This window comes from Pristis pectinata, chromosome 22 (assembly GCF_009764475.1).
Source record: "Pristis pectinata isolate sPriPec2 chromosome 22, sPriPec2.1.pri, whole genome shotgun sequence".
Taxonomy (NCBI): domain Eukaryota; kingdom Metazoa; phylum Chordata; class Chondrichthyes; order Rhinopristiformes; family Pristidae; genus Pristis; species Pristis pectinata.
This window is the reverse complement of record NC_067426.1, coordinates 7,145,695-7,434,052: the sequence shown is the minus strand read 5'-3', so window position 1 is coordinate 7,434,052 and position 288,358 is coordinate 7,145,695. Positions and strand designations below refer to the sequence as shown.

At 42.7% G+C, this 288,358-nt stretch overlaps 5 protein-coding genes, 1 long non-coding RNA gene and 3 other non-coding genes across 20 annotated transcripts; 3 read left to right on the top strand and 6 right to left on the bottom strand.

The window, feature by feature from the left end:
• Nucleotides 1-56,311: 56,311 nt before the first annotated feature.
• Nucleotides 56,312-62,963, bottom strand: LOC127581645 (uncharacterized). Its single transcript, XR_007957978.1, has 5 exons — nt 62,814-62,963; nt 62,590-62,680; nt 60,300-60,371; nt 58,529-58,593; nt 56,312-56,760 (listed from the first exon to the last, which is right to left on the bottom strand). It is a non-coding gene; the product is annotated as an uncharacterized LOC127581645 (long non-coding RNA).
• Nucleotides 62,964-71,166: 8,203 nt separating this feature from the next.
• On the bottom strand, nt 71,167-85,663 carry LOC127581644 (heterogeneous nuclear ribonucleoprotein R). Its single transcript, XM_052036204.1, has 11 exons — nt 85,525-85,663; nt 81,202-81,373; nt 79,601-79,719; nt 79,168-79,275; nt 78,252-78,365; nt 77,606-77,782; nt 77,263-77,398; nt 74,794-74,999; nt 73,776-73,925; nt 72,584-72,705; nt 71,167-72,495 (listed from the first exon to the last, which is right to left on the bottom strand). The coding sequence occupies exons 2-11, from the start codon at nt 81,359-81,361 to the stop codon at nt 71,883-71,885; spliced, it is 1,905 nt and encodes a 634-aa protein (XP_051892164.1). The 5' UTR covers nt 81,362-81,373; nt 85,525-85,663; the 3' UTR covers nt 71,167-71,882.
• Nucleotides 85,664-102,772: 17,109 nt separating this feature from the next.
• rpl13a (ribosomal protein L13a) lies at nt 102,773-108,317 on the bottom strand. The gene is made up of 8 exons (XM_052036367.1): nt 108,224-108,317; nt 107,382-107,454; nt 107,134-107,199; nt 106,655-106,756; nt 105,053-105,138; nt 104,805-104,864; nt 103,242-103,364; nt 102,773-102,906 (listed from the first exon to the last, which is right to left on the bottom strand). Exons 1-8 carry the CDS (start codon nt 108,242-108,244, stop codon nt 102,820-102,822), a joined length of 618 nt encoding a protein of 205 aa, XP_051892327.1. The 5' UTR covers nt 108,245-108,317; the 3' UTR covers nt 102,773-102,819.
• On the bottom strand, nt 104,939-105,011 carry LOC127581909 (small nucleolar RNA SNORD34). Its single transcript, XR_007958034.1, has one exon. It is a non-coding gene; the product is annotated as a small nucleolar RNA SNORD34 (small nucleolar RNA).
• On the bottom strand, nt 106,957-107,030 carry LOC127581908 (small nucleolar RNA Z195/SNORD33/SNORD32 family). The gene has a single exon (XR_007958033.1). It is a non-coding gene; the product is annotated as a small nucleolar RNA Z195/SNORD33/SNORD32 family (small nucleolar RNA).
• A 193-nt stretch (nt 108,318-108,510) lies between the features above and the next one.
• On the top strand, nt 108,511-108,582 carry trnaw-cca (transfer RNA tryptophan (anticodon CCA)). The gene has a single exon. It is a non-coding gene; the product is annotated as a tRNA-Trp (tRNA).
• A 5,727-nt stretch (nt 108,583-114,309) lies between these two features.
• On the bottom strand, nt 114,310-117,672 carry atp5if1b (ATP synthase inhibitory factor subunit 1b). The gene is made up of 3 exons (XM_052036469.1): nt 117,521-117,672; nt 116,899-117,011; nt 114,310-114,578 (listed from the first exon to the last, which is right to left on the bottom strand). Exons 1-3 carry the CDS (start codon nt 117,590-117,592, stop codon nt 114,425-114,427), a joined length of 339 nt encoding a protein of 112 aa, XP_051892429.1. The 5' UTR covers nt 117,593-117,672; the 3' UTR covers nt 114,310-114,424.
• Nucleotides 117,673-125,780: 8,108 nt separating this feature from the next.
• dnajc8 (DnaJ (Hsp40) homolog, subfamily C, member 8) lies at nt 125,781-158,971 on the top strand. The gene is made up of 9 exons (XM_052036672.1): nt 125,781-125,918; nt 130,744-130,845; nt 134,912-134,968; nt 138,313-138,379; nt 139,156-139,250; nt 144,483-144,554; nt 149,101-149,192; nt 150,160-150,235; nt 158,283-158,971. The coding sequence occupies exons 1-9, from the start codon at nt 125,829-125,831 to the stop codon at nt 158,400-158,402; spliced, it is 771 nt and encodes a 256-aa protein (XP_051892632.1). The 5' UTR covers nt 125,781-125,828; the 3' UTR covers nt 158,403-158,971.
• A 14,407-nt stretch (nt 158,972-173,378) lies between these two features.
• Nucleotides 173,379-259,775, top strand: ptafr (platelet-activating factor receptor). 12 transcript variants are annotated; one of them, XM_052036306.1, is made up of 4 exons: nt 173,395-173,475; nt 182,417-182,506; nt 182,790-182,841; nt 224,005-227,428. In XM_052036306.1, the coding sequence occupies exon 4, from the start codon at nt 224,070-224,072 to the stop codon at nt 225,117-225,119; it is 1,050 nt and encodes a 349-aa protein (XP_051892266.1). In that variant the 5' UTR covers nt 173,395-173,475; nt 182,417-182,506; nt 182,790-182,841; nt 224,005-224,069; the 3' UTR covers nt 225,120-227,428. The 12 variants fall into 12 exon arrangements, 10 of the variants coding, with proteins under 10 accessions (XP_051892267.1, XP_051892266.1, XP_051892265.1 ...); XM_052036308.1 differs by lacking the exon at nt 173,395-173,475 and adding an exon at nt 173,888-173,940; XM_052036309.1 differs by lacking the exon at nt 173,395-173,475 and adding an exon at nt 173,909-173,958.
• The last annotated feature ends 28,583 nt before the right edge of the window (nt 259,776-288,358 follow it).

The window sequence follows — 288,358 nt, the reverse complement described above, 5'->3', positions numbered from 1 at the left end:
TTTAGTAAACTAATAGCTGGAGTGGGCAGGTTCTGTTTTGAGGGAAGATCAGACAGGCTGAGCTTATATCCACTGGAGTTTAGAAGAGTAATATGGGAATTTATTGAAACATACAAGATCCTGAGAGACCCTAACAGGATGGTGTGGAGACAATGTTTTCTCTATTGAGAGAATCTAGAACTTGGGTCACTGCTTAAAATATGGAGTCATCCACTTAAGGCGAGATGAAGCAGAATATTTTCTCTCAGAGAGTTGTGTCAGAGACAGTCAGGTTATTTTTAAAGCAAATGTGGATAGATTCTTGAAAGGTTACTGCAGAAGGTCAGAAAATGCAATGATCGTACCACTGGGTTGTAGACTACCCGTCAGGAATACGAGGTGTTGTTCCTCTAGTTTGCGTTGGGCCTGGCAGTGGAGAGGTCAGTGTGAGAATGGGAAGGGAAGTTGAACTGGCAGGCAGCTGGGAGCTTGGGACCGCCACTGCAGACAGAGCAGAGGTGTTCTGCAAAACGGTTGCTTAGTCTGAGCTTGGGTTCACTGATGTAGAGGCCACATCGGCAGCACCGAATGCAGTCGACCTAACACTAGAGGAACTACACCTCATATTCCACCAAGATAGTCTACAACCCAATGGTAGGAGCACTGAATTTTCCGATTTCAGGTAACCCTTATCTCCTGTGTTCCCCTCCAATCCACCTCCGGTTCTCCCATTTTTATTCCCTTTCCTATATACCCCCTCCAGCTCCCCATCACCCATTTCATCCCCATCCCGCTCCCTCCCCTTACTACCCACGCAGCTCACCCACTGGATCCCCTCCCCCGTCTGGTTCTATCTGCCATTCTACCTCACCCCTAATGGTTCCCATTATCATGTTATTTACATATCAGATTCCAGCACTGGTAGCCTTTGTCATGGAGTCACAGAGTTGTACAGCAGGGAAAAAGGCCTTCAGCCCATACATGTCCATGCCGACCAGGATGTATATTCAAGTTAATCCCCCTTCCCAGCACTTGGCCCGTCTCACTCTAAACTCCTCACATCCATATACCTGCCCACATACTTCTTAAATGTATCTAATGTACCTGCTTCACCCACTTCCTCTGGCAGCAGGTTCCATATATCTACCACCCACTGTATAAAAAGGTTGCCCCTCAGGTTATTATTAAACCTCGTACCTTAAAACTATGTCCTCTGGTTTTCAATTCCCCAACCCTGGGAAAAAGACCACACACGCTATCTATGCCCCTCATGATTTTATACACCTCTGTGAGATCACCCCTCAGTCCCTGATGCTCCAAGGAGTAAAGGCCCAGGTTGTCTAACCTCCCCCTATAACTCAGTCCCTCAAGTCCTGGCAACATCCTTGTAAATCTCATTTGCACTCTTTCCAGTTTAATAGGGTGACCAAAACTGAACACAACACTCCAAATGTGGACTCACCAATGGCTTGTACAATCACCACATAACCTCCCAACTTCTATATTCAGTGCCCTGACTGATGAAGGCCAGTGAGCCAAAAGCCTTCTTCACTGCCCGGTCTACCTGTGACCCCACTTTAAGGGAACTATGCACCTGTACTCCAAGGTCCCTCTGTTCTACAACAGTACCCAGGGCCCTTCCATTCAACGTAAAAGTCCTACCTCGATTTGTCCTTCCAAAATGTAACAATTTATACTTATGTGAATTAAATTCCATTTGCCATTTGAGATTCCCAATGCTTGACACTCCTCTTCACTAACTATGACAGCACCTATTTTCGTGTCGTCTGTAAACTTACCACATATTCCTCATATATTCTCATCCAGATCATTAATATAGATGGCAAAATAACAATGGGTCCAGCACCGACTCCTGGGGCACACCATTACTCACACTTACCCTCTGCTTCCTACCATCCAGCCAATTCTGTATCCAGTTTGCCAGCTCTCCTTGGATGCCATGCGATCTAACCTACCAGAGCAGCCTACCATGTAGAACCTTATCAAAAGCCTTACTGAAATCCATATATACTATATCTACCACCCTCTCCTCATCAACCTTCCTGGTCAAAAAACTCAATCAAATTCGTAGGCCAAGATCTCCCACGCACAAAGCTATGCTGACTACCCCAATCAACCCCTGCCTTTTCAAATGTAAGTAGACCTTATCCCTCAGAATGGGTTCCAGCAACTTACCTACCACGGATGTTAGGCTAACGGGTCTATAATTACCAGGTCTAACCTTACTACCTTTCTTAGATAAGGGCACAACATTTTGCCATCCTCCAGTCTTCGGGCACCTCGCTAGAGGACAGCGATGTTACAAATATCTTTGTGTTCCCTCTTATCACCCTCCAGCAGCGATCTCCACCTCCACTCACCCACCCCTCCACCCCTCCCCCTCCATCGGCCCGCCATCCTTCACCTCAGCCCAACTAGCACCTCCCAGGTGATACAGAAATCCCGACAGGAACCATTCCCAGAAGGAGACGTTGCACCCATTTGCAGGAATTGTTTCCAGACTGCGCCATTTATTACCAGGAATCTCGATGGATTGCATTCCCCGTGGAAGTCAGGATTAATTCTACCTGCTTGTAGTGAGAAATTGAATATTGTTAACTTTCTCCCTTCATCAGCTCCAGAAATAATAAACAGCTGTTCGATCACTGATCGATGCTGTACTGATGAACTATCTGCGTGGTGATGCTGATAAACTGTCGTTGATGTCAGCGGGATCATTCACTGCGTCCTCAGAGCTCAGCCCGTTGTCTCCACGTCCCGGGCTCCCACCGGACCACCCCTATTATCACCGGCACTCACCGATTCCAAACCACAGGGACGTGTCGGTTCTCAGCACACAGAGGTTGTCAGTGAATCATTTTAACGTCAATGCTCTCACCGTGCACGGCGGCAGCACCACATACATCAACCCAAATTATCTCGGCTGCCTAGCAACACGTCTTTGTATAAAACCGAGCAAAATGACGAGAACCACTCACGGCTGATTCACTGGCAGCCTGTGTTTTACCTCCTCTTGTGAAATGCTGGCGAGATTGAGGCAGAGAAAAGGTTGAGATTCACAATGCGACAGAGAGGCTGCTGTTTTGACAGCTTGTCACATTGTGAAGAGTAAATTGAAACCTTGGAGCGGGGCGCTGATTGCTTTGAATTGGATTTCACAGCGTGGCGTTGGCCGCTGCAAACTGTGCACATTCATTTTCTGTGAAAAGCAGTCAGTACCACGTGTCAGTACTGAAATGTAACCTGCAGATATGGAAAGGTGGATAAAAGCTGCGGGAGAAGGGAACAGCGGGACAGGATAATGGACTAAAATGAATTAAAATACAGGGAACCTGCCATCCGCGATATTCCAGCTCCCCCAAGTGGATCACATCAGTATAAAGACCACACTGAACGCACCACTTGCGATGTTCGAGCCCCCCACTTGGATGCTCCGGGTAAAGCACAAGATGGGTTGTTTTTATGGTTCCAGAACTGAATGCTGGGTCGGGAGTCACCCTGCATTCACCGAGCCCAGCTTCAGACAGACTGGGGATTTCCTGAAAGGAATGTGAAAGGTGCTTCAGAAAAATGCACTGAAATCCGGACAGACCAGGGGACAGACATTCCCAAAGGAATTCATCCCATTTTACTGAAGAATCTAGTTTCAAAATAATTTACATTCGATTCCCCCTTAACATGGCCGCTTTCCAGATTGTGATTAATGCTGAAATAGAAATGAAATTAGACTAAAAATAATAAAATGAGTGAATGATTATCTTGTGGCTACAATGGGTAAACCCAGGCAGCGTTTAACATCGGTATAAAGACCACACACCAGACGCCACTGAACATACCGTCCGCTGCATCCGAGCTCCACCATGTGGAGCAATCGGGTAGTGCAGAAGAAGGGGGAAGGGAGACGAGGCTGCAGTTGGCGAATCTGGAGCGCAAACAACCTGCTGCAGGAACTCAGCCCGTCGTGCTGAGTCTGTGGGGGGAAAGGGACTGTCGTCGCTTTGGGTCGACACCCCGCATCAGGATGGGTTGGAAGAGCTTTGTTGATGTCCTGCGCTGGCCAGTTTCCAGGGCAGTAAAGGCACAAGGGTTGGCTTTCGAAGCATAAATCTGGGCCGAGGATAAGACTCATGAAAATTATCCACCAGCTCCTGCTCCGGCAGAGAAAGACGTGCATTTCTCTAGCACCTGTTCTGTTCAATTCACTTCCATGTGTGAGAATAACGTCGGCAAAATTAAAATTCTGATTAGTTCTGATTCGTCTTGGTATTGACTGTGCCGAGGTACAGTGAAAAACTTGTCGTGCATACCGATCGTACAAGTCAATTCATTACACAGTGCATTGAGGTAGTACAGGGTAAAAACAATATCACAGAGTAAAGTGTCACAGCTACAGGGAAGTGCATTGCAGGTAGACAATAAGGTGAAAGGTCAAACAAGGTAGATTGTGAGGTCAAGAGTCCATCTCATCATGTAAGAGAACTGTTCAATAGTCTTATCACCTTGAGAAAGAAGCTGTCCTTGAGCCTGGTGGTACGTGCCCTCAGGCTCCTGTACCTTCTGCCTGATGGGAGAGGAGAGAAGAGAGAATGACCCAGATGGGTGGGGTCTTTGATTATGCTGCCTGCAAGAGGAAAAGACAGAGTCCATGGAGGGGAGGCTGGTTTCTGTGATGTGCTGAGCTGTGTCCACAACTCTCTGCAGTTTCTTGTGGTCCTGAGCAGAGCAGTTGCCATACCAAGCCGTGATGCATCCAGATAGGATGCTTTCTATGGTGCATCGATAAAAATTGGTGAGTGTCAAAGGGGACATGCCAAATTTCTTTAGCCTCCTGAGGAAGTAGAGGTGCTGGTGAGCTTCCTTGGCCGTGGCATCTACGTGGTTGGACCACGAACTTGAAGCTCTGAACCCTCTCGACCTCAGCACCATTAATGAAGACAGGTGCATGTACACCACCCCCTTTCCTGAAGTCAATGACCAGCTCTTTTATTTTGCTGACATTGAGGGAAAGGTTGTTGTCATGACACCATGTCACTAAGCTCTCTATCTCCTTCCTGTGCTCCGAATCATCGCTGTTTGAGATAGGGCCAACAACGGTGGTATCATCTGTAGATGGAGTTAGAGCAGAATCTGGCCACGCAGTCCTGAGTATATAGGGAGTAGAGTAGAGGGCTGAGGACGCAGCCTTGTGGGGCACCAGATTGTGGATTGACAGAATAACACATTCAGTGCAAGTTGTCAGTGTAAGACCAGATGGCAGTGACACACAGGCTTGTCAATCTTAAAGGCATGACTCAGTTTGAAGGCGATCTCAAGAATGACTTGTTTTTAATCATCCACTTACAGGATCCTTTTATTCCCGGATTTCCCGGCGCAACGCGAGGAATTTTGGAATCATTTCCACTTATTTTAGTTCGTTGTTACTTAATTATTGCATTAAATTAATGGCAAACGCGAGTAACCCCTCACCAATCTATTGAGGTTGTTAAATTGCATTAGTCCCAGTTGGTGGTTTTTCAGACATCCAACGCTGAAAATAAGAGTCTTCAAGGCCCAGATCACGCGCTCCCTCTAAGTGAGTAAGTTTGACGTCAATCCTCTCACCGTGCACGGCGGCGACACCAAATACAGCAGCCCCAATTATCGGGGCTGACTAGCAACACTTCTTTACATATAAAAAAAATGAGCAAAATGACGAGAAGCTCAAAGAGCCACACACTGCTGATCTACTGGCAGGAATTGTTTTACCTCCTCTGGCGAAACGCTGGTGAGATTGAGTCAGTGAAAGGGCTGAGATTTACAATGCGACAAGCTGCTGTTTTGACTGCTTGTCACTGTGAAGAGTGCGAGTACGGTGGATCCTGCAGGAAGGTGGTGATCCCCCCTCTCTCTCCCTCTAGTTCCCCTCACTCCCTCCCCACCTCTCCCTCCACCTCTTTCTCCTACCCTGCTCTCTCCGCCTCTCTTGCCCTCCATCCCACTCTCCCCCTCCCTCTCTCTCTCCATCACTCTCTCAGCCTATCCAATCTCTCCTGATAACTGAGTAAATTGAAACCTTGGAGCGGGGCGCTGATTGCTTTGAATTGGACTTCACAGTGTGGCCTTGGCGGCTGCAAACTGTGCACATTCATTTTCTGTGGAGAGTAGTCAGGTGTCAATCCTAAAATGTAACCTGCAGTTATATAAAGGTGGAGAGCAGGATAATGGGCTGAAATGAAGTAAAAGGCAGAGAACCTGCCATCCGCTGCATTCGAGCTCCCCCAAGTGGATCCGCCGGGTACAACACAAGTTGGGATGATTTTATGGTTCACGACGCGTTCCAGGACTGAATGCTGGGTCGGGAGTCAGTCTTTATTCACCGAGTCCTGCTTCAGCCAGGCTTATGAAAAGCTCTTGGGGATTTCCTGAAAGGAATGTGACAGGCTCTTCAGAAATGGACTGAAATCCAGACGGACTACGGGACAAGTATTCCCGAAGGAATTCATCACATTTTACTGAAGAGTCTCGTTTCAAAATCATTTCTCTCCCAGGGATATGATTTATATTGAGACATCACCTGAATCCAATTTCCCCCTAAACATGGGCCGCTTTTCATAATGAAAGTAAACTTAAAGTGGGAAAAATGAATGAATCGTTATTTTGTGACTGTTTGGCACTTGGAGCAGTGTGTAGAGTTCTGGTCACCACAACATAGGAGAGTGGATGAAGGATTCACACGGATATTACCTGGGCTTGAGTTATCAGGAGAGATTGAATAGGCTGAGAGAGAGATGGGGAGAGAGGGAGGGGGAGAGAGGAAGGGGGAGAGTGGGATGGAGGGCAAGAGAGGCGGAGAGAGCGGGGTAGGGGAAAGAGGTGGGGGGAGAGGTGGGGACGGAGTGAGGGGAACTAGAGGGAGAGAGAGGGGTGGAATCACCACCTTCCTGCAGGATCCACCGTAATCGCAGGACTCAATCTTGCCCAGCGTGGCGGCGGAGAAGTGGAGCTTCGGCCGGGTGTCGGTGACTAGCCCGTGGGGGTGCGGGTGTCCGGACCGGTGGTGACGAGGCCGCGGGAGCCGCTGTACACCGACGTCGTGATGCTCCTTGTAACTTGTCCAAACCATCAGACTCAAGCACTCGTCCAGAGTTTCCAAACTCCGGGAATTCATTAGCAGGAATGTTCAGGTCCTCCCCCGGTTTACGACAGGGTTCCGTTCCCATAAACTGTGCGTAACTCGGATAGTTCTCATGTCCAAAATGCGCCGGTAAACGAACTCCCATCCGGCAGAAGATCCCTGCAGCCCCGCAGCAGCCGGGAAATCCATCCCGCCGCGCTCAGTGATGCTCGTTCGGACCTACGGGCTGTACAGGAGTCGGGCGTTCGTAACCCGAAGAGGACCTGGAGACGGATTGCGTTCCCCGCCCGGCTCTTGAAAAATTCCATCAGCTTAATGTTAATAAATTGTCGTTGATGTCAGCGGGATCACTCACTGCATCCTCAGAGTTCAGCCCGTTGTCTCCACGTCCCGGGCTCCCACCAGACCAGCCCTATTATCACCGGCACTCACCGATTCCAAACCACAGGAACATGTCGGTTCTCAGCACACCGAGGTTGTCAGTGAATCATTTTGACATCATTGCTCTCACCGTGCACGGCGGCAGCACCAGATACATCAACCCAAATTATCGGGGCTGCCGAGCAACTCATCTTCATGTAAAATAATAAACAAATTGACGACAAGCTCCAAGACTCACTCGGGCCGGGGTAAAATTCACAGAACATTCAGCGCAAAGAGGGAGCTTTAAGTTCACAGCTGATTTACTGCCAGGCAGTGTTTGACTGAAGCGAATTGCTGGTGAGAATGAGTCAATGAAAGGGCTGAGATTTTCAATGGGACAAATTGCTGTTTTCACTGCTTGTCACATTGTGAAGGGTAAATTGAAACCTTGGAGCGGGGAGCTGATTGCTTTGAATTGGACTTCACAATGTGGTCTTGGCCGCTGCAAACTGCACATTCATTTTCTGTGGAGACCAGTCAGTACCACGTGTCAATACTGAAATGTAACCTGCAGTTATAGAAAGGTGGATAAAAGCTGCGGGAGAAAGAAACAGCGGGACAGGATAATGGGCTGAAATGAAGTAAAATACAGGGAACCTGTCATCAGCTGCATTCGAGCTCCCCCAAGTGGATTCGCCGGGTACAGCACAAGATGGGTTGATTTTATGGTTCACGACGCAGTGCAAGACTGAATGCTGGGGTCGGGAGTCAGTCTTTATTCACCGAGTCCAGCTTCAGACGGACTTATGCAAAGCACCTGGGGATTTCCTAAAAGGAATGTGACAGGGGATTCAGAAATGGACTGAAATCCAGACGGACTATGGGAGAAAGATTCCCGAAGGAATTCATCACATTTTACTGAAGAGGATAATGGACTGAATTGCAGTAAAATCCGGGGAAGCTGCCGTCCGCTGTATCCCACTGGACCTGCCTGTGACGGAGGTGCACTACACGCGGACCTGTGTTACAGGGAGATGCACTGGGCTCCAGTGGGCTGCAGTCTGGCATCAGACGGGGAGCCCGGACGCCAGGCCCGTACTTCTGAAATGCCCCAGGGGACACAGATGAGAACTGTATCTGGGATGTTTTCACGCCGGGGCTGTGTAGATGCACGGCTGCAGGAACACTTGCACCAAGTCCACCATCTGCAGAATTGTTTGTTAAGCAGAAGCAGCGACCTACATCAATGCACTCTGTACTAACTCAATGTAACTGCACTGTGCAATGAATTGACCTGTGCGATCGGTATGCAGGACAAGATTTTCACTGTACCTCGGTACAAGTGACAATAATAAACCAATACCAATACTCGCACCCTCCGTCATGGGTAACGGTATCTCAAGGGCATAAAGAATGTAGTCGTGGGCTCAAAGTGAGACGGAGCAACCTTCCAGCAATTGTCGCTGCATATAAACACTGCAACATAGCATTAGGACGTTAGTTTGTTTTGAAATGTTTGTTGTGCTAAATCAATTCACATAAAGCTTGGCACAAAAAAAAGAACAGAATTTCAGTGACAAATGTGTGAGAATAAGACCTGCTAAATTAAAATTCTAATGAGATTTTACTGAATGGATTGACAGTGCAAGTTGTCAGTGTTCCAGACCAGATGGCAGTGAAACACCGGCTTGTCAATTTTAAAGGCATGACTCAGTATTGAGGTCACCAGTCAGTTGAGGGACATCTCAGTTCTGATTGGCGGTCTCGGCTGTGACAGAAACTAGAATTAGCCCCGGTGTTCCGAGCAAAGGAAGAATTCCCGTTTCTGATCATTATACAAGGAACGCTGCTGGTTGAGGCAGTTGTGAATGTTCAGCGAGATCCCTGCGGTGCAAACGGCGTTCATCGTCTCAGCTCACAGACGAAGAGTGACGTATTAATGAGTTAGTAAGTTTACAGGATTCCGGAGATACGTTCTCTGACAGATTTAACACATTCAGGAACGGAGATCACGTGAAAACTCCAGCAGTGACAGCAGTAATGCTTACTGCAATTCTGTAATTGCTCTTTTTCGAACCACGTAACATAAATCTCCCAATTGTTAAACTGTGTCAACCGCAGTGGCATTTAATGTGATTTGATTCAATGGGAGTGCTGCAAATACGGCCCCAACATCCAAAAACAACACGAAGCAGCCCCGGGACATTCTGAGTTATCGGTGGACAGGCAATGCATGTGACGGGGGGGAGCAGGATTTGCTTTCAAGCTCTCGGTGATTTCCCGGAACACGGTGAAGACCTGTAGAATCATTTCCACTTATTTTATTTCACAGTTACTTAATTGTACAATTAATGGAAAACTCGGAGTAATCCCTCACCGATCTATTCAGCTTGTTCAATTTGCAATAGTCCCATTTGGTGATTGTTCAGACACCCAACGCTGAAAATAAAAGTCTTCAACCTCCGGGTCCCGCGCTCCCTCTAAGTGAATCATTTTCTCGTCAATGCTCTCACCGTGCACGGCGGCGACAGCATGCACCAGCCCAAATTATCGGGGCTGCCGAGAAACACTTCTTTAAATATAAAAATTGAGCAAAATGACGAGAAGCTCACAGAATCACTCACAGATGATTTACTACCAGGCAGTGTTTGACTGAAGCGAACTGCTGGTGAGAATGAGTCAGTGAAAGGGCTGAGGTTCACAATGTGACAAATTGCTGTTTTGACTGCTTGTCACATTGTGAAGAGTAAATTGAAACCTTGGAGCGGGGCGCTGATTGCTTGAATTGGTCTTCAAAGTGTGGCCTTTGCCGCTGCAAACTGTGCACATTCATTTTCTGTGAAGAGCAGTCAGTACCACGTGTCAATACAGAAATGTAACCTGCAGTTATAGAAAAGTGGATAAAAGCTGCGGGAGAAAGAAACAGCGGGACAGGATAATGGGCTGAAATGAAGTAAATTGCAGGGAACCTGCCGTCGGCTGCATTGGAGCTCCCCCAAGTGGATCCGCCCGGTAAAGCTCAAGGTGGGTTGATCTTATGGTTCACGACGCAGTCCAGGACTGAATGATGGATCGGGAGGCAACCTCATTTTAACACATGAATATTTAGCTACATCTATTCACATGAAGCTTAACACTCATGATAAACACAACCCTGAAAATATTTGCAGTGAAAATATGTAAGAATAACACCTGTTAAATTAAACGTGTAATTGACAGAAAAACTGATTGACACAAAAACACATTCAGTGCAAGTTGTCAGTGTTCCAGACCAGATGGCAGTGAAACACAGGCTTGTCAATTTTAAGGCAAGAGCCAGTATTGACATCACGGTAGTGCGGCGGTTAGTGTAACGATATTACACCGCCAGCGACCCGGGTTCAATTCTGGCCACTGTAAGGAGTTTGTACGTCCTCCCCGTGTCCGCGTGGGTTTCCTCCGGGTGCTCCGGTTTCCTCCAAAGACGTACGGGTTAGGAAGTTGTGGGCGTGCTATGTTGGCGCCGGAAGCGTGGCGACACTTGTGGGCTGCCACCAGAACACTCTGCGCAAAAGATGCATTTCACTGTGTGTTTCGATGTACATGGGACTAATAAGGAAATCTTGTCCAAGAAATGCTGCTGACTGGGGCAGTTGTGAACGTTCTGCAAGATCCCTGCGGCGTAAACGGCGTTCAACGTCTCAGCTCACAGACGAAGATTGACTTGTTAATGAGTTAGTGATCTTCCGGGGGTCCGGGGAAATGTTCCTTGGCAGATTCCACATTTTCAATAATGAAACAGATCACATTAAATCTATACTAATGACAGAAGTAACATTTATTATAATATTGTAATGGCTCTTTTTCAAACCATCTATTATAAGCCTCCCAGTTGTTCAACTGTGTTAGCCCCAGGGACATTCAATGCAATTTACTTCATGGGGAATGCTGCAAATAGGGCCCCAACATACAAAAAACAGCACAGAGCAGCGCCGGTGATTTCTAATTTGTCAGTGCACGGGCAATCCGTCTGATTGGAGCTGAAGGATTTTTTTTAAACATTCACTCATTCCATCTCTTTATTCCGAACCGTTCAGTGATTTCCCGGACCACGGTGAGGAAGTTTAAAATTATCTCCATTTATTTCATTTCACTGTTACTTAATTATTACATTAGGTTAATGGCAAATTCAGAATAATCCCTCACCAATCCACTGTTAAATTGCATTAGTCCTTGGTGAATTTTCAGGTATCCAACGCTGAAAATAAGAGTCTTCAAACTCCGGTCCCGCGCTCCCTCTAAGTGAATAAGTTTGACGTCAATGCTCTCACCGTGCACGGCGGCGACACCAAATACACCAGCCCAAATTATTGGGGCTGACCAGCGACGTTTTTTTAATATAAAAATATGCGCAAAATGACGAGAGGCTCGCAAAATCACTCACACCTGATTTTCTGCCAATGTTTTGCTAAAGCGAAATGCTGGTGAGAATGAGTCAGTGAAAGGGCTGAGATTCACAATGCGACAAATTGCTGTTTTGACACATTGTCACGTTGTGAAGAGTAAATTGAAACCTTGGAGCGGGGCGCTGATTGCTTTGAATTGGATTTCACAGCGTGGCGTTGGCCGCTGCAAACTGTGCACATTCATTTTCTGTGGAGAGCTGTCAGTACCATGTGTCAATACAGAAATGTAACCTGCAGTTATCGAAAGGGGGATAAAAGCTGAGGGAGAAAGAAACAGCGGGACAGGATAATGGGCTGAAATGAAGTAAAATGCAGGGAACCTGCCGTCCGCTGCATTCAAGCTCCCCCAAGTGGACCCACCGGGTACAGCACAAGATCGGTTGATTTTATGGTTCAGGATGTAGTCCAGGATGAATGGTGTTGGGGGGGGGGGGGTGGAAATCACCCTGTTTTTAGCACATGAATGTTTTGCTGAATCAATTCACATAAAGCTTAGCACTCAAGATAAACACAACCGTGAACACATTTGCAATGGAAATATGTGAGAATAACACCTTCTCAATGAAAATTCTAATCAGCTTTTAATGAATGGATTGACATTCAGTGCAAGTTGTCAGTACCAGACCAGATGGCAGTGAAACACAGGATTTTAAAGGCGTGACTCGGAGTCGATGTCACTAATTAGTTGAGGGAGATCTCAGTTCTGATTGGCGGTCTCGGGGTGACAGAAACTAGAATTAGCCCCGGTGTTCCGAGCAAAGGAAGAATTCCCGTTTCTGATCATTATCCAAGGAACGCTGCTGACTGGGGCAGTTGTGAATGTTCAGCGAGATCCCTGCGGTGTAAACGGTCTGCATCGTCTCAGCGCACAGACGAAGAGTGATTTGTTAATGAGTTAGTGATTTTGCGGGGTCCGGGGAAATATTCCCTGACAGATTCAACACGTTCAACAATGATTAAGATCACATGGAAATTACAGCAATGACAGTAGAAATGCTTTTAAGAAGTCTAAAATTATTCTGTTTCAAACAATATAACCTTATCCTCCCAATTATTAAACTGTGTTAGCCCCAGGGACATTAAATGTAATTTACTTCATGGGGAATGTTGCAAATACGGCCCCAACATATAGTAACAGCACAGAGCAGCGCCGAGAATTTCCAATTTGTCAGTGCACGGGCAATGCGTTTGACGGGAGCTGAAGGATTTGTTCTTAAAGATTCACTCATTCCATCTCTTTATTCCGAAGCACTCAGTGATTTCCTGGACCACGTTGAGAAAGTTTAAAATCATTTCCACCTGTTTTATTTCAATTTTACTAAATTATTACATTATGTTAACGGCACATTCAGAAGAATCCCTCACCAATCTATTGTTAAATTGCATTAGTGAATTTTCAGACATCCAACGCTGAAAATAAGAGTCTTCAACCTCCGGGTCCCGCACTCCCTCTAAGTGAATAAGTTAGACGGCGACACCAAATACACCAGCCCAAATTATCGGGGCTGCCCAGCGACGTTTTTTAATGTTAAAATATACGCAAAATGACGAGAGCTCACAGAATCACTCACAGCTGATTTACCGCCGGGCAGTGTTTGACTAGAGCGAAATGCTGTTGAGCTTGAGTCAGCGAAAGGGCTGACATTTACAATGCGAGAAGCTGCTGTTTTCACTGCTTGTCACATTGTGAAGAGTAAATTGAAACCTTGGAGCGGGGCGCTGATTGCTTTGAATTGGACTTCACAATGTGGCCTTGGCCGCTGCAAACTGTGCACATTCATTTTGTGTGAAGAGCAATCAGTACCACGTGTCAATACAGAAATGTAACCTGCAGTTATAGAAAGGTGGATAAAAGCTGCGGGAGAAAGGAACAGCGGGACAGGATAATGGGCTGAAATGAAGTAAAATGCAGGGAACCTGTCATCAGCTGCATTCGAGCTCCCCCAAGTGGATTCGCCGGGTACAGCACAAGATGGGTTGATTTTATGGTTCACGACGCAGTCCAGGACTGAATCCAGATGGGTCGGGAGACAATCTTTATTCACCGAGACCAGCTTCACACAGACTTATGCAAAGCACCTGGGGACTTCCTGAAACGAATGTGACAGACGCTTCAGAAATCCAGACGGACCAGTGGACCGATATTCCCAAATGAATTCATCCCGTTTTACTGAAGCGTCTAGTTTCTATTTAATTTCCCTCCCACAGATATAATTTACATTCTGGTCACCATGTGAATCTTAACTCCCCGGTAACATGGGACGCTTTCTATATTGTGATTTTTGTTGAAAATGAAATTAAAGTAGATGAAGTGAGAAAATGAATGCATAGTTTTCTGTGATTACTTCGCACTTCGTGTATGGTGTGCAGTTCTGGTCACCGCGCTGTAGGAAAGGGCGTGACTGAGCTGAAGAGAGTGCAGGAAAGATTCACGCGGATGTTACCTGGGCTCAAGTTAACAGGGTGATTGGATTGGCTGAGAGAGTGATGGGGAGAGAGGGAGGGAGGGCAAGAGGGGGAGAGGGAGAGGAAGGTGAGAGAGCGGGCGTGGAGAGATAGGGGAGGGAAGTGGAGGGCGGATAGAGGGAAAGACGAAGTGATGAAGAGAGGGCGACGGAGAAAGAGGAGTGGGTTCAGAGGGAGGGAGAGAGGCGGAGGGTGAGGGGAGAGGGAGCAGGACAGAGAGAGAGAGAGAAAGAGGGATGGGGAGTGGGGGGAGAGAGGAGGGGTAGAAGGAGGGGAGAGGGGGAGAGAGAGATTGAGGGAGAGAAGAGGGGAGAGAGAAGCGCGAGGAATCACCGACAAGCGACGAGCGTGGCGGCGGAGAAGTGGAGCTTCGGCCGGGTGTCGGTGACCAGCCCGTGGGGGTGCGGGTGTCCGGACCGGTGGTGACGAGGACGCGGGAGCCGCTGTACACCGACCTCGTGATAATGGGATACAGCTCCTCCTAACTCGTCCGAACCATCAGGAATATATCAGCAGGAACGTTCAAGTCCGCCCCCGGGTTACGGCAAGGATCCGTTCCCGTGAACTGTGCGTAACCCGGACAGTTCGGATCGGAAATGTGCCGGCGAATGGAGTCCCATCCGGCAGAAGATCCCTGCAGCCCCGCAGCAGCCGGGAAATCCATCCCGCCGCGCTCACGGATGCTCGTTCGGACCTACGGGCTGTACAGGAGTCGGGCGTTCGTAACCCGAAGAGGACCTGGAGACGGATTGCGTTCCCCGCCGCGCGCTTGAAAAAAGTTCCAGCAGTTTAATGCTACAAATTATCGTTAATGTTAGCGGTATCACTCACTGCGTCCTCAGAGTTCAGCCCGTCGTCTCCACGTTCCGGGCTCCCACCAGACCACCCCTGTTATCACCGGCACTCACCGATTCCAAACAACAAGAACGTGTCGGTTCTCAGCACACAGAGGTTGTCGGTGAATCATTTTAACGCCAATGCTCTCACCGTGCACGGCGGCGACACCAAATACACCAGATCAAATTATCGAGGCTGCCGAGCAACACTTCTTTGTATAAAAAATGAGCAAAATGACGAGAAGCTCACGGATTCCTTTTGGCTGACATAATATTTAGAGAATTGCCACTACAAAGAGAAAGCTTCAATATCACAGCTGGTTTACTGCCAGGCAGTGTTTTGCTAAAGCGAAATGCTGGTGAGAATGAGTCAGTGAAAGGGCTGAGATTTACAAAGCGACAAATTGCTGTTTTCACTGCTTGTCACGTTGTGAAGAGTAAATTGAAACCTTGCAGCGGGGAGCTGATTGCTTTAAATTGGTCTTCACAGTGTGGCGTTTGCCGCTGCAAACTGTGCACGTTCATTTTCTGTGAATAGCAGTCAGTACCACGTGTCAATACTGAAATGTAACCTGCAGTTATAGAAAGGTGGATAAAAGCTGCGGGAGAAAGGAACAGCGGGACAGGATAATGGGCTGAAATGAAGTAAAATACAGGGAACCTGCCGTCCGCTACATTCAAGCTCCCCCAAGTGGATCCGCCGGGTAAAGCTCAAGGTGCGTTGATTTTATGGTTCACGGCGCGTTCCAGGTCTGAATGCTTTTCGGGAGTTAGCCTTGTATTTGCACATGCAAGTTTGTTTTACTAAATTAATTCAAAAAATGCTTAAGCATATCTAAAAATTTATAAAGCACAATTCACATCAACCTCGTGACTGTTTCTATTTTGGATGTCCCAAAACGTTTTAACAGATTGTGAAATACCTTTATAATGTGGGGAATGTGGCAGCTAATATGTGCACAGAAAGATCCCACAGTCAGTCATACAAAGGTAGAAACAATGCAATAAACTATTACATTCATAGTCCTGTCAACAGAAAGCTTCAATATCACAGCTGATTTATTGCCAGGCAGCGTTTGACTGAAGCGAAATGCTGGTGTGAATGAGTCAATGAAAGGGCTGAGATTTACAATGGGACAAATTGCTGTTTTGACTGCTTGTCACATTGTGAAGGGTAAATTGAAACCTTGGAGCGGGGAGCTGATTGCTTTGAATTGGACTTCACAGTATAGCCTTGGCCGCTGCAAACTGTGCACATTCATTTTCTGTGAATAGCAGTCAGTACCACGTGTCAATACTGAAATGTAACCTGCAGTTATAGAAAGGTGGATAAAAGCTGAGGGAGAAAGGAACAGCGGGACAGGATAATGGGCTGAAATGAGGTAAAATACAGGGAACCTGCCGTCGTCTGCATTCAAGCTCCCCCAAGTGGATCCGCTGGGTACTGCACAAGATGGGCTGATGTTATGGTTCACGATGCAGTTCAGGACTGAATGCTGGGTCCGGCGTCAGTCTTTATTCACCGAGTCCAGCTTTAGACAGGCTCATGCAAAGCACTTGGGGATTTCCTGAAAGGAATGTGACAGGCGCTGCAGAAATGGACTGAAATCCAGACGGACTGTGGGACAAATATTCCGGAAGAAATTCATTACATTTTACTGAAGAGTCTCGTTTCAAAATCATTTCTCTCTCAGGGATATAATTTATATTCCGACACCACCTGAATCTCAGCCTAAACACGGGCCGCTTTTCATATTGTGATTTCTGAATGTAGACTTAAAGTGAGAAAATGAATGAATAGTTATATTGTGACTACTGCGCACTTTGGAGCAGTGTGTGCATTTCTGGTCACCACACTACTGGAAGGCCGTGATTGAGCGAGGGAGGCTGCAGGAAGGATTCACAAGGATATTTCCTGGGTTTGAGTTATGACGAGACATTTGATAGACTGAGAGAGTGAGGGGGAGAGAGAGGGAGAGTGAAAGAGGGATGGGAAGGGAGGGGAGTGAAGGGAGAGAGGGGAGAGGAGGGACGAGAAAGGGGTGGAGGGGACGAAGGTGAAGGGGAGTGGGAAAGAGGGATGGGGAGGATCGCGACTCGGGCGAGTGGGGGAGGGAGAAGGAGGGGAAGGGCGAGTAACGGAGAGAGAGAGGTGGAGAGGGGTGAGAGAGAGAGAAATGGGGAAAAGGAGGGTTGGAGAGCGGTTTGAGTGTGTTCTCAGCACACAGAGGTTGTCAGTGAATCATCTTAACGTCAATGCTCTCACCGTGCACGGCGGCAGCACCAAATACATCAGCCCAAATTATGGGGGCTGCCGAGCAACACTTCTTTATATATAAAAACTGAGCAAAATGACGAGAGCTCAGGGAATCACTCACAGCTGATTTACTGCCAGGCAGTGTTTTGCTAAAGCGAAATGCTGGTGAGAATGAGTCAGTGAAAGGGATGAGATTTACAATGCGAGAAGCTGCTGTTTTGACAGCTTGTCACATTGTGAAGAGTAAATTGAAACCTTGGAGCGGGGCGCTGATTGCTTTGAATTGTACTTCACAGTGTGGCCTTTGCCGCTGCAAACTGTGCACATTTATTTTCTGTGAATAGCAGTCAGTACCACGTGTCAATACTGAAATGTAACCTGCAGTTATAGAAAAGTGGATAAAAGCTGCGGGAGAAAGGAACAGCGGGACAGGATAATGGGCTGAAATGAAGTAAATTACTTGGAGCTGCCGTCCGCTACATTCAAGCTCCCTCAAGTGGATCCGCCGGGTAAAGCACAAGGTGGGTTGATTTACAGGTTCACGATCCAGTTCAGGACCGAATGGTGGGTCGGGAGGCAACCTATGTTAGGAAAGATGAATATTTTTCTAAATCTATTCACATGAAGCTTAGCACTCATGCTAAACAAAACCCTGAACACATTTGCAGTGAAAATATGTGAGAATAACACCTGTAAAGTAAACTTATAATTGACACAAAAACTAATTGACACAAAAACACATTCAGTGCAAGTTGTCAGTGTTCCAGACCAGATGGCAGTGAAACACAGGCTTGTCAATTTCAAAGGGATGACTCAGTATTGAGGTCACGGTAGTGCAGCTGTTAGCGTAACGCAATTACACCGCCAGCGACCGGCGTGTCATTCCGGCCACTGTAAGGAGTTTGTACGTTCTCCCCGTGTGTCTGCGTGGGTTTCCTCCGGGTGCTCCGGTTTCCTCCCACGTTCCAAAGACGTACGGGTTAGGAAGTTGTGGGCATGCTATGCTGGCGCCGGAAGCGTGGCGACACTTGCGGGCTGCCCCCAGAACAGTCTAAGCAAAAAGATGAATTTCACTGTGTGTTTCGATGTACATGTGCCTAATAAAGATATCTTATCCGTGAAACGCTGCTGGCTGGGGCAGTTGTGAATGTTCTGCAAAATCCCTGCGGTGTAAACGGCGTTCAACGTCTCAACTCCCAGACGAAGAATGACTTGTTAATGAGGAAGATAGTTTGCAGGGATCCGGGGAAATGGTCCATGACAGATTCAATATTTTCAAGAATGAAAAGATCAAATTAAAACTATACCAATGACAGTAGTCACACTTATTATAATATTTTAATGGCTCTTTTCCAAACCATCTGTTATAAGTCTCCCAGTTGTTAAACTGTGTCAGCCACAGGGACATTCAATGCAATTTACTTCATGGGGACCACTGCAAATACGCCCCCACCATAAGAAAACAGCACAGAGCAGCGCCGGTGCTTTCTAATTTGTCAGTGCACGGGCATCACGTTTGACGGAAGCGGAAGGATTTGTTTTTAAACATTCGTTTATTCCCTCTCTTTCTTCCGAAGCATACGGTGATTTCCAAGATCACGGTGAGAAAGTCTAAAATCATTTCCATTTATTTTATTTCTCTGTTACTTAATTAATACATTAAATTAACGACAAATTCAGAATAATACCTCACCAATCTATTGTTAAATCGCATTAGTCCTTAGTTGGTGAATTTTCAGGTATCCAACGCTGAAAATAAGAGTCTTCAAACTCCGGTCCCGCGCTCCCTCTAAGTGAATAAGTTTGACATCAATACTCTCACCGTGCTGGGAGGCGACACCAAATCCAACAGCCCAAATTATCGGGGCTGACCAGCGACGTTTTTTAATGTAAAAATATACGCAAAATGACGAGAGCTCACGGAATCACTCACAGCTGATTTACTGCCAGGCAGTGTTTTGCTAAAGAGAAATGCTGGTGAGAATGAGTCAATGAAAGGGCTGAGATCTTCAATGCGACAAATTGCTGTTTTGACTGCTTGTCACATTGCGAAGAATAAATTGAAACCTTGGAGCCGGGCGCTGATTGCTTTGAATTTGTCTTCACAGTGTGGCCTTGGCCGCTGCAAACTGTGCACATTCATTTTCTGTGAATAGCAGTCAGTACCACGTGTCAATACTGAAATGTAACCTGCAGTTATAGAAAGGTGGATAAAAGCTGCGGGAGAAAGGAACAGCGGGACAGGATAATGGGCTGAAATGAAATAAAATACAGGGAACCTGCCGTTGGCTGCATTCGAGCTCCCCCAAGTGGAACCGCCGGGTAACGCAGAAGGTGGGTTGATTTAATGGTTCACGACGCAATTCAGGACTGAATGGTGGCTGGGGAATCGACCTGTTTTTAGCACATGAATGTTTTGCTGAATCAATTCACATAAAGCTTAGCAATCAGATAAACACAACCGTGAACACATTTTCAATGGAAATAGTTGAGAATAACACCTGCTAAGTTAAAATTCTAATCATCTTTTAATGAATGGATTGACGTTCAGTGCAAGTTGTCAGTACCAGACCAGATGGCAGTGAACTTGTCAATTTTAAAGGAGTGACTCAGAGTTGATGTCAGTAATTAGTTGAGGGAGGTCTCAGCTCTGACTGGCGGTCTCGGCTCTGACAGAAACTAGAATTAGCCCCGGTGTTCCGAGCAAAGGAAGAATTCCCGTTTCTGATCATTATCCAAGAAACGCTGCTGACTGAGGCAGTTGTGAAGTTCAGCGAGATCCCTGCGGTGTAAACGGCATTCATCGTCTCAGCTCACAGACGAAGATTGACTTGTTAATGAGGTAGTGATCTTACAGGGGTCCGAGGAAATGTTCTCTGTCAGATTCAATATTTTCAAGAATGAAACAGATCACATTAAAGCTATATCAATGACAGTAGTCACACTTACTATAATATTATAATGGCTCTTTTTCAAACCGTCTGTTATAAGCCTCCCAATTGTTGAACTGTTTTAGCCTCAGAGACATTCAATGTAATTTACTTCAACGGGAGTGCTGCAAATACGCCCCCACCATACGAAAACAGCACAGAGCAGCGCTGGTGCTTTCTAATGTATCAGTGCACGGGAAACGCGTTTGACGGGAGCTGAAGGATTTGTTTTTAAACATTCGCTTATTCTATCTCTTTATTCCGAAGCGCTTTGTGATTTCCCGGACCACGGTGAGAATATTTAAAATCATTTCCATTTATTTTATTTCTCTGTTACTTAATTAATACATTAAATTAACAGCAAATTCAGAGTAATCCCTCACCAATCTATTCGTAAATTGCATTAGTCCCAGTTGATGAATTTTCAGGCATCCAACGCTGAAAATAAGAGTCTTCAACTTCCGTGTCCCGCGCTCCCTCTAAGTGAATAAGTTTGACGTCAATACTCTCACCGTGCTGGGAGGCGACACCAAATCCAACAGCCCAAATTATCGGGGCTGACCAGCGACGTTTTTTAATGTAAAAATATACGCAAAATGACGAGAGCTCACGGAATCACTCACAGCTGATTTACTGCCAGGCAGTGTTTTGCTAAAGCGAAATGCTGTTGAGAATGAGTCAGTGAAAGGGCTGCGATTTTCAATGCGACAAATTGCTGTTTTGACTGCTTGTCACATTGTGAAGAGTAAATTGAAACCTTGGAGCCGGGCGCTGATTGCTTTGAATTGTACTTCACAGTGTGGCATTAGCCGCTGCAAACTGTGCACACTCATTTTCTGTGAATAGCAGTCAGTACCACGTGTCAATACTGAAATGTAACCTGCAGTTATCGAAAGGTGGATAAAAGCTGCGGGAGAAAGGAACAGCGGGACAGGATAATGGGCTGAAATGAAGTAAATTACAGGGAACCTGTCCAGCTGCATTCAAGCGCCCCCAAGTGGATCCGCCGGATACTGAACAAGATGGATTGATTTTATGGTTCACGACTCAGTCCAGGACGGAATGGTTGGTGGGGAATCGACCTATATTTAGCACATGAATGTTTTGCTAAATCAATTCACATAAAGCTTAGCAATCAGGATAAACACAACCGTGAAAACATTTGCAATGGAAATAGTTGAGAATAACATCTGCTAAGTTAAAATTCTAATCAGCTTTTAATGAATGGATTGACGTTCAGTGCAAGTTGTCAGTAGCAGACCAGATGGCAGTGAATTTGTCAATTTTAAAGGCGTGACTCAGAGTTGATGTCACTAATTAGTTGAGGGAGATCTCAGCTCTGACTGGCGGTCTCGGCTCTGACAGGAACTAGATTTAGCCCTAGTGTTCTGAGCAAAGGAAGAAATCCAGTTTCGGATCATTATCCAAGAAACGCTGCTGACTGAGGCAGTTGTAAATGTTCAGCGAGATCCCTGCGGTGTAAACGGCGTTCATCGTCTCAGCTCACAGACGAAGATTGACTTGTTAATGAGGTAGTGATCTTACAGGGGTCCGAGGAAATGTTCTCTGTCAGATTCAATATGTTCAAGAATGAAACAGATCACATTAAAGCTATATCAATGACAGTATTCACACTTATTATAATATTGTAATATCTTTTTTCAAACCATCTGTTATAAGCCACTCAGTTGTTAAACTGCGTTAGCCCCAGGGACATTCAATGTAATTTACTTCATGGGGACTGCTGCAAATACGGCCCCAACATATAATAACAGCACAGAGCAGCGCCGAGGAATTCCAATTTGTCAGTGCACAGGGAACCCGTTTGACGGGAGCTGAAGGATTTGTTCTTAAAGATTCACTCATTCCATCTCTTTATTCCGAAGCACTCAGTGATTTCCTGGACCACGTTGAGAAAGTTTAAAATCATTTCCACTTGTTTTATTTCACTGTTACTTAATTATTACATTAGGTTAACGGCAAATTCCGAATAATCCCTCACCAATCCATTGTTAAATTGCATTAATGCCGGTTGGTGAATTTTCAGACATCAAACGCTGAAAATAAGAGTCTTCAACCTCCGGGTCCCGCGCTCCCTCTAGTGAATAAGTTTGACGTCAATCCTCTCACCGTGCATGGCGGCGACATCATATGCACCAGCCCAAATTATCGGGGCTGACCAGCGACGTTTTTTAATGTTAACATATACGCAAAATGACGAGAGCTCACGGAATCACTCACAGATGATTTACTGCCAGGCAGTGTTTTGCTAAAGCGAGATGCTGTTGAGAATGAGTCAATGAAAGGGCTGAGATTTACAATGCGAGAAGCTGCTGTTTTGACTGCTTGTCACATTGTGAAGAGTAAATTGAAACCTTGGAGCGAGGCGCTGATTGCTTTGAATTGGTCTTCACAGTGTGGCGTTGGCCGCTGTAAACTGTGCACATTCATTTTCTGTGAATAGCAGTCAGTACCACGTGTCAATACTGAAATGTAACCTGCAGTTATAGAAATGTGGATAAAAGCTGCGGGAGAAAGGAACAGCGGGACAGGATAATGGGCTGAAATGAAGTAAAATACAGGGAACCTGCCGTCCGCTACATTCAAGCTCCCCCAAATGGATCCACCAGGTACAGCAGAAGGTGGGTTGATTTTATGGATCACGACGCGTTCCAGGACTGAATGCTTGTTCGGAGACACCCTGATATTTTCACATAAATGTATGTTTTGTAAATCAATTCACATTATGCTTCAACATATATTGAAATGTATGAAGCTCAATTCACATCAACTTCTTGACTGTTTATATTTTTGATCACCCAAAACGTTTTTACAAATGGTGAAATACCTTTATAATGTGGGAAATTTGGCATCTCACATGTGCAGTGAAAGATCCCACAGTCAGTCACGTGTTAAAGACCAAATTAATCCATTTGATCAAGGGCTAAGCATTAGCCAGGACGTGAGCCATATCGAAGTAGCACCAGGGCATCTGCGACACATTAGGGGGCAAGAAGGTCTTCTGTGAGATGGAATAACTGGCTGTGCAGAAAACCCTCACGACTGCACTGGGCGGTCCACATACAGAATTAGGGATCCAACATTCAATACAGGAATGAGAAAAAAGGTAGACATAAAATAAGAAAATTAATGAAACATTTGGTGACGACAATGCGTTAAACCGAGCACGTTTAACATCAGTATAATGACCACACTTTAAATTGCACTGGGCCAGTCGTCCTCTGTATTCGAGCTCCCTCATCTGGATCGGCCGGGTGAAGCCCAAGATGTGTTGACTTTATGGTTCACGACGCACTCCAGGACTGAACGGTACGTCGGGAGTCAGCCTTTTTACCCAGCCCAGCTTCAGACAGACTCATGAATCGCACTTGGGTATTTCATGAAAGCAATGTAACATGCGCTTCAGAAGTGGCTACAAATCCGACCAGGAACCATTCTCGGACGGAGAAATGACCTTCATTTGCAGGAAGTGTTTCCAGACTGCGCCATTTATTAGCAGGAATCTCTATGGATTGCGTTCTCCGTGGAGGTCTTCAAAAATTCTACCTGCGTGTAGTGAGAAATTGAATATTGTTAACTTTCTCCCTGCATTAGCTCCAGAAATAATAAACAGCTGTTCGATTACTGATCGATGCTGTACTGATGAACTATCTGCGCGGTGATGCTGATAAATTATCGTTGTCAGCGGGATCACTCACTGCGTCCTCAGAGTTCAGCCCGTTGTCTCCACGTTCCGGGCTCCCACCAGACCACCCCTATTATCACCGGCACTCACCGATTCCAAACGACAGGAACATGTCGGTTCTCAGCACACAGAGGTTGTCAGTGAATCATTTTGACATCATTGCTCTCACCGTGCACGGCGGCAGCACCAAATACATCAGCCCAAATTATTCGGGCTGCCGAGCAACACTTCTTCATATTTAAAAATTGAACAAAATGACGAGAGCTGGTTTACTGCCAGGCAGTGTTTTGCTAAAGAGAAATGCTGGTGAGAATGAGTCAGTGAAAGGGCTGAGATTTTCAACGCGACAAATTGCTGTTTTGACTGCTTGTCACATTGTGAAGAGTAAATTGAAACCTTGGAGCGGGGCGCTGATTGCTTTGAATTGGTCTTCACAGTGTGGCCTTTGCCGCTGCAAACTGTGCACATTCATTTTCTGTGAATAGCAGTCAGTACCACGTGTCAGTACTGAAATATAACCTGCAGTTATATAAAGGTGGATAAAAGCTGAGGGAGAAAGGAACAGAGGGACAGGATAATGGGCTGAAATGAAGTAAATTACAGGGAACTTGTCATCAGCTGCATTCAAGCTCCACCAAGTGGATCCGCCGGGTAAAAGGTGGGTTGATTTTATGGTTCACGACGCAGTGCAGGACTGAATGCTTGTTCGGGAGTCAAACGCGTTTTTGAACATGAAAATTTGTTACTCTGAATCAATTCACGTTCTGCCTATAGCGATATATATGAAGCTCAATTCACTTCAACTCCGTGACTGTTTGTATTTTGGATGTCCCAATACGTTTTTAGAGATGGTGAAATACCGTTATAATGTGGGTAATATGGCAGCTAATGTGTGCACAGAAAGATGCCACAGTCTGTCATGTGATAAAGACCACATTAACCCATTTGATCAAGGGCTAAGCATTAGCCAGGACGCGAGTAATATCCAAGTAGCACCAGGGCATCTGTGTCCACATGAGGGGGCAAGAGGTGCTTCTGTGAGATGGAATATCTGGCTGTGCAGAAAGCCCTCAGTACTGCACAAGACGGTCCACACACAGAATTAGGGATCCAACATTCAATACAGGGATGAGAAAATAGGTAGACATAAAATAATAAAATTAATGAAATATTTCTTGATGACAATCCGATAAAACGCGCACGTTTAACATTAAAAAAAGGACCTCACATTAAATGGCACTGGACCAATCGTCCTCTGTATTCGAGCTCCCTCATATGGATCGGCCGGGTAAAGCACAAGATGCGTTGATTTTATAGTTCACGAAACTCTCCAGCACTGAACGCGACGTCGGGAATCAGCAGGTATTACCCAGCCCAGCTTCCGACAGACTCCTGAATCGCACTTAGGGATTTCAAAAACGGAATGTGACAGGCGCTTCAGAAATGGCCAGAAATCCGACCAGTATTCATTCTGGGAGGGAGAAGTTGCCTTCATTTGCAGGAAGTGTTTCCAGATTGCGCCATTTATTCGCAGGAATCTCGATGGATTGCATTCCCCGTGGAAGTCTTGATTAACTCTACCCGCTTGCAGTGAAAAAATTGAATATTGTTAACTTTCTTCCTGCATCAGCTCCAGAAATAATAAACAGCTGTTGGATTACTGATCGATGCTGTACTGATGAACTATCTGCGTGGTGTTGCTGATAAATTTTCTTTAGTATCAGCGGGATCACTCACTGCGTCCTCAGAGTTCAACCCGTTGTCTCCATGTTCCGGGCTCCCACCGGACCACCCCTATTATCACCGGCACTCACCGATTCCAAACGACAGAAACGTGTCGGTTCTCAGCACACAGAGGATGTCAGTGAATCATTTTGACATGAATGCTCTCGCCGTGCACGGCGGCAGCACCAAATACATCAGCCCAAATTATCGGGGATGCCGAGCAACACTTCTTCAAATATAAAATATTGAGCAAATTGACGACAAGCTCAAAGACTCACTCTGGCTGTGGTAAAGCTCAGATTAATGTCAACACAAAGAGAGAGTTTCACTATCACAGCTGAATTACTGCCAGGCAGTGTTTGACTGAAGCGAAATGCTGTGAGAATGAGTCAGTGAAAGGGCTGAGAGTTACAATGGGACAAATTGCTGTTTTGACTGCTTGTCACATTGTGAAGAGTAAATTGAAACCTTGGAGCGGGGCTCTGATTGCTTTCAATTGGACTTCACAGTGTGGCCTTGGTCGCTGCAAACTGTGCACATTCATTTTCTGTGAATAGAAGTCAGTGCCACGTGTCAATACTGAAATGTAACCTGCAGTTATAGAAAGGTGGATAAAAGCTGCGGGAGAAAGGAACAGCGGGACAGGATAATGGGCTGAAATGAAGTAAAATACAGGGAACCTGTCATCAGCTGCATTCAAGCGCCCCCAAGTGGATCCGCCGGATACAGCATAAGATGGGTTGATTTTATGGTTCACAACTCAGTGCAGGACTGACTGGTGTGACGGGAGTCAACTTTTTTTTAAGCAAATGAATGTTTTGCTGAATCAATTCACATAAAGTTTAGCGCTCAGGATAATCACAATCCTGCAAACAATTACAGTGACAATATCTGAGAATAACACCTGCTAAATTAAGATTCAAATCAGCTTTCATTGAATCCAGTGACAGACTAACACATTCAGTGCAAGTTGTCAGTGTACCAGACCAGATGGCAGTTAAACACAGGCTATTCAATTTTAAAGACATGACTCAGTATTGAGGTCACCAGTCAGTTGAGGGAGATTGCAGTTCTGATGGCGGTCTCGGCTGTGACAGAAACTAGAATTAGCTCCGGTGTTCCGAGCAAAGGAAGAATTCCCGTTTCTGATCATTATCCAAGGAACGCTGCTGGCTGGGGCAGTTGTGAATGTTCAGCGAGATCCCTGCGGTGTAAACGGCCTGCATCGTCTCAGCGCACAGACGAAGAGTGATTTGTTAATGAGTTAGTGATCTTGCAGGGGTTCGGGGAAATATTCCCTGACAGATTCAACACGTTCAACAATGAATAAGATCACATGGAAATTACAGCAAAGACAGTAGTAATGCTTATAAGAATTCTAAAATTGTTCTGTTTCAAACCATTTAACAATCCTCCCAATTATAAAACTGTGTTAGTCTCGATGCCATTCAACGTGATTTGCTTCAACCGGAGTGCAGCAAATACGGACCCAACATCCAAAAACGGCACGGAACAGCCCCGGGGCTTTCTAATTAGTCAGTGGACGGGGAATGCAGTTGACGGGGGGTGGAGAGGATTTGTTTTTAAGCATAAATTTATTTGATCTTTTTACTCCAAAGAGCTCGGGTATTTCCGGGAACGCAGTGAGAAATTTAAAATCATTTCCACGTATTTTGTTTCACTGTTAATGAATGATTAGATTAAGCTAACGGCAAAACTCAGAATAATCCTCTCAACAATCTAATATTAAATTGCATTAGTCCCAGTTGGTGATTTTTTCAGATATCCAACGCTGAAAGTAAGAGTCTTCAAACGCCGGTTCCCGCGCTCCCTCTGTGAATAATTTTGACGTCAATGTTTTCACGGTTCACGGCGGAGACACCAAAAGCATCAGCAGAAATTATCCGGGATGCCTAACATCACTTCTTTACAAAACACCTGAGCAAAATAATGAGAAGTTCAATGAATCACTCGGGTAAAAGTAAAATTCAGCGAATTGTTTTTGTTTCTAAAATAGTCTTTACTCATAATAAAAAAATATACGAAGATAGAAACAATGCAAGAAAACTGTTATATTCACGGTCCTGTCAACACAAAGAGGGAGCTTCAATATCACAGCTGGTTTACTGCCAGGCAGTGTTTGACTGAAGCGAAATGCTGGTGAGAATGAGTCAGTGAAAAGGCTGAGATTTACAATGCGCAAATTGCGGTTTTCACTGCTTGTCACATTGTGAAGAGTAAATTGAAACCTTGGAGCGAGGCGCTGATTGCTTTGAATTGTACTTCACAGTGTGGCCTTGGCCGCTGCAAACTGTGCACATTCATTTTCTGTGAATAGCAGTCAGTACCACGTGTCAATACTGAAATGTAACCTGCAGTTATAGAAAGGTGGATAAAAGCTGAGGGAGAATGGAACAGCGGGACAGGATAATGGGCTGAAATGAAGTAAAAGACATTGAACCTGCCGTCCGCTACATTCAAGCTCCCCCAAGTGGATCCGCCGAGTAAATCAAGATGGATTGATTTTATGGTTCACGACGCAGTGCAGGACTCAATGTTGGGACGGGAGTCAACTTGTTTTAGCACATGAATGTTTCGCTAAATCAATTCACATAAAGTTTAGCACCCAAGATCATCACAATCCTTAAAAGAATTACAGTGACAATATCTGAGAATAACACCTGCTAAATTAAACTTCTAATCAGTTTTCATTGAATCCATTGACAAACTAACACATTCAGTGCAAATTTAATTTTAAAGACATGAATCAGTACTGAGGACACCAGTCAGTTGATGGAGATCTCAGTTCTGATTAGCGGTCTCGGCTCTGATAGAAACTAGAATACAAGGTAGACATAAAATAAGAAAATTAATGAAATATTTGGTGACGACAATGCGTTAAACCGAGCACGTTTAACATCAGTATAAGGACCGCACATTAAATTGCACTGGACCTATCGTCCTCTGTATTCGAGCTCCCTCTTCTGGATCCGCCGGGTAAAGCACAAGATGCGTTGATTTTATGGTTTACGACGCACCCCAGGACTGAACGCTTCGTAGGGAGTCAGCCTGTATAACCCAGCCCAACTTCAGAGAGGCTCAGGAAACGCACTTGGGTACTTCATGAAAGAAATATGACAGGCGTTTAAAAAATAGCCGGAAATCCAACCATGAACCATTCTCTGAGAAGATGTGACACGTATTTGTAGGAACTGCTTACAGACTGAGCCATTGATTAGCAGGAGTCTCGATGAATTGCGTTACCCGTGGAAGTCTTGAAAAAATTCCACCTGCTTGCTTTGAGAAATTGAATATTGATAACTTTCTCCCTTCATCAGCTCCAGAAATAATAAACAGCTGTTCGATTACTGATCGATGCTGTACTGATGAACTATCTGCGTGGTGATGCTGATAAAATGTCACCGGGATCACTCACTGCGTCCTCAGAGTTCAGCCCGTCGTCTCCACGTTCCGGGCTCCCACCAGACCACCCCTATTATCACCGGCACTCACCGATTCCAAACGACAGGAACATGTCGGTTCAGAGCACACAGAGGTTGTCAGTAAATCATTTTGACGTCATTGCTCTCACCGTGCACGGCGGCAGCACCAGATATATCAGCCCAAATAATCAGGGCTGCCGAGCAACTTAGCTTTATGTATAAAAATTGAGCAAAATGACGAGAGCTCACGGAATCACTCACAGCTGATTTACTGCCAGTGTTTGACTAAAGCGAAATGCTGATGAGAATGAGTCAATGAAAGGACTGAGAGTTACAATGTGACAAATTGCTGTTTTCACTGCTTGTCACATTGCGAAGAGTAAATTGAAACCTTGGAGCGGGGCGCTGATTGCTTTGAATTGTTCTTCACAGTGTGGCCTTGGCTGCTGCGAGCTGTGCACATTCATTTTCTGTGAATAGCAGTCAGTACCACGTGTCAGTACTGAAATGTAACCTGTAGTTATATAAAGGTGGATAAAAGCTGAGGGAGAAAGAAACAGCGGGACAGGATAATGGGCTGAAATGAAGTAAATTACAGGGAACCTGCCGTCCGCTACATTCAAGCTCCAACAAGTGGATCCGCCGGGTAAAGCACCAGGTGGATTGATTTTATGGTTCACGACGCACTCCAGGACTGAACGGTACATCGGGAGTCAGCCGCAAATACCCAACCCATCTTCAGACAGACTCACGAATCGCACTTGGGGATTTCATAAACGGAATGTAACAGGTGCTTCAGAAATACCCTAAAATCCGACCAGCAACCATTCTCGGACGGAGTAATTGCCTTCAGTTGCAGGAAGTGTTTCCAGACTGCGCCATTTATTACCAGGAATCTCGATGGATTGCGTTCCCCGCGGAGGTCTTGAATAATTCTATTTGCTTGTAGTGAGAAATTGAATATTGTTAACTTTCTCCCTGCATCAGCTCCAGAAATAATAAACAGCTCTTCGATTACTGATCGATGCTGTACTGATGAACTATCCCTGTGGTGTTGCTGATAAATTGTCGTCAATGTCAGCGGGATCACGCACTGCGGCCTCAGAGTTCAGCCCGTTGCCTCCACGTTCCGGGCTCCCACCAGACCACCCCTATTATCACCGGCACTCACCGATTCCAAGCGACAGCAACATGTCGGTTCTCAGTGAATCATTTTGAAGTCATTGCTCTCTCTGTTCACGGCGGCAGCACCAAATACATCAGCCCAAATTATCGGGGCTGCCGAACAACACTTTTTTATATATAAAAATTGAGCGAAATGACGAGAGCTGATTTACTGCCAGGCATGGTTTGCTAAAGCGAAATGCTGGTGAGAATGAGTCAGTGAAAGGGCTGCGATTTTCAATGCGACAAATTGCTGTTTTGACTGCTTGTCACATTGTGAAGGGTAAATTGAAACCTTGGAGCGGGGCGCTGATTGCTTTGAATTGGACTTCACAGTGTGGCCTTTGCCGCTGCAAACTGTGCACATTCATTTTCTGTGAATTGCAGTCAGTACCACGTGTCAATACTGAAATGCAACCTGCAGTTATAAAAAGGTAGATAAAAGCTGAGGGAGAAAGGAACAGAGGGACAGGATAATGGGCTGAAATAAAATAAAATACAGGGAACCTGCCGTCCTCTGCATTCAAACTCCCCCAAGTGGACCCACCTGGTACAGCAGAAGGTGGGGTTGATTTTAATGGATCACGACGCGTTCCAGGACTGAATGCTTGTTAGGGAGTCAGACTGACTTCACATGAAAGCTTGTTTTGCTAAATCAATTCACATTATGCTTCAACATATATTGAAATATATGAAGCTCAATTCACATTAACGTCGTGACTGTTTTTTTTTATTTTGGATGACCCAAAACGTTTTTACAGATGGTGAAATACCTTTATAAATCTGGCAGCTAATAAACATTAGCCAGGACGTGAGTAACATCGAAGTACCCCCAGAGCATGTGTCGACATGAAGGGGCAAGAACGGCTTCTATGAGGTGTAATATCTGGCTGTGCAGAAAACCCTCGCGACTGCACTGGACGGTCCACACACAGAAATAGGGATCCAACATTCAATACAGGGATGAGAAAACAGGTAGACATAAAATCCGAAAGTATGTTTTTGTCCTGTCCTCTTTTGGAAAAATATTGGAAAGACATTTTTAACATTATCTCAACTGTATTGAATATTGATTTACAACCTCACCCTATATCACTGTAATCTTTGGATTACCAAGGATAGAGTCTGGCCATTTATCTACCTCCGCTAACCGTATGATGGCCTTTGTCACATTAATGGCCAAACGGTCCATTTTGCTTAAATGGAAGGATCCAATACCCCCTACTACTTTTCAATGGTTCTCTCAAACTATATCATGTTTAAACTTGGAAAAAATTAGGAGTGGTACTGTTGATCCTTCGCTTAAATTTGAAGATATTTGGAGTTCGCTTATTCAATATTTTCACATGATGTAGATCCCCTTTCAATAACTTTCCAATTTAGAGGAACGGAGTTGACGACGTAATATTGCTCTGTTTCTACTGAGAAATTTCAGTCCAGTCTTTTCTTTGTTCCTTTTGTTTTTGAAATTTTTCTGTTTAGTTTGGTTTGATATATTGTTTATAATTTCTCTTATTGATTTGGGGATTTTTTTCTTTTCTTTAATATATATAATAAATCTTTTTCTTTCCTTTCTTTTATATTATATTCATTTACTAAGAGATCGTGGGATCTACAGTTTTTTTAAAATTTTATTGTTCTTTATGATTATCTATGCCATGATTGTTCTCCTGATCTCTTTATATCTGTATTAATATTAATCTGTATCAATTTGAAAACTAATAAAAAGATTGAAAAAGAAAGAGAGTCAGTATTACCCAGCCCAACTTCAGACTTGGGAATTTCATGAATGAATGCGATAGACGCTTCAAAAGTGGCTAGAAATCCGACCAGGAACCATTCTCGGACGGAGAAATTACCCTCATTTGCAGGAACTGTTTCAGACTGCGCCATTATTTGGATTGCGTTCCCCGCAGATATCTAAAAAAAATTCTACCTGCTTGTGGTGAGAAATTGAATATTGTTAACTTTCTCCCTACATCAGCTCCAGAAATAATAAACAGCTGTTCGATTACTGATCGATGCTGTACTGATGAACTATCTGCGCAGTGATGCTAAGAAAATATCATTAATGACAGCGGGATCACTCACTGCGCACTCAGAGTTCAGCCCGTTATCTTCACGTTCCGGGCTCCCACCAGACCACCCCTATTATCACCGGCACTCACCGATTCCAAACGACAGGAACGTGTCGGTTCTCGGCGCACAGAGGATATCAGTGAATCATTTTGACTTCAATGCTCTCACCGTGCACGTCGGCAGCACGAAATACATCAGCCCAAATTATCGGGGCTGCCGAGCAACACTCTTTTGTATATAAAAATTGAGCAAAATGACAACAGCTGATTTACTGCCAGGCAGTGTTTTGCTAAAGCGAAATGCTGGTGAGAATGAGTCAGTGAAAGGGCTGAGATTTTCAATGCGACAAATTGCTGTTTTGACTGCTTGTCACGTTGTGAAGAGTAAATTGAAACCTTGGAGCGGGGAGCTGATTGCTTTGAATTGGACTTCACAGTGTGGCGTTGCCCGCTGCAAACTGTGCACGTTCATTTTCTGTGAATAACAGTCAGTACCACGTGTCAATACTGAAATGCAACCTGCAGTTATAAACAGGTGGATAAAAGCTGCGGGAGAAAGGAACAGCGGGACAGGATAATGGGCTGAAATGAAGTAAAATACAGAAAACCGGCCGGCTGCTACATTCAAGCTCCCCCAAGTGGATCTGCCGGGTAAAAACAAGGTGGATTGATGTTATGGTTCACGGCGGAGTGCGGGACTGAATGGTGGAACGGGAGTCAAACTGTGTTTAATACATGAATGTTTTGCTGAATCAATTCACATAAAGCTTAGCACTCAAAATAATCACAATCCTGCGTAGAATTACAGTGACAATCTGTGAGACAATAACACCTGCTAAATTAAACTTCTAATGAGCTTTCATTGCATCCTATGACAGAGTAACACCTTCAATGCAACTTGACAGTGTACCAGACCAGATGGCAGTGAAAAACAGGTTTCTCAATTTTAAAGACATGACTCAAAAGTGAGGTCACCAGTCAGTTGAGCGAGATCTCAGTTCTGACTGGCGGTCTCGGCTCTGACAGAAACCAGAAAATAACGTAGACAAAAAATAAGAAAATTGGTGAAACATTTGGTGACAACAATACGTTAAACCGAGCACGTTTAACATCAGTATAAGGACCACACATTATTTTGCACTGGACCTATCGTCCTCTGTATTCGAGCTCCCCCATCTGGATCCGCCGGGTAAAGCACAAGATGCGTTGATTTTACGGTTCACGACGCACTCCAGGACTGAAAGCTACGTCGGGAGTCCGCCGCAATTACCCAACCCAGCTTCAGACAGACTCACGAATCGCACTTGGGGATTTCATAAACGGAATGTAACAGGTGCTTCAGAAATACCCTAAAATCCGACCAGCAACCATTCTCGGACGGAGTAATTGCCTTCAGTTGCAGGAAGTGTTTCCAGACTGCGCCATTTATTAGCAGGAATCTCGATGGATTGCGTTCCCCGCGGAGGTCTTCAAAAATTCTACCTGCGTGTAGTGAGAAATTGAATATTGTTAACTTTCTCCCTTCTTCAGCTCCAGAAATAATAAACAGCTGTTCGATTTCTGATCGATGCTGTACTGATGAACTATCTGCGTGATGATGCTGATAAATTATCGTTAATGTCAGCGGGATCACTCACTGCGTCCTCAGAGTTCAGACCGTTGTCTCCACGATCCGGGCTCCCACCAGACCAGCCCTATTATCACCGGCACTCACCGATTCCAAACGACAGGAACATGTCGGTTCTCAGCACACAGAGGTTGTCAGTGAATCATTTTGATGTCAATACTCTCATCGTGCACGGCGGCAGCACCACATACATCAGCCCAAATTATCGGGGCTGCCGAGCAACTCATCTTTATGTATAAAAATTGAGCAAAATGACGAGAGCTCATAGATTCACACACGGCTGATTTACTACTAGTCAGTGTTTGACTAAAGCGAAATGCTGGTGAGAATGAGTCAGTGAAAGGGCTGAGATTTATAATGCGACAAATTGCTGTTTTGACTGCTTGTCACATTGTGAAGAGTAAATTGAAACCTTGGAGCGGGGCGCTGATTGCTTTCAATTGTACTTCACAGTGTGGCCTTGGCAGCTGCAAACTGTGCACATTCATTTTCTGTGAATAGCAGTCAGTACCACGTGTCAATACTGAAATGTAACCTGCAGTTATAGAAAGGTGGATAAAAGCTGAGGGAGAAAGGAACAGCGGGACAGGATAATGGGCTGAAATGAAGTAAAATACAGGGAACCTGCCGTCCGCTACATTCAAGCTCCCCCAGGTGGATCCGCCGGGTAAAGTCCTAGATGGGTTGATTTTATGGTTCAGGACGCAGTTGAGGACTGAATCGTAGATCGGGAAGTCTAAAATTTATCCGTTTCAAACCAAATAACCGAATCCTCCCAATTGTTAAACTGTGTTAGTCTCGATATTCATCAATGTTATTTGCTTCGATTAGAGTGCTTCAAATCCGGTCCCAACATCCAAAAACGGCATCGCGGCTCTCTAATTAGTCAGTGGACAGGCGATGCAGTTGACGGGGGGGGGGGGGGGGGGGGGGGGGAGGATTTGTTTTTAAGCGTGCACTTATTCGATCTCTTTACTCCAAAGCGGTCGGGGATTTTCAGGAACACGGTGAGGAATTTACAGTCATTTCCACTTATTTTATTTCGCTTTTAGTTTATTATTATATTAAACTAACAGCAAACTCAGAATTCAAACCCTACTGAGTTTGTTAAATTGCATTAGTCCCAGTTGGTGGATTTTCAGACATCCAATACGGAAAATAAGCATCTTCATTCCCCGGTTCCCGCGCTCCCACTCAGTGAAGAATATTGACGTCAATGTTTTCACTGTTCATGGCGGAGACACCAAATACATCAGCAGAAATTATCGGGGCTGCCTAGCAACACTTCTCTATATAAAACCTTAGCAAAATAATGAGAAGCTCAAGGAATCACTCGGGTTAAAGTAAAATTCAGCGAATTGTTTTTATTTCAAAAATAGTTTTTATTCATAATAAAAATATATACAAAGGTAGAAACAATGCAAAAAAACTATTACATTCATAGTCTTGTCAACACAGAGAGAAAGCTTCAATATCACAGCTGATTTACTGCCAGGCAGTGTTTTGCTAAAGTGAAATGCTGGTGAGAATGAGTCAGTGAAAGAGCTGAGATTTTCAATGCGATAAATTGCTGTTTTGACAGCTTGTCACATTGTGAAGAGTAAATTGAAACCTTGGAGCGGGGCGCTGATTGCTTTGAATTGTACTTCATAGTGTGGCGTTGGCAGCTGCAAACTGTGCACATTCATTTTCTGTGAAGAGCAATCAGTACCACGTGTCAATACTGAAATGCAACCTGCAGTTATAAAAAGATGGATAAAAGCTGAGGGAGAAAGGAACAGCGGGACAGGATAATGGGCTGAAATGAAGTAAAATGCAGGGAACCTGCTGTCCGCTACATTCAAGCTCCCCCAAGTGGATCCGCCGGGCACAGCAGAAGGCAGGTTGATTTTATGATTCAAGATGCATTCCAGGACTGAATGCTTGTTCGGGAGTCAGCCGCATTTTGAACATGAAAATTTGTTACTGTGAATCAATTCACATTCTGCTTAAACATGCATATAAATATATGAAGCTCAATTCACATCAACTTCGTGACTGTTTGTATTTTGGATGTCCGGAAACGTTTTTACAGATGGTAGAATACCTCTATAATGTGGGGAATGTGGCAGCTAATGGATGCACAGAAAGATCCCACAGTCTGTCATGTCATAAACACCAGATTAATCCATTTGATCAATGGCTAAGCATTATCCAGGACGTGAGTAATATCGAAGTAGCACCAGGGCATCTGCATGCACATTAGGGGACAAGAGAGGCTTCTTTGAGATGGAATATCTGGCTGTGCAGAAAACCCTCAGAACTGTACTGGGCGATCCACACACAGTATTAGGGATGGACCATTCAATACAGGGATGAGAAAAACTGTATACATAGAATAAGAAAATAATGAAATATTTGGTGACGACAATGCGTTAAACCGAGCACGTTTAACATCAGTATAAGGATCACACATTATTTTGCACTGGACCAATCGTCCTCTGTATTCGAGCTCCCCCATCTGGATCAGCCGGGTAAAGCACAAGATGCGTTGATGTTACGGTTCACGACGCACTTCAGGACCGAACGCTACGTCGGGAGTTAGCCTGTATTACCCAGCCCAGCGTCAGACAGACTCACGAATCGCACTTGGGGATTTCATAAACGGAATGTAACAGGCGCTTCAGAAAATTGAATACTGTTAACTTTCTCCCTTCTTCAGCTCCAGAAATAATAAACAGCTGTTTGATTACTGATCGTTGCTGTACTGATGAACTATCTGCGTGATGATGCTGATAAATTGCCTTTAGTATCAGCGGGATCACTCACTGCGTCCTCAGAGTTCAGCCCGTTGTCTCCACGTTCCGAGCTCCCACCAGACCACCCCTATTATCACCGGCACTCACCCATTCCAAAAGACAGGAACGGGTCGGTTCTCAGCACACAGAGGTTGTCAGTGAATCACTTTGACATCAATGCTCTCGCGGTGCACGGCGGCAGCATCAAATACATCAGCCTAAATTATCGGGGCTGCCGAGCAACGCTTCTTCAAATATAAAAATTGAGCAAATTGATGACAAGCTCAAAGACTCACTCTGGCTGCGGTAAAGCTCAGATAATTGTCAACACAAAGAGGGAGTTTCAATATCACAGCTGATTTACTGCCAGGCAGTGTTTGACTGAAGCGAAATGCTGGTGAGAATGAGTCAGTGAAAGGGCTCAGATTTACAATGGGACAAATTGCTGTTTTGACAGCTTGTCACATTGTGAAGAGTAAATTGAAACCTTGGAGCGGGGCTCTGATTGCCTTCAATTGTACTTCACAGTGTGGCCTTGGCCGCTGCAAACTGTGCACGTTCATTTTCTGTGAATAGCAGTCAGTACCACGTGTCAATACTGAAATGTAACCTGCAGTTATAGAAAGGTGGATAAAAGCTGAGGGAGAAAGGAACAGCGGGACAGGATAATGGGCTGAAATGAAGTAAAATACATTGAACCTTCCGTCCACTACATTCAAGCGCCCCCAAGTGGATCCGCCGGGTAAAAACAAGATGAATTGATTTTATGGTCCACGACGTAGTCCAGCACTGAATGGTTGGACGGGAGTCAACCAGTTTTAGCTCATGAATGTTTTGCTGAATCAATTCGCATAAAGCTTAGCACTCAAGATAATCACAATCCTGCAAAGAGTTACAGTGACAATACGTGAGAATAACACCTGCTAAATTAAACTTCTAATCAACCTTCAATGAATCCATTGACAGACTAACACATTCAGTGCAAGTTGTCAGTGTTCCAGACCAGATGGCAGTGAAACACAGGTTTCTCAATTTTAAAGACGTGACTCAATATTGAGTCACCAGTCAGTTGAGGGAGATCTCAGTTCTGATTGGTGATCTCGGCTCTGACAGAAACCAGAAAATAACGTAGACGGAAAATAGGAAAATTAATGAAACATTTGGTGACGACAATGCGTTAAACCGAGCACGTTTAACATCAGTATAAGGACCACACACTACATTGCACTGGACCTCTTGTCCTCTGTATTCGAGCTCCCCCATCTGGATCCGCCGGGTAAAGCACAAGATGCGTTGATTTTATGGTTCACGACGCATTCCAGGATTGAATGCGACGTCGGGAGTCAGATGTATTACCCAGCCCAGCTTCAGACGGGCTCAGGAAACGCACTTGGGGATTTCATGAAAGGAATGTGACAGGCGCTTCAGAAACAGCAAGAAATTCGACCAGGAACCATTCTCGGAGACGTGACACTCATTTGCAGGAAGTGTTTCAAGACTGCGCCATTCAATTTTTTAAAAATTTTATTTACAGCGTGGTAACGGGCCCTTCCGGCCCAACGAGTCCGCACCGCCCATTTTAAACCCATATTAACCTACCCGTACGTCTTTGGAATGTGGGAGGAAACCGGAGCACCCGGAGGAAACCCACGCAGACACGGGAGAACGTACAAACTCCTTACAGACAGCGATGGGAATCGAACCCCTATCGCTGGCGCTGTAATAGCGTCGCGCTAACCGCTCCGCTACCGTGCGGTTATTGAAGGAATTTCGATGGATTGCGTTCTTAGTGGAGGGCTTGAAAAAATTCCACCTGCTTGTTTTGAGAATTGAATATTGTTAATTTTCTCCATTCATCAGCTCCAGAAATAATAAACAGCTCTTCGATTACTGATCGATGCTGTACTGATGAACTATCTGCGTGATGATGCTGATAAATTATCGTTAATGACAGCGGGATCACTCACTGCGTCCTCAGAGCTCAGCCCGTTGTCTCCACATTCCGGGCTCCCACCGGACCACCCCTATTATCACCGGCACTCACCGATTCCAAACGACAGCAACGTGTCGGTTCTCAGCACACAGAGGTTGTGAGTGAATCATTTTAACGTCAATGCTCTCACGCTGCACGGCGGCAGCACCAAATACATCAGCCCAAATTATAGGGGCTGCCGAGCAACTCATCTTTATGTATAAAAATTGAGCAAAATGACAAGAGCTCACGGAATCACTCACAGCTGATTTACTGCCAGTCAGTGTTTGACTAAAGCGAAATGCTGGTGAGAATGAGTCAATGAAAGGGCTGAGATTTACAATGGGACAAATTGCTGTTTTGACTGCTTGTCACATTGTGAAGAGTAAATTGAAACCTTGGAGCGAGGCGCTGATTGCTTGAATTGGTCTTCACAGTGTGGCCTTTGCCGCCGCAAACTGTGCACATTCATTTTCTGTGAATAGCAGTCAGTACCACGTGTCAGTACTGAAATGTAACCTGCAGTTATAGAAAGGTGGATAAAAGCTGCGGGAGAAAGAAACAGCGGGACAGGATAATGGGCTGAAATGAGGTAAAATACAGGGAACCTGCCGTCCGCTACATTCAAGCTCCCCCAAGTGGATCGGCTGGGTACAACACAAGATGGGTTGATTGTATGGGTCACGTCACGGTTGAAGACTGAATGGATGGTCGGGAAGTCTAAATTTTGTCTGTTTCAAACCAAATAACATAATCCTCCCAATTGTTAAACTGTGTTAGTCTAGATATTCATCAATGTGATTTGCTTCAGGGAGAGTGCAGCAAATAAGGTCCCAACGTCCAAAAACGGCACGCAACAGCCCCGCGGCTCTCTAATTTGTCAGTGAACAGGCAATGCAGTTGACGGGAGGGGGAGGATTTGTTTTTAAGCATGCACTTATTCGATCTCTTTACTCCAAAGTTCTCGGGGATTTCCAGGAACACGGTGAGGAATTTACAGTCATTTCCACTTATTTATTTCACTATTACTTTATTATTATTTTAAACTAACGGCAAACTCAGAATAATCCCTCACCGACCTATTGAGCTAATTGAATTGCATTAGTTCCAGTTGGTGGTTATTCAGACATCCAACATTGCAAATAACCGTCTTCAATCCCCGGCTCCCGCGCTCCCACTAAGTGAATAATTTTGACGTCAATGTTTTCACGGTTCACGGCGGAAACACCAAATACACCAGCAGAAATTATCGGGGCTGCCTAACAACACTTCTTTATATAAAACCTGAGCAAAATAATGAGCAGTTCAAAGAATCACTCGGGTTAAATTAAAATTCAAAGAATTGTTTTTATTTCAAAAATAGTCTTTATTCATAATAAAAATATATACAAAGGTGGAAACAAAGCAATAAACTATTACATTCAGTGTCCTGTCAATACAGAGAGAAAGCTTCAATGTCACAGCTGGTTTACTGCCAGGCAGTGTTTTGCTGAGGCGAAATGCTGGTGAGAATGAGTCAGTGAAAGGGCTGAGATTTTCAATGCGATAAATTGCTGTTTTGACTGCTTGTCACACTGTGAAGAGTAAATTGAAACCTTGGAGTGAGGCGCTGATTGTTTTGAATTGTACTTCACAGTGTGGCCTTTGCCGCCGCAAACTATGCACATTCATTTTCTGTGAATAGCAGTCAATACAGAAATGTAACCTGCAGTTATAGAAAAGTGGATAAAAGCTGCGGGAGAAAGGAACAGCGGGACAGGATAATGGGCTGAAATGAAGTAAAATGCAGGGAACCTGCCGTCCGCTACATTCAAGCTCCCCCAAGTGGATCCGCCGGGTACAGCACAAGGTGGGTTGAATGTATGGTTCACGACGCAGTTGAGGACTGAATGGTTTGTCGGGAGTCAACCTGTTTTTAGCACGTCAATGTTTTGCTAAATCAATTCACAAAAAGCTTAGCACTTAAGATAAACATAACCATGAAAGATTTACAGTGACAATATGTGAGAATAACACCTGCTAACTTAACATTCTAATCAGCTTTTATTGAATCCATTGACAGAGTAACATATTCAGTGCAAGTTGTCAGTGTTCCAGACCAGATGGCAGTGAAACACAAGTTTGTCAATTTTAAAGGCGTGACTCAGTATTGAGGTCACCAGTCAGTTGAGGGAGATCGCAGTTCTGATGGCGGTCTCGGCTGTGACAGAAACTAGAAATAGCTCCGGTGTTCCGAGCAAAGGAAGAATTCCCGTTTCTGATCATTATCCAAGGAACGCTGCTGGCTGGGGCAGTTGTGAATGTTCAGCGAGATCCCTGCGGTGTAAACGGAGTTCATCGTCTCGGTTCACAGACGAACAGTGGCTTGTTAATGAGTTAATGAGTTTACAGGCGTCCGGGGAAATATTCCCTGACAGATTCAACAAGTTCAACAATGAATAAGATCACATGGAAATTACAGCAATTACAGTAGTAATGGTTATAAGAAGTCTAAAATTGTTCTGTTTCAAACCACATAACATAACCCTCCCAATTGTAAAACTGTGTTGGCCTCGATGTCATTCATCGTGATTTACTTCAACGGGAGTGCAGCAAATACAGTCCCAACGTCCAAAAACGGCACAGAACATCCCCGGGGCTTTCTAATTAGTCAGTGGACAGGGAATGCAGTTGACGGGAGGAGGAGGATTTGTTTTTAAGCATAAATTTATTTGATCTCTTTACTCCAAAGCGCTCGGGTATTTCCGGGAACAGAGTGAGGAATTTAGAATCATTTCCACTTATTTTATTTCACTATTAGTTTATTATTGTATTAAACTAACAGCAAACTCAGAACAATCCCTCACCGATCTATTGAGGTTGTTAAATTGCAGTCGTCCGGTTTGCTGATTTTTCAGATATCCAACGCTGAAAATAAGAGTCTTCAATCCCCGGTTCCCGCGCTCCCACTCAGTGAAGAATATTGACGTCAGTGATTTCACCGTTCCCGGCGGAGAAACCAAATACATCAGCAGAAATTATCGGTGTTGCCTCGCAACAATTCTTTTTATAAAACCTGAGCAAAATAATGAGAAGTTCAAGGAATCACTCGGGTAAAAGTAAAATTCAACGAATTGTTTTTGTTTCGAAAATAGTCTTTATTCATAATAAAAAATATACAAAGATAGAAACAATGCAAGAAAACTGTTATATTCACGGTCCTGTCAACACAAAGAGGGAGCTTCAATATCACAGCTGGTTTACTGCCAGGCAGTGTTTGACTGAAGCGAAATGCTGGTGAGAATGAGTCAGTGAAAAGGCTGAGATTTACAATGCGACAAATTGCTGTTTTGACTGCTTGTCACATTGTGAAGAGTAAATTGAAACCTTGGAGCGAGGCGCTGATTGCTTTGAATTGGACTTCACAGTGTGGCCTTGGCCGCTGCAAACTGTGCACGTTCATTTTCTGTGAATAGCAGTCAGTACCACGTGTCAATACTGAAATGTAACCTGCAGTTATAGAAAGGTGGATAAAAGCTGATGCAGAAAGGAACAGCGGGACAGGATAATGGGCTGAAATGAAGTAAAACACAGGGAACCTGTCATTGAACTTTCCATAGTCCAGCTCCCCCAAGTGGATCCGCCGGGTAAAGTTCAAGGTTCGTTGATTTAATGGTTCACGGCGCGTTCCAGGACTGAATGCTTGTTCGGGAGTTAGCCTTGTATTTGCACATGCAAGTTTGTTTTGCTAAATTAATTCAGAAAATGCTTAAACATGTATTAAAATGTATAAAGCACAATTCACATCAACCTCGTGATTGTTTCTATTTTGGATGTCCCAAAACGTTTTTACAGATTGTGAAATACCTTTATAATGTGGGGAATGTGGCAGCCAATGTGTGCACAGAAAGATCCCACAGTCAATCATGTGATAAAGACCAGATTAATCCATTTGATCAAGAGCTAAGCATTAGCCAGGACGTGAGTAATATCGAAGTCGCACCAGGGCATCTGCATGCACATTATGGGGCAAGAGGGGCTTCTGTGAGATGGAATATCTGGCTGTGCAGAAAACCCTCACAACTGCACTGGGCTGTCCACATACAGAATTAGGGATCGAACATTATATGAGAAAAAAGGCAGACGTAAAATAAGAAAATTAATGAAATACTTCGTGACGACAATGCGTTAAACCGAGCACTTTTAACATCAGTATAAGGACCACACATTAAATTGCACTGGACCTATCGTCCTCTGTATTCCAGCTCCCTCTTCTGGATCCACCGGGTAAAGCACAAGATGCGTTGACTTTATGGTTCACGACGCACTCCAGGACTGAACGCAACGTCGGGAGTCAGATGTATTACCCAGCCCAGCTTCCGACAGACTCATGAATTGTACTCGGGGAATTCATGAAAGGAATGAGACAGGCGCTTCAGAAATCCGACCAGGAACCGTTCTCGGACGGAGAAATGACCCTCATTTGCAGGAAGTGTTTCCAGACTGCGCCATTTATTAGCAGGAATCTCGATGGATTGCGTTCCCCACAGAGGTCCTCAAAAATTCTACCTGCGTGTAGTGAGAAATTGAATATTGTTAACTTTCTCCCTGCATTTGCTCCAGAAATAATAAACAGCTGTTCGATTACTGATCGATGCTGTACTGATGAACTATCTCTGTGGTGTTGCTGATAAATTGTCAATGACAGCGGGATCACAGCCTCAGAGTTCAGCCCGTTGTCTCCACGATCCGGGCTCCCACCGACCAGCCCTATTATCACCAGCACTCACCGATTCCAAACGACAGGAACATGTCGGTTCTCAGCACACAGAGGTTGTCGGTGAATCATTTTAACGTCAATGCTCTCACCGTGCACGGCGGCAGCACCAGATACATCAACCCAAATTATCTGCCCAACTTCTCAGCACACGTTAAGTTCAAGCTCCCCCAAGTGGATCCTCCGGGTACAGCACAAGATACGGCTTCACGGCGCAGTGCAGGACCGAATGCTGATTCGGGAGTCAACCTCTTTCTAGCACATGAATATTTTGCTAAATCTATTCACATAAAGCTTAGTACTGAAGATAAACACAACCCTGAATACATTTGCAGTGAAAATATGTGAGAATAACACCTGCTAAATTAAACTTCTAATCAGCTTTTATTGAATGGATTGACAGAGTAACACATTCAGTGCAAGTTGTCAGTGTACCAGACCAGATGGCAGTGAAACACCGGCTTGTCAATTTTAAAGGCATGACTCAGTTTTGAGGTCACCAGTTAGTTGAGGGAGATCTCAGTTCTGATTGGCGGTCTCGGCTGTGACAAAAGCTAGAATTATCCCTGGTGTCCCGAGCAAAGGAAGAATTCCCATTTCTGATCATCATCCAAGGAACGCTGCTGGCTGGGGCAGTTGTGAATTTCCAGCGAGATCCCTGCGGTGTAAACGGCGTTCATCGTCTCAGCTCACAGACGAAGATTGACTTGTTAATGAGTTAGTGATCTTACAGGCGTCCGGGGAAATGGTAGATTCAACATTTTCAACAATGAATACGATCACATGGAAATTACAGCAATTACAGTAGTAATGGTTATAAGAAGTCTAAAATTGTTCTGTTTCAAACCATTTAACATAATCCTCCCAATTGTAAAACTGTGTTGGCCCCGATGTCATTCATCGTGATTTGATTCAACGGGAGTGCAGCAAATACGGTCCCAACATCCAAAAACGGCACGGAGCAGCCCTGGGGCTTTCTAATTTCTCAGTGGACGGGGAATGCAGTTGACGGCAGGGGGAGGATTTTTTTTAAGTATACACTTTTTCGATCTCTTTACTCCCAAGCCCTCGGGGATTTCCGGGAACACGGTGAGGAATTTAGAGTCATTTCCACTTATTTTATTTCACTTCTAATTAATTATTACATTAAATTAACGGCAAACTCAGAACAATCACTCACCTATCTATTGTGCTTGTTAAATTGCATGAGTCCTAGTTGCTTTCGTCACCGAGCCTAGCTTCAGACGAACTCATGCAAAGCACTTGGAGGTTTCCTGAAAGGTGATTTCGACAGAAACCATTCCCAGACGGAGACGTGACTCTCATTTGCAGTGTTTCCAGACTGCGGGCGTCTATTAGCAGGAATGTCGATGGATTGCGTTCCCCTGCTCGTCGTGAGAAATTGAGTATTATTATTTTTCTCTCTTCACTAGCGCCAGAAAAGAAGCTGTTCGGTTAATAATCGACGCTGTCCTTAAGTAATATCAGCGTGGTGATGCTGATAAGCTGTCGTTAAAGTCAGCGGTATCACTCACTGGCGTCCTCAGAGTTCAGCCCACGTTCCGGGCTCCCACCAGACCACCCCTGTTATCACCGGCACTCACCGATTGCAAACGACAGGGACGTGTCGGTTCTCAGCACGCAGAGGTTGTCAGTGAATCATTTTGACGTCAATGCTCTCACCGTGCGCGGCGGCAGCACGCAATGAACCCTCAATGAATCATCGAGGCAGCCGAGTAACAATTCCGTCCTCTGTACTGAGCTCCCTCTTGTGGACCCACCGAGTCGTGCAGAAGATCTGTTGGGAGCCCTGTGCTGATGTCGTGTGTTGTCCAGTCTCTCGGGCAAGTAAAGCCTCAGTGGCTGGCTTTCGAAGCATAATTCTGGCTGAGGTTGTGCGTCCTAAAGAGCATCCACGACCTCCTGTTGAATGAATGGACCACCGCTGAGAAGGATTTGCATTTCTCCAGAACCCGTCCTGTTCCGTCCCTTCCAGCAGCCCGACTTGATGATTTACGTTGTGATGTCATGATTTTCTATGTATGTATTATCTGACCTTACTCCTTTTTTGAAATGATGCACCGCTGTTCAACAGTCATTGTGGTGAATTTGCCCTCTGCGTGTAGGTGAGGGGTAGAACGTGGAGGATGCTGATGGGAATGTGGGGAGAATAAAATGGGGTCGGTGTAAATGGGTGTATGATGGACTCGGTGGGTGGAAGAGCCTGGTTCTGTGCTGTGTGACCCGAGACCCACCCCCTCACCAGCCTTCTTATAACTGGGCAGAGAACAAATGACGGACGTGAGACAGAAGATGGTGCAGATGTGAAGGATGATGTACAGAGATCGTCAGCACTTAGCACACGTATGTTTTATAAGATATTTATTAATCACATGTCCATCGAAACACAGCGTTTTGCTAAATCAATTCACACAAACTAGCACTCAAAATAACCACAACGCTGAACACATTTACAGTGAAAATAGGTGATAACAACACATGCTAAATTAAAATTCTAATCAGCTTTTATTGAATGAATTGACTCGAAAACACATTCAATGCAAGTTGCCAGTGTCTCAGACCAGATGGCAGCGAAACACAGACGTGTCCATCTGAAAGGCGTGACTCACTATTGATGTCACCAATCAGTTGAGGGGGATATCAGTTCGGATTGGCGGTCTCGGCTGTGACAGAAGCTATAAGTCTAAAGACAAGTAGCTATAAGATAAGAAGCTATAGGATAAATCAATCGCCCCAAAGAATCGGGGCTGCTTTGCAACATTTTTTCCTATTAAAAATGACGCGAAGCTCAAAGAATCAGGAGATGGTGCAAATGTGAAGGATGGTGCACAGATATCGTCAGCACTTAGCACACGTATGTTTGCTTTGCTAAATCTATTCACATAAAGCTTTGTACTCAGAATAAGCACAACCCTGAACACATTTACAGTGAACATGTTCGAGAATAATACCTGCTAAATTAAAATTCTAGTTCGCTTTTATTGAATGGATTGACAGAGTAATAGATTCAGTGCAAGTTCCCAGTGTACCAGACGAGATGACTGTGAAAAATAATTATCATTTATAAGTGAAACGCTGAAATTAAATGTCGCAATTTAACCGCATTGTTGTGTTCCTGGTTTCAGATCATGTCAGTAGAACACAAAACCTGGCATAATAGATATAACAGCTCTTCCGACTACCCACCACAGTACATCATGGTGAGGATCTGAATTGTTCTTGGTTCTGAAGCAATTGTTCAAACTGGTACCAGACCAATAATAACCTGCTGGAGGATCTAAGCGGGTCGAGCATCATCTGTGGGAGGAAATGAATTGTCAACGCTTCAGTAATGAAGAAAATCACAAAAACTACAGCAATGACAGTAGTAACGCTTATAACAATTCTGTAATTGCTCCTTTTCAAACCATATGACATAAGGCTTCCAATTGTTAAATTCTGTCAGTCCCAGTGGCATTAAATGTGATTTGCTTCAATGGGAGTGCTGCAAATACGGCCCCAACATCCAAAAAACAGCACACAGCAGCTCCGGGGCTTTCTAATTTGTCAGTGTACAGGGAATGCAGTTGAAGGGAAGAGGAGGATTTTTTTTAAGCATCCACTTTATTCCAAAGTGCATGGGGATTCCCGGACCACGGTGAGGAAATCTGAAATCATTACCACTAATTTCACCATTACTTATTTATTCCATTAAATTAAATACGTCATTGTGAAGAAGACACACCAGTGTCTCTACTTGGTTAGGAGTTTGAGGAGATTTGGTACATCACCAAAGACTTAAAATTTTCTACAGATGTACAGTGGAGAGCATTCTGACTGGTTACATCACAGCCTGGTATGGAGGCTCCAATGCACAGGATTGCAAGAGGCTGCGGAGGGTTGTAGACTCAGCCAGCTCCATCATGGGCACAACCCTCCCCACTATTGAGGACATCTTCAAGAGGCGATGCCTCAACAAGGCAGCATCCATAACTAAGGACCCTCACCATCTGGGATATGCCCTCTTCTCATTGCCATCAGGGAGGAGGTACAGGAGCCTGAAGACCCACACTCAACGATTCAGAAACAGCTTCTTCCCCTCTGCCATCAGATTTCAGAACAGTCCATGAACACTACCTTGTTATTCCTTTTTTCCTGCATTTTTGTAATTTATAGTAGTTCTATGTCTTGCACTGTACTGCTACTGCAAAACAACACATTTCATGCTATATACGTTAGTGATAATAAATCTGATCCTGATTCTGGAATTAATGGCAAGCAGAAAACTCAGAGTAATCCCTTGCCAATCTATTGTGGTTGTTAAATTGCATTAGTCCCATTTGGTGATTTTTCAGATGTCAAATGCCGAAAATAGAGTCTTCAAGCTCCAGCTCCTGCGATTGCTCTAACGTGTTGGGGGTCCTCAGGTTGATTCATAAATGCTATGAGAACCTGGACCACTTGGTATATCTCGGCAGCCATCTCTCACCAACAGAAGAACTCGATTTGACATTCTCCACTACCTTTCGTTCACCAGTACAGTCCTTAGTCAATTGAAGAAAAGGGCATTTGAAGATCAAAATCTCAGACCCGGCATAAAACTCATGGTTCTCCCGGACAGTGGTGATCCCTGCTGCCCTATATGTTTCTGAGGCCTGGAGTACCTACAGTAGGCATCTCAAGGCCCTGGAAACATACCACCAACACTGTCTCTGCAAAATCTTCTAAATTAACTGGAAGGATGTGCAAACCAATGTCAGTGTCCTCTCTCAGGCCAACATCTCCAGTACTGAGGCTCGAGATAAACCCTAGGCTAAATCGGGGAGAGCACTTCATTCTCATGCCCAACACCAGATTCCCAAAACAGAAAACTCTGTCATGGAAAGATATTACCAAGTGGATACAGAAAGAGATTCAAGGGTGTGCTGAAAACCTCCTGAGCATCTCTGGCCCATGGCCACTCAAGCTGGAGGAGGAGGATTCAGGATGCATCAGGAGCATGCAGGGGCAGAGGGAGCTCACCACCTCACAAACTACCCACCCACTCATCCAGTCAGCTACCACCTGCCCCATCTGTGGAAGTGCCTACAGTCCCCACACTGGCTTCACCACCCATATCAAACCCACAAACCTGGAGTGAAAGGAAGTCATCCTGAGGGACCATCCAAGAAGGCGGCCACCAGAGGGATCAGACAGACACATCCAAGATGGAGAGTAGGTCACATTGTGTGAAACTACACCCAAGTACGCAGATGACCAAATACCACACTGCCTGTACATGTGTAAATGAGACCATTCCCACACCACAATAAAAAAACAGATTAAAAGATTAAGAGATGCAAAGTGATAGAACCACACAGTTAAAGTGCAAGATCATTGATCCGAAAGATTAACGTCATTTCTCTCTAGAGAAACAAAGGACTGCAGATGCTGGAATCTAGATGAAAAACCACTATGAGGCTGGAGGAACTCAGATGGCCAGGCAGCATCTGTGGAGAAAAGCAGGCAGTCAATGTTTCGGGTCAGGACCCTTCTTCAGGGGTGAAAATAGGAAAAGGGGAAGCTCAACATTAGTCTCTGATTATAAAAACAGCTATAATACCATTGCAATATAGAAGGGAAAAGCAGAGTGGTGATAGGTGGACATGGCAAGATCTCTAGAATCACAGAAAAGCTCAGAACCCACACATTCACACACACATAAATGAAAAATACGATGATGCTGGAGGAACTCAGCAGGCCAGGCAGCATCCGTGGAGAAAAGCAGGCGGTCAACGTTTTGGGTCAGGACCCTTCGTGAGTCCTGAAACATTTGTCACCTGCTTTTCTCCACAGATGCTGCCTGGCCTGCTGAGTTCATACAGCATCATTGTGTTTTTCATCGAGATTCTGGCATCTGCAGCCCTTTGTTTCTCACACACACATAAACGTACATATGCAAATACATACATATGTACACAAATACACACACACACATACCCAAACACACATACACCCAAATACACACACAGAGAAATGAAACCTAAAAGTAAAAAGCCAAGACGAACCATGTCCAACCTCCAAATAAAGACAAAGTTTTAGATTGCAGCACCTGTCCTGAAGACTAGTAGAGTCTTGCCACCTTCCTAGTGTCAGAATGTGTATGTTGATGTCCATCCTGTCCCATGAAACAAGCCTGCAGTCATAATACATCAGCCAGACCAACCCAGGCTGACAGGAGAATATCAGGTAAGAAAGCCAGCTGAGAGCAGCCTCTGCTGGTAAGTAAAGTCAACAGCACCTTTATTCCCAGACAGTTTCCTTACAAGCATGAAGCATGCCTGACAGTTAGCCTCCAAGATCAGTCGGTTGCACTATTTCATGTTTGCTGTTCACTGGGATGTCAAATATTCTTTCTGCTGTACAGCTTAGGCCTACTCCCCACCTTCTTTGCAACACAATGATTATATCTGACCCGCTCTTGCTTTTACCCCAAACTATAACATCTCAATTTTGCTTCCATTACCTTTCCTCCTCCTGCATACGATCCATCTGATGCTTTCCTTCCCTTCCTTGGCTGCTTCATTTTAGGAAGGGGCTATCAACTAATATCTGCTCTCAGGCAAAACCAATATACTATTCTTGCTGGAAATCAGAGACAGAAAATGCTGGAAATACTCAGCTGTCAGGCAGGATGAAAAATTAACTGTTTCTTTCTCCACAGGTGCTGCTTGACCTGCTGTGTTGCCACATAAGGCAAATAATATCCAAACTCCTTGACTGCGCATTTTCCCACCCAAGTTTCTGTCAGGATTATTCCAATCTTAGTTTCTCCAGGTCATCAGAGGTTGCCTCCATCTGTGCCAGAATTAATAGAGCATCCTTTTCCTCAACCAGTGTTGTCTGCACAAAATAAACAAGAGTAGGAGTTGTCTATTCAATCCTTCAAGCCTGCTCCAGAGTCCAATACAATAATGGCCGATTATCTACATAATACCATGTTTCCACTTTCTCCCCACACTCCTTGATGACTTTTGAATCTGAAAATCTATCTTCTTAAATATATACAGTGATTTAGCCTCCACAGTCCTCTGTGGTGTGAATTCCATAAGTTCACTACCATCTGAGTGAATACATTCCTCTATCTCAGACCCAACTGTCTCAGTCCATATCCTCAGCCTGTGAATCCTCTTTCTTTTCACAGAGGGAGACATCCTCCTTACAGCTTTGTCACAGTTCTGTAATTTTCAATTAGATCACGTTTCACTCTTCTAAATTCAAGTGAATGTCAACCCAACTTCTCTTAATACAGCTGTCCTGCTTTCCCAGCAGTCTGGTGAACCTTCATTGCACTCCTTGTACAAGTATATTCCACCATCCAAGAGGAGACCAAAACTCCATGTGATGTTCCAGGTGTGCTTTCACTGAGGCCAAGAATAATTGTAGTAATACATTCCTACTTTTGCACTTAAACTCTCTTGCAATGAACATTAATATATCACCTGCCTTTTTAACGGCTTGCTGCACAGGCATGTTTGTTTTCAGTGACTGGTGCACAAGAACACTCAAGTCACTTTGCACAATAGCTAAATGGGCCCTTGACGAGATCTATTCCCGATCCTGCCATCACCCCTTTCCCTCCTGGAATTACAACAGGGATTATCTTGTGCTTTTCTCCCTGTCCCACCAGCCTCCATCCTGCAGATCGTTCTCTGCCACCGCTGTCACTTCCAACCAACCCCTCTCCTCCTCTTTCAGCATTTTGAGGGGCCATTCGTCACCCAACATCCTGCTGCACTGTTCACTTCCAACATCCCCTTCCCACAGCACCATCTCCTACAACTGCAGAACATGCAACATCTGCCCTTATCTGCCATCTTGCACCTCCCACACTACCCTAATGAAGTTGAAACAGAAACTCATGTTTTCTTTCAACTGGTCAATTAAGCTCCTGTACTGACACCAGACTTCAAAATATTCAGATATAAACCAACAGCATTGTTCAGGCAGCAGTTACTGATGATCCTGCTATAGCCATTACATCCCCTGGACTCTCAACTTGTCCCATTCCAACCCTTTTCATTGTATTATCCCTCATTTAATTTTTCATGTCCAGCATGACAAGATCTTCTCAGTTGTTTTTCCTTCCCCAGCCTTTCTAATTGCTTACAACTAGTTATCATTTTCCATTTCTGAATAAATGTCACCTAGACTGCTGAGCACAATTTCATATTTCATCATCAGTAGGTGCAAGGGAGCAGTTTAACTTGGTTTATTTAAAAAGCCACAGCAGAGTCAGACCAATTATTTGTGTCCTAGAGTAGGATTTGAAATTAGAACCTTCTGTCTCAAAGGCAAGAGTTCTACTTATTGAGCCACAGGCTGTGTCAAATTAGGTGCTGAAAATTCTCTTTTTATCTAGAAACTCATGCAACTCACAAGTATCAACACATTGCGCACATCTCCAAAATTCATTCCATCTCCTCTGAATTTTATTCAAGACAGAGTCAAACAATGCAATACTATTTTGTGTTTAGTAATACAACCTGGGATGAATTTGCATTTGAGTTTAACATGTATTATGAACGATAAGGATGCAAATATATTGAGTTAGGAGCCAGAAATATCAGAAAGGAGAGAACTTTTGAAAATAGAAACATTGGATTCATACTAGAGGAATGTGCCGCAGAGTTGGGTAATAAATGCAACTGCACACAGAAGCCCTTCAGAAAAGCAGATGAAAAAAAGATAGAAACTGAAGCAGGGATAAGGGAAATGGGACATTGTGATCAAACCATCAATTAATCAAACCTCCATGAATGCCCACACGCACACTAACATCTGGTATTTCTTTTCACATAAGATATTGACTAGCAGCTCTCAAGCTTCAATCCAATCCAAACAAAAGACTTACTGTGTGTGAAAGGGGCTCCCAGACAGGTAGACAAGTCCACCTGCAACAATTTGGCTGGAATCTCTCACTCTTCAGGCTTGTACGTGCGAGCAACATGGTTGAATGCGGAAATCAGGATATCTCTCCTTCAATGGAGGGCTGCAGGATAACAATGAATTGCCAGCAGAATGAAATTGCATCCCATTGGCATGGGCACAACCCAACTGGGTGACAAAATCTGCAGGTGAAACAGCCAACATACCAGTGTCATTTCAAAATGGTCATTGAACATGTACATATAGTAAACTGGTCAAACTAAATATCTTGATGACCATTTTGAAATGCACTGGCAAACCAAAGGCACCCCATGGAAGAATCTAATGAGGGTTTTGTTGTATTACAACTGGCAGAGACCATTTCTGCAGTTTTTTTTCTACTTCCAAACCCTTCCCCTTTTCATTTGCAATACATTCATCTTTCCAAACATACTCTCCACCCACCCCACCACCAAGGTCCATTTCTCCTCCCACAATTACCCAGGCCGTCAACATCCTACATTTGTCAATGGGGCACAGTCCTAGTTCCAGTCTTTCAGGTGCCTAATGGTCTCTCTCAACCAAAGCTCTCTCTGCTCAGCAACAGCCTCTTTCCCATCCTGACTTCCATCCCTCTTCATCACCTTCTCACCTCACAACTAATTCCTGTCTCAGTTCCCACTGCCATCACTCTCCTACCCATACCATTCACTCTCATCAAGAAGATTGCCTTGGAATTCCGGGTGCAGTAGATTTTTCTATCATCTCTGAAGCTGGATCAAATGCCACTGAGTGAAGCTTCCATAGCACTGAGTGCCAAATACAATCTGAGACAAAGAACTGGATTGACTCCGGCTTTGACAATACAATTAGCTGGATTCTTGCAGCAGCATCTCTCAAGACCAATGGCAAATTACATACTAATAGAATAATTCCAACTTTTATAATTAAACTCTGCAGTTTCAAATTTTTCTCATTTTGCCAGCAGTACAACTACAATCTTTCACAAAACAAATTCTCATTCAGATGGGAAAACTGTATTCCACTACAATGAAAAAAAATTGTCTTTAGCTGGCAGCATCCATGAGACTTTTTTCTTAAATGGAGCAAAATTTGAAGCACAAGAGACAGGTTAAGTATTAACTCATCATTTCAGATGCTTGCAAAGCACTGCACACTAATAGTTTCCATCAAGTGTTCCTTGCATTGTCTGTGAGCAAGGAGATGGAAGATAAGCATCTCCTTGCTTTTTTACCTCACGAGCCCCATCGGATGGAGCCAACACATTTCCAAAAAGGATTTGCCAAAATGCACTCAGGACATCAAGAAAACATGAAAGGTTTTCCATGTATACAAATTAACATTTTTGTTCTCCACTTCCCAATTCTAATACCCTTGTGCAATGAGACAGGTAAAATTAACAATATTGTAGTTAGGGATCCTCTTGGAAAGAGTGATCATAGTATGATTGAATTTCTCATACAAATGGAGGGTGCAATGGTTCAATCTAAAACCGGTGTATTATGCCTAAACAAGGGAGACTACAGCAGGATGAGGGAGGAGTTGGCTAGCATAAAATGGAAATACAGGCTATATTGTGGCACAGTTGAGGAACAGTGGAAGACTTAGGTTTTTCATGGTGCTCAACAGTATATTCCAGTTAAAAACAAGGATAGTAAGGGTGGGGAGAGCCAGTCTTGGATAACTAAGGAAATAAAAGAAGGCATTAAGCTAAAAGCTCATGCATACAAAGTCACCAAGAGTATTGGGAAACTGGAAGATTGGGAAAACTTTAGAAAGCAACAAAGAACCACTAAGCAAGCAATAAGGATAGAGAAGATGGATTATGAAAGTAAACTAGCACAAAATATAAAAACAGGTAACAAAAGTTTTTATAATTATATAAAGTGGAAAAGGGTGCCTAAAGTGAATGTAGGTCCCTTGGAAGATGAGAAGGGGGAATATTGAGTAATGTGGAAATGGCCGAGGCCTTGAACAACTATTTTTGTATTAGTCTTCACGGTGGAGGACATGTCTAACATGCCAAAGAGAGATGTTTATGGATGCGATGGGAGGTGAGGACCTCAATACAATCACTGTCACTAAAGAGGTAGTGATGAGTAAACTAGTGGGCCTAAAATTAGACAAGTCCCCTGGTCCTGATGGGATGCAACCCAGGATACTGAAAAAAATGGCACGTTATAGTAGAGGCATTTGTGATAATTTACTAAAATTCTCTGGGCAGGTCCTGGTGGATTGGAAGACAGTGAATGTCACGCACTGTTTAAAAAGGACGTAGGCAAAAGGCAAGTAACTATAGGCCAATTAGCTTAATGTCTGCAGCTGGGAAAATGCTTAAAGCTATCATTAAGGAAGAAATAGTGAGGCATCTGGATAGAGTGTTTCCATCAGGCAGACACAGCATAGATCCAGGAAGGGCAGGTCCTGTTTGACAAACTTACTGGAGTTCTTTGAGGATATAATGAGCACAGTGGATAGAGGGGAAAGGTGGACATTGTATATTTGGATTTCCAGAAGGCATTCCATAAGGTGCCACATAAAAGACTCATCCATAAGGATGCATGTTGGGGGTAATGTATTAGCATGGATAGAGCATTGGTTAACCAATATTAGTCAGAGTTGGGATAAATGGGTATTTCTCTGGTTAGCAATCAGTGGAGAGTGGGGTGCCACAGGCCTGCAACTGTTCACAATATACACTAACAATTTGGAAGAGGGGGCTAAGTGTAGCCTATCTAAATTTGCTATGACACTAAATTGAGTGGAAAAGCAAATTGTGCAGAGGATTTGGAGTCTGCAGATATATATGTATAGATAGATAAAGTGAATGGGCAAGGGGTCTGGAAAATGGAGTACAATGTTGTTAAGTGCCAGGTCATCCACTTTGGAAGGAAAAATAAAAGATCAGATTATTATTTAAATGGTGAAAGATTGCAGCATGCTGTTGTGCAGAGGGATTTGGCAGTGCTTGCACATGAATCACAAAAAGTTGGTTTACAGGTGCAACAGGTTATCAAGAAGGCAAATACTCCAACTGTACAGGGTACTGGTGAGGCCGCACCTGGAGTACTGCGTGCAGTTCTAGTCTCCTTGAGAAAAGATATACTGGTTTTGGAGGTGGTGCAGAGGAGGTTCACCAAGTTGATTCTGGAGGGGTTAGCCTACGAGGAGAATCACCTGGGACTATACTTGCTAGAATTCAGAAGAATGAGGGGATCTGATATGAAAATTATGAAAGGGATAGATAAGATAGAGGCAGGAAGGTTGATTCTGGTAGGTAAGACTAGAACTAGGGGATATAGCCTCAAGATTTGGGGGAGTAGATTTAGGATGGAGATGAGGAGAAACTGCTTTTCCTAGAGAGTAGCAAACCTGTGGAATTCTCTGCCAGGGAAGCAGTAGAGGTGACCTCATTAAATATATTCAATAGATTTTTGCATAGTAGAGGAATTAAGGGATAAAGGCAGGTAAGTGGACTCCAGTCCACGGCCAGATCGGCCATGATCTTATTGAATGGTGCAGCAGGCTCAACAGGCTAGGTGGCCTACACCTGCTCCTATTTCTTTTGTTCTTATGTTGTGCTAATGCTCTGTATACCAACAGGACTGTAACAGCAACAGAACTCGAAACCAAATGCAATAGATAAGAGTACTCACCCTTACCATTACCCAATGTTACTGATCGCAATGTACAAAATGAAAAACATGACAGCACTGTGGCAGCATATTAATATTTTATTAAAGACATACAAAGAATAACAAGTGCTTGAACATACACTAAACAACTTTGGGCGATAACATACTGGAGCATATTCTTTACCACATGCTGTAAAATTTCCACTTAGATTTCTGTATCAAGCAAAGCAGATCTTTTGAACTCAAAAGTGATGGTACTTCTTTGCCACGCAACGACGGATTATCAGCTTAAAGGGAAACAGTGTAAACAACACAAAAACATGTATAAACATTTTTTGTTGGCAGATTGTATTCGCAGAGCTACCCACCAAGTTCTTGAAGTTTAAGATCCATTCACGCAAGCCCTAAAAGCATTTATAATAGTCCACTCTTTCTAAGATGACAGAACTGGGGAACGCAGACTGCCATCCTGTGGTGAAAATGGTTTACTTCTCGAGTCATGATTCCATTCAGCAAGTTGGGAGGAGTGCAGCAGAGCCTAGTTTAGATGCAACAGATCAAACATGAGAATAATGCTGAATAATGCTGTATACAACCTTTCAGTGCTGTACAAACAGCAAGATGAGGGTAGAGGAAGGAAGTGCACTGGAATTGGGTATACTTCATGTATCTGCAAAATTCAAATGTTCCCCCCCCCCAAGAGTTTGTGAAGCAGAAATCCAATTGTTAGTGATTAAAGGCAGCCAAGCTTCATTTCCCACTTAAGCTTTAGCCTTTGCCAACCATAGGAAACCCTACTTAGATCTTAATTTTCCCCTCAAAAGGCCATTGCACATCTAGCCTTGTGACACCAGCAATCCCTGGACGTACAAATAAGTAACACTAGAAAGTTTTCAAGAAAAAAAATGCCATGCATATTAGAAATAATTGCTTTGAATGTTGAGTTGCAGGAACATTAAAATTTTGGTTAAGTTATGCAAGCCACTCAAACCACAGGTGAAACTTCAAAATAAGTATCTTGACTGTGTCACAGTTTTGCCATATTTCATACCTTCTATACTTTGTTAGAAAATGCAGCTTGAGAATCAGAAAAAAGAGCAAGTTTGGATTATTCAGACGATCGAAACAACACAAGGATGTCAAATGAAGCTATAACCAGTCAATTACTTGTCAGGTCTTTTCAAAGCAGTGCAAGCCTTGGAGCAGGGGAATAAGGATACATATTTTTAGTGAATGATATATAGTGGAGGCAGATTTAATAGTAATCTTCCAGAGAACAGGATGAACACTTCAGATGAAAAATTTCAAAACCATGGGGAAGTGCATTAGGTTTGGGACTAATTGAAGGCTCATTTTAAAACTTGATGCAATGTGACGACTGCCCTCCATTTATGATGAAATATTCTATTAGTCAACAGGATGCAACAATACAGGCCAGAAAGGTCTCAAGTTTAATTCCCAGATTTTGTTGAGACAGTTAATTTTGGCTGAGAGGATCTAGGAGAACAAAATTGATCTCCTCATCCTTGGAGTTGGCTGTATGCCCTTTGTGTACTTGCATCAATTACATGTTACCTGCAGACCTGCCTTCTCTAGAGGTGCTAGTATGGTAAGAGTAATGGTTATATAATTGAATCAAAGACTCAAGTATTGGTACGTCATCATAGTTTGAGTGTTGAAGAAAAACTACATATTGACAGTAATAAAAATGAAAAGATCCTACTCAGTAAAAGTGACCATAAAAATGTCAGATTGTTAAACTAGCTGTTCAAACAGTATCTTTGAGGATGGGAAACTGCCATCTTTACTTGTGATGATGACAAACCAGCAAGTAAAAAGTTGATTCCTATAGAGGAGAGAAAGTAATGAAGAAAATTTGATGAACATTTAAAATCATGAATACTTTGCACAGGCTAAAGTATCAGATGTGTAAAAGGAACGATACTTTTGGCAAAAGCAACTATGTAATTTTTTTGTAATGTAACACGTAGATAGAATTTAGATAATGGTTATGAATGGTGAATAGAAAGTTAATTGTAGCTTTAAGGAATTGAATAAATTCTCAAAGAAGAGAAAAATTACAGAATATGGGGAAAGAACCAAGAATGGACCCCACTATACAGCTCTCTGAGTCTGTGCAGATGAAAGTTGGAATAATCATCCCTGTGCTGTACGATTACATCTTGCTCTTCAGACCTAATGAGTGCAAATCAAAGCTTTTTATATATCAATTCCAAACCTACACCTCAAAGTACTATGAAGGTGAATGAGAATTTGCAGCCAGGCAATAAGTACAATGTACTTACACATATCTACCGCAGTGGCAAACAATCCTCATGTATGTATCTAGTCACTTTCAATTAGTTTGGCACTGTGAAAGAGAAACGGTACATTTTTATCATTAAGCATTGAAGATCCTGTCTATGTGCAATGTAAAAAACAATTGCAAACTTTATTTCAATATTGATTATTCACAATATGTTGCATCTAGCTCCAGTAGGGATCATGACCTGCATGATCTCTGACATATGGATATTATAATGTTAACACATGTACTACTGAGAAAAGCAGAATTTCCAAATCTGAATTCCAATCTGTGCCGTATCTGCTAATGCCAGTCAGAGTCTGTGATGGCGCCCCACAATTACTAACATCCAAAAAAATACTGCAGATACTGGAAATTCAAAATAAAAACAGAAAATGCTGGGCAGCATCCGAAGACAGAGAAATAAAGTTAACATTTCACACTGGTGACATTTCATCTGATCAGAAGTTCTCATGAGAAGTCACTGATCTGTCCATTAACTGTATAGAGGTCAGCACAACTGGATAGCTGCTGTCTCACACCACCAGTGACCAAGGTTCAATCCTGCCCTCTCGTGCTGTCTGAGTAGCATGTGCACATTTTTCTTGTGACTGCGCAGGTTGCCGCCCAGTGTTTTCTCCCAGGATCCCAATGTTGTGCAGGTTGGGTGGTTAATTGGCCACTGTAACTTGGCCAATGGTAGAATCCGGCAGGGGGTGGGGAAGGGAGGGGAAGTTGATAGTACTGGGGGGGGGGGGGAGGGAGGGATGATGATAAAAGATTGAGATTAATGGAATGGATGCTTATTGGTTGGCATCGAGTAAATGGACAGAAGAGCCTGTTTCTGTACTATATTACACTGACTAACATTTTGCCACAGAGTAAGTCACCAGCTTCAACAAAGAGAAATGGATGGTTGAGGGTCATGAACTTTGCTTTTAGAGCTCAAATGCAAAATGCCCTTGAAACGGCTAGAATTTATTCAACCACTGGTGACTGATGCATTTAACCAGTAAACAGCAAGTATAGAGCTTACTCATTAAGCTCTTAAGAACTTTGTCCACTGTATGGCTACTGCAGGAAATGCAAAATCTGCTTAAACATGCCAGAAACCGATCATTTGATGCGGTATAAATGACAGAGCATGCACCAGTGCAAACCCACCTTCCATTCCCTGATCTACCCGTCACTCCACCCACCCCCTCACCTGGAACCAGCTATTGCTCTTGCTCGACCTCTTCCCTCCATCTTTTTACATTGGCTATCTTCCCTCTTATCTTTCAGTCCAAATGAAGGGTCCCAACCCTCAATGTCGACTGCCCAGTTCTCACCATAGATGCTGCCTGACCCGCTGAGTTCCTCCAGTATTTTGTGTGTTGCTGCTGAACGACAGAGCATGGTTTTACGAATTCATTGCAATGTTGGCTAAAATGTTTTGCTATTAAGTACATTCAAATTGGGTTGAATTTCTCACTTTTTAGCTAGTTCTGTGGACTTCTTGAATCTTGTCTGCACAACTTTTTAACTACAGCACAATAAACACAATGATCCCTCAGTTCTTCAGATTTTGCTTGAAACTTTAATGCATATTCACTAGGGGAAAAGTTAGAATTTCAAATTAAACTTTTGACATATTTTATTTTGAATTATGGATCTGTACCTAATCTCTACACTTTAAGTGTATCTAATGGGGATATTCTACAAGATGAAGTTGATTATCTGTTACAGTCTAAGCAAACACCTGCATGACAGAAGTCAAGCTCAAAGTGTACCTGGTGAATGACTGTTAATCCATTTCCATCGACTTTTGGCATATTGTTTGTTGAATGTCCTCTCACTAAAAGCTACAAAACAGTACAAAGTATATATTGACAACACAAAACAATTTGTGTTAATGCTTTTTTTGTTTCACATCAAAACATCCCCATAATCAAATTTTCTCTTCTTCATTTTAGGATACGATTCTGTATTGGAGAGAACCAAATCATTTATCAAATCTTGGCCATGCTGCCAAACACAACGACACCAACAACAGTGAGTGTCCAAAGTGTAGCCTGACCTTCATGGTAACATGCTGAAGCAAATATAAAACTTAATTCAGCATGCAGTTAATTCTCACTGTTTTTTGGCTATTAGGAACACCTTGAAGCACAAAACTTTTTATCAATGCACACATTTGCTGCATAAATAGCATCTCATGAGGTTACAGGATTTGAAAGCACATTTTATGGCAAAGTAAAAGAAATGGAATTTCCTTATTCCATGTCTTTACAGAAGGAATTTCAGAAAAAGAGACCAAAGCTGTATGTCATATGCATGGTCTGCTGCATGTGCATGGTCTGTTTGTAAAATACCAATGCCATAAATATAGGGCATTCGCTGCAGCTTGATTATAGCTTCAACATGCAGCTATTACATTACATGAAGAAGCCTCACCTGAGTGGCCCTCTATCTTCCACATTTATGCATGTCAAACAAACCAAAAATACCAGTTATAACTTACAATTAGGCTGTACCACCGCAAAACAATGCACCCACTATTCATTCAGTTAATTTGTCCAGCTTTGTTTTTAGCAAGCCAGAAGTTCAGAAAAATTTTCACCTCCTCAACTTTGCTGCCATGACAACATTTTGAATTATTGTTAATTTATTAGGCTGAATATAATCTAACAGTCAAAATATAGACAGGTCATTATATACTTTGCCTTCAGTTTAATACAAAGTTTGCAATTCCTACACTCATTTTCAATATGGAAAAACTAAAACTGTAAAACCTCAATGCGAAAGATAGGAAGTTCACTCTCATGATCACTTGCTTAGGATAGGATACATTTGTGCTAGTTTGTCTCCCATTTCAGGGAAGCAACTGGGAACAGACACTGCAACATAGCAATTTTATACCACACAAAAAATGTCTCATCAAATCATTATTATAAAATATGGTCCAGCACATTACATTAAACAATCTTAAAGTGCAAGATACAAAACATACTCCTTATTTTAACTGGGACAACTTCAAGTTCTCAAAAAAAGATTCACAGTGTACAAGATGAGTGGCATTTACCTATTAATGCAAGTTATTTTTTAAAGAATTTAATTCAAGCTAAAAGATTATGAAATATTCCAGTGTCTGGTAATATGACCTACTTTACAGAGGATTGCCACCAACACTGACAGATCAGTGTTTCAACATAGTCTCCCCATCCCCACAAGCAGATTAATATCATGTCTGTTTTACTTTATTTAGTCACGTTAACCAATAAAAGCCATTAAAACAAAAGTTCATCAACTATTAAATAGTAGAGATTGCCAAGTCTATGTATTTTGGGCAGGATAAGCAGAGAAAGAAGTTATTTTAAAATTCTGGAGGTAATCTGCAAAGACTGGTTAAAAACTGAACACAAAAACCTTTGATCAAAATATGCAATCCAGCACTTAAATTTCAGATTATTATCTGTGAACTTTAGGAATTGAACTAAAATCTTTGAATAATGTTATGGAATAAAATTAACCATCTGCAGCAGGTTTGTATTAAAACCATCACAACGTATCCTATAATATCAGTTTCCATAACTTATCATAAAGGATGCCCGGAATTTCAAGCCTCCCACCTAATGTCAGGATTCCAGATGGTTTTGTCAATTTTTACTGTTACTTAGATAGCCATCCCCCTGAAATTTACTTTAAATCACTTTGGTCATCTAGAATTATTTGTACATACTAGGTCTTTCGAATTAAGGAAGGACCAAATGCAAATCTTGCAGAACAAACACAACTCCATCATTTGTTAAAAGTATTTCACGCACAAAAGTAGAGACTAAATATAGAATTCTGATCTTTTTTTAGGAATACCATTCAAAAACATTCAACTCCAATTTCAATTATTTGGTTTATTTTGCATTATTTAATGAAGTAAACTTTAATTTAATGCTGTGCTAAAAAGAAAACAATGACCAACTTTTACAGTTGTAATGCTTAAGTGTTTACAACTGTCTATTTTTAGATGAAATGCCAAAATATACTACGTAGATTGTGAAAAACTTGGCACAGAAATTGTCTTACCACATAACTCCAACAGCAGCTTCCTGTACAGCCCCCACCTAGGATGTTGGTGTCATGACAACAGGTCAGGGCCAGCCTCAACCACGCTTCCCTGATAGTCAGGTGACAAAAGGATATTTGTTAAAACTTAAGAGACTAGAATGGAAATACAATTTGTGGCTATTTACCAGAGTAATTAGTAACAGCAATACAAAGAAATTTCTTATTGTCTACACCCTATTTACCTTGCAACCACAACGCTCCAACTTAAAATATTTTTCTGTATTTTTTTAAGCTAAAAGGAAAAATAAGTGGTTAGAGCTGATCCATAGCCAATGACAAAGTGCTAGCGTCACACTGGACGGATCACAGCACGACTGTTGCCTTTATCAATATCAGCTGAGGTAGATTGGCATTAGATCTTTTGGATAATTTTCAAGTATTTAAAAAAAAGTAAAGAAGAAAACTGCCAGTCATGCCATTTTGATCCAATCGATGAAATGTTGTACAGAAATTATACTGTAGTAGCCAACCTCGAAATAGGGATGTCACAAACATAACTACCATAGATTTGTTATTTATTGCACAATTTAACATAAAATGAATGGTATTAATTCTGCACACCAGGTTATACAATGAGGAATTGTTGTCAATAATCAGCATTCAGTGCTTACCCCAGATATGTAAATTTTAAATGAATGACAGTAAAATAACCAATCTATTGTTACCATCACAAATCACTTGTTTGTTCTACCATATCTGTTTGTGAATGCAACCTGGACCATTGTAGCATCATGTGCCTGGCAAAAGATTTTTTTTTATTTGAATTAGCCAGTTAAGAAAAAAGAATGCCATCCCTATTTGGCCATTTTAATATTGCCAGTATATTTTCAGTAGTACAGTGTTTGAGACTGGCAGATTCAGAAATGGCACTAACTCGATCAAAATGATCTCCAAGTTTATGCAGTTAAGATTTAAATTCTCTTTGCATGCTGTTATTCTCAAAAGTACATACTTCAGTTGATCAAAATCAAGTAGCATTTGATAAACTTAGCTCATGATGTACCAAATCTGAAAACAAAGTCAAGAGGATTGAAGGTATCGAATTTTAGTAGCCTTGACACATTTAATTTAACCAATATTGTTTTGTACCAAGCATTAACATGTCTAATGAAACCAATGGGAGGTTTCTTCCAATTGCATATATTCTTAAAAATTAGTTCAAGGATAGCCTTCATTCCCATTACCAACAAGCTAGATAAAAGATGCAAAACTGCTGCAAGTGAGTGATCAAAAAAGGTAACTATTTGTTCTAAATCTGCTGCTGTAGAAAGACACAGCAATAGTTCAAACATCATTCGGGTTACAGGAAATAAATGTCTTTTGATCATTTTCTTATACAGAGCAACATTTTGGGAATAACCAGTTTTTACTCTGAACTGAAAATAACTCCACTATGCAATAAATTTTGTTCATTTTTGTTGGAAGCCAACTAATTCCTCATACTGATAGCTCAAATAATATTCCATGGAGGGAGATCCACACCAGCCTTTTCAATGGAGCTGAACCAATAAAGGCTGGCAATAATGTGTAGATTGCAACATGCTTATTCAATTATTTAAACATTATGTAAGCTTCCTTGAATCACAGATTTATCTGCACAGATGCTCATACACACACTTAAATATGCAAGACAGGAAAGTAGGCCACTCGGCCCCTCAAACCTACTCTACTATTTAATGAGATAAATTTCATAATTTTCAGATTAGCCATTAAAACACTTGTGCAAAACTAGCCCTTCACATTTGACATGAGAAAACTGTCTACTACAACTTCCTGTTATTACTTCCAATTGGTGCAATACCACTGGCATCTTAACACAAAAGCAGACCCCCAATTTTCATTTGGCTTAACATGCTGAACACAACCAGTAAAGGGAAACATTTGCCACACTACTCAAAGACCAAGTCATCCCGAGCAGCAAGTAACAGCCAGAACCACCGAGACACTATAACGTCAGAGAAAAAAAGCTTGAATGAAATAAAAATAGTAATGGTAGACCTACAAACCACTAATGCGTGGAGCAGCCTACAAGGGGCTAGTGCACAGAAAACTCAGGAAAATACTCACATGTGCATTCTCAGACCAGTAGTGTATAAAGCTTTGCTATTCAAATAGATTCAAAATTCTTCTCTAAAATGTTTACTTGCATCATTTATATCTTCAATTGTTAGAATTCCCAAATTTGCTAAAAATATCTTACTTCGGATATTATTACAGTATTTTCTAAGAGATTAGTAATTTTAAAGCTTTTCACATTATCAGAGAGGAAAAGAAATTGTATTAAACTAAATATCACAGGTTCACAAATATAGGCCAGCCACACTTATTTCTGATGCCACAAACATTAGGAATAAATGTTTGACTGCAACTCCTGCCCATTCTGTGGTTTTGCATTCAATTCTATTCCATTCCATCCAGTCTAATTTCAATCTCCTCCCCCCCCCCGCCCATTTTATACTTAGTTTTGAAAAAACTTCTCCCCCACTTGCATTTGTCCTTTGACTGTTTAAGAATGTAGTAGCAAACTTTCAGACATGGGTTTCATTGAGAATTTTTTTTTAAGGACTTATTAATTCAAGCACATGTGTTTGAACAAACAGATGAATCAGAAACTGAGATAGGCCATTCAGCCCCTTGAACTTGCTCTGCTAGTTAATAACAGCTCATCTAATTGTAACCCCAACTCCACATTCCCATCACCTTTTGGTAACCTCTAAAGCTGCCTTAAAAACATTTAAAAACTTTGTTGTCACCATTCTGAGGAAGAGAGTTACAAAGACTCACAACCCTATGAGAAAAAAAAAATTCCAATACAGATCCTCTCCAGCTTATGAACATGCGACTTATGTATATCCTGTACATATGAATGAGCGTTTGAGAAACTGGTGGAATGGAGATGCTGGCTGCTGCAGGCATCTTCTGCCATAGGGGAATTCGTTTTGCAGCCACATTTCTGACATCCCAACTGTTCAGGTATTTAGGAGATACAGGAACTCACCAGGTTGTGGCAGGGTTCCGTTCCTGTATCTCCTAAATGACCCTCATTTTTAAACAGTGGCCCCTTGTTCTCAATTTTCCCACAAGAGGAAACATCCTCTCCACATCCAGCCTGTCAAGATCCCTCATGATCTTGTATTTTAATCAAATTCTCTCTCACTCTAAGCAAGTGCAGATAAAAGCCCAATTTGTCCAACCTTTTCTCACAAGACAATCTGCCCTTTCTGGGTATTAGCCTTGTAAACCTTCTCCACAATGATTCCAATACACTGGCATCCTTTCTCAAATAAGGATACTGCTGCTTCTGATACGGTCTCACCAATGTCCCACATAAAAGCATAATCCTCCCAGCTACAGCATTCAAATCCCTTCCCAATAAATAATATTGTTAATTTTTCTTAATTACTTGCTTAGTAGCCTTTTGAGAATCATGCAATAACACATCCATATCCCTGTGAATTTGAGTTCCACAATCTCTCATCATTTATATAAGCTTTGTCTGATTTGGCACAGAAATAATTTCATATTTCCATTTATTCCATTTGCCACATCTTTGCCCAGTCCACCTATGTCCCTTTTTAATGTCTTCTACATAGCTTACTTCCTTAGATACATTATGTGCAATTGCTTTGTAGATTTCATCCAGATGAGACACAATACATGCCAGTGGTTTGAGCAAAAATGAGAAGTTAACCTTTCACTATCCATCAACCGCTTACTGAAATCATGAAAGTTAAATTAACTTTTAACTAGCTACCAAAGATAAACGAGTTTTCAAAAACTATTGTTCAACATAATGCATTAGAATGAAATATCAGAAGCCAAACAGTCTTGCCATTATCTAAGGAATTAAGCAACAGCACAAATGCTTTGGTTTCTTCCCACAACCCAATGAGGGGTTGTAGGTTAATTGGCCACTATGTTCTCCCTAGTGCATAGGCAAGTGGTAAAATCTGGGGGGAGTTGATGAGAATGTGTGGAAATTAAAAAAAAATTGGACTAATGTAGAATCAGTGTAAATGAGTGGTGATGGTTCACGTGAACTCAGTGAGCCAAAGAGCATGTTTCCGTGCTGTATTTCAAATCAATACTAGTTCAAATACTTATAGCTGAATAATGAATGTCAATATGAAAGCCTTAAGATCTAAAGCTACAGTAAGACTCTTCCAGATGCTCTTGACCTCCATAGTATTTCACTTAATTGCCTTTGTTTTACACTAACCCCTCCCATCGGGCAGAATATACAAAAGCCTGAAAACACATACCACCAGGCTCAAGGACAGCTTCTATCCCACTGTTACAAGACTATTGAATGGTCCCCTAGTATGATAAGATGGACTCTTGATCTCACAATCTACCTCACTATGGCCTTACACCTTATTGTCTGCCTGCACTGCACTTTTTCTGTAACTATAACACTTTATTCTGCATTCTGTTGTTTTTCCTTGCACTACCTCAATGCACTGATGTGATAAAATGATCTGCACGGATGGCATGCAAAACAAAGTTTTTCACTGTACCTCAGTATATGCCACAATAAACCAAAATCAAGACTAGGGACTGAATGCAACAGATTATTAGGAAAGAACAAACCACGTTTCCCTTTTTTCCCCCAATAAACGAGCATTTCAGGAATTATAGGCTGGCAATTAGAAATGTGGCTAATAGCTCCCCAGTCCAACTCGTTGAGACTATTTTCAAATATAGATTACCTATAACCCTGAAAGTGATCAGTTAGTTTACCTGTTTAGCCAATCGCAAGTAACCAAAATTTTCAATTTTTGTCCTTTCCCCTGCCCTGCAAACTTCTACCTTTCGTTACTGAGATTAACCAACGCCCTCTGCAGAACTAACTCTGGAACCAGAAAATGGTCACAGTTCAGGACTAAGAGCACTTTGACTGTCCCTACCTCCTCAGCTATGCTTACAGATGGACAATCAAACAGAAAGTGATGGCAAAGAGTAAAGTTTTGTTTTTGGATGTCTTTGAGGGAGAAAACTGGTCCTTTCTTTTCAGAGCTGAGCAACAAGTAATATTTTTCACTATCTTTTTATTCCTCTTTGCTTAGAGGAAGGTAGAGCTCTCAGTTCTAAATGTTACATGCAAGACCATTAGGAAGTAGATTAAATTGCTACAATTATACAAATACTTCACAAACTCCTTAATAGTGTTGTCATCTGCCAAACTGTAATATACAACAACATCTAGGATTTTGCTTATTATTGCCTGAAGTTCATTTAATTTCATGTGGCAACCCTATTCATGTAAACAGATAGAGAATCCAGTCTGGAATTAGAAAACAAAAGTGATCTTCAGATCAAGTGTTATAATTCTGCACAGGAATTTTAAGTTTGTATGAGTCACTGTTCAATGCACTATGTACAAAACACCTGCAGATGTCACTGGGTCCAGGTCACACCAACAAATGACTTACTGCATTGACGGCACCATCTGTGAACTCATTTTGTACTGCATGAGAGCAAACAGGAGAACTGAACCATCTGTTCTCCAAATGGATGTGTAATGGTATTGTTTTTACTCAAATTTAAAGAACAAAATTATGCAACTGGCAAGGCGTATACTTACATCAAATTCCCAACATAAATCTGATTCACAGGCAGTGGAAAAACACAAAATAAATCAACGCTGCAGACAACTTTAGTAGTTTGCTTTCTCAGAGCAGCACTTGTTCTTCAATAATGTAAGTATTGAAAATAACTAAATTATTCCAGAAATGGAGCAAATGTCAATTTATTTTAAAGAAACTGCCCTGCTGTAAGTGCATCAAAAACAGGAGTTTCTTGAACTCCCAGCTCAGATATTACAAATATTTACTGAGCAGCTTTTTAGTGGTTTATTTTTCCAGCTTTAGTTAAACCACAATGAAACACTTAAGACCAATTTGTGAAAATTCTTAATATCAATAATCTTAAAAAAATACTATTGAGACAGTACAAGTTCCACCAAACTTCAGGACAAGTAGTTTGCTGTTGCTCTTAAAAATAGTCTTAGCAAATTCAACCTGATTCTTAAATTGAATCAACTTCAACTTTCCCTTACGTTACAGTACAATCTTACACACACATTCCCTGATACCTTACTTCAACTCAGGTTCCATCCAACTTTCCATTTTAATCTCTACTGCCATCTCCTGACATTGATATTCAAAAGTAAACAATTTAAGTTTTCATGCTTTAGTAGAGGCCTTAATTTTTGCATTTAATAATATTAGCTAACAAGTTGTATTTGTGTCTCTTGAGACTTACCCAACATCTTGGAACTCAACTGTAGAAGCAGAATATGATATTCAAATGGTCAACTATGCCTCCAATATTCTTGAAAATATGAAAGTGAGACTGTATAACTCTGGATTAACAGCTTAAAATGCACACACATAAAACTTCTGATTTGTACCTAAATTCAGTCTGAGATAACCATTTTTCAATTCAGGCACGGCAAAGCCATGAAACTCTCAGAAATATGTGGTCTACTTCTCCGAACCATAAAGAAATCGCAAGAGATCATTACAACAGGCTGTTAATGACCCCAAAAGCTATTTTAAAATATTCCAAATACCCAACTTCCAAGTTACAATCAAAATTATGAACCAAAAAATATCCAAGTCAGGCCAATAAAATCCAGATAAATTTGAAGCTGGTGTGAAATAAAGTAGAACTCCTACAGTAGCAAAGCTGGAAGGAGAACATGATCCAAGGCAATGGGAACATAATCATCTAAAATCATTCTTAATAAACCTCAATCTAATGCATTCTTCAGTTCACTTTTACTGAAAGCAGCCATAATTCTACTGATTCAATGTTATTGCAAGTATTTTAGTTTTTTTTGAATTAAAAGAATTGTGTTGAATGCTATCCCAAGGTCTCAATGAGTTTACCCATATGTGGCCACACTAGAAACTAGCACATTTCAGCTTGTTGGATAAGCTACATTAGGGAAGTACGCTGAACAGGCCCTTGGCCTCAATGCCACTTTCCTGTGTGATCCCCAATTTCCCTTGGCCTTCAATACGAGTAACAACTGTTCCAGGGGTAGAATTCCAGAGATTTACAAACCTGATTAAAATTATCCCTCTCCCCAGTCTTGAATACGCAACTCTACAAAAGACCATACTCTAGTTGTAAACTCACCACCATCATTCTCATGTTCTTTACCCACCAAGCCTCCTTTGAACAGTGTGCTTCAATGAGATCCCGTCATTCCTCTATACTCCAGAAAGTATATCTCCAGTATATTCAACCTTTCCTCTTTAGATAACCGCTTCATTCCATCAATCTTCTCTGCCCTGCATCCAAGCCTTCTTATTGAAACAATAACCGAACGTTATACTTCAGGCGTGATCTTGCCAAAGCCTTGTGAAGCCATGACAAGACTTTGATTTTTGACTGCATCTCAGCAATCCATTAGCCTTCCCAATTACCTGCTGCATTTATTTGCTAACTTTTTGTTCTTCAAATTGACATCCAAATGCACTTAACCTTTTCTCCAACATTTGGTGGCTAAGTTTTAAACCTGCCTATAGCAGCCTTGAATACCCAAATTACTCAAGAAATTCTAAAACGCATCTTTACACCCTCTCCATCATAAAATATTACACTTTCAAAGTAAAAGTCACTGAGACTCATTTTAAATACCTGGCACTAAATCAATGGCAAAGATCAATATTGCAAAGCTGCCAGTCACATAAACCCTTTTGACACCCTCTTTTCTCATTTGACCCAATACTTCCACGTTCTGATCCACATGCAGGATTCTATGGAATGAGCTACATTTGTTCATTAGCAGTGCATTTAAGGAAACTTTCTCTGCAGCTCTGGCAGGACAAATTTCCAGAAAACATTTTCATACATTAGCTTCAATTTGATAGTAGCATAACTACCAGAATATATCTTCCAAGAGTTTGATGGTACAATTCTAAATGTCTCACCCTTTGTATTCTCTCCAACATAAAATACTGCAGTTACCAAAACTTGTCCTAAAAAGCTGACACCCACTGGCAAAGGCAGCTTACTGGCACTGGGTATACAGATATAATACAAATTCTCTTTTGGCACAATAACTCCAAGAGGTACTTCCCACTGGTATCAGCTCTTAGAAGAAAAAATATGCATTTACTTTTTTGTAAAATGGTACCAGGATGGCAAGGCAACCATCATGAGACCACTAACATCTATCAAGTGTACATTTTAAATTCTGTAAATTGAAAAGAATAGAAAAAATGTCACTGCAATTAAACTAAGTATCCAAACTCTTAACAAAAGTAACACACATTAAAATAGTAAAGAAAACTATTAAACACACATTCAGAACTGCACAACTACTGAAAACTTCATCTTTTACAAAATCTATACTTTCAATCCTTTTTTCCATTGCGGAAAAACAAGGCCGTATAAAAAGGCAAACTATTAAATTTGATCACTCACATAAGCAGTTTTTTTTGGGGGGAAGCTGTTGGTTTGAAGGTAATCACATTTCTAATCAATCAAATTTTCAGGACACAATTGAATTTGAATCATGAATTTTTGGATAATATAGTTTTAAGTTTTATTGAAATTTGACATGAACAATAAATTGTAAATACAATCACATCAATGAACAAAACGCCACGGGTTGTACGATTAAGCCAAACCAAATTTTGTAGGGCAGATTCTTAAAGGTGTGAAGCTAACATTTTTTTTTAAAAAACACAATTTACCTACTCTACAAATGCAAAAACACAGTTAAATGTTACTTTCAGTACAAGAAAACTTAAAAATGGTTAAACTGCAAGCTCATCTTAAAACTACTAAGACAAAACACTAGCATTTACTGTATATACAGCATACTCCAATGGCAGTCTAATCCCAAAACTACAAACTAGTGAAACTGTCCAATATCAGTCAATTCTGCAAAACCATGATTGAAAATTGTGCCCAACATCTGAAAGCAAAGTCCAAAGGTTCCTTTCAAACCGCTAAAAAGTAGCTTAAAAACAAAATAAAAAGCATCTTTCCCCCAAAGAATTGGTAAGGGAGAATAAGCCAGAAATGTCCAAGTGCATTTATGGAAAAAAAAATCTGGTATATACAATAGTGATTCTTGATGTCAGCAAAATGCAAGTGGCAGCCAATCTGTACTGAAGGATGTAGAGTTAAGCCAATCTGTACTGAAGGATGTAGAGTTAAGCCAATCAGATTTGAAGGTTGCAGAGTTTAGCCAATCGGGTCTCAACAATTTCAATGAAACCCCCATTTGTTTACTTCCATTGCTGCCCATAAGTATCCTGATAAAACTCCTGGTTGTCATTATTGTAACCATAGTTACCAGAATAATCACCACCTTGCTGAAGAGGCTGCTGAGCGATGGGTTGGGAGCCCCAATTCTGTTGGTTGTTGGTCTGGCGTCGTTTGGAATCTGGCTGGTTGTACCCATCGGCTTTTCGCTTTCCTCCTACGTTACCACCACGGTTACCTCTGCCACCACGGGCACCACGTCCTCTTTGTGGTGGCTGTGGGCCCCCTCTGCCACTCCTAGCACCTCTTGGAGGTCCCATTGGTGCTCCACGTTGAGGATATCCTGCCCTTCCTCTGGGTGGGGGTACACCACGACCTCTGGGAGGGGGAATTGCACTTCTACCACCCCTTCCACCTCTTCCTCTCTGGACTGGGTATCCATCATCATAACCATAGTATGGATCTTCATATCCACCACGATAATCATGATAATCATAGCCATAGTAATCATCATAGTAATCTTCATAGCCATAATAATCTGGGGGATAGCCATAACTACCTCCTCTACTTCCACGGACTCTGCCCCTTATTGGAGGTGGCATACGGGGTGGGGGGTAGTAATAATAGTCTTCATACCTATAAAAGAAAGTTTTGTTAGACAGATAAAAAGAAAATACTACAACAACACATCAGTTGCACTTTTTCTCCACAAGTAACAACTTACACTTGAGTCCTTGTAGCCTGTCTTTGAGCCTGACGTTCCTTCTTTTTCTTGTCTGGTGGCTTTGCAAGAACTATTTCAATGTCTTCACCTTCAATTTCTCTTCCATTCATTTGATTCATTGCCTGTGAAAGAAAAAAATATTACAACTTACACAAGGAATCCATTCAGATCAATTCACGAGACCTCACAGGATTTTCCTTCCTGCATCAGCACATCCTTTGATTGGAAATGAATCTGAGGAATCAACTGAAAATAGTTGTATTTTGAATCCATTGAGGTTTGAACTACCCAAAAACAAATTCTGATAGAAAACTGTTGATGTAATAACTTTATATGTACTTTTTCTGACACAGACTTTACTGTTTCAGTTTTAAATTAACAGGCAAAGTTTCTGAGAATATGGATCGTGGGTTGAATATCAATTACTTCTTTCTTTAATTATTACTATAAATGCTTATGTCAAAAACAAAACAAAAACTAGCTAAGTGCAGCATGCAGGGGGAAAACTGGAAAAAAAATTATGCAAAGGGAGGAGGAAAAAAACCAAGTTAACTATATGAAGGAATTCAATTTTTTTGATACACATGAATAAAAGTGAGGCTGAAGAGGACAGAGCAGAAGCATCAGCTAGGATAAAAATAGAAAGGAAAAAGTGCTAATACGGTTAGCATCACTCGAAGTGTAGATAAGGTTGCTATGGAAAGATAAGATGGTTCTCACCATCATCAATTTTCCCTGTTTATGGGATGTTACAAGTGGGGGAACTGCAGATGTTACAGTCCTGGTCACAAAAGGAGCAAAACAAATCTCCTCTAAGGGACAACCAACATGATTTATTAAAGGAATATCGTCCCTGACTAATCCGATGAGTTCACTGAAGAAAGGGTTAATGAAGGTTGTGGGGAGTGAAATCAAATGAGAAACATTTTACCGTACAAAGTAACATTTGCAGAAATTATACACATACCAAAAGGCCAACATAAAAAAGGCCATGATCGATTTTGAATTATATATAGCATTAGATTCAATAAGATAAACCCCTGTAAATCATCAATACATTGATGCTTCAAAAACAAAATCAATGAACTTTATTAATACTGTAATTTCTACAAATCTGGTACTTCATGCCAATGGCAATCCACACAGTCCTTATATTAACTGAAATAGGTTATCCATTTCAATCTGTACAAACCTTTACTGCTGCATCACGGTCCTCAAAATGAACAAATGCATAGTCTTTCAATTTTTTCACACGTTCCAGTTTTCCAAATTGACTAAAAGTTTTTTCTAGGATTTCTTCTGTAACAGAGCTGGCCAGGTTTCTTACAAATAACACTTTGACCTGTACACAACAGCAAAAAGGGATAGAGATGAACAAAATCAGTTAATGGTAATATGCTTTCAAACCTCAATGGTAAAACATAATACTGTACAACAAAATGGCACACCTCTGGGTTTCAACAGATTACTGGTAAACATTCAAACAATTGTGACAATAATAAAACATATAGATTTAGGAGCAATGTGAAGTTAATAGAAGCAACAGAACTACAACATGGAACCAACATGGATTTAAGATTTTCATTGCTAAATTATGCACACAATTAGCTTTAAAATAGACATCAGAATAACCATTACAATGCTGAATAATGAGACTTCAAAACCTCATTTGACATCAGACTTTAAATAGCACAAGGGCCAAGATTAGTCATATAAAGCCAAGTTATTGCCATTACCATTTTACATTTCAAGTTAGCACATGATGCCTTAGCTCAAGATTTAGTTTACAATAAATCTAAATCTGAGTGAGATTGGCATCTTGTAATACAACTTTTCCTATTTATAAACAGGAAATGTTCTTGTTTATAAAATTCCTTTCATTCAATAGTGCTGCTGCCTTGCAGCTACAACCAGGTTCAATCTCGACTTCTGGTGCAATCTGTGCAGAATTTGCACATTCTCCCCTTGACCACATGGGTTCCTGCCACATCGCAAAGACATATTGCTCAGCAAGTTAATTAACAACTGTAAAATACCCTGGTGAAGCTGGGTAGTCGAAGATCTGTGATGAGTGGGTAGGTGGGGGCTTGATTAGTTTGTGCAAAAAAAAGGTTACAGGGAAACAAGTAGGGGAAATCGAACTGTTCTGTTGGGATCCAGTATAGAACAATGGACTGAACTGTCTCCTGCTGTGTCGTCTTAAGTATTACCTTTGCCATCACCTCCGGATCTGGTTCCTCTACTGGGTCTGCCCATTCAACAGTGACAACATTTCCCCAGACTTTGACTTTTCCACTCATTAATCTTCGCCTTGCCTGTGCAGCAGATTTGTGATCCTCAAATTCTAGAAAACAGAAGCCCCTGTTTTTCTTCTTATCATCAGGTTGATGATAGAGAATAACATCAGTGAGACCCTCTGCAGAAGAGAAGAAAAATTAATTGCACAGAAGTAATCTCTGTAAACCAACAAAGGGTCATTAGAATGGATTCTACCTTGTTTGAGATACAATTTATTAAGTTCAATTGGGCAACATACAAGACACCAGCAAAATTTATAAGGCAGTTAGCACCAATGTCATTGAAATTATATCAGATATAGGCCTTACAAGAATAGTACTGACTTGTTTAAAAGTTGATAGAATGCATAGGAGGGTCTATATCCTCAAGTGGGGGAATCCAGAACACAGCAAAAAAATTAAAATTAAAGCCAAGCATTCAGGAACCACCTTTGAACATAGCCAGTTGTGGAAACAAGAAACATTATTTCCCTAAAAAAGCTGCTGAAAAGGCAGAGGTGTTTCAATGGCAGCTTTCAAAACCGAGCTATGTTTTTATTGGGCATGGCTTTTGAGGAATTGGACAGGATGAAGGCAAGGGGAGGCTAGTATAATACACAAATACCAACAGAGACATACTAGGTTGAACAGATTGTACTGTATAAATAAACACAAAGATTAGATAATAAGCCTGACCCTTTCCTATTTGTTCCCAATATACACGCCTTCATATATTAGTTCCAATATCAAATAAGGCAGAAAAGACCAGTTACCTAATTTTGCATAATATTCAAGCTTTAAAGGCATTTATAATATTTACATCATTTCAATGCAGCTCCAAAATGTCCAATCATCTCCTGCACATGATATTGGAACTAACTAATACCATCTATCAAATTGATGAAATGAGATGGGATAGTCACAGAAATAAATGCAAGCAGAATGCATTGCATTCAAATGCAGGTCGAAAAACTTTGTTCTGCATCTTAAAACATTCTGGCCCCTACATTTCTGCACTGAAGATCTGCACAGAACAGCAGCACATTTACAAGCTGTTTCAGTTGGTACTAACCACTTACATCATTTCAGATTTTATTTTAATACCAGTTGTTCATTCTTCAACCAGTAAGGTTGAATTTAGGACTGCACAAAAGCTCAGCTGACAGTGATGTTTCAGCAGTATTTAAAACATAAAAAGGTGGAAATATTTTGATAGACCCAAAAAACGTGTGTACTAAACATGCATCCCTCCCTTTCATTCTCCCACAACATCAGAAGTAAAGCAGCATTTGGAGGTCTCAACACCATCACTTTGGCTAAGTTATTTATGAACTAGTCTAGTTGATGCTGAATAAAGAAACAATTCTGGCATAATTCTGGCAATTGAATCTCCATTCCTCCTAAGTTGCAACACCCAACAGTCTTCAAACTAATTGTGTGTGGGATGGGTATGCAGAGTAGAATTCTGGAATCCACATGTGACCAGTTTGATAAATTCACACAGAACTGAATGGAAAATCTGAAAACATTTTAGATGTTCAACCAAATATTACTGAAGACAGTTGGTTGGTTCAATTTTTGGAAGAGAAGCAAGGAATACACTCAACCACATTTGTCATACTTTGCATTATACCAGCTGTCCAAAATGCTCAATCCTTCTTTTCTAATCATGAATACCCTTGACTTGATGCAGAGGTAATAATTTAAAATTGTTACTTATTCTAATCAAACGGCCCAAAAATTTAGACCGTACATCCCACTTTTAAATCTTGATGAAAAAGAATATCTGCAATGGTGACTACACTTTTAAAGACAATTAAGAGACATAATGGTTAGCTATAAAGAACTGAAATTCGTGAAATATTTTTCCATGATCTCAAGATATCCTAAAGCACTTTACAGCCAATTAGCATGTTATACAGGGAAATGTGTCAGCAGACGTGCTCACGCAGGATCCCATAAAACAGCAAGATAATGATTGAATAATTGTTCTTCATAATGTTGGCTGAGAATAGAGTGACGCCTTGGGGATCAAAGGAGTTCCTACTGCTCTGAAATAATGCAATGATCCTTTCATGCCCACCTGAGGGCAGACAGGGTGTTGATTTCACTACTCATTAGAGAGAGCACCTATAGCACTGCAGCATTTACTCAGAAGTGAATAATAGAAGCACATGGGCCAGATAAATACAACTGTCCAAAATTAGCAAAAAGTAAAATGGCTTGCAATATGCCATTTTTTGGAGTAAATGATCAAATTACTTAGAAATAATGAACAGGAGTTGGATCGCAAAATAAAGAACACAGGTTCCCCAGTTCAATACAAAAAACATATCAGATCTTTAAACTTAAGCTATATTGAAAAACAGTTCTTTCTGGCATCCAAGAATCCTCTGACCTGACCTGTGACTTTGCTGAATTCTTCCATTATGTTTTCCTTGGTCTTGTTCTTTGGAATAGAACCAACAAACAGCCTATTGTTGGCCACAGAAATGCAAACTCCAATGTGTTTACCAGGACGGATTTCATAATTATCACACTACAAAAGAAGATGCAGAGATTCAACATGTCAAAATTTGTGCAGTGGTCCAGTAACATTACTGTGACTTTTAAACTGAAACCCACTTTAGTATACTACTGTTGTACTAAAACATTCAAAAGAATCAGCCATATATCCCAAATATTCAATCTGCTTCATACACGAAGTTTGGAGTGAGGATTAAAAATAAAAATAAAAAATTCTTACCAGTTTGACAGCCTCTTGGGCTGCATCCTTGTTGCAGAATGTCACAAATGCATAGCCACGGTTCTGACCTGACAAAGGGTCCATCATAAGTCGTAGGTCCCAAATGGAACCAGCTTTTTCAAACAATGGAACGAGTTCATCTTCATACAAATCTCTGGGTATCTTCCCAACAAATACCTAAGTATCCAAGCAATTAAGTTGCAAAATTTATCAGAAAAGTTTTCCATGCTACAACTCCATGTACTTTGGTCCACGTAACCAACGTAATACAAATTACAATCAAAAGATGTATATGACTTTTACATCTAGATTTCAATGTAGATAACAGATGGTAGGATATATAGTTGGGTAGATTGAAGTGTGGGAAATTTCTAATGATTCCAGAAAAAAAGTTACCCAAATCAAGTATATGTGCTTTTCCTTTAAAAGGTTGGTGTTGTACAGAAGGTAAAAGCAATTATTTGGCAAGTATCAATTTCACAGTAGAATTCCTTGCATTCCTATTCCCTTTCCATAATTGAAACCAATTGCCCCCATGGTTGATTGAAAAGCCTCATCAGTATGTTCTAAATTATGATACATTCTGTACGTCATTGAACTAATTTAATAGTATGGACCATACATCACATCATATTAAATTACTAACCTCTGTTCCAATTCCAGGTTGTGGCCCTGAATGCACACCATCAGGAGGAGGGCCACCGTACTTCCTTTGCCCTGTGGTTACATCCAAGGTGTACCCTGTTCGTTCCAGCAGTGCCTAAACAATGTATTAACAATTTAATGCAAGATCTTTACCAGCATACAATTTATATTATGTGATGAGTATTTTAGGAAGCATTTCCCCCCGCCACCAGAAGTAACAGGGTGAAATACAGACAGAATCAGAGTCAACCTGTAGTTACAAATAAATAGGTTAAACAAATTTAATTAACTTTACTTCTTCTATACATGTGACAGTGCTTCAGTAATTTCAAAATTTTCATGCTGCCATACCTCCCCTAAATCCAAATATTTTTTTATGGACCCAAAATAAGGCATCAACACAAATTTTCAATGTTGAAACATCATGTCAACATCTTTCATGAGGAACACTAACCCTTTCACCTTTGTTCTCAAACTGAAACCACACTTAAGCTCCCAGACCATTTGGTCACTATGCCTCCTTCACTCCATGTTCTCTTTAAACTTCCCCAAGCTTACCATTTCTCTACACCTTCAAAAATTTCACTAACCACATTATCCTCCACTGTGAATCAACCCACAATAATTTTGTTCCTGATGTCAATCTCCTGTTTGGCTCAGACAACCTGGTCAACCACTTCACAAAGAGTACACTTTCTGGTATATAATAAGCATACCAAACTAAAATTACAGTAACACTATAATACTGTAGCTATAAAATCATATTTAATCCAAATATGTTTTTGCAGACTTTATTGGGAACTAATTCCCAATATTGTTTAATACTTTTCCCATCATACCTATCACAGTCAAACTGCTCTGACAAATGACCCTCATTTCCACTGAATTTAACCAACCTACCTTCCAAGATATCTTACCTTAATTTTTGACTCATCAGGACCCTTTGTAGCATCCTGTACTTTGCTACCCTGCTTCTCCCTTTGTCTGTAGGTCTTCATTACTCCACACAGAAAGGCACTTTTATTCTAGAAATTAAAAAAGTTGGTACAAATAATTTTAACCTGCAATGCTGGATGAAAACACCACTTCAAATGAAGCCATCACGTATAAAGAACTGTGTTTTATGATGTCAAATGTCACTAACATTTTTTCCAAAATATAGGTTCAATCTATAATCACTGTTATTTAACATTTTTTGATGAATTCTTTTGACATCCAACTTAAATTTACTCTTCCCTGTGAAAATGAAAGCAACTAAAATCCATCTTTTTAAATTCACCAAATGTCAAAAAGTACATTCTGTTCAATAACCACTGCATACCAACAGTGCAGATATGCATTTTATAGTACCTGCACGTGTGATAGGTCACTTTCTTTAAACTGTTGCAATACAGACAGTGCTCCTTCTTCATTGAACTCTCTGAGGGCATCAATGGCTCTTTCATCAAGATCAGCATAAGATACTAATCCTGCAAGAAGATTCAATACAAAACTATTAGACAATAAAAGGTGGTTAAACACTGTGCTTTTTTCATATACAGAAGTGTACCAATAACATGACTACCTTCCAAAATTTGTAATTCTTTCTATTTAATGTTAGGAATCAAGGAAAAGAGATATGGCACCATGCGATGTCATTACTTTGGTTTCTGCCTTGTCTAATTTTTCTTAAATCCTGTGTAGTGTGCCAATTTATTGCCCACGTTAACAGCTCTCAGTTTTCATAACCTGCTTAGTTCAAAGTGTTGAAAAGAATACGAGTTTCTCATGTGTTCATTAGTTATTTGCATACCAAATCAACATATGTAAAAGTCTTTGAAAGATGCAGGAAAAACTGCAGCACATGTATAACGCAACAAAATTCAAATCCATTTAGGTATTTTGTACACGCTATTTTGTATTGGAATATGAACAATTCCATTTAACTTAACTACATACTCTGCATCGGACAGTTTACAATTCAGCCCCTAATACTGCCAATTTTCATCATTTCAACCAACTTAGATTCTTAGTACCAAATACATAAATAAGCAGCAACTGACATGGGCAATTTTAATTTTTAGCACAGCAACCTCTGCAGGTGTTACAGGGATGACAGTCACTCAAAGCCCTTTCTTTGCATGCAGTTTTAAATTATTTCATTTTTTGTTACTGGGTGCTTTTTTTGGTACATTGTGAACTTTATATCAAAACTAACTGAATAAGAATAGTCCTTCAAATTACTTAGCTTCATAGCCACAGGTAAAATATAAAACAATAAGAGTGCATAATAGGGCAATCACTGAACACCTCTAGATATTTGATAAAATATCACAATATTTTAAGTTAAACAAGTACTCCATTACTGGAAGCAGTTCAAAACCATTGCTCACCAGCATATGCTAAAAGCATATTGCATAACTCCATTTTATGGTTATCGATGCAGCTTAATAGACATTAGAAGTTTAGGTGGGGCTCAAAATTATGAAAAGTTACAAACTAATATCAATACAGTTAACAATTAAGCTAAGCAAACATATTTATTGAAATGCTTCAAAATAGCTAGGCATAAAATGCATATATTGTAGTTATTGCAAAGAATGTCAATGAAGTTCACTGCTTTTGTTGCTTTTTCAACTTTTACTATTAAAATACAGGAAGCTTATTTTAATTCAGTTCAGTAGCAATGAGCATTGTCAGCAGTTGCTTCTGCTTACTATTGATTACAGTAATTTAATTTTGAGCCTTACATAAATGAATGAAACACAAAATAATGCACTACCAATACCACTACAAATGCTGGCAGAAATTACACAGCAATCTCTTTTGAATTCAACAAATACATCAAGTATCAAATTCACCTTGCTCAAATTTGTTGTCAGGAACAAGTCAAATATTTTTCAGTTACATATCATGTTCAGGTTAAAGCAATAGTTTGGACTACTAAAATCACAGGTCTTGACATATTATACCTGTTTGAAAGATATCATCTAGCCTTTCTGCTACTTTCTGTGGCAAGCCAGCATCTATTAGCACCTGGTAGTGTTCTGAATGGGTGACAGCAGATGAGGTATCCATGGGTTCTTCCTCCTCCTTCACCTGCGCTGCATTTCCATTCACCTCAGTAGCCATTTCTAATTATAGCTGGAATGAAAAAAGATATTTAAGACAATTTTTTCCCTCTGCATATCAAATGGTCACAAGGCTTTATTTCAAATGCTATGTAAACAAGGGGATTGGGCTGTCCAGTGGCTACAACTCTGTCCCTACACTTCTGGGAACAGAGTTTAGGTACAGCCTAGACATGAGATGAAAAGATCCTTCTGTCCAAAAAGCATTTAAAGATCCAAAGATAAGCCTGGGCGTTTCTCAGTTGACTGTAGACCACAATGCAAAATCTGTTCACTATTCACCACTCAGAGATGGCTAGTGTAGGAGATGGAAATGTCACGCTGGTTCAGTAGGGGTGCTCTGAGCTTGGAATTCAGGAACCTTAGTAAATCTGCGAAGAGTGAACTTGATGCTACATACCCAACTGGAATAACAGTCGACCTGATGGTGCTTGATGCTGGTACTTGTTACAGAGGAAGATCTTCTAGTACTGAATTATCTCAGCAAAGATTTATCAAGAACACTTATTTAACCTGCTAGTATTTTAAACAAATTTGATAAGCCCTCCCAGCGTTATCTTCCAACATCGAATTATTCAAGCAAAATTCATTAAAAAAAACACCAAAAGAGGAAAAAAACCAGTTCCTGGACAGCAGAACATTTTTTCCAAATTAAATTGAACAGATTCCTGAATGAATGAAAACAAGTCCAAACCTTAAAATAAATGTGCAGTTCAATAAATGATTCAAGTAAAATTCATAAAAAAACTAAACCACCAGAAATGAAGAAAAAAAAGCAGTTCCTGGACGGCAGAAGATGTTTTTAATCAATGTATAATTCTAACGCAGACTGAGCATTTTCCTGAATGAATGAAAGAAACAGCCAAGTCTTAAAGTAAGTCTGCAGTTCAAAGATTTCATAGAAGCTGCATTTGTGCAACTTATGTTTTACGTGGTGCACATATCAAAATATCTACCAAAAATTAATTGACAATGGTAATGAAGGAAAAGCCAAAGATGAAATCAACTTATGCAAGTTGTGCTATAGCTGAAGACCTGAACAAGTACTTTGCATCCATTGGCCAAATTCCTCTTTCAAAGATTATGCCAATGTGACAATAAAGGAAAGCAAGGTACAGACATTCAGCAACATCAAAATAATGTTCTTGGATTATTGGACTTTAAAATAAAAATATCAGCTGCTTCAAACAAGATGAATCTGAGGTTGTAACAGTAGCAGAAATAGTAATTCCTCAACCCTCGTCGAATATGTTAAGAGCTGCACGAGGACCAGAGTGTTTCAAAATATTACAATTATGTCCAAAAAGGAGAGAAATAAGCTCAGTATCTACAAACCAGTCAACCTAGATCACCTGAAATCTCCCCAGAATAAATTAATTTTTATTGGGAAAAATGAATGACAACCAATATATTTGTTAAAGGCAAATTTGTGTCTTACTAACCTTAATGGCTCTTGAATATAACAGAAAGAATCAATGAAGGTAGTACAGTTGCTGTTTGTATACATGGGTTTCAAAGATGTATATCATCTAATATGTTAAATAACATTTTACAAAATTGTCAATGCGATGCAAAACCAATGGCAGCAAAAATGTGAAATTTGCAAAGAGACAATAAGTAGTAGTAACAAGCTATTCTTCAGATTGGAGGGAAGTTCAAAAATATTAAAACAATTGCTATTTGAAATATATATTAACACCAAACAGGACATGGGAGCACAATTCTAAAGCAATTAATGATAAACCAAAACTGAATCTTAATTCAAGAAACAATAGATTGATAAAAGGAACAAACGCAGAAGACTAAATTTAATGCAGATGTTATACTGGGAGACAGCATCTCTCAGTTTAAATAATGAAAGGAAAAACAGCAGAGAAATTTGAAACTTCACACACACAAATCCCTGAAGGCAGCAGGCACTTAAAACTTAAGTACCGCAACAGTTTATTTTGATGAACAGACATACAGAATATAAAAGCAATCTACACATTTACAAATTACTGCTTACTCTCCAGCTATTTCTTCGTAATTCAGGGAGAATGTCAAAGCTTTGGAAACCCATCTAACAAGAATGATAACAAGGATGAGGCCCCAGATGCATGAAGAGATTAGAAGTGACTTTAAATACAATAAAGAATGGAAGAGATGGAGAGAAAAATGCAGAGAGACGGAGAGAGAAATGGAGAGAGAGCGATGGCAGGTATAAAACAAAGCACTGCAGAAGGTGGGAATCTGAAATAAGAAAATGTCTCAGAGGTCAGGTAGCATTTGTGAAAGGAAAAACAAAAGTTAATCTCTCAGGTCGACTCTTCCTTTTACCAGAGAGCTTGAGTGACCTGGGAGTTTTAAGGGCTCGGTGGAGACCATTTGAAAAGCTCTTGCAGAGTACCCCCACGCACAATAAATTACAGAGTTCCATCACCTGCTGTTTTTTGTTTATTTTCATGGCTTGACTGTTGTTTGAGGTGGCAGTATTTTAACTTAAACTTTTCAAATGCTGCCAAGTTAATGTTCAGCTGTGTTTCCAGTTACTCAACCAGCAGTATCAAATGCATAATATTTCAGAAACGTAAAAATAACACATTCAAAAGTGAATTACACAACTTGGAATTTACACTGTTGGCATGTTTCTGAACTATTTATTGATTAAACAGAATTTGGTGCTCCACAATGCACTCATGACAGAAAACACACAATTTCATAAATTAAACTAGCCTTCTATACAAAGCAATTCATTCCAATTTAACTTACTATGCTGTCATTTATCAAAATATTTGTCAGTTTCGAGGAAGACACAACGACAAAACATTGAGTGGACAATATTTCTACATTTAAGTTTCATGCCAAAAGAAGTGCAAGCAATAGCTGGTAATGAGTTTTTTTTAAGGCCTGGGTTTAAGCAAATTTAAATCCACAAAATACAAGACTTAACAAAAAATTAAATCTAAACTAGTTAAAAGCTCAAGACTAACTTTGGAAGCTATTATACTATCAACGGTTTCAAAACTTATTCCTTTACATACCCAAGATTAAGTTGGAAAACATGTTTAGAGTAACTCGTGTTATTACTGCCCCAAATAAAAGCTCATATACACTGATATATTGTAACAAATTCAAAATCAGAATAAAAACCCATATGTGCAGGAAGTGCCACAAGAAAATGTAACTATACATTTCGTGTAGAACTTGTGGATTTTATGGCATTTCTGGCGCTTGTATGGCTAAAAAAAATCATCGACTTAACTCATATGCTATTTAATACACGTGTACTAAAATGTCTGATATGCCCATGCGTCAACTGTGCACAACAATGAGGACCAGGCACATGCCGTATCAACGGTCGATCATGCAATAAGATACTATTACCATATTATCAAATGGCAATAACTATTCAATTTTCAGCGCACATTTGTTTTCAAAAATACATTTAAGAACTAGAAGGATTTAACTCTTCGACTATTCCTAGTCAGGGGCGCAAAAATGCACTTTTTGCTCTTACGTTTCAAAGATATCCATAGAAATCAAGTAACGTTCCTGGATTTGCAACAGAATTAGAGGCACTAAAAGCATGCTGTGCATCCAAGAAACCATGCGCCCTAAAACGCGCGCCAGTTTTCACATTTACAGAGATTTAAACGAGATCATTTAGTGCAAAATTGGGGGATTAAATAATCCCATCCCCTCGGGGCTGTGTAAATGCAAATCGTGGTGAGAAAACGAATAAAGCCAGGGACCCAGTACACGTTAAATGTATATTTTAATGTTTATTATAAAGATCTCATTTATAAATCGCAGAGAAGGGCGCACGAAGGGAGTGCTACAGCCAGAGGCCATCCAGGCGGCAGGCAGATGGCCTGAGACTCTGCACAGTTTACTTTTCTTTTATACCTCTCCCTGCAATGCAACACGTAGAAAACCCTCGCCAAACATTTGTGCAATCGCAGACGTATAGTAATAAAGATTTGCAAACAGAATTACTTCCATTAGAACCGGTTATTCCAGCCCCAGCGACACAGCGAGAAAAGGACAAAGTGAGGAGGCGCCGCGGCCTAACAGCGCGCCAGCCCTACCCTGCTGCAGTGCTTCTACAGGGAGGGGATTTAAAGTTTATTGATCACTCCCTCCCGCTACCGACGCGATGCTAGACGTGCCCTGTGCTCTTACCGTATCCGCAAGCTAGCTGAGGGCACGGCGGGCTCTGCCCCCGGTCTCCGGTTAATTGAGTCTAAAGCTGTCGATAAAATGGCCGCCACCGCCGCCTCATGGATCCCGCTCCCGGCGCTGCGCGGGGTTTCCCACCACCACCTGCACGGGGCCGGCCGGCTGCCCGGGCAACGCGGCGCCAGCCAATGAGAAGCGGCGACGGAAGCGCGCGCAAGAGTAGTGCGCTATGGCGACGGAGAAGAGGAGGAGGAGGGTGGAAGGAAAAACATGGATGGAATTGCATTGTAGACGAAGCCAATACGGAAAGGATGGCAGTAATGAAGCTTTTGTGTGGAGAATTAATCCCTATGCAGACTTGGTGGGTGGTAACGCTTTATCTCTGGAACATCGGCAGAGCGAGGAGAATATTTTCATTTATGTGGCGCCTTCCTCTACCTCAGGACCTGCTGTTCATTCGGGCGATTGTGAACGGTTGGCAGGTTCAGCGTTTGTTGTCCACAATAATTGTTATTTCAAAATAATTCTCAATTCATACCACTTCCTGTTGTATAATTGCATATGTCGCCGTCAGCACAAGCCCATGTAATTCCACATACATCAGCATCACCTCGGTTTTCATCGCATACCTTTCCTGTGCAAAGATTCCAAGTTTTTTTTAAACAGACACAAGAGACTGCAGATGCTGGAATCCGGAACAAAAAAAAACGAACTGCTGGAGGAATTTAGCGGGTCGGGCAGCATACGTGGATGGAAATTGGCAGCCGACGTTTTGGCTTCATCTGGACCCGAAATGTCGACCGTCCATTTCCCTCCGCAGATGCTGCCGGACTCGTTGATCCAGCAGTTTGTGTTTCAGTACTGAGTGTAGAGGGGAGATGGCCAGTACAAAGAGGTGAAGGGAAGGGGTGCGATAGGTGGAATCAGGTGAGGACTTTTGCATATGGCTTGGGGTAATGGCAGGTACATTTCCCTATAGAACCTGTATGGTGTATGTACTAATGAGTTTCAGGCAGCCTGTGGATGGTCTTGCAGCTGTGTCAGGATGTGTTCTTCCAGAGCACTGAGTCCTGTTTCACAGCTGTCTGGGTTAGACCTTTAATAATGGACACTGTGTCTCTTTCTATATCATCGGAAATACACATTGCAGAAGGTGTAGCTGCCTCTAGGGTGGCAAAGACACTCTGGCTGTACCTGAAGGATTTGAAGAAGGGTCCTTTCCATCACCAGCTGAGCAAGGTCTTCGTGTTTATTTGCCAGTTCTAGTAATGAGGCATTCTTCCAAATGACTGACAGAATCTGCCTTTTCCATTTCCCATAGAGCTCTGAGGGCATTCCATACAGGCCAGTGTTCTGTGAGGAACATATGGTACAGCATGGTTTAGCTGAAAGGAGCATTCATGGCTAGACCCATATTCACAATACCATGCAGAGATAAAACATTAGCACTCACTGAGATTTAATGTTTGTGTATTGAGGGTTATGCACAGTTTAATGCAACCACACATAGAGGTAGCCATTAGGATGAACGTCACATTGGGTACAGGTATATTAATCTGGCCCCCAAAAAAACAGTTCAAATGTCACAGATGTTCATCAATCTGCAGATTGTTGGTGACTTCAAGCAGAAAACAGCGGTAGGGATGGTGTTCAGTGAGGTTTTGATTTGAGTACCTTTGCTGACTGGTTTCATCACCCCTCTTGTCTGCATCTTTCCAGACAGATGTGGCAACCAAGAGAATGAACTGTGGGCAGCTTGCTTAACTGCTGGTTTGATCAGGAAGCTTTCCATTTCCCACCCATTGATTAGTACTGTGCTACTATGTCTCTGTAGTTGAGTCATACCTTACCCACCCACAAGATCACAAGACAAGGGAGCAGAAGCAGGCCATTCGGCCCATCGAGTCTGCTCCAAGGAAAAGGGAAAAAGAAATGGGGTGGGAAAAAAAGAAGAAAAGAAAAAAAAAACTATTCTAATCCCATTTTCCAGCCTTATCCCCATATCCCTTGATACCCTGACTATTTAGATATCTGTCTATCTCCTCCTTGAATACCCCCACTGATCTGGCCTCCACTGCTGTGCGTGGCAAGGAGTTCCACAATTTCACCACCCTCTGGGTAAAGAAATTTCTCCTCATCTCTGTCTTGAAACTGTACCCTCTAATTCTAAGATTGTGCCCTCTGGTCCTGGACACGCCCACCAAGGGAAACAGCCTAGCCACATCTACTCTATCCTTACCTGTCAACATTTTAAATGTCGCTACGAGGTCCCCTCTCATCCTTCTGTACTCCAGCGAGTACAGTCCAAGAGCCGACAAACGCTCATCATACTTAAGCCCTTTCATTCCCGGAATCATTCTCGTAAATCTCCTCTGAACCCTCTCCAACGTCAGCACATCCTTCCTAAGATGTGGGGCCCAAAACTGCGCACAGTATTCCAAATGAGGCCTCACTAGCGCCCCGTAGAGCCTCATCAACACTTCCTTACTTTTATACACTATACCTCGAGATGAATGCCAACATAGCATTCGCTTTCTTAACCACCGATCCAACCTGGTGGTTAACTTTTAAGGTATCTTGTACGAGTACCCCCAAGTCCCTTTGTACTACCGTACTATCAATCTTCTCTCCTTCTAGATAATAATCTACCCGCTTATTTCTGCTTCCAAAGTGTACAACTGCACATTTCTCAACATTGAATCTCATCTGCCATTTCCTTGCCCATTCTCCTAAACTGTCTAGGTCCCTCTGCATTCTTTCTATTTCCTCTATGCTCCCTACTCCTCCACTTATCTTGGTGTCATCCGCAAACTTAGCCACACAACCATTTATTCCATCATCCAAATCATTGATGTACAAGGTAAAAAGGAGCGGCCCCAACACCGACCCCTGTGGCACACCACTAGTAACCGGTAACCAAACAGAACGAGATCCTTTTATTTCCACCCTTTGCTTCCTGCCAACCAGCCAATGCTCCACCCATTTTGCTACCCTGCCCATAATTCCATGACCTCTCATCTTATTAATCAGTCTCTTGTGAGGCACCTTATCGAAGGCCTTTTGAAAGTCTAAATACACAACGTCTACCGCCTCTCCCTTATCCACCCTACCTGTGATTTCTTCAAAAAACTCCAATAGGTTGGTCAGACAGGACCTCCCCTTCACAAAACCATGTTGACTAGGTCCAATCTTGCCTTGCGCCTCTAGGTATTCGGTAACCTCCTCCTTGAGGATAGACTCCAATAATTTTCCCACCACTGACGTCAGACTAATAGGTCTGTAATTGCCTTTGTGCTGCCTCCCACCTTTCTTATACAACGGAACTACATTCGCTACCCTCCAGTCCTCCGGAACCATGCCAGAATCTATCGATTCCTGAAAAATAATCGCCAATGCCTCCGCTATCTCTACAGCCACCTCCTTCAGAACCCGGGGATGCACCTCATCCGGTCCGGGAGACTTATCAGCCTTAAGCCCCTTTAGTTTTCCTAGCACCTTCTCCCTATTAATCTCAACTGAACTCAGCTCCAATTCGTGAGACTCCTGACTAACGGGCACATTGCTTATGTCCTCCACGGTGAAGACCGATGCAAAATATTCATTCAATTCCCTTGCCATCTCACTATCATCCATTATAATACCTCCTGCACCGTTATCAATTGGTCCTATGTCAACCCGTGTCTCTCTTTTATTCCTTATGTATTTAAAAAAACTCTTAGAATCCTTCCGAATGTTGTCCGCCAGCTTTCTTTCGTAACTCATCTTTGCTTTCCTAATGACCTTCTTAGTTTCTCTCTGCAGATTTTTAAAATCGTTCCAATCTTCTGTTTTCCCACTAATTTTTGCTACTTTGTACGCCGCCCCTTTTGCTTTTATTTTATCCTTCACATATGCGATCAAAAACCTTCTGATCCAAGCTGACTAAATAAGTGTCCAGATCTCTTTCTACATCTAGGCAATAATAATTCTGGGTACAGAGAACAAAGAACAGTACAGTACAGCACAGTACAGGCCCTTTGGCCCGCGATGTTGTGCTGAACTATATGTACTCCTCCTCCATGATCAATCTAACCCTTCCCTCCCGTATGGCCCATAACCCTCCATTTTTCTTACTTCCATGTGCCTATCTAAGAGCCTTTTAAATGTCCCTATTGTATCAGCCTTTACAACCACCCCTGGCAGTGTGTTCCAGTCACCCACCACTCTCTGTGTAAAGTACCTACCTCTGACATCTCACCTGAACGTTCCTCCTCTGACCTTAAATGGATATCCTTTAGTATTGGCTATTACCGCCCTGGGGAAAAGGTGCTGGGTGTCCACTCTATCTATGTCCCTCATAATCTTACACACCTCTATCAAGTCACCTCTCATCCTGTGTCGCTCCAAAGAGAAAAGTCCTAGTTCACTCAACCTTTCCTCATGACGTGTTCTCGGATCCAGGCAGCATCCTGGTAATCTCCTCTGTACCCTCTTTAAAGCTTCCACATCCTTCCTATAATGAGGTGACCAGAACTGAACACAATAACAAAGTTTTATAGAGCTGCAACATTACCTCGCAGCTCTTGAACTCGATCCACTGACTAATGAAGGCCAGCACTCCATACGCCTTCTTAACCACCCCATCGACTTGCGCGGCAACTTTGAGGGGTCTGTGGACTTGGACCCCAAGATCCCTCTGTTCCTGCACACTGCTCAGAATCCTGCCGTTAACCTTGTACTCCACCTTCATGTTCGTTCTTCCAAAGTGTATCACTTCACACTTTTCCAGATTGAACTCCATCTGCCACTTCTCTGCCCAACTCTGCATCCTGTCTGTATCCTATCCACAACCCTTTCAAATTTTGTGTCATCCGCAAACTTACGAACCCATCCCTCCACTTCCTCATCCATTTATAAAAATCACAAAGAGTAGGGGGTCGCAGAACAGATCTCTGCGGAATACCACTAGTCACCGACCTCCAGACAGAATATTCTCCATCTACTACCACCCTCTGCCTTCTGTGGGCAAGCCAATTCCAAATTTACACAGCCAAGTCTCCATGAATCCCATGCCTCATAAATTTCTGAATGAGCCTACCACGCTTTACTAAAGTCCGTATACACCACATCCACCACTCTACCTTCATCTATTTGTTTTGTCACCTCCTCGAAAAACTCAATTAGGCTTGTGAGGCACGACCTGCCCCTCACAAAGCCATGCCGACTATCCCTAATAAGACTATGGTTCTCCAAATACTTGTAAATTCTGTCGCTAAGAATCCTCTCCAATAGCTTGCCCTTCACTGATGTAAGACTCACTGGTCTATAATTCCCAGGATTATCCCTATTACCTTTCTTGAATAAAGGAACAACATTAGCCATCCTCCCAATACTCCCAATGGCCAGGGAGGATGCAAATATCGTCAACACCCCAGCAATCTCTTCCTTTACCTTCTGTAGTAACCTGGGGTATATCCTGTCCAGTCCCGGGGACTTATCTATCCTAATGTTTCTCGGAAGCTCCAACACTACCTCTTTCTTAACTTCGACATGCTCCAGCACATTAGCCTGTTCTACGCCGACCTCACATTCATCAGAGTCCCTCTCCCTGGCGAACACTGAAGCAAATTATCCATTAAGGACCTCCACTACCTCCACAGCCTCTAGGCACATGTTTCCCCCTTTATCCCCGAGTGGTCATACCCCCACTCTAGTCATACTCCTGTACCACACGTACGTGTAGAACACCTTGGGGTTTTCCTTTATTCTACTCGCCAAGACCGTCTCGTGTTTCCTTCTAGCTCTCCTAAGTCCCTTCCTAAGCTCCTTCCTGGCTACCTTATAATTATCAAGAGCCCTGTCTGATTTTTGCTTCCTAAAGCTGAAGTATGTTTCCTTCTTCTTGACTAAATATTTCACCTCTCTTGTCAACCATGATTCCTTTACCCTGCCATCCTTTCCCTGTCTCAGTGGGACAAACCTATCCAGAACCCCATGCAAGTGTTCCCGAAACAGCCTCCACATTTCTTCTGTGCATTTCCCTGAGAACATCTGTTCCCAATTTACGCTCCCAAGATCCTGCCTAATACTGTTGTAATTAGCCCTCCCCCAATTAAAAACTTACCCATATCATCTGCTCCTATCCCTGACCTTGGCTATGCGATAGGTCAGGGAGTTGTGGTCACCATCTCCGAAATGCTCGCCCACCAAGAGGTCTGTCACCTGACCAGGTTCATTGCCTAGTACTAGATCCAGTATGGCCTCCCCTCTAGTCAGCCTGTCCACATACTGTGTCAGGAATCCTTTCTGGACACACCTAACAAATTCTGCCCCATCTAAACCTTTTGCACTAAGGAGGTGCCAATCAATATCAGGGAAGTTGAAGTCTCCCATGACAACAACCCTGTTATTTTTTGCATCTTTCTAAAATCTGCCAACTTATGTGCTCCTCAGTGTCCTGGTGACTGTTGGGGACCTATAGAATACTCCCAATAGAGCGATTGTTCCCTTTCTGTTTCTGACTTCCACCCACACTGACTCAGTAGACGATCCCTCCCCAACGTCCTCCCTTTCTCCAGCTGTGATACTGTCCCTGATTAGCAATGCCACTCCCCCCCCTCACGTCCTTCCCTATCCCTTTTGAAACATCTAAAGCCCAGAACATCAAGCAGCCATTCCTGCCCTTACAACAGCCAAGTCTCTGTAATGGCCACAATATTGTAATTCCACATACTGATCTATGCTCTGAGTTCATCACCCTTATTCGTAATACTTCTCGCATTAAAGTAAAGACATTTCAACCCATTTAACTGACTGCGTTTATGCCCTATCCACTGCCTATCCTTCCTCATAGTCTCTCCGCATATTGCATCTACCTTTACACCAACTGCTCCATCATCTGACCTAACACTCTGGTTCCCATCCCCCTGCCAACCTAGTTTAAACCCTCTGCAACAGCTCTAGCAATCCTGCCTGCAAGGACATTGGTCCCTCGCGAGTTCAGGTGTAACCCATCCCTTTTGTACAGGTCATACCTTCCCCAGAAGAGATCCCAGTGATCCACAAATCTGAAACCCTGCCCCCTGCACCAATTCTTCAGCCATGCATTGGTCTGTGACATCTTCCTATTCTTACCCTCACTGGCGCGTGGCACAGGCAGCAGTCCAGAGATTACCACCCTTGAGGTCCTGCTTTTTAGCTTCCTTCCTAACTCTGTATTCCCTCTTCAGGACCTCATCCATTTTCCTATCTATGTCATTGGTACCAATGTGTACCATGACTTCTGGCAGCTTTCCGTCCCCCTTAAGAATGCTGTGGATTTGATCCAAGACGCCTCTGACCCCGGCAGGCAACATACCATTCAAGAGTCTCGTTCTCGTCCAGAGAATCTCCCATCTATTCCCTTAACCAATGAATCCCCTATCACTAATGCAGTCCTCTTCTTGCCCCTTCCCTTCTGTGCCACAGAGTCAGACCCAGTGTCAGATACCTGGCTGCTTTGGCTTTCCCGTGGTAGGTCCCCCACCCCCCAACAGTATCCAAAACAATATACTTGTTATTGAGGGGAATGGCCAACTGGGTACCCTGCACTGACGGCCTATTCCCTTTCCCTCCCCTGATGGTCACCCAGCTACCTACATCCTGCAACCTATATGTAACTGCTTCCAGGTAACTCCTGTCTATCCTGAATGATCTGGAGTTCATCCAGCTCCAGTTCCCTAACACGGTCTGTAAGGAGCTGCAGCCAGATGCACTTCTCGCAGGTGTAGTCATCAGGGACACTGAAGGTCTCCCTGATTTCCAACAACCTGCAAGAGAAGCAAACTACTGCCCTGCCTGCCATTCCCAGTGCTCTAAACTGTGCAATAAGAAAAAAAAGGGACCTTACCTGAACCTCACCTTAGCCTCCACTCACTCCTCTCTTCACACCAAAACCTCTTGAGCCAAAGCCTCAAGGTTCCACTCTTACACTGAGCCACAGACACATTATCAATTCCGCTTACCTTTTTATTGGCTGCTGCTGCCCAGTTAGTTAGGCAACGAGACTTGCTCTTTAAACTGCTTCCCGCTCTTGTTCTTGGTCCTGTAAAATGAAACTTACCAGCAACGAGACTTGATCTTCAAACTGCTTCAGAAGTTCAGAACTAGCTGAATTATCAGCTCCAGAGCAGATTTGACAATTGATTATGACCTTGGACAGAATCATATCATCCAAGTTAAGCAGAGATGCGTTAGCAGTTCCTGGTCCCTTTTGCCCTTTCAGATGAAGGTGATGATGCCAGTTCATGGATTCTGACATGGTGTAGGCTGGAAGTGTAGCATTGTACACAAACTTACTAATCATACCCCCTACGTTTTCATCAAGTAATTTGTATGTACGTATATATAACAAAGATCCCAGCACCAATCCCTGCCGTACACCATTTGTTACAAATTTCCAGTCTGTAAAATACCCATCCACTGCCACTCTCTGCCTCCTGTCAGCCAGACAATTTTAAATCCAGTTTGCCAATATGCCACAGCAGTCTGGACCAGCCTACCATCCACAACCCTGTCAAAAGCTTTACTAACATCCATGTAAATCACGTCTACTCTTTCCCTGTCAGTTTTCATAGCTTCCTCCTCAAAAAACTCAAATCAGATTTGTGAGACATGATCTCCCCTGCACAAAACCCATGCTGACTCCAGACATGATCTACCCTGCATAAAACCTTGCTGACTCCAAATGTCTTAATCTCTGTCTGCTTTTCTGCCAACAAGCAATGGACTAAAGGGTTAGTTGACCCATGTTTGTGGTGCATACTTACAATTCTGCTCAGGACAAGACAAAGGGGCCAAAGCTGCTGGAGTGAAGTCAGCTCTAAAGTTTCTGTAAGTTGACCCATGATATGTAACTCACTGGGCTAGTTTCTCACAGAAACATGTATGACCTCAGGGAATGCATTCACAAAATCCCACCTATATTATTCTGGCTTTCTTCAGCGGATAACAGTACCTTTGTCTTGCCCCATAAGTATCCTGTGCCTTGCTGCAATTACTTCTGGACTAGTAGATGTTGCCTACCAAATGGGACCCAGAATGGCCTGCAAGAATGGATCCTGCATTGAGGTGTTGCCAGGTCAGGCTCCAGGTAGGTATTGCAATCTAGAAGAATGTTTCCCTTCAGTCCGTGAACATTAGCTAAGTCTGTTGCCTGGTGGAGTAATCTGAGCTTGCTTGCTTCAGTCACAAATTTACTGACCAATAGTTTTGTTTCTTCGCAACTTGAAATTTTGTTTTGTTTTTTCTTTTTAGATTGCAATTTAAGTACAGAAAGAGTGGATCTAATGAGATGATTGAGGAGGTCCAGTAACCTATCAGAATTTCTGGAGTTACTAAAATGCATATGTAAGGCATAATGGCTTTGCTAACCTGTTCTTTCAGAAGTCACTACATACTTAAGACCATATCTGAAAAATCCTTGATTATGACGCAGTGATCTTGCTCCACCTCAACAAGAAGTGAGTGAGCAAATCCACCAGTCCACATGTCTTTGAGATATGGGAGGAAACCCACATGTTCAGAGGGAGAATATGCAAACTCCCACACAGACAGCACCCAAAGTCATGATCGAACCTGGGTTTGGGATTGACACAAATTGGTGGTGTCATACACAACAGGGAGAATTGTTGAAAGCTACATCAGGATACTGACCAACTAGAAGTTGGACTGAGCAATGACAGATGGAACTTAATTCTACCAAGTGAGAAGTGATGCATTTTGGGAGGGCAAACAAGGATAAGATATACATGGTAGGGTCCGAGGGAGTGTTGATGAACAGAAGAAAGTCGTAGAGTAGCACAGCACAGAACCGAGCACTTTGGCCCACTATGTCCGTGCTGAAATCCACCCCATCCATACCTCATCATGTTATGTACCTCCATCAGGTCAAGATTTGTAGATCTTTAATATGTCAGGCTGCAGAAATATTACTAAACCATCCTCTTCCTTAAACTGCTGATCACTGAATTTCCCATGTGAAAAGAAGTGCAACATGTCTTACCCAGCTCCATGGAGCGGATTGAATGGATGGCCATCTTCCAACAGCAGCCAACCAGCTGGATCAGGGGACTCCAAAGCAAACAAAGAGGCTTGCTGTTTCCTTACACCCTGGAACTTCTCTGATATCCATCCTTAATGACCACCAAGGCATTGATTATGCAGACTTTGTTAGAGCTGGTGCTTTTCCCACTGAATTTTTTATTTCTTTCTGAAAGTTTTGAAGATGAATAATATCTTGATGTTCGCTAATTTTGCTGTTTGCAATCCACTTTTGTTAAATCATGTAAGAAGGCCTTCCTACACTTTATGGTGTTTGCTCCTAGCCTCTCTGTCCATTTCCATAAGGAAATCGATAAATGCATTGAGGTGACAGATCCATCATGATACTGTGTGGCACAAGATTGAGGGGCTAAATAGTCAACTCATATGCTCATATTATTTCCTTGTTTATTCAGCATCACTCAAATTCTATTCAATCCTAAGGGGTGAGACAATCCAAAGAAAATGTTACTATTACACATATCCTGATTGAATAAAGTTTCATTTAATTTTTGTTCAATCAATTGTCCTGTGATTTTTTTTCTGTAATTGGAATATTTTGTAATTGGATTTTGGGTGAGAATGAGGATATCATGTGTGATATCCCTCATGGCTGAGTACAAGACTCCCAAGTTCATGTGCTGAATTGTCAAAGGGCTAGAGAGCTGCAGAAAATGTAGAGCCTTATTGAACAATGTCTCTGGGAAAGTGAACTGTGATGAACAACATAGGATTAAAATTAAGTGTGAACATGAAGGGTGAAAACTGATTTTAAATTATTCCCAATGATTTAAAAATATATCAAGTTGAATTAACACACAAGTGGGAACCATGCAAATAGTATAGATATGTGTGTATCATTTTTTCTGATATAGTCACTAGTAAATCTTTCCAGATCAGGGACAGTAGTTTGATGCAGAACCTACAGTCGCTCTATTCAATGCACCAGTCTGTTTCCCTTATGAAGATTACTTCTGGTCTTTCTGATCCAGGCTGCCAATTTGTGTCTAGACTTGTGCACAATAGGAACTGGTGTGAGACTGTCAAATTCATTATACTAAGAAGCTTTGCAGCTGTTCAAGAGTGGTGTAATCACATTCTTTTGGGCAATAACTGAAATAAGATTCTACAGAGGAAACCAGACGTTTGAAGCCCCTTCAAATATAAAAACTAGTTGCATACCTAATAAAATAACTTCAGCTCAGTCATAAAATGCATAACTAAGGAGTTGCTGGATGTTCTTGTCATTAAATGGAATGAGTAGTTGTTTGCATTGGAGAAGCTAAATTTTACATGAGAAGTCCAATTAAACAGTCAGGATCTTTGTGAATTAATCCACAACCAGCACCATTACATTATCTAGTGAAGCTAATTTGCAAAATTAGGCTGACAGTGTAGGCATTACAAATCTATGTTTTTCTTATATATAGTTTAAAGTTGCACCTTAGTGATATTCTCAAACAAAAAAAAAACAATCACTATCATATGAAAGGAATTCCCTGGTGTTTTTAATCCCATTGGATGTACAGACAAAAAAAAATCACATAATTGCCTGCTTTATTACAGGTAAAACAAAATGTATTTGCAGATGCGTTAAATGATTGAAGAAAGTTTAATTTTGTTTCTATTTGGGAGTAATGGGAGTGTCTATGATACTTGTGGATTGAATTTTGCATGTTCAAAGTGTGAAACAGTGGCTTTCATCATTTCAGATTCTATTTAATCTTAATGAGAAGGTTCACACAATTGCAGGTTTTGCAAATTGAAGCACCAGGGAGCACCTGAAGTTAAAAAGCACTGGGGCAAATTCTGGACTGTGGAGCAATGGTGGCACTTTCTGGAACATGGCAAGTACAGGCTTGTTGTGTATGAACACTGTACATAGTCATTGATCAGCGCTGGGGTCCCCAAATGTTCACAATCTGTATGGACGAATTGGATATGGAGACCAAGTGTAACACATCCAAGTGTGCTGATGATACTTAGCTAGGTGACAGTGTGTGCTTTGAGGAGCACACAGGAAGATATAGACATGCTAAGTGAATGGCCAAGGATATGGCAGGTGAAATATAATGTGGTGGAAAAAGACATAATTTTTTAAATTGTGAGAGATTGAAAGGTGTTTGTGTTCAGAGGGCCCTGGGTATCATTGTACACAATTCACTTAAATCTGACATGCAGACTCAGCATGCAATTAGGAAGACAGATAACATGTTGGCCTTTATTGCAAAAAGATACGAGCACACAAAAACACAAAATAGATACAGGAGTACATCAATTGTCCCTTCAGGGTTGCTCCATCATTCATGGCTGATACCCACTTCAGAACTCTGTGCCTGCCTACTCTATATCTCTCAATTCCTTTTGCATTATGAAAGACATCCATTGTCTTGAATATTAATGACTGCCTCCACTGTCCTCTATAGCAGAGAATTCCACAAGTTCATCATCCTTTGGATGAAGAAATTTCTCCTTATCTCAGTGCTAAATGGCATATCCCACATCCTGTGAACCCTGGTTCTGTACTCTCCAGCCATTTGGAACATCCTCCCTGTATCTAATCTGTCTGTTAGAACTTTATAGGTTTTTGTGAGCTCCCCTTTCAGAATATAGTTCTAACTGACCGAATCTTTCCTCAGTCCCACCATGCCAGGTATCAGTCTAATAATCTTTTTTTCACACCTTCAATGACAAGAGGATCTTTCCACAGATGAGACCTAAACAGCACACAAAGCTCCAGATGTGGTCTCACCCCTAGGTCATCTAGATGCAGCAAGATATCCTTGCTGTTGTATTCAAATCCTGTTCAATGAAGGCCAACATACTATTTGCCTTCCTCGCTGCTTGCTGTACCTGAACACTTGTTTTCAGCGGCTGTTGTACAAGGACACCCAGGTCTCTTGCACTTTTCCTGTTCCCAATCTATCATCATTCAGATAATGATCTATCATTCTGTTTTAGCACCAAAATTGATAACTTCACATTTATCTACATTAAACTGCATCAGTTGTGCTTTTGCCCATTTGCCCAACATCCAAATCATATTGGAGCCTCTGTGCACCCTTGTCACAGCTCACATTCTCCCTCACCCAAATCTTTTGTCATTCCCTCAGCCGAATTATTTATATGTTGTGAAAAGGAGGGGCATCAGCACTAATCTTTTTATCCAAAATAAACTTTATTCATCATAAAAAACTATATACAACAAAAAAACAGTGCAAACCTTTACATTCGTGTACAGATCAACCATTAGTGTTAAAGAACCACAGCACCAATGCCACTCGTGTGGCTCCCTGGAGTGATTCCCCAATTCCATATTTATAATATTTAAGGGGCTTCCTCACCTGACCCCACCCCTCCCTCTCCTGTGGCAGAGGAACCCTAAACTGTAGTCCTTCCCCACCGAGCCCTTGCGTTGGCTGCACCCAGCTTCAGTGTGTCCCTCAACACGTACTCCTGCAGCCTGGACTGTGCCAGTCAGCAGCATTCCCCTACGGACATCTCACAGTGCTGGGAGACCAACAAGCTCCGGCAGACCAAACGGCATCTTTCACTGAGTTGATGACCTTCCAACAGCAGTTGATGTCCGTCTCTGTGTGTGTCCCCGGGAACAGCCCGCTGATCAGAGAATCCTCTGTTACACAGCTGCTGGGGATGAAACATGACAAGGACCCTTACATCTTTCACCACACCATCCTCGCAAACCTACAGCCCGCAAAGAGGTGGGTGACTGTCTCGTCCCCAACGCAGTCCTCCCGGGGGCAGCGCGCGCTGGGACTGATGTTTTGACCATGCAGGAAGGATATGACTGGGAGGGCCCCTCTCACCGCCAGCCAAGCAAGGTCTTGGTGCTTGTTGGTGAGTTCTGGCGATGAGGCATTCTGCCAAGTGGTCTGGACAGTCTGCTCAGGGAATCACCCCACAGTATCCATCGAGTCCTTCTCCTGCAGTGTCTGCAGGATTATCCGTGCTGACCACTGCCTGATGGACTTGTGGTCAAAGGTGTTGGTCTGGAAGAACTTTTTCACGAAGGACAGGTAGTGCGACAATGTCCAGCTGACTGCCCATCCTTCGCAACACTGGGACAGGTAGAACCTTGGCACATAGTGACACTTGGTGCCCATGTACTTTGGTCCCACGCACAGCCTGATGCAGCCACAGACGAAGATGGTCATCAGGATGAGGGTGACATTGGGGACACTTTTCCCCCCCTTGTCCAGGGACTGCCTGCCTGTCACCTAGATAAGACCCATTTTCTGCTTCCTGTCTGTCAATCAATTGTCAATCCATATTAGCAATAATAATCCCATGTGCTTTAATTTTGCACAATAACTTCTAATGTTGGACCTTATCAAAGGCCCTTATAAAGTCCAAATATGCCACATCCATTGGTTCACTAATCCACTATCAAAAAAAATCCAGTAAATTTGTTTACCATGATTTCCCATTCAAAAACCTATGCTGACTTTGTCCAATCCTGTTAATGCTTTTGAAGTATTACATCTTTATTAAAAAAGACTTCAGCATTTGCCCCACTTCTGACGTCAGGCTTATTGGTCTGTAACTCCTTTTTTTTAAAATCTTCCTCCTTTTCTGGATAATGGGATTACATTTGCCACCTTCCCATCTGCTCCAGAGAAGATGATCACCAATGTATCCACTTTTTCCATTGCAATTTCATTAATTATCAGAACCCTCAGGGACTTGTTGGTCTTTAAACCCATTCATTTCCCCATCTTGTTTCTATGCTAATACTGATTTCCTACAGCTCCCCTCTCTCTAGACCTTTAGTTCTCTCATATATCTGGGAAGTTATTTGTGTCTTCCTTTGTGAAAATGGAAACAAAGCGTATGTTTAATTTTTTTTTAACCATTTCTTTCCCAATTGTAATTTCCTGCTTCTGACTGCAAGTGCCCTATATTTAGAATTGTACTGCACAAGAACAGGCCCTTCAGCCCACTATGTTCACGCTGACCTTTTTGCTCTACACTGATGCCATTTGTCCGCATTAGGACCATATCCTTCTATGCCTTGCCTATTTAATTGTCTGTCCAAATGCCTTTTAAAAGTTCCACCACCTCCTCTGGCAGCACATTCAAGATATCAGCTAGCCATCTCCCCTCTCTACTCTCAGTCCTGATACAAAGTTTCAACTTGAAATATCAACAATCCCCCCCCCCCCCCCCAGATGCTGCTTGACCACTGAATTCCTCCAGCAGATTGTTGCTCCAGGTATCAACCAGTGTAAAAAAGACCTTACTCCTCAAGTTCCCTTTAAATCTCCTACCTCTCACCTTAAAACTTATGCCATTGTTGTTTTTGATACCCTTACCATGGGAAAAAGATTTTGACTATCTATCCTCTGATAATCTCCTGTACTTCTATCAGATTACCCCCAGCTTCCATTACTCCAGGAAAAACAAGCCCTGCCTACCCAATACCTCTTCATAACTAAAGTCCTCCAATCCAGGTGACATCCTGGTGAACCTCCTCTGCTCTTTCTCAAGTGCAATCGCACCCTTCCTATAGTGTGGTGACCAGAACTGTACACAATAGTCCAAGTGCAGGCTAACCAGTGTTTTGTAAAGTTGCAACATCCCAATTCATATTTTATGCCATATGCCACCTTCACCACCCTATCCACCTGTGTTGCCATTTTCAGGGAACTAGACTTGGAACTCTAGGTCTCTTCAACTTCCTACCCCTAATTTCACTTCCCAAAATGCATCACCTCACACTTGGAGGATTAAATTCCATCTGCCAACACTCCACCCAACTTTCCAACTGATCTATATCCTGCTCTAGGCAACCTTCCTTGCTATCCATAACACCAGTTTTCATGTCATCTGCAAACGTGATAATGATTCCTCCTACATTCACATGCAAGTCATTAATACCTATCACAAAGGTCCCAGCACCAATTCCTATCGTGCACCACTAGACAGACTTCCAATAAAAGAAACATCCTTCCACCATTAACCTCTGCCTCCTATCACCAAGCCAATTTTGGATCCAATCAGCCAGCTCACCTTAGGTCCCATGTGACATAAACATTTTTCTCTTAACATATGTTTATGTTCCCTTAAGCTTACTCTCATACTCGATCTTCCTTTGCTGAATTCTAAACTGCTTCCAATCCCCAGGCTTGCTGCTTTTCCAGGCAATTTTATGACTGTATCTAACGTTATCCCTAATGTCCTTGCAACACCCATAGTTGAGCCTCTTTCCTGATTTAATTCTGTGCCAAACAGGAATGGACAAAAATTGTAATTCACATAAGGATTATTTAAATATTATTTATTACCCACTTTCAACCCATTTTGTAAAGTTTTCCAATCTAAAATGGTCAATTCTCACTTCATACTTAATTTTCTTTGTTCAGATTCAGGACCCTAATTTCTGATTCTATGACTTCACTCTCCATCTTAATGAAAAATCCTATCACAGTACTGTTGTCTTCCTTAAAGGACACACAAGAACATTAGTTATTCCTTTCTCATTGCATAACTCTCAATCTAAGATAGGCTGTTCCTCAATGTATCATGAAGTTTAGACAAGGTGGAAAAGGCTAGACTGGACATGTGCTACAAGATGCAAGCATGACATCTTCAGGTGTCTCCATCAGAGGTGGAGGGGCCAAAATAATGCCCTCAAATGTCAACATGTTGAAACTAACTGTTCCATTCATTAGATGTGCAAAATAGTGAGATTGAGGATAGAAGTCTATTCAAGAATTGAATAATCTTAAAGAACAGTTCATTAATGGTTAGCCAATATATTTTGAAAATTTCTAGCTTCCTCTGCAGTTTCCCCCTATATTTGAAAAATGTAATCAAGATTACCGTTAAATTTTTAAATCAATGTGGAGAGTTTGCCACTCCGTTGCCAAATTTTCATGTTTTTTTTAAAATGTAGAGCTACAATTCAAGATGCCTGAGACTATACATATAATCACAGCAAAGTTTGGAAACATCTGAAGATGCATGAACAGCAGGAAAAATGTTTACTGAGAGAATAATGCCAAGCTCAAATACTGCTTTGTAATTCCTCTTGCAAAAGACAGACAATTCCACATTTCTTGCACAAATTACATGCTTAGGATTTTAGTTTAAGATCACCAAATAGAGTCAAGTAAACTGAGTCTTAAGCTTAATCACAATAAACTTCGATTATAAGTAAATGAATCAATGATCCTTTTTAAATACATTTTTTATTGTCAATGCCTCTCAGCGAATATATTAAACAAGGACGCCATGTTGTTTCAGGACTTCAGTATACTTGGCAATTTTACTTTCAACATTCTTCTCAGCCAATCGCTTGAGTTTCTGGAAACAGAATTAATAAAGCAGCCATCAGCAAAACAAGGTAATACACACACACAAAAAAATTTACAATTAACAATTTAACATTTGGCAGGACAAGATCTTGAAAGTTCCCCCATTAGCTATGCACAAAGTTTTCTTTTGAATGCAATAAATGTACAAGCCAACCCAATACCCAACACCCTTACGTTGGTACCATCAACTGCCACTGCATCTCAAATTTCCTGCCTATACACAGGCAGGAGATGGAGATCAAGGCCAGCTGGTTGGATGGGGTTGGAAGTTGGCAAACTACTTAAAACAGCAATAATCTGGAAGAATACTGCAACATTACTCACCAAAATTTTCTTCTTTTTCCCATAGTAAAGCTTGGCCTTTTCTTTTCGCTTCTCTTCAAGAGTGGCTGTGACTGCCTGGTATTTCCAACCAACTTCATGAGCAAGGCGACCAAGAAGCGCAAACTGCAAGGAGATAATCAGTCTGTTTTACATTCACATGACTGCTAAATATATCTTAGACTAGGATCTGGCCTGATTGAAATACCTTCTGCAGGAATGCCCACTCAAATCAAATGAACGTCTAGCACTTTTACTACAGACAGGCATTATGTAGGTCAATGGTGATTATATTTCAAAAAATAACTTTACTCTAACAGTAGGGTTATAGCCATTGATCCAACATTTCCATGTTCTCAATTTCAGTCTTTGACAGATTTCTAAACACTGCAAAATGTTTTCAACACAAGATCTAAGTGATACATTGCACAAGTAGTCAATTCTTTAAGGCTGCTCATCACCACTTGTTAGTCTAATTGGTATCAGCATTGATTTTGGCCTTGGCAGTGTCATACACAAGGCAAGAATGAAGAAAAAGCCCATTCAGGCTATAAAGCTCTCACTAGAAATCTGCTTTAGTTATACAAATAGAGTCCAGTGTTACAGAAAAATTACAAACAGTGAACCTCTAAATTGTGGGACATGTTCCTATGCTGTCTGGATCTGCAAGAAAGCAACTAAATTAGCAATGGTTTAATAGCAGCAAAGTAGAGAAAAAAAAACATGTTAAATGCTTAATAAAATCCAATTTCCTTTTAAGGCCAATTAGTGCAGCTCATGTCTCCCCTACTTCAGGGCTCTTTTCTCTGCCAGCAGCAGATTCTTTCTTGGGCCCCAATATACATCAATATGGGCCGTGCTCTAGTACTTCACTTGAGTGGGTCATTGTCTCTCAGGCAAATATAGTCAACACAGCTGTACAAAACACAAATCATGTTTGACATACTTGCTCAAATTCTTCCAGAATGCGACAGAGCTAATAGAGGGAAACCTGTCGATATAGCATACTTAGATTTCCAAGAGGCATGACAAGGTGCCACATAAACTGGTGCATAAATTAAGAGATCAACATACTGAAGGAAGTGTGTTATTGGGCTTTGAAAACTATTTTCTCTGTGACACCCAGAGTTGGAATAAATGGGCCTTTTGTTTTTAGGTCAGAAGGATTGAACTAGTGGAGTACTCCAGGGATCAGATATTGGCAAATTGGGAGAAAACCTGGGAAATGGAGTTTAATGTGGGGAAGTGTGAGTTCATGCACTTTGGTAAGAGGAATCAAAAGCCAGGTCATATAAGTGGAGAGAGACTGCAAATGAGTGAAGTTCAGAGGGATCTAGCTGTTCTACTGCAAAAATCACAAAATGTTAACATGCAGGTCCAACAAGTCAAGGAAATAGACTGGTGCAGAACCAAGACGACATTGGTTAGCAGTTGTCCCTTAACTCAGAAATTAAGTGTAGCATCTCTTCTGCTGACCACAGGGCCAACTTTCAGCAGAGACCTGTAACACAGCCGTACATCAAATAAAAGTCCCCCCACCTAAAAATAAACAATGTTCAGTATTACCTTGCGAGTTGGCTTCAGACGTACAATCTTCAGGGCTGCTGGTACAACCATGCGTTTCCTCTAAAAATGCAAGTTCTGCAGATTAATACAGAGCAAGAGAAAAAAACAAATCTAATCACACCCCCCCCTCCCCATTCAGTCTCAGTATAGTTTGTTCTCACTTTGAACATCAAACAATGTAGGTATAATAATTCATCAGCGACATAGGCCAGGCACAAATTGTTCAATATCATTGGGTTTTCAGTCACCTTGTCGTAAGGAGGAGGAATCCCATCAAAGACCTTCAGTCTGTCCAAGGCAGCTTGACCTCTCTTCGTTTTGTGTGGCAACATACCTTAAATCACAGTAAAATAAGGTGTTAAGTTACATGGAAAAAGTCGGAAAACAACAGCCCATTATTCCACCAGGACCTCTCTCTGAAAATTTGCTTCATGTTCCAGTGTGGATAGATTCAAAACTGATACACAAAAGGCTGGAACAATAGTGCTTTTATATTATGAAAATACAAATTAAACATTTCACAAATCTGAAACAAACATCAAGGCCATTTTCTAAAAAAAATCCAAAAAGGCACTAAGCTACTGTTAAATAAAGTTCTATTCCACTTTGCTGCCCTTTGCTTAATACCAAATGACAGAAGTATATATTGGAACAGAATCTAAAGTCTAGACAAGGTAGACTTTCAGGAGCCCCAAAAAGAAAAATGAGTCAGCACTCCCAACAGTACTGGAAAGTACCCATGTATCCCTGAAGATGGACAATATGGATGTATTTGGAGTCACAAAGTCAGAGTAATATAGAATGGGAACAGGCCCTTCAGCTCAACCCATCCATGCTGAACAACATGCCCATCTAAGCCAGCCTCTTTTGCCCATGTTTGGCCCATATTCCTCCAAACTTTTCCTAACCATGTACCTGTCCAAGTGTCTTTTAAATGTTATTGTACCTTCCTCAACCACTTCCTCTGGCAGCTCATTCCATATCCTCTGCATAAAGTTGCCCCTCCGGTCCCTTTTAAAACATTTCCCCTCTCTGTTTAAACCTATGCCCTCTAGTTTAAAAAAGATCCTGGTTTGTAACTCCTCTCCATTCTTAACACAGCTCAAACCCTTATCTATAATATATTGTTACTAGACAACAATGTCCCATTCACCCAATTGGCAACATTTATTAGCATCAAAGCATCCACTAGAACTGAAATGTAACAAGCTAATTAGGAAAACCATTTGAAAAAACACATGCAGGATTGGCCAGGAGCAAGGTAATGGTTGTCTCGCACTCTCCACAAACGGTCATCTGAAAACAAGTCCAATTTGAGCCTCTACTGCTTCCCAGATTTTTTATTTATCGATTGCCTTAGGCAGCCACTTGGGATTGCAGTTGACTTACTTTCATTCCAGTTTTGTGGTTCTGAGATGGTCAATTAGGCAAATGTGGGAACCACGAACTCTTCCATAGATGAGGCAAGGGCTGGCCAAGGTAGTCTGCGACAGGATCCACCACTTGTACTACAGTAATGCCTGCCTGACCATTGCTCATTAAAATGCTCCTTGACAACTACAGCCACAAGTTTCAGGTCAATAGGTCTAATCACTGCTTACGTCACTTGGGATTGAATGTCACGTTTTAGTGCTCAGAACTTGGAACTTTAATTACATTAAATTCATGCTCTAACTGATGCATCACATTATTCAGAGTTCTCAAAGAATACAAGTGCCCCATTCCAATTACTTATGATCATTGTGTAAATCGGATTGCATTGTGGAAGATGACAGGAGTTTAAGGTGGTGGCACAGCATCAAGGGCAGTTAGGAATGGACAATAAATGCTGACCTTTTACAGTCTATTACCTCTTACAGTCCTCCAGAAGATTCGGCTTGGTGCTCTGAAGTGATACGGGCCACGAGAAGGATTAGTATTCATCCTCTTGCGCAAAAAAGCAAGATATTTAACTACATAAAAAGAAAATCAGCTGCATAACTGCACAGCAGAAATCTACATTATTTACACAAACATCTAAAATTTAATGGCTTCAATGTTATTTCAAAAGGATAAAGAATTACAATTTTTTTTAATTTAGCACATCACCATAAACTAGTTTCATCTCAACATTTTGGCTATGACTGCAAATAAAGGCAATTTGACTAGACCGTGTGTCTCAGATGGTAGTGCATGTGAGGTATTCTCATTGTCATGAAACTCGAACAATAATTCATCACAGACAGAAACAGTCTTAAAAATTCAGCCACAACTAAAGTAAATTGACAATACAGAAGCTGCTATCAGATTGGGTCCATAAACTTTGGGATGGGGAGGCAGGTAAACTTACGCTTGTTTCGGTAAAAGTTGCCAGAGATGTTGATCCCTTCACACCTCACCACTACCACTTTATGGCCTTTAGAGAGAAAAATACAAGTAAGTGTTTCCTGGATTAAACAATGTGGATTACAATGTAAATACATCTCAGATGGTAGTGCATGAAAGTATTCTCACTGAAACCTTCAAAATGAAATCAGTCCTCGTAGACTTCAAAAACGAAATGCCTTACAAAGCGATCACATTGCCTTAAATGCGTACCTAGTAAGAGCTGTTTGGCCACAATTGCAGCCAGGCGACCAAGGAGATGGCCTCGGCCATCGAGGAGCAGGACCTGGAGAGAAAGGAAAAGGTGTGAGACAAACACCCGGGGCAACGGCAGCTGAAGAATAGCTGCAAAGTCAGGAGCTCAGGAAAGGCAAGAGGAGCTGGTGCGGAGGTGCAGCGCCTGGTTACTGGGTCAAAGGCAGAAGAACTAAAAGTAAAATGGAGGAATAAGTTATGTCGGCACAACAGTGTGGGCCGAAGGGCCTGTTCTGCGCTGTAATGTTCTATGTTCTATACACTCGCCCGTCCCGCACCGCCTGTTCCCCATCCGACCCCGCACCCGGCCCAGGAGCACCGCGTGGTTCCCGACCGGCCGGGTCCCAGCCCGCCACACCCGCCCCAGCGCCTCGGGCTCCTCGGACATCGGGGTCCCGGGCCGCTTGCCCGGCCGAGCTCACCCGGCGCCGGGCCTAACTCACACCCGCCATCATCCCACCGAATGGCGGGACGGGGCCGAGGAGCCGAGTGGCCGACCGCCGGCTCCGGGCGGCGGACGCGGCCCAACCCGTTCCCCCGGGTACAGCGGGGCTGCTGGAGCGGAGGCTCGGCTCCGAGGGACGCGGTGGGAGGGAGGAGGGGGGAACGGCCGGACCGGGCCGCCGGCGACCACCCGCGGGTTTCGGGCCTCAGGCGGCCGGGCCCGGGGCTCCGCCGGCGGTCCGGCAGCGAGCACGGGGTGTCGCCACTGCCGTGAGGAGCACTGGCCGGACGGGGACGGGGCCGGGAGTGGGGTGGGGAGGTAACCGGCCGCTCTCCCCGCAGCGCCGCGCCGCCACCTTATTGAAGCCGTCCGCCATGGCCACCGAAAGGAAGAGGCACGGGGTCTCCCCCGCCTAAAGACAGGGGCTCGGCGGCTCCGCGGAGCGAGGCGCGCCTCTCGCCCCGCCTCCCAACGACGTCACGCCGCCGCAGCGGGCTGTTCGACCGTCCCCGCCCCCCTACTCCCGTGATTGACAGGCTACGTGAGCACACGGGTGGCATCATCGCGCAGATCGTCCCGCCCAGTCCGGCAGCATTGCAGCAGCAGTCAGCTGATGAGCACAACTGTGCGCATCGGTGGCAGGACCTCGTGGCGCAACGGTAGCGCGTCTGACTCCAGATCAGAAGGCTGCGTGTTCAAATCACGTCGGGGTCAAACTTTTTAAACACAACAACTTAGAATTATTTTCATTTCCCCATTAGCAACAGAGATAATTTTGCATTGCAATCCAGTCAACTTGAGGATCTACCCGCATACAGACCACATCCCGATTTTTCAAAATAAGCATCTGCACCAACTTTCTGTAATTGATTCCTAACTTGTAGCAAAGATGTTAATGCAAAGGGTCTTCAAGAAGAAATGGACAAACTTTGTGAGTGGGCAAGGACGTGGCAGATATTGTGGAAAAAGTATGAGATCAACCACTTTGCTACACAAAATAGAAAATGTTTATTTTAACTGGCGAGAGATCAGGTAATCCTGAGTGTCCTCGTTAACATGTTACTGATGTCTAAAATGCAGGTGTAGCAAGGAATTGCGAAGACAAATGCTATGTAGGCCTTATTATTTGAATACTCCTGTATTCAAATCCTGTCATAATAAACATTGAGTACAACTGAGCAATTTTCAGTATTATTTAGTATATTTTTTCATATTATCTTTCTCAGGCAACCAAGTTACCTCACCTCTTATTGTATTTGCATGGATTATCATTGCTACAGTAAATTCAGGCATGTGTCCTGAAAAAGAACTTCTTGAATACACAACTAAGACATGTCACTTTTGTCTAAGACATGTCACTTTTGTCTAAGACAGAATACACGAGGCGAGAAATCATACTACAACTGTGTAAAACACTCGTTAAACAGCAGCTACTAAGTTCTGGAAGAATGCAATGGTACTAGATCAGGTGCATAGGAAACTTCCTACACAATTGCCAAGGTTGGAGAATTATAGGCACTAGGAGAATGGCTCAGCTGACCCTGTTTTCTTTAGATCAAATGCAACTCCAGGACAATTTAGTTGAGGGATATGTAAACTTCAAAGGTCTATTTTCCTTAGCAGAGAGGACAATAACTAGGGTTTTGTAGATTTTAGTAAATTGTTAAAAAGCTTAGAGAGAAGTTAAGAAAAAAAAAATCACTCAATGAGTGGTGGAGGTCCAGAATTCACATCTTGAAAGGGGGAGGAGGAAGAAATCTTCATCACACTTAAAAGGTGCCTGCATCGTAACTGCACTGTTCAGTATATTCAAACACTGAGCAATATTAACAGTTATGATTCAGCTGCTGCAAAAGTATGTGAAAAATCATTTTTATTTTGTGCCACTGATCCATTAGGGGGCTTTGATGCCAATTAGATTACTATGCAAGGTTTCACAGGCCCCCACAATACTCCTTGTTTATCTCCTCTCTACCCCCTCAATTTGGATGAAACATACATGAAAGATAGTGAAAACGTCCAACGTTGACAACAAAACTACCTAGATAGTATATATGTACTTAAAAATTCAACTAGTCTGCTGTTCTCAGCTCATTGTGAATGGCGCACTTGATTTGCACTGATACATCACCAGTAGTCTTTTCAGAGTGTGTTGTCCTGCACCACATCAGTTTCAGTAGGTGAGAAAATTTCTGTTACAAACTCATCTAGGATGAAGTGCTCTGGCATATGAATTAGGAGCAGGAGTAGGCCACTCGGCACCTTGAGCCTGCTCTGCCATTCAAGATCATCATGATTGATCTAACTGTAATCTCATATCTGCACCCTGACTACCCTCAATAATCTTAGATCCATTTGCTTATCATGCTTCACTTGCCTGGAACACACGGTAGCATTAATCTGTGGTTTCACCAATTTCAAATACGTTCTGATACATCTGCCCATCAGTAATTCTCCAAGTGCCCGACCTGTAGTCAGTTGTAAGCGATGGATTCCAGTAGTGAAATGAGAAACGTCTGTCTATGTCTTGATTTTACCTTTATTTCGGTCATATTTCGTAGTGTGAACCATTCCACCAGACTGGGGCTGGATGACTGTAGCTGGAGACACAAAAGCCTGCAGATGCTGGAATCTGGATTAAAACAAAAATCTGCTGGAGGAACTCAGCAGGTCAAACAGCATCTGTGGGGGGAAAGGAATTGTCGATGTTTGAGGTCAAGATCCTGCATCAGGATTGTAGCCATGTGGTTAACAGCTAAACCTCTACAAGGCATGGGGAAAAGAAGCTAACTTGAGAGCAACAGGTTACCGTAAGAAGAGAAATAGAACAGTACAAAAGTGACTTGGAAAGAGTTAAAACTGTCTGAGAAGAATGGGCAATGTTTTCAGTTTAACAAGCCACACACAAGGATAGTTAATGTTCTGTGAAGTTCTCTGAGAATGCTCAAAGACATTGATGAAAACTTAATTGGAAGGGTGTTCTCCAGTATTTGATCACAGAATTATGAATCAGGAATTATTTTGAAAAGCCATTTGTGACAATAAAACTGAAATACAGACAAGATAGAGATCTTCATGATAAAATAAAGTTGCCAAAAGTTGTCTAAGATTCGTTATTTTCAGTAGGGACTTGCCTGGCTTTGACGGACCCATCGTCTTGGAGACCTAATAACTTGAAAACATTAAGACAACAGCCACCTGATGGTAGTGGAAGGAACAACTGGTTCATTTGGAAACATCTCCCATGGCATCCAAAGCCTCAATGGCAGAAGAGCAAGTTGCTACTGGGTAATGAGATAACGAGAGGCCTAGGTTAAAACAATAAAATGCCTATGTGGGAAGACTTGATCATGATACCCAAGTGGAGAAACTATCAAGAACAATCAATACCACACTCCTGTGTGTCTGATTGGCTCAGTTTGGGTTTGAGGAGCCCCAACATTCTAAAAGATTGGTGCAAAAAAAAATATATATATAAAAAAAGAAACATTGAATACATCCACAGCAACAACTCCAGAGACCAGTAGCTGACGAGGAAAAAGAGGACACTTGGATCTGGGACCCAACAATAGTTGGAATCCCTGCAGTACTCAGCCTGGTTAGCTTGAAAACAAGCAGGTAATGCTTAACCCTTAACATGCCAGTAATAAACTTTAGAAATTTACTTAAAGAGAAATAATTAATGGGTTTGGAGTAAACAGTGTATGAAGTGTTTTATTTTCTCCAGCTGGATTTTACAGTCAACAGGAAATATTCTCTATTCCTTCTGAGGAAAGGAGCTGTAATGCTGGAAGATTTTGTGCAGTGAAGATCTTTGAAATTGTTGATTGAGATGGGGAAGTATCCATGGAAACTATTTCTAACCACTTAGTACCTGCACCTCCAATGATCATAATCACTTCCCCTACAAATGGATTTGCAAAATCCACCTGTATCCTTGACCATAGTTCATTCCCTCTGGGCCAGGATTGGAGAGAAGTTACTGGTGGATTCTTGTGATCTTCTTCACATTGCTTACATCTTTCAGTGTCCTCCAACTGCTTGTCTATTCTATCAGCCAAAACTTCTGACAATTTTCTTGGTGGCATGAGATGTACCTGGGTATCCATCACGCAATTGCTTCAGCATAGCTGCTCATCCCTGCAGTGGATTTCCAAAGAGCCAATCCATCCTGGGTGCCTTAGCTCATAAGATTTCCTATGATAACAATGTCTCATCTTCACATTTCCTCCCCCCCCCCCCACCCCCCATCTGTGCTTAATGTGTTCACTCACAAGAGAGTAGAGCCACATCTCATCACAACAACAAGCTGTTGGGTTGTATCTCCTAGCAATGACCCGGTCTCCCCGGCTTTGGTTCTCACATGGAGCTGCAGCAGTGGGCAGTTGACTCAGTGCAGTTGCATTCAGACAGCAATGTCCACCTACTCCAGAGTGTGGTTGCACACTGCCCACATTGACACCCATTTCTGCACTCTGGCCAAGGCCATCTGAGGAATCCTCTCGGAATCACCGCAAACACCCAGCAGGGTGCTTGTGATCCATAGAGTCAGGGAAAATTGTAAAGCTGGCAGTAAATGCCCACAGCAGATGAGAAGGCTGAAGGAAATCCACCAGGCAAACCCTTAGGATGAGAGGGTGATCTTATCAAGAGGCTGAACAGTCTGGGTCTGTACTCCTTGAATATGTCTTATTCAAACATATAAAGTCCTAATGGCACTTAACTAGGGTAAATTGAGGGTCACTAAGGGACAGTTGCAAAAGGCCAGTCATTTAAAATTGAGGTGTGTGTACATTTCTTCCCTCAGTGAATCTCTGGAATTCTCCTCCCCAGAGGGTGATGGAGGCCAGATCAGATACATTTAAGATATAGATAAATATTTGAAAGATCGAGGAATTGAGTGCAAGATGAGTTTAGGATAGAATGAATGGCAGGTTTGAGGGGCTTGGTGGTCTATTCCTAATTTCTTGTGTATAAATGCAATTTCTAATTTAAAAAGCTATCGTTGAATTATGGCAGTGGACAAGACCTGGGAGGAAAGCCCAAGAAAAATAGGAAAACACAATGAAACAGCATTGTGGAAAATAAACTAAAAATATACTTCTGAAAGTCAAACTCATGAATCTTTAAGCCAACTGTAGGGTGGCAGAGATGTTTGAAAAAAAAATCAAGAAGGGAACTGTGGTAAGCTAACCCAAACCTGATATTAACCAATTTGCTGGGAGGACATGGAAAAAATCATGGAAATTCCACTAGAACATATTTTAATTAAGATTTTCCTGAGATTGGAGATTCCAGTAAAGCAGAACAAGTATCCCTGCCTGGATGAGCCGTGATTAAATAACTGTATACAATGGTGCTGAGCTGTGGGGGAAACTTCAAGATCCAGTAGCATCAACACCCAAGCGGACCACCATTCAGGCCAAAACCCCGAATGGAAGCCCCTCCACCAGCGGCAGTGTCCACCATTTATAAAATGTACTGCAGCAATTCACCAAGACCTGACAGCATCTCCAAATCCACAACCTCTACTTCCTAGAAATAAAAAGGCACTGAGGAATAAGAACGCCACACTCTCCAAGCTCCACACCATCCCCATTTGGAAATGCAGGATCCTAAATTATCACTGGCTCAAACTTTGCTGATCTTTCCTTAAATCATTGCACATGTACCTTGAACACAAGTCTATGGTGGCTCAACATGCTGCCCTGACCAGCAATACTCACATTCCATGAAATCAGGAACTTTAAGTAACACAGGGAAGGAAAGCCAGAGTCTGATAAGGAGCACCAAATCCTTCAAACCAGAAACACCATTTTAAATTGAGCAAAAACCCCTTTCATTAAAGTCACCTAAACAGACATTGAACAATTAACACTGCACAGTATATATTGCCAATACTCCAGAGATCAAACACTAGCTCACCCTTTGGTACAGTTGTACATTTCTATAACAGTACATACAGCAGTGCACACAGATGGAGTTGATTATTGTTTAACAGCAACACACTTCAGCCATAGTCACATGGACCAACCACCAGGCATTAATTGTAGAAATACCAATAATGATCCATACAGGAGGGGGCCACAGAGGGTTTACCATGGAGTCTTCCCCACAGCTCAGCATCATTGTAGGCAACTATTTAACCAGGGAAACTCTGCATGTAAAAAGATCTCCTTGAAGATATGGAAAATATCAGATGGGACTTTTCCACCAAATACTTGAAGCTGAAATCTCACACACGTATATCTTAGCAGAGTACAGGCAAAATGCATTTTCCCTATATGCAAATCAAAAATACAACAACATTTTAGTTATTGTACAACTCATTGGATTGTAGAATTTGCAGTGATCAAGGCTCTTGATCTTATGAAAGCAAAAACCATGAACCAGCATGGTCATGCACCATACATGCACCACACAAAGTATAATCTATTCAGATGGTGTCATAGTATTTTTTATTGATACACATATGGTACATCCAAACGTGATTAGGTAAAGCACATTAATTGACCTCCATGATTGAGATACGCATAACCAAACATAATTAGAAATCCTAGTCATCTAGGTCATCATTATGCCTCAGTTTCTTGATTTGATTCTTGTGACGTTTAACCTCATCTTGCAAGCGCTGGATCTCTTTTTCATGGTGTCGAATCTCCTCCAGATGATGCTTCTTCAGATTTTCAATCTGTTCCCTTTCCTTTTCCCTGCAAATTAAAATTATGTAAAGTCAGCCTTGTTTATGTGGGGATATGTCTTCAACACTTGGGTCACACTTGAATGGAGTCCACCATGCAACCAAGATTAGATATCTTTATTAGTCACATGTACATCAAAACACAGTGAAATGGATCTTTTTGCGTAGAATGTTCTGGGTGCAGCCCACGCTTCCGGCACAAAACATAGCATGCCCACAACGTCCTAACCCGTACATCTTTGGAATGTGGGAGGAAACCAGAGCACCTGGATGAAACCCACGCAGACACGGGGAGAACGTACAAACTCTTTACAGGAATTGAACCTGGGTCGCTGGCGCTGTAATACCATTACACTAACCGCTACGCTACTGTGCCTGCCCTCAATTTGCTCAACTGATCGAGTACATATTTCATGGTGGCATGGCTATTGTCTTGAAGCTGTCTTATCAAATCTTCAGGCAAGTTAATCTACTATCAATCACAGTTTAACTAACAGTGTACGAACTATATTACTCAAATTACATTAAAAACAAAAATGTAATTGAGGAAAAGCAAGATGTAACAGGATGGTGATTAAGTTGAAAGAAAAACTTGCAAATAATTGAAGAACTATTTCAATGAAGTAAAAAACTGAAGCATTATCTAACATTCAGATTCCAAATAAAATTACCCACAGGGAAGTAGAGAAAATTCGTAAGCGAAGAACATACTTATTGTTTTTATTCTTATTTATGCAATGGCAGTGCATTTATAAGATTAGGGAATGCAAAATATATCTTGGTTTCAGTGTGAAATAGGGGTGGGATGACATGGTGTGTGTATAGAACAAAGAGGGAAAGGAAAGGGTACTGCAGTTCTCAAGAACCAATAGTGTCCTCTTGGTTCTTGAGAATTCCAATAAATCAAGGGTTGAATCCTGATTTTTTTTAAAATCCAAGGAAAGCCAAACTGGGAGGGGGGGACAGAGGTAGATTGACAACGGATCACACTAGTAATTGCCCAAATCATTCAATGGCCAGTGAGAGAATACAATTTGCCCTTTCACATATTGCAGAATAAACCATCAAGTTAGACTAGACCAGCTTACAACAATTGGTAACAAACCAAGCCTACAACATTGAATGGTCTGTTCACTGGAGAAATCAGTCCCAGTGAGTCAGCACGATTTAAAAGGGGACATACTCAAACCATAGCCATTTTACAATTCTAGAATAGATGAAGGCAATGGTGACCTATATGGATTCTGAAACAAAACCATGTAACACATACAAAGAGGTGGCACAGATTGGATCTTCTACTTGCTGAGATCACCCTAACAGATGGAACTCATAAGTTTGAAAAACTAAACATTTTTTTGGAAGGAAATACATAAATGCCAATATTCTGAAATTGGAGGTGCCTGGGTACCAGTCAGGAAAAATAAACAGGACTGAGAGAAATGCATTACAATGGAATAGCATTGAATTTGGGCTGCAGGTGGATTGTTGGACAATTTAACATACCCACGGTAGTTAGGTCAAAAACAACACAAGAAAATTCAATGGAGAAAAATGGTACTGGGAAGGCACGAATATGCAAAGGCTAAAGTTGGCCATCCCTTACCAATTAAGGGGTGGGCTGCTAAGCACGTTGGAGGATTACAAAGAAGTGATAGTCTCTGGTTATCAAAGCAATAATGAAAACATTTGAAGATTGTTAAAATGTGGAATTCTATACCACACTGTCAAAACAGGTTATTTAGTAGATTTTTGTATTATAGAGTTATGGGGATCAGACAGGTAAGTGAGGTTGGGGCTGAAAATCACATCAGCTTTGATCTTATTCAGTGACAGCAGATACTTGACCTATTTCCTACGTTTTTATATGAACCAAAGGAATTGTGTAGCTCTTTGAAAATCTTGAAACCATTGGGAAGCAGTGAGGAAATTATTCACTGCATTAAAACACAGCAACCCACCTACTTTTGTGCAAAACATATTTGTAAATCCAGATTACTCTTAGATACCAGTATAATTAATCCAAGTACTAAAAGAGTGCAAGTGGAACACAACCAATATAAATATTTTAATATAACCCAGAAAAAAATTACCACTCATTCCTCAACATAAACAAATTTTTACACAATTTAAACACAACTAAATTAACTGTTGCACAGGTTATACATTCCAGGGAATTACTCCTCTCAACTCAGGAACTCCTAATCAGTTACTTGAATTAAAAGCTTTAGCATTAAAGACTCAATCATCAAGGATATTAATGACAGGTCAGAAGAGGGGACAAATATAAACAGGAGCCCGTGAACAAGATTCACAGACGACAGAAGACTTACTTGAAGTATCTCTCTTCCAATGCAGCTTCTCTGGTACCAAAAGCACCTCCCGCCTCTCTAATGGCTCCTCCACCACCACCGCCCTTCCCAGCTCCTTTTCCCAATTCTCCCAACTGAAACCAAACATTAGAAATACAGGCACAATTAGCAAAGCATCCCCTCGTCCCTCAACCTCTGACCAGTACACGCTTTAACCTTTCAAATCACCTTCACCCACTTCACTATTTTATTTCCCCCCCACTCCCCACCCTCCTCCTCACCCCCCCACCCCCCACCCTCCCCCTCACCCCCCACCCTCCCCCTAGCCCCCCACTCCCCACCCTCCCCCTCACCCCCCACCCTCCCCCTAGCCCCCCACTCCCCACCCTCCCCCTAGCCCCCCACTCCCCACCCTAGCCCCCCCACCCCCCACCCTAGCCCCAACACCCCCCACCCTCCCCCTCGCCCCCCCCACTCCCCACCCCCCCCCCCGCAATCCTCACCCTTCCTTCCCACCCCTCACCTTTACTCCTTTCCCCTTCCCTTCACTCCGCCTCCTCCTCCCACCGCAGGCCCTGCCCCACCCCCTCGCCTGGCCGCGTCATTGGGCGTCTGAGCGGAGAGTTCCTGCGGCCCCGGTTACCTGGCTGCTGTCGCCGTAGCTCCGCAGCTGCCGGCCCAGCGCCATCCGTCCCGTCAGCAGCAGCCGCGCCATCGCTGGTGTCCTTGCTGCGTCCGAGCGATGGATCAGGTGACCACAGGCGCACCAATCAGCACTGGAGGGAGCGTAGAGGCTGCCGGGAGATCTGGCGGGCCAGGCCACGCCCCTCCGCCAGACCCCATCAAGCCCCGCCCCGCCGCATCAAGCCACGCCCCTCCGCCTGGCCCCGCCCCTCCACGTTAAAAGTCAAGCTGGTACAGCAAGCCCACTGCTTCTCCCAATGTCTGACATCTCTTCTGCAATCGTTGGAAGTAGCTTCACTCCAGCAATTCTGGCTTCCTGAGCATCTCTGATATCTCCACAGACCTTCAGCAGAGGAATCCCAATCTTTGGAATTACCTTCCTAAACTTCTCTGGCTCCCTTTCCCCTTTGAAGATGTTCACTTACACCAACCCCATTAATCAAGGTTTTGACCTGAAACGTCCACAATTTCTTTCCTCCCACAGATGCTGCTCGACCCACTGAGTTGCTCCAGCAGGTTGTTTGTTGCTCCGGATTCCACCATCTGAAAAATGGAGGGTTATGGGGTGTGTAGGAGGGAAGGGTTAGATTGATCAGGGAGTAGGTTTGTATAGGTCGGCACAACATCGTGGGCCGAAGGGCCTGTACTGTGCTGTACTGTTGTATGTTCTATGCAGTCTCTTGTGTCTACATTAATAAAGCTTTGGGTCATCCACCCTGATTGTGGGATCACCTGTCAAACTTTATTATGCAAGATTCCCAGGCAGAGCCTTTGCATGTTTATAGAGTCATAGAGTCATACAGCACAGAAATGGGCCTTTAGGCCCAACTGGTCCATGGTGACCAAGATTCCCATCAATGCTAGTCCCATTTGCCCGCCTTTGACCCGTGTACCTGTTATCTTAAAGGTGTAAATCTATTCCGACACTATCTCCCAAACTGGTGATATCGACACCCAGAAGGAAGAGAAGAGCAGGTGCAAGGGAATACCACCACCTGCAGGTTCCCCTCCAAGTAGCACATCACCCTGAATTGGATTCCTTCAATGTCGTTGGGTGTAAATCTTGGAACACTCTGCCCAACAGTGCTGTAAATCAAGATGCTGATTCACCTGCTCAAGGGCAATTAGGAATATGCAGTAAGTACTGGCCTTGCCAGTGAACCCCATATCTGGAAAATCCCAGGGCTGATTTATGGACACCCCTACATACAATAATATTAAATTCAGGAATCCAACGTACAAACTATGATTGGCAGAAATAGTTTCCTCTCCCTCTCCACTTTCAGTAATTGTTCTTTCTTATGAGTCCTTATGTGCTTTTGATGCCATTCATTACAATACTCTGTAGATATGGTTGCCATATCAAGTGATTTTTGTGTATTTTCTGACTTACGGACAGATTTGACTTATAGACGCCTGTAAAAACAAAATCTGTTCGTTACCCGGGGAATAACTGGTATCAGAAAATAAATGAAAATAAGCTGTCGTTGCAATGTCACCCACAGTGCCATCAAGTGGCCCTGCCAGGAATTGCCAGAATGTCAAACATGAATTTCTCTGTGGGCAGTGCCAAGCCAACCAATCCACTCTCTTTTTAGCCAATAGACTTATTTGTTCTATGTGGATCTCCCATAAAATACTTATAGTTAATTAGAGGTCCCAGTTGTGGTAGGATTGCCAACATTAAACACCGCTGCTCTCACAGATCTTGTAAGTATCTCAAAGAAAAGAGACTTCTAGTTCTATCAGGCAATAAAGTACTTTTGAAATGTTACTGCCATAACACAGAACAAGGAGAAGTAAAACTGTACCTAAACATTTTCAGTTTATGGAACAGAAGTTTCATAAGTTCCACGAGTAGACTAAGAGAAGGAGGCAAGTCAAGTCTTTGTATTCATGCTGGCGAAAGAAAATAAGCAAGTTGGGTTAATCCCACCTTCCAGCTCTCAATCTGGAGCATCACTTTCAGCATCCACTATTCTTTTAAGCCAGTAATTCCAGACCTCCAGTCCTATTAGGGATAAAATTATTTTCCTCAGTTTTCCTCTAATCTTTTTACTGAATAATTTAAATCCATGTCACCCAGTTATTTACCTGCCTGCTGTCTCCTGTTCACCTCTACCCCCCTCAATTTAAAGTTCCCCACAGTCTGTTCAACCTTCTTTATTCTAACAAACAGGAGGAGATGAATTGTCTGATTTTAGTGGTGTTGGAGGAATGTTAGCGAGGTCACTGAAAGAACTCTCTGCAATAGTGTCATGATCATTTTTTTTAGTTTCACCCTGATGAAAAAAACCTTTGGTTTTCATCCAAAACCATTGTCCAATTGTTGTTATTTTTAGGGCCATTACCTCCAAGTCACATAATATCCTGCTGTGAAGGACTTGGCAGGTGAGACTGCAATGATTCCAGGGATGAGGGAATTTAACTATATGAATAGAGTGGAGATGCCGTGGTTATTCTCCTTGAACAGAGGAGGCTGAGAGGGGTTCTGATAGAGGTACTTAAAAATCATGAGAGATCCAGGCAATTTGAGAGAAACTGTTCCCATTAGTGGAAGGGTCAATAGTCAGAGAGCACGGAATGAAGTTCTTTGGCAAAAGAACCAAAAACGACATGAAAAAACAAAACTACTCTGTGAATGGTTGGGATCTGGAATGTGCTATCAGGGGGAGTAGAGGAGGTAGTTTCAATAGTAGCATTCAAAGGGAGCTGGATATGTACTTGAAAGGAATGAATGTACATGAAATGGGGTGGCTGCTGCATTGCTCAAACATGGTACAAGTAACCAGTATGGGCTCACATGTCAAATGCCCTCCTGCCATGCTGGAATTCTGAGGCGTTCATTTCCATTCCCTTATTGTTGCTTGTTTTTTATGCAACACCATCAAGGAGCACTCTCGGTTCAAGAACTGCAGTGGGTTAGGGAAGGTTCTTTACAATAGGTGTACCCTCCATCCACAAAAACTAGAGTTTTTTTCTAAGACAACATTCATTGCCATTGGAGACACAAGACCTGAAACATCACCGGTTTATTTCCCTCTCTGGATGCTGCCTGACCTGCTGAGTTTCTCCAGCGTTTTGTGTGTGTTGATTTATTGCCCATCCCTATCAATTAAGCCTACTTTGATCTTCAGGAGCTGACAGCTCGTGAGCACAGGATTCCATTTTTTTGCATATCTGTCAGCATAGTATATTGAAAGTGTGGAGCAATACACCCTTTTATCACAGTTGTTCTCACATTTTCTTCAGCATACTTTATTTACATCTTTGTATTGATATTGCACAATGTATCAACTAATTGCCTGCTATTGTGCAACCTTTAGGTGGAACACTTTTTCTGACATGTTTTTCCAGCATCCTGTGTACTACATGCCTATCTCTTCACCCACACCTGTAAAACATCAAACTGGGCAGATGAGAATTTGAAGGTCCCTGCCAGAATCAGAATCAGGTTTATTGTCACTGACTTATATGACATGAAATTTGTTGTTTTGTGGCAGCTGTACTGTGCCAAGTTGTCCTGCAGAAATATTTTATCCCAAATTTCATTGATGGGAATTGCAAGAGGTGTTATGATGCAAGGGAGACTGCAGTATTCTGGATCCTGAATGAGTACATAATTGTACTCATCTGGGTTTAGTGTCCTGTAATTTGCCCTAAAAGTACCTTCTGTAAGGACCCATGGGAAAAATTGCCCATTTGGTTGAGATGCAGCATTCTTGGAACTAAACCAACCAAGTAAATCAATGCCTTTAAAAGAGCAAACACAAAACACAGCTGAAATGATGTCTAACTTCTTTGCATATTTTGTTCTCTGACACATTCCTGCAAGGTGCAAAATTATAAACAATTTATCTCCAGAACAAGGTCACAAACATCTTATATTTCTCATGTGCCTGCTTTATTGGTGAGTCCTTTGTTTCTGGAATTATATCATTGTCTGGAACTCATTGACTTTTTTGTAAGATTGTAGGTTTTAAAACTGGGTCCATGTAACAGTTGACCTTTATTTTATGTGATAAGAATAAGAAAATAATGAACTTTTGCTGCACTTGTGCAGGTCGTTGATGAGACCACACTGGGAGTACTGCAGCATACTGCCACCATATAGAAACATAACTCTGTATCTGGATGGTGGCAGTGCACTGAATTCCAGGACATGGGAGTTGTAATGTGTAGAGAGATTGAGTGCGATATGGATGTTCTCACTGGAATTTGGAAGAGTTAGATGTGACCTCTGAAAGGAGTTGATATGGTGAGATGCTGAGAGGCAGCAGAAGTAAAATTTGATGCCAAATTCTTAAGATTAGCAGGACAGTACAAAAGAAATTTCTTTGCTTGGGCAACCATAAGTTTTCGGATTTCTCTACCTCAGAGGGTAGTAGATGCTCAGTCTTGTGTATATACAAAAGCCTTGGAATGATTTTAAGGGAACCAAAGGCTATAGGGATTGGGTGAGTAAATGGAGCTTAGGTATAGGATTAACCATGATCAGGTTATGTGCTGGAGGTGGCTTGAATGGCTATTTGGCTTTTTCCTGTTTCTACTTCATTGACTAACCAGACTGGAGATCAATTGCAGAACTCTTTTACTCAACCACATTTTGCATAAACTTGTGCAGTGCTGGGGAAAGCCGTCGTCAACGGTTTGACAATATTTTTACATTTCAAAAATAAACTTTATTCATCATAAAAAATATATGCAAAAGAGTCAACGCAGTGCAAAACTCTTTAGATTCTTAGAGTCATTTGGTCAGTACGTTCAGTAGTGTTAGCATGTCTTCTTTTTGCGTGTAGTACCATTGCACTCATGTGTCCCTCTGGGGTGACACATCCCTCTGTTGTTTAAAAGGTTTCCCCACTGGACTCAGCTCCTCAATGTCCTATAGCAGAAGGGCCCCAGACTGTGGTCCTTCCCCCACAGAGCCTTTGCATTGGCTGCACCAAACTTTAGTGCATCCCTCGGCGCGTATTCCCGCAGCCCGGAATGTGGCAGTTGGCAACATTCCCTTACACACATCTCGCTGTGCTGAAAGACCAACAAGTTTCGAGCAGACCAAAGAGCGACTTTCACTGAGTTGATGATTTTCCAGGGGCACTTGATGTCCGCCTCTGCGTGTGTCCCTGGGAACAGCCTGTAAATCAGAGAGTCCTCTGTTACGCAGCTGCTTGGGATGAACTGTGTCAAGGACCCTTGCATCCTTCTCCACATCCTCTTAGCAAATCCAGTCTGCAAAGAGGTGGGCACCGTGACAAATACTTCAGCCAAGTAAATAATTGAGGCTTAGCACATAAGTGGAACAAACGCATCCTCTTCCAAAGTATGTAAACATCAAGATCTCTGAAGTGCTTTACAGTCAGAGACACTTCTGAAATGCAGCCTCGGTTGCAATATTGAAAATACGGTAGAAAATTGTGCAAAGTGAACTCCCACAATAATCTGATATTGATCAGATCATCTGCTTTTAGGTATTAATCAAAAGATGAATTTTGGCCAGGAGAACAGGGAAAAATGGTTCTGAAATGTCTTCTCTGTTTTTCCCAACAAGAGCTGCCTTACTTGGTGAACACTTCCAGCATTTGCCGCCTTTATCTCAGATTTCCAGCATTTGCAGTGCTTTGCTTGTACTTCTGAACTACCACGGCAATAAGGAATCGCCCATGACAAGTGCTCAGAAGAGCACAAGAGAATAGGAACAGGAGGAGGCCACTCGGCCCCCTCAAGCTTGTCCAACAATTCAACATGATTATGGCTGATCTGCCCAGCTCCTCCTTTGTGCCAGAGCTCAATTCCCCGATCTTTCAAAGCCTTATCTAACCTCCACTTTAAACACCTCTAATAATCCAACCTCCACAAATCCGAGGTAAAGACTTCCAGAGATTGGTTCCTGGGATAAGGAGCTAGAGTTACAGGAAGAAATTAATAAGGCTGGGGCTGTTTTTTTTTGGAGGCGTTAAGGCGAGATCTGACAGAAGTGTAGAAAGTGATGAGGGGTTTGGACAGGTTGGATGGTGGGAAGCAGTTCCCTTTGGTGGAGAAGTTGAGGACACAGGTATGAAATAAAGGAGACAAGAGTGACATGAGGACTTAATGGAATCTGGAATGCATTGCCTGCAGATGTTGAAGAGGCAGGTAATACAGAAATAGATGGTGAGGAAAAATTTGTAAAGCTACGGAGGAACGGCTGGGAGGGTGGAAGTAGTAAGTTTCCTTATGGAGAGCCGGTGTGTTTACAATGGGCTGAATGGCCTTCTTTGTGCTGTTACCGTAAGAAAATGAACCAAGCATCGCACAGCAAGCTCCCATAAACCACAATACTCAGATTTAGTGATTTTAGCAGGCGGATAAATATTGGTCAGCAGATAACAATATATTTTGCATACTTCCTTATGACACAGAAGGAAGACACTCAGCCCATCAAATCTATGCCAAGTCACAGAGCAATCTCACCATTTCTATTCCCAATTTATCTCCCTGCAACCTATTCTCCTTCACATGCCCATCAAACCCACACCGATTCAACACCCACCCACATGAGGTAGCTTACAACAGTCAATTAACCTAGCTGACATGGGAGGAAACCGGAGTATTCAGGAAGAACATGCAAACTCTACAGACAGCATCGGAGGTCATGAGGTTACTGAGGCTGAGATGAAGGAGACTTCTCTCCTTTCCTTCAAAACATCTTTTATGTTCAATTGGGAGAGTAGCAAGGACTAGGTATTATGTCTTATCCTAAATATGAAACACCCAGTAAGGTCTCACTATTGCACTTCACCGTGAGCCTAGTATAATAGTTGAACTGACAGCCTCAAACTAAGAGGCATCTGTGTTACCAGGCAGACCATGTCTAACAAACCATGTCTCCAGGTAATGACCTAAAACTGAGATGTTATGTCCTTTAGCCATTTGTTCTAATATCTCCCAGAAGAAGAATCTAATATTCAGGTTGCAGTCTCAGGAGAAGGAAATGACCATTTATGATTGGGGTAAGAAGGAATTCAGATGAAAGAGAAATTTCATTGAAATTCTGAAAAAATGTTGCTGAGAAGCATTTCCACGAACTGGAGGATAGAGAACCGAAGGCACAGTCTTTGGATAAGGAGTTGATAGCCTAGGGCTCTAACAAAGATAAATTTCTTTTATCTCTGTGCTGTAATTCTCTGGAAAATTTCGAAGCTGCAGCAGCACAGTGACTGATTATTTCACCTGAGCGATAAATTGTGGACCCTAAGTCAAAGGACACAGTGCAGGACAGATAAGCAATCATATTGAATGTTGAAGCAGGCTTGAGGAGTATCCTGCAGCACAGACCCTTCACAGAACATAGAACAGTACAGCACAATACAGGCCCTTCGGCCCACAATGTTGTGCCAACCTTTAAACCTCACCTAAGACTATCTAACCTCTACCTCACATATATCCCTTATCTAGCAATCTCTTGAATTTAACCAATGTACCTGCCTCCACCACCGCCCCAGGCAGTGCATTTCATGCCCCAACCACTCTCTGGGCAAAAAAACCTCCCTCTGATATCTCCCTTGAACTTCTCACCCATTACTTTAAAGCCACGTCCTCTCGTATTGAGCATTGGTGCCCTGGGAAAGAGGCGCTGGCTGTCTACTCTGTCTATTCCTCTTAATATTTTGTACACCTCTATCATGCCTCCCCTCATCCTCCTTCTCTCCAAAGAGTAAAGCTCTAGCTCCTTTGGTCTATCCTCATAATGCATACTCTCCAAACCAGGCAGCATCCTGGTAAGTCTCCTCTGCATCCTTTCCAACGCTTCCACATCCCTCCTATAATGAGGCGACCAGAACTGAACACAGTACTTCAAGTGCGGTCTAACCAGAGTTTTGTAGAGCTACATCATTACCTCGCGGCTCCTAAACTCCATCCCACGACTTATGAAAGCTAACATCCCATAAGCTTTCTTAACTGGTCTATCCACCTGTGTGGCAACTTTCAGGGATCTGTGGACATGATTGTATCCGTGCAGGCCCTCACCATCACTCTTATTTCAATTGCTCAAGTTCCTCTGCGGCTGGAGCCGCTTTCTCTTGCTAGCTGTGGGCAGAGTTCTCAGGTGCAAGGCGCTGAATAAGTGGAAATGGTTGCAATCTGATCATTGATCATTGCAACAGAGACCTGGGGGGGGGACCTGCAGCTCGCTGTCAATCAAGCGACGTCACGTGCCGGTTCAAAGGTGGGCGGCACGGATCACGTGGTGCGCTGGGAGCGGGCGGGGCGGAGGAGGAGGCAAGATGGCGACTTGTAGTGGAGCAACAGCGGGCGGCCCGGCGTCCGCGCCCGATTCTAGCGGGGAGGAGGCTTTCAAGTTGTTTCTCACGGAGGTAAAGACGGTGGGGGTGGTCAGGAAGAGGGTGAAAACCAGACGGGTCCCCCTGGGCGGCGGCAGGATGGGTCCTGAGGTGGGAAAAGGCGACTGAAGCCTCTGAAGTTCAGGCCCTGCCTCGGGTCGCAACCTGTGATTGGTCGGCGGGAGCCCCCCCCACCCGCCCCGACCGGTGATTGGTCGGCGGGAGCCCCCCCCACCCGCCCCGACCGGTGATTGGTCGGCGGGAGCCCCCCCCACCCGCCCCGACCGGTGATTGGTCGGCGGGAGCCCCCCCCACCCGCCCCGACCGGTGATTGGTCGGCGGGAGCCCCCCCCACCCGCCCCGACCGGTGGTTGGTCGGCGGGAGCCCCCCCCCACCCGCCCCGACCGGTGGTTGGTCGGCGGGAGCCCCCCCCCCACCCGCCCCGACCGGTGGTTGGTCGGCGGGAGCCCCCCCCCCACCCGCCCCGACCGGTGGTTGGTCGGCGGGTGCCCCCCCCCCACCCGCCCCGACCGGTGGTTGGTCGGCGGGAGCCCCCCCCCACCCGCCCCGACCGGTGGTTGGTCGGCGGGAGCCCCCCCCCCCCCGCCCCGACCGGTGGTTGGTCGGCGGGAGCCCCCCCCCACCCGCCCCGACCGGTGGTTGGTCGGCGGGAGCCCCCCCCCACCCGCCCCGACCGGTGGTTGGTCGGCGGGAGCCCCCCCCCCACCCGCCCCGACCGGTGATTGGTCGGCGGGAGCCCCCCCCCCCCCCCACCCGCCCCGACCGGTGATTGGTCGGCGGGAGCCCCCCCCCACCCGCCCCGACCGGTGGTTGGTGGTGACCCTCCTCACCCACCCTGACCCGTGTTGATCTATAGAGGGATCTTGAGGTGTAAAGTCCATAGCTCCTTGAAAGTGGCTGCATGGGTTGATAAGAAGGCATATGGCATGCTTGGCATTAGTAGTCAATGCATTGAGTTCAAGGGTCAAGAAGTTATGTTGCACCTTTATGAAACTCGTTAGGCTGCATCTGGAGTATTGCATTCATTTCTGGTCGCCTTGTTATAGGAAGGACGTGGAGGCTTTGGAGAGGGTGCAGAGAGGTTTACTAGGATGCTGCATGGATTAGAGGGCATGTGTTATAAGGAGAGGTTGGACAAACTTGTTTGTTTTATCGGGAGTGGCGGAAGCTGAGGGGAGACCTGATACAAGTTTATAAGATTATGAGAGGGATAGATGGACAGTGGTATATTTTTCCCAGGGTTGGATTGTCTAATACTGGAGGACATACATTTAGGGTGAGAGAGGGTAAGTTCAAAGGAGATGTGCAGGGCAAGTTTTTTTACACAGAGAGTGGTGGGTACCCGGAATGCACTACCAGGGGTGGTAGTGGAGGCAAATATGATAGAGGTGTTTAAGAGGCTTTTAGATAGGCACATGAATGTGCAGATAATGGAGGAGTATGGACATTGTGTAGGCAGAATGGATTAGTTTAGTTTGGCATTTAATTACTAGTTTAATTAGTTTGGCACAACATTGTGGGCCGAAGGGCTTGTGCCTGCGCTGTGCTTTTCTCTGTGCTAATAGCTTGATTACAGTCTTAAGGGTAGCAGTGTTAAGGACCATTAAAAGCTATTACTGATGTTGAGTGGGTGGCCTTTAGTTGGAGATATGGGGAAGGTATCAAATCTTGTTCTTGTTTCCAAGAGGATAATTATTAAAGCAAAATAGAAGCTTGTGAAATGGCAAAACATGAAACTGATGCCGCAGAAGATTAATTGAAGACTTCGGGTTTGCTGTAGCATTGGATAACATTGAATAGTTTAAAACAAAATATGTTATCTAATGTGTTCCTGTCTGTGCATTGAATAAAACATTTATCTGAGCTGATTTAGAAAAGGGTCTTTGACAGCATTATTGTTAGATTGTGCTATTTGGATTTGAATCCATTCCTCTGCCTCAAAAGGTATGGCAAAACATTTTCTTTACAAAATGAAAGCAAGTAATGTATTGTGATCTCAACTAGTGGAAGACTCTAGAGGTTATCCGAGAGCTCCACCTGTCCATAAATATCTACTCTGGTTTCAGCATGATGGGTTGCTATTTGTGCAGTTGATGTTGGTTGCAATGGCTGACATCAACACACCTCCAATTTTTGCAGTTCTCCACGAACCCACCCACAATAATAATAACGTGTAATTGTTTATCCTTTATCACATTCCCAGTATGCACAAAATCCTTCACAATCATTGAATGAGAATTGATTAGTTGCACCCTTGTGAATACACGTGAATGTGGATGGGCCGGTTTGCAAAGAGTAAATGGGATAAACTAATGACAAATTTCCTCAGTTTTTTTGGAATGCTTGATGGCCAACACACTGCTAAAAGTCTCGGTACTTTCTGAGTAGTGCTGGGATCTTTTCCCCTAATTAGTTTGATTGGGTGTGAATTTATCATCTAACCTTAAAGATGTCTATGCTGGAACATGGTAGTTTTCTGGAGCAGGACTTGAATCCAGAATATTGAGTCTTTGAGTCAAACTACTCAGGTTCCTGTAAATTGTTGCATTATAATCTTTACATTTGAGATGATTTGTAACAGAACTGGCAGATCAGAGGATAGGTCAGCTTGCATCTATTTTCATAACGTCAAGACAGTTGTAATTTAAAAATAGCAGCATTTCACTTGTATGTGTAAAATTGCCCAGCTGTCTTAGGATACACTCTCAAAGTGATCATTTTGTTACCACATTTAGAGTTATTATAGAAGCAAACCCAACCTGCAGGTTAAATAGGATCCAGCGAATGGACAACAGATTTTTTTGTATATACCTCTGTAAGAAGTACAGGAGATGGGTTTTGCAATCTGTTAAATGAGTTTTAATTTGCACGGAATTAAGCATTGAAAAATGCACAATTAATTTTGAGCTTGCATTTGATAACCTTTGGCACCCCTGTGGTATTTTAGATATTTTGTTGTTAAATCACCCAACTACTGTCAGAATCTTTCCTCAGCTAGTTTTTAACCACCTTGCTGTTTTTTATATTCATTCACATGCTGTGGTTCCAGCAGTTTGGCATTTATTGTCTCTCCCTATTGCTCTCTGAATGAAGTGCTTTGCTGGGTCATTTTGGAGGCAGTTAGGGTTGACCATGTCTTGTACTTCTGGGGTCACATAGGATGGCAGAGTTCTTTCCTTGAGGGACATGAGTGAACCAGAGGGTTCTTTTAAAAATAAAAATATCAAGTAGATCTATAGCTACCATATTTATTGAATTTGCATTCTGCAGTTGCTATGGTGAGATTTGGTCAAGTTTCTGGATTGATTTGGTGATTAACCACAGTGCTACCATACCTTTGGTGTGTGTTAGAATACTGGCTATAAGAGCAGTTAGTCTGCAGCTGTTCATAATTCCAGTTTATAATGCACATATGATTTGTGACTTCTTGTCATGGTTGGTATTAGTCAAGTGATTTCAGGATTAAATAATTGATATTTGAACCTCAGTAGTTGATTGTTTCCTTGCTATCTTTACAGAAGCTAACCTGTCTTCTTCCAACTCTTCTAATGCAGAGTGCTTAATGCAATTTTAGTCAGATACTTCAACACATGGTGTCTAGTGCTTTCTTTGCTCTGTATTTTAAACTTGTCTTGGAATTTAGCCCTATCAGTGGGTCCCAGAGCAGATCCACTACAATCTGTTAACACTACTTTTGTTTATTGTTATGGAAGATTGGGTAGAGAGTGTGTGCATGTTACAGTTGATGCAAGTACAGCATGGAATATACACACTGATGTGTTGGATGTTATGCTTGTTTGTTTCTAGAAGTTTTTATTAAAATGGTTTTGGGAAAAGAACTTAAGACATTTTCCTTCAAATTCAAGAAGGATTTTACTTTTTACCAATTCACCATGAAAGAAAAAATTTGCTATTTCTAGATGATAGAATCTGATTTTCTGACAATGGTCTACACTGATTTTGTGACTGGATATTTGTTTGGAAACTGTGTCTACCCTGTATGTATACATGTACAGATGACCCCATGTTATTGGTGGGGGGGGGGGGTGTGGGAAATGGTCCGTATCGTAACTTTCTGTAATGCAAAGCTGTGTCATCTGCATGCATCAAGAAATAAGAGTTTGACAAAAAATACATTTTGTGTTTATTTATTTACTTTTTCACATAAATTCTGTAAGAGCAAATTTTATTCCATATCTCAAATTTCTGGGTCGTGATTTATGAATTTTGTAAGGGTGAATTTTCCTTACCCGAATGGCTGTAACGTGGGGGGGGGTCACCTGTAATTGGAAGCTTCCAAATAATAACTAGCTTTTTGATTAATGAGGAAGAAAACATTGCTAATTTAAAAAAAACATTGGCACTTGGTATCTTGAATCTCAGAAGCTTGGTCCAACAATGAATGAAATTATTTTCTTGTTTGAATGTTGTTCTGTTACAATGAAATGTTGTTGCTTTAGTGCTGGGATATGCTGTTCAATCATTACACTTCATTTTCTTTCCTGGTATGAAGAACATTTTCTACCTTTCCAATTGTTCTTATACTTTTGTTTACCTGGTAAAATTAAATGCTTCTACACAACATCACAAATGTTTTCATCAAATTGTATTTTGTTAACATCATTTCAATTTATTTAGTATGTTTTGCTAAATACATACTAAATCAACTGAAATGATGTTAACAAAATACAATTTGCTTGTATGTATTGCTGCTTTCAAAATGGCCTAGGTTGCTTCTTTGCTCAATTAGTAATTTGTTTTATGTTGTATCCATAAAATGTTTATAAATAATTTACTGAAACATCAGTAGTAAATACAGGGTTTATGTTCTTACAGGTTAAGCAAATTGAAAAGAGAGACTCTGTTCTAACACCAAAACAACAAATTGAAAGACTTACAAGACCTGGATCCACGTACATCAACCTAAACCCATTTGAAGTAAGTTCATCTTCAATTTTTGCAGATATTCTTCTGACATTTGATACAGCATCATGCAAAAGTTTGGGCACCCCTGGTCAAAATTTCTGTTACTGTGAATAGTTAAGTGAGTAGAAGATGAACTGATCTCCTAAAGTCTTAAATTTAAAGATGAAACATTCTTTTCAACATTTTAAGCAAGATTAGTGTATTTTTAAAAACATTTTATTTACAACGTGGTAACAGGCCCTCCCGGCCCAAAGATTCCACGCCGCCCATTTTAAACCCAAACTAACCTACCCGTACGTCTTTGCAATGTGGGAGGAAACTGGGCACCCGGAGGAAACCCACACAGACACGGGAGAACATACAAACTCCTTACAGACAGCGATGGGAATCGAATCCCGATCGCTGGTGCTGTAATAGCGTCGCGCTAACTGCTATGCTACCGTGCCGCAATTTTAGAGTGAAAAAAGGAAAGGAGCACCATGCAAAAGTTTGGGCACCCCAAGAGATTTGAGCTCTCAGATAACTTTTGTCAAGGTCTCAGACCTTCATTAGCTTGTTAGGGCTATGGCTTGTTCACAGTCATCGTTATGAAAGGCCAGGTGATGCAAATTTCAAAGCTTTATAAATACCCTGACTCCTCAAACCTTGTCCCAACAATCAGCAGCCATTGGCTTCTCTAAGCAGCTACCTAGCACTCTGAAAATTAAAATAAATGATGCCCACAAAGTAGGAGAAGGCTATAAGAAGAATGCAAAGTGTTTTCAGGTAGCCGTTTCCTCAGTTTGTAATGTACTTAAGAAATGGCAGTTAACAGGAACGGTGGAGGTCAAGTTGAGGTCTGGAAGACCAAGAAAACTTTCCGAGAGAACTGCTTGTAGGATTGCTAGAAAGGCAAATCAAAACCCCCATTTGACTGCAAAAGACCTTCAAGAAGATTTAGCAGACTCTAGAGTGGTGGTGTGCTGTTCTACTGTGCAGTGACACCTTCACAAATGTGACCTTCATAGAAGAGTCATCAGAAGAAAACCTTTCCTGCATCCTCACCACAAAATTCAGCATCAGAAGTTTGCAAAGGAACATCTAAACAAGCCTGATGCATTTTGGAAACAAGTCCTGTGGACTAATGAAGTTAAAATAGAACTTTTTGGCTGCAATGAGCAAAGGTATGTTTGGAGAAAAAAGGCTGCAGAATTTCATGAAAAGAACACCTCTCCAACTGTTAAGCATGGGGGTGGATCGATCATGCTTTGGGCTTGTGTTGCAGCCAGTGGCACGGGGAACATTTCACTGGTAGAGGGAAGAATGAATTCAATTAAATACCAGCAAATTCTGGAAGCAAACACAACACCGTCTGTAAAAAAAAAAGCTGAAGGTGAAAAGAGGATGGCTTCTACGACAGGATAACGATCCTAAACACACCTCAAAATCCACAATGGACTACCTCAAGTGACACAAGCTGAAGGTTTTGCCATGGCCCTAACAGTCCCCTGACTTAAACATCATCGAAAATCTATGAATAGACCATAAAAGAGCAGTGCGTGCAAGACGGCCCAAGAATCTCACAGAACTAGAAGACTTTTGCAAGGAAGAATGGGCGAAAATCCCCCAAACAAGAATTGAAAGACTCTTAGCTGGCTACAGAAAGTGTTTACAAGCTGTGATACTTGCCAAAGGGGGTGTTACTAAGTACTGACCATGCAGGGTGCCCAAACTTTTGCTTCGGGCCCTTTTCCTTTTTTGTTATGTTGAAACTGTAAAAGATGCAAGATTACTCTATTATTTCCTTAAAATATTAAAGAAATTTGTCATCTTTAACGTTATGTCTTTTGGAAATCAGGTCATCTTTTACTTGCTTAGCTATTCACAGTAACAGAAATTTTGACCAGGGGTGCCCAAACTTTTGCATGCCACTATATATCCCTGAGCCCTGGCATCCTATCTGACTACATTAATAAAGGACAGCTCTTCCTTGTCCTTCTCATGCTGCCAGCAATCAAACACATTGACATGGTCCTCTGTTCCTTTAGTTCTATGCTCATGAGCCAAGATTACTTTCCCTCTTGGGCTCTGGCTCATGCTGAGCCATGTTCTTCACAAGCTCCCACTGAATAACACTTAGGTGAGCTGACTCTTCCCCCTACCCCCCCCACTTCCCCCTCTATTTGCAATCATCTGTTTGTCCTGGCCTCAACCCACCTGAAGTAAAGACTCCAGTTTGAGTTTCCATCAAATTCAGACTCGGTTATTCCAAAGTTTTCCAAAACCGCTTCCATCTGTAGCAAAACTTGGAACGAATTAAAATTTACTATGTAATTTCTGACATGCATTCACCCACTACACTTGGTGTCATCTGATCTTTGTTGACTTGTGAAACGAGTAGGACATGCGACTCCTGAACCTGCTCTGTTGTTAAATGTGATCATATCTTATCCTTCAACTCTACTCACCATATCTCTTGAATACTGTAATGTCGACAAACTTATTGATCTTTGTCTTGAATATCCACATCCTCTGGGACCCATAAATGCTGACCCATGATCTAGACTTTTCAGTTGAGAAACATGTTCTAGCATCTACTCCATCAAGTCCTTGAAGATTTTTTGACCTGTCAGCAATCTTCTTTCATTCTTCCAAATCCCAAAGACTTCTTAGTCTTCACAGAACAGCCTTCAAATCAGTTTGATGAAAAGTTGTACACCCACACCAAGTCAACTGTATTGTTCGTTAGATGTGGGAATGAAAATGCTGCACAGTAATGAATGGATTCATCAGTGCCCTCTGTAACTACAACAAAATTTATTCGCTCTTATACTCCAACCATTGGTAATAAAGGCTAACTCTCCGTTTTGTCCTTCTAATTGCTTGCTGTACATATAAGTGTCTTTCACTAATTGGGAAAATACTCTGCGTTTCCTTCCTATCAAAGTGAATAACCTAAAATTTCCCCATATTATGACCATTTCTTACTTCCTTGCCCTGTTATTTTAATTGGTTGATATTTTTTGTAGTCCCCTTGTATTCCTTCAGCTTCTATTTCCACCTTTTGTTTTACCAACAGCAAACTTAGTAAATTACACCTGGTTCACTCATCTAAACCTTTGACAATGACTGTACGTAGCTGAAATCTAAGTGCTGATCCTTGTGACGTTCCACTGATTAAGCTGCTTCCATCTTGAAATGGATCTGTTTGCGTTTACCCTTTCCTGGTTGCTAATCAAGCCTCAGTCTAGACAAATATGTATAGTATGTACAATCTACAGGATGCACTGCAGCAACTCACCAAAACTCCTTAGACAGCACCTTCCAAGCCTACAACCTCTACTAGCTAGAAGGACAAGACAGCAAAAAAAATGGGAACACCACCACCCGAAAGTTGCCCTCTAAGTCACACATTGTCCTGACTTGGGAATATATCGCTGTTCCTTACTGTCGCTGGGTCAAACTTCTAGAACTCTCTCCTTAACGGCATTGTGGGTGTACCCACACCTCAAAGACTGCAGCAGTTCAAGAAGGCAGCTCACCACCACCTTAAGGGATGGCTCAGTCTGCAAAGCCCACATCCCTTGAATGAATAAAAAAAACACAGTAAATTGTATAATGGCACACTTAAACTCTTCCGTGAATTGGAACAATGGGGAGCACTTCAGTTGGAACTTGTTTTCTTTTTGTGTAAAATAGATTTAAGAATGAAAACCTGGTACTGTTTTATTCATACAGCTAAAACGTGAGTATCATATCAGCAATTTTTGTCTAGGTCAACACCTGTGAGTAACCTGATTTTTAATTTACAAAAAAAATTACAGCAATAAATTACAACTAATTGCTAATTTTATTGGTGTACTCAATTTGGATTCTAAATACTTTTAATATTGAATATTTTGGAGAATGTGCCCATTAATGCTATTATGGAAAATGTGAAATATTCTCTAAGTTAGGTGTAAATATTAATAGTTTGGGATTGCTACAGTGGCTACCATCCCACTCAGTCACCCAGCTCTTCTCCACCAGTTTCTTAATGGTGTTTAAGTAAGATGCTAATGCAGTGTAGAATTTAATTAAGCTGTGTTTTGTCCCACAGGTATTGCAGATAGACCCTGAAGCAACAGATGAAGAGCTAAAAAAGAGGTTCAGACAGGTAGAAACATCTCTGTTTGCCATGCTACAGGCTAAGATAGCAACTGATCTTAGGTACAGTCGACTCCATTTAAGTGAGTGAACAAAAACTGAAAATTCCAAAATATTTTCTTATTTATATCCATAATGTTTTATTAACTAAATTTTGTTTTGGTTGAAAATTCTTGTTAAGTGAATACTTCTTCTGATGAAATGCTATGCATTTTACCTTGGTTAGAGTCCAGGTTATGTAGTATTAGGTTTAACATGTTGCATGATGTCTATTTCAACAAGCATACTAAACCAGGTTACAGCAATTTAATGGAAATTATATTTAAAGCTTCGCCCTGCACCACCACCTACTTCTGTGGCCCAGTTGGCAAAGGCAGACCCACAGTAATGCAGGCTGCCTCCCTAGCAGGGGCAGCAGCTGGGGTTTCAGCACTCCTTCCACAAAGTGCACGTGTGGGGCCATCAAATGAAGTCAAGATTAGGCCCGATGATGATGACCCTCTGTGGGTAGAACAGCCTGCTGACGTCAAGGCTTGCAGATGAAGACTAGTTATATGGGTAAGGTACTCGAGGACTGCCGGTGCCTCTGGAACCAGCATGAGTCAACACCTTCAGGAGAAAATTGGTCAGACAAGAATTTAGGAAGCGGTGAAAATATACAGAAATTATGTGACTGTGAGAGATCAGTACTATTGTTTCACTTATGGGGAAACCAGTTATTCACTTAACAGGAATTGACATTACTAATGCTAATTATTGCTCTTAGTTGTAAGAAACAGTACTACTTTGAAATTTTCTATAATTTTGTTAAATTAAAAACTAATTTAATCATGTTAAAGCAGTTGGCAATGCTTATTACTTTAATTCACTGGGGCCATATCATGCACGAGACATAGCATTTCCTTTACCAGCCTATGAAAATCTACACCTTTTTTTCCCAAATTTTCTCCCCTCCTCAAGGTGCTGACTCATGCTGGGGTATGGTTCTCTGTACTATGTTTCCGGTTTCACACCCAAGTGGCCATTCTTCAGCTGTGAGCCTAGACAGTGAGTATCGTCAGGCTACCCTCACCCAGCATCCATATGTGTATGTTTTGATCACTGGATAGTGATCAGTAGCAAGAACTCTGGCTGATTTTTCTTTCTCTTAAACTTTCTGAATTTGAACATGCTTGTGATCTCTCATTGAGCCATACTAAAATTTTAGTTAATTTGGTACAAACCATGCATTCAATGTGAGATCTTCTGGTCTTGTTCAATACTCTACCAAGCAGGATCAGTTCGAGGGTTAATAATTTACCTGGTGTCATTTTTGACCTTTATTGTAGGTTAGTATTTAAGTGCAATGCTTTACGCTCTGTCAGTGCACATTGTATTGTGCACAGTGCAGATACCTTTGCAATTGTTGCATATTTAGGAACAGGTGTAAAATATTTTGGCCCTTGAGCTAACTCCGCCATTGAATGAGATCATCGGTTGACTTGTGACCTAACCCCATATATCCATTTTTCTCCAGCTCTCCAATATCTCTTAACAATTCATTACTTTTAATGTTATTAAGTGGATTTAAAATTATGAATTTGGTTTGTGTCAATTTGTAACAGTTTTCTACCATCTCTGTATAGAAGTGTTTCCTGACTTTATTTCTGAAAGTCCTGGCTCTAAATGTTATTCCAATGACCATTTGCAAAAAAAAAAGTCACTCCATTTAGCTTTCCCCTTAATTTCTTGAAAAGTTCAATCAAATCTATCTTTAATCGTGTAAATTCAGGAAAATACAATCAGAGTTTGTGTAATTCTATAATTTAATTCTTGGAAGTAATTTTGGTAAATCTATGCTGCACTCCCTGCAAGGTCGATGTATCTTTAGAGTCATAGAATCATAGAGTGATACAGCATGGAAGCAGGCCCTTTGGCCCAACTCATCCATGCTGACATGGTGCCTTCCACAGCTTTTCTCATTTGCCTGCATTTGGCCCATGTCCCTCTATACCTTTCCTATACATGAACCTGTCCAAATGTCTTTTAATTGCTGTAATTGTACCCACCTCTACCGCTTCCTCTGGCAGCTTGTTCCATATACCCATCACCCCTTGTGTGAAGAACTTGTCTCTCGGATTCCCTTTAAATCTTTCCCCTCTCACCTAAAACCTAAGCCCTCTAGCTTTAGACTCCTTTACCCTTGGGGAAAAAAAGACTGACCATCATCTTATCTATGCTGCTCGTGATTTTATAAATCTCTATAAGGTCATGCCTCAGCCTCCTTTGCTCCAGGACAAGTGTTCCCAGGCTATCCATCCTCTCCTTATAACTCAAGCCCTCCAATCCCAGTAACATCCTCATGAATCTTTTCTGCATCTTTTCCAACTTGAAGACATAGGGCCGTGGAGAAATTGCAGGTTGAGTATGGTGTACAATTTTGGTGTCCGTACCTGATAATTCTCCTTTCTTAAAGTTGTCCTTGCCATTAGAAACAGTGGAGCAAAGACTCGCAACGGTGTATGTGGACTCTCCTCCCAGCTCAAGCCCTCCATCCCAGCAACATCCTTGTGAATCTTTTCTGCACCCTCTCTAGCTTAATCGCATCCTTCCTATTGTATGGCGACCAGAAGTGCATACAATATTCCAGGTGTAATCTCCATTATCTTGTACAGCTGTAACATGACCTCTCCAATCTTGTACTCAGTGCCCTGTCTGATGAGGGCAAGCATGCCATATGCTTTCTTCACCACTTTGTCTACCTGTGTCTCCTTTCCCAAGTTGTGGTACCCAGACTGCTAGTAGTACTCTGGAAGTGGTCTAATGAGGACCTTAAATGATGATATTTAACATTGCCTTTGTACAAGTATTGTTTTTACCCTCGTCAATTGGGAGTTGTTACTTTTGAATGCCACTTGTCCTCATGGCCTACAGGGTCCTTATTTCCTACAACTAGTTCTGCCATGTTTCTGAGCAGACCTGAACCAAGGTTTGTTTGGCAGTCTTAATTCAGTCTATGTGGGAAGTAGTTTGGAATCCTCAGTTTTATAATAGTTGAAGTGTGGGAGGAAAAACGATTTTGTTTTCATCTTGGGGAGAGAAAGCAGTAAGCAAGGGTTTTAATATTTTAAACTTTGGCCAATGAAAATTAGGAACAATGAAAATTTGCATTAGGAATTGGAAAATAGAAAGATTTGAAAGGTGAAGAGTAGAAAGGAGAAAAATGTGAATATTTAAAAAGATTAATGTATTTCTTGAATTGAAATGTGTATTCTGTCCCATGTGAAAGTTGCTGTGCTGGTGAATATTTTTTATATAAAGTTTCAGTATCTTTAATTATGTGCGTATCGTGAGTAATGTTCTTCATTATTCCAGCTTTCAATCTTGGTCCACCCAGACAAAAATCAAGATGATCCTGAACGAGCACAGAAGGCTTTTGAAGGTAAGGGAACACATCCTTGATAGGAAGAAGACTGACAGCAATAGTACAGTTTTCTGTGGATTTTTCTTGCATATATTTGAGGAACTACACACTCACACGACAAACACCATTAAAATGACCTTAGGTGTAGGATTCTTCATGGTTTGAAATTCAATTGGGTTAAAATATTTTGGTTAATTTCAGGGTTCCAGTGCTTAGCATTCGGACTATCCAACAACCCTTCATGCAAGAATACACACATCGATGTTAGGAGAAAGTTGCAGTGGACTTGGATATGATACCCTGGAGTTGAATGGCCAGAAATATTCTGTGTTGATGTATGTTCTAGTGATGTTGATTTGAGAGATACATGATTGCTCAAGGCTTAGAAGATAAACTCTTCTGTTCTAGTTATGACACACAATTGGCCTTATTGCCTTCGAGCTAGAAGTTGGAAAAATAAGCTGGGTGCCTGAAGATTGCTGGATGATGAATTTTGCTCGAAAGTATGTGGGTGGGTACATGTTTGTAGATGGAGAACAATTACTTGAAGCGGTTTGAGATCTACTCAGCACATCTGGAGCACAACACAGAATATTGTTCTCATTGAGATCAGCTCATTTGATATGATTATACATCAAACCTGGGAGCTCTTCTGCACAGTTCTTTATCATGTTGGTTTTGCCTTTTCTCAAGCAGAGCCAGGAGTATTTTTTGTTTAGGACTCAAGCTGCAGGTCATAAACTTGACTTGTATTCTGAAATTAAATACTGACATTTTGTTTTGCTATTCCATAGCTGTTGACAAAGCTCATAAGATGCTAATGGAACCAGAACAGAAGAAACGTGCTATTGATGTGATACAGGCAGCAAGGGAAACAATAGAACACAATGTAAGCTATGATGTACTCTCTTGGCTTAAACCTGAATGATAAATGTGATTGGTGCTTTTCTTGATGACACAGATTCCTCTGATTGAAAATGTATCTGATGATAGAAGGATTTGATCTTTATGCACTCTTTACCGTTGTGCTCCCCCGCCTCCCCCACTGTTTTTGTTTATTTCCACCCCCACCACCACATATTCCATTTCAAGTCTCCCATTTTCTTTATGGCATTGTCATGCTGACATAAACCAGGGGTGAAAGTAATTTAAATTTCTTTCCTGTACAGTCACATGGTCAACATTGGCAATTTAATGCATTAGTACTGATTGCATTAGTCACTTTTCTTTATTGGTACAGCACACCAGCCCCTGATGATTTATTTTCATCTCACATGAACATATTTAACTCTACTCAGTAAACATTCAATATGCTTACAGTTGTTAGAACGGTGAAGCCTACTTTGTCAGTTGTTAATAACCGGAAAGCTTGGTCAGCTGAAACTATGCATATATGTCTTTCTTGATTAAACAGCAAAAAAATATATACTGGAATGAATGCAGTAATTATCATTTTGGAAATTGATTATTTTGAGCAAGGCTTTGATTTGTGCACTATTTGGTGTAGTAATTTATTCTTGCCATTTGACAGTGCCACAAGAAACTGCTACACACGATAGTTATGTTGTCTGATCTTATTCTTCCAGTTCGGTAAAATAGTTTTTGATTTGATGGTTAGTTTTTCCACATTGTCAGTAAGTATGAACTAATTATGGAGCATTTAGAAAAAGTGAAATGAAAGAGCAGCTATTAGAGCAAATTAAGTTTTAGATTATGACATAGATTCAGAAAGCAAAGTTTCTAAAACGCAGAGTGGAAAATATAAAAGGAACAGAAAAATCAAGTTATTGCTCCATACCAGCATGTTTCCCTATTCAGAGAGATTATCTTTGTCTTAATTAGCAGTGATTAGATAATTATAATAAATGTTAATTAAAAATGGAATATAGATGGTGCTTTATCAAATATTTGAGGGCAATGTGACAAAATTACCGTTTATTGCATGCAGTTATTTAATTTCAAAACGTGTCTTAATCATAGGAATGCAATTTACTTAATTGCTGTGCAATTTATTTCAATTTCTCTGCTTTACTCTTGACCGTTTCAAGTTGAACGCTGAGTCTGCGCCCTTCCCTATTATAGGCAGGGATGAGAATGTTTCCCAGGTTGAGTATGGAATCATACAATGATGATATTTCTGATGGAAACCCTAGATGTATTTCACAATGTAAATGCTAAGCTCTGAAATGGTAGTCTAGCACCTTTGGACAAACATCCAAGCCCCATAGTTTGGGGGAAAAAACCTGGATGTTGTGGCTTGTAATTTAGTACCTTTTAAGCTCAATTTGTCTTTAAGATGAAGGCAGAAATATTCACTCATTTGAGCATTATCTTGAATATTTAGCACGGAACCAAATCATTTGGCACAAGCAGACCACATTGGCATAATATAGGTAAAGTTGACAACTGTTAAATATGTAAGCAGACGCCAGGGATTCACAACTTGGCAGACCTAATGAGTTGATTTCTCCCTGAAAATGTTAGTCAGTTGGAATATCCTGTTCAGAATGTTGAAATCTTCTTGGCCCACACTTTTGTTTGATCTCCTGTATTTTATTACTGATACTTTTTTCTGCATTTGAGGATTCATTTGTCAAAGACAAATTCAATGCAGTTCTTGTAGATTTTAATTGCATCTTGTACGTGGGAGGCGCGTGTTAACTTCCAGGGGAATATACTTTTTTTAAAAATCTCTTATTCCAGCTTCTGGAAGTGGCAGAGCATTACCTTCATCTACAGCTGCTCTGTGCTATTACTCTGCCAGTTGGTGGGATAGAGAGTTGTTACTAAAACGTTGCATTCTCAGTGACCTAAAATTACACGCAGACTTGCCACCTACATTTAACTTGTGTAGTGTGGCAAGATACTATGTGCAAGAATGTGGATGTTTTCAGAAGGATAACTTTGATAACTAGAATTGTATAATTTTATATAAAGTACTGGTAGTAAAACATCCAGTGATGATAATGGTGGAAGCTCTCAGGTAATGACTCGCGAGTGCTCCGAGGGAACTGTGACTTGCAGTATTAGAGCATGTAGTCTTTTTTTTCATCTCTCAATAAATTAAGCTTAATGTTGTCATCGGGATAAACTGTTCTCCAAAGCCACAAGTTTTTCCTATACAAGATCAGAATCATGACACTATTTTGATATGTTGTCCTTTACAAAATGCATCAAAGGTCCGAAATAGTATTGATCTGTCTTCTATATCGTTAAATCTTGCCCTTTAAATTCTGTACCATACTCTGTTCTGGATCTTGAGTCTCCCCTTTAATTTAGCAGTTTGTCCAGAGTCCAGAAATACCAATGATGCTGCAATCAAAAATGTGCAAATACAATCTGTTACAGTTCAGTTGGGTTCCTTTTTCGGCTTGGTGGGAGTGGTTGTAGAGAGGGATGAGGTCAAATCCAAATCATCTAGGTTGGAATTCAATGATTTTTGCCAGAACAGTACTGGAGGAGCTTCTTGCACAATTATCAGGTAATTCAAATAACAAAAAAAATCAGATCAGCAGTAGATCATCAGGATGAATGTGCTAACTATAAAAGCCATGAAGCATTAACGTATAACTGTCACATTTAGCTATTTCAACTTGGAGCTCTTCCATAAATGTATTTTTTTAAAGTTATTTGAATGTCAAGTTCATGCCAGATATTTGCTCTTCCACTGTTTAATCTCATTAAAACTTTAACTGGAGCTGACTTTTATGATATAAGATTTCAGTAGTTTCTGTTTCATGAATATAATTTATCACCATCTCTGCATTTTAATAGATTTTGTGACTCAGTCCTTTTATAATCTGTAAAGTATCAAGCTTTACTAGGGGTCAAGCTCGCACACCATTCTCTAACCAAAGGATTAAAACAACAGATAAGAGAAAGGATCATGTTAGGATAAGGAGAAATCACTTGTTTTTGCTGCAAGTGACCACGTGGTTATGGGGCGAGTGTGGGATTGGTTATTACGGTGATGGTTCCCCCAGCTGTAAAACAACATGCTGTTAGCTGTATTCTGGATTGCCCAAAGAATACTAGGCATAAGAGCAAAATAGTTAGGAGGATTAGGCCATAAATTATGTTGAGCCTGAGCAGCCATACAATGAGAAACTGGATCAGTCATGATCTGAAGTTCACTTTTCCACCTGATCTCCATGTTCCATAATTCCTTGCGTGTCCAAAAACCTGATCACAGTTTTGAATATACTCAGCAGCTGAGTATCTGCAGCTCTCAGAGATGGAAATTTAGAAAATTTACAACCTTTCTAGTCACAAAATGTCTCCTCAACTTGGTCCTAAAATGGCTGACTTCTTGTCCTGAGATTTCACAGCTACTCGATTCTCCTGCCAGATGAACCGTCTTTGAATCTACCTTGCCAATCCCTCTCAGAATTATTTAGCTGTTCAACAAAGAGACGGTAGTCATAAAACTGGGGGAAAAAAGGTAAATGTTTATTGGTGAGGTCAGAGATCAAGGGAAAATAGTTGTATATCTCAACCAGGACTTTTACTATTTCTGGGCCTTTCAGTATTAAATTTTCAGTCCCCAATTCCCTATTTTGCCACTAGATAGCGCTCATGCACTCACAAAATGAAAATGGCACCATTAACTAATCCTTCAGTTTCATTCCTTTTCTTTGGGCTATCCACAGTTCCAGAGGATCAGTTTATGGCCTTCTAAATTGTTGGTCTTGATCCAAATCCAGTTTTATTTCTGCTCATGAATTAGGATATGCATTAAAACTTTTGGCAAAAGAAAATTGGAAGTTAGGTACAGTCAGTGCATCTGCAGAATTTTCCTTTACTCGCAGCAGGTGACTATGTTATCTGTTTTCTCACATAATTACCATAGGGTACATCTTTTCACAGTTCTCAATACTTCTTCATGGTTAAAGTTTTGCAAGTCATGGTTCCTATTGTAGAGTAACCTACTTTTACCACCTCTGATAGCGATACCCATCCAGTGATCCAATTTGGAGCTGAAATTCAAATCCCCCACTTCTGCTGCATTTGAATGTCAGAGCCTGAAGGAACTTGGAGCTAGTCACCTTCTGCTCGCTGGTCCAGTCTCCCGCCAAAGCGTCTTGTCACCTCAGTATGTACTTTAAACTTTGTCATGTTTTTAAGTTTTGCACCCATTTTTACCAGGTCTGTTCCTGCTACTTGAAATTTGTTTAATAATTATTTATAATTTAACCAAAGACACTGTAATAAACATTACCCAGCAGTGAAAGGATGTGCCTTTTACTATGCACTTTTCACTTCCATACAGTGGTTACATATCAACCCCATTGTATATTGCTTATCAACAAACTTAGCTTGATGAAATGTCACTGGGATTTTATTGTCCCCTGCTTATCTCTCTGCTTAACTGTCTTGTGAAGGTGAAGTGGTTTCAGTTGTGACAAATGTATGCTACTTTGTTAAGGTGATCATTTTTAATTCCTCACAACTCCTTTGCCAGGATCAACTTCTGCAATTGACTTCTCTCCTACCACTTTTTCCTTACTGCTAGCGGTTTGGTTTCACTATCTGCCAGTGTGGGACTTAAGAATCACGTGTCCTCATAAAATCTGACCATATCCCCTTGTGTTCTGCCCTTGCCATCTAGTCCAGTTCACTCCCTCCATTTCTCTGCAGCCTCTCTTGTTTTTCTGAGCCCTTTAACTAAGCAGAGCACTGAAGCCAAACTTAATGCTTATTTGTTTGCCCTCTCACTGTATGAGGACCTCGAGCAGTAGTGGTATTAATTGATGATGGAGATGTTTGCTGCTCCATTAGGGTGAGTGTTACAGTTGACAGATCTTACAGAGGTCTTCAATAGATAGTAACCTTTAAAATGAATTTTGCCGTGTTTCCCTCTCACCTGGAGCCATTGAAATAATTGCTAGCACTCCTGTTGCTACCTTGGTCCAATGTTGTCAACTTGCCATAGACCAAGTTCCTGATTAGGTTGTTCCTGATGTTTCAGTGTGGTGTTGTCTGTATGACTGCTATGATACAGCACAGAGGCTCTTGGGGAATGTAAAATACATACATAACACATTTCCACCAGCAGTGTAATCCAGAAATTGTTTTTTCAGAAGTGAATCCTTCAGAATGTGATTTTTGTTTTAAATTTTAGATGAAAGAGAAAAGGAAGGCATTAAAGAAAGATGGCAAGCAACCTTTTCTGGAAGAGGATGATCCTGAAGTGGTAAAAGATATCAATTCTGTTGGATGATAGCATTTTCAGGATTGAGTCTTGTACATTATGTATCTTGCATTTAAACTCGGGTTTTGGGTGGTGATGGAGTGAATACTTTTAGCTCTGATTGTGCTTAAAGAGTAAAATTAGGTACTTAAAAAGATTGAACACTTGGCAGCTATATTGCAGAGGCTGCACTATAATGGTCTTCTTGAGAGCTAGCCAAAGTAAGCAGTGCATTGTAATGGCTGCTTATTTCTAACCAATTATCTTCGGGCAGGACAGTTTTCTATAACCCCATATGTGAAAGTGTTTTTTTTTATTAGTTTGTTAGATGCTTTTTTTGGTGAAACAAATTTAGAGCTTTATTAAATTAAAATATGACTCCATCAAAAACTTCGTAGTAAAATGTTATGAAGACCCACAGACAAAATTTTGAAAATCCTTTCTTTGAACCATAATGTTAATGCATTTTATATAAAAATTGTTTTATCTTTTAATTTGTTTTAAGAATGAGGGAGTTTAATTCAAGAACAGAAATGCAAATTACTTTCTTATCCAAGAAAAAACATTTACTCTAAAACCTCTCATAATACCTTGAATAACAATTGAGGAATGTAAAAGGGCAGGTTTTTAAGGAATACTGGGGGGTGGGGTGGGAAGAAATGACCCTATTTTTGTTTGAACACAGGTGATGGGTAATATGTTTACAATTGTGGATGATTGGGATAGAAGAGAGTGAAATCTGTTTCCAAATATTGAAGAGTCTAGGATAAAGTTACATCAACATAATCTTGTAAGGGATTTAGAACAGAAAGCATGTGAAATTTTGCACAGAGTTGTGAGGAATTGACTTGGTTGAGGGTTGAGATGGAAACTATGGCACATTTGAGAATAGATTAAGATGGATGCAAGGAAAAATGAGACAGGGTGGTTGAATGAGCACTATTTCTCTTTTTTAAACTTAAGAGACCGATAGTGCTAAATGCTCTGCTTTGTGATTTCTATGATGTGGTGATTAACAGTGGAGTGTGGCAATATTTTAAACTGGAAAGTGTGTATTGCACACTTGTCAAAATCTATGGCTTTATACTGTGTGAACATTTAGAATCTGTTTCTTTTTCTTATTAATGTTTGGTTGGTAAAAGAATATTTGGCATTGGTTCATGGAAGATGTCTGATTTTCTTCTATTTAAACTGAACACCAAATCATGTTCACACATGGAACACAATATTGGAAAGAACATTGATAAACCTATTTAAAAAAAAATCAACAAATTAATTTTGTTTCTTTTTGCCATACATGCATTTCTGCTTAAAAGTGATTATTTTCTTTAGATGCAACAAACAATCTGCTGGAGGAACTCTGCTGGTCATGCAGCATTTGTGGGGGGAAAGGAACTGCCAATGTTTCGGGTCAAAACCTTGAGTCAGGACTGAGTGAGGACGGGAGTTAGCCAGTATAAAGAGGAGATGGGGAAATGGGCCAGCAGGCAAACAGAGGAGGGGTGAAGGCAGATGGGTAGATGGAATCAGGAGGGGAAGCGGGGGAGTTAAGAGAAAGAGGCGGGCAAAAAAGAAGGCTGATGGTGCCTGGTGGGAGGAGGGTGAAGGTGGAGACAGCTAGGAGGGTGATAAGCAGCAACACAAAGGCTACCACTGCTGGAATCTGATGTGAGGAAGGTAATAATGGGAACCATTTAGGGTAGAGGTTAAAGGGTAGATGGAACCAGATGGGGAAAGGGGGATTTGGTGGGTGAAATGTATGGATAGAATATGGATGGAACCAGGAGAGGGAGGGGGATGACAATGGGTGGTGGGGGTTGGGGTGGGGTATGGGAAAGGAACAGAAAAGGAGGACCAGAGGTGGATCAGAGGGAAAGAGAAGAGGACACAGGGTAAAGGTTACCTGAAATTGGAAAATTCAGTGTTCATACCACAGTGTTGTAGACTACCCAGTCGGAATATGAGGTGTTGCTGTTCTAATTTGCATTGGGCCTCACCTTGGCAGTGGAGAAGGCCAAGGACAGACAGCTCAGTATGGGAATGGGAGTGTAAATGGCTTGAGCTCGGGATGGCCGATGTGGGCGGAGTGAAGCCACTCCGGCAGATTGTTTGTTGCTCTGGATTCCAGTATCTGCAGTCTCTTGTGTCTCTATTTTCTTTTGATATAGGTCTTCCCCATGACAAGGAGAGGAGTTTTCAAGATTGTGTTTTATTATTCTACTTTCACCCCTTGTTTCCTGTTCTCTCAGTTGGGGAAGTGAGATTTGCAAACATCAGTTGTTTGTGTAAATCCATTGCCTGGAAACAAAGACATTGACATAGGGCAACTTCCTTCCACTCTAGGATTGGGAAACACCCATCCCTTAGACCACCCAGATTTACTGTGGAAAGTGGATTTATGGACATCTTGTGGTGCTATAGATTAAAGCAGTGTGCCATCAAAGATATCGGTGTGAAACAATGGAATTTGGGTTATTAATAGTTTCAGAATTTGTTACCCCATCAAAATGGTAATTCTAAAAGTAAATGGGCAATCATAAAATGTTTATGTGGTGTTGCAGTTTTTAGGGTAATTACACTGGACTCCAGGTTTAAAGTAGCAGTATCTTTTTTATTTCTGCATTTGGCTTGGTACAGCATTTATTGTTTCCTGCTGGAGTATGTATTTAAAATATTCGTTTATTTTCAACCTGCCTTGTATTTTCTAAAAACAAAATTCTATAGGTATTGCACATGCAAATGAAAACATACAATGTTAGAAATACTTGTGTCAGGCTGCATCTCTGGAGAGAGAAATGGGTGAGTTTTTAAGTTAGGGTTAGCAACGTAGCAAGCTTCATATTGCAGAAAGCTGGAAAGAACAGAAGGAAGGGTCTGTGATTGTGTGGAAAGCAGGAGAGAATGAAAGACACGAGGTGGTTGAAAGGTGGTAAAGGCAAGTGAATAAAATAGGATATGTATGAGAGAGGACAAGATGAACAAAATGTGACATTACCTGAAGAAGGGAGGGAAAGAAAGCTGAATGCTGGAAATGTGTGATACCAAACTGGAGTGGCTGACTATCTGAAATTGTTGAATTCAGTGTTGAGTCTCAAAGTCTATAATGTGCTTCACCAAAGACTGGGGTTAGAGTGGGAGTAGGATTGACACTACTTTGCAGAACACCTCCCTTCAGTCTGTAAGGGTGACCATTTGGATCTGCCAGCATTCGTGGATTGAAATTAAATTCTGGATTTTTGTAGATGTACTGTGGATATACTGGAGTTGGGAACCTACTGACAGATTCAGAGTGGGCTTACCGTTTGGCTGATTGTTGAATTGCATGTGATATCCAGTCATGGTGCCTAGTCTTGCCGGCATTCCACAACCTTGGAAATGGCCACCTAGATCCTGTACCAGGTCAATGTGGCATGATGAACACAGATTCCGAGGCAATGGGAAAATTATTACATTTTAAAAATTATTTTGTATTACTTTAATGTTTTTAAGTTTCACTTTTTTTTAGCTAAGTTTATTTGCATCTCTTAGAACATAGATTCCTGAAAGTGGCGACGTAATTAGGGTGGTGAGGAAGGCATATGCATGTATGCTTTCATTGGCCGAAGCGTTGAGGAGAAGAGTTAGGACTTCATATTACAGTTGTATAAAATGATGGTTAGGCTGCACTTGGAAGTTCCTTGTGCAGTTCTGGTCGCCACACTACAGGAAAGAGGCGATTAAGCTAGAGAGGGCACCGAAAAGATTCACAAGGATGTTGCCTAGGTTGAGTTATAAGGAGGGATTGGATCGGCTGGGTCTGTTTTCCCAGGAGCAAAGGAGGCTGAGAAATGACATGAAGAGGTATATAAAATTATGAGAGGTGTACACAGGGTAGATAGCCCGAATGTTTCCCTTGGTAGGGGTGTCAAAAACTAGAGGGCACAGGTTTAAGGTGAGGGGAAGGAGGTTTAAAGGGGATCTGAAGGGTAAATATTTCACACACAGAGTAGTTGGTATCTGGAATGACCTGCCAAAGGAGGTGGTTGAGGCGGGAACAGTAACAATGTTTAAGAACATGAATATGCAGGGAATGGAGGGATAGGGATCATGTGTAGGAAGAAGGGATTGGTTTAATTTGGCATCATGCTTGGCACAGACATTGTGGGCCGAAGGGCCCGTTCCTGTGATGTATGTTCTATGTTCTTTAGGCAGACACAAGGCAGGGATTACTACTTGTTAATCTATGAGCTTTATGCCAGATTTGAGGACTTGGTCTTTAAACTTTCTTTTTCTTAGATGGTCTGTGGCTATGTTTGTGAACTGGAGATGCTGTTTTTTCATCATTGAGCTGTGAGATTAACCAGTATTTTAATATAACTTTGCAAGGAACAAGTATTTTGGATTATTTTTTGTTGCTGATTGAATTTGTCGTATATAAGCAGATGGAATTCACAACGGTCACAGTTGGTCATTATTGCAAAATACGCTTGACGATAGCTTGGTTAATTTGGTGTTGCCGGTTTTGTCTGGAGCTGCTGGAATTCAATTGTTTTTCTTTCAATCTTACCAGTTCAAGCAGTCGGTGCACAAACAAACAATGAAGTTGTTTGCTGAGCTGGAAATTAAAAGGAAGGAGCGTGAAGCCAAAGACATGCATGAGAGGTATAGAATTGCTTTGAAACTTATCGTCCTAAATATTCTATTTCAGTTAAGCTGAAAATGCTTATCATAACTAGAAAATAGATTGCACATGCTGAGAAACTTGCAGTTGACTTTCAATTCAAAATTAATTAATTGAAACTATCTATATTTCATTGTTTTGCAACACCTCTACCATTCTGTGCTTACTGACTTGTAGAGGCATCTGGTCCTGCAACATCCCAATTTAAAAATTTTCATTCCCTTTTCAAATGTCTCAACTTGTAACCTCTTCCAGCCATAGGACCTTCTAAGTTCTCTGCTCTATTTCAGTTTGGCCGTCTTGCCCACCCATGTACTTCATCAGTTCATCATTCCAAGTACTGCCAAGGCTCCTAAGTCTTAAAATTTCTCCGCCACCCCTTGTTAAGATGCACCTTGGAGCCTGACTAAAGAGTTGGATCTTAAGTCATAGCATGTGTGGTTGGTTATCAACTTCATTCTTGTGAAGTGCTCTGCTGTATTAATGACATTAGAATAGATACAAGCTGTTGAAAATCTACACTTTATTTTTCTGAACATTTCTTAATGCATATTTATTTTGTATTTTTTTTAATCTTCAAATTGCCAGTCATATACCCTTGGAAAATTTAAAAAAATAAAGGAAGTCTTTCTAAGGGCAATTGTTACTCCCCTATTCATTCCCACTACCATGTCAAATTTTTACCTTTCATTTCCTAGGGTTAATGAGTAACACTGGAATGAAATTGCATGGGTTTTGGCTGCTGTCTCTTCTCATTTATGAAATACAATTGTGTGCGTTTGTAATCTATTTGACCATTGTGTAGGGATGAAGAGAAGTTGTGGAGATGATCATAATCATATGTGTGTGTGTGTGTGATGACTGAAATCCATTTGATACTATCAGAGGTTAACAGTTGAACAATATTATGAATGAATTTTCTAATAATGCGTGAGTTTCTGAATCCAGGAAACGGCAAAGAGAAGAAGAAATTGAGCAGGAAGAGAAAGCCAAACGAGATAAAGAGTGGCAAAAAAATTTTGAGGTTTGTGAGACTCTAATTTACCAATTCCCTGTGTTTATCTCTTGAAAGATTTATGCAGCAATAAGTAATAGCTATGATCTATGCCCTTATTGAAAACGGCTTTTTCTTTTGAAAAGGCAATTTATTTTATTAACTAACTCAACGTCAAGCTGAGTAATGTAAAAAAAAGTGAGGTCAATTTAATAGTATCTCTTGAAATGGTCTTAAAATTGATCTATTTCGGACAGAAAATTATATGCTAAATTACAAAGAATTAGACTATAATTAAAATGCTCAATGGGTTGCAAGTTCCAAACTTCTGTGCAAATTTCCTTCCATATGAATTTTAAAAAGTTTCATTTGCATTGTGAGCAAATGTAATACTCTCACATATTTTATTGGGCTGAATTTTGCAGCAAAAAATTAGGCTCCCTTAATTATGTATGTGGAAGTAAGATGATGACTTCTGGGGACTGTAAAGCTGAGTGAAATATGGCAATACAGAAGTTGCTCTGCTTCTCCAAAAACTTTCCGAAAAAAGTAACATAGCTAAGTGATTTGCTATTTCTCAATCTTCCTCACCACAATACTCCACCCCTCCTCAGACAAGCTGTGTGTTAGCATTGAGCTAATTGAGAGGATAAATGGCAAACTGCTTGACAAATGTTGTCTCCATGCTAGAACCTTGGTTGTTAAGCTGGAGTTTGCAGGCGATACTTGCATCGTGCATGATTGCAGACAAGCGGCATGCCATCATTGACATGTTCATTGAAGCACGAGAGAAGGGGTTTGCACTATAGCAAAAGAGAGGCCTTGTACAAACCTGCTGCTATTGCACCACACTGCCCTGTGATGAGACCCTGGAAAATATGCACCACTTGCCATATCTCAGGGGGGCCCCCTCTAAACATATTGATGGAATCCTTCATCGTCTTCAGATTCCAAAAGTAACCTTTGGGTGTTTGAGGATGAGTGTTTAAAAGTCAAGACTCAAAGCTCATGGCAAGTGATCCTTGTGCTCTATATACCCCTGTGGCATAGATGACCTACAGCAGCCACCTCAAAGCACTGGAGAGGTACCTTCAATGCTGTCTTCTCAGTCCAACATTCCCAGCTTTCAGGCCTTAGTTACACTCAGCCAGATACATCATTCATGTACTCGATACCAGAATCGAAAAATGACCTTCCTACTCTGAGACTTCCAGCAAGAGATTGCCAGATGGGGAGGGTTTAAACTAGGTTGGCAGGGGGATGGGAACCAGAGTGTTAGGTCAGATGATGGTGCGGTTGGAGTAAAGGTAGATGCAATGTGCAGAGAGACTGTGAGGAAGGACGGGCAGTGAGTGGGGCATAAATCCAGTCAGTTGGATGGGTTGAAATGTTTACTGTAATGTGAGAACAAGGGTGATGAACTTGGAGCATGGATTAGTACATGGAATTATGATGGCGTTGCCATTACAGAGACTTGGCTGTCGCAAAGACAGATTTGGCTGATTGATGTTCGGTGGGGTTTTGATGTTTCAAAAGGGATAGGGAAGGAATTAAAAGAGGGTGGGGGGAGTGGCATAGCTAATCAGGGGTAGTATCACAGCTGCAGAAAGGGAGGACGTCGTGGAGGGATCTTCTACTGATTCAGTGTGGCTGGAAGTCATAAACAGCAGGGGAGCAATCATTCTATGGGGAGTATTCTGTAGGCCCCTCAATAACAACCGGGACACTGAGGAGCAGATAAGTAGGCAGATTTTGGAAAGGTGCAAAAATAACAGGGTTGTTGTCATGGGAGACTTCAACTTCCCTAATATTGATTGGCACCTCCTTAGTGCAAAAGTTTTAGGTAGGGCAGAATTTGCGAGGTGTGTCCAGAAAGGATTCCTGACACAGTATGTGGACAGGCTGACTAGAGGGGAGGCCATACTGGATCTAGTACTAGGCAATGAACCTGGTCAGGTGACAGACCTCTTGGTGGGTGAGCATTTCGGAGATGGTGACCACAACTCCCTGACCTATCGCATAGCCATGGACAGGGATAGGAGCAGACGATATGGGAAAGTTTTTAATTGGGGGAGGGCTAATTACAACAGTATTAGGCAGGATCTTGGGAGCGTAAATTGGGAACAGATGTTCTCAGGGAAATGCACAGAAGAAATGTGGAGGCTGTTTCGGGAACACTTGCATGGGGTTCTGGATAGGTTTGTCCCACTGAGACAGGGATCATGGTTGACAAGAGAGGTGAAATATTTAGTCAAGAAGAAGGAAGCATACTTCAGCTTTAGGAAGCAAAAATCAGACAGGGCTCTTGAGAATTATAAGGTAGCCAGGAAGGAGCTTAAGAAGGGACTTAGGAAAGCTAGAAGGGAACATGAGAAGCCCTGGTGAGTAGGATTAGGGAAAACCCCAAGGTGTTCGACACATATGTGAAGAACAGGAGGAAGACTAGAGTGAGGATAGGACTGCTCAGGGATAGAAAGGGAAATGTGCCTGGAGGCAAAGGAGGTAGGAGAGGTCCTTAATGAATACTTTGCTTCATTGTTCACCAGGGAGAGGGACTTTGATGAATGTGAAGTCAGTGTAGAACAGGCTAATGTGCTGGAGCATGTTGAGGTTAAGAAAGTGGTAGTGTTGGAGATTCTGAAAAACATTAGGATAGATAAGTCCCCGGGACTGGACAGGATATACCCCAGGAAGGAAGAGATTGCTGAGGTGTTGACGATGATCTTTGTGTCCTCCCTGGCCGCAGGAGTGGTACCAGAGGACTGGAGGATGGCTAATGTTGGGGGTTCTGGAGGCTGATACAATAGGAACATTTAAAAGGCTCTTAGACAGGCACATGGATGTAAGAAAATGGAGGGTTATGGGCTGTGTTGGAGGGAAGGGTTAGATTGATCGTGGGGTAGGTTGATATAGGTCGGCACAATGTCGTGGGCTGAGGGGCCTATACTGAGCTGTACTGTTATATGTTCAGATGGATAGAGGAAGTTCAAAGATATTCACATAGCTGCCTTTTAAAAGATATTACATTCCCACCAACTCATGGGAATCGCTGGGCTCTGATTGCACAAAATGGAGGAGCATTCGGGTTTGCACTGAGCACTATAATCTGCTGGGGAGCACACAAAAGCCCAGCGAAAGGAGTGCACCACCATCCAAGTGACCTGTATGTCCCAACAAGAACTTCCTGCCCGACCTTTGGCAGAGTTTGCAGGTCCTGCCTTGGTGTCATCGGCCACATCAGAAACTGGAATGGAAGCAATTCATCCATCACTCTGAGGGACTGACTAAGGAGATTTATTCAAATTGATCGAATGGCATGACAATGCTGTACCAACTCACCAAAAATTTGGGACTGGTCCATTCCATTCTCCAAGTCCATAAAAATGCAGTAAATCTGTTGCCAAACACTCTGTGGGCAGCAAAGGTGATTATCCTTTATCTAGAGATGAAGGTTAAGCATATTTGAAAGCTGAAGAAATTAATGTTTTTTTTTGTTTCTCTCATCTCCACCTAAACCTGATTTTCCTTTCCCTCTCTTTATTTTGTTTTCAGTAACTGAATTGATATTGAATTCAATATTCCAACTTGTACATCCTGATTGAGGTTCTGTTGCTCAGAATCAGGTTTATTATCACTGACATACGTCATGAAATTTGTTGTTTTGCGGCAGTAGTACAGTGCAAGACATAAAAATCACTAAATTACAAAAATAGTGTAAAAGAGGAATAACTCATTAATGATTCTGCATTCTGATTGGTTAAGGAGATACTGTGATAAGACTATTGAACGGTTCCCTTATACAATGAGATGACCCATGACCTCATGATCTACCTTGTTGTGACCTTGCACCTTATTGCACTGTACTTTCTCTGTAGCTGTGACACTTTACTCTGTACTGTTAGTGTTTTTACCTGTACTACATCAATGCACTCTGTACTAACTAAGTGTAACTGCACTGTGTAATGAATTGACCTGTACGATCGGTATGCAAGACAAGTTTTTCACTGTACCTCGGTACAAGTGACAATAATAAACCAATCCCAATCCCAATTCATGCCCTTTTCTCCGACAACTTGAGCAAAAGCCCATTGTGTCCTTTGGGCAAGTGTAATCAGCAAAGTCTGACCTGATTGGTTGTCTAATTTACTATTAAATTGCATCTTGTTCACAATAATATTAAAAACATAAATCACAGTGTGACCTGAAAACCCTGAAATTTTCACAGCAGCTATGTAATTGAGTTTTAGAAAATATACAGTTTCCAAAGTACACTTTCTACATTGCAGCCTGTGCCTGCTTCTGGCTGATTACTTTGCACTTGTATTACACCCATGTATAATAGTCATAAAAGTAACTCAAAGAATAAGTTGGATGACATGGCAGAATGAGCGTGAGAGGAAAAGGAGAGGCGTTAGGTATCAATGCATTGGTCAGCACGCACAAGCTGATGCTGACTCCTGAGCTGTGATCAGCTTGGAATCTCCTGAAAAGCAAATGACGTTTAATTATGTGCAAGGTGAGCCTGCATCTTCTGGTGCTTTCCCAACGTTGCTCCTTTCCAGTCTTGCACAGGTTCTGATCATTAGGTGCTCCTTTTGAAGAATCATTTACAGGATATCTTGATTCATGGTCCCTGTATTGTAGTAACTTTAAATTAATTTTTTTTTAAATTAAATTTTATTTACAGCGTGGTAACTTTTTATTTACAGCGTGGTAACAGGCCCTTCTGGCCCAACCAGTCCACACGGCCCATTTTAAACCCATATTAACCTACCCGTACGTCTTTTTTAGAATGTGGGAGGAAACCGGAGCACCCGGAGGAAACCCACGCAGACACGGGAGAACGTACAGACTCCTTACAGACAGCAACGGGAATCGAACCCCGATCGCTGGCGCTGTAATAGCGTCGTGCTAACCACTATGCTACCGTGCCTCGAGTCTTGCTCAGACCAGCATTTCCTATTAGTCGGAATTGTGTGATTAGTATCTTTATGGTCTTGAGTAAATTTACACATCAGTGAAACTTGGAAGGTTTTGTGTCTCAGTAGAAAAAATAAACTGAAGCCGAAGGAACTCAGCTGGTCGAGCAGTATCTCGGGGGGAAGGGGGGTGAGAAGGAAGGAATTGTCAGTGTTTCTGGTTGAGACCCTGCAATCAGGATGTTTTGCACCAGATTCTAGCATCTGCTATCTCTTGTGCATCCTCAGTAGAAACAACAAAAAATTCAAATGTTTACAGTGAAAGGTGACTTTCATCGTATCAATTAGATTTGTGTTCAATCTAGGTCTCAAACAGAAAACAGTGGACTGACTAATCTGTGCTATCTAGATGCTAGCATAACAGTTTTATTGCTTCAGCAAATATCTAGATTAGCATGCACATAGGCACACATCACTTCTCTTGATGGTTCACCTGGTCAGGACTGACTTTGTTCCACATTATCCATCCAGTACAAGCCAGAGCATCATCAGTAATGTTTTTTTCCCACTTCCACACCATTACATCTGGAGTCTCCAAGGAACTTTCCTCGACTCTTTTCCTCATCATCCAAAGACATGGGGTTGAGATTCAGGAGCATCCTGACCACCATCTGTCTCACTTCATCTTGTTTGTTAATAGACTGTTCAATATTTGAGTTTTGGATGAGCTTTGACTGTCCTATTTAAAAATTGGAATTTTGAAGCCAATGTCTTTGGTCTCCACTGTAAACATTGTTAGTACATTTTCTTGCTATTATCCCATTGTCACCTACCTTAGGTCCCATTTCCTCATGTGATGTCTCAGTTTAAACCAGACCGATGCAACCTTGCACATTCTATTTGATCCTGAGTTGATTGTTTGTTCCCATATGAAGGAAGGAAAAGCAAGACAAGTTTCATCCACCTCTATAAACTTTGCCTTCCTTTGTTTTCAATAGCAGTGTAATGCAAACAAAACCATATTTAGGCTGCCCATCTGAAATCCTGCTATCCATCATCCTGTCAGGGATCATGTCCATCTGCTCATAGTTCCTGTGTTTGCAAACTTATGGTAGAAATCGGACCCCCAGTACTTTAAGTGTGCAATTCCTCACCTCGTGTTACCATCCCTCCATGTCTTTGCACTCTCCTATTCTTGTAACTTGTTCTCCCTTACCCCATCTTGGACAACTGCGCTTTCAGCAGGCCAGACCCTGCAAGCCAGAGTCTATATTTTTCAGATTCTCTCCTTAAAACTAACTTATTTGGCAAAGCTTTTAGTCATTCCCTCCTCCCAAATGTCTTGAGTTTTGTCCTGTGTCTACTTTGGTCTGATTAATCACGAGTAGTTCAGCTGCCAGAGCAACATGTAGTGCTGATACCAGGAATCCTGGAAAGCATAAGGTCAGGTTTTTGGATTAATATGGTGTGCACTTGAACAGTGCATTCCATAAACATGAGTGTTTTGTCATTCTAAACTTGACTATTTATCGTGTCTTTGGAGTTGGCAGCAACTTGAGAGGCCTGAAGTGATTGAGTCGCCACAAGAATTATATTGGCTTGTGTTATTTTTCTTTAAAAGTATTTTTCTTCCAATACACTAAATGACCCTGAAGAGATAATTGAGCTTGTTTCTTTTTTCTGCAGCTCTAGTCACTCAGCTAGCTGCTGGTCAAATCGTCAGCCTGGCCATGGGTTTGTGGGTACCCCAACAGTAGGAGGCCTCATCCAAGACCCATTGATAGGTTCTGTGGGAGCACTTTGGGATGCAGAAACAGCCACTCACTTTGTGGAGCACACAGCTTCAGTCTCCATTTCACTGTTGTTTTCTAACTCCTCGGAAACTTGTGCGGTTGCAGTAAGTTTCAGATGTGCATCTAGCTGCACGGTTAGAGTCATAGAGTTATACAGCATGGGCACAGGCCTTACAGTCCAACATGCAGACCAAGTTGCCCACCTGAGTTAGTCCCTGTATTTGGTCCAATTCCCTCTCAACCTCTCTTATCCAGGTACCTGTCCAAATGTCTTATAAATGCTGTAGTTGTACCTGCCTCTACCACTTCCTTGGTCCACATACCCACCACCCTCTGTGTGGGGGAAAAGTTGCCCCTCACATCCCTTTTAAATCTTTCCCCTTTCACTTTAAATCTATGCCTTCTAGTTTTAGTCTCCCCTACTCTGGGCAAAAGACTGTGACCATTTACCTTAGCGATGCCACTCATGATTTTATAAACCTCTATAAGGTCACCCCTCAGCCCCTTATGCTCCAGGGAAAAAAAAACACAGCCCATGTAGACTCTCCTTGTAACTGAAGCCCTACAGACCTGGTAACATCCTTGTGAATTGCCTTGTGCACCCTTTCCAGCTTAATGTCATCCTTTCTATTAGGGTGGTGACTTGAACTGCACCAAGTGTGGTCTCACCAATGTCTTGCACAGTTGTAACACGATGTCCCATCATCATCTGTACTCTTGGAGTCTTTAAACTTGTATGGGGCTGCACCTTCCCATGGTGAGGTAATCCGACAGCTCAATATCATCATTGTAAAAGTTGCAGCATTTGTACTTAAATCTTCCTTGTCCCTTCCACCACCCAACCCTGTCCCATATTTGGGGAAGTTTCAATTTCAAAGCCAGTAAATTACTGATGGCAGATGTTCTATAGTGAGCAAGGATAAAAATATTCTGTTTCAAAAGTGTCAACCATTGTGGTTACAGATAAAATGAAGATGGTACTGCTCTCAGTCTTCAAGATTAATGGTTGCAATCAGACCTGTATTCAAACTTGTGTCCCAGAAGTATTCTTACTTTTCTCAGAATAAACACTGATTAATTTTGTCCTTGCCCAATGTCTCCAGTGCCAGATATCACATGAACTGCATACAGAGGAAAGGTCCCACTGGATTCTTCCAAAAACAGAACCCTGAGCTAAATGGTGATGGATGTTTGTCACTTCCTTCCTCACCACTCATCAATGTCGCCTCTCTGAAACATTAACCTTTGAGAGTTTGCATGCAAAATAATTTTCTGACTTGTAAGGGGGAGAAACATTTGATAAAGATCTGTATGGTTCATTTTGTTTCTGTTGAAATGTTAATATTTCTGCATGTGTTACTACAGGAAAGCCGAGATGGTCGTGTTGATAGCTGGAGGAACTTTCAAGCCAATAAAAAGAGCAAGAAAGAAAAGAAACAGAGAAGTTTTCTCAAACCCCCCAAAGTCAAAATGGAGCAGCGATAAGAGTACCGTCTTTTACATAAAATAGGAAATCACAAACATAAACAACGATAGCAATGTTTACTCCAGAACATGTTCTTCGCTTAGGAGTGGTGTTTGCAATTTAGTGGCAAAAATGTTTGTTTTCCTATCCATTCTACTGACTCATAAATGTTGTAGCTATAAGTACTTTTGACTTTCATCCCTGATAATCTGCACAGCAGGGCTTTACTGCTCCTTGTTTCTAAAACAACATGATGTAAATGTACAGTATAAAAGAAGTTAATAATGGCCTTGTATCTTTTTCAAAACCTTTAATTTTTAAGCCCTGTAATTTAACGTTTTGTACCCTTTTTGTACTGTGATGAACAATTTGTCTATCTTTAGTCATCAAAGGTCATTAAAAGTGTTTGGAAATAATGAAGGCTGCCCTTTTTTTGAAATTGAATTTTGTGTTGTACTGGATTTTTGCAATATAGTTTGCCTTTGATGCACAATATTAAAGCTGAATAACATTTTGGTGCTTTAACTTTCATGTTCTTGGGGGAGAAACTGGAGGTAATAGCTATGAAAATGTGGCAGCAACTGGCAGGTGGAGATGATATTTCTGCCAGTCTTTCTCGTTAAAGTATTGTCTAATGTTGGGGCAATAATCGTATAAATGTCATTAGTTCTATAGTACCTCACCAAATGGCAACTCTGTACAAGAAGACTAGACAGTGAGCATTGATTGAAGATGGGCTGAATTCACTGGAACTGTCATTTTAACACACAGGCTAACTTTACTTTTGAACCACCAGCCCTGGTTTCCTATTTCTCTCCTTTTTGTCCTTAAAAACAATTCTGATTCCTAATTTGAAAAAAAAAGCGCACGAGTGATCTGATCACATCAACCCAAGTTGTGTTTGTGTGGGGTTCGTGGAATGCCTTGGGATGTTTTACTAGCTTAACGGTGCTGAATAAATGCAGGTTTTCTACATCTAGAACTGTGAAGATAAATTTCTTGCATGAAGTTTTGTGTTATTTTTAACCTTTTGAAAAATCTTATCTGTCCAAAAGGTAAGATAATATCTTTTCACTGTTCCTGTAACCAAGAGCAGTCTGTAAGGTTGTGGCGGGTTTTCTTTGCTGTTGCATTTTGCTTAAGTTTCATTTTATCTCTAATTTGTCTGGAAGCCAAGTTTTAGTATTTATTGTTTTATTACTGGAAATGTATACAGTCAAGTATCAGCAACAATAGGTGAACTTGAAAGACTGGACCCAAAATAGCAATTTTCCTCTTGTTTTTCAATTTTCTATGTTTCACAGTGCTACTGATGGATTGCAAGCACAGGGTGGGTTGAGTCCTGCTTAGAATTGAATCAGTTTCCCATCTCTTAAGAGTATGCCAGGCTATGGATTTTCTAAACCTGTTTCCACACTAAACATTTGCAAACCAAAACCTTGATCCTAATGCCTCAAGTTAAGAAACCCACAATGTCGGAAGCCATCTGAATGTTGTCAAACAAAATCTGACAATGTGCCACTGAAAGATGTTAACTTGGGTGCTTGGGTTTAAGATTCTTAAAGGAGGAAAGAGAGGTAAAGTTTTAGTCTGATGTCTGTGGGAGATTGAAGTGTGAGTTACAATGTACTTGATCCTTCAAACATGACTCATCAAGATATGTCACAATTAACTAACTAGAATCGACAGTAGTTACGGAGAGTTGTGTTTAAAACACTCCACTGCAGGATGGATGGGGTGATTGCATTGTAAATAGGACCGAAAAGGCTGTATTTGCACTTGATGTGAGCTGATGTGCCTTTTTGTGCACAGAATAGGTTGTGGTATGATCTTTATGGTGCTTTTTGGAGTGTTTCTTGCTGTGATCCTTTGGGTATTTCTTTGGTTTAGAGTCATAAAGAGATACAACACAGAAAGGCCCTGTGGCCAAATGAATCTGTGCTGACCAGCTACCACACACTTACACTAATCCTGCATTGATCCCATTTTTTTATTCTTGTCAACTCCCCATGGATTCTACCATTCACCCATGCACTAGGGGCAATTTATAGTGGCCAATTAACTTTAATTTTAATTTTTAAAAAATTTTTTATTTAATTTTTTTATTTACAGCGTGGTAACAGGCCCTTACAGCCCAACAAGTCCATGCCGCCCATTTTGTTTTAAACCCAAATAAACCTACCCATACGTCTTTGGAATGTGGGAGGAAACTGGAACACCTGGAGGAAACCCACGCAGACACGCCAGAGAACCTAGGGGAAACCTACATGGTGACACGGAGGACGTACAAACTCTACATAGCACCCAAGGTGAGGATCGAACCTGGGTTGCTGGTGCTATGATACAGCGGCTCTAGTAGCTGTGCCACCGTACTGCCCAAATAACAGAGGAGTTGGAAGATGTACTCCAATTTTTTGCTGCTTTGGAAACTGAATCTTTCATGTGACGGCAGCTTGAAGACATTTGGAATATTATGAAACATTTCAAAGGAGGGTGAGCAGGAAACTGGAAGGTGAGGTGTGTTAGCCCAGAATTCAGATTACCTGGATGGAAGGTGCAGAGAAAGTCAATCCTTTGGGTACACAAGTGATGAGAACATATTTGATTAAGTGAGTGAAGGTTGTAAGGTGTGGAACATTGGATTATTTGAAGAGCAGGAAGATGTAACAAAAAGATGTTCAAGAATTCTGTATTCAAAAATTAAGGTTTTATCACACAAACAGCAAAATGATCAAAATATCCGTTGTAGTATCTGGCTGTATACAGGGTGGAAAGGTCAGTTTGCTTGATTGGAGTACAGGTAGCTCTGCTATAACACACGTTTCCGTAACGCGAATTGGATATAATGTGATTGATGAATTAGTGAACATTATTTGTATTACGCAAGCCGAATTGGTAGTTAACCCAGTTTTGATCGGGAGCTAGAAAACCACTTAAGAGTTACTTAGGAAATTGACAAGCAGGAAAAAAAAAGCTGTCTTGGGAAAAAAAACCTGCCTCACCAACCATAAGTTGATACTTGTGCAAGGATACTCTATTCAATGGAACGTACAGCTTTTAGTATTTTTTGGCTTGCAGTAACAAATAAACCTATAGCTATCAAAAACACCTTTATTTTTTTAAATCCTGCCGGTAAAATAACGTTATTGTGAGTCTGAAACACAGTAGCCTCTAATCCACTTTTTCCCATTGACACGATTGATTTTATAATGAGATTTAATATTACATGCGGTTTCTTAGGAACACCACTATTGTGTTATAGCAGAACTACCTGTATCGAAGTTGCACGTCACCTGCTTCAACCTCAGTGACAACTGGGGAATTATTTATTTTGAATATTTATTCATTGGCTAGACAGATATTTATTGTCCTTAAGAAGGAGATGGTGATCTGTTGTCTTGAACCAGTGGAATCCTTGTAATGTAAACACTCAGTACTGTTAAGCAGGGAGCTTCAAGATTTTGAGCCAGATGGTGCACAATACTGATGGTGCCTTGCAGGTAGTCATGTTCCCATGTACCAGGTGATGGAGGTTGTACATTATGAAGCAAAGCCTGAAGCAGACATTATAATAGGATCTGGTGAGAAGGCTTCAATTTCTCTGTCATTGAGCTGAAGGAAGTTCTGATTTTCCACCTTTTAGTGAATAGAGTTAGATGTCAGGATACATATGAAAGCTGATTAAGCTTGCAAATAATGTCACTGAGGTACAGCACATTGATAAATATGTGCCAGTCAATGAACCAAAACAAAATTCATCAGGGATTTCTGATTAGCAACAGTTAGGTGACAGAATGCAGAGCTTCTGAAGAAAATAGCAGACTATCATTAACACAGACTAGAATCTGAGGTGTTTCACTGAGTGATCTTTGAGTTAGAAGTTCTTGTGCATTATTGGCAGACTGCTGGCTAAGAAGAATATCTTCATAAAGAAGTGTAGACAATAAATATCAGTACAGGGATGACAAATTGATATTTTTAATTAACTGGGAACATTATTGGCTCTTTCTAAATTAAATAGTAAGGTGTTTGCAGTTTTAAAATAACAAGCATGGCCCAAATCCGTAGGATTGATGGCCCAATTGCTCTCCTGTGTCATAACAATGTTATGATTCCTTTAACAAATTTTGCTTTGTGTGTGGAAATCTGACATCTAAATTATTTGCAGCATTCCACATGGTAAAAGCTTTGAATCAGAATTTGACTGAAGGTCAAATTTCATGTCCTTTTAATGAAGCTCCTTGAAAGCACTTCTTCAATAAGAAGTTATGATTTGAGTTATGAGTTGTGTTATACAAAGTCATGTCTGCTAGACACTATTGTGAATGCTTGTGTGTTCCAACTCAATCTTTTAAAATTACTGAAATGCTTCAGACTTGAACCAAGAACTTCTGCTTTGTGCACAACTGGTGGCTTTGGTAAAAAGTTACAATAGCTTTTGAAAAGCAAATTTGTTGCTCAATTATCTGTTCATACTCATTTGAAAAGGCAAACATAAAATCTGCCACAAACCAGTGCAATTGGCAGATGTTAGGAAAATATCCAAAAAGATTGATGCATCTAAGCATGCACTTTGACACAGCTGAAAATGTATTTAACCCAAAAAAGGTGTTTTTACCTGTGAGTAACCTGATCTTAAATAACTAAGATGTTTTTAAAAATTACAGAAACATTTACTAGTTACATTGGTGTAATCTCCCAAAGTTCCTTGGATTCTGGAGATGTCCCAGAGAATTGGTAAACTACAAATGTAATGCCACTGTTCAAGAATGGCTGGAGATATACAGCGGGAAACCATATCAAACAACTGAACGCTGGAAGAACTTAGTGGGTCAAGCAGTATCTGTGGAGGCAAAAGGTGTATGTTGGAAAGTCAAATCCAGGTAGGACTTTCACAGTGAACAGCAAGGCCCTGGGGAGCGTTGCAGAACAGAGGGACCTTGGAGTACAAGTACATGGTTCCCTGAAAGTGGAGTCACAGGTAGACAGGGTGGTGAAGAAGGCTTTTGGCACGCTGGCCTTCATCAGTCTGGGCAATGAGTATAAAAGTTGGGAGGCCATAGTGCGGTTGTACAGGATGCTGGTGAGGCCGCACTTGGATGTTATTAAACTGGAAAGAGTGCACAAAAGTTTTACAAGGATGTTGCTAGGACTGGAGGGTCTGAATTATAGGAAGAGGTTGGACAGGATAGGACTTTATTCCTTGGAGTTTAAGAGACTGAGGGGTGTATAAAATCATAAGGGAGATAGATAGAGTGAGTGCACTCAGTCTTTTGCCCAGAGATGGGAAATCAAGAACTAGAGGGCATTGGTTTAAGGTGAGAGAGGAAAGATTTAACGGGAACTTAAGAGAACCTTATTTATGTATGTGGAACGAGCTGCTAGAGGAGGTGGTTGAGGCAGGTACAATAACTATTTTTACAAGACAGTTGGACAGGAACATGGATTGGAAAGGTTTAGAAGGTTATGGGCCAAATACTGGCAAATGGGACTAGCTTGGATGGGGCATTTTGGTTGGCATGGACTAGTTAGACTGAAGGGCCTGTTTCCATGCTGTATGACTTTATGAACACTATGTTGGCATTTTGGGTTGAGACCATGCATCAGGACTGAGAGTGAAGAGGAAAGATTACCAGTATATAGTAGAGGGAGGAGTGGGAGAGAGGCTGGTAGGTGATAGGTGGAAATAGACTTGGGGTGTGGGGGTGTGGTGGAATGCTGTCCAGGGAATCAGGTGGTGGAGAGGGAGAGGATGGGAAAGGTGAACAAAGAACATAGAACAGTACAGGCCCTTTGGCCCACGATATTGTGCCGACATTTTATCCTGCTCTAAGATCTACCTAACCCTTCCCTCCCGCATAGCCCTCCATTTCTCTATCACTCATGTGCCTATTTAAGAGTCTCTTAAATGTTTCTAATGTATCTGCCCCCACAACCTCTGCCGGCAGTGTGTTCCACACACCCACCACCCTCTATGTAAAGAAAAAACACTTACCTCTGACATCCACCCTATACCTTCCTCCAATCACCTTAAAATTATGCCTCCTCGTGTTAGCCATTGTTGCCCTGGGAAAAAGGTCTCTGACTGTCCACTCGATCTATGCCTCTTATCATGTTGTACACCTCTATTAAGTCACCACTCACCCTCCATCGCTCCAAAGAGAAAAGCCCAGCTTGCTCAAACCTATCCTCATAAGATATGCTCTCCAATCTAGGCAGCATTCTAGTAAATCTCCTCTGCACCCTTTCTAAAGCTTCCACATCCTTCCTATAATCAGGAGACCAGAACTGAACACAATACTCCAAGTGTGATCTAACCATAGTTTTATAGAGCTGCAACATTACCTCGCGGCTCTTGAAGTCAGTCCCCCGAGTAATGAAGTTCAACACACTATACGACTTCTTAACAACCCTATCAACCTGCACAGCAACATTGTGGGATCTATGGATGTGGACCCCAAGATCCCTCTGTTCCTCCACACTGCTCAGAATCCTGCCATTAACTTTGTATTTTGCCTTCAAATTCGATCTTCCAAAGTGCATCACTTCACACTTTTCCGGGTTGAACTCCATCTGCCACTTCTCAGCCCAACTCTGCATCCTATCAATATCCTGTTGTAATCTACAGCAACCTTCTACACTATCCACACCACCAACCTTTGTATCATCAGCAAACTTACTAACCCACCCTTCCACATCCTCATCCAAGTCATTTATAAAAATCACAAAGAGCAGGGGTCCCAGAACAGATCCCTGCAGAACACCACTGGTCACCGACCTCCAGGCAGAATACGCTCCATCTACCACCACCCTTTGTCTTCAATGGGTGAGCCAATTATGATTTCACACAGCCAGGTTTATCCGGATCCTGTGGCTCCTGACTTTCTGAATGAGCCTTCCATGAAGAACCTTATCAAATGCCTTACTAATATCCCTGTACACCACATCCACTGCTCTACCTTCATCAATGTGCTTTGTCACATCCTCAAAGAATTCAGTCAGGCTCGTGAGGCATGACCTGCCCCTCACAAAGCCATGCTGACTGTCCCTAATGCTTCTCCAAATGCCCATAAATCCTGTCTCTCAGAATCTTCTCCAGTAATTTGCCCACCACTGAAGAAAGACTCACTGGCCTGTAATTCCCAGGGTTATCCCTACTCTCTTTTTTGAACAAAGGAACAACATTTGCCACCCTCCAATCATCTGGCAGCTCATTCCAAATACGCACGTCACTTTGCATAAAGAAGCTGCTCCTGATCTCCCTTTTAAATCTCTCGCCTCTGATCTTAAACCTATGCCCTCTTGTTTTTAGCACCCTCTCCCTGGGAAAAAAGACTATGTGCTTTCACCCTGTCTACACCCCTCATGATCTTATACATCTCTGTCAGGTCACCCCTCAATCTCCTACTTTCCAGGAAATAAAGCCCTAGTCTACGCAACCTCTCCTTGTAACTCAGGCCCCCCAAGTCTAGGCAACGCTCCTTCAAGCTTAATAACAGGGTGACCAGAACTGTACACTATTCTCCAAGTGCGGCCTTACCAACATCTTATGTAACTGCAACATAATTTCCCAACTCTTATACTCAATGCCCTGAATGATGAAGGCCAGTGTGCCAAATGCTTCATATGGTCATACATTTCATATGGTCTTTGGTGAATTGGAGACACAAGAGATGAAGGTGCCGGAATACGGAGCAAAAAAACAAATTGCTAGAGGAACTCAGGTTCAGGCAGCATCAGTGGAGACAAAGGGACGGTTTCAGGTCGAGACCCTGCATCTCATCCCAGAATGTCAACCACCCCTTTGCCTCCACAGATGCTGCCTGACCCACTGACTTCCAACAGCAGTTTTCTTTTTTTTCCTTAAATCAAAACTTTTCAAAGGTGCCAATGAATGCCCTTGTGCTAAAAGAAAGTTAATTTTAAGAGAGTCCATTGAAGATTTCACGTGCAGATAATTAGTGCAAACTCACCTGACAATTTGACCATGGTGTTGGCCAATGTAATGGCAGGTTTGGCGTCCACCACTTCTTTTAAAATTGTGAATAAAAGTTACAGAAACTTGATTTGCGCTGCATGTACTTTCCCCACCAAATCTGGCAATCCCTTTAGAATGGTTTAGCTGATTTTGGGTAGATTGTGCTAAAAATACTAACAGAACCAGAATACGTTGCTAGATTGTGGAAAATATAATGACTCATTCCGAGAAAATGTGTTTATCTTCATTCAAGCAATGAATTCTTCTATGTTCTTACAAACCATATTTGGTATTCAGTTTGAATTTGGCAACTTTTAGAAGTGTTTCACCCACGATGACCCTCCAATGTCTTTGCACCACAGTGATTGAAACTTATTCCATTTAAGTAATAATTTTCCTCCGAAAAAAGTTCAATATTGGAAGTTCCAAGTATGATCCACAAGGTCATCTTCAGAATTCAAGATGATTTAATAGATTTGAAATTTTAATAGTTTATTCTGCTCTGTCGTAGAGTGGCAAATATTGAGCGGTGTTCAATGTCGCGGTTTATTTCGATTGAGTGCAAAAAAGGAAACTGTTGTCAATGGGAGAAGTGTCAAGAGCCCAAGCACATCAAAGTAACAGGCCAAAGATGCATGGGTAACCAAAGTAAAAGCTTTTCAGGTGAGTGGACGTCATCAGGAGTTCACTATCTGAAAGGGTGGCGGAGGTAGAATTTGAAAAGAGGATTGGATAGATAGTTGAGGGGGAAATCATCACAGGGCTACAGGGGAAAACCAGGGTACTGGAATCATCTAGATTATTATTGCAGAGAGCTAACATGTATTGATGGACAGAATCGCAGCCTGCTGCGTTCTAACAATTCTATGACACTTAATTCGTTTATAAGGGCAGTAGATATTTTTCTTTTGACCGATGGAATCAGATGGCAACTATGAAGTGTGAATGAGGTTAATTGGGGACTGTAATTGGGGACCAGAACACACTTGACATCTTCCTTCCTACGCGGAGGGGAGGGAGTGTGGCAAATGTGAAGCTAAAGTTAAAACCAGAGTCGAAATTTTCAGCTTGGAGTGGTTTCAAAATAACAGTTGTTGTACAGCGTAAAGAACTTAGCAGGAGTAGCAGGGATGTGGAACAAAGCCAGCTGAAATGGTTGAGACAGGTAGGCCTTGGCACATGATGTCAATGAGGTGCAGGCAATTCTTGGTAAGTGAACAGGATGTGAATCAGTTTCTGGAGAAGCCACATCTAAAGAGAACTGCAGGTATGTGGGCAGAAGGTATTTTAACGGTGCTTTTAAAAATTATATTCACAAGATATGAAAGTTACTGTTAAAGCTAGTGTTTATTGTCCACTCCTAATTGCTATGGTGGTAAAGAAGGGGTATGGCATGCTTGCCGTCATTGGTCAGGGAATTGAATATAAGAGCAAGGAAATCCCTTTGCACCTATATAAAACTTATGTTAGGTCGCACTTGGAGTATTGTGTGCATTTCTGGTTGCCCCATTACAGAAAGGAGGTGGAGGCTTTGGAAAGGGTGCAGAAGAGGTTTACCAGGATGCTGCCTGGATTAAAGGGTATGAGCTACAAGGAGAGGTTAGACAAACTTGGGTTGTCTTCTCTGGAGCATTGGAGGGGAGGCCTGATAAAAGTTTATAAAGTTATGAGAGGCATAGATAGGGTAGACAGTTAGAATCTTTTTCCCAGGGTAGAAATGTTAGATTCTAGAGGACATGCATTGAAGGCGAGAGGGGAAAAGTTTAAAGGAGAATCTGTAGGGCAAGTTTTTTACACAGAGAGTGGTGGGTGCCTGGAGCGGGCTGCCAGGGGTGGGGGTGGAAGCAGACACGATAGTGGCGTTTAAGAGGATTTTAGATTGGCACATGAATATGCAGGGAATGGAAGGATGTGGATCATGTGCAGGCAGAAGAAATTTAGTTTAATTTGGCATCGTGTTTGGCACAGACATTGTGGGCCGAAGGGCCTGTTCCTGTGCTGTAATGTTCTGTGTTCTATGTTCTGTGCTGGATAAATTTTCAGGTGGCAGTTCAGAGATAATCATAAAGGGGGATCTGAAATCACACGTATGTCAGATCTAGCATTGGTGGCAGGTTTCAGAAGCGAAGTTCAGTGTGTGTTAGTGAGCTGATGGGTTTTACAACAATCCTGTAGCTTTGTGGTCACCATTGCTAATACTGATCCTAATTTCTTTCATCCCTGATTTTATTTAAATACTTGAACTTAAATCTCCCCTCTCCCCAAGCTGCTGGGTGGGATTTTAACCTTGTGTACTTGAATCAATAGTATAGCCCTTTAGATGCAAATTAAGTGAACCCTTACTGTATCTCATCCTATGGGTGAGAAACTAGGTAAACAGAGGAAACAGACAATATTGCAGAGTTTGCACAATGAACTCCTGGCACTTGATCCGCTGAGGAAAGTGGAGGTGAATTCCAGAAGTGAAGCACAATATGTACAATCCATCATCTCATCCACTCAGTGGATGCAGAGAGTCTGTCCAAGCAAAAGGATCAAGCAAATTCTCTGCAGAGAGTGGCAACCAAATTGTCCGCATTGAGCTTCCAGAGAGGGCAATGAGATTAACCAGTGCTGGCAATAATAAATGCAGAAAATGCAGGTCAGGGAACATCTGTGGTGAGAAAAACCAAGTCAAGTTGATGACTCTCCATCAGAATTGTGCTGGTGATGTTGGCCATGGGATAATTGCTGTGCCAGTTAAAGGGAGTGCAAGGTAGAAGGAGGCACAAAAAGGCAAACTTGGAGAGCTGAAGCCCGTGAGAGAGGAGCCAAAGATCTCACACTTGCCCCACGGTGTTACTGAATGTTTGTGAATAGCTCTGACAGCAGGTGAGAATGGGGCAGGGTTTCACCAGCTGCTAGAGCCACTGTGTAAGTGTAGCCTGTGCTGAGACAGTCCGGCACTGCACAGAGGCAGGGCTGTGTTGCGCTAAAGTGCTGAGAGCTGTGGTAGCCTGTACTGGGGATCACACCAGAACCCAAAGTCTGGCACAGATGCAGGCAGCCAGCAAGTTCAAGGCAATGGAAGGTCTGCCCCAATACCGTTGCTTCGGTGAAGTAGCCAACACAATCAAAGACCCCTCTCACCCCAGACATTCTCTCTTCTCCCCTCTCCCATCGGGCAGAAGATACAAAAGCCTGAAAGCACATACCACCAGGCTCAAGGACAGCTTCTATCCCACTGTTATAAGACAATTGAACGGTCTCCTAGTACGATAAAATGGACTCTTGACCTCCCAATCTACCTTGTTATGACCTTGCACCTTATTGTCTGCGTGCACTTTCTCTGCAGCTGTTACACTTTATTCTGCACTCTGTTATTGTTTTCCCTTGTACTGCTTCAATGCTCTGTTGTAATGAAATGATCTGTATGGATGGCATGCAAAACAAACCTTTTCACTGTACCTCGGTACATGTGACAATAATAAACCAATTACCAATATAATTAACTTAAAAACTTCAACTGGAATATACAATGAATCTTTTCAGCCAAAGCCACCACACTTTGGAAAGAAATGAAATTAAATTTAATGCATTAACGGTACAGTGTTTTTATAGGCTGTGGGCTGGTTCTACGTACAATTTAAATAAAATAATTAAGGGGTCTGGTATTTTCCCTTTAGAATGATTTTATTACTCAGAATGATTGGGCATGTGTTTTATAACTCAGGTAGATTAGGATGAATGGGGCACATAAAAAGTTCAACGTGGGCCACATTTTTTCAAGTTCTGAAGTTTGAATTGAACAGCCCAGAGTTATGAAGTCTCAGTGAGAAAGTGAATGAGAGACAGCTTACACGACTCTGACACACTGGAGAAAGTTGTTATTATTTTATTTTACTAAAATTAGAATTAAATTTTCTCTCTTTACAATATTTTTATTAATTCCACAAAGAAAATACAGAGTACATGAATCAAAAAGAAGGTAAAATACTGCTAAGTACATTGTGTTAAAATTAAATTTTCTTAAATAAAATTTGGTTCCAGTTTGGCCAGCAGAATAGGACATTGTCACAGAATCATGGAAAAATACAGCACAGAAGGAAGCAATTCAGTCCATTATGTTCATGCTGACTAATAATTATTTTATGCCAATTTGAGGTCAAATTGAGTTTATTGTCATGTGCACAAGTACGGTGAGGTACAGTCCAATGAAAACCTTGCTTGCAGCAGCATCAGAGGCATGTAGGTATAGACAACACACAGAATATAAATTAAACATAAAATTATACTATACAGTGAAAAAAAAGTCTGCAAAAGCAAGACAGTGGAAAAAAACAAAGACACAATCAAAAAACAAGTTTGCTCTTGGTCTGTGGCTCCTTATGACTCTTAACGTGCTCTGGACATGCTCTGGACTTGGGACATCTCTCAAAACCCTCGGTCCCTGCAATTATCCTGTGCTGATACCTGAAGGAAGGTCCTGACGTGTATACCCTTAGTTGTTTTCTCCATGGAGTCCAGTATTTGTTCCTTCCATCTGCCAGTGATACTGACTCAAGGTGATACGCTGCTTGAGGGTGTGGCAATGGAAGACTCCCCTATCAAGGTCCCTCAATGTTTTGGCAGTCCATGGAACCAGAGTTAAAGTACTTCTGGATGTTTAAACTATGGTTTAATTGTGGGATGTAGCTGGGGCGTTAGGGAAAATGTAATTTCCTTGGCAATGAAACAGCTGGAAGAGTTTAGAGGGCAATATAACCAAAGTAATAAAACACCTGGTAAAGGTTGAGATGGCACTAAGCATTCAGGAGAGCAATAGTGCATGAGAATAAACTGATTAAAAGACAAAAGGCATTTTACTGGAAATATCTTTGTTATTTGCCATTTCTGTGTCCCTTCGCTTTGCTATATTACACAGGTAATACAGAAAATCAAAGAATAAAATTGGTTATGGGTTTGTACAAAGTTTTTGGCACTGAAGAAGGCCATTCAGCCCTTCATGTCAATGCGAGTCCCCGCTCTTGGCCCTGCAGGTTACGACTCTTCAAATGCTCACGGAATTAGAACCATGGGAAGTTTATGACACCAGGAGATCCCCTGCTGGTCAGAAGTGGGATTAATCTGACTGTGGTAACTCCAGAGGGATTTCCCGCCTGTCTATCATTGCTCCTGAACCACTTTGTCCCATCACTGATAAAGTCCACCCGTGTGGAAAAACTTGCCCCTCGGGCCCCCATTAAATCTTTCCTCTCTCATCTTAAATCTATTCCCTCTAGTTTTAGCCTCACCTACCCTGGGAAAGAGAGTCATAGAGGAATACTGCACTGAAACAGGCCCTCCAGCCCAATTTGTCCTTGCCAATCAAGTTGCCTACCTGAGCTAGTCCCATTTGCCTGCGTTTGGCCCATATCCCTCTAAACCTTTCCTGTCCATGTACCTGTCTTTTAAATGTTGTAAGTGTACCCACATCTACCATTTCCTCTGGCAGCTTGTTCCATATACCCACCACCCTCTGTGTGGAAAGAGATGCCCCTCAAATCCCTCTTAAATCTTTCACCTCTCACCTTAAACCTATGCCCTCTAGTTTTAGACTCCCTCTGGGAAAAAGACGGTGATCATTCACTCTATCTATGTCCCTTACAAACGTCTATAAGGTCACCCCTCAGCCTCCTACACTCCAGGGAAAAAAAACCCCAGCCTGTCCAGCCTCTCCTTATCACTCAAGCCCTCCAGTCCCAGTAATAACCTTGTGAATTTTTTCTGCATCCTCTCCAGCTTAATGACATCCTTCCAATAGCCAGGTGACCAGAACTGCGCACAATGCCCCAAGTGTGGTATCACCAATGTCTTGTACAGTTCTGACATGATGTCCCTGACCGATGAAGGCAAGCGTGCCAAATGCCTTCTTCACCACCCTATCTACCTGTGTTGCCACTTTCAGGGAACTATGTACCTGTACCACAAGATCTCACTGTTCAATAACACTCCCCAGGGCTTTGCCATTCACTGCCTGTGTCCTTGTATGGTTTAACTTCACAAAATACGTAACCTTGTTCTTGTTTGAGTTAAATTCCATCAGCCTTTCCCACTTCCCCAGTTGACCGAGATCCTGTTGTAACCCTGGACAACCTTCTTCACTGTCCATTATACCATCAATTTTGGTGTCATCTGCTAACTTACTAATCATGCCACATACATTCTCTTCCAATCCATTAATGCTGAACAGTAATGGACCCAGCACCGATCCCTGCGGTACACCACTGGTTATACCTGAAAAGCAACCGTCCACTATCATCCTCCATCTCCTATCACTAAACCATGTACTCTAACTTTCTGGACCAACCTACCATGCAAGACCTTGTCAAAGGTATTGCTAAGGTCCATGTAGACAACGTCCACCACCCTGCCCTCATCAATCCTCTTGGTCACCTCCTCGAAAAACCCAGCCAAGTTCATGAGACATGATCTCCCACAAACAAAGCCATATTGACTATCCCTAATCAGTCCTTGCCTTTCCAAATGCAGGTAGATTCTGTCTGTCAGAATCCCCTCCAGTAACTTTCCCACCACTGATGTTAGACTCACCATCCTGGCTTGTCTTTGTATTGTTGTAAGCCTGAGTGAATTATGTTGTTCTTTTTGTATTTAATCATGGTTATTCCTGTTTCCAATCAGCAGGCACCTCCCAGTAATCTTCTTGTACCTGTTACATTGCTTAGCGATGAAGAATGTGCAGTCTAATCTCAACTGGTATCTGTAAACACGCTCCTAGCCTAAACCTCTGTCCAATGACTGGGAAATGAAGTTGAGCCAAATATGACACTCCTGTTACTGTCTTGCTTGGAACAGGCCACTCAGGAGTTAGCAGATGCATCAGAAGCCAATGGAACTCAAAGACACCTTACTTCCGCAATGAACAGGTGGATTGCTCCAAAAAGATTGTTTCTTTACTAAAAAAGATCATTGCAAAAACTCTGAAATTCCTCAAGCAGGAATTCAGCAAGCTGGGAGCTAGGGAAGATTGACACAATCTTCATCAGGTTTTCATTGCTACTGATGCAAGAGGAAATAAGATTGTGATCTGTTTGGCAGTAACTGCAGAGTTTCTGTTTCCTAGTGTTCCTAACTTGGTAAGTAACCAACTTAAAAAATAAAAATTTCTCAAGTTATGGTGACGCTAATTTATTTTTGTACAGTTTTTTTTGCTGGGGAAATACAATCTGACTGTGTAAGCATGAGTTGAGCTCCAATTATACCTCAAGCATAAAGAAAAGACAATGGAAAGAGCTTGTTCCCATGGGTAAGGCCTGTGATTGTTGGCAGGGCTTGTTCCAACTTGTTAAGAGGGAGAGATAACTGGCAGTAAGTTTGAACTAAATTTGCAGCTCAACAGCGTTGGTGATTGATTGCAAAATCCTGGGCTCATGTGCAGATTTGCCAACATTATGTTCCAACAATAAGGGAGAGGACGTGGGCATAGCTTGTCGCAGGAGGGGACTGTGGACAGGAGCAAAACCAGCACTAGGTTTTAACAGAAGATCCTGGGAGAAGTATCGGCTCAATGGACCAAACTGTCGGGTGTAACTGTTGACATTGTAAGGAATAATATTTAAGTAAGAGAGGGAGAGGAGATTATGATAGATCATGCTTATCCTTTTATTTTAGTTAAGTTTAGTTTAGCAACGACCACTTTGCACTACAATGGGCTTTGGTTTTTTTTTGTTATAATTGTGTTCTTTTTGTAAAAATTGTGTATAATTTATGTTTAGTTTATGTTTTTTGTGAATGCTCCCTATCTGATGCTCTGTGCCTGTGATGCTGCTGCAAGTAAGTTTTTCATTGCACCTGTGCGTACGTGTACTTGTGCAACTGACGATAAACTTGACTTTGACTTTGAACTCTGACCATTAAATCTGATGACGAGTGGCTCATCTGCAAGGGTCCAAGGGAAATAGTGGTCGGAGACTCGATAGGCGCTTCCATGGCCACAGACACGAATTCAAGATAATAGGTTGCCTCACTGGTGCCAGGGTCCAGGGTGGCACAGGATAGTTGCAGGGCATTCTAAAGGGAGAGGGTGAACAGCCAGAGGTTGTGGTTTACATTGGTACTAATGACATGGGTGAAAAGAGGCATGAAGTCCTTCAGCGTGAATTTAAGGAGCTAGGTCTTAGATTAAAGAACAGGACCGCTGAGGTTGTAATCTCTGGATTACTTCTGGTGCCATGGCAGTATTTCAGTGAGTATAGAAATAGCAGAGTAGGCCACGTGACTGTGACTTCTCAGGAAGGTGGGACCTGTACAACCTGAACTGATTGCATCTGGACCATTATGTGTCCAACATCCTTTGAGGGAGGTTTGCTAGTGCTGTTGGGAAGGGCTTAAACTAATTTGGCAGTGGAACATAGCAGAGCGTTGATGTACAATGGAGGGTGGGTGGGAAGGTATGTTCAAATGTGGAAAAAAAACTAAGTCAAAACAGTAGGCAAAGCAGACATGACTGTGAAAAGGCACAGGGATGGATTGGAAGGCAGGTGAACTTACGGCATTGATCTAAGTTTATGATACTGTTGCAATCAGACAGACTTGCTAGGAGGAAGGAGATGCCCTTCAGGAATATTGAAACTGTGGTGGGATACTTACAAAATAAATTAGGAGAGAAAAAGTGGGGGCACAAGGTACGGACAAATCCTAAAGCATTCTATGAGTTTATTAGGGACAAGAGGGTAACCAGAGGAAGAGTGGGCCCAATAGGGAACAGTATGTGTGGAGCCGGAGGATGTGGATGAGGTCTTAAATTAATACTTCTCGTCCATATTCACAAAGGAGAGGGACTTGGTAGTTGGAGAATTCAGGGAGTGGAGCAGTGAAGTTCTTGAATTAAGGAGGAGCTGTTAGATGTTTTCGTGGGCTTAAAAGTGGATAAATCATCAGAGCTTGACAAGATGAATCCCAGGCTGCTTTTAGGAGGTGAGGGAGGAGATTGTTGGGGCCTAACGGAGATTTTTAAATCTTCACTGGCCACAGGTGAGGTGCCAGATGACTGGAGAACAGCAAATATTGTATATTCAAAAAGGGCAGTTGGGATAAGCCAGGTATTTACAGGCCTGGGAATCTAACATCAATGGTAGGGAAATCACTGGAAAACATTTTGGGTGACATAATTAATCAGCACTTGGAAAGGCAGGGATTAACCAAAATTGCCAGCACTGTTTTGTTAGGGAGAAATCCTGTCTGACCAATTTGATCAATTCTTATGAAATTATAACAAAATGTATTGCTGTAATCTACATGGACTTCAGTAAGGCTTTTGACGATTTCTACATGTGAAACTGGTCCAAAAAGTTGGAGCCCATGGGATACAGAACAAATTGTCAAATTGGATCCAAAATTGGCTCGGTAAAAGAAGGTGGAGGGTGATAGTGAAGGTAACTTTTGTGATTGGAAGCCTGTGACCAGTGGTTTATCACAAAGAACCAACCTTACTGTTTGTTATATACATAGGATAAGATAAGATAAGATTTCCTTATTAGTCACATGTACATTGAAACACACAGTGAAATGCATCTTTTGCGTAGAGTGTTTTGGGGGCAGCCCGCAAGTGTCACCACGCTTCCGGTGCAAACATAGCACGCCCACAACTTCCTAACCCATACGGCTTTGGAATGTGGGAGGAAACCAGAGCACCCGGAGGAAACCCACGTAGACACGGGGAGAGCGTACAAGCTCCTTACAGACAGCAGCCGGAATTGAACCCGGGTCACTGGCGCTGTAATAACATTACATTATGATTAGAAAGTTTGCAGATGACATGAGAATTGTTGTGCCTTTGAGGAAGGCAATTGTAGGTTACAGGATGATGGACAGATGGAATTTATTGCGAGGTGAGTAGGCTTTTGGTGAGGAAGTGCCATCATACGGCACTGATGGCGACACCTTCACTTTGTCGATGATTGCAGTAGATGCTTGCAGCAGATTCACTGTTTCATCAGCTTTGATGGGCATCTTGGTCAGCATGGATGAGTTGGGCTGAAGGGCTTTTTTCCAGTCTGTATTACCCCACGACTCTAAGCCTGGTTTGGTGCATTCCTTCTATCACTAAACACCTGAGAATATTTCTGCATTAGACTCCACTTGGTTACCTGTTTATGTAACCAGTAACTTTTACATAAGTCACTTATTCATATATCACAACTCCTGTAGACAGGTTCTATTAATTGCATCATTATTATGATGCACGATATTCAAACATGCCAAGTGCAGTGTTTTTAAACCTGCTTTGATTCTAATTTACATTTATAGCGACTACACTGAGCCAAAGGCTGTATCTGGACACCAGCTATAATCACTGATTTAAATCATTCCATCTTTGCCAGTTGACTATCTTTAGTTTTCCTGTGTAGCTGGGGTGGAATTACATTACAGTGGGCTCCCATGTCTTGTTGAAACACACTCGTCACCATTTAAACTATAAGCACCGATCTCACCGACAAAATCCCTTCTTCCTGATTCCTCATCAGTTGTGCTGGCTGTTTGTATACAGATGTTTCTTTTCAGTGGTATGATCTTTTGTAAAATGATTGCCTTTTCCTGTGTTTGGGAAAACATGTAACACAGTTCTCTCCTGTGGAGCTCTTGTTTCCTTCCACAGCTCCTCTCGGTTCTGTCAGTGGGGTTTCTAAAGACTTAGCTTGAAGCTCTTTTCTTTGACCCCCCCCCCCCCCCCCCCCCATAAAGGTTTTCTCCTGCTTATGTTCTGCACTCAGGTTGCCTCAAGAATTACTCTGAGTTGGACCTCTGTGTTCTCTGCCACATGAAAAATCTCTTGACCTCCCAATCTACCTCGTCGTGGCCCTTTCACTTTATTTGTCTACCTGACTGCAGCAATAACACTATATTCTGCATTCTGGTTTTCTTTTTACTACATTGATGGACTTGTGTACGGCACGATCTGTCTTGATGGCACGCAAACAAAAGCTTTTCACTGTGTCTCGGTACATGTGACAATAATAAACCAATAGCAATAAAGTTAGTTTACCAAAGCAGATATCATGTCGGTACATTACACATCATTCATTCAACATGACCTTTCTGGCACACAAGACTCTCTAGAATTCTCCAAGGTTGTCTCTGCCAACTAGTGCTTCCAGCACTTTCCCTTTCATTATTATTATAGTTGCTGAGTGACAGGAACTCTCAAAACCTCCTCGAGGATGTGCTGCAGTCATTGTGAAAATGTGTGTGAAAGGGCAGCATCATAGGCACCAGAAAACAGGAGGAAAACCCAAGACATCCATCAGGTATTCCACCATTCTGAGTGTGGCTTCCTTTCCACACTGAGTGTGGAGGCTCCAATGCCCAGGATTGCAAGAGGCTGCAGAGGGTTGTAGACTCAGCCAGCTCCATCACGGGCACAACCCTCCCCGCTATCAAGGACATCTTCAAGAGGCGGTGCCTCGAGAAGGCGACATCCATCATTAAGGACTCTCACCATGTGGGACATGCCCTCCTCTCGTTACTACCATCAGGGAGGAGGTACGGGAGCCTGAAGACACTCAATGATTCAGGAACAGCCTCTTCTCCTCTGCCATCAGATTTCTGAATGATCCATGAACACTCTCTCATTATTCCTTTTTTTTGCACTATTTATTTATTTCTGTAATTTATAGATTTTTATGTCTTGCACTGTACTGCTGCTGCAAAACAACAAATTTCATGACATATGCCAGATGATTCTGATTTCTGAGAGGGAGGGAAAGGAACTAACTAACATTCTAAAACAGATATTTTGTTTAAACAAAGACCCAGAGAATGAAAAAAAGTTCAGTAATATTAATAGTATTTTAAGTGCATTTGTTTGGTTTATTGAATTAATTTAGCAAATAGAGACAAGGCAGGTAAATAGGTAAATTGGTTTATTATTGTCACATGTACTGAGGTACAGTGAAAAACTTTGTTTTGCATTCCATCCATACAGATCATTTCACCACATCAGTGCATTGAGGTAGTACAAAGGAAAAAATATTAGAATGCAGAATAAAGTGTTACAGTTACAGAGAAAGTGCAGTGCAGGTAGACAATAAGGTGCAAGTTCATAATGAGGTAGATTGTGAGGTCAAGAGTCCATCTTATTGTACTAGGGGACTGTTCAAGAGTCTTATAACAGCGGGATGGAAGCTGTCCTTGAGCCTGGGGGTACATGCTTTTGGGCTTTTGTATCTTCTGCCTGATGGGAGAGGGAAGAAGAGAGAATGGCCTGGGTCGGTGGGGTCTTTGATTGTGTTGGCTGCTTGGACACCTTGGTCCTTGGACGTGTGGAACCTTGCACTTCATGGGAGCTTGAGGATGCCTCTGGGGCCTTGGATATCTGCAGGATGTGTCACCAGCTGAAGGGGCTTAAGCTGTGAGTTTAGGATCTCTAACAAACTGATGACATCACCACGGTTCATCCATGAGGCTGAGTGTTCACAGGACAGCACGGTTCAGCAGGGCGGTCACCTCCAGCTGGTGGAAGGAATGGGTGACTGACTGCCAAAACCAAAAAGAACACGCAGCTAGTTCAGGGGACCATCTAACTGCTCAGTTCTGAGCACAGATGGCCGAGAGGTTTCCCCCTAGGACTACCAGTAATTGGTAATTGGTTTATTATTGTCACATGTACCGAGATACAGTGAAAAGCACCGTTTTGCATGCCATGCAGACAGATTACTCCATACATAAGTACATTGAGGTAGAACAAAAGTAAAACAACAACAGAATACAGAATAGAGTGTTACAGTTACAGAGAAAGTGCAGTGCAGGTAGGCACTGCTAAGCCCATAGCACTGTGTGTGGGTCAACTATACAGGGAGTGAGGGGAAAGATTAAGGGGGCAATAGTCATTAGGATTCTACAGTTAGAGGAGCTGACAAGCTTTTGGCTTTGGCAGACATGACTCTCTTGTGCCAGCACTGAATTTTACTGAACAGCAGAATAGATTTCTGAAGGGACGGATGAACAGCCAGTGGCTGTTGTCCATATCCATTGCATAACATGAATACAGAAAACAATGTCCTGCATTCAGGTTTAAGGAATTGGGAAAGAGGTTAGAAAGTAGGACGTCAAAGGTGGTACCTTTGGACTCCTCCCTGTGCCATGCACCAGTGAGTGTAGATTCATGTGGTTGAAGAGGAGGGAAGTGCTTTAGATTTCCAGGGCACAGGGAGTAGTTCTGGAAGAGGTGGGCCATGTGCAGGAGGGAAAGGGAAGGTTTGCTGGGGTTGTGGGGCAAGGAGTAAACAAGCCAAAGTCGAGTCAAAGTCAAAATCAAAGTCAAAGTGGAATTTATTGAGATATGCACAAGTGCATGTATGCACGGGTGCAATGAAAATCTTACTTGCAGCAGCATCACAGGCACATAGCTTCAGATAAGCAGCATTCACAAGAAAAACATAAATTAAACATAAATTATACACAACTTCTACAAGAAAAAACACAATTAGAACAAAAAAGGTCCATTTTAGTACAAGGTGATCAAAATGGTCATAGTGTTGCTAAACTGTCGTGATTAGGGTTGTGCCGGTTGGTTCAAGAGCTGAATGGTTGAAGGGAAGTAGCTGTTGTTGAACCTGGTGGTGTGGGACTTCAGGCTTCTGTATCTTCTGCCCGATGGTAGCTGTGAGAACATGGCATGGCCTGGATGGTGGAGACTTTTGATGATGGATGCTGCCTCCTTGAGGCAGCACCTCCTGTAGTTACCACCGATGGTGGGGAGGGATGTGCCAGTGATGTATTGGGCAGAGTCCACTACTCCCTGCTGCTTCTTATGTTCCTGCGCATTTGAATTGCTGGCCAATAAGCTGTTGCTTCCAGGGTCTTCATTTGCCTCATGCCTTGTCAGTCCAAACACCCTTGCTTATTGTGTCCATCAGCTCTGTGATAGAAGGTAGCAGGTCTGAAAGCTGTGATGTGTTAATCGAGAATGAAATGGCACCAACAATAGCGATGGAAGATAAATATACTGGAGCTGAATTATAACTCGGCACTGTGTGAAATCACACTTGCAGACTTTGTGATGATACTGCATTCAAATCTACTTCATTGGAAGTGAACAATTCGAACTGGTTTTTCACCCTCAAAATGTAATCTTTTTGTTACTATTCCTGTCTACCTGTGAACGATATGGTAGTGTAGTGGTTAGCGTAATGCTTTACTTCGGGTTTCCTTCGGGTGCTCCAGTTTCCTCCCACATTCCAAAGATGTATGGGTTAGGAAGTTGTGTGCATGCTATGTTGGTGCCAGAGGTGTGGCGACACTTGCAGGCTGCCCTCAGAACACTCTATGCAAAAGATGCATTTTTCTGTGTGTTTCAATGTACATGTGACTAATAAAGAAATCTTATCTTAACCTGACAGTATTGCACAACTGCAAAGATCAAAAAGAAATAGAAGTTACTTTTATTCACATCATTGGCAAAGCCAGAGGTGTACAAAATGATAAGAGGCATAGATCGAGTGGACAGTCAGAGACTTTTTCCCAGGGCGACAATGGCTAACACGAGGGGACATCATTTTAAGGTGATTGGAGGAAGGTATAAGGGGGATGTCAGAGGTAAGTTTTTTTACACAGAGAGTGGCGGGTATATGGAACACACTGCCTGCAGAGGTGGTGGGGGCAGATACATTAGGGACATTTAAGAGACTCTTAGATAGACACGTGAATGATAGAAAATTAGGGGGTTATGTGGGAGGGAAGGGTTAGATAGATCTTAGAGCAGGATAAAATGTTGGCACAACATTGTGGGCCGAAGGGCCTGTACTGTGCTGTAGTGTTGGTATTGGTATTGGTTTATTATTGTCACTTGTACCGAGGTACAGTGAAAAGCTTGTCTTACAAACCGATCATACAGGTCAATTCATTACACAGTGCAGTTACATTGACTTAGTACAGAGTGCATTGATGTAGTACAGGTAAGAACAATAACAGTACAGAGTAAAGTGTCACAGCTACAGAGAAAGTGCAGTGCAATAAGGTGCAAGGTCACAACAAGGTAGATCGTGAGGTCATAGTCCATCCCATTGTATAAGGGAACCGTTCCATAGTCTTATCACAGCGGGATAGAAGCTGTCCTTAAGTCTGGTGGTACATGCCCTCAGGCTCCTGTACCTTCTACCCAATGGAAGAGGAGAGAAGAGAGAATGACCCGGGTGGGTGGGGTCTTTGATTACGCTGGCTGCTTCAGCAAGACAGTGAGAGGTAAAGACAGAGTCCAAGGAGGGGAGGCTGGTGTCCGTGATGCGCTGGGCTGTGTCCACAACTCTCTGCAGCTTCTTGCGGTCCTGGGCAGAGCAGTTGCCATACCAAGCCGTGATGCATCCAGATAGGATGCTTTCTATGGTGCATCGGTAAAGGTTGGTGAGAGTCAAAGGGGAAAAACCAAATTTCTTTACCCTCCTGAGGAAATAGAGGCACTGGTGAGCTTTCTTGGCTGTGGCATCTACGTGATTTGACCAGGACAGGCTGTTGGTGATGTTCACTCCCAGGAACTTGAAGCTCTCAACCCTCTCGACCTCAGCACCATTGATGTAGACAGGTACATGTACACTGCCCCCTTTTCTGAAGTCAATGACCAGCTCTTTTGTTTTGTTGACATTGAGGGAAAGGTTGTTGTCATGACACCATTCCACTAAGCTCTCTATCTCCTTCTTGTACTCCGACTCATCGCTGTTTGAGATACGGCCTACAACGGTGGTATCATCTGCAAACTTGTAGATGGAGTTAGAGCAGAATCTGGCCACACAGTCGTGAGTGTATAGAGAGTAGTGTAGAGCGCTGAGGACGCAGCCTTGTGGGGCACCAGTGTTGAGAATATTTATCTTCTATGTTCTATGTTATTGCCCTTCTGTAAATTGCCCTTGGAAAGGTGGCGGTGAGCTACCTGGAGCCACTGCAGTCCTTCTGGTGAATGGATTATCCTGGGACAGTGGATAAGAAGTTCCAGGATGTGGGCTTGAAGACAGGTGAAGGAATTCAATATATTTCCATGGCAGGATGGCAGATTCAGCAGGATTTTCCTTTGCTCCACCATTTCAGGTCACGCCTCCAGATAGGAACACTGCTGGACTTCCTGGAATTCTCCAGTTCATCCACTGAACAATCCCAGAGTCTCTGTCACAGCAAAAGGTAACAATTTAAAACCTGACCTGATTACAGGTGGAGGTAATCGGTAATTGGTTTATTATTGTCACACGCACCGAGATACAGTGAAAAGCTTTTGCTTGCATGCTATCCAGACAGATCATTCCATACATAAGTATATCGAGGTAGTACAAAAGGAAAACAAAACAGAATGCAGAATATGGTGTTACAGTTACAGAGAAAGTGCAGTGCAGGTAGACAATGAGGTGCAAAAGCCATGACGAGGTAGATCGAGAGATCAAGAATTCATCTTTATCATATTTTACAGAATCTTTTACAGAAGGAGTCTGGGAGCCGTTGGAGCAGCAGGTCCCCTTCAGGTACGGTGAGTGTCTTTTAAAAGCTTGTGTGTTTCGCGGGCTTTTCTTTTACAGAAGGAGCCCGGGAGCCGTTGGAGCAGTGGGTCCCCTTCAGGTACGGTGAGTGTCTTTTAAAAGCTTGTGTGTTTCACGGGCTTTTCTTTTACAGAAGGAGCCCGGGAGCCGTTGGAGCAGTGGGTCCCCTTCAGGTACAGCGAGTGTCTTTTAAAAGCTTAATAAGTAGAGGGCAACTGAAGGGTTAAACAGAGTGTTGAGTGGTTGATTAGAGAGAGCAGTACTTGAGGTAATTGGCAGTGACAAATATAAGGAGGGGTATCTGAAGAGGAGTGGCCAGTGTGTCAGTGGCTCAGGGTTAGGAGTGGAGCTCTGAGGCTTTGGCTTAAGAGGCTCCGGCGAGCAGAGGGTGAGGACGAGCTTGCCCCCAGAGAGGTAAGGCTGGTAAGTTCCTTTAATTTAAATAACTTAGGAATAGGTAGTGATGGCAGCAGTTAGGGCAGTCGTGTGCTCTGTATGCAGTATGTGGGAAGTCAGGGACAATACACATGTCCCTGATGACCACACCTGTAAAAGGTGTATCCAGCTGCAGCTCCTGGCTAACTGAGTTAGGGAACTGGAGCTGGAACTGGATGAACTTCGGATCATTCATGAGGCAGAGGTAGAAATAGACAGGAGTTTCAGGGAGAGAGTCACCCCTAAAGGTCAGGAAACAGGTAGCTGGGTGACTGTCAGGAAAGGGAAGGGGTATAGACAGACAGGTCAGAGCACCCCTGTGGCCGTTCCCATCAACAATAAGTATACTGTTTTGGATACTGCTGGTGGGGACGACCTACCAGGGACGAGTGGCTCAGAAAGGTACCAGCTCAGAAAGGAAGGAGGCAAAAGAGGAGAGCAGTAGTGATAGGGGATTCGATAGTTAGGGGACAGATAGGAGGTTCTGTGGAAGAGATCGAGAATCCCGGATGGTCTGTTGCCTCCTTGGTGCCAGGGTCCACGATGTCTCGGATCGAGTTCTCAATGTTCTCAGGAGGGAGGGTGAGCGGCCAGATGTCGTGGTCCACGTAGGGACCCATGACTTGGATAGGAAAAGGGAGGAAGTCCTGCAAAGAGAGTTTAGAGAATTAGGTGCAAAGTTGAAGGACAGGACCTCCAAGGTTGCAATCTCAGGATTGCTACCCGTGCCACGAGCTAGTGAGGCTAGAAATAGGAGGATCATGCAGCTAAGCTTGTGGCTAAGGAAATGGTGCAGGAGGGAAGGCTTCATGTTTCTAGACAATTGGGCTTTGTTCCAGGGAAGGTGGGACCTGTTCCAATGGAACGGTTTGCACCTGAACTGGAGGGGGACAAACATTCCTGCGGGTAGGTTTGCTAGTGCTGCTCCGGGGCGTTTAAACTAGATTTTCAGGGGGAGGGGAACCGGAGTGTTAGAACAGATAGTGAGGTGGACGAGGAAAAAAGGTCATGTGAGGACTGCAGATATCGACAGAAATCAAAGGTTTGTACGTGATAGAAATGTCCTCAGGTGCATCTATTTCAATGCAAGGAGTATTGTAGGTAAGACAGATGAGCTTAGGGCGTGGATTGGCATGTGGGATTATGACATTATTGCTATTAGTGAGACTTGGTTGCAGGAGGGGCAGGGCTGGCAGTTTACTGTCCTAGGGTTCCGTTGTTTCAGACGTGATAGAGGGGGAGGGATGAAAGGGGGAGGAGTGGCATTACTAGTCAGGGAAAGTATCACAGCTGTGCGGAGACAGGACAGCCCAGAGGGCTCGTCTACAGAGGCCATATGGGTGGAGCTGAGGAACAGGAAAGGTGTGGCCACACTAGTAGGGTTGTATTATAGACAGCCCAATAGTCAGAGAGAATTGGAGGAACAAATCAGTAGTGAGATAGCAGACAGATGTAAGAAACAGAAAGTTGTGATAGTAGGAGATTTTAACTTTCCACATATTGACTGGGACTCCCACACTGTGAAAGGGCTGGATGGCTTGGAATTTGTCAAATGGGTTCAGGAAAGTTTTCTAAATCAATATATAGAGGTACCAACGAGAGAGAATGCAATACTTGATCTCCTATTAGGGAACCAGACAGGTCAGGTGACAGAAGTATATGTAGGGGAGCATTTTGGGTCCAGTGAACATAATGTCATTAGCTTCAAGTTAATTATGGAGAAGGATAGGTCTGGGCCTCGAGTTGAGGTTCTGAATTGGAGAAAGACCAATTTTGTGGAAATGAGAAAGGATCTAGGAAGAGTGGATTAGGATGAGTTGTTTTCTGGCAAGGATGTGCTTAGTAAGTGGAAGGCATTCAAAGACGAAATTTTGAGAGTACAGAGTTTACGTGTACCTGCCAGGATTAAAGGCAAAGTTAACAAGCATAGGGAACCTTGGTTTTCAAGGGATATTGGTGATCTGGTTAAGAAAAAGAGAGAGGTGTATAGCAGGTATAGGCAACTAGGAACAAATGAGGTACTTGAAGAGTATAGAAAAAGTAAGAAAATACTAAAAAAGGAAATCAGGAAGGCAAAAAGAAGACATGAGGTTGCTTTGGCAGATAATGCAAAGGTAAATCCGAAGGGTTTCTACAAGTATATTAAGAGTAAAAGGATAGTTAGGGACAAAATTGGTCCCCTAGAAGATCAGAGTGGTCGTCTACGTGTGGAGCGTCAGGAGATGGGGAAGATCTTAAACAATTTTTTTGCATCAGTATTTACGCAGGAAACTGGCATAGTGGATATGGAAGGAAGGGAAACAAGCAATAGTGTCATGGAACATATAGAGATTAAAGAGGAGGAGGTGCTTGCTGCTTTACAGCGAATAAAGGTAGATAAATCCCCTGGGTCAGATAAGATATTTCCTCGGACATTGAGGGAGTCTAGTGTAGAAATTGCAGGGACGCTGGCAGATATATTTAAAATGTCCTTAGCCACAGGTGCGGTGCTGGAGGACTGGAGGGTAGCTCATGTTGTTCCGTTGTTTAAAAAAGGTTCTAAAAGTAAGCTAGGTAATTACAGGCTGGTGAGCCTGACATCAGTAGTGGGTAAATTATTGGAAGGTGTTCTGAGAGATCGGATATACAAGTATTTGGACAACCAAGGGCGGATTAAGGATAGTCAGCATAGCTTTGTGCGTGGTAGATCATGTTTAACGAATCTTGTAGAGTTTTTCGAGGAGGTTACCAAGAAAGTAGATGAAGGAAAGGCTGTGGATGTTGTCTACATGGACTTTAGTAAGACCTTTGACAAGGTTCCACATGGGAGGTTAGTTCAGAAGGTTCAGACACTAGGTATCCATGGAGAGGTTGTAAACTGGATTCGAAGTTGGCTGAGTGGGAGAAGACAGAGAGTGGTAGTGGATGATTGTTTCTGAGACTGGAGGCCTGTGACTAGTGATGTGCCTCAGGGATCTGTGCTGGGGCCATTGTTGTTTGTTGTCTATATCAATGATCTAGATGATAATGTAGTAAATTGGATTGGCAAGTTTGCTGATGACACTAAGATTGGAGGTGTACTGGACAGCGAGGAAGGCTTTCAAAGCTTGCAGAGGGATCTGGACCAACTGGAAGAATGGGTCAGAAAATGGCGGATGGAATTTAATGCAGACAAGTGTGAGGTGTTGCATTTTGGAAGGACAAATCAAGGGAGGACATACACAGTAAATGGTAGGGCACTGAGGAGTGCGGAGGAACAAAGGGATCTGGGAGTTCAGATACATAATTCCCTGAAAGTGGCGTCGCAGGTAGACAGGGTTGTAAAAAAGGCTTTTGGCATCCTGGCATTCATAAACCAAAGTATTGAGTACAGGAGTTGGGATGTTATGGTGAGGTTGTATAAGACATTGATGAGGCCAAATTTGGAGTATTGTGTGCAGTTCTTGTCACCTAACTATAGGAAGGATATCAGTAAGATTGAAAGAGTGCAGAGGAGATTTACTTCAGGAGTTGAGTTACAGGGAAAGATTGAACAGGTTAGGACTTTATTCCTTGGAGCATAGAAGAAAGAGGGGAGATTTGATAGAGGTTTACAAAATTGAGGGGTATAGACAGAGTTAATGCGAGTAGGCTCTTTCCACCTAGATTAGGAGAGATAAGTACGAGAGGACGTGGCTTTAGGGTGAAAGGGGAAAAGTTTAGGGGGAACTTCTTCACTCAAAGAGTGGTGGGAGTGTGGAATGGGCTGCCAATCTGATGTAGTAAATGTGGGCTCACTCATGAGTTTTAAGAATAAATTGGATAGATACATGGACGGGAGAGGTCTGGAGGGTTATGGACTGGGTGCAGGTAAATGGGACTAGCGGAATAACATTTCAGCACAGACTAGAAGGGCTGAATGGCCTGTTTTTCTGTGCTGTAGTTTTCTGTGGTTCTATATAAGAGGTCTGTTCAGGAGTCTTATAGCAGCGGGATAGAAGCTGTCCTTGAACCCGGTGGTACATGCTCTCACACTTTTATATCTTCTGCCTGATGGGAGAGGGGAGAAGAGAGAATGACCGGGGTGGGAGGGGTCCTTGATTATGTTGGCTGCTTTCCCGAGGCAGTGGGAAGTGTAGACGGAGTCAATGGAGTGGAGGCTGGTTTCTGTGATGGGCTGGACTGTGTTCAGTTCCTTGGGACATCAAGACTTCCCTGCACTATTCCCCTACGACATTAGAATTCTTGCAATCCCATGGCCTTTGGCCCCTGGTGCCTTCTCCAAAATGTCCCACTCTGTTACTCCTGAGATGACCCTGTCTGTCAGATTTTATTTCTACTGACTGTTCAACTTGAAAACCAACTCCCAGTCACACGTAAAATGAGCCAATCACTGCCCGGGTGACATCAGAATCTTCATCCAACACGGAGAACCTACAACATAGATTCATCAAAATAGACCATTGGGCCCACACATCCATGCTGACCAGTGGGCACCCATCTGCACTAATCTAATCTCCTAGCACTTGGCCCATAGCCTTCCATGTCTAAGCGATTGAAGTGCTCAGCTAAAGACTTCCTAAATGCTGTCAGTGACCCAACTTCAACCACTCTCAGCCAGTGCATTCCAGGCATTCACCACTCTCTGGGTGATGAAGATCCCCCTCAGATCCCCTCTGAATCTCTTCTCCCTCCTGCTAAATCTCTATCATCTTGTTTTGTGTGCCTCTGATACGGGTAAAAGTTTCCTGCAGTCTACCGTATCTATACTTCTCATTTTGTATGCCTCAGTCATGGACTCTCTTAACCTCCTCTGCTCCAGGGAGAACAGAGCCCAGTTTCTCTTCAGAAGCGAAACACTCCATCCCAGGCAACAACCTGGTGAATCTCCTCTACATCCTCCCTAGGACAGTCACATCTTCCTATAGTATGGTGCCCAGAAATACACACAGTACTCCACTTGAGGTCTAACCAAAGCTTTATATAGTTGGAGCACAACCTCCCTGCTTGTGTGCTCATGCCCCAGCTAATGAAGGTCAGTATCCCATATGCCCTCCTAACCATACTATCTACCTGTGCTGCCACCTTCAAGGATCTCTGGACTAGTACGCCAAGGTCCCCCTGTTCATCAATGCTCCGTGAAACCCTACCATTCATGGAATCACAGATGGACGCTCGACAGCTGTGGCAGGGCTTGCACAATATAACCTCCTACAAGGCGAGATTGGGGAGCATAAATGGCAATGACCCATCACTCCCGGATGAGCTCAATGCCTCTTCTGCACACTTTGACAGGGAGAACTATGATACACCCACACGAGCCCCACAACTCCAGATGACCCCGTAATTTCAGTCTCTGAGGCTGACATCTGGGCATCCTTCAGGAGGGTGTATCCACGAAATGCGTCTGGTCCAGACGGTGTACCTGGCCCAGTACCAAAGATCTGTGCAGACCAACTGACTAGAGTATTTATGGACATATTCAACTTGTTGCTTCTGTTGTCTGAGGTTCCCACTTGCTTCAAAAAGGCATCTATTGTACAGGTGCCCAAGAAGAACATGGTGACCTGCCTCAATGACTGCCATCTGGTAGCGTTTACATCAACCGTACTCAAATCAACTCCTACCTCAGATATGACCTGGATCCACTCCAGTTTGCCGACCACCAAACAGGACAACAGCAGATGCGATTTCTCTGGCTCTTCACTCTGCTCTGGACCACGTGGACAACAGGAACTCGTACGTCAGGCTGCTGTTCATCGACTACAGCTCGGCGTTCAACACAATCATCCCATCCAAACTCCTCATCAAGCTTCAAGACTTGGGCCTCTGTACCTCCCTCCAACTGAATCCTCAACTCTCTCATCAGCAGACCTCAATCAGTGAGGATTGGTAACAACATCTCCTCGCTGATCAACACAGGTGCACCTCAAGGCTGTGTTCCTCCCCCATGCTCTGCTCTCTATACACACGTAATTGTGTGGCTGAGCTCAGCTCCAATGTTATCTTCAAATTCGCCAGGGTTTGTTGTTGGACTTATCACAGGCTGCGATGAGTCCGTGTACGGGAGCGAGACAGGACACCTGGTTGAGTGGTGCTGCAACAACAACCTCTTGCTCAATGTCAGCAAAATTAGAGAGCTGATTGTTGACTTCAGGAAGGGGAAGGAGGGTGAACATGCGCCGGTCTACGTTGGGGGATTGGTGGTGGAGGGAGTCAGCAGCTTTTAAATTCCTGGGTGTTAACATAATGGACGACCTGTCCTGGTTCCAGCACATAGATGCAATCACAAGGAAAGCACACCAGCGTCTTTACCTTCTTAGAAGGTTAAGGAGGTTCAGTTTGTCACTGAACACTCCAACAAACTTCTACAGATGTACTGTTCAAAACATCCTGACTGGTTGCATCATGGTCTGGTACAGCAATTTGAATGCACAGGAACATAAGCAGCTGCATAGAGTCATGAACTCTGCCCAACACATCACGGGCACATCCCTCCCCATCATCGATAGTATCTACAGGAGGCGCTGCCTCAACAAGGCAACATGCATCATCAAAGATCCCCACCATCCGGGCCATGCCATCTTCTCGCAGCTACCATCAGGCAGGAGGTATAGAAGCCTGAAGTTCCACACCACCAGGTTCAACGACAACCACTTCCCTTCAACCATTTGGTCTTGAACCAGCCAGCAAAACCATAAACACCACTGCAGTTTAACAACACTGACTGCTCTGATCACTTTGCACTAAAATATACTTTGTTTTTTTTGTTCTAGTTGTGTTTTTCTTGTAAAAATTGTGTATAGTTTATGTTTTTCTTGTGAATGATGCTATGTGCCTGTGATGCTGCTGCAAGTAAGCTTTTGATTGCACCAGTGCATACATGTACTCGTGCGTATAACAATAAAATTGACTTTGATTTTGATATATCCTCACCTCATTAGTACTCCCAAAGTGCATCACCTCACATTTATCTGGATAGTCTTTCATCTGCCATTTCTCAGCCCATTTCACCAACACATCGACATCACCCTGTAGCCTAAGACAACCCTCCACACTGTCAGCAACCAGCAATCTTTGTGTCATCTGTGAACCTATTGATCAAGTCTCCTACATTAACATCCAAGTCATTCATGTATATTACAAACAGCAAAGGTCTCAGCGCTGATCCCTGCGGAACACCAATAGTCACAGGCATCCAATCACAAAAACAACCCTCTGTCTCCTATTGCCGAGCCAACTTTTGCCAGTTTGCCAACTTGCTCTGCATCTCATGGACCCTAACCTTTTGGACCAGTCTCCGTGTAGTCTTTGTGTTGCAAAGGATAGGAGATTGGAAGCTGAATTTTGTATCAAATCCAGGGTGCCAAGTTGGTGAACCTCAAGTCTGGAGTGAGAGAGCAGAACTGCAGCTGGGTGGACTCAGTGCCAGTAATGCCGAACTTATTGTAACTTCCTTCATACACAGGGAAAAGGGGAAGTTACCACAAGTTCTATATCTCTGTCACTGCATCCATTTCTGCTCACTCGCACTAGTCTTAAGGTTCATGACCTTGGCTCCCTGGATTTGACACCAAGTTCAGTTTCCAACCTCTTAATCCCCTTCAACTCAAAGACTTAGTGAACCATGTAAAATTCAGAGGCATCTGACAAAGTAGATGTGGAAAGGATGTTTCCTATGTTGGGGAATCATTAACTAGAGGGAATGGTCATAGGGTAAGTGACCGCCCAGTTAACTTGGAGATGAGGAGGAATTCCTTCTCACTTGGGGTTGTGAACCTTTGGAATTCCCGATCCCAGAAAGCTGTGGAGGTGGAGTCATTGAATATTTCAGTTTCTGAATTACAGGGGATTCAAGTGTAAGGAGGAATGGACAGGAAAGTGGGACCGAGGCCAAGATCAGCCTCAAGTTCCAAGGCATCCATTTCACTGGCAACCTCACCTGGTCCCTCCACACTGATGCAGTGATCGAGAAAGTGCATCAGCGTTTGTACTTTCTTAGGCATCTGAGAAGATTCGGCTTGTCCACGAGGATCCTCTTGAACTTCTACAGATGCGCTATAGCAAGTATCCTGACGGGTCGCATCTCAGCCTGGTGTGGCAACTGCTCTGCTCTGGACCGTCGGAACCTGCAGCGAGCGGTAAAAACTGTCCCATCCATCACAGGCTCGTCACTTCCTTCCATCCAGTCCATCTTCACAGTGCGGTGCTTCAGAAAGTCTAACAGTATCATCAAGGACACCTGCCACCCTGACCATTCCCTCTTCTCTCTTCTACCTTCTGGGAGAAGATACAGGAGCTTGAAAGCCCAGACGTCCAGACCCAAGAACAGCTTCTTCCCCACTGCTGTCAGACTCCTGAACCAATCACCTCTCTCACATCCCCTTCCTGGTGGTGCTGCCAAGTTTTCAGATTCTTAATTTTACCTCTTCCGTTATTGTCACTTCAGCATTTCTCTTTGCTCCATTCTGTTGTTTTGTGCTCGTCGCTGTGTTTATCGTTGTACTTATTATTACCATGTATGCTGTTTGTTCTGTGAGCTTCACATGAGCAAGGGATTTCATTGCACCCGCGATCTGCATCTTCCCGTTGCCAGCCACTTCAACTCCCCCTCCCGCACTATCACAGATACGTCAGTCCTCGGCCTCCTCCACTGCCAGGAGAATTCCAAGCGCAAACTGGAGGAACAGCACCTCATTTCCCGTCTTGGAACCTTAAAGCCTAAAGGAATGAACATTGAATTCTCCCATTTTAGGTAATCCTCACCCCCACTTCCCTCCCCCCCCTCTTCTTCCCTCTCCTAGCCTCTTTTTTTCTACCTTTTATCCCCTTTGACCCATCCCCCGGTGGATCTGCTCTCCCCTCCTCCCCCGCACTTGCCTATCACTATGTCTTACCTGCATCTACCTATCACCACCTTGTGTCCACCCCGCCTCCCCTCTTTTGTCCACCTATCACTGGTCTGATTTTCCCTCCTATATATTGGGCTTCCCCTTTTCCCGTCTTCAGTCCCAAAGAAGGGTCCTGACCTGAAACGTTGACCGCCTGCTTTTCTCCACGGATGCTGCCTGGCCTGCTGACTTCCTCCAGCATCATTGTGTTTTTCATCTAGATTCCAACATCTGCAGTCCTTTGTTTCTCTGTTTCATTGTACCCTGGTGTACCTGACAATAAAGTAATCCAAACCAGAAGCCGAGATCAGCCACAATCTTACTGAATGGTCAGGTAGCCTGAGGGGCTGTTTGCCTATTCCTGCTCCTAATTTTATTTCATAAATTCTTAGTATCATCAGATCCAGATCTAAATCCCAGGAAACCTTCAGGTGTGCCTGCTTATCTCCACACTGAATTCTAATCGTTCCTGATTGGCCATCCACTTGGACCTTCTCAAAACTTCATCTAATGCAAAATTCTGCTGCTCTTTAATACTGTAATTGCGATCTAGGTGCTAACACCTCTAACTGTGGAATGGATAAAATGGCAGAAGGTAGGATGTGCTGCAATGCAACCTTACTTAAATTCAGACTCACAATTGGGCAAAAAACAGTCTCATCCAGATCAACTGGCCAAGTGACGTGGACCTTGTTCTTCAGGTGTACGGTCAATCACTGTGATTGCTCGGTTACCCTCTGTGAAATTTTGCATCCCACCAAGGTGTGCTTCAGTCCAGCTGTGCTTGTTAACTGTAGAAGAGATTAATTTAGTTACAGCGGAGGTCAAATCCCATAGATTTAGTGTCATGAGGATGTTACTGGAACTGGAGGGCTTGAGTTATATATAAGGAGAGACTAGATAGGCAGGGGCTTTTTCTCTGGGGCTGAGGTGGTTCAGGGGTGATCCCATAGAGGTTTATAAAATCATGAGGGGCATAGATAAGGTGGATGGTCACCGTCTTTTGCCCAGGGAAGGGGAATTTAAAACTAGAGGACATAGATTTAAGGTGAGAGGTTAAAGATTTAGAAGGGACCTGAGGTGAAACTTTTTTTGTGCACAGCCTGGTGGATCTCTGGGATGAGCTGCCAGGGAAAGCTGTAGAGGTGGGTACAATTACAGAGTTTAAAGGACATTTAGGCAGGTACATGGATAGAAAAGGATTAGAAGGATATGGGCCAAATGCAGGCAAATGGGACTAGCTCAGGTAGACATCTTGGCCAGCATGGACAAGTTGGGCTGAAGGGCCTGTTTCCATGTTGTATGACTCTATGGTGATAGAAACATAGTGTGGCGACTCACCGTCTAGTCGGGCGAACCGGCTCGGCAGTCGGGTCGCGCGGCGTCGGAGCGACGAGGCCCAAGATGGCGGCGGGCCTCGTCTTTCCGAGCGACGGGGAGAACCCGCGCGCGGGAAAGTCCTGATGACGTAGGATTTACGTCATTGCCGGTTGTTTTGGGCGGGAACATTCTCCCTTAAAGGGCCCACGCAAGGCGGGAAAAAAACCAGTTCTGTTTGGCAATCCTCCGAGTAGAGTCTTGTTTTATTCCGCGGTAGCAACCGCTACAATAGAAAATAAGAATAAGAGTAGGCCATTCAGAGCTTGGAGTCTGCTCTGTTTCTCATCAAGATTAGGACTGATCCTGTATCGCAGTGTTGTATTTCCAAAATATCTTCATATCCCTCAATGTCTTTTGAGTCGAGAAATCGATCTACTTCCTTCTTAAACATATTCAGCGATTTGGGCCTCCCTTCCTTTGCGGTGGTAGAGCATTCCATAGGATCTAAATGAAGAAATTTCTCCTCATCTCATTCTTAAATGTTCGACTCTTATTCTGAGATGACGATCCTTGGTTCTTGACCCAAGCCCTCCTCCCAGCCAAGGGAAACATCCTCCCTCCATCCAACCTATCTAACCTCGTCATTTTGGCGAGATCCCCTCTGGTGAGCACAGGCCTGGTTGACCTAACCTTTCCTCATACAGCTGTCTTGCTCTCCCAGGAATCTGATGAATCTTCATTGTATTCAGTCTAAGTATATCCTTTCTTAGATAAGGAGACCAGAACACAGAACACTCCTGATATGACATTATTAATGCTCAGTATAATTTTAATGGTGATATACCAAACTCAGTGAATAGCTGGAAGCTGATTCCACATAGATACCACCCTTTGTGTAAAAAGGTTGCCCCTCATGTTCCTCTTAAATCTTTCCTATCTCACCTTAAACCTGTGCCCTCTAGTTCTTGATACCCCAACTCTGGGAAAAAGACTGAGTGTGTTCACCCTATCTATGCCCCTCATGATTTTATACACCTCTATAAGATCACAGTAAGTCAGCTATACGAGGAAAGGTTAGATCAACTAGGCCAGTGCTCACCAGAGGGGATCTCGTCAAAACTCAGTCAATGATTTGGATAGGAATGTACAGGGTACGAGTAGTAAGTTTGCAGATGACACTAAAGTAGGTGGTATAGTGGACAATGAAGAAGTTTATAAAAAAATACAGGGGGATCTTGATCAGTAACTGGGCCAAGGAATGGCAAATGGAGTTTAATTTGGATAAGCGTAAGGTGTTGCCTTTTGGAAAGTTAAATCCAGGTAGGATTTTCACAGTGAATGGCAGGGCCCTGGGGAGTGTTGTAAAACAGAGAGACCTTGGAGTAAAACTGCATGGTTCACTGAAAGTGGAGTCACAGGTAGACAGGGTGGTGAAGAAGGCTTTGGGCACGCTGGCCTTCATCAGTCAGGGCAGTGAGTATAAAAGTTGGGAGGTCACGGTGCGGTTGTACAGGATGCTGATGAGACCATACTTGGTGTTCAGTTTTGGTCACCCTGCTATAGGAAAGATGTTATTAAACTGGAAAGAGTGCAGAGAAGATTTACAAGGATGCTGCCAGAACTTGAGGGACTGAGTTATAGGGAGAGGTTGGACAGGCTGGGACTTTCTTTCTTTTTCAATCTTTTTATTAGTTTTCAAATTAATACAGATTAATATATAACATCAATGTTTGTACATGTAATACAAAGAGATCGGAAGAACAATCATGGCATGGATAATCATAAAGAACAATAAAGTATAAAAAAATCTGTAGATCCCACGATCTCTTAGTAAATGAATATAATATAAAAGAAAGGAAAGAAAAAGATTTATTATATAAATATAAAAGAAAGAAAAAAATCCCCAAAACAATAAGAAAAATTATAAACAATATATCAAACCAAACTAAGCTAAACAAAAAAAAATTTTAAAAAAAACAAACAGAAAAAAAAACTGGACTAAAATTTCTCAGTAGAAACAGAGCAATATTATGTCGTCAACTCCGTTCCTCTAAGTTGAAAGGTTATTACAAGTGGATTTATATCATGTGAAAATATTGAATAAATGGACTCCAAACTTCCTCAAATTTAAGTGATGGATCAACAGTACCACTCCTAATTTTTTCCAAGTTTAAACATGATATAGTTTGAGAGAACCATTGAAAAGTAGTAGGGGGTATTGGATCCTTCCATTTAAGCAAAATGGATCGTTTGGCCATTAATGTAACAAAGGCAATCATACGGTTAACGGAGGCAGATAGATGGCCAGACTCTATCCTTGGTAATCCAAAAATTGCAGTGATAGGATGAGGTTGTAAATCAATCTTCAATACATTTGAAATAATGTTAAAAATATCTTTCCAATATTTTTCCAAAAGAGGACAGGACCAAAACATATGTGTCAAAGAAGCCACATTCGATTTACATCTGTCACATATGGGATTTATATGGTGATAAAAACGAGCTAGTTTATCTTTTGACATATGGGTCCTGTGAACTACCTTAAACTGTATCAAAGAGTGTCTGGCACACATTGAAGAATTTTCTTCCAAGTCTCTATAGGTATCGATGTCTGGAGTTCAGTCTCCCATTCATTCTTAATTTTGTCCAGTGGTTCTGGATGAATTTTCATAATTAGATCATAGATTATTGCTATCAAGCCCTTCTGACAAGGATTAAAACTGAAATTTTTTTCCGTAATTTCAGTTTGGTAAGGTGTGGGAAAAGAGGGTATAGTAGCTTTTAAAAAATTTCTAATCTGCAAATATTGAAAAAAGTATGATCTAGGCAAATTGTATTTGTTAGCCAATTGTTCAAAGGATGAAAAACAGTTATCAATGAATAAATCATGAAAACATACTATTCCCTTCCTTCTCCATATGGAAAAAGCTGAGTCAACTCTGGATGGATGAAAGAAAAAATTAGATTGAATGGGACTTGATAGATTAAATTTATTCAATCCAAAAAATTTATGAAATTGAAACCATATTTGTATTGTTTGTTTAACAATTGGGTTAATCAGATGTTTACTTAACTTGGTAAGTGCAAAAGGGAGTGGAGCTCCTAAAATAGAAACTAATGAAAATTCAAGTACTGATTGGGACTCAAGGTGTACCCATTGGGGGCGTTGAATTACATCTGAATCTTGTATCCAAAAAATTAAATATCTAATATTGATTGCCCAATAATATAATCTAAGGTTAGGCAAGGCCATACGACCATCCTTTTTTAGTTTTTGTAAATATTTCTTACTTAACCTTGGGTTTTTATTCTGCCAAATATATGAAAGAATTTTAGAATCAATAGTGTCAAAAAAAGATTTCTGAACAAAAGTTGGAATCGCTTGAAATAAATATAAAAATGTTGGTAAAATATTCATCTTAACTGCATTAATTCGGCCTACCAATGATAAAGACAGTGGGGACCATTTAGTAAATAATTGTTTAACATGGTCAATTAAAGGTAGTAGATTAGCTTTAAATAAGTCCTTATGTCTCTTGGTAATTTTAACACCTAAATACATAAAATAGTCAGTTACCAATCTAAAAGGTAATTGGCTATAAATTGGGGTTTGCATATTTAATAGAAAAAGTTCGCTCTGATAAAGATTTAATCTATAGCCAGAAACAAACACTAAACTGATCTAATAGTGATAGTACTGTGGGGATAGATTCCTCCGGATTAGAAATATAAATTAACAGGTCATCTGTGTAAAGAGATATCCTATGAATCTATCCACGAGTAATGCCACATATATTTGAAGAATCCCGAAGTGCAATAGCCAAGGTTTCTAAAGCAATATCAAATAATAAAGGGCTTAATGGGCAGCCTTGTCTAGTACCTTGAAAAAGCCTAAACAAAGGAGATCTTTGATTATTAGTAAGTATTGAAGCCATAGGTGCATAATAAATCATTTTAATCGCAGATATAAATTTAGGGCTAAGGATTTTATTCCTTAGAGCCTAGGAGACTGAGAGGTGATCTTATAGAGGTCTATAAAATCATGAGGGGCATAGATAGGGTGAACGCACAATCTTTTGCCCAGAGTTGGGGAATCAAGAACTAGAGGGCATAGGTTTAAGGTGAGAGGGGAAAGATTTAAGAGGAACATGAGGGGTAACTTTTTTTATACAAAGGGTGGTATCCATTGGAACGAGCTGCCAGAGGAAGTGGTTGAGGCCGGTACAATAACAACTTTTAACAGACAGTTAGACAGGTACATGGATTGGAAAGGTTTTGAAGGTTATGGGCCAGACACTGGCAGATGGGACTAGCTTGAATGGGGCACCTTGGTCGGCATGGACCAGTTGGGTTGAAGGGCCTGTTTCCGTGCTGTATAACTCTATGACTCTAACTCAAAGAAATGTCTTCACTCCGTTCAATGCTCATTCATTGCCTTAGAGAAGTGATTCAAGGGTATTGATGTCCAAGAATTTGGAGCTTATTGATATTCCAAAGGGTTTGTAAATGGGCTTCACTCAAACACGGACATTAACATTTTTGTTTCCAAGAAATGATTGAAAAGCTCTGACTTTCTGAAGCATGTTTGCTTACATGCTGTGCTTATTTCAAAATTGTTAATAGTCTGAAATCAGGGGTTCAGCTGACACTAGAATCAACTGGTTTGAACCAACTGTATGGTGTGATTTAAAAAAAATCTACTTTGAGAATAAGATGCAGGAACAGTTTGGAAGATTGCAAGTTGCTCTGCAAGTTGTGATTTGGATCTGCATGTGAGATTCGCTGATTCTTACGCAAGTACAATATGTCTGTGTTCTGCACCAAATCTTCTAGGCCATCACTTGCATTCCTTCTTTATGTCTCTCCTCAGACCCTCGATTAAGCCCGCATGCTTGAATAGGTTTCTGGTCACCTTCCATACAATCTTCAGCACTCATTCAGCGTTCAGTTGTTTGCTTATTCCTCTCTGACTTAAAGGTCCTATACAAAGTTAAATGTTGTTGTCACTGCATTCCCCAGCAACAAGGTGCCAGATTGTCCTTGGCCAGTGTGTGAAATTGAGGGACACTCTCTGGTTCAGTGTTGGATCAGTGACAAAATGGGAAGCCAAATGTGAGGGCAGCTGATCTCCAGCCAGCTGCAGACTCCTGTGTTTGCCTGCTGTGTGTACAAATCTGAGACGAGCTGTGAATGTCCGGACAGCTGTCAGCCTGAGTCATCTCATTGCCCCAAAATAACTATGAGTGAATACAATGAGTCAAAGTCCAGTTTATTGTCATATGCACAAGTATGCACAGATGCAATGAAAAACTTACTTGCAGCAGCATCACAGGCACATAGCATCAGATAAGCAGCATTCGCAAGAAAAACATAAATTAAACATAAATTATACACAATTTTTACAAGAAAGAAGACAATTAGAACAAAACAAAATCCATTGTATTGCAAAGTGATCAAAGTGGTCATAGTGTTGCTATACTGAGGGAATGGTTAGGGTTGTGCAGGTTGGTTCAAGAACTGAATGAAGGGAAGTAGCTATTCTTGAACCTGGTGGTGTGGGACCTCAGGTTTCTGTACCTCATGATAACTGTGAGAAGATGGTATGGCCCGGATGGCAGTGGTCTTTGATGATAGAAGTTGCCTTCTTGAGGCAGTACCTCGTGTAGATACTACTGATGAGTCAGACTTGTGGTGAAACTGCAGGAATTGTAAACCATAGCTCAATGAAAGACAAAAGCTAGAAATATTTTTTTACGTTGGTGGACAGAGCATGGAAAAAATATTTTAGCAAAGACTTTTAACTGGTTTGCCCTGATGCTGAAAAGTTTTGAATCAGCCTATCAAAGGAAAGCAATGAGAACTATAAGAATTACCCTTGTACTCTGCTGCATAGAATAGTTTTCTGTGGTTGGATTACAAAATATTAATTGAGCTCCATTAGCAGTAACTGGGTGAACAGTGATGTCATAGAATCATAGGAAGACACAGGCCCTTCGGCTCACTGAGTCTATTCTGACTGTCAACCACCCATTTGTACTAATCCTATATTAATCCCTTTTTTCATTCGTCCCCATTGGTATTGGTTTATTATTGTCACTTGTACCGAGGTACAGTGAACAACTTGTCTTGCATACCGATCATACAGGTCAATTCATTACACAGTGCAGATACATTGAGTTAGTATAGAGTGCATTGAGGTAGTACAGGTCAAAACTATAACAGTACAGAGTAAAGTGTCACAGCTGCAGAGGAAGTGTAGTGCAGGTAGACAATAAAGTGCAAGGTCACAACAAGGTAGATTGTGAGTTCAAGAGTCCATTTTATCGGAGTCATCAGCTCCCAGCAGATTCAACCACTCACGCGTACACTTGGGGCAATTTACAGTGGACACTAATCTGCACGTGTTTGGGATGTGTGCGCACAAACACACACGCGCGTACACACACACACACACACACACACACACACACACACACACACACACACACACACACACACACACACACACACACACACACAAGATTGAACCCAGGTCTCTGTGACTATGAGGCAGCAGCTCCACCGGCGCACCATTGTGCTGTCAGTCCCCTTAATAGGGATCCAACAAACCCGAGTGTCTGAGCAGTTAAATGGACACCGTAGTCACCTTGTGCAATGATATCCCCTCTCACCCAAGTGGTAAGGTAAAAATAACCAGAAACTAGATGAATCACTGGATGGAGACAGAATGTTCTGTGTTAGGATCACCAACTAACAACCAATCAATCAAAAACACGAAGTGAAAGATTACACACGGTGCATGGGTCGTGAATACACTGACCAACAACGAGTTGGGTGGAGTTTAGCTTCTGTTTTTCACAAAAGGGCAAGAATGAAATAGAAATCATTTTGCTAAACCTCAACCTGTGGTGTCGTGCCGAGCTTACGAACATTTCAAATACTATTTAATGAGGCAATGACAGGGGCAGCATTTATTGCACATTCCAAATCGTCCCTGAGAAGGCGGTGGTGAGCTATTTTGTCCCATTGCAATTCTTCTGGTGAAGGTGCTGTTGGACAGGGAGTTCTAGGGTTTAGACCCAACAACAGTGCCATCAAGATGTTGTCTGCCTTAGGTGAGAAGTTGCAGTCTGTGGTGTTAGCAGGTGGGAGAGGTTGCAGCTTTGGGAGGTGCTGGTGGAGTGGCCTTAGCAAGAACACACTGAAGCCATGGTGGGAGGAAGCAAACACTTAAGAAGAGCTCTCTGCTGCTGAAGTTTAAAAGCTAGCTCTCCCTAGCTTCCAGAGATTGGTTGCTTAAAGTCTTCTCTGGAGGAACGGGAAAGATTTCAAAGGAAACTTTGCAGTGATGTGAATCAGGATACCAGGATCTGGAAAGAAATGGAAAGCAACCTGTCCCTCACCTTTCAAAAGCTGACCATCATCTTTAATTTGTCTGTAGCTGTCAATAATTTCATTGCAATGGTGATTGGAAAGAGCAACAGGATTTGAGAGAAATTCTCATGTATAGAAAGCGGCGTTCCTAGTTTTGCATTTGGTTACATTTAGTGGATGGGTGCTTCAAAAATTTAGTGAAAACTCTTTAAGCAATTTTGCTGAGAGTGAAAATGATCAATAATTGTCCAGGGGTCACAGTCCTTCAGTTTTTTCTTTCTATTGTCCACAATGGAAAGGACTTTCAGGGGTAATGTACAATGGGCAGCAGGTAATTCGATGTTTGTACAATCATCCCGACTCAAACTCGGACCCATTACTTCTTGATTTTGCATGATAGTGTAAAATAGGCAAAGGTGAATCACAGACTGTATTACATCCCTTCTGTTTTTCATTTCTGTGATATACAGTCTTTGTTAGACCTTGCTGCCTTGATTAATATTTGGGAATGATTTATTTTGTCGGTGGATCTTGTTGCCAGGCACACAACAATTCTGCTGTTGTGGCAATATTATTGATGCTGATTGTCGGGTCTAGTGGGTTTAACTAGTTCGCTATCACATGAGTTAGTATCTCCATCACCACCAGCAGATACAATCTCTAAGTGAACTGCAGTAACACTAGAAGTTTAACTCCGAGTGGTGTAACCTTCACCACCAAGGAGAATAGGGCAGCAGAGTCAGGAGATTATGCTACCTCCTAGTCTCCCTCCAACACACACCTTCCTTGGATGTACCATTTCATAAAGTGATGCTGATGAAGCCACACACCCCAAGGTTTTATCTTTTTTTACCTTGTTCATTTGCCAACTTACTTTACTTGAATGTTGTCAAACAAAAGAGAGAACCTCTTGCTGGAAGTGCTCACTACCTGGCACTTACGTTGCAGAAACGTACTTTATCAGCCAAAGCTTGGAAGTTGTTCAATCTTGCTGGAAGATGACATGTGGCTTCATTATCAACAGAATCAAACAGTGGAGAATTGTCAGTAAACAGCCACACTCCCAGTCTCATGAAAAGAGGAAGGAGTGAACAGTTAGGCTGAGGACATTTCTACAAGGAACATCCTGCAGCAAGATCCAGAGACGGCAACAATGATCTAAAATTGTGGACATCTCACCGTTGTGTGAGGTAAAATTCCAGCTTCTGTAGGGTTTTCTGTTGAGCAGGGGTTACTTCCAGATCATTGTTATCGGTGTCTGCGCTCTGGAACAATAGGTTCTGATGAGATTTAATTGAGGTGTCTGAAATTCCACAAAGCCCAGAGAGAGTGAATATGAAGGATCTATTTCCCTAGCAGAGAGATCAGAGGTTAGCACTGGGGTTGGTGGGGAGGATGTGGGTGGCGGCGACAGATGTAAATTAATCAGTGGAAGGATTAGAGGGATGGTGATTAAAAATGTGTCACTCAGTGAGCTTTTGGGGGTCTAGAATTCATGGCCTGAAACATTCAGAAAGCACCCGAATGAGCTCTTGAAGAAACGTAACCCGTGGGGCTGTGGAACGAGAGCTGGGAAATGAGATTAACCTAAATCCATTCCTGGTCTGACTATCAGCCAAATATCCACCTCTTGCACCATGGTTTTCTCCAGCTGGACTGGAATAACTTGACCTGTGGATGCCTCATTCTGATGCACAGAGCTTTAGCACTTTTCCTCAGAGTTCAAAGTCCATTCTTTGCCAAGTGCATTCAGCCACTCCTTGATATTCAGTGCATACCGAGAATTTTTAAGCTGCCTTACAGTATGTTTCACGCTGTGCCCTTTCAGTTGCTAAACTCAGGAAATGTAAAATATTGCTGAGATAGGAAGTGTTGTGATGGTAAGAAGTCCATTGGTACCAGTGTGTTAAAATAAAAATCGTTGCTGCAATCAGTACAAGTGGATAAAATATTGTAGAAGGTGTAAATAATTTGATTGATAAGAAATTTAAATTTAAACGAGAGCCAACTGTGTTGGGTCAACATTGAGAAAGATTTGGAGAGAGTTGTGTCCATGTGCACGGTTTATCAGCATGGTGGAGAACTTCCATCTACGACAATCACAGAAATAGCTGACTTGATATTGGTTTATTATTGTCACGTGCCAAGATACAGTGAAGAGCTTTTGTTTTGCGTGCATCCAGGTAGATCATACCATACATAATTATATCGAGATAGTAAAAAGAAAATAGAATGCAGAATATAGTGTAACAACAGAGAAAGTGCAATGCAGGCAGACAAATAAAGTGCAAAGGCCATGGCAAGATAGATTGGGAGATCAAGAGTTCATCTTTAAAGAGACCATTGTTAGTAATTCTTACAGTCTTAGGATTGAGATTTTAAAAATTGTAATAATGGATCTGCTGAGGCTGTCTTGCAAAGAGTGCCATGCTCCGGCACCGAATGGGAGAGGCAATCTCGACTTGACCATTGCAGTGGGTCCATTCTGTGAACGGGAAACAATCCTGTCCTCTTGCTCATGGATATGGATTCAAAATGGGAGGAGGTCAGACAGGTAGGTCAGTGTACAACAGTGGAATGTGCTGTGGGAAACCTGGGATGGGTCTTTGCCACACATGGAATGCTGGCAGAATTAGTATCTGATGATGGACTACAGTTTGTGTCACATTTCCTTGAGAGTTTTATGTGATGTAACATAATCAAACATCTACTTATCCTTTATGGATCATAGAGCTCTCGTCCAGGGCAGGTGGGACCTGTACAAGAAAGGTGGGTTGCACCTAAACTGGAGGGGCACCAATATCCTTACAAGGAGGTTTGCTAGTGCTACTCAGGAGGGTTTAAACTAGTGTGGCAGTGGGGTGGGAACCAGAGGAGTGGGTCAGCAAATGGAGGGATTGATGGGAAGGTAAAGGTTAGGTCAAGTACTTCTTGCTGCCTTGGTAAACCAGCCTACATAATCAAAGACCTCACCCACCCGGGACATTCTCTTTTCTCCCTCCTTCCATCGGGCAGAAGATACAAAAGCCTAAAAGCACGTACCGCCAGGCTCAAGGACAGCTTCTATCCCACTGTGATAAGACTATTGAATGGATCTCTTGTACGAATAGATGGACTCTTGACCTCACAATTTACCTCGTCATGGCCTTGCACCTTACTGTCTGCCTGCACTGCACTTTCTCTGTAACTGTTACACTTTATTCTGCATTCTGTTATTATTTTTCCCTTGTACTACCTCAATGTACTGATGTAATGAAATGATCTGTATGGATGGAATGCAAAACAAAGTTGTTCACTGTACCTCGGTACATGTGACAATAATAAACCAATTTACCAGTTTTTGGAGCAGAAGAGAAAGCTGTCCATGTGTTAAAAGGACCCTTGAAGATGCAAGTTCCAAGGTTACTTGAGCTTTGTGATGGATCATCAATTGGCAAAGTTCTTGTTTAAGTACCTGTGACTCCACATTCTGCCACTGTTAGTGTATCAATGTCTTTGTACATGGTTGAATTTGGCACAGCCTAATTTATTGAGGAGAGGAGAGAGACCATAACTGAAGCAAAACACAATGACTTCCGGTAAAGAAAAGCAATTTTGACCAATTGAAAGAGTTAGAGCTATCAAACCAGGGTCAAGAATAAGACTCAACATCGGGCATCGAGGGATATGGTGCAGGAAAGTTAAAAGATCAGATATGATCATTTTGAATGACGTAACAGGTGGGAGGAGCCATCTGCACTCAACCTGATCTATTTCTTATGAACCTCAGTGAAGTAGTCCAAATCTGTAATCCACAAAGATATTTAGTTTGGATTGGAAATCACGTTAGATATGACTATGTGGCCCCAGTGGTCACAGCAAGAGGCATAACCTATCAACACTAAAACAATGTACCATAAAAAATCTATTTCGGTCCTCTTACTGAGTCAACAAATTTTGAAGAGTCACTAAATAACGACGAGGCAAGTCAAGGTGTTGTTGCAAAGTCCTCAGTTCAAAGAACAAGTCCTGTGTCAGAGGTGAGGAGATAACTGAGATGTTTGAACATAGGCAGGAAGAGAGATGAGGTCCTGCAACAAGAATTTAGGAAGTCAGGCAGTAAATTAAAAATCAGGACCTCTAGGGTTGTAGTCTCAGGATTACCTCCTGTGATGTGCAAGAAATAAGAAGATAATATGTGTCAATGTGTGGCTAAGGAGCTGGTGCAAGAGGGGAGGGCTTCAGGTGCGTGGATCAGTGTGCTCTCTTCCAGGGCAGGCAGGACCTGTATGAGAAAGATGAGCTGCACCTAAACTGGAGGAGCACCAATATCCTTGCAGGGCATTTAGCTAGTGCTACTCGGGAGGGTTTAAACTAGCGTGGCAGGGTTTGGAACTAGAACAGTAGGTCAGCATATGGAGGGATTGAAGGGAAGGTAGAGGTTAGGTCAAGTAAGTCTGAAAGGAACGACAGGTTGTGTTAATGAACACGGTGGGGCTGATGGGATCAAGTGTATTTACTTCAATGTAAGGAGTATTACAGGTAAGGCAGATGAACTCAGGGCTTGGATCAGTACATGGAGATATGATGTTGTAGCCATTATAGAGACTTGGTTGAGAGAAGGGCAGGACTGGCAGCTCAATGTTCCAGGATTTAGATGTTTCAGGTGCAATAGAGGGGGATGTAACAGAGGTGGAGGAGTTGCTCTACTGATCAGGGAGAATGTCGCAGTGGCACTCAGGGAAGGAGGGCTCATCCGGCGAGGAAATACGGGTAGGGCTCAGGAATAAGAAAGCTGCAATCACTGTGATGGGGTTATACTAAAGGCCTCCCAACAGCCTCCAGAAGACAGGGGAACAGATATGTAGGCGGATTATGGAAAAATGTAAAAGCAACAGGGTAGTTGTAGTGGGTGACTTTAATTTCCCCAATATTATCTGGGACTCCCTCAGTGCCAGAAGCTTTGATGGGGCAGAATTTGTTAGGTGCATATAGGAGGGTTTATTGACACAGTCTGTAGTCAATCCAACCAGGAAAGCGGCTGTACTAGACTTTGTATTTGGAAATGAGCCTGGCCAGGTGATCGGAGTTTCAGTAGGAGAGCATTTTGGGAACAGGGATCATTTATGGATAAGGCTAAGACTGGACCTCAGGGGAAAGTGCCAAGTTGGGGAAAGGCTAATTACAATGGTATTAGACAGGAGCTAGGGAGAGTAGGTTAGGAGCAGCTGCTGTTGGGTAAGTCCATATCTGGCATGTGGGAGTTGTTTAAAGGCAGCTGGTCAGAATAGATAAGGTAGATAGAGTTTTTTTCCCAGGGTGGAAAGGTCCAATACTAGAGGGCATAGCTTTAAGGTGAGAGGGAGAAAGTTTAAAGGAGACGTGCAGGGCAAGTTCTTATACACAGAAAGTAGCAGGTGCCTGGAACACACTGCCGGGGAAGTGGTGGAAGCAGGTGTGACTAGTGCCATTTTAAATGCATTTAGACAGGCACATGAACAGGCAGGGAATAGAGGTATACAGACCATGTGCAGGCAGATGGGATAAGTTTGGACTGGGATCACGGTCGGCACAAACACTGTGGGCTGAAAGGCCTTTTCCTGTGCTGTATTGTTCTATGTTCTAAACTGATTAAGCAAGCCAGTCAGCAGACTGAATCTGCAATGACTGTGCATACCTGTAAAAAGTGTTTAGTTATATTTTCTTTACAAAGGAAGACAGCAAAGGAAGTACATAGTACATATGTACTATGTATGAATAAGTCATGTTGTCAAAAGATACAGAAATCAGTTTGCATATGTTCTTGGCACCAAGAGTAGTGAGTTCCTTGTTAGACTAAATGAAACACCCTGTTGGAAGTTCCGGTGCCTCAGTAGCTGTTTCTATCAATAACACCAGCGCTGTCTGAGGAAATATCGAAGTATCCAACAGTCCTACTGATTGCAGCTTGAAGAAATGTCTGTGGGTGGAAAGGTGGGGACAAGGTACTTTCCTTATTTATTTGAATTAATTGAATTGTTATGAATCTGTTTTAACAGTTTTTTTACATTCTTAAATAATTTAAATACAATTTTTTGTGCTTTAATTGCTTGTGAATGTTTGTGAATGCCAAAGGCACTCAATCTCATTGGCAGCTTTGGCAGCTGGTGCAGCTGGGTGTGGGGCCTTGCTGTTTGTCGAAGTAATTCTGGGGCAGAGCCTGTCAGCTGCACAAGGACAGATCCAGTACTGTGCTGAGTCCCACTAATCATCTGGGAACCAGCCTCCAGGATAGGCAACAAATAGCTTGTGTTTGCGTGTGAGTGGATGTGATCTTCAGGATCTTTGTGCCATGTAGAACCCTGGATTGCCATGCACAAAAGCAAAATGTGGTGGGTGCTGGAATTCTGAAGTTGCTGGAAGCTCCCAGCAAGTCAGGCAGTAATTGTGGCAAGAGAAACGAGTTAATGTTTCAGGACAATAACTTTTTACCAGAACTGGGAATGGTTAGGGATAAAACAGATTACAGGCAAGAATCCACTGCCTGGTTGGCTGAACATTTCTTGCATTTTTATGATTATGCAAATTGCTGTTGATCAACGCAACGATTACACAACAGGAAGAAGTGCAGCGAAATATGGAAAACCTTTAGACTTGAAGCAATGGCACTTGTTGGCCTCACTTCTTCTGGGAGTGGAAACTTGGGTCAGGATTTTAAACTCCTCTGTCAGATCTGAGGCAATTATTTCATGATATTTCTGAGACTTTTATAGCATTTGATGATTATTTAAATCTATACCCAATCTTCTAATGCAACAATCATGTAGAAGCATCCTAAAATTTTATATTACAAGACCTTTTAAACCACAATATCCTGTCTTGCTACTTCCTCTTCGGGTATCGGTTTTGTATTACTAGAGGAGAAATTGCATTCTGCATGTTACTAAAAGCTATTATTGCCTCAGAAGAGATATCTAATGTGCACATGGGTGCTTACGAAACTTCTTTGCTTGAAAATATTTTAGGATCGTTGATTGTAGTTAAGAAATAATAATTTGTAATTAAAAGTTCTGGCTGGCTCCTGTGGGATTGTGAGTATTTTTGCTCTTTGCTCTTTATGTGAGAGATGGTAACGGCTTTGTTTAGTGTTTGTCGCTTAACTAATACATTTTTGTTGATGTAAAATAAAGAAGTATTTTTTGGAAGAATAACACAGATGCTGTTGTGAGAGATTCTGTAACTTTTAATTGAGCATTAGATATCCTCTTTTGATGGTAATGTTTGGGCAGTTTTTTCTCTCTCAGCTTCTTTCATGATTTTACCACCCTGAGAGAAAAAATGTGTTTCTCTAAAACTTAACCCACATGTAAAGACAAACTCTTCAGTAGGAAGTATCACTGGCATTTCATTTACAGAGCAACACAGGAGTAACATAGCAGCTCTGGGAATCCTCAGGTTGGAACTGGGTGTCTGAACAGCCAGATGTTTAGTGAGTGATGAGATGAGGAGAGGGCTGAGAGCATTGAACTAAACAGTAAGGTCTCTGGTACTGCTGGAGGGTCCATCTTTGGCACAGGCAACGCTCTTGCCTCTGAGTTAGAAGTGTGAAGAGTTCAGTCACACCCCAGATGCTTGAGATTGAAGCTGCGAGAGTGCTCCATTGCTACGCATTCAGCTTGCAGATTATACCTTGTGCTTGCGGTGCTGGAGAGTAGTGCTGTCTTCTTGTCTGCTGTGTGACATAATTTCAAGAAAAAGGGAAAATGTAAGGGATAATCAGGGGCTGTCTGTGAATTGAGAAAGTCGAGGATTTTCCAAACTGTGTGTCTGACGTGCCAACGCTTGGAGCTTGGGCAGCGTCGGTGGTGTTCACTGCCACTTTGGGAGTTTTGGCCATACACATGTGTCCCATGCTGACTGCGGCCACTCATGCATTCATGTAGCACGAATGAAGCTGCTTCAGTGTTGTTTAAAGCACTCCTACCTCAGCAAACCTCAATCTTTGGACTCGTGTTAGGATCCCAGCTCAGGAAGACCCCCTTTAAGTAATATACTGAGTTGGCTCTACCTTCGACCTTCCTTCCCTGGAGCTACACAACCCCACTCAGCTCACGACAGCCGCTGACCTGCTCCCTCCTTGCTCCCCACCATCAACCTGACCTCTGATGCCCCCGATCCTTTATTCTTCACCCCAGTCTACTGACCCTGCCATGCTCCCTGGCAGCTGACCCCTCAGTGGGACTGGTAGAGATGTGTGCTTGATGGTTGACATGGACATGGTGCGTCAACGGTCCTGTTCCTGTGCCGTATGGCTCTACGACACCATAACCTCCCAGCCTGATCCATCCCCTCAGAGGCCCCTCCTCCTCTCTCTTCCAGACTGACCCCTATCCTTTGGATTCCGAACTTTTCCAATGACAGAATGTGTGGAATGAAGACCTTTCCAAAGCATACCACACTTTGAGCCTTGTGCTACTGAATTACCTACAGGTGGTTCCTCAGATATAATGTTTGTTAGCTCCTCACTCTAGTTGTTTAGTATGCTTCGACAAACACCATTCACCTTCTAGATAAAGATGTATGTTATTCCAAGAGTTAGCACCATCTTTGGTCATCTACCTTTCTAGCTGTCTCGCTCTTTTTATTTTACAGTTACAGATAAGAGTAATTTTCATAGCTACAATCTAATCTCAGAACAGGCAATGTTCTTAAATTACCTGATCCTAGTACCTTTTGCATTTCAGTCTGTTGCACTCTTTCCTCTGCCTCAGCAGTATATGTGGGTTGAAACACCACTCCAGTACAATGTTCTAGACTGATGCTCCGATGCGGTACTGAGAGGGTGCTGGACTGTCAGAAGTGCTGTCTTTCAATTGAGTCCTTAAGTCAAGGGATTTCTTGTGCATGCAAAATATCTCCTGGCAAACTTTTGAAAAACAAGAATCTCCCTGTTGTCTTGGCTAATATTTACCCCTCCTCAGCATCTCAGGAACAGGTAATCTGATTGTTATTACCTTATAATGTGGGAGCATGCTCTGCACAGATAGAATGTAAAGTTTCCTTCTTTATAGCAGTGATTACACTTCAGTAGAACTTCATTGTCTGTAAAGTACTTTGGGGCATTGTAAAAGGCTCTATAGAAATGCCAGTCTTTCAGACTCCTGTATTAAAGAGGGAAGATATCACTCACATTTCCACCCCTATTCACTCATCAATGTCTGAAATACATTCACTAGAGGCAAGCAGTTTTGAATTATTCTGAAGCATGCATATTGGGTGACGGTAAGGGCGCTCGAGATGGCCAAGGGCAGCCTTTATCCAGGAGAACTGCACTCTCGTGTGAGTCTGAGGCAGCAGGGGAAGGGAGGAGAAGGAAAGAAGAACCAGAGGGCAAATGGTTAATGGAAGCGGTGAGAGAGTTAGAGGGGATCCGAGGAGGAAATTTTCACCCAGAGGGTGTTTGGAACACACTGCCGAAGGGGATGGTGGAGGCAGGTACTCTCACAACAATTGAGAAGTATCTATGATGAGCACTCGATATCCAACGTGTAGGCTAAATGCCGGTAAATAGGATTAGTATAAATAGTTACTTGATGGTCAGAGTGGATAGGTTGGGCGGAAGAGCCTGTTTCTGTGCTGTAGGAATCTATGACTCTATGAATCCAACTGAGTGTAGGTAAAGTTTGTATTGTTTAGCACATGCAGTGCATTGTGACAAAGATCCTTATTGAATTCAGTCTACTGGTGGGGCACTTGCTTCTTCAGGCAGTGGCCCAACTGCACTTCTTCCCTTCAACCATTCGGTTCTTGAACCAGCTGGCACAACCCTAATCACGACAGTTCTACTACACCATGACCACTTTGATCACTTTGCACTAAAATGGACTTTGTTTTTTTTTGTTCTTATTGTGTTCTTTCTTGTAAAAATTGTGTATAATTTATATTTTTCTTGTAAATGCTGCTTATTTGATGCTATGTGCCTATGATGTTGCTAAAAGTTTTTCATTGCACCTGTGCATACATGCACTTGTGCATTTGACAATGAACTCAACTTTGACTTTGATGACTGTTCCCTGCAGCCTCCCGTCCAAGTGCTGAATGGACTTGAATCTGCTCACATGGGTATTCACAGGGAGTGCCAGTGATGTTTTGTTCTGTGTGGTTGCACTCACTTTGTGCTATTAAATTTGCCTTTTGTACATTTTGAATAAAATATCTTATCATGAGTTTCCCCTGATAGAAAGAAACGGCAATGTTAACACTGCATTAGCTTGAGCTGGAGTAACAGGCTGAACGAGTGTGGTTTTAAGACACAGGTCTTCAGGTTTTAGGTCTAGAGGTGGGTTTCTGCCAGGGTCCTCGGTCTTCAGTGGGCCTATACATTTCAGCAGCTTCTTGACATCGTGTGGAGTGAAGCAGGTTCAATTGACACTGGCTTCAGGGTGGAAGAAAGGCGTTGGGAACATTTATTGGGCACTTTTAGTTCTGTCTTCTGTTTACTCCAATGACTGCCTGGTACAAGTATTTCGGATTTTCCCTGCTTTAAATGAGACCATGTGAAAGACGGACATCAGGCATTCTGACTAACACTTCTTCACAACAACGATAACCTGCACCTTCCAGGGGAATGAAGTGTTCCAGAGCGCATTATAAAAGTGTTATCAAACAAAGTCTGAAACCAGCCACATTAGGAAGTGGTCAAAGTGGAAGTAGTAATGTAGAAATTGCAGGGGCCCTGGCAGATATATTTAAAATGTCCTTAGCTACGGGTGCGGTGCCAGAGGACTGGAGGATAGCTCATGTTGTTCCATTGTTTAAGAAAGGCTCGAAGAGTAAACCAGGTAATTACAGGCCAGTGAGCCTGACATCAGTAGTGGGTAAATTATTGGAAGGTGTTCTGAGAGATAGGACATATAAGTATTTGGACAGCCAAGGGTTGATTAAGAATAGTCAGCATGGCTTTGTGCGTGGTAGATCGTGTTTAACGAATCTTGTTGAGTTTTTTGAGGAGGTCACTAAGAAAGTAGATGAAGGTAAGGCTGTGGATGTTGTCTACATGGACTTTAGTAAGGCCCCTGACAAGGTCCCACATGGGAAGTTAGTTCAGAAGGTTCAGTCAATGGGTATCCATGGAAAGGTTGTAAACTGGATTCGAAATTGGCTGAGTGGGAGAAGACAGAGAGCGGTTGTGGATGGTTGTTTCTCAGATTGGAGGCCTGTGACTAATGGTGTGCCTCGGGGATCTGTGTTGGGGCCATTGTTATTTGTTGTATATATCAATGACCTAGACGATAACATGGTAAATTGGATTAGTAAGTTTGCGGATGACACTAAGATTGGAGGTGTAGTGAACAGTGAGGAAGGCTTTCAAAGCTTGCAGAGGGATCTGAACCAAATGGAAAAATGGTCCAGAAAATGGCGGATGGAATTTAATGCAGACAAGTGTGAGGTGTTGCATTCTGGAAGGACAAATCAAGGGAGGACATACACAGTAAATGGTAGGGCACTGAGGAGTGCAGAGGAACAAAGGGATCTGGGAGTTCAGATACATAATTCCTTGAAAGTAGAGTCACAGGTAGACAGGGTTGTAAAAAAGGCTTTTGGCATCCTGGCATTCATAAACCAAAGTATTGAGTATAGGAGTTGGAATGTTTTGGTGAGGTTGTATAAGTCATTGGTGAGACCAAATTTAGAATATTGTGTGCAGTTCTGGTCACCGAACTACAGGAAGGATATCAGTAAGATTGAAAGAGTGCAGAGGAGATTTACAAGAATATTGCCGGGTCTTCAGGAGTTGAGTTATAAGGAAAGATTGAGCATGTTAGGACTTTATTCCTTGGACCGGAGAAGAATGAGGGGAGATATGATAGAGGTTTATAAAATGATGAGGGGCATAGACAGGGTTAATGCAAACAGTCTCTTTCCACCTAGATTAGGAGAGATAAGTATGAGAGGACATGGCTTTCGGGTGAAAGGGGAAAGGTTTAGGGGGAACATTAGAGGGAACTTCTTCACTCAAAGAGTGGTGGGAGTGTGGAAGGCGCTGCCATCTGATGTGGTAAATGCGGGCTCGCTCTTAACTTTTAAGAGTAAATTGGATAGATACATGGACGAGAGAGGTCTGGAGGGGTATGGGCTGGGGCAGGTAAATGGGACTAGCAGAATAATGTCTCGGCACAGACTAGAAGGGCCAAATGGCCTGTTTTCTGTGCTGTAGTTTTCTATGGTTCTATGGTTCTATGGTCAAAGGGGATGGTATTACCGTGAGTGCAGAGAGGTTCAGGGAGGGAAGTCCAGCGATTGGTACATGGACACCAATGGAAAAGGTGAATCAGGGAAACTGGACTTGGAGAAAAATGTGTCCTTGATTGATTGTTAAACTGGAGGAAGGTGAGTAGCGTGACTCCACCTGGAATGGTCAATGCATGGATAAGAATTTTAAGGTTAAAATGTTGCCGGACTGGAATGAGTGTAGCACAGGGACGATACCTGAACAGGGCTTGTGTGAATGAGAATAGAGGCAGCCAATGAGTGCAGGGGGAGGGCAGGAATAGTCAGGTGTGAAATATGGATGAGGGTTTTGGCAGCACATGGTCTGAGGCAGAAATAGAGGAAGGGGATAGTCATATACAGCCTGTGTGATGGAGAGGTGATAGTGTTGGAAGCATGCTAGGATATCAGGTCGGATACTGTGATTGCAACATCAAAGTCAATGTCGAGTTTATTGTCATATGTACAAGTACATGTATGCACAGGTGCAATGAAAAATTTACTTACAGCAGCATAAGATAAGATATTTATTTATTAGTCACATGTACATTGAAACACACAGTGAAATGTTTCTTTTTGCGTTACTGAGAATGTGCTGGGGGCAGCCCGCAAGTGTCACCACTCTTCTGGCGCCAATGCAGCATGCCCACAGGTCCTAACCTGTAAGTCTTTGAACTGTGGGAGGAAACCAGAGCACCCAGAGGAAACCCACACAGACACACAGGGAGAACGTACAAACTCCTTCCAGACAGCGGCGGGAATTGAACCCAGGTCGCTGGCACTGTAATAATGTTACACTAACCACTACACTACTTGGCCGCCACAGGCACATGGCATTAGAGACACAACAATCACAAGAAAAACAAATAATACACAATTTTTGCAAGAAAGAACACAATTAGAACAAAAAAGGTCCATTGCAGTGCAAAGTGGTCAAAATGGTCATAATGTTGCTATACTGAGGTAATGAACAGAGTTGTGCAGGTTGGTTCCGTAGCTGAATGGTTGAAGGGAAAAAGCTGTTCTTGAACCTGGTGGTGTGGGATTTCAGGCTTCTATACCTTCTGCCCAATGGTAGCTGCGAGAAGATGGCATAGCCTGGATGGTGGGGATCTTTGATGCTGGATGTTGCCTTCTCGAGGCAGCACCTCCTGTAGATACCACCGATGGTGGGGAGGGGTATCCCGTGATGTATTGGGCTGAGTCCACTACTCTCAGCGGCTTCTTGCGTTCTTGCGTATTCGAATTGCCGAGACCACAATGCAACCAGTCAGGATACTTTCAACAGTACATCTGTAGAAATTGTTAGAGCATTTGGTGTGTGAATCTGGTTCAGATTTCACAGGTTTATGGAAATGGATGGGATTCAGCGGACAGTGTTCTTAAGAAAAAAGAACAAAGCAGGACCATAGGAGTTTGCTCCACCACTGAGCCATCTGAGCCTTGGATATATTCAATGATTGAGCTCTAAGGACCTTTGATTTGTGACTTGTGAAGACTTCTAAACAGCAGAATAGCATAGTTATAAGTGGGGACATTAAACTAGGCATTGCCGCTGGCCCATTTTCTTCTATAATGAAGCTTCATTTTAATTTAGAAGAAGCTTAGGGCGTTAATGAAGTTACACTAGCTTAAGTTTCTCATATTTAGGTTTTATTTTCTTAGCTCAATTCAGGTCAGATAATTGGATGCAATCAGCTGTAATCAAGAAAGTACTTTTCATGTTCAGAATAAAATGTTCGTAATCAGAAAAATGCTGGCCTTAATGTGGTCTCATTAGCCAAACAGCCTTGGAAGGAAACTGTATTAAATAGAAAACAATTGCAGCTGTCTTTGGAAGATCGAAAGCTAAAATAATGTGTCTTTCATTAAACACTCCTCCTCCTACTAGACTCAGTTCAGTAGACTGCATCTAATTAAAAAATTAAAACACTAAATGCTGGAATTGCTCAGGGGTCCGGCAGGGTTCTGTGGCAACAGAAGTGGATTTCACGTTTCAAGTCGATGACCTTTAATTGAAACCAGGTAAAGGTTAGAGACATACCAGATTCTGCTCTGCACTATCATTGCTTTTAACATTTAGCTGCTTCTGTCTACTGCCTTTGTACAAACTTTTCCTTTGTTCTTTCTTCTCCTCCTCTCTTCTTCTGTATCTCATTACATGTATCAAACATTTTAGAGGCGGTCCTTAATTAGAATCACAGAATCATAGAATTGTACTGCACAGAAATGGTCGGTGACAGAAATCGTCCGTGCTGACTGTGAATCCTATCTAGGCTAATCCCATTTGCCCACATGAGGCTGTATCCCTCTACGCCTTTCTTATCTAAGTATTTGTCCAAATGCCTTTTGAACATTGTAATTGTATCTGCCTCCACTCCCTCCTCTGGCAGTTCGTTCTAGATATTCACCATCCTCCGTGTGGAAAACTTACCCCTCAGATTGCCTTTAAATTTCTCCCCTCGCACCTTAAGCCTATGCCCTCTAGTTCTATTGGTATTGGTATTGGTTTATTATTGTCACTTGTATCGAGGTACAGTGAAAAACTTGTCTTGCATACCGTTCATACAGATCAAATCATTACATAGTACATTGAGGTAGTACAGAGTGCATTGAGGTAATACAGGGTAAAAACAATAACAGAATACAGAGTAAAGTGTCACAGCTACAGGTAAGTGCATTGCAGGTAGACAATAAGGTGCAAGGTCATAACAAGGTTATCACAGTGGGATAGAAGCTGTCCTTGAGCCTGGTAATATGTGCCCTCAGGCTCCTGTATCTTCTGCCTGATGGGAGAAGAGAGGACGACCCAGGTGGTTATGCTGGCTGCTTCACCAAGGCAGCGAGAGGTATAGACAGCATCCATGGGAGGTGAGGCTGGTTTCTGTGATGCACCGAGCTGTGTCCACAACTCTCTGCAGTTTCTTGCGGTCTCAGGCAGAGCAGTTGCCGTACCAAGCCGTGATGCATCAGGATAGGATGTTTTCTGTGGTGCATCGATAAAAGTTGGTGAGTGTCAAAGAGGACATGTCAAATTTTTTTAGCCTCCTGAGGAAGTAGAGGCGTTCCCCTGCCCTAGAAAAAAGAGCCTGACTATCTATCCTTTCTAAGACCCTTATAGTTTTGTAAATCTCTATAAGGTAAACCTCTATAACTACAGCTCTGCATTCCGTGTGACATCCTGGTGAATCTCTTATGCATGCTAGTTATTGCTACCACACCCTTCCTGTAGTGTGGTAACCAGGACAGCACACAATACTCTAAGTGCAGTACACACAATGTTTTGTACAAGTGCAACATGAAGTTCCAACCTTAATGCTCAATGCCTCGGCCAATGACGGCAAGCCTACCAAATGCCTTTTTCATTACCCTATCCACCTGTGTTGCCACTTTCAGGGACCTATGGGCTTTCTCCCTTCTCTGTACATGAATGGTCCTATGAATCAAGTCAAGTGGAGTTTATTGTCATGTGCACAAGTACAGTGAGGTACAGGTACAATGAAAAATTGCTTTCAGAAGCATCACAGACACGTAGGTACAGACAACTCACAGAAAATAAATTATACATAAATTATACAAGACAGTGAAGAGATAGAGAAAAAAACTGCATAAAAACAAGACCTTAGTGCAAAAAAAAAGACACAATCGGGGACGTCCATAGTGGTGCAAGAGCTGCTCCGTAGTGTTCCATCGCTGAGGCAGGGTTAGGGTTGTGCAGGTTGGTTCAACAACCCGATGGCTGTAGGAAGTATCTGTTCCTGAACCTGGTGGTGTGGGACTTCAGGCTTCTGTACATCCTGCTTGATGGCAGCAGCAAGAAGAGGGCATGACCCGGATGGTGGGAATCCGTGAAGATAGATACCACCTTCTTGAGACAGTCCCTCCTGTCGATGTTGCCAACAGTGGGGAGGCCTGCGCCCATGATGGATCAGGCTGCGTCCACTACTTTCTGCAGCCTCTCGTGTTCCTGTGTGTTGGAATTGCCGTACCAGGTCTTGCAACTAGTCAGGATACATTCAACAGTGCACCTGTAGAAGTTATTTAGAGTATTTGGTGACATGCCAAATCTCCTTAAGCTTCTAAGAAAGGAGAGGCACTGACGTGCCTTCTTCATGATTGAATCTACGTGCTGGGCTCAGGACAGGTCAATTGAGATGTCAACACCCATGAATTTGAAGCTGCTGACTCTCTCTCTGCCTCCGACACCCCCCCAATGAGAACTGGAATGTGGTCTTCTGACTTCCCCTTTCTGAAGTCAATGATTAGCTCCTTGGTTTTATTGACGGTGAGTGTGAGGTTGTTGTTCAAACACCACTTGACTAGATGCAGCACCGTTCCTGTATGCTGACTCATCACCACCCATGATTCAGCCAAAAAACCGTGGTGTCATCAGCAAATTCATTGGATATGTTGGAGCTGTGTGTGGCTGCACAGTCTTGGGTGTAAAGAGAGAACAGGAGGCTAAGCACGCAGCCTGGAGGTGCACCTGTCAGTGAGGAGGAGACGTTGTTACCGATCTGTACTGATTGAGGTCTGCCAATAAGGAAGTCGAGGATCCAGTTGCAAAGGGAGGTACAGAAGCCCATGTCTTGGAGATTGATGGTAAGTTTGGAAGGGACAATAGTATTGAATGCCAAGCTGTAGGCGTTAAACAGCAGATGACGTATGCATTACATCAGACTACTGTTCCTAATACCTGATGGTATGCATTACTATTGTCCTGATGGTCCAGAATTGAGTGGAGAGCCACTGAAATAGCAAATTGAAGGGGACCAGGTCATTTCTGAGGCTGGAGTTGATTCGCACTGTAACCAATCTCTCAAAGCACTTCATTATGGTGGTGTAAGTGCTACTGGACAGTAGTCAGTGAGGCAAGTCATCCTGCCCTTCTTGGGCACTGGTACGACAGATGACCGGTTGAAGCAGATGGGAACCTCAGACCACAGAAGTGAGAGACTGAAGATGTCCTTGAACAGGTCAGTGAGTTGGTCCGCACAGATCTTCAGCAGGTACACCACCTGGGCCCGATGCTTTTCATGGGTTCACCCTCTAGAAAGAGACTGAGATCATCAGGTCGTCAGGAGCTGTGGGGGCTCGTGTAGGAATATCATTATTCTCCCTTCCAAAGAGTGCATAAAAAACTTTGAACTCATCCAGAAGTGATGCATTGTTGCCGTTTATCCTAACCAATTTCACATTGGCATGCAAGCCCTGCCACAGCTGTCGAGCATCCGTCTGTGACTCCAGTTTAGTCTGGAATTGTCTCTTGGTGCTCGCGATGGCCTTCTGGAGGTCATACCTGGACTTTTTGTACGAATTTGGATCACCAGCACTAATTGCCACAGATCTAGCCCTCAGCAGATTATGATTCTCCTGGTTCATCCAGAGCTTCTGGTTGGGGTAGATGTGGAATGTTTTTGTGAGTACACACTCCTCCATGCAGTTCTTTATGGAGTCAGTGACGACTGTGGCAAATTCATTCAGTTCTGCCGATGAATCTTTGAATGTGACCCAGTCCTCCGATTTGAAGCGGTCCTGTATTCACTCCTCTGCCTCCCTTGACCAGCTCTTCATAGTCCTCACCTCCGGTGTCACGCTCTTCAGTCTCTGCCTGTTTGCAGGAAGAAGAAGCACAGCCAGGTGGTTGGATTTACTAAAGTGCAGGCAAGGGATGGAGCAATAGCCGTTCCTGATGGTGGTATGGGAGTGGTTGAGTGTGTTTGGTCCTTTGGTGTTGTAGGTAACAGGTTGGTGGTGGTTAGGCGGAGATCTCTTCAAGCTTGCCTGGTTGAAGTCCCCAGCAATGAGGAGGAAGGCATTGGGGATGCTGTTTCATGTTTGTTGACCATGGTGCTCTATTCCCCGAGTGCTAGGTTGACGTCTGTCTGAGGTGGGATGTAGACTGTAGTCAGTAAGTTGGCAGAGAATTCCCTCGGTAGATAGAATGGTCGATACTTAACCGCCAGATGTTCCAGGTTGGGGGAGCCATGTCCGAGCACCTCAAGTTCATCATGAAGCAGACACTGCTGCTCCTATGACCCATGCATTTGCTCTACATGTTCTACCAGAACTTGACCTCCCAAAGTACATTATTACCTCACACGTCTGGATATCTTCCATCTGCTATTCACCCTTCTTTCCAGTTAATCTAAGTCCTGCTGTATCTTCAAACAACCTTCTTCGCTATCGAGATGAAGTGGAGATATAATGAAATGGAGATGGATAAAATATGAAGAATGACTTTATCCCTGAGTATATTTTCGTTAACATGAGTAAAAAGTGCAGGCTGAATAGAAGAGGGATTCTCATGGTCTTCCGATGATCTCGTGAATCAAACCACTGTACTTGAATGATTTCAGGGGTGATGGATTTCATTTGGGTGGATAAGCTAGAAGAGCTGGGCCTGATCTCCTGGAACAGTAGAACTTGAGAAGGGAATGGAGAGAGGTCGTTAAAATTGTGCGGGGAGAGAGAAACTCTTCTCATTAGTGGAAGGTTCTAAATCCAGGAGACTTAGAACAAAGGTGATTGGCAAAAGAAGTAAAAAAGACACGAGCAAAGGTGCCTTCTAGTCAAAAAGAGTTTGTGCCTGGATTAACCTGTGGGGTAGTGGTGGAGGCAGATTCGATTGTGATGTTTGTACTTTAACGGAAAAGGTTTTCTCTGAAGTAAAGAAAGGGCAGGATTATGGTATGAGCTGGATTGATCTTGTGAAGAGCTGGGATGGACTCGATGGGCTGATTAACCTTCTTCAACCTGTGATTCTGTGGCCTTGAGAACCTTAGGCTTTGCCTGCATCCCTGCTTCCTGCTGAGATCTCACAGGGCCGTAACAATAGGTCCCTAGAGGTAGTAAAGATGGATATTAACCAGGTCCTGATTTTGGTTCACCAGCTCCTTCTGGGAGAACAAACAAAGTTTCTCATGAGCGTAAGAACATGACGATAGGAGCAGGAGTATGCTCCACCATAATATCATAGTTGGCTTGATCTTTGCCTCAAGTCCATGTCCTAGTTTGTTCCCCATAACAGTTGGTCCCTGTTTAGTCCAGAACTCTTGTCTATCTGAGTGGCGAATGCATTCAGTTACTCCGCCTCTACAGCTCGTTGAGGGTAGTTAATTCTAAAGCTTTGCAGCCCACAGAGAGAGGAAATTCCTCCTCATTCTTGTCTTGAATAGGTGATCACTTATTCCGAAACCATGCCACATAATTCCAGGTCCCCCGTGAGTGGAAGTATTGTCTTGGCATCCACCATATCAATCTTACATGTTGAGTAAGATCATTTCTAATTGCTTAAACTCCAGGAAGCACAGCCCCACTGCTCTAGCTTTCCTTGTGAGGCAACCCCCTTCACCCCAAGAATCAACCTAATGAACCTTCTCTGCATCGCTACCAACGTATGTATATTTGTCTTCAAATGTGAAGAGCAAAACTGTGCACAATACTCCATGTGTGGCCTCACCAAGGCCATGTTCAGTTGTAGAAAGAGTCCCCTTCTCTTGTGGTCCATCCTCCTCGCCAGGAAGGACAACTTCCCCGCCAGATGCATGAACTGAAGATTGAATTTATTCCAGTTCTTTGCAGGCAATATTTACCGAACACAAGTCTGTGTTGAAGGGAGGAAAAGAAATGCCCCTTGCACTGGCACTATTAGTTGAGGAAGAGGTGCATTGGATTGCTGTTGGTTAATCCATGCTATGTTCTGGTGTTCACAGGTACTCTGCTGCTACACAGTTGGTTCCACTGACTTTGATAGGCATTGTGCGTATGAAGGAGACTTTCTAACCCAGTAGTAGATGGATTAAAGCAAACTTAATAACAAATTGCTCACTTGTTAGCCCCAAAACACCAACAAACAAGTGCTGAAGAACAGCCTTGGCCATTAGCATAGGAGGATTCCCAAGATTTCTCCTTTTCCCTGCACTGTTTACTGACAGAATGAATAATTACTGTTGCCTGTGCTACCAAACCAGCCTCTCTGGTGGGTATTGCCGATCAGCACTTTCAGGTCATGTGACAGAGAAGTGCATAAGTTTATTCAACGATGCCTGTTTTAGGTTGTTGCTTTATGTGGCACGTATATTGGAGCAGAAACCATATTGAGATTAGGATTCAGGATTAGCTATCTAATATTTTCCATGATCGACTCAGTCCTTTACCTCCTCACTTTCCCATAGTTTTTTTCAAATTTTCACATGAACTATGAGCAGTTTAGTTCCCACCATGATATCTCCTGGGAGAGTAAGTTTACCCTTCATTTATCTGGTAGTAATCTTTAACATACTGTATATTCTCTAGTTACCGATTGGAGATCTTACTCTAATCTCTGCTCATATCCAAACTTGACTTCATTTGGGTAAATCTCGGCTTTTTTTCATGATCTTAATCACCTTCCAAAACTAACTCACAAAGCTGAGCATATTCTTTGCTCCTGTAATTTATATTTTTCCATAAAATAAAATAGGAATCTCTGTTTTTGAAACTATCTCAATATTTTTTTACTTTTAAAGAAGTTGAGTGAATTTGGCTCCTCACTCTCCTGTTGATTGAAATGATCTATTTTCATCTCAAATTTGTTGGTGTTCAATTTTATCTGACACCTATCAGTGCAATATTCTAATCTCCCTCAGTTATCTGCAAATTGCTTGCAATGTTAGCTGCCATTTCTATCATTGTTTGTTTTCTATAAATTGTGATGTTGTGCACCCTTGTACATGGGATGAAGAAAATGGGAGCACTGCTCCCAACGCTGACCCCACAAATCGTTTCCTTCACTGACTTGCAGAGCAATAGTTCCCATCTGCCTCAGCTCACTGCTTGTTTTCATGTAGTAATAACAATGTACATCTTTTCTTTCTTCTGCCAAGGGCAATCAATGACAGAAAAGCTACCTGCTAAATTTGTATGTTGAAGTCTGCTGGTCAGGAAATCTAAGTGGATCGTTATCTACATGATGTGCTAGATCAGGGCAAGAATTTCCAGTGCGCCTCACTAGCTGCACTTTGTCACGTACACCATTCAGGAAGTCACCAATACCTCGCTTGCTTGGTTGTCTCATCTTCTATGTCTTCTGTAAATCCAGTGCAAAACACCCCAATCATTGTGTTGCAATGTTGCAATTATATTGCGACTTTAAGATAGAAAAGTTTCAAGGAGGCGTAAGGAAATAATGGATACCAAGCTAAAGTAGGTGGTGCTAGAAGGTGTGAGCTGTGGATTGGTCAAAGTGATAGTCAAAGTTAAGGGTCTGATTGCAGAAGAGGTGGTGAGATTTGGGACAGAGTTCTAGAGCCTGGGGAAAAGGATGTTCAAGTCATCTCCCACTGGTGGGAGAAGATGATAGAGTTAAAGGAACAGAAAAATTTGAATGGGAGTTTAGAGGGCAAGGTGAGGTTATGGAGATATTGATGGATTAGGTTCCATCCACTTTAAGACCTGTGCTCACAGCTTAAGTTTATACCAGTCAGCATCAACTGAACATCAGGGAGGTCTGAAGAAAATGAGTGCAGGATGTTCACTGATCATTGTAATGGCCTAACAAGTTGGTTATTGATCAGGGAAAATTAACTTTGTAATGCATCACTCTTTTTGTTTAAAAAATAAAGTTATGTGAATTACACTGATAATTCTTAGCTCCTGAATCCTCTTTGGGGAAATGTGATGAAAAAAATTGTTCAAGCCCAATCTTTGACCCTGAACTGATTGTCTTGCTGGACCATTTCAGAGGACAGTTAAGGGTCAACCACATTGCTATGAGTCTGGAGTCACATATTGGAAACCAAGGATAGGATGGTGGACATCCTCTTGATGGAACACATGGGCTTTTAAAACAATACAATAGTTTCACAATCAGTATTGTTAATTGTAATTTTTCATTCCGAATTTATTTCATTTCATGAATCTGAATTCCACAGCTGCCATGGTGGGATTTGAACTCAGACGTCCAGACTTGGAATCTCGTACAGTAACATAACCATTATGTTACTGTACCCATTGATCATATAAGAACATAAGAAATAGGAGTAGGAGTAGGCTATCTGACCCGTCGAGCCTGCTCCACCATTCAATAAGATTGAGGCTGATCTGGCCATGGACTCAGATCCATCTACCCCATAACTCTTAATTCCCCTGCTATGCAAAAATCTATCTAACTGTGTCTTAAATATATTTAATGATGTAGCCTCTACTGCTTCCCAGGGCAGAGAATTCCACAGATTCACTGATCTCAGGGAAAAGCAGTTTCACCTCATCTCCATCCTAAATCTATTCCCCTGAATCTTGAGGTCATGTCCCCTAGTTCTAGTCTCAATCATTCGATTAAAACCACTACATTTTCTGGAGCAGGTACTTTGATTGCTCTCTTGTCATTGACACCTGATCAACGTTCAATACTTGCACCTGACATGGAAGCAGTACTGAGGAGATTTACGAGGATGTTGCCAGGACTTGAGGGACTGAGTTATGGAGGGATGTTGAGCAAGCTAGGACTTTACTTACTGGAGTGTAGGAGAATGAGGGGTGATCTTATGGAGGTGTATAAAATCATGAGGGGCATAGACAGGGTGAATGCTCACAGTTCTATCCTCAGAGTTGGGGAATGAAGAACTCGAGGACATAGGCTTAGGGTGAGAAAGGAGAGATTTAATAGGAACCTGAGGGGCAACTTTTTCACCCAGAGGGTGGTCCATATATGGAACGAGCTGCCAGAGGAAGTGGTTGGGGCAGGTACATTAACAACATTTAAAAGACACTTGGACAGGTACATGGATAGGAAAAGGTTTAGAGGGATGTGGGCCAAACATGGGCAAATGGGACTAACCTAGATGGGAATTTTGGTTGGCATGGACCAGTTGGGCCGAAGGGCCTATTTCTGAGCTCTATGACTCTATGACTCTAACATGACTCCTGAAAATGACCAATTTTTGAATTCCTGTTTCTCCAGGTTTGCACATTTATTTGTAAACCCTTAAAGCTCGCTGCAAGATTTGGACTCTGTAATTCTCAGCGATGAATTTATCTGCCCATAACAACATTTCTTCCAACATCACTGGGAATGGGAGGAACGTCAACTGCCAGATTGATGCGGAATTCAGATACATACTCTTCCCAATAGTCTACACTGTCGTCTTCATTCTGGGGGTCCTGGAGAACTGTTATGTGCTGTGGATTTTTAAATACTTGACCCCCAGCAGGAATACAAATGAGATTAAAATCTTGATGGTAAATTTGAGTGTGGCTGACCTGCTATTTATCCTGACCCTTCCCCTTTGGGTGATCTACTATATTAAGGAGGGGGACTGGATATTTTCTGAGATTGTTTGCCGATTAGCCGGCTGTCTATTTTTTATCAACACCTACTGCTCTATCGCATTTCTTGCAGTGATTAGTTACAACAGGTACTGTGCTGTGGCGTATCCAATAGAAACAATTCAGAGCACAGGCAGAAAGCGGGGTTGTATTATATCAACAGTAATCTGGGTTATAATTGCTGTCAGTGCAACGCCCTTCCTATTTCAACAAGGAACAAACGAGGTTGGTGAACATAGACGATGCTTCGAGGGATACAGCAAAGATATATCTGTGGTTGCCATTAATTTCGTCCTGGTTGGAGCTTTCTTCATTGCCTTCCTTGTTGTTATCATTTGCAATGTACGCATCCTCAGTCTGTTATCCTCCCAGCCTGCCCAACCAAGGAAGAGCAGAAAAGTCCGAATGCAAGCTTTTCGCATGGTGTGCACAGTCATCATTGTTTTCCTCATCTGCTTTGTTCCTCATCACTTGGTCCAGGGTCCCTGGACTCTCACTGTCCTGGAGATGTGGAGGAAGGATGATTGTGTCTTTCGCCGTCAAGTGAACAACGCTCATCAGATCACACTCTGCTTGATGGGTCTGAATTGTACCCTGGATCCCATCATATACTGCTTCCTGACTCAAAAGTTCAGGAAATTCTTCACACACAGCTTAAAGAGATGGAAGTCTGCTCGGAAGAGCACTCAGACCATCTCCTGTGAGACAAATCTGGGAGAAATAGGTCTACAAAGCACCAGCGTGGGATAAATATAACACTGGACCAACCTGACATGTGTCAACGTGAGTTTTAGTGTTACTCTGCTGGTGAATATGCCAATCACATGTTGTAAGAGCCAGTTCAAGTAACAGGGACATATTTAATGATTCATAAAGTATAATTTTTCACTTGCCTTTGGATATAGGCTTTCAATTATAATAACAGTTGCAACCCTTGTGTTAAATTTGCAGTTCTGACCCAAAGGAGTAAGGACCAAATTAGATGTGGTGATCTTGCTCAGACAGAACTGTGTTGAGAACATTTTTAAAGACTGATTGGGAATTGGGTGGGTGTAGGGATTTAAGTAGAGCAAACCATAGGGGCATGCTGGTTGACTCCCATCACTGACATTAAGCAAGAGGTGGCGGAATCAAGGATTCAAAGGGCACTTGGGGAATTATAAAATGTAGGAAGAATGCAGGAGGGTGGCGACTCGTTGCAAGCTGCTCTCTGTAGATCTACTCATTACTTCTATATAATTTACCAATTTATTCCTCATTGCACAAATGAAGCTGACTATCCCTGGGTTCCTCATTGCACTGAATACACACAGGGGAACAATTAGAAGCGTCAGCTGAGGTCCTGGGCTATGGAGGGAAAGATATGTGAGGGTTTCCACTCCTGATTGTCAGGCAAGGTAGAGGATTGCACTTGGATATAATTCCCAATCCCACTTAGATATAAAAATGGCCAATTTAGAATGGTCCAGAATCCACTGCACCATTTTCCAACCACAGATCCTTTAGGGAAGAGTCCTTTGTGAGGAGAAATTCAGTCACACCCCAAAGCATTTGAAATAAATGTTGCCTCATACACCAATCAGGGGGCTACTTTGGCTCATTCTGGAAAAATAAATTGCTAGATTAATTCTTAGTAGGCTATGGGCAGAGTCTGTCAGTGGCATTAAAAGCTGACTCTGTGTCCGAAATTCAATCTTGTTGGCTTCAGAGGAATTAAACTCCAGAGGTGGAGCACAAGGTGCAGCCACTATTGTTCAGCACAACTGGCCAAGGATATGTTTCTCTCCTAATGCCATCAACATAGAAGGAATTACACTTCTTTTAATTTACCCTTGTCCCACTGGATATTTATGATTTCTGTGTTTTGGAGGACTATTTGAATATGATCTAGTTCCCACTTAGATCAAGATTGTTTTCAGTAAATTCTACAGTCCACCCAAGACTCTGAAATATTCAAATTTTCTGTGGCAGGAGTTTCACCATGGAAACCTCTGGGTTATATATGGAGGTATGGGGTGGGGTGGGGGGGTGGTTAACACATAGGATGGACTGATTTTAAGCTTTAAGTAACAGGCAGGTTGTAAAAATGTACTTTAATAAGAACAGAAGCATGACATGCACATTTAGAACAGTTTTTAAAACTCTTTTAATGAGAAACAAAACAAAGTATAATATTTCAATGCTAAAACTGTCACCGTAATTGTTTATATTTTATACTGTCTTTTTAATCAAATTATCAAAGTCATTTGCTTTATATTCAAGCATTTAGGCAATAACTTTTGTTCAACCTTTGCAGAGCTATCCTGGTAAGATTTTGCCATTGCTACTTTTGTAAACCTGGAGTAACTTTTGACATCTCCACATGTGCAATTAAACATAAAAATGTACTTTTAGTTGATGATATCCCACTTGTTGCCAGGATGCACTCCTGCACTCTTTGCTAATCTGTCAATATACATTACCCAGTGTGTTATTATGTGTTGTTATGTAGTTATAATAAAGAACTACAGTTCCCAGCAGGCAATGCAAGGTGTCACATAGGAAAACAGGAAGTGGCTGGAAAGAGCGGGAAAAGCCAGCCAGCTTGGTCTTGTAAGTCTGTGCAGTCTGTTGTTGTTTTGTTGTTTTAATAAATGTTCCGATGCTAAACCCATGCCAAGTTTGTCTCGTGATGAAGAACAAACATAACATCCAGCATTAGTGCTGAACCTGTATGTAGTCACAACAGCATTTTGAAATTCAGTGACTTGAACTTCAGAGGCAGCCCTCTGTCACTACTTGATGTTGCTTTTAATGCTACTGAGCAAGGCTGAATTTCGAGGGAACCTGAGCTTCAAAATCTCGCTCACAATTTTTAACAGAATACAAAGACGTAACTGATGCTTAACAACCTCTCTGGCATTGATAAACTAATTTTATGCTGGTGGATCATCATTCCTTGGAATGAGATTGGAAAACTCTGTAACAATGATAAAAATTATCGTTTTTGTTTGTTGAGTACATTTACAGTATTTCGATCTGACCTTTCATTCATTTCTGTCAAACACTTGAACAATTAAATAAACTTAACAATTAAATAAACTTACAAACTTGGTTTGCTGTCTGTGAGAATTATTCAGTTTGATTGGCTGATTAATCATCCTGATGGCATCAGTGCTGCCAAACCATGGAGAGAGCCCACTGTAAGACCGCGTTTCCGTTGGGGAAGGGAACCTGACAGAATCTCACGAAAGGGAAACTCCATGGAGCTCACTGAAGTTTTGTAGGAAAGTTCTGCTGAACCACTTACTTGGAAAATCTGGGCCAAAGGTTTGAAGAATATAAACTTAATATCTTCAACAACAGTGCTGGAAACGTCTTAACATTAAATAACTATTTAATTCAAAGTTTGCCAATCAGATACAAACTGTAGAAGCTTGTTTATATCTGAAATAAATAGCTTCATTCCATTTTCAAACAAACTGACTGGTGACCAACCAAGTGTCACTGAAATATTGTGTTGAGGAAGGACGGGACAAGTGGATTTTAGCTCCTTTCTTTAACATAGTGGAGTAGCTGGTAGAGCAGCACCTTCACAGCTTCAGTGACCCGGGTCTATTGCTGCCTGTGTTGACTTTGCATGTTCTTTCTGTGACGGCATCAGTTCCCTCGAGTGCAGTTTCCTCCCACATCCCAAAAATGTGTAGGTTGGTCGTGCTAGATTATCCCTAATTTGTAGGTGTGTAGCAGAATCTGGGGGTATTGAGAAAAATGTGAGGAGAATAAAATGGGATTAGTGCAAATGGTTATTGGATGGTTGGTGTGGACTCATTGGGCCGAAGATCCTACTTTATGAAAAACATGATGATGCTGGAGGAACTCAGCAGGCCAGGCAGCATCCGTGAAAAAAAGCAGGTGTTGGATTCAACTGCTTAAAGTAGTTTTTTAACATGTATAGTGTTTAATACACCTCAAGTGGCTGCACAAAGTATAACCGCTCCTTAGCTTATTGGTTCGTCCATCAGGTGAATATGTGTTTTCTCATTGGTTGGGTTTGCCACAGGTATCTAATAGGCTTTCTGATTGGACTATTGTTAAGTAAGGAGTACCTCTTATCTTGGTAGAAAAGATGTCATTTTTTGTTAATCTCTCTCTTGCTCTCTTTCCCCTGGCCCTAGCTCATTTTAGTTCCTTTGTCTCAGCTCATCTCCTTGTAGTAAAGCTGGTGCCATGTGCTCTGTGACCGTTTCTTTGTTTTAAGCTTTTCCAATAAAACTTTGTGAAGCACCAAGTTGCTTTCAACTCATTCTTGGACTCCTGAAAGAATCTGCGGATTCAAAAATAACAGGATTCGACATAGGCAGTCAACGTTTCGGGTCAGGACCCTTCTTCAGGACTGAAGATAGGAAAAGGGGAAGCCCAATATATAGGAGGGATGACTCCTATATGTATGACTCAATTACTGAATTAAGGGCAGGGAAAAACAGGCTAAAACTTGCACAAAAGTACTTAGAATCATACAGAATTTCACTGGCGGAAGGGTTTTGGAGGATGCTTGCAGGGAATAACACTTGATCGATTTCTGGGATGGGAGCACAGTACTCTTTGGTGAGCAGAATTCATTGGAGTTTAAAAGAAAGAGCGGTAATCACACAAGATTCTTCGAGGAGACAGAGTGAATGGTGAGAGGCAGTTTCCTCTGCTAGCCATTTTAAATCTGGGCTGGGGTGGGGGGGGCCACAGTCTCAGAATAAGAGTTCAGTCACTGAGGGTTCAAATGAGGAAAGCTGCCTTCACAGAAGATTTCACCCTCTGGCATTCTCCACAGATGGTTTTAGGTGCTCAGTCATTGAATACCTTTAACAGTAGGAGTGTAGGTGGTGACAGCACGAAAGGAATGGAAGGATTTTGAGCTTGGATGAGGAAGTGGAGGTTGAATTCAGTGATCAGTAGGGTCAAAAATGTCAGGTCTACCCTTCATCTTAAGTTTGATGCATTAATGGTGTCATGAAAACGGAAAAAAAAGTTTGATATTTGGTATCATCATGGGAAGCTGATCAATTTCAGTGTGACACATGTGCCTTGAAATTCCAGCACCCTCCTTCAGTGTCACTGATATACCAGCGTGCGTTTGCTTTATTTACTCATCCCTGGGATATGGACTTCACTGGCAATGTGAGCATTTATTGCCCATCCCTAACTGGCCCTGAGTTAACAGGCAACTTCACTGGTGGATCTGGAGTCAAACAGAGGCTAGACCAGGTAAGGATGGCAGACTTCCTTCCCTGAAGGCTGTCTGAATTGAGTGGGTTTTTACAACAATCCTGGCGGGTCATAGACACCATTTTAGTTCCAGATTTAGTTGATTAAAACTAAACTCCTCAGCTGCTATGGTAGGATTTGAACTCATGTTCCTGGATCAATAGATTTTGGAATGCCGGGTTAATCTAGTAAATTGCCACCATGCCCCATGAGTCTGAGGGAAAGTGTGAAGCCATGGCCTTCTGAATAAGATTGGAATGTCTGACATAGAACATGCAACAATACCACACAGGAACAGGTCCTTCGGCCCACCGTGTCTGCACTGACCTTGATGCCAATCTAACTAATTCCATCTGCCTGCACATGGTGAGTATCCCTCTATTCTCTGCCTGTTCATGTGCCTGTCTAAATGTCTCTTAAACATTGCTATCGTATCTGCCTCCACCACCACCCCAGCACTGCTTTCCAGGCACCCATCTCTGTGTGTAAAAAAACTTGCCTTGCAAATCTCCTTTAAACTTTCCCCCTTTCACCTTAAACCTGTGCCCTCTAGTATCTGACATTTCCATCTTGGGAGAAAGACTCTGATTATCTACCCTATCCATGCCTCTCATAGTTCTATATACTTCTACATCGACCATACTGACTACCTGTAGACCACTGGTGAATTGGTAAATTGGTTTATTATTGCCAAATGTACTGAAGTACAGTGAAAAACTTTGTTTTGCATGCCATCCATACAGATTATTTCATTACAACAGTGCACTGAGGTAGTACAAGGGAAAACAATAACTGAATGCAGAATAAAGTGTTACAGTTACAGAGAAAGTACAGTGCAGGTAGACAATAAGGTGCAAGGCCATAATGAAATAGATTCTATCTCATTCAAGAGTCTATCTCATCGTACTAGGGGATCATTCAATAGTCTTATAAAAGCGGGATAGAAACTATCCTTGAGCCTGGTGGTACATGCCTTCAGGCTATTGTATCTTCTGCCTGATGGGAGGGGGGAGAAGAGAGATTGACATTACTAACTCTCCCTGCTAAAATTAGCACTTAAATCAATTCTTTGCGGCAATTTCTTATTAAGCCTTTGTAGTGACTGCATCAACCATTAGCTTCTGTTACCAATAAAGGACACATACTGTACAAGTTATGTTTCTACAGCATAACTTCAGAATAATATGTGTTACATGGGTTGCTATGGTCCTCAGAATACAAGATCTCCCACAGGTTTCTGCCAAGTGGAGCTTTGCTGTGGGAAGTTCTGTGCAAATCAGAAGATATACAGTTGCAGCTTTGCAAACCTTGGAAACTTTGGCCAAGACTGAAGTGTCACAGGAGGCTGAAAATACTTTTCGCTGGAAGTATCTGTCTGACTCATTGAGGAAACACTAGTCATTTTATATTAGCAGTTTTGTGTGGCCAAACGTTTGATGAGGTGCACTGGTATTGCATGACATTTTCACTACTCCCAGGGGTAGTGAAATCATCTGCTAGTGCTCCTGTGTAAACGTTACCTTCGATTCTGTGATAACCTCGCTCAGGGTCCTGATTAGCCAACTGATTTTCCCCCCTCATTTGGAAGCACAGACATCGGTTATGCCACCGTTGGCAGAATCGTTTAATAAGGCAAAGCAGGGTCATTACTGCATGCTGTTGCTGAATAGTTAGGAGTACTCTTTACATTTTTTTGGAAGTTTATTCACTTTTTGGGGTGTGGGCAAATCTGGCATTAATTACCCATTAATAATGTGTCTTGTTAGGCTACAGGAAAGATCATTTTAAGAGTCAGCTACATTTCTCTGGGCCAGAAGTCACACATAGACTGGATTTCCTACCCTACTTGTAAACACAATGACTTTATATTGACAGCTCCATAGTTTTGTGGTCATTGTCACTAAAACCAGTTGCTTTTCTTTTAAATCCAGATTAGTAATTGAATTTAAATTTCACATTTGCCAGCCCTCTGAATTGTTATGAAGTACGTTATCTGGGTGGGGTTCCTAGGTCAGTAACAAGATAAACACTGTGTCATCACTGTCACCATACCCAGAGAGTGAAAACCATATTGGGCTCGTTTCACTTTTATATTCTTGGAGAGTTTGAAAGGTCTGATACCTCTGACATTTAATCTCAAGAGCTTGAGTTTAAGGGGAATTTTATGAATGTGATGGCTATCGAAAGTGGGACATAAATATACTGTCATGGAGTGGTTGGGTTGGAGTTAATGCAGATGATTACCCACACAATGAACACTTGACCACAGTCACCCCAAGTAAGGGGATAGGATAGGAAGCACTAACATTTGCAGGGCCTGCAAAAGCAGCTTGTTTTTGAACATCCTTTGTAGGAAACCAACACAAAGAGATGTCCTACCTGTCACCACACTGCCATTTATGTCCACGCTGGTGGTCGTTGAGGTTCACAGTTATTGGAAGGTCTCTCCATCCACCATTAGGACACATGGTGGTACTTCTGCCATGCTAAGTGGAACACACTTAGGGCAGATTTAGTGGACCAAAACTGGGCATTCAGAAAGCATTGTGGACAACCAGCAGCTGCCATTATCTATAACCTAATGACTTGAATAAATTCATCCAGAACTCTGGAGTGGCAGAGGCTGAGGGGAGACCTGATAGAAGTTTATAAGATTATTAGAGGCATAGATAAAGTAGACAGTTGGTATCTTTCTCCCAGGGTCGAAATGTCTGATACTAGAGGGCGTACATTTAAGGTGAGGGGAAAAGTTCAAAGGAGATGTGCGGGGCAAGTCTTTTACACAGAGAGTGGTGGGTGCCTGGAATATGCTTCCAGGGGTGGTGGTGGAGACAGATACAATGGAGACATTTAAGAGGGTCTTAGATAGACACATGAATGTGTAGAGAATGGAGGGATATGGTATTGGTACTAGTATTGGTTTATTATTGTCACTTGTATCGAGGTACAGTGAAAAACTTGTCTTGCATACCATTCATACAGATCAATTCATCACACAGTGCATTGAGGTAGTACAGGGTAAAACAATAACAGAATACAGAGTAAAGTGTCACAGCTACAAGGAAGTGCATTGCATGTAGACAATAAGGTGCAAGGTCAAACATGGTAGATTGTGAGGTCAAAAGTCCATATCATCATATAAGGGAACCGTTCAATAGTCTTATCACCGTGGGATAGAAGCTGTCCTTGAGCCTGGTGGTACGTGCCCTCAGGCTCCTGTACCTTCTGCCTGATGGGAGAGGAGAGAAGAGAGAATGACCTGGGTGGGTGGGGTCTTTGATTATGTTGGCTGCTTCACCAAGGCAGCGAGGGGTATAGACAGAGTCCAAGGAGGGGAGGCTGGTGTCCGTGATGCTCTGGGCTGTGTCCACAACTCTCTGCAGTTTCTTGCGGTCCTGGGCAGAGCAGTTGCTGTACCAAGTTGTATGGACCTTGTGTAGGCAGAAGGGATTAGTTCAGTTGGGCATTTAATTGGTTCAACACAACACTGTACTCTTCTATGTTCTATGTTCCCTAACAAGGAGTAATGAACGTCATGAGTTTATTAGATGAAGGCTACCTACATGCTACAGCAGTCTGAGACGAGTGGTCACCCAATCAGCAGATTGGATCAAAGCTCAATCCTTATTACATATGTTCAAAGACAGTGATGGGTGATCGTAAACTATTAGAGGGAGAAGGCTCCATGAAGATCGCAGACCCTGACCTGTTGGAGCTGGGGACAATGCTGAAGGATTTGTGTTTGTCTCCTTCCCCTCCTGAGGTGTCCCGACATCATGCATGCTGTATCAAACCAATGTGATTGTGTCCCTGGGTCAAAACTAAGTGTTGGGTTTATTGGAGATGGAAAAACCCATGGTGTTGAGCACACCTTGGCTGTATTCCATAACCAAGCTGTTCTGGAGTTGCAAGTGACAGACCAAACATAAGTTTTGGAGAACTGGTCATCTGAGCCCCAGGTCTCTACTGCAGGACCTTCCCTGGGAAACATCTCCAGTTGCATCATGAATAATGCTCCACCTGTCAGGAAGTCAGACAGCTGATAATCACATATCAGGAAACTCCATTCATGACTTATCTGATAAAGATGGAGCTTGCATCTGTAGCACCTAGCTAACATTCAGGTTAGCGTCATAAAGACATAGAGCTCCGCAGCACGGAAACAGCCCAACTCGTCCATTCCAACCAAGTTGCCCAATTGAGCTAGTCCTACTTGCCTGCATTTGGCCCTGGCAAAGCCTTTCCTATCCATGTACCTGTCCAGCATAGTTTGTCTGATGTATGCCAGATTATTGATACCCCTTGTATACAGGTAGAAGGTACAGGCACCTTGAATGAGCAAAGACCCCACACTTCCTTGACATTCTGTCCTTGCATGTTGAGGTTGACACTGACCAGAAGCTAAACTTGACCAGTCATAGCAAGGCCAGGTTATAGCAGCATATACATAAAGATACTAATAATCTAACGATTTAGAAGTGTGTTCAAATCTCACTGCGGTAGGGTGTGCATTTTAAATTTGGTTAATTAATTTTAAAAATTGGGAATTAAAAAGCTATAATCATTTTACAGAGCTGTCTGGTTAGTAGATTATGGGGAGCAGTTAGAAAGAGAGGCAACAAAGGGACATGTAAAGTTGTGAGGAGTGTATCAGAGCTGTTGCTAAAATGTGAAGCTAAAAGAAGAACATTGAAAATACCCAACAGATCAGGCAGTATCTGTGGAGAGAGATGGACTGGTCTAATATCACCTCGCAGGAGAACAGGCCAATTCTGATATCAACAGGAAGAGGGAGTTTAATCCCCCACAGATGCTGCCTGACCTGCTGAGTTCCTCCAACGTCTTGCTTTTTGCTCCAGATTCCAGCATCTGCAATCTCTTGTGTCTCCCTGATCCTGTGTCAGGTCTGACTGGCGTGGGATGAGGGTGGCAGATTCTCCAGTGCAAGGCTGGGTATTCCCAGTACAATTCGGCTCAACATGGAGTCCTGTCACAGAACAAAATGACAGATATGAGGCTTGTAACACTCTGTAAGTCCCAGACTAGGTGACCAGTGGCACAGCCAATGAACTGCTGCCTCACAGCTCCAGGTTCAATCCCGACATCCGTCTATGGGGAGTTTGCACGTTCTCTCTCGTGACCACATGGGTTTCATCTGGGTGCTCCGGTTTCCTCCTACATCCCAAAGACATGCAGTTAGGTAGGTTAATTGGCCATTGTAAGTTGCCCCTCATGAACAGGTGAATGATAGAGACACAAGATGTTGGAATCTGGAGCAAAATGCTGGAAAAACTCAGCAGGTCAGGCAGCATCTGTGGAGGGAAATGTACAGTCGATGTTTTGGGTCGAGACCCTTCATGTGGACTGGGTGAGTAGTTTCAAGTGAGTGGTAGAACTTGGGGGGACGTGGTTGATGGGAATGTGGGGACAATAAGGCACAAAAGGCCACGGACTGTGTGCTGGTAAGTGGGATTGGTGTAGATGGGTATCCGATGCTCAGCATTGACAGATGAGCCAAAGGGCCTGGCTCATGCTGACTCTATGACTTTTTGACAAATAAAAATGGGATTCGTGCAGGATTAGTGTAAGTGGGTGCTTGATGGTTGGCGCAGACTCAATGGCATTAAGGGCCTGTTTATATGTTGTATAACTCAATGAGCCCATGTCTTACAGCAGAAGTCAAGGACTTGCTTGCATGGGAATGGCTAGATGCCAGCTGTTTCCTTTGGGACCACCATTCTCAGCCAGGGCTCCCTGGGGTTTAGCTTGCACTGGTGCTTTCCTTTAACTTCTGCAATAGATGGGTTTAGTTTCCCCACTCTGTGGTTTAAATTCCCATTTGTTGAATGCTAGAATTACTGTCAACAATGGAAAAACCCTTCCTCGCCCTTGATCAGAACACAGACTGTCTCACTTGCATAAGATTTCATTGCCTAGATACAAGAAGAGGCTGGTTTTTGTTGTGAATGTGCTTAGAATTCTGTTGTGGTTCAAGAAAACCAGCGGGTTACAGAAATGAAACAGGCACGGTTCAAGTAGATAGTAAAGTTTGTTGGAACGGGTGTGAATGACACATTGTGCAAAACGTGGAATTGTCTTTGTTTAGAATATGATTGAGTCTTAAATGACTCAGGGATAATCAGGATTGGACCAAAAATACCAGTATTGCAAATGACATTTACACCCTAATTTTGTTGCAACATTAACCATGGATGATGAAGTTGTGAAGTTGGAAACATTTAAGAAGTCAGGAAGTCCCAATGATTGGATAAACAGAAGTATCGGTTCTCAATTTGATGCCCACAACCCTGTTGTGATGTAAACATTTGCTGTTATGGAGATGCTTCGCTGCACCATCCTGTTCCTGCATGCTGAGGGTTATGTGCTTGACGTAGTGCTGTTGTATGGGGGCAGAGGAGCAGAACAATCTCTGCCCACAATAGCAAAAAAACCTGATGGTGGACTGAGCCACAATCCCTAGGCTTAGCTGACTGTCAAATCCATCAGGGATTTTGAGTACTTCCCCGAAGTAACAAAAAAAAAGGAAACTATTAAAAATCAATGAAACAAATTTTAAAAAATGTTAAAAATAGAAAGGGTTGAGCAGGAGTTCCAGGGCTTAGGTCCTAACTAGGTGACAGCATGGTGACCAATGGTGAAGTGATTGAGTTTGGTGAAGTATATGGAGCAGTGGTCATTGTTGATTACTGCTGGTGTAGAATATACTCCCCACTCCATCCGAAATCTGCAACTCACTCCAACCAACCTGTATCTGGTTGCTTCAGCTTATGGAAAATATTTTAAAATATCACTTACTATTCTGTTAAGTCTGTTGCGTGTGTCTGTAACCTGTTCTATAAGTTTTTAAGAACCAGTGGCATATGTACAGTTTGTGACTGAGGCACTTGTATATTTAACTTCCAGTTGAGTTTTAAGTCATAGAGTTATAAAGTGCAGACTCTGGCCCTTCAGCCCACTGAGACCATGCCACCTCTCAATAACACACCTACACTTATCCCATTTTGTTCTCCCCAAGTCTCCATCAACTTGCACCCCCCCCCCCAACCCCCCTGCCAGATTTTACCACCACACTAGGGGGATTTTACTGTGGTCAATTAACCCACCAACCTGCACATCTTTGCGATGTGAGTGGAAACCAGAGCACCCGGGGGAAATCCACACGGTCACAGGGAGAATGTGCAAGCTCCATACAGACGGCAGTGGAGGTCAAGATTGAACTGGATTGTTGGAGCTGTGAGGTAGTAGATCTACCAGCTGTGGCACTATGCCACTCAAGGAAACAGAAGTCATACTTTGTTGAAGTTGCCATACTTTGTTGAATTTCTGTGCTTCACATCAAATTGTTTCTTAACCAGGCCACATCAGGAGAGATAAAACTAAAATAACAATTACTTGGTTGAAAATTGCATTAACACAGAAGGTTGCAATTTTGACCACAATTCTGGGTGTTGGTGACAGTTAACAACACTGTGTCCTCATTTTTGGACAAGATTTTCACGTTTGCTACTGCTGTGTTTCTAGTTTCAAACTAACTGAAGTCACATCAACAGTCATAATTCATAATTTTCCACTGCATTTTTCTGAAACATCAGAGTCACTGCTCAACCAGCTTCTACTAACTCTGGACACTCAGTAACAAAGGGCTTCAATCATATCCAGTAACTACACTCAGAGATCAGGCTGCACACTGTATACACTCAGCGCTGTGCCTTCCTGCCTGTAACAACTGACTAACAATAGCAATTAGTCCAGACCTAACGTATCCCTCATGGATGGCTTGAGGCTGTGACAGGCAACTCCCAGTGACCATGTCACATGTACCGAGATACAATGAAGGCTTTTGTTTGCATGCAATTCAGACAGATAATTTCTGCATTAGTACATGGAGGTAGTACAAAAGGCAAGCAATAACAGAATGCAAAATGTAGCGTTACAGTTACAGAGAAAATGCAGTGCAGGTTGTTAGGCTGAAGAAATTAATAATCTGCAAGACAAATAAAGTGCAAGGGCCATGATGAGGTGTATTGAGAGTTCATCTTCATTGTATAAGAGGTCTGCTCAAGAGTCTGATAACAGCGAGATAGAAGCTGTCCTTGAGCCTGGTGGTATGTGTTTTCAAGCTTTTGTAACTTCTGTCCGATGGGAGGGGGGGGAGAAGAGAGAATGGCTGGGGTGGGAGGGGGCCTTGATTATGTTGGCTGCTTGAGTCATAACTCTTTAACAGACAATGTCTATGCAGGCTGCACTTTCAGAAGGTGATTTCAAACATCTGACATCTGCGTCCTCAAGTACAAGCTCACAGACATGACTGCACTGTTCTCACGGTTGAAGTCAAGGTCATCCTTACTCTCAACGTTCAAGCCACAGCTGCTGCTCTTTGCCACATCACACCATCTTCACTCTCGCTGTTGCACCATGGTGACCGCCATTCATCTTCTTCCTCAGTCCGCAGGAGCAGTTAGACAGGCGCTGGGCATGTATTGCTGTTGCAGGCTTCTCCAGAGTGGACCCACTCATGGATTTCCTTCTTGCAGCCATTGGAGAACTCACCCTACGCAGATAAACACTCCTCAACACATCAAATGGGATTAGTGTGGACAAAGAGGGTGGCAGGTGATCTCCCAGCTGTGTGGCGAAGTGCTGGCGGCTGCAGGAAACTTGACTGAAGCTTCTCAGTAACACATGCGGTTTCTGAATGAGTGTTTCACTGTGTAATGCTATATCTTAAACGGTGTTGTGGAATATTGCGATCGTTTTAAAACAGCATTAGGTAGACACGCTGCACTATGTTAAAGCTGAACAAAAGCCACGTATGAATCTTTCACCTGCCATGCACCATTCTTTTACATTCCATGAATTATGTACAACAACGACAGGAAGGATGTCATTAAGCTAGAGAGGGTGCAGAAAAGATTTACAAAGATGTTATCGGGACTGGAGGGCTGGAGTTATAAGGAGACGCTGGATTTTTTCCCCTGGAGCGTAGGAAGCTGAGAGGTGCCCTTATTGAGGTTTTTGAAACCATGAGGGGTATAGACAAGGCGAATGATCACACTCTTTTTCCCAGGGTTGGGGAGTCTAAAACTAGAGGACACAGGTTTAAGGTGAGAGGGGAGAGAATTAAAAGGGACCTGAGGGGCAACTTTTTCACACAGGGGGTCGTGGGGATATGGAAAGAGCTGCCAGAGGAAGCCGTAGAGGCGGGCACAATTACAGCATTTAAAATACAGTTGGACAGGTACATGGATTGGAAAGGTTTAGAGGGATATGGGCCAAATGCAGGTAAATGGGACTAGCTCAGATAGGCACCTTGGTCAGCATGGACAATTTGGGCCGAAGAGCCTGTTTCGGTGCTGTATATCTTGATGATTCCATGACTACGATTATGCTTCAAAAGGGTAGAGAGTTTGAGATATTCCAGGGTTGGAGAAGCTTCCTTGAATGTAAGCCTTTTATTTCTTTCTCAATATGTGGAAGAACAAGTTACAAGGTCACCCCCATGTGTATATCATTTCAAAACAAATCTTTCTTCATTTGTTACCTGGCTACTTGTGAATCTTTAATAAGCTTCATTTGGTGAACTTCATTGGTTTTTTGTTCTTTAGTGGGAGATTAGAACTGCAGTTGTACCAGGACAGGACCAACGTCACGATGCCAATGACCCCAGACAAGAGTCTGTTGGCCAGTGTTCAACACTAAACATAATCACACTGGAGAGCAAAAAAATAACCGTAAGTGGGGCTTGGATGGATTTGAATTGGCCCAGCGAAAGGTTAATTAAGTGAAAGTGATGACAAACTTAGAACATAGAACAATACAGCACAGGAACAGGTCCTTCAGTCCATGGTGTTGTGCCAAGCTAGCTAGTAATTAAATGCCTAACTAAACTAATCCCTTCTACCTATACAATGTCCACATCTCTCCATTCTCTGCACATTCATGTGCCTATCTAAGAGCTTCTTGAATGCCCCTATCATATCTGCCTCCGCTACCACCCCTGGCAGCGCATTCCAGGCACCCACAACTCTCTGTGTAAAAAACCTGCCCCACATATCTCCTTTGAATATCCCCTCTCGCCTTAAATGCATGCCTTTTACTGTTAGATATTTTGGCTCTGGGAAAAGCATACCAGCTGTCTACTCTATCTATGCCTTTCATAATCTTATAAACTTCTATCAGGTCTCCCCTCGGCCTCCGCCTCTCCAGAGAAAACAACCCAACCCAAGGTCATTAAAAGAACGTGGATTTTCCCTAATCCCTTACTCGGCAAAACTACCAAATGGTAAGTACTGCTGCTTCTCAGTTACATCTTATCTAATAATGGAACAGAAGGAGGCCATTTGGCCCATCAGGTCCATGCCAGCTCCCAGAATATATCACAAGAGTACAGAGAAGTATGAAGAGGGGCCACTTCCCCTCTCTGTATTTTCATTATCTCTGCAATGAATTCTCTCTCACACATACCTGCCACCTCCCCTCTGATTCTTTTCACTATTAACCTTTACTAAGGGGAATTTACGCAAGATGATTGGGAGCTTGAGTCCCAGTCCAGAGAGTTGAACCTGGAAATCCACACTGCTGTTTTAGTGCAGGACTGAGGCAGTGTTATACCAGTGCTGGTGGTTTCTTTCAGGTGAGGCCCTCTCTACTTATTCACAGTTTGATGTAAAAGTTCCCAGGGTACTACTTTGAGGGGAAGTTTTGAATATTGATCTTCCAGTCAATGTTACTGAAACAGATCATCTGGGTGTTACCTTAGGAACATTTTGTATGCACAAATTGACAATTTTACTACACTACAACAATGGGCAGCACACTGGTGCAGTTAGTAGAGACTCTGGTGCTGTCTGTGTGGAGTTTGCACGTTTTCCCCGTGAATGGGTGGGTTTCCTCTGGGTGCTCCGGTTTCCTCCCACATCCCGAAGATGTGCAGCTGGGCAGGTTAATTGGTCACTGTAAATTACCCCTAGTGTGTAGGTGAGCGGTAGAACCTGGTGGAGATTTGATGAAAATGTGGGGAGAATAAAAAAAGTGGGATGAATGAAGAATTAGTGTAAATGGGTGGTTGATGGTTGGCGTGGACTCGATGGGCCGAGGGGCATGTTTCTGTGCTGCATCTCTCTATGACTTCCCTTCAAGGGAATCCAGGATATCCTAGAGACACCCTGAGATGAGGACAAGACCTTGGTTTTGAAAGACATTATACAAATGCAATCCTTATCTAAAGCTCTCACTGCTGACAATAAGACGTGTAAATGGACAATGGTACTGTGTGTTTCCTTTACACAATCATAAATTTCTCCTATTTACAGGCAACTCTGAAGGCTTAGGAATTCTGAAATCTAGAATTGGTGTTCCCACCTCAGATGCTGACGAAAGTTTTCCCAAAATAACCCTCCACTTAACGTCTCATCCAAAAGACAGCACCTGAGGGAGCACAGTGCTCTCTCTGTACTGTGCTAGCAATGATGTAGAGAGCCTTTGAAATATCATTAGTTTGCCATTTTAATTCAGCTCTTAAGTGCATAAGGCCTGGAAATTCTTTCGTGACATTTTTGTGTTATGTAGAGAAACTGAATCTTACAGTATGTTGGTTGGGTTAGTTTGCTGAGTCTGTTCTGGGTCTTCTGTGGGTGGCTGATGTGGCCCTCTCACACAGAGGTTGGCTGTAGCAGGGCAGCTAAGGTCTGGTTCCCCATCACTGCATCTGCTGAGCACCTAATGTCATTCCCACCATCCGGCACTCTTGTTGTTACTGTAGTTTGTGCCCATGTTCATCTCTTCAATTCCCCACCTCCTGCTCTGAGCCTTAAAACCACTCCACTATCCTCGTCCCACTCAGTCATACCCTGGGGAGGCCCCAATATCCCCATAAGATCCTTGGTTCCTGCCCTCCCTCTGTCCTGAACCAATCCTTGAATCTTTGACACAATCCTTCCAGCCTTTCCATCACTCCCGCCCCATCCCCCACCGGGGCTCCCCTCAACTGCACCCCCCTCCATGATCCGAGCCCTGTGGCCTACCTTTCCTCCTGAAGTGGCTTCACAACGCAGACGGGGGGGGGGGGGGGGGGTGTGTGTGTCTGCACGTGCGAAGCCTGCTCTGTCTTCTTGGGCCCCGTGCAGGATAGGATGTTGTCCCGTGGACGAGCTGAGTCTCTCACGAAACTCGTGTCGGCTCCTCCCGTCCCACCCAGCCACCTCCTCTCTCCCACCCGTGGCTTCTCTGACAAATCAGAAGGTTCCTAGAGCTGACGGGGCTAATTAGAGGAACAGCATCTCATGTTCCGCCTGGGCAGTCTCCAACCTGGTGGCATGAACATCGAATTCTCGAACTTCTGCTCCCCCTCTGTCCCTTTTTCCCCCCCATTCTTCCTTTTTATTCCTCTTTCCTCCTGATCCAACTGGGCCCCATTGCCCTACCTCTTTCCCCTCCCCCCACCCTCTGCATCTGCCCATCAGCTACAGACTCCTCTCACCGGTTCCCCTCCCCACCTCCCTCCCTTTATTCCAAGCTCCTCCTTGCTCTCCTATCAGGATCCCATCATCTTCAGCCCTTTGTCACTTCCCCCAAGCTTCTGACGTCATTCCCACTCTCCCCTCCCTCCATCTGCCCATCACCCCTCCTCAGCTGGATCCACCTATCACCTGCCAAGCTCTTCCTCCACCTTTTCATATCGGCTATCTCCCCTCTCTCTTTCCAGTCCAGATAAAGAATCTCGACCCAAAATGTTGACTGACCATTTCCTTCCGTAGATGTTTCCTGACCCGTCAAGTTCCTCTACCATCTTGTGTGTTGCTGACAGGCTGAAAGATTGTTTGGTAACCATGGCACTGATAGCATATGACTAATGGCTAAAATGTGGGTTTCTGTCGTCATTTAACAGATGAATGTTCACAGCTAGGGGATTGTTGAATAAATGAGGCTAAATATTTATTTGCAGCACATAGCTCATCAACCATTGACTGCCCTGTAGCCAGTGCAAGAACCTGTTTAAATTGAGTTCTTCAAATTGAGTTGATAGCTCATTAACCACTTAACTCCAAGTGCTGAGTGGTATCACTGATTTTCTTCCAGACTGTGACAGCTTAGAAACACGTCCTGCCAAGAATTTAATCCCTCTTGTGAACTCAGAACTGGATACACTTGATCTTTTTTTTGAAGAATGTCTCCAACAAGCCTGAATAATTAAACATTTTACGGACTAAAACTAACAAAATATTCATGTTTCCTGACAATGAATTTGGAAGGGGCAAGAACTGTGGAGGGGGAAATAAAGACACAAGAGACTGCAGATGCTGGAAATCTGGATCAACACACTAAATGCTGGAGGAACTCAGCGGGTCAGGCAGCATCTGTGGAGGGAAATGGACAGTTGACGTTTCGGGATGGGACCCTTCCTCAGGAGATGAAGGAAGGGGGAAATAGAGCTGTTTCAGATTGATGATCCTTCATTAAGAGTGGAAATGTTGGAGATGTAATATAGTTTAAGTAAGCTCATTGGGGCAGTGAAGGAGGATGATACCAGAATTATATAATTCAGGGAAGGCTGTATAGGCTCCAGCTCTTTTCCTAGAAAATTGAAGACTACTTGTACTTGTAGGGCAGGCACGATAGTATAGCCATTAGCGTGATGCTATTACAGCGCCAGTGACCGGGGTTCAATTCTGGCCGCTGCCTGTAAGGAGTTTGTACGTTCTCCCCGTGTCTGCGTGGGTTTCCTCCGGGTGCTCCGGTTTCCTCCCACGTTCCAAAGACGTACGGTTAGGAAGTTGCGGGCGTGCTATGTTGGCGCTGGAAGCGTGGTGACACTTGTGGGTTGCCCCCAGAACACTCTACGCAAAAGGTGCATTTCACTGTGTGTTTCAATGTATATGTGACTAATAAAGAAATCTTACTTATACTACTTGTACAATAAGATGGACTCTTGACCTCAAAATCTACCTCATCATGGCCCTCGCACCTTATTGTCTGCCTGCACTGCATTTTCTCTGTAACTGCAACACTTTATTCTGCATTCTGTTATTGCTTTGCCCTTGTACTACCTCGATGCACTGATGTGATGAAATGATTAGTATGGGTGGCATACAAGACAACGTTTTTCACTGTAGCCCGGTACATGTGACAAGAATAAACTAATTACTTTACAGAGATCTTCAAGGTAGTGAAAAGATGCAAAAGGCAAGGTTGAAATATTTCCGACCATCTTGAGCCAGATGAGGCCAGGGAATGATTACCTTGGCCTTGCGCTGACGTCTCTACCATCAGAGAAGCTGCTCTTCACCCAGTTGGGTCCACCCCAGGTGATGTCATGGACAGAGAGGGGATACTTCCACTCACTGGTGAGCTTGGAAGCAGGGTCATCAGTAAATGGAATGACGTAGATAATAAAAGACAGGTTTCAAAACAATTCGGACAGACCCCTTTCAGAAAATAGTATTTTTTGGAAACAGAATATAAGTAATGGGAGACAAAATTTTTAGTTATTAATGGAATTAAAGGTTATGGGGTTAGTGCAGAAAAACAGTGCTGAAAGAAAAGATCAGCCAACATCTTACTGAATGGCAGAGCTGGAACTAGGAGGCTGAATGGTCTTCTGCTTTTATTTTTTATGTTCTTAATACTTTGAAAATGTAGCAAACCAGGGAGAGCAGAATGGTGCTGGGGTTATGGTTCAAAGTGCAAAGCCTTTGGATTGAGTCTCACCCTATGTTTTAATCTGTGGTAACCTATAGAATCATGGGATTGTTATACTATAGAAGGCCATTCAGTTCATTGAGTCCATGCCAGCCCTTTGTAAGCAATATATTCAGTCCTATTTTCTTGCTTTTTCCTTGTGGTCCCACAAATGATTTTCCCTCAAATGACAAACAGTTACCTTTTGAAACCCCTGATTGACTCCCCCACCACCCCATTTCAGACGCTCTCTCTACATAAAAGATGAGTTTCCTCACAACCCTGTTGTAACTTTTGCTGTTTACTTTGAATCCATATCCTAAGTTCTACGAACCATCTACCAGTGGGAACAGCTCCTCTCTACTTACCATCAGTTAACCCATCATGATCTTGGTTTGGTTTTTCATTGTTGTCACGTGTACTGAGAAGCAGTGAAAAGCTCTCGTTTGCGTACCATCCATACAGATCATGCCATACATAATTATATCGAGGTAGTAAAAAGAAAACAGAAAGTAGAATATAGTGTTGCAGCTATAGTGAAAGTAGACGAATAAAGTGGAAGGGCCACGATGAGGTAGATTGGAAGATCAAGAATTCATCTTTAGCATGTGAGGGGTCCACTCAAGTGTCTGATAACAACGGGATAGAAGCTGTCCTTGAGTCTGGTGGTATGTGCTTTCAAGCTTTTGTATCTTCTGCCTGACAGTAGAGGGGAGAAGAGAGAATGACTAGGGTGGGAGGGGTCCTTGATTATGTTGGTTGGCTCCTTTCCCGAGGCAGCGGGAAGTGTGGACAGAATCAATGGAGGGGAGGTTGGTTTACACCTCTATCAAATTTCCTCTCAGCTTTCTTCTCCAAGAGCTGATGAAGATCGATTGCTATAGGATAAGATAAGATTTCTTTATTAGTTACATGTACATCGAAACACACAGTGAAATGCATCTTTTTTTGCGTGGAATATTCTGGGGGCAGCCCGCAAGTGTCGCCACGCTTCTGGCACCAACATAACATGCCCACAACTTCCTAACCCGTACGTCTTCGGAATGTGGGAGGAAACCAGAGCACCCAGGGGAAACGCACGCAGTCATGGGGAGAATGTACAAACTTCTTATAGACAGCAGTCGGAATTGAACCTGGGTCGCTGGTGCTGTAATAACGTTACGCTAACCGATACACTACTGTATTGGGTGACAACTCAAACATTGTGTAACATCACCATCAAGACAATAGAAGGCAATCTAGATTAACCTCAATTATTTATTATTCAGCAGTCTCTCCATTCATAATGTGGTCTGCTACCCTCTAGGCTATCTCTGCCTAACTTCAGTGGACTGCATTTTGCTGTCAGAGATGAAACTGGTGCTCACCACTAACCTTGAACCAGCTTACCGTGAATGGCAAATCTCTGTGAGGTTGTCTTCCCTTTCATCAACGTCGCTCACTGTCTGAATCAGTTCAGGTGCACATCAGGCATGATGTCATCGTTGGCTGATCAGACTTTACCAAAGAGCTCTTGTGGGAAGCAAATGAGGAAGTAAAAAGCATGTTTTTTAACTGATATTTTAAACATTTTATTGAGAACAAGATAAGAACATTGGCACGACATTCAGACAGAAGTCAAAATATTTAAAAAATCTTAAAAATGAAATAATTTGTACTCATTTTAAAATACATTATAATTTGAAATATTTGAAAATAATTTGAAATATAATTTTAAAATAATCTGCAGAAATTAAAATTCCCATAAATAATTTCTTTTAGTGGCTAGAGAGATGGTTAAGCTTTGAATACCATTAAAATCTGCAGACTTCAAAGTGTAACAAGGTATTTCCTGGGGTGAAATGTCTGAGAAACAGCAGCAGTGAACCAGCCAGTCCTTCAAGCGGCTCTGGTATTCATCAAGACCATGGCTGAAGTTCTACTCCAGCTCTTCTTTCCTGTTCTATTGCCATATTCCTTCATCACTTTGAAATGCAGGACTCTATTGAACTCAATGCCTGAGCCTCCCCTCTAGATCCATTGCCCTCTGAATACAGAAAACTCTCCTTAAGTTGGTCCTAACTGGTTCACTGCTTATTCAGAGACAGTGACCCCTGGTTCTAGACTCTTCATCTGGTGCACACATCTTCCCTCATCCAGCCTGTCAAACCCCGTTCACATTTCGTAAGTTTCAATAAGATCTCTTCTTCTTCTAAGCTTTAAGGAATACAGGTCCTCCCTGGGTTACGAACTCCCGACTTATGTACAGCTCATGTATTTGAGCAAGCAGTTGGGAGATCAGCGGGATGGATTTGCCGACGGCTGTGGGGCTGTAGGCATCTTCTGCCGGGTGGGAACTTCCGACTTTGGGTTAGGAACGGACCTTGCTGCAGCCTGGGGAGGAGCTGTACAGGCCCCGTCTACTCAACCTCTCCTCGTACGGCAAATCTGCCGTCCCTGGAACCATCGAGCGAACGGAGACACAAGGGACTGCAGATGCAGGAATCTGGAGCAGAAAATGAGCTGCTGGAGGAACTCAGTGGGTCAGGCAGTGACTATGGAGGGAAATGGACAGTTGATGTTTCAGGTCTGCAGATGAAGGTCCTGACCTAAAACATTGACCGCCACTTCCCTCCACAGATGCCACCTGAGCCACTGAGTTCCTCCAGCGGTTCATGTCTTTGCAACATCTAGTGAAGCTTTGCTGCACCCTCTCTGTGGTAAATATATCCTTCCTTATGTCAGGAGACCAAACTATCCACAGTGCTCCACAGGTGGTCTCACCAAGGCTCCATACATTTGTAGTAAGACATTTTTACTCCTATGTTCAAATCCTCTGGTAATAAAGTCTAACATAACATTTGTTTTCCTCCTTGCTTTTTGCATCTGCATGTTGTTTTCATTGACTTGTGCACAAGCACACCTCAGCCCTTTTGAACATCGGTCTCTTGGTGTTTAAAAAAACACTCTGTTCTTATGTTTTGAGCAATCCATGTTACATTGCGTCTGTCATGTCACCGCCCACTCACACAGCTTGTCTCTACCTCCTGAAGCCTCTTAACATTCTCCCCATTCACAATCCCACCTAGTTTTGTATTGTTGACAAACTTGTAAATGTGCCATTTTCTCCCCTTGTTCAAATTGTTGATTTAGAACATGGACAGCAGGGCCCAGGGGCTGATCCCTGCTGTCCTCTGAAGAAGCCTTTCGGCACACTGGCCTTCACAAATCAGGGCATTCAGAAGTTGGGAAGTCATGGTGCAGTTGTACAGGACGCTGGTGAGGCCGCAGTTGGAGTATTGAGTTCAGCTTTGGTTGCCTGGCTATAAGAATGATATTACTAAACTGGAAAGAGTGCAGAAAAGATCTACAAGGATGTTGCCAGGACTTGAGGGACTGAGTTATAGAGAGAAGTTGGATAGGCTAGGACTTTATTCCTTAGAACGTAGGAGACTGAGAGGTGATTTTATAGAGGTGTATAAAATCATGAGGGGCATAGATAGGTAAATGCACTCAGTCTTTTTCCCAGAGTTGGGGAATCAAGAACTAGAGGGCATCACTTAAGGTGAGAAGGGAAAGATTTAAGAGGAACATGAGGGGCAACTTTACACAAAGGGTGGTATCCATGTAGAACGAGCTGCCAGAGGAAGTGGTTGAGGCAGGTACAATAACAACTTTTAAAAGATAGTTGGACAGGTACATGGATTGGAAAGGTTTAGAAGATTATGGGCCAAATGCTGGCAAATGGGACTAGCTTGGATGGGGCACCTTGGTCGGCATGGACCAGTTGGGCCAAAGGGCCTGTTTCTGTACTGTACTCAATGACTCTATGACCTCATGGTTGAGAACTTCAAGTTCCTTGGTGTTAACATCACCAATAGCTTGTCCTGGTCCAACTACATAGATGCCATGGCCAAGAAAGTGCACCGGTGCCTCTACTTCCTCAGGAGGCTAAAGAAATTCAGCATGTTCCCATTGACCCTCAACAATTTTTATAGATGCACCTTTGAAATTGTCCTATTCGGATGCATCATGGCTTGGTATGGCAATTGCTCTGCCTGAGACCACAAGAAACTGCAGAGAGTTGTCAGCACATCATGAAAACCAGCCTCCCCTCCATGGACTCTGTCCACACTTGTCGCTGCCTTGGTAAAGCAGCCAAGATAATCAAAGACCTCACCCACCCTGAAAATTCTCTCTTCTCCTCCCTCCCATCGAAAAGAAGGTACAAAAGCTTGAAAACAAATACCACCAGGCTCAAGGACGGCTTCTATCCCACAGTTGTAAGGCTCTTGAACAAACCTCTTGTACAATAAGATGGACCCTTGACCTCACAATCTGCCTTGTCATGGCCTCGCACCTTATTGTCTGCCTGCACTGCACTTTCTCTGTAACTATAACACTATATTCTACATTCTTTTATTGCTTTTTTCCCTTGTACTATCTTGATGTACTGATGTTGTGAAAAGATCTGTATGGATGGCATGCAAAACAAAGTTTTCACTGTACCTCAGTACCTGTTGCAATAATAAACCAACTACCAATTACCTCACTAGTAGCAACCTGCCAACCTGTGGAGGATCTGTTAATCCCTACTTTTTGCTTTCTGTCCAATAGCTAATTCTCAGTCCATGTCAGTATATTACCCCCAATTCCATGTGGTCTAATTGACGACCTTGTGTGTGGGACCTTTTGTGGTTTCTTGTATAATTTGTATTTAATATATGTTTTTTCTTGTGATACTATGTGCCTGTGATGCTGCTGCATATACTGTACGTTTTTCATTGCACCTGTGCGTACATGTACTTGTGCATATGACAATAAACTCAACATTAGACTTTAGACTATCAAAAATCAGAATACAACATATCCATTGGTTCCTCCTTGTCTAGGATCCAAGGGATCTCAATGTCTAAGATCCAAGGGATCTTAGAGTCTAGGATCCGAGAGCAAAGCCTCTGAATAAAAGGACGTTCCTTTAAAACTGAGGAGGAGGAATTTCTTCAGCCAGAGGGTGGTGAATCTGTGGAATTCATTGCCATGGAGGGCTGTGGAGGCCAAGTCATTGGGTGTATTTAAGGCAGAGATTGATAGGTTCTTGATTGGCGAGGGGGTTAAGGGTTACGGGGAGAAGGTGGGAGAACGGGGTTGAAAAAAGATCAGCAATGATGCCATGATTGAATGGCAGAACAGATTCGATGGGCTGAATGGCCTAATTCTGCTCCTATATGGTCTCCTATGTGCAGCTCCAACAACACTCAAGAAACTCAACGCCACCCATGACAAACCAGCCATTTGATCAGCAGCTACTCCGCCACCTAAACGCCATTGTCTTCCAGCAGCAGCACGTGGAATTGTCTACAGATGCACTGCACTTACTTACCAAGGCACCTTCAAGGGCACCTCCCAAACCCACGACTTCTACCACACATAGGGACAAGGGTGGCAGACACACGAGAACACCGTCACCTCCAAGTTGCCCTCCAGCTCATAAACCGTCCTGACCTGCAAATATATTACTGATCCTTCATTGTCTGTGGGTTGGAGTTTTGGAACCCTGGTCCCAACAACACTGCTCATGTACCCTCACCACATGGACTTCAGCAGTTCATGAAGGCAATTCCCACCACCTTTTCAAGAGCACTTAGGAATGAAAAATAAAAAGAGTGACACGCACTTTCCATGCATTAATGAAAAAAACATTTGTTACTGGAACTTACCAGATGGAAGTAATCACTCCATTCTTTACAGCAAAAGAGCTATCACTTTGCTGCCATGATCTAGCATCCTCTCTCATATACAATTAATGTCAGAACTGCCAGTTAAAAACGTGTCCGAACCATCACAAAGAAATTGTTTGAATTACAAGACAAAGATTGGACTCACTGAAGTAGAATGCCAAGGTGATAATAAAGGATCTCCCAGAGCGAAGCTTTGAAGCCCATTTAGATGTCACCAATCATATGTTCAGGTGTACAGTAACGGGATTTAACTGGAGCACTTCCTTCCTTTATCAGGAATGATGGTGTGTTTTTTTGCAGTTGTTACAACAGTGAAGCTGTCAGCCGTCACCATCATTGTACAATAAAGCTGGTAGAAATCCAGAGGCTGCTGTTGGTACTCTCACACAGGATGTCCATTTTCCAAGTGTAACCTTCAAATGAAAGCTATTTAAAAAAGGAGAGAGAGAGAGAGAGAGAGAGAGAGAGAGAGAGAGAGAGAGAGAGAGAGAGAGAGAGCAGGGAACTGCTGACTTGTCAGGAAGGTGCTGGAATTTATAGTGTGGGATGTGGTAACAGAACACTTTGAAAAGAATAACAGGATGGGGTAGAGTCAACATGGATTTATAAAAAGAAAATAATGTTTGATTAATCTTTGAGGATGTGACAAGTAGAATAGATAAGAACCTAAGACCATAAGATGTAGGAACAGAATTAGGCCATTCGGCCCATTGAGTCTGCTCTGCCATTCAATCGTGGCTGATCTTTTTTCAACCCCGTTCTCCCACCTTCTCCCTGTAACCCTTAACCCCCTTGCCAATCAAGAACCCATCAATCTCTGCCTTAGATACACCCAATGACGTGGCCTCCACAGCCCTCTGTGGCAACGAATCCCACATATTTACCACACTCTGGCTGAAGAAATTCCTCTTCATCTCAGTTTTAATGGGACGTCCCTTTATTCTGAGGCTGTGCTCTCGGGTCCTGGACTCTTCTATTAATGGAAAGATCCTCTCCACGTCCACTCTATCCAAGCCTTTCAGTATCCGGGAGAAAGTAGGACATAGAACTGTGCAGCGCAGGAACAGGCCCTTCGGCCCTTGAATTCTGTGCTGACCATGATGCCAAATTAAATCAGACCCATCTGCCTGCACATGATCCGTATCTCTCCATTCCTTGCATGTTCATGTGTCTGTCTAAATGCCTCTTAAACGCCACTACCTTATCTGCTTCTGTCACCACCCCTGGCAGTGCGATGAGGGTAACTACTGCCCTCCGTGTGAAGAACTTACCAATTTGCAGACAAATGTAAACTATTCCATCACACTCCTGACTTGGGACTTATGGTTGGTGTAAAGGATTTAAAGTCAGGAGAAAAGTCACTAATGGACAATAAGTCAGGATATAGTAACACCTCACCCAGTGGACAACCATCTCTCCTTCCACCACTGGCTCACAATGGCTACGGTGTGTACTAATTAAGAAATATACTGTAGTTATTGGCCCAGACGACTCCAGCAGCACTTCCCAAACCTGCCTGTTCTACCACCAAAAAGGACAGGGGCAGCAGGTGTGTGGGACCTGCAGATTCCACTCCGGACTTGAAAGGACGCCATCCCCTTCTCCCAGTTCCTCTGCCTCCGCCTCATGTGTTCCCATGATGAGGCTTTCCATTCTAGGATATCAGAGATGTCCTCCTTTTTCAGTGACCGGGGTTTCCCTTCCATCACCATCAATGCTGCCCTTACCCGTATCTCCTCCATTTCCCGCATGTCTGCCCTCACCCCCTCCCTCCCGCTGACATAACAGGGACAGGGTTCCCCTTGTCCTCACCTACCACCCCACGAGCCTCTGTATCCAACACATCATTCTCTGCAACTTCCGCCACCTCCAACGGGATCCTACCACCAGGCACATCTTCCCCTCACCCCCCTCTCTCTGCTTTCTGAAGGACCGCTCTCTCCGCGACTCCCTCGTCCACTCGTCCCTCCCCACTGATAACCCCTCCTGGCACTTACCCCTGCAATGGCACCAAGTGCTACACCTGTCCCTACACCTCCTCCCTCACCACCATTCAGGGTCCCAGATAATCCTTCCAGGGGAGGCAACACTTCACCTGTGAGTCCAAGGGTGTCATTTATTGCATCCGGTGCTCCCGGTGTGGCCTGTACACCAGTGAGACCGGACGCAGATTGGGTGACCGCTTCGTCGAGCACCTTCGCTCCGTCCGCCGCAACAGCCGGGACCTCCCAGTGGCCACCGACTTCAATTCCACATCCCACTCCCACACTGACATGTCTGTCCACGGCCTCCTCTACTGCCACGTTGAGGCCAGATGCAGGTTGGAGGAACAATACCTCATATTCTGCCTTGGGAGTCTCCAACCTGATGGCCTCAACATCAATTTCTCCAACTTCCGGTAACCCCTCCCCTTTTTTTTTCTTCCCCCCCCCCCCCCTCCCCCCCCCAACCTTTGTCTTCCCTTATTCCTGTGGTTCTGTTCCCCCACCTTGATGACCTGCCCATCTCCTCTCCTCCCCTCCCCCATCCCTTATTCCATGGTCCACTGCCCTCTCCTACCGGATTCTTTCTTCTTCAGCCCTTTGCCTCTTCTACCTACCACCTCTCAGATTATTACATCTTCCCTCCCCCCTCCTCCACCCACCTACCTTCCCCCTCTCATCTGGATTTGCCTATCACCCGAACTCACCTGGACTCACCTCTCACCTGAACTCACCTCTCATCTATCCCCTGCCTGTGTGTGCTCCTCCCCCTCCCCCCACCTTCTTATTCTGGCTTCTGCCCTTTTCCTTTCCAGTCCTGATGAAGGGTCTCAGCCTGAAACGTTGACTATTTATTTCCCTCCATAGATGCTGCCTGACCTGCTGAGATCCTCCAGCACTTTTTGTGTATTGCTCCAGATTCCAGAATCTGCAGAATTTCTCGTGTCTCCACTCTCCATCATTGCTGGGTCTAAATCCTGGAACTCCCTCCCCAACAGCACCGTGGGAGAGCCTTCACCCGAAGGACTGATTCAGAATGGCAGGTCACCACCACCTTCTCGAGAGTAGAACAATAAATTCTGCCTTCTCATTGGAAAGAGCGCAGAGGACATTCACGAGGATGTTACCGGGACTCGAGGGACCGAGTTATCAAGAGAGGTTGAGCAGGTTTGGACTTTTTCTCATTGGAGCGTAGGAGAATGATGGGTGATCTTCTCTGTAAAATCATGAGGGCCATAGATAGGGTGAATGCACCCAGTTTTTTCCTGGGTTTAGGGAATCAAGAACTAGGTTTAAGATGGGGAGGGGAGAATTTAATAGGAACCTGAGGGGCCACTTTTTCACCCAGAGAGTGGTCCATATATGGAATGAGCTGCCAGAGGAAGTAGTTGAGGCAGGTACATTAACAACACTTAAAAGGTACGTGGACAGGTACATGGATAGGAAAGGTTTAGAAAGATATGGGCCAAATGTCGGCAAATGGGACTGGCTTAGATGGGAATCTTGGTTGGGATGGACCAATTGTGTCAGAGGGACGGTTTCCATGCTGTATGGCTCTATGACACCCACATCCCAAAAAGGAATAAATAAATTTTAAGAGTGTTTGGAATGTAGGAGATTTACTAAGTAGTACAGACTGCACGAGCTAAGTACCTGGGAATAATTTTTATAACTCTTGTCCAATCCCTCATAACTAGCTGCCTTCTTTTCATTAGGCAGATAATATCAATACAGTGATTTCCTCCTGAGCTCTTGGATTTTCATTTCCACACCCTCCTCTCTCACAATTGCAGTATTAATATTTTAGTTTCACCAGCAGCGTTGGAAGGTTTTGTAATCTCTCCTACACTCCTCTTTGACTTTGAATCTAAAACCGGGACAACTGCAATTTTTCTTATATGGATTCCTCTTAAATGCTTACTCAGAAGCTATAAATCTGAAAAATCAGTTACACGTTTAATAGAAGTCAGGGAACACACAGATGGAATCAGCTTTGTTGACAATTTCGAGTCAGTATCAGAGTGGTTCAAGATGAATGGTGTGTCCTTACTCTACTCAACTGATATTGCTGAGGTAGGCACGAGCAGAATCCTTGTCCTTTTATCAGCTACTGTGCTGTCAATCATCACAGAAGTATTAGCATATTACTGTAACAATTATGATAGGTCTTTAGTGTTTACAGTTTTAATGGCAGGTTGAATTGGTGCTTTCAATAGTAATTGAATTCCTCCCTATCTGAAACCAGTAATTGATAATTGCATAATAATTAGATCCCATACAATATCTGAAATAATCGATGAAATGATGGCATTTGCGAAGTTTGAAACTAACCTCTGGCAGATGCTCGGAATATCTCAGCCACATTCTGCAATAAGCAGTCTGCATTCATTAATTCGTCGAGTAAAGCATGTTACTGTGCAAAACATTAACCAAGTGGGGACAGGATTGTTTTCTGGGTGTTTTAGCACCTTCTAAAGGCACTATATCAGACCTAGAGTACAAATTATACAGACAGACACATTAGGAGCAGGAGTAGACTCTTAAGCCAGCTCTACCACCTAATAGAACATGACTTGTCTGATTGTAATCTTAACTCTGCATTCTGCCTCCTCCTGATAACCTTTCACAGATGCTACTTGACCTGCTGAGTTCTTCCAGCATTCCGTTTTTTTCTGTTCCAGATTCCAGCATCTGCAGGTCTCTTTTGTCTTCAACCTTTCACCCTTGTTTAGCAAAAATCTATATAACTCTACCTTAGTATGTTCAAAGCTCACTCTGTGTTCACCACTCTTTGTGGAAGAGGCTCAGGACCCACCCCACGGGGAAAAGATTTTGCTTCATCTTTGCCTTAAATGTGCTTTATCTTAAGTTAGTGACCCCTCCAGTTCTAGATTCTGCAACAAGAGGAAAAAATCCTTTCAGCAGCCACCCTGTCAAAACCCCTTCAGGATATTGTATGTTTCAATCAAGTTGCATCTCACTGTTCTAAAGTCCAGCAGATCAAAGGTTAACCTGTCCAACCAAAGATAATCCATTGTTTCCAGGTGTTGTTCCAGTAAAGCTTCTCTGAACTGCATCCAGCGCATTGACATCCTTCCTTAAATAAGGAGACCAATACTGTACATAGATGTGGTCTCACCACTGCCCTATATACGTAACTGAAGAATAACCTCCCCACCTTTGTATGCAATTCCTCCAGCAATAACATTTTGCTAGCACAGTAGTGTAGCGGTTAGCATAATGCTTTACAGCGCCAGCGACCCGGGTTCAAATCCGGCCACTGTCTGTAAGGAGTTTGTATGTTCTCCCCGTGTCTGTGTGGGTTTCCTCCAGGTGCTCCGGTTTCCTCCCACATTCCAAAGACGTACAGGTTAGGAAGCTGTGGACATGCTATGTTGGCGCCGGAAGCGTGGCGACACTTGCGGGCTGCCCCCAGAACACTCTACACAAAGATGCATTTCACTGTGTGTTTCGATGTACATGTGACTAATAAAGATATCTTACTTTATCTTAATTAAGATTACTTGCTTCACCCACATACTAGCCTTTCCCTGGTGCACCAGGGACATACAAATCCCTTGCGTCTCAGAGGTCTGAATTAAGCATCGTACTGAGTGAAACATACCTTGCCCTCCTCTCCTCATCCACTCTGTGACCCAAAGTATTTGCATATAAATATTTTCAGGATTGCTGACGCTGGTTGCAATTTCCATCAATGGACACATGGGGTCGCCGTTTGCACACCAAGCCATTAACATGACTCTTATGTTCAGATTGAGATGGTTGCCCTAAAGATTACTTTTATGTTGCCAAACAACCTCTCTGAGGCTTCTATCCAAATGTGTTACATTTAAAATATTATACTTTTCAGAAAATTCCACAGTATATTCGGGTATTAGGCCTGTAAACGTTGCAGCTCAATGGTTGTTTCTTGGGTGCCGTCTGGGCTACTGAGAGCCCTGATATGGGTGCATGGGAGAGACTGAAGGCAGGAATGTGCCCATCTCAGGTCAAAGTGCACCGTCTGCTACAGCCACGAATAAGGAAAATTGATGTAAGATTCCTGTTGCCGAAAAGAATCCTTGTGTCTGAACCAGGGCTGCAATGTACTTGAACACAACCCTTTGCAATTATGAAGTTTCTTGGGGACTTCCGAACAAAATCTGGATCGATGCAGAAAGGGCTGCTCACCAGCAACCTCCCACCCACCCCCCACCAAACTCTGTAGACCCAAACTATGTCCAGCAGCTTGAGAAAGAAGGTTTGATTTCAAGTGCCAGACCAGAGGCAATGGTCCATTGCAATGCTGATAGCATGTTGCACTGTTGGAGGTGCTGTCTATTGTAGGAATCTTTAGTGTCATGACACTGCCTCGAAGAGGAGCAGGAGAGATATCCCAGTGTCTAGCCTAAAATTTATTTCTTAATCAACATGACTAAACCATTATCACATTGTTAGAGGATCAAAGGACTGTAGATGCTGGAATCTAGATGAAAAACACTATGATGCTGGAGGAACTCTGTCTCACCTGAAAAGACTGTTTGGGTCCCTGGATGGAGGTGATGGAGGTGGTGTCGGGGCAAGTGTTGCACCTATGATGGGGGCAGTGGAAAGTTCCCTGGGTGGGAGTGGGATGGGTGGGTGGGGGAGACAAGGTGCAAGGGACAGGGTGGAAGGAGCTGTAATTGAGGGACCCAAACAGTCCTTTCAGGTGAGACAGACATTGACCTGCACCTCCGTTAGTATCATCGACTGCATTTGGTGCTCCAGTGTGGCCTCCTCTACATTGGTGAGACCAAACACAGACGAGGTGACCGTTTCACAGAACACCTGTGCTCTGTCTATAACCGCGATCTGCATCTCCCCGTTGCTAGTCACTTCAGCTCCCCCTCCCACACTATCACAGATATGTCAGTCCTCGGCCTTCTCCACTGCCAGGAGAATTCCAAGCGCAAACTGGAGGAACAGCACCTCATTTTCCATCTTGGAACCTTGCAGCCTTTCTCTCCTTACCTTTGACCCATCCCCCAGTGGATCTGCTCTCCCCTCCTACCCCGCACCTGCCTATCACTATCTCTTACCTGCATCTACCTATCACCACCCTGTGCCCACCCCGCCTCCCCTCTTTTGTCCACCTATCACTGCTCTGCTTTTCCCTCCTATATATCGGGCTTCCCCTTTTCCTCTCTTCAGTCCTGAAGAAAGGTCCTGACCCGAAACGTTGACCGCCTGCTTTTCTCTATGGATGCTGCCTGGCCTGCTGAGTTCCTCCAGCATCACAGTGTTTTTTTTAATCACATTGCTGACTGTGGGAGCTTGCTGTGCATTAATTGGCTGCTTCAATTCCTACATTGCCACAGTAATGTAGCGTTTAGTGCAACACTATTACAGCACCAGCGACTCGGGTTCAATTCCGGCCGCTGTCTGTAAGGAGTTTGTACGTTCTCCTTGTGTCTGCGTGGGTTTCCTCCTGGTGCTCCGGTTTCCTCCCACATTCCAAAGACGTACGGGTTAGGAAGTTGTGGGTATGTTATGTTAGTGCCGGAAGCGTGGCGACACTTGCGGGCTGCCCCCAGAACACTCTACGCAAAAGATGCATTTCACTGTGTGTTTTGACGTACATGCGACTAATAAAGATATCTTATCTTAACTGGCCATCAGCACTACCTATTGCCTGTGAAGCTCTGTGGGATATGTTGATGTGCTATAGAAATGCAAATCTTTCTATACATCACCAATATAAAATCTAGATGTTTCTCCCATATTTTGCACTGTCAAACATTCCTTTTCTTGGCTGTGATCAGATGTTGTGATGTAATGCATTGGCCCCAAGCCCCATAAACACTCCAATCAAACCCCTGACCTCATTAGAACTACCCACTCATTCCCTGCATGTTCTGCATCCCTTGGCGAGACCTCTCTGTGTGGATGATGAACTGCCAGTTGCTGCCACATTTCAGGAAGGATTTTGTCACACCCGCTCGTGTCCAAGGCGGACCAGATTCAAACTGTTAATTTCTGTGGCTTTTACCACCTGCTTCAGTTGGAACTGAACCCAAATATTTTTTGAGAATTCTGCTTGTTGCAGTTAACCATTGCACTACTGGCCTCGTGTAAGGCACTTCACTTTTTACCATGCCATCCTGAGCTATGTTGTGATGAAGGGTCTTGACCCGAAACGTCGACTGTTTATTTCCATCCATAGATGCTGCCTGACCTGCTGAGTTCCTCCAGCATTTTATGTGTGTTTCTCCAGAGTCCAACATCTGCAGAATCTCTTGCGTCTCCCTTCACGCAGGCTGCATTGCCTGACTCCTTCCTCTTTTCTCCCCTGGGGAGTGTTGTAGAACAGAAAGACCTATGGGTACAAGTACATGGTTCCCTGAAAGAGACTGGATAGGCTGGGACTGTTTTCCCTGGAGCAAAGGAGGCTGAGGGGTGACCTCATAAAGGTTTATAAAATCATGAGGGGCATAGGTAAGGTGGATGGTCACCGTCTTTTTCTCAGGCTAGGGGAGTCTAAAACTAAAGGGTATCGGTTTAAGGTGAGAGGGGAGAGATTTAAAGGGGACCTTGGAGACAAGTTTTTCACACAGAGGGTGGCGGGTATGTAGAACGAGCTGCCAGAGGAAGTGGTAGAGGCAGGTACAATATAATGTTTAAAAGGGATTTGAACAGGTTCATGGATAGGAAAGGTTTAGAGGGATATGGGCCAACTGCAGGTAACTGGGACTAGCTCAGGTAGGCACCTTGTTTGGAAGAGACGAGTTGGCTAAAGGGCCTGTTTCTGTGTTGTATAATTCCATAACTCCATCTATGACTGTCACCCACTCACCCCATCTCCCCAGCCACCTGCTGATACCTCCCTTTTCCAGGCGCAGAGGGCTGAACAAGCTGCAGGTGCCCAGTGTCGACAAGGTGGGGCAGGTATTGAGTGGTGAGTTGGCCTCAGACTGCGTGGTCTCATGGACCCTGCCTCTGGAAGGTGCTGGCTGCTCGTCACTGTCAAAGGGTTTGAACTGCTTTTAAATGTCTCTAATGAAGACCTCCCATGGAGTCATACAGCAGGGAAACAGGCCCCTACGACCTACCAACTCTGTGCCCCTCCACCCCCCTACACCAGTCTGACCATATTCACCCCCCACTTCCACTGACTACCCCCTCAAACTGTATCGCATCTATACACTGGGGGCAACTTACACAGGCCAACTAACCTAGCAACCCACACGTCCCCGGGATGCAGGAGCACCCAGAGAAAACCATGTGGTCATAGGGAGAACGTGCAAACTCCACACAGACAGCATCCGAGGTCAGGAATGAAGTTGTGGGCAGGCTATGTTGGTGCCGGAAGCGTGGTGACACTTGCGGGCTGCCCCCAGAACACTCTACGCAAAAGATGCATTTCACTGTGTGTTTCGATGTACATGGGACTAATCTTATCTTATCTAATAGCAGGTCTACTAGCTGTGCCACTATGCTGTATTTTTAAGCTGTTCAGATAATTTAACTATTTTTTAAAGTATATTTTTGTAAATAAATAAATTTAATTAAAAGCTCCTGAAAATTTAAAGCATTAATGTAAAGTAAAATACTTCAAGCACTTATCTGCACTTATTTTTCTTCAGGGAGACGAATAGATTCGTTGTTTGTACTGGCCAATGGACCTGGCAGCTATCAGTCAACTTGCTATGGCCTTTGGTGATTTGATACAATCAGAAGAAATAAAATATCTCTCAAGGGACAATCAGCAGTTTGTAGAAAAAGAGCCAATTCATTAAAGTCAATTTCTTCAAGTTTGACCAGTTGTTTTTCTTTTCCCCAGGAGCACAGGATGATTGGACATGGTTTCTGGATCCTCTGAACGGTGGAAGCTGTGCTTCCAAGAAATCTGACTTAAATGGCTAATAGGGTTTCTTGAATGGTTGAGTAATATACTTTGTTCCGAATAGATGATGGAGTATAATTTTGGTTTCATTTAACCTCTTTTCTAAGAGTTTGTGAATATTATACTTGGAAAGACTTTGAAAGCAATACTTGTTTTTTCAAATGTCCTTACAATTCCGTCTCCCACACCTCCTAAATGTAGTAAATTATACTGGGGTCATAAATCAATGGCTTGCACTTTTTTATCAGTAAGGGCAGTTAATGTGACCATATTGTGTTGGTTAAATTATAAAAAGGATTTGCATTTATATAGTGCCTTTTTGAACTTCAAGTCACCCCAAAGCTCTTAAAATCAGAGCTGTTTTATTGAGGTGAGAAGTTGGGGGAGACTTCTTCATGCACTTTGCGTAGAGTTGGGGAACTCTCTCCCACTGAAAGTGGTAGATGCTGGGTCAATGAATAATATTAAGTTTGAGATCCTTAAGGCTAGAGTTTGTGTGAATATGTAGTGTGCTGAATGGCTGGCATTTCCCCTTGGTAGTATAATCGGTGCAGATGTGCACAGATGTGAGGTCCTGAGCTTCCAGCAGCTGCTTTCCTAGCTGTGCTCCAATGATGCACTGAAGTAGCACGAAGCTGGGTCAGCCCTGCAGCCTTCCCTCTGGGGAGTACACTCGATAAGCCATGTGAGGAACTTTACACTGAGTTCAATCAGAGTGGCTCAGACCGTTAAAGTAAATGTTCCTCGGTTTGGGAGATCTCTTTGTGGAGCACCTCCGCTCAGTCCACAGGTGTAACCCTGACCTTCTGGTTGACCTGCCATTTTAATTCACCACCCATTCGACCTCTCTGCCTGTTGCCTCCTGCACCGCAGCTTGAGGAACAACACCTCTTTTTTAATCTGGGCACACAGCAGTCTGCAGGACACAATACTGAATTCTTCAGCTTTAGATAACTTGCTCTTCCTGTTTGAATCAGGGACTGGCCATCTGTGCGACCCACTCCCCTCTCTCCCCTATTTTTTATCTTCATTCATTTGTATATTCTGGCCTGCTCAGCTCATCCCTGTAGGCCAGGATCTACAACATCATTCAGACTTCACAACATAGGCAACATGTTGCCCCAGAGCACTCTAGGCAAAAGATGGATTTCACTGTGTGTTTCGATGTACAGGTGACTTAAAGATATCTTAATCCTAACTCTCCATTCAATTGCTACTTCATTTCGCTACATCAATGGCAGTTCTTCCCACTGGCCTCTCCCACCTGCACTGTTACCTACACCAACTTGCTTTCTCAGTTCCGATGACAGATCTTTGACCCGGTTAACTGGTTAACTGGTTTCTCTTTCCACAGTTGCTGAGTTCTTCCAACATTTCTGTTCTTGTTTCAGATTCCAACATCTGCAATTTTATTTGCTTTCCATTGTTCATACTTTGTAATGGCTTGAATTTATTTAAACGTTTTGAATTTGAATTTAAGTGGTTTAATATTTTTCATTTATAAATCTTTTCATAGTTTTCAGGCATGTGTTTACCAGTGTGGTGAATTTTTGTTAGTTTCGGAAATTTTTTATAACATTCATGAATATCAGGAACATTAACAGGGCGTTGGCAGTTTTGACAGCTGGTTAAGGCAGGGGGTAAAATAACAAACTGCTGGAGGAACCCTGCGGGAGGAAAAGAATTGTTGACGTTTGGGGTTGAAACACTGCATCAGGACTGGGGAGAGGTGAGACAGGGGTGGTAGGTGTGATGGGCAGGGGGTAAGGCAGGAGGTGTGGCTAAACCGGTTGTTAAAACATTCTCTCCGGTTTATAGGCTTGTTGTAGACCTTTCAAGATAAGATAAGATTTCTTGATTAGTCACATATACATCGAAACACACAGTGAAATGCACCTTTTGCATGGAATATTCCGGGGGCAGCCCGCAAGTGTCGCCACTCTTCCGGCGCCAACATAGCACGCCCACAACTTCCTAACCTGTACGTCTTTGGAATGTGGGAGGAAACCAGAGCATCCGGAGGAAACCCACGCAGACACGGGGAGAACGTACAAACTCCTTACAGACAGTAGCTGGAATTGAACCCGGGTCGCTGGTGCTGTAAAACGTTACGCTAACCGCTACACTACCGTGCCTGCGACCTCCCCACACCTCCCCCCCCACTTACTAAGTAGAGAAGCTCTGCTATGTGCTTGGCTTTGCTTGGAGCCTTCACATTCCAGCAGGCAGTCCTGGGGAGATGTGTAAGAGACAAGACCCATCTTTTTATACAGGTCATAGATCATAGATCATAGAATCATACAGCACAGAAACAGGCCGTCTTGGCCCACCTCGTCCTTGCCAACCAGGATGTCCATGTACATTAATCCCACTTGCCTGCATTAGGCCCATATTCCCTGATGCCTTTCCCATCCAAGTACCTTTTGTTCTAATCGCTTGCTCTTTTACCTGCTCTCTCATCCGCTCACCCTCTCAGGAAGATTTGTTTTGGGTGACTTTGCGTGGGACAATTCTTTCTCCCTCCCTCCCTCCCTCTTCGCCCTCTCTCTCATTTCGTCTCTCTCCCTCTCTGATTCTCCCTCTGACCTCAGAAGAGATCTGACCTCAAATTCTTGGCTGGCAAGAAGGAGGTGAGGCTGAGTCGGTAGCCACGGAAGCAGTGTATCCATCTCACTGCTCTACCAACCCCTGATCAAACCTGACCTCTGGTGCGTTTTGTGTGGAGCTTGCACATTCTGGCTGTGACCCCACTCCAGTGTCCCCCCCCACACCCCCCAAAAATGTTGTTTGTTAAGTTAATTGCCCAAAGTAAATTACCCTGTGTGTATGAAAATAAAAAAAACCTGCAGATTCTGGAAATCTGATTTAAAAATAGAAACTGCCAGAAACACTCAGCAGGTCAGGCAGCATCTGTGGAAAGAGAACTAGGTTGAATGTTTCAGGGTCTTTCATGTGTAACGTTAACCCTGTTTCTCTTTCCGTGGATGCTGCTCGAGCTGCTGAGTGTTCCTAGCATTATCTGTTTGTAACACCTCTCGTGTAGGTGGCCATTGGGAGAATCAGTGGGTGTTAGTGGGCTTGTGTGAGAGAATAGGTTACAGGGGAAAATGGGTTAAAGAGGTTGCCCTGTGGGCCAGCATACACTTGATGGGCCAAATATCATGACAAAATAGATACAACATATACCATCAGCCTTGATCTCCTGGAAAGGCAGACTCAGGGGTTGTATTGCCAGGTCCTGATCCTTTGAGATTCCAATTATTTTACCTATTGAGACTCAGCCTGATCTCAATGCGATTTGACCAACTGTTTCTGACTAAATTGCCCATTCCTGTTTTTGAATTTCTCCTTTGACTGATTTGAGTTAGAAAAATCTTATGAAACATAACTAAGCAATGACATATTTATAGGATTAAACATTTATCAAATGTCCTGGTTTTTAAACAAACATCATTATGTAGTCTGTATTAAGAAAATTAGCTTGTCAGTGTGCTGTCGGACTGAAGGATCCTTGGCTGAAGAACGCAAGCAGCCAAGTGTCTCCTATGCAATTAGACTAATAGATTCTCAAAGGCAAAAAGAAGTCATTTAGCTTCAACCCTTTTATTTCTGAAATAGCAGTCAACTTTAATGATGAAACCAGCACACTGATTGAATATTCATTAGTCAGCTGCCGCTAACTTCCTGTTCAAAGAACTGTGTTCATATACATGGGTTCACGCATGCACAGGATGATGGATGCACATGTGCACATTAACTGGAATATGCATATATATTTAGGAATATGCACACACACACACATGCCCACACACACACACACACACACACACACACACACACACACACACACAGGTGCACGCACGCAGATACACACACACACACAGGTGCACGCGTGCACACACACACACACACACACACACAGGTGCACGCACACACACACAGATGAGCCCACATATTAGTGGTAACATGCCCAAGCATAAACATACATTTGCACATGCCTCCAGAGACATGAATGCAGACACTCACCCAGACACACAGTTTATACACACACACACACACACACACACACACACGGTCATGGAATCTTACACTCATGAAGCATGGAAACAGGTCCTACAACCCACTGCGTCTACACTGATCTTGGAATTGGATTTGGTATTAGTTTATTATTGTCACACGTACCGAGGTACAGTGAAAAACTTGTCTTACATACCGTTCATACAATTCATTACACAGTGCATTGAGGTAGTACAAGGTAAAACAATACAGAATTGTGAGGACAAGAGTCCATCTTATCATTGCAGGGAACTGTTCAATAGTCTAAAAACAGTGGGATAGAAGCTGTCCTTGAGCCTGGTGGTACGTGCTTTCAGGCTTTTGTATCTTCTGCCTGATGGGAGATGGGAGAAGAGAGAATGTCCAGGGTGAGTGAGGTCTTTGATTATGCTGGCTGCTTTACTGAGGCAGTGAGAAGTACAGACAGAGTCCACGGAGGGGAGGCTGGTTTCTGTGATGTTCAACAACCCATTTCCACTAATCCTACACTAATCCCATTCTATTCTGCTCACTTTCCCAGCAACTCCCCCCCAGATTCTACCACTAACCTACACACAATGGGTAATTTACAATGGCCAATTAATCTACCAATCCACACATTTTTGGCTTGTGGAAGGAAATCAGAGCCCCCGGGTGAAACCCACGCAATCACAGATAAAATGTATAAACTCCACACAGACAGCACTGGAGGAAAGGATTGGATCCTGATCATTAGACTTATGAGGGGGCAACTCTATCAGCCATGCCACTGTGTCACCCCCATCGTCATTACATAAAGTAAGAAATATTGTTTGGACTTTTCATGTTAAAAAATGCAAAATCAGTTCACATCAAATGCCAGGTCTAAAATAGGAGAGAAAGAGGAAACGAAAGAAACGTTTTTATCCAATGTCTTCAATGAATTTGTGATGAATCAAAGGAAATGAAGTTGTTTCTGAGATGTAATCAATGTAATTAAGCAGGAAATGCAGCAACCAATTTGCACTCAGCAAGATCACACAGACGGTAAGGTCAGAATGTCCACATGATCTAATGTAGCAATTGACTGAGGAATCTCCATTCTTGCGGACCGATACCGCAGGAAACTGCAGAGAGTTGTGGACACAGCTCAGCGCATCACAGAAACCAGCCTCCCTTCCATGGACTCGGTCTATACTTCTCGCTTCCTTGGTGAGCAGACCCTGCCCACCCTGGACATTCTCTCTTCTCCCCTATCCCATCAGGCAGAAGATACAAAAGCCTGAAGGCACGTACCACCAGGCTCAAGGACAGCTTCTATCCCACTGCTTTAAGACTCTTGAATGGTCCCCTAGTAAGATAAGATGGACTCTTGACCTCACAGTCTACCTTATTTTGGCCTTGCATCTTCTTGTCTGCCTGCACTGCACTTTCTCTGTGACTGTAACACTGTATTCTGCATTCTGTTGTTGTTTACCCTTGTACTACCTCAATGCACTGTTGTAATGAAATGGTCCATATGAATAGCATGTAAAACAAATTTTTTCACTGTATTTCAGTACGTGTGGCAATAATAAACCAATTCCAATTTTAGTCAGTTGAACTGAGGAGGCATTGGGTGGAAACTCTTCACAAGTGTGGTGATAACCAGCACAAAGGAAGATGGTTGCGGTTGTTGGTAGCCAATCAAATGCTTTCCCTCTCTGACCCTTTCTCCTACCCTGGTCCTCCCACACAGCCTTCCTTACAGCCACCCTCCCCCAACACCCCAGCCCCTGATTATCCAGTTTCTTTCCCCTCCCCCACCTACTCCTTCTGCCCGTCACCCCCACACTCCTCCCACCGGGTCTCCTCCCGCCACTGTTTATCTACCTACCCCACCTCCCTTATTTGGTTCCACTCTTATCAGACTCCATCATCTGCAGCCCTATGTTGCCTCCACCTATCACCTCCGGGCCTCTGTCGCTGTCTCCAACCATCCCTCCCCCATCAGACCCCACCTGCTAACCTACCCCTTCTTACCTGTATCCACATCGCTTGCCAAATGGAGTTAAGGCCAAAGATCAAATGAGCCACAATCCCTGTCAATGATGGAGAGGCTCAAGGGGTTTGATGGCCTTCTCCTGCTTTCTGCCTTGTGTTCTAATTAAAATACCACACTTGCAGGTTTCTCTCCAAGTCACACATGCTCCTGACTTGGAAATACATTGCTTTTCTTTCATCATTGCTAAGTCAATGGATGGACCACAGTGAAGGGTCCCACCAGATTGACTCCTGGACTGATGGGATGTCGTATGAGCAATGATTAAGTAGACCTATCATCTCTAGAATTTAGAAGAACGAGAGGTGATTCATTCAAATGTGCTACATTCTGGCAGGGCTTGATGGCACAGAAGTTTCATGTTTCCTTGAGTTGAAGAGTCTGGAACTGGGGTCACAGTCTCTAAATAAGGAGTCAGCCATTCAGGACAGAGATGAGGAAAATTTCTTCTAGCAGAGAGTGGTGAATCTTTGGAATTTTCTACTCGAGAGAACTGTGAAGTCTCAGTATATTCAAGACAAAGATCAATGGATATTTAAATATTAAGAAAATCGTCGGATATGAGGTTAGGGCAGAAAGTGGTATTGAGGTCAAAGATCCTCCGTGATCTTACCGAAAGGTAGAGCAGGCACAACTGAATGCCTACTCCTGCTTTTAATTCTTATGTTCTTGTTCTTAAAATTATGTACCTCCCAACGTAGCAGTACTGTGGGACTACCTTCCGTACAAAGACAACAGGAGCTCGAGAGAATTGTTCATCCCCAACCTTCCATAAGACCATGACATAAGAGCAGAATTAGGCCAATCGGCCCATCGCATCTGCTCTGCCATTCAATCACGGCTGATTGTTTTTTTTAAACCCCATTCTCCTGCCTTCTCCCCATAAATCTTAACCCCTTTACCAATCAAGAACCTTAAATACATCCAATGACTTGGTCTCCACAGCCCCCTGTGGCAACGAATTCCACAGATTCATCAACCTCTGGCTGAAGAAATTTCTCCTCATTTCAGTTTTAAAGGGAGATCCCTTTATTCTGAGGCTGTGCCCTCGGATCCTAGACTCTCCTGCTAATGGAAACATGAGTAATGAGTGGAAGGCAAGGAACGTTGACCTTACCAGTAATGTCACATCCTATAAAAGAGTGAAAAAAGAAGCTGGCCCATTTAGCACTCATTTTCAGTGTCTGATGATTGCAAATGTCAGGCCTTAAACAGAATTTTAATTTTGTCTGATGCTGAATGGAACTTATTAATAGCATTAATTTGGGATGATTGCATTACAGAGCATGGGGGAAGCCATTCATCCCATCATGTCCGTTTCATCTTTTTCCCAGGGCAATGCAAAATTAATCCACCTGCCACATTATTTACACAGCTTTGTATCTTCCACTGTCTCATAAATTCAGCCAAAATATTCGCCGCTCTGTGATGTCTTGCAGAAAAGCATCGTAATCCTTGAAATAGTTAACCTTGTTAAATAGGTTCAGAGCTCAGTCACTGGGAAAAGGGATCTCTGGGGATAAAGAGCTACATTTTATGTTGGTTTTCATAAAGTCTGCTAATTCTCTCTGATGGTACAATTAGTGGGTCCTTGGAAGTTACTTTTCATTACGACCCCATTATCACAGCACCATGCAGTCTCCAGCTCCTTCCCTGAGATACCAAAATGCTTTGGAGAATCTTGCAATTATTAAGCTCCTCTTGATGGTTTCATTGGTGCATTAGGGGAGGGGCAACACCTATCTCAAAACAAATATTTCTTGGAGTAACCAGGGCAATAGGAGGATGTGATTCAAACCCAGTCCCCTATATTCATTGCAGCCCTGAGACCATTCCTTTGCTGTTGTGGTTTGGCTTTGTTGCATGTGAGCAAGATGTGAAGAAGTATCTAGCCTGAGTTACCCACATGCATTTCTAAATTAGTGTGTATTGGTTGACAATTAATGGATCTACTTGTTCAAGGGACGCATTTCAATCACACATGGATTATATAGTCCCCTTTGACTCTCACCAACTTTTACCGATGCACCATAGAAAGCATCCTATCAGGATATATCACTGCTTGGTATGGCAACTGCTCTGCCCAAGACCGCAAGAAGCTGCAGAGAGTTGTGGACACAGCCCAGCGCATTACGGACACCAGTCTCCCCTCGTTGGACTCTGTCTTTACCTCTCGTTGTCTTGATGTAGCAGCCAGCGTAATCAAAGACCCCACCCACCCGGGACATTCTCTCTTCTCTCCTCTTCCATCAGGTAGAAGATACAGGAGCCTGAGGGCACGTACCACCAGACTTAAAGACAGCTTCTACCCCACTGTGATAAGACTATTCAACAGTTCCCTTAGACAATGAGATGGGCTATGACTTATGACCTCATGACCTCACGATCTACCTTGTTGTGACCTTGCACCTTATTGCACTGCACTTTCTCTGTAGCTGTGAAACTTTATTCTGTACTGTTATTGTTTTTCTTTACCTGTACTACATCAATACACTCTGTACTAACTTAATGTAACTGCACTGTGTAATGAATTGACCTGTAAGATCGGTTTGTAAGACAAGCTTTTCACTGTACCTCGGTACAAGTGACAATAATAAACCAATACCAATACCAATCAGTTATTTCCACCTTGGTAGGCTTCCCCACCTCCACCTGTAGCTCAAATGCCCATTCCACACACTGTCCTCACCTGCAAACATATACCTTGTCCTTTCCCACTGCTGGTTCTAAATCCTGGAATTTCCTTCCCAACAGCATGAGGGAGCACCTTCACCAGAAGGACTGAACTGGTTTAAGAAAGAATCTCACATTCACCTTCTCAGGAGTAATGAGGGATGGACAATAAGTTCTGGCCTTATGAATGCCTATATCCCATAAATGAATTAAAAAATGTGCTGTTGAAACACTCATCCATGTATTAGTTACTGCAATGCAATCCTCCCTCATCCTGCCCCTTGTAACCCCACCAAAACTCCTGCCTGTGTTCTATCTCACACCCTCTAGCCATTACCCCTCTGCATGCTGACCCACGCTGATTCCAGGTTAAGCTGCAGTTTGGTTTTCAGTCGCTCTTCCTTGTTTTCTAGTCCCTCTCTGGTCCCACACCTCTCTGCCTATGAACTCTCCTTCAACCCCACAAGCCCCTCTAATCTTCTAATTCTGGTCTTTTAATCATCCCTGAATATAATCACTTTGTCAGTGTCTTCCAAGCCCTGACCTCTGGATTGCTCTTCCTCAGCCTCTCCACCTTGTAACATACATTATTGTGATCACTTTAACAATTGCAGTGTGTGGCCAACAGGTCTCTGTACGATGCTGCAAACATTTCAGTGTCAAGGCTTCTGGACACTCTTGGGATAAGCTGTCTGCCTGTGTCACACTAGGCACATAACTGGTAATTGGTTTATTACTGTCACATGTACCGAGGTACAGTGAAACACTTTGTTTTGCATGGCGTCTGTACAGATCATTTCAAAACATTAGTACATTGATGTAGTACAAAGGGAAAAGCAATAACAGAATGCAGAATATAGTGTTATCACTGCAAAGAAAGTGCGGTGCAGGTTGACAAATAAAGTGCATGGGCCACGACGAGGTAGATTGGGAGATCAAGAGTTCATCCCTCTCACACAAGAGGTCCATTCAAGAGTTTTAGAACAGAGGGATAGAAGCTGTCCTTAAGCCTGGTGGTGTGTGTTTTCAAGCTTTTGTATCTTCTTCCCAGTGGGGAGGGGGAGAAGAGAGAATGTCCTGGGTGGGAGGGGTCTTTAATTATGTTGGCTGCTTTCCCGAGGCAAAGGGAAGTGTAGACAGAGTCAGTGTGGGGCGGGGGGGAGGTGGTGGGAGGTGTGGGAGTGGAGAAATACTGCTCTGCACAGTGGATGTCCTTCGATCAAGCAAAGTTCCTCTACCCGTCAGTTCAAATAACAGCCTATCCTTATGGGCAGCTGGGAGAAAGATGTGAAGACTTAGTAGAAGCAGGAGGAGGCCATTAGGCCCTTTGCCTCCTGCTTCCCCATTCACCAAGGTCATGGCTGATCTTCTAGCAGAGCTTCATTTTCCTGCACTGTCCCCATAACCCTTGATTTCCTAACTCTCCAGAAATCGATTGATCTCTGTTTAGAAGAAACTCAATGACTGATCCTTCACAGCCCTCCAGGGTAGAAAATTCCAAAGGTTCACCAGCCTTTGAGTGAAGAAAGATCTCCTCATCTCATTCCAAAACAGCCTACTCCTTATTCTGAGGTTGTGACTCCCAGTTCTAGACTTCTCAGGCAGCGGGACATCCTCCCCGCACCAACCCTGTAAGGATTCTATAAATTTTGATGAAATCTGGAAGAAAAACAGAAATGATCAGCAAGTCAAGTGGCATCTGTGGAGAGAGAAAACAAGTTAATATTTCTGGTCAATTATATTTAATCGCCTGAATTTAAGATTCCCAGATCCATGGTGGGATTTGAACTCATCTTTAGATCATTCATTGAGGCCACTGGATTACTTGTCCAGTAACTTACTCATCTTGACCCATATGCAGCTTGAGTTGGCACTAGATATGCTGCCAGCGATTTCTGGTGAGTGCAGGAAAGTTGTGCTGAGGTATAAGATCAACCTTTATCATATTGAGTGGTAGAGCAAGAATACGGGGTCGAATGGCCAACTCTTCCTCTCGTTTCTTATGTTCCAATGGACATTTATGAATTCTTACAAACCAGAAGCCAATATATTTAAGTATTGGGCTGGTTCAGATGTAATCAACAAGGTGAAGACCATTTTATCGTAACAGGAACATTTCTGAACAGTCCAAAGATATTCTCATTTCCATTTTTAGAATAATATACCACCACAAGCCCCTCAAAAACATGTGGCACATCCCTGAACTGTCCCCAATAACATCTGCCAGACTCTGCCCTGTCCCATATATTCTGCTCTATAGAATGAAATTGAGGACAAGGGAGCTCAGTCATAACCCATATAGCGCCATGAGTTACATCAAGATTGGAGTAGCTTTGCACTGAGTATGTACTACAAGCAGGAACATTTGTACCTGATGACCGATCTTTAGAAACAAATCCATCTGGGGGGAATTGACAGTACAGCAGATCCAATATAATCATTGCAGACAATATTAATGTGCCTTGGCTAAGATTTGTAACATCACAGGGAACAGATGTTTGGAAATAGATGGCAGCCCCGTCAGAGACCTATAATATAAAAACAAATTAGTGAAACATTCTGAAAAACACAGAGATTACAGAGGCATGGCATCAATTGGAAAGGATTTACAACATGTAAATATTGGCTATCAGCTGTGAAACCAAAGACTGAAAGGATGAACAGGTGGCACAGAAACTGGAAGTGAAACGGGGCCAAGAATTTTTCACAAGCCTTTACCAGAATATCTTTAATCGATTTAAAGTATATTTTCCAGCTATTTCAGTCTGAGTGGTGCAAAACATTTGATTTACAGTTCTGAAGAGCTCTTGATTCATTTGGTGCTTTGAGCAGCTTTTCAATTATAACTGTTTGTCATTTAAGGATGGCTTAATATTGTCCATGATTGCAGACGAAAGCAACAAGGACAGATGGAGTTGCTGGGTCTGCTACTAATTCTGTGAGCAATTAATTTCTGTGTGAGTGTATTGCTTGCCCAATGTTCCCTTGCAGCCTATCGGCACTCTGTCTCTTGAGATCACATCGTCAGCAAAGGCTATCGTCTGAAACTGTTGCTTGGTACTACCATGGTAAACCGTTTGGTGAGCTCTCTGGCACAGTGAGTGGATGAGGTGGATCTCACAAACATATGTGAGGGAAAGCTGAGTGTGAGGGAGAAATGAACAAGCTGATTGGGTGAGATGTGGAGAGGTTCATGTGGAATGTAAATGTTAAGGTGGTCCACTTGAGTCTGGGTGGACTGCAAGTTACATAATTCTACGTAAAACCAGTTTGCTTTTACAGTTACAGAGTCATAGAGTCATACAGCAAGGAAACGGGCCCTTCAGCCCAACTAGTCCATGCCGACCAAGATTCCATCTAAGCTAGTTCCTTTTGTCCACATTTGAACAGGTTGATAGGATGGTAAAGAAAGCGTGTTGCATACTTGCCTTTATTAGATGAGGCACTGAGTTCAAGAGTCAGGAAGTTATGTTGCAGCTTTGTCAAACTCTGGTCAGGCTGCATCTGGAGTACTGCACGCAATTCTGGTCATCCCATTGTAGAGAGGATGCAGAAGAGGTTTACCAGGATGCTGCCTGGATTATAAGGAGAGGGTGGACAAATTTGGGTTGTTTTCTCTGGAGTGGCAGAGGCTGAGGGGAGACCTGAAAGAAGTTTATAAAGTTATGTGAGGCATAGATAGCATAGACAGCCGGTATTTTATTCCCAGGGTCAAAATGTCTAATGCTAAAGAGCATGCATTTAAGCAGAGAGGGGGAAAGTTCAAAGGAGATGTGTGGGGCAAGTTTTTTTACACAGAGTGGTTGGTGCCTGGAATGCGCTGCCAGGGTGGTGGTGGAGGCAGATACAATAATGGTGTTTAAGAGGCTCTTAGATAAACTCATGAATATGCAGAGAATGGAGGGATATGGACCTTGTGCAGGCAGAAGGAATTAGTTTAACTAGGCATCATTAGCTTAATTAGCTCAGCACAAGATCATGGGCTAAAGGGCCTATTCCTGTGCTGTACTGTTCTATGTTCTAACTGGGGACTGGGAATGCTTAATTAGGAGCTGGTATGGACTCGATGGACTGAATGGTCTCCTTGTAACAACTCTATGAGTCTATGGGCTAGTTCATTGTGAAATTTGTCTTTGACAAGAGCAGATATGGAGTTAAATCTTAAAAGCTAAGGTCCCTCTGAGGGAAGGGCCACTGATAAACCTTTATCCATGTTTAACTGGGGGGCAAGATTTGAATATTCACCATTTATTAAAATTTAATCCTGATTTCTTCCAACATCATCAACGGGCCCTGAGGCTACAGGGATCTTGCCCTGAACATTTTACCTTAATGGGATATGAATAATCTCTTTGAATGGTACAAATGATATAATTTTATGGGTGGTTGTTGTCACTTTAGTCTCAAAGCAGCGGGGAAGCCTGCAAAGTGGGTGCTAATTCTGAGATTTCTCAAGTCCCAAAGCATTAACAGGAATTAAATATCCTTTTTATTTTTCTCTGCTTAATTAATGATGTTCAGGTTCTATCAGGGATTGCCAAGAGCTTCTAGGCACAACAGCCAAGAGAGGGGGATTATCTTAAATTTCACTGTTGGTTGGAACTGAATGTACTAGCAACAAAAATAATAGTTGACACCCAAGAGGTCTTTGCTGCTTGACCTTCCAATTTCATCCAGTGACAATTTAGCATGTAGAATGACTTGTGGTCAGCCTATTGAAGTGCAAATGAGGCACTCTGTGAGAATAATGGCAATGTGATATAAATTCGATTCACAAGGTTTACACCAGGAGTCACCTGTCACCAAGGCTGACATTGATGCTGAGATTTGCCACTGCCTTCATTGTGTCAGCACAGCCTTTGTCTGACCCAGGGTAAGCATGTTTGAAGATCAAGAGCTCAAATGTAGCATCAAGCTCATGATCCATCAAGAAATAATGTCTAGATAGATAGATAGATAGACAGAGAGACAGATAGATAGCTAGATAGCTAGATATTTATTTTATTAGTCACATGTACATCAAACCACACAGTGAAATGCATCTTTTTGTGTTACTGAGAGTGTTCTGGGGGCAGCCCGCAAGTGTCGCCACACTTCCAATGCCAACGTAGCATGCCCACAGCTCCTAACCCGTACGTCTTTGGAATGTGGGACGAAACCAGAGAACCTGCAGGAAACCCATGCAGACACAGGGAGAACGTACAAACTCCTTACAGACAGCGGTGGGAATTAACCCGGGTCGCTGGCGCTGTAATAGCGTTACGCTAACCGCTGCTCTACCATGCCGCCTACTTGAGTGCTTTGGAGACATTGACACTGGACACCTCGAAGCACTGGAGAAGGACCACCGATGCACTCAACAAATCAAACCAACATCCGAGTCCTTTCCCGGGCCAATAACCACAGCATTGCGGCTATGTTTGTCCTCAACCATCTCAAATGAGCAGGTCACATCGTCAAAGTGCCTGATGCCAGATTCCCAAAACGAGCGAGTTGCCTCTTGGGGAGAGATTTGCAGTAGGATATAGAAAGCATTTCGAGGATGTTCTTGGAAGTGTCCTTCTAGAAATTTAACTTCTTCACCAACTTGTGGCAATCCCAGTCCTGTGTCCGCTTACAGTGGAGAATGAACATCAGTAAACAATTCCGATCTCCCCAACAAGGGCATGTGGAAGGCAAGAGATAAAGGCAGAGGCTTCCCAAGCTGTGCATTTATCCAGCCCATTATTTACTTCCTGACACACCCGGAGCAAAGTCTGTGGATCCCATGTTTGGCCTCACCAGCCACCTTTGGATGCACAGGACTGGAGTGGAACCAAGTCACCCTCAATCCCAGGTGCTGTCTCAGAAAGACTCTAATGTTTCATTCACAAAGTAGTTATGAGTTGAGAAAGGCCTGCTGCACTATTTTGATTCAACTGTCCAGATGTAGATGTTGTCTACATCTTCTATTGTAGCTTCTAGTTGTAGCTTAATGGATCCCAATGTTTTTAACTCTGCCATGCTAACTACAGGTTTATTCTGCATAGTGAGCATTCCATGTATGGCAAATTTGATTTGAAATCTGTGTTCCTTGAGTTAGTCCCTATATGCACAAGTACATGTGTGCACAGGTGCCTTGAAAAACTTACTTGCAGCAGCATCACAGGCACATACCATTGGAGACACAACATTCACAAGAAAAACATAAATTATACAAGAAAGAACACAATTAGAACAAATAAAAGATCCATTGTGATGCAAAATGGTCAAAGTGGAAGTAGAGTTACTCTACTGAGGTAGTGATTAGGGTTGTGCATGTTAGTTCAGGAATTGAATGGCTGAAGGGAAATAGCTGCTCTTGAACCTGGTGGTGTGGGACTTCAGGCTTCTGTACTTCCTGCCCAATGGTAGCTGTGAGAAGAGGGCATGGCCCGGATGATGGGGATCTTTGATGATAGATGTTGCCTTCTTGAGACAGCACCTCATGTAGATACTTTCAGTGGTGGGGAGGGATGTGCCAGTGATGTGCTGGGCTGAGTCCACTACTCTCTGCAGCTTCTTACATTCCGGCACATTCGAATTGCCGTACCAGACCATGATGCAACCGGTCAGGATACTTTCAACAGGACATCTGTCGAAGTTTGTTATAGCATTCAAAACACTCCTGACCATGTCCCCACCTGTCCACACCTGGCAGCAACATTCTTCACTCGATGTGCTAAATGTTCCCCATTGCGTACCAAGCAAAACTTTGTAGTTATTTGAGAGGTAATTGGATGGAAGAGTTAATGTGCTGGATACACTGATTTCAGTAGAGGAACAAGCTCATTTGACAACACACTTACCTCTCAGCATTTTGGGTTCAGTGAACTGAGGTTGCCAACTCCATCACGGGCACAACCTTCCCCGCCATCGAAGACATCTTCAAGATGTAGTTCCTCAAGAAGGCGGCATCCATCAATAAGGACCCTCACCATTCAGGACATGCCCTTTTCGCGTTACTACCATCAAGGAGGAGGTACAGGAGCCTGAAGACCCACACTTAACGTTTTCAAAACATCTTCTTCCCCTCCACCATCAGATTTATGAAGGGTCCATGACCACGTTGTTCCTCTTTTTCACTATTTATTTATTTTTGTAATTTATAGTGATTTTTACGTCTTGCACTGTACCGCTGCCGCAAAACAACAAATTTCACGACATACGTCAGTGACAATAAACCTGATTCTGATTCTGATTCTGACTTCAGTGCAGTTCTGACGGACAGCAGCCGTGCCAGATGTGCCAGATGTGTCAGTGTGCTGCCTTTCAGATGAGATGTTAAACCGGTTGCACCGTCTCCCCTCTTAGCTTGGAGCCAAAAGACCCCAGTGCACAATTTTAAGGACATTTCTGAAATATCCTGGACAATATCCATCCCAGTCAATATTTTAAAAGCAGTTCTTAATCATGTTTGCTATTTGTGGGAGCTTGCTGTGCAAGATTTGGTTGCTGCCTTCTTGCAATAGAGATTGTACTTCAAAAAGTACCTCACTGGCTTTGTGAAGGTTTGAAAGGTGCTATGCAAATGCTAGTATATCTTTCCTGACACTTTAGATCTTGACCCATTATCCAGCTTTCACATTAGCATTATTAAAACCACTTAGAGTGAGTGATTAATCACTTTATGCATTTGAAACAATTGAAATGAGCTTCACTTGCATGCTGGAGTTCCAGGTCTACAATCTAGTGAAGTGAATGGTAAATAGTACTCATCAAGGGAAGGGAAAGTGGTGGGAAAGACTCCCACTATTTCATTTACTTGCATGCAGCTGGTGCAGAAGCTGTGTACAAATCACCAGCACTTAATCAATTTAGATTGGAATCCCAGAGGAAAACTTGGCTGAAAACCTGCCCACCATCTGCAATATTCCACAACTCAATTGTACTTCAGTGCATTTCAGAAGCTCATTCCATCCATCTTACTGATCTGAATAAAATTATATTCTGCTGTGATTATATCAATAGATTCATAAACTGATAATAAGTATTTTACTTGTAATATTTGCCAGATTTATGAGGAATTCACACTGACAAGTCTACACATCATTTCCTTCTGCTCCATAGTTTAACACTGAACAACTTTTCCTTGCCTCTGACAATATTGATCTGGATCCCCCTACCCCACATATCTGCCCATTTCCCACCTTAGGAAGGACTGTACCCAACTTTGTCTTTGCATGAGAGATCAAGGCCAGTTAGACTCACACTGAACAAAACTGAGTCTGATCTTCCCAGTGTTTACCTGGTGTTCTGCTTTCTGGAGCAGTGAAATCTTGAGGAATGTGCTGTGCTGCACAGCGGTCAGGCAAGTGGGAATTTAGGTCAGGGAGAACAGAGATACAAGAGACTACAGATGCTGGAATCTGGAGCAACACAAATAACACTGGAGGAACTCAGTGGGTCAGGCAGCGTCTATGGAGGGAAATGGACAGTCAACATTTCAGGTCAATGGGTTAATGGGCATGTGTGACGGAATAGTTACAGGGAAAAAAGTAGGAATGGGAATGCTTTGAGAGCTGACATATGCTTGGGCTGAATTGAAAAGTGAGAGTGAAGGAGTTAGAACATAGAACAGTACAGCACAGAACAGGCCCTTCAGCCCACAATGTTGTGCCGACATAGCTAATCCCTTCTACCTACAGAATGCCCATATCCCTCTATTTTCCTCACATTCATGTGCCCATCCAAGACCCTCTTAAAAGCCCCCAGTGAATTTGCCTCCATCACCCTATCAGGCAACACATTCCAGGCATCCGCCACTCTCTCAGTAAAAAACGTACACCTCACGTCTGTTCTGAACCTACCCCCTCTCACCTTAAGTGCATGCCCTCTGGTAGTAGATCGCTCAATAATGGGAAAAAGATATTGCTTGTCCACCCTATCTATGCCGCTCATAATTTTATACACTTCCAACAGATCACCCCTCAGCCTCCGCCGCTCCAGAGAAAAGAGCCCAAGTTTGTCCAGCCTCTCCTGATAGCACATGCCCTCTAGTCCAGGCAGCATCCTAGTAAACCTCCTCTGCACCTTCTCTAAAGCCTCGACATCCTTCCTATAGTGAGGTGACCAGAATTGCACGCAATACTCTAAATGTGGCCTAACCAGAGTTCTCTAGAGATGCATCATACATCAACTACATATATTTATACAACAACTATAGAGTTGTTGGCTAATTATCTAAAATACAGTACAGTGTTGCGAACAGCCCAATCAACAAGCAAAATAATCTTTGATCACTGGTGGTTAATGAGTACCATTGCATTTGCTGTTCATCAATGGAGATCGAAGCCATTAGATCTCCACCCAAACTTTGGTCCCTTTGACTTGAATGTTGAGAGAGGGAATACAACAGGAGACAGAACCATAGGATTGTTCTGTACCAGAAGACATCATTGAGTCTGTGTGAGTTGTAGAGTTGTAGGTTGGTAGATTAATTAGCTATTGTAAATTGTCCAAGTGTAGGTGGGTGTCAGGAGAACTGTGGTGGGGGGAGGGGTGATGGGAGTTGATGAGAACGTGAAATAAACTATGGGGATTAGTGTGGGAAAGTGCTCGATGGTTGACATGGGTTTGGTGGGGTGGAGGGTTGAATCTAAACCTCCATGACCCAATGAATAATCTTGTCAGCCCTTTTCTCCATCTCTTCCCCTTAGCACTGTGAATTATTTTCCCTCAAATATCTATCCAATAGCTTTTATTATTCCCAGCAAGGCTGCGAATTACACTGCCTGATAAATCTCGTAAATGGTTTAAATCTATTCAAGAAGCCGAGAATTTTCTTTTGAATTAGCTTTTAATTTTAGAAGCTAAGAAATTGCGGAAGAGACAGTGTTTTTCCTTTGATTTACTACCTATTTGTTTTATTATCTAATTAATTTTTAGATTTAAACCTTTCTTTTTTCTTCTTTTAATATTTTTAATGTCTTGTTTTAATAACAATTAAGAACTTAACAAAATAACTGATCATTTGCTTTCTTTTCGAAATAATTATTAAACTGTATTTTTTAACTGTCGGCTGTTAACGCCCTTTGGCTCTGTTTCAATCTCACAACTATGATGTGAGTTCGTTATCTCTGTTTGTATTATGCTGTTCATTTTAAGACAAAATATTGGTGGTTTATATATTTTTTCAATTTGGACTATTGCCACCAATAGAACAGGGGTTAGTTCAATTAGAGGGTAGCGTACTGGCTGCCTATTGGCCAGTTTTCGGGCTGTTGGGGGAGGGGGGTGGGGTTGTTTTTACGTTTTTTTCTTCTGGGCTAAACTACAAATTTTTCTAAATTGTAGTCATATCCGTTTCCTCTTTGAATATTTTTTTTACTTCTTCCTGTTGGTAAGACTTGGAAATATTAAGATTAACCCTTTACATACCATATTTTTTTTAACCTGTTAAAATGGATAAGACTATTAATTTTATTTCATGGAATGTTCATGGCTTAAATAATCCACTTAAACGTAAGAAGATTTTTTAAAGTTTTTCATAGACTGAATGCTGAGATTATTTTCATTCAGGAGACTCACATCAGGAAGAAAGATAATCAACGTTTTTTTAGATTTTGGAGGGGTCAACAGTTCCATTCAAATTCACAAGCAAAGGTGAAAGGAGTTTCTATTTTTATACTCCTCAATTTCGTTTGTTCATCATGAGACAACATCAGACCCAAATGGTAGATTTTTATTAATCACTGGTCTGCTTCATAATAAAAAAGTTGTTATGGTTAATGTTTATGCACCCAATGTAGATCACCCTGAATTTTTTAAACATCTATTTGCATTTTTTCCTAATTTAAATGAATACACTTTGATTATGGGTGGAGATTTTAACTGTTTTCTAAACCCTTCCATGGATAGATCTGTATCAAATCCTGCACTTCCAAACAAATCATTCGCTCTCAAATGCTTATCCAGTTCCCTTCTGAAAGCCCTCAGTTTTTCATATTTCCTTTGAAGAGGCCTATCTGTTTCTCGCTGAATCTCAGGTTGGATCCTTGTCCGCTGTTGGCTTTTTGGTGAGACAGAGATAGTTTAGGGATTGGAAGCAGCAGTCTGGGATTCTGCTTCCTCACTGTGACCCTTGTAATGAAGAATACTGGTGCCACTGTTGACTAAGGACAGAACACAGTTCGACCTGCCAGCTAACAGTCAAGCACAAAGTGTGGCAACTTAGAGAAGTTACTGGTGGGACCACCTGCATGGGTGGAACTGAAATCAAGGATCGACATTCTCTGGGGAAGGGAGTGTGGCTCTGGGCAGGGAGTGTGACTCTGGGCAGGAAGTGTGGCTTTTTTGAAAGGCTGTAAAACTATAAAAAAACTTTAGTTTTATGGCCTCTCAAAAAAAAAGCCTAATATTTTATAAAATATTAGCTTCCCATTTGACAGTGATGTCTAGGCTATAAAACTGACATATAAAAATGTACACATGATCCGTTTGTGAACTTGTCTGGGATTGCTTGACTGGTTGATTCTGAGCTCTGTTGGATAAACAAGTCCCACAAGCAGTGAGTTTGTAAATTCCGCTGATAGGAAGCTTAATTCCTTTTCAAACCAGCGTCTACTTTAGGAAAAGATTCAGAACCAGTCAGAAAGCCAGTTATGGCCCTGGTGTTCCATCAGGGATTTATTATCGGCTATGTTCCATGCAACATTGTTCACTATTTGGGACTGCTTCCCTGAAATCTTAAGATTTGAAAATTCAGAGGCCAATCTGGAGATTTATCAGTTGCCAGATTTGCTCCCAAGAGCAATGATAAAGGTGTTACATCAGTGGAAGTTCCTGCAGCAATAATATCTCAATATCCTTCTCATTTTCAGACAGGATATTTTCCAATCTATCACGAATGATGAGGGATAATCCTAATCCAGTGCCTTCAAGCAATAGCTTCTAATATATTTGATGTTTTTTTGTATTTATAGGTAATCGTCTATTTTTAGTACAATTCTATCAGTCTCACTCAATCCGACCCCTCTTGCCATTCTCCATTTACCAGTCAAGAATGAATTATTTTTGGTGCTAGAACAACTCATTCAGCTGGAGTTGGTGCCTGTATAAATTCCCAGAACCAGCTTGCTGATCCCAGAGTTCCTGGAACCTGGGATCCAAATGAATGTCATTTTCCACCATTCCTGAATTGAATCATAAAGTCAGACAACATGGAAACAGGCCCTTTGGCCCAATCAGTCTCCGCTGACCATCAAGCACATATTTACACTAATCCCATTTTATTCACCCCACACTCCTGTCATATTCGACCCATGTTCGACCATTCATCTACATACAAGGGCCAATTAGGAGGCACAAGAGACTGCAGATGCTGGAATCTGGAGCAACACACTGGATGCTGGAGGAACTCAGCGGGTCAGGCAGCATCTATGGAGGGAAATGGACAGTCGATGTTTCGGGTCGAGACCCTTCAACTGGACTGAAAGATAGAGGGGAGATGGCCCATCTGCCTATCACCTCTCCTCACCTGGATCCACTTACCCCTTCCCTCCACCTTTTTATGCTGGCTATCTCCCCTCTATCAAGGGTCTCAACCTCCATCTCAAGGTTCTTCATAAAACCTACCTCTTTGGCCAAACTTCGAGACACATGTCTGTCTCACTTCCAACACAGATCACTGTCAATTATTTTTGTTTGATAGCTAATACTGCTATGTAGTACTTTGGGTCGCCTTCTTACATTAAAGGTGCAATATAATTGGAAGTTGTTATTGAAAGGTAGCAAAGGTTCACCATTGTCTGCAGAGGAATTGCAATATTGGTAGATTGGTTAATTATTGTCACATGTACCGAGGTACAATGAAAAACTTTGTTTTGCATGCCATCCATACAGATCATTTCATCACATCAGTACAGGGAAAACAATAACAGAATGCAGAATAAAGTACTACGGTTACAGAGAAAGTGCAGAGCAGGCAGACAATAAAGTGCAAGGTCAAATGAGGTAGATTGTGAGGTCAAGCGTTCATCTTTATCATACAAGAGGTTTGTTCAAGAGTTTTACAACCGAGGGATAGAAGCTGTCCTTGAACCTGGTGGTGTGTGTTTTCAGGCTTTTGTATCTTCTACCAATGGAAGAGGGGAGAAGAGAGAATGTCCGGGGTGGGTGGGGTCTTTGATTTTGCTGGCTGCTTTACCAATGCAGCAAGAAGTGTAGACAGAGTCCATGGAGGGGAGGCTGGTTTACGTGATGTGCTGGGCTGTGTCCACAACTCTCTGCAGTATCTTGGGGTCCTGGGCGGAGCAGTTGCCGTGATGCATTTCTTCTGCCATCATCAATTCTTGAAAACAGATTTATTCAATGTTTAATGTAGATTTTTAAACATAATATTTATCATACAGATAAAATAAATGACACTGGCAAAGAACATCAAACAGAACACAGAGCTATAATAAAGGCTTTTGCATAAACTCAGCAGGACAGTTGGGAATCCGTGCTATGTGCAGGATTTTTATCCTATTAAAGCAACAGTCAGGGGTAAAGAGGGGGAGTTGATTGAATGAATTGGTAACAAACATACAGAAGCAGTCATTTATGCATCAAAACTACCAAAGTGATTATCAAACAGCCTCAGGCAACTCACAGAGTACAGAAGGAACACCCTGCAGCGATTGGTAATACTACTTAAACTGAGTTTAGAAACAATTAAGACTGTTGCCTCCATTTTTGCAGTGTTGCGAGACTCACAGTTGGAACTCATTCCCTCTACTGATGATCAGTTGCAATTACTTTGAGAAACTTTTATTATTTAAATTAATAAAATGTACTTCATTAATTTTCCAGAAGAAGTCCTAATCTGAGACCAAAGTAGATCTTTATGTGCCCCTATCATACAGAGGGACACCTTAGATTAAATCTTGAATCTTTATTCCTATTAACCTACTTTACACTGCTAACAATCTGACTTCCATCATGTTTAAGATTTCGAGCAACAATTATACAATGACAGGACAGTACAATGTATTTTGAAAGTCTTGTCCATGTCAGCCAATGGCCAGTCGGTAGCACTCCAGTCTCTGTGGCAGGATGTTCTGGGTTTATTGTCCATGCAACTGTCCATTTCCCTCCACAGATGCTGCCTGGCCTGCTGAGTTCCTTCAGCATCTTGTGTGTGGCTCCAGATTCCAGCGTCCGTAGTCTTGTGTGTCTCTCTGCCCTGGGTTCAAGTCCCACTTCAGACACAAAACAAAGTTCTAAACTGACACTGCAATGCAGAGTTGAAGGTGCGCTGTGCTGACTGGGCTTCTATTTCTGAAGCAGGACTGTAAACCAAGGCCTTTGTCTGCTCCATCAGATGGACATCTAAGGTCTAAGCTTCACAACAAAAGCAGGGTTATTTTCACTTGTCTTCTGGCAAAATACTTCACCCATTTTCAACATCACCAAAGCAGATTATCTGGTTGTTGTTCGTGGGAGCTTGCTGTGCACACATGCCGCAAATTCTGTTCCACCACAACAACAAAAGTCTTTCATTGGCTGTAAAGAACTTCGGGACATTCTGACGCTTGACCTCACAATCTATCTTGTCACGGCCTTGCACTTTATTGTCTGCCTGCACTGCAGTTCCTCTGTAGCTGTAACATTTACTTCTGCATTCCGTTATTGCTTTCCCCTTGTACTACCTCGATGTACTGATGTGATGAAATGATCTGTTATGGATGGCATACAAAGCAAAGTTTTTCACTGTGACAATACATGTGACAATAATAAACCAATTACCAATAACCTATAACTGATAACTTTGTCTGGAGATTCTTCTTGACGGTGAAGAATTTCTGTTCCTTGTGGGCTTTTTCATGTCAGTGAACCATCTCCAAATACTTCTCACAGTGACGGGAACACAAGAAAATAGGAGCAGGAGTCGGCCACTCGGCCCCTCAAACCTGCCCCACCACTCATTATGATCATGGCTGTTCCGTTCTGGCTTCAACTCCTCTTCTGTGCCAATCCCCCAAAATCCTCAATTCCTCGATCTTTCAACAATTCCTCCACCTTGAATGTTTCCAAAGATCCAGCCTCTGGTGCAGAGAATTCCAGAGATTCAACACACTCTGCAAAAAGAAATTTCTTCACACTTCCGTGACTGCTGACCTGAAGCCATTTTGTGCCAACAATTTGCCACAATCAGCAGTGAGGTGATCACTGACCTCTGAAGGCTGGATCGAAAATCTGGCTCATGCTGTGTGGATCCGGCAGGATGTGACGCTGGATGCTTTAAGTGTGACTGCTCACTGCACAGAAGAACCAATTAAAAGTGTCAGGTAGTGTGAAGATTCATACAAGAAGTGATTTGACCACAGTGATAACCCCTTCAGTCATTCCTATGAGCTTAGAATCATGTGTCCAGAGTACATATCAGATCATGCTTTCCCATCCTCCACACAACATTCAGGCATGGGTTAGACAGTGGAAAGGAGATTTGTGCCACACAAGTACCAGGCAGTGACCATCTCCAACAGAAGAGAGTGCAAGCACCTCATCTTGACATTCAGTGGCATCAGTATTGCCACATTTCACCACCATCAGCATCCTGGGGTCCATCACCACTAACCAGAAACTCTTCTGAACCAGCTCATAAATACTGTGGCCACGAAGGTAAGGCAGACGCTGGGTATCCTCCCACAAATAGGCGGTACAATGTCACAGCTGGTAGAGCTGCTGCCATTGTAGTGTAGCGGTATGTAGTGTAGTCTGTAGTGTAGTGTACACGGTAGTGTAGCGGTTAGCATAAAACTATTACTGCGCCAGTGACCCGGGTTCAATTCTGACCACTTTCTGTAAGGAATTTGTATGTTCTCCCCGTGTCTGCATGGGTTTCATCTGGGTGCTCTGGTTTCCTCCCACATTCCAAAGACATACAGGTTAGGAACTGTGGGCATGTTATGTTGGCACCGGAAGAGTGGTGACACTTGCGGGCTGTCCCCAGCACATTCTCAGTAACGCAAAAAGACGCATTTCACTGTGTGTTTTGATGTACATGTGACTAATAAATAAATATCTTTTCTTATCTTATCTTATCTTATCTTATCAAAGCCCCAGCTGCCTGGGTTCAATCCCGACCTCAGATGCTGTCTGTGTGGAGTTTGCCCGTTCGCCCTATGACCACATGGGTTTCCTCTGAGTGCTCCAGTTTCCTCCCACATGCCAGAGATGTGTGGGTTGGTAGGTTAATTGGCCGCTGTAAATTGCTCCTGCTGTTTAGATGAGTGTAAGAATCTGGGGATGTTGAAGAGACAATATAAAATGGGATTAGTGTAGGATTAGTGTAAATGGGTGGTTGGTAATAAGTGTGAACTGGAGGCTGGAGGGTCTGTTTCTGTGCCTTACATGTCTATGACTCTATGACTCCAAGTGGTTCACCTCCTGACTCTACCAAATCTTTCTACCACCCACAAGACATAAATCAGGAGTGAGATGGCTCCCTCTCTGCTTGGGAGGATATATGGCACTCCAACAAGCTGGACACCATCCAGGATACAGCAGCCCACTTGATGGATATCCCCTCCACCACCTTAAGGATGCATTCCCTCCACCGCTGGCACACAGAGGCCACAGTGTGCCCATCTATAGAATGCACTGCAGCATCTCATTAAGGCTTCTTCACAGCCCCTCTCAAATTGTGATCTTCACCACCAGAAAGAACAAGGGCAATAGACACATGGGCACAATGTTCCCTGCACGTTGTCTTCATAACATCTAGATATGTAAATACATCACCTCTCCTGATGTAAAGTCTGTGCTAGAATGACGTTGGTGTGGTGGTAAAATGCCTATTTTGGATCTTGTTCCACTGTATCAAGACTCAGTTGAAAGCAAGACTCAAGGCCTTAGTCTCAGCAGACTTTAGTATCCGAAGATGTGCTGCTTTGTCCTTCTCTGACAAGGGTCAATGGCCATAGGCCCACTCAGGGACACAGTCTAGTGGTTGAACATTGAACATAGAGCAGTACAACACAGGAACAGGCCCTTTATCCCATGATGTTGTGCTGAACTAATTAAATTAGTAATTTAATGCCTAACTAAACTAATCCCTTTTGCCGTGGTGGAGATCTGGGGTTGGGCAAAAGCCAATGGTTCGGGGTCTTGCTCAGATATTTGAGTTTTGGGGTGGAGGGACTGGGAATGTTCAGACATAGCTGTGGGGTTGTGGCAACTCCTGACACACCAAAGCTTTTCGTCCACCTACAAGGCACAAGACAGGAGTGTAACAGATTGCCCTTCTCTTGCTTGGGTCAGTATAGAGCCAAAGACATTCAAGAGGTCAATATAATCCAGCCCTTTTGATTGTTAACCTAAGCATTCATTCCCTTCACCACCATGGACTGCATGTTCAACACTGACAAAATACACTGCAGTAACTTGCGAGGATGTTCCAAGATCACCTCCCAAACCTGTAACCTCCATTACCAATGATAGTGGGTGCATGGGAACAGTAGTATATCTGCTATTCCCCTTTCAGGTTGTACACTGTCCTGACTTGGAAATGTGTCACAATTCCTTCACTGACTCAGGCATGTGCAAGTTTCCCTCCAAGTCACGCACCATCCTGATTTGGAAATATATCATTTGTCCTTCATCACTGCTGGGTCTAAATCCTGGAGCTCCCTCTCCAACACCACATAAGGAGCAGAAGGACCACAGCGTTCAAAAAGATGCCTCACTATCACCCTCTCAGAGGCAATTAGGGATGGACAATAAATGTTAGCTTTTTGAGTCTTTGTCCTGAAAAATGAAGAGAAGGAACAAAGTGACCCAGAAATGGTGGCTGTCCTTCACACATCTGTCTCTGTTGCTTCTTCACATCTTGGACTGCAACAGTTCAAGGTCACCAGCACCTTCTCAAGGGCAATAAACACAGACCTTACCAGTCACCACCAAGTCCTATCAACAAGGCAAGAATTTCTGCTCCATCTCTCTCATCCTGGCTTTGACCATCTACTTCTGAAACTCTTGTCTGTTTAAGTGAAGGGGTGCTTTGTTACCCTAAAGGCAGACTATAAAAATAGTTCGTAGTTAACAATCTCAGAATAGCCTCCAAAATATTCATTGGTGCGTCTCAATGTTGAAACTCTTCAGGGATGTTCTAAGAGAGTTTTTGAATCTCTTTTTTTGTCCACCGCGTGATTGTTTGCCCTCAGACATCTCTCCATAAAGTAGCTGCATGGTATTCTGTCATCAGACATTCTTATGACATGTCCTACCCAGACCTGTGATTCTTTCAGCAATGTGTAAATGCTGGGGAGGTTTGTTTTGGACTGAATCTGTGTGTCTGGAACCTTGCCTGCCACTTGATGTGAAGTATTCTGCGCAACAGGTCAAGTGGTTAAGCTGTCTGGCATGTCTGCTGTACACCGTCCATGTCTTGCAAGCATAGAGCAAGTGAGTATGACAACAGCATGATGCACCTTCAGCTTGGTCTTCACAACAGACCATAATCAGTAAGGATAGGCAGCAACACCTCCACCATGATTATTGTCAACACCGGTGCCCCACAAAGCTGCATCTTCAGCCCACTACTCTAGTCCCTGTACACTCACAACTGTGTGGTCAGATTCTGCTCTAACTCCATCTACGGGTCTGCAGATGATACCACCGTAGTGGGCTTTATCTCAAATAATGATAAGTCAGAGTACAAGAAGGAGATAGAGAGCTTAGTGACATGGAATCACGACAACAACCTTTCCATCAATGTCAGCTCTTTTGTTCTGGTCATTGACTTCAGGAAGGGGGTGCGGTGCATATGCTCCTGTTTACATCAATGGTGCTGATGTCGAGAGGGTTCAGAGCTTCAAGTTCTGAGGAGTGAACATCACCAATAGCCTGTCCTGATCTAACCATGTAGACACCACGGCCAAGAAAGCTCACCAGCGCCTCTACTTTCTCAGGAGGCGAAAGAAATTTGGCATGTCCACTTTGACCCTCACCAATTTTTATCGATCCACCTTAGAGAGCATCCTATCTGGATGCATCATGGCTTGGTATGGCAAATGCTTTGCCCATGACCACAAGAAACTGCAGAGAGTTGTGGACACAGCTCGGCACTTCACAGAAACCAGCCTCCCCTCCATGAATCTGTCTATACTTCTCACTGCCTTGGTAAAGCAGCCAGCATAATCAAAGACCCCACTTACCCCAGACATTCTCTCTTTTTCCCCCCTCCCATCAGGCAGAAGATACAAAAGCCTGAAAGCACGTACCACCAGGCTCAAGGACAGCTTCTGTCCCGCTGTTATAAGACTATTGACCCATTCCCTAGTACGATGAGATGGACTCTTGACCTCACAATCTACCTCATTATGGCCTTGCACCTTATTTTCTGCCTACACTGCACTTTCTCTGTAACTGTAACACTTTATTCTGCATTCTGTTACTGTCTTACCTTGTACTGCCTCAATGGACTGCTGTAATGAATTGATCTGTATGAATAGGACAGGTTTTTCACTGTTCCCACACTTTATTTCTCAGTCTTCCAAAAGGAAAGCTGGCTCTTGCTATCCTATCATCAAGGTCAACTGATCTGGAGAGAGTGCTGCTGAGGAATGGGAACCTGTCCACTACTGAAAGCCTCTGACCATTTACGAGAATGCTTGGTTCTGTGTATGGGGTGTTTGGTGCAGGTTGGTGCATAATTTCTGTTTCCTTTGTGCTAATTGTGAGGCCAAAGCTGCCACAGGCCCTGGCAGATTTGCCCAAGCTTTCCTGCATAT

Coding starts and splice junctions, on each gene's coding strand:
- LOC127581644 (XM_052036204.1), bottom strand. CDS start 81,361: ATGGCTACTGAGGTGAATGGAAATGCAGCGCAGGTGAAGGAGGAGGAA. Junction 79,720..81,201: donor AGATGATATCTTTCAAACAG/GTATAATATGTC, acceptor ATCTTCTTGCAG/GATTAGTATCTTATGCTGAT. Junction 72,706..73,775: donor ACCGTGATGCAGCAGTAAAG/GTTTGTACAGAT, acceptor TTTCTTTCACAG/GCAATGAATCAAATGAATGG.
- rpl13a (XM_052036367.1), bottom strand. CDS start 108,244: ATGGCGGACGGCTTCAATAAG. Junction 107,200..107,381: donor GGCCAAACAGCTCTTACTAG/GTACGCATTTAA, acceptor TTCTCTCTAAAG/GCCATAAAGTGGTAGTGGTG. Junction 102,907..103,241: donor GGAAAAAGAAGAAAATTTTG/GTGAGTAATGTT, acceptor TTCTGTTTCCAG/AAACTCAAGCGATTGGCTGA.
- atp5if1b (XM_052036469.1), bottom strand. CDS start 117,592: ATGGCGCGGCTGCTGCTGACGGGACGGATGGCGCTGGGCCGGCAGCTG. Junction 117,012..117,520: donor GCTACGGCGACAGCAGCCAG/GTAACCGGGGCC, acceptor GTTTGGTTTCAG/TTGGGAGAATTGGGAAAAGG. Junction 114,579..116,898: donor TTGGAAGAGAGATACTTCAA/GTAAGTCTTCTG, acceptor TTTAATTTGCAG/GGAAAAGGAAAGGGAACAGA.
- dnajc8 (XM_052036672.1), top strand. CDS start 125,829: ATGGCGACTTGTAGTGGAGCAACAGCGGGCGGCCCGGCGTCCGCGCCC. Junction 139,251..144,482: donor GGGAAACAATAGAACACAAT/GTAAGCTATGAT, acceptor TTTAAATTTTAG/ATGAAAGAGAAAAGGAAGGC. Junction 144,555..149,100: donor AAGAGGATGATCCTGAAGTG/GTAAAAGATATC, acceptor CAATCTTACCAG/TTCAAGCAGTCGGTGCACAA.
- ptafr (XM_052036307.1), top strand. CDS start 224,070: ATGAATTTATCTGCCCATAACAACATTTCTTCCAACATCACTGGGAAT.